The sequence below is a fragment of the Caretta caretta genome, chromosome 3 (genome assembly GCF_965140235.1).
Source record: "Caretta caretta isolate rCarCar2 chromosome 3, rCarCar1.hap1, whole genome shotgun sequence".
Taxonomy (NCBI): domain Eukaryota; kingdom Metazoa; phylum Chordata; order Testudines; family Cheloniidae; genus Caretta; species Caretta caretta.
This window is the reverse complement of record NC_134208.1, coordinates 112,023,804-112,312,161: the sequence shown is the minus strand read 5'-3', so window position 1 is coordinate 112,312,161 and position 288,358 is coordinate 112,023,804. Positions and strand designations below refer to the sequence as shown.

Below are 288,358 nucleotides of genomic sequence, written 5' to 3'. Positions count from 1 at the left end.
ATTTAGATGGAAACAACCTATATGCAGTATTGTCTATTTACACACGTGTGTAAACTAAAATGAGGTAAACATGACAACAAAACGCTAATGAATTGGCCATTAGCATATTGTGTTGAAGCAGGCTGTGGGCCTTATGAAATGCTCTGTTGGGCCACGTATGGTCCACAGGCGCAGGTTGGGGACCCCTGACCTAAGACATAGAAAAAATTCCCTTTTTTTAAAGCTCTCTCAGAAGAAGAATCACTTGTCCACTCATTGACTAAGACCTTGTCTAATAACAGAACTTGCACTGGTTTGAGTTGAGTGGTTTTAAAGACACACCCTTAGTTAAAAATGGCGCAAGCTTGTTTGTAGACAAGGCCTTAGTTTATCAGTCCAAAGAGAGATCCAAAATACATTACAAAGGTCTTGCTGCCCCATTTCAACAATACAGCCAGAAAGGTTCCTGAGGGTTTAAATTAAATGGATGATTGTATTAAACTAGGATTGAATTAAGCAAAATTGACTTGTGTTTTACTTCAGAATCTATCCGTTTTTCTATTTGTGTATGAACTTCTTGTTTTACCTCCTTAAAGATATTTTGTTTTGCACGATAAACAACAGTTGGGCAATTTAATTTTAAAGGATGGTGATATTTGTTGTTATGCTTTTTTACACACTAATTCTTGAAATAAATGGATATTTAAATACAACACTTTGTTCTTGGAAATAGCATTAGATACAGATGTAGAAAACAATAATTTGAGATCTACATGGGAGAGATAATATAATTCTTTATCAAAGGCTTTAAGGATGGCTAAATCAGAAGCAGTTCATATGTAAATAGGGATCAGGTATAGGGGAGTCAAATGCCTACTCTCTGCTGGCTAAAGCTGTAAATATCTGTTAACCCAGTTTTGGATGGGAAAAGGAGAAGAATATGGATTCTTCAAGTAGTAGTAAAGAAGAGTTCTCGACTAAAAATATACATGGGGAAAAAACAATAACTGCATGAGTCTTGAAATGGTTGAGCATACTTTTTTCTTTCAAGAGCAAAATATTTGTTTAAAAAAAAAGGAAAAAGAAATTAAGAGATTCTGGCATGGAGGTCATTCTACCACATTAGCTTTACTGTAAAGTTAATGTGAAAAGACTATACAAGCACAGAGCCATACTGAACATTAAGACAGGCCAGGGAATTCATAATTTTAAAGCAAAGCCCCTATACAAAATAAAATGATTTTAAATATAAGAAAGAAAAAGTGTTTAGCCTTGCCTCTTCTCTACCTGTGATAAAATCGGACATTTCCCTCCTCCACAAAGATGTATTCTGTGCCTTGGGATAGGATGACTTACCCCCTTGATAGTCCATCTTAAAAATGAATAAAAGCTCTTGTGTCACATGATAGCCTTTGAAGCATTGCTTTGCTCCTTACACAGCCCAGACTTTCTATCCTGATGGCGTCTCAGCAGGTGCCAGATCTTGTCAAAAGTTTCATAGGTCAAAGATAAGCATGAAAAAGTAGTCAGAGTATAATCTGTGTACAAATGGGACACGTTGACAGGAGCATACAGCCAACAGTCTTTATCCCTCCCCAACATGGTATTCTCAAACCAGACTTACCCTGGCACCTCACTGTCGGGCTCTGTCTGTGATCACCAGTAAAATGAATTCCTGCTCTGCTGATTTATTAATCATAAGTGCTAGTCTGTGGAGTTTCACAGTTCGCAGGTTAATATGTTCAACTCAGTGGGTAGAGAACAAAATCAGTAAAAAAAATTCAGAAGGAAATGTAGCAGCACACAGTGCCCTTCATATATATTTATCCCTCAAATCCAGTGGCCTACTTATTGAAATGACAGACAGTCCGAGCAAAAATATCAATGGGTTGCAATTTAAAAAAAATAGAATTGCAAGTTTTCATTCCTGCTACCTTATTTTCAGAATTTTTGCGGGGCAATGGGGGACACCCAGTGGTATATATTGGAGTATATTTTTTTACCATGTGATGGAAACTGCCCATTAATGAACCTTTTCTGCTGAATCTCCACATTTGCAGCAGAACAATGTTATTCTTATGTACCTCCGAATTAGCTCCTAGTCTTATAAAAGTGTCCTACTGCATTTGTGGACTACTGGTCCAAACCTGCACTCACAGGTTATTCCTGTTTCCTCAGAAAACTATAGATTTGTTTGTGGATAAGTCCTTACTTTATTACAGGATCAATTCATTGTGCTCTGAAGAGTGTTCCACCCATTGGAATGATTAGTGTTAGAACAAGTGCTGAAGCTCTTATTCATGCAAAACTCTTGGACGTCATGACTGTATTACAGTAACACCCAGAGGTTCCAGTCAGGATGAGAGCCCCATTACACTGGGTGCCATACAGATGTTTTAACAATGTCCCTATCCCATATAACTCAATTTAAATCGGGACTAGACATGACAGGTGTGTATGAGACTGAGAAGGTAGGAGAGGGGAGAAAAGGTTTGCAGCAATAAGAACACAAACTTGTGCATATTAGCTAAGTGTACAGTTTGGCAGCTTCATAGTTTTTGGGTTCCCCCACCAAATAAGAAAAATGAGTAACATATTAATAAATCACGATCAGGTTACCTGCCTAGGTCAACAGGTGTTTTGCCTGATTTAGCCCAGTGCCATTACTGAAAACAAAACAGAAAACTCTGCAATGCACATATGGCTGACAGATGCACGCATATACTTCGATGGTGCAGTTGAACAAGTTACTCACTATCAAAACTGACTCAATTTTTTCTGGTTTGTTTAGCGAAAGGGATCTAATTCTCTGGTTCAGCCATTTAGATTTTCTTTTAATTGCACTTTTATGCAAAAGAGTCATTTGTTTTCTCTAAGGTTTTCTGCATTGCTCCAGAGCTACAAGTCTAATGTTTGAAGACTAATATTTAATTCTTTCTAGCTAAGGGAAATGGCCAACAGACCACTTAAACCATTATTCATTATTGTCTCTTTATGAGACCATTATTAGTGTAGACAGTGAATCTCCATGGATTCTCTTTATTACTCTACCTTCTTCTCTATTTGTCCATTCCTTTTTCAGTAAAAGGCTTTTAGAGGGAAAGCCCAAATAGATTATAAGAAGCCCAGGGTATCCAACTAGCAGATCCACTTCCATTTCTTTTTGGCTGAAGAGTTTAAGTAAAATCCAATATCCTCTTTCAGGCTTTGTCTGCTTGTTGCTGTTAATTCTTTAGAAGTTACACACTTTTTCTGTTATTATGTAGCTCCCAGGTAAGAAGCATTTGGAACAGTAAACTTTCTGGCTGAAAAACCCCTCTCTCTAAATCAAGAAAGTCATAAAAAGGGGGGAAAGTTTCAGTCTGTCTTTCTGAAAATGGGTAGTTTCTGAACAGTAAAAAGAAAAAGCTGTGCTTATGCTCAAAAATGTATACGCTATACACAATTTACTTTTTAAAAAAAGACTTGTCATACACTAAATACTTACCCAAAAATATTTTTACTCATCAAATCAGGCAACTAAAAGAAATCAAATGTTTGTCTGGATCTCACATTTGTTATACACCCCAGAGTTTCAAAAAAAGAGGATCGGGCCCTTTGAAGACACAAGCTATTTTAATACATGCCTGAATAATATATGTTTATTTAGTACAGCAACTAGAGCACATCTGTCAGAACCATTTCTAATAGTGAAGTTAGACATACAGAACCAGGGTCTGATCTCAGTTTTATCTGGATTTACTTTACTGCTTCAAAAGCTTCTGGATTTATACCATTGAGCTCCAGTGGCTTAGATGCAAATAGCTACTGGCTCATTGATGTACTACATTAATTAAAAAAAAATTACAATAGAAACGTAGAATACAAAGAGTAACTAGTGATCAATGCTAGAATGACAGTTGTTTGCTCCTGCCATGATCCATAATGGAGACTCCTTCCAACTTTAATTTTGATTTAATTAATCAGTGCATACATCAAATAGGGAAGGTGCTTGTCTGTGAACAGCTCATAGACAACTGTCTGAGACCCAGACTTGTTTGCTACTTGGAATCACTCATAGAAAGACCCCAAAGAGTATGGAGCAGAGGACAAAATGATACCAGATCAAGTATCCATCACATCCTTAATGGAACCAGAGCTTAACTCTAGAGGCAGGTCAAATTCAAATCTGGTGTAAATCGGTGTAGCTCCCGTGGAAATCTCTAAAGCCGCAGTAGCATGAACAGTACTTAATGATGTAGGTTTTTCTTTGTTTCATTCTACATTACAAAATCCAAGCACCTCACAAACAACTAATGAATTTTACCTCACAGAAGATGGGAAACAACCAGATTAAGTGATTTACTTAGTGTCACGCAGAAAATCTGTGACAGACCCAGGAGCAGAGTCAAGATTTCCTGAATTTCAGTCCATTGCCTTCACCACACAGCCAATGTACCTCTCTCCACTTCCCCAGAACAATGTGTGTAGGTAGGTGCTAAAGCAGTTCAACTAAGACTGATCCGGCATTCAGTGAGTGTATAAAAGAAGCATAACTAGTAAAAAAACAGTTAACAGGAGTGTATAAGATAGAGCAGCCCACCCTATCATCCCTTCATGCACACACTACCTTACACCTTCCTATAAATGATAGCCTATATATGGTACTTATATGGCCCCTGCTACTATAATATTTGAGTGCCTCATAATCTTTAAAAAGAAAAGGAGTACTTGTGGCACCTTAGAGACTAACCAATTTATTTGAGCATGAGCTTTCGTGAGCTATAGCTCACTTCATCGGATGCATACGGTATGCATCCGATGAAGTGAGCTGTAGCTCACGAAAGCTCATGCTCAAATAAATTGGTTAGTCTCTAAGGTGCCACAAGTACTCCTTTTCTTTTTGCGAATACAGACTAACACGGCTGTTACTCTGAAACCTGTCATAATCTTTAGTATATTTTGTGACACAGCACCCCATATTCTTCATAATTATATTATTATGTTATGATTATGGCATAGTTATTTGTATTTATGCAAGATAAGTCATGTGAGATGCATTGGAAAGGTTATGATTTGCTGAATATGATTATCATATTTGTGTGCATGAATCATTTTTTAATCTGAAGTTTTGAATATTGACTATGTCTTTGCATTTCAAATGTAGTTACACATGGGAAACGCCCGCTAGACCAGATGCTTTCATTCTAGACAGTGGGTGGGCAATGGGCCATTAGGAAAACAATAGGCCTTAGGAGAAGTTTATCTCCCACCTGGGGAGCCTTCCTGTGAATGCTCCAAACAGCCAGTGAGTGATGGCTGCTATGACTCTACAAGGACATGTGATGAGGCCACATGTCTCTAGACTCCATCTTGGGATGTCAGTAATTTTTCACAGGCTGGTCTGGAGACCAAGCTTTGAAACAAAGGGTTCCTGCCATATGCAAAAGCTACATGAGTTGGGGAGTGACATCATCTGGGGTTCTTCGCTCCCACACAAAGAGACTCCTGGAAACACCTGAGGAACAAAGACTGAACTGGGCGAAATGCTAGACCCAGACTAAAGGGATTTTTAGCCTACGAATGGAACACTTGGGGTTTCCAAGCTGTAAACAAGTGCAGCTTGCCCCTTAAGAATCTGCAGCCTGCTTATATCTTCTCTTAGGGTGAGACTCTGTTATTCATATCCACTCCATTTAGTGAATTAAGCTTAGTTTCTGGTTTTTGCTAGGTAATCTGCTTTGATCTCTTTGCTATCACTTAAAATCTATGTTTTATAGTTAATAAACTTATTTTTGCTATATCTAAACCAGTGTGTAGGAATCATTAATCAGGGGCAGAAGGCTGTTGCATATTCCTCACCACACTGAGGGAGGGGGTGAATTTTATGAGCTTACACTGTACAGTTTCCTGTGCAGCGCAAGACGGTATATTTTTGGGTTTATACGCCAGAGAACGGTGCATGCTGAGGAGCTGGTTGTTGCCCTAGCTGTTGCCTTCCTATGTAGGTGCTGATCAGATCGCCTGCATGTAACTGCAGCTGGGTGCGTCCCTACCTGAATGTATGCTGGTGAAAGTGCAGGCTGAAGCCTGGAGGGCTTTGCAGCTTGTCACAGCAGTACAGTGTAAGAGGGAGCCCAGGCTGGTGGGTCAGGGGGGCTCAGTGGTACCACACTTCCAGGTGGCACCCAGAGGGGAACCCATCACATATTTATCCTCACAACACCCCTGGGAGACAGGAAATAGTACTGTTAGCCTCACTTTGCAAATGGAGATCCAGTGCACAAAGTCACAGTGTGACTTGACCAAGGTCACACAGAGGTCTGTGGCAGAGCAAGAAATTGAACCCAGGTCTCATGACTCCCACACTAGTGCCCTAGCCACTGCACTGGGTCACTCTTTTCTTCCCTTTGGCTCCTCGGCACATAATTTACACTTGCTCTGGTCACCCAATGAATTTCATACCGATGCAAGTAATATTATGGTATCATTTACACCTGGTGTTCAATTTATGCAGCTGAACATCACTATTGCGTCAAACTAACCACTTTGAAAAATTTAATTTTCTTTCAGCTGACTTGTTTAGAAGCAGAGATCTTTTCATGATAATTGCTGTGGATTTTATCTTTCTTTTTCAATCAAGAATTTCTTAAGTGTCTCCTACATCTGCCAGCACATTACTCTTCAAATCAGCTCTGATCAGATTAGTAAAGACATTCCTGGTTTATTCCAGAATTCTTTCCCAAAACTGCATTCAACAGGAGGTTTTGGCCTTTGACAAAATTATAGTCCTATATATGCATGCCTAAAATTCATGGATTGAAGACCATTACGTTTTAACATCAAGCTTCTGACTACATTAGCAGGCATTAATGTATTTGCACATTATGCAATTGTTCTGTTAACCTTGTTTGAATATGCCCTTATACTGTAGTAGCATTTCCAGACTGACAAGTAACTGTGCACTGAAGCAGGTGCCCTTTCCCTTTAGGATAGTTAGCCTACCCCATACTCCCCTTCTATGAGATGATCACAGATATAGGGCTCCTTCTGCTCCTGTACTTTAACCTCCAACATGGCAGCACAATGAAATATTACCCTGTCACCTAGACAACTGATGATAAAGTTAATGTTTTTGTACCCACATACTTAGAGTCTCTTAGTGCATGGGACTGTGATGAACTGCAGTGACTCAGATGTATGACTCAGAGACTACTTTCCCCCTATGCTGCCCTGGAGAAAAAGGTTGGAATGGGGAGAATTTGTGATGTTCCTGCTTCACTGAATTCAGCATATGCCGCTGACTCAGAGGCACTCATGGACAAGGAGTGAGTCTGGCAGAAGTTCTCATAAAGCTGCATTACTGCATGGGCTCCAAATGCAGTGATAGGTAGAGCACCCAGAATGTTATAGATAGTAGCACCATAACATTTTCCTACCATTGTTCACATTTCAGCAACTTTTCAGAGTAGCTGCTACTGGAACCAAATCTGAGGTATAGCCTTGAAGGAATTGGCTTGTTTTTCCCTTCCGTGCAGCAGATCAGATTAAGTTTGTTTTAAGTCTGCCAATTTACATTCACATGTCATTTGTCTATGTACCATGAAAAATGTGCCTGAAGTTACAGTGAGGTCCATGTTTAAGGTCATTAGTCTTGAAGCATGGAAATGAATCAACGGTTTCCAAATTACTGACAGACATACACAGAAATAAAGCAAAATATTGTCTATGGGAGCTGCCTTTTCTTGCCTTTCCTACAAACTCCCATAACAGCCAATCCTTACAGCAATCCTTACAGCATTTCATCTGCAAGAGGAATTATTAGGAATCACATGTCCTTAGCTGGAGGTTTGAGAGTTTGCTTGTACAATTGGCAAACCCAAATCAAATGGAATGGATGAGAAAAATGACTAGATAAGGAAAGATAAGAGACTGCTGCACACTACTCTCCTAAGCTTACAAATATCCCAGTGACAGATCTGCAGTGTCATTCAGGAATCTTCTAAGTGAGTAAGTCACTCTGAATCTGATTGTTTACACAACTGCCAAAGTACAAGACAAACATACTTTTCTTTTAAATGCCCATTAGGACTCTAGATAATGAAAGACAGACAAAGGTTCTATCCTAGGATTGCAAAAAGTCCTTCAGCTTTCTAACCAGGTATCCCTGTGTAAATGGAAATGGCACAGATTAGTGAGCTGTACCTCACAAGGGTAGGGCAAGAATTCTTATCATGTCATAATGTTACTACCTATGGGAACACTTATGGGGAAGCCAGGAGATACCAGTTTTTCCTTGAGGTAAGTGCCAACACCTAAAGCAGAAGACAATAAAGACAGCAGAAGAAATAAATAAGGCAGAAATGGAGCATGTCAAGAAATTTGATTCTGAATCAGCTACATTCAGGTATGTAACTTCCCAAATGATAACAAGAGGGTGAGATCCAATAACGTTGTGTCATGTTTTACCACCGGCTCTAAACCCCAGACTCCAATAAAATTAAATACTAGTAACTTCCAACTCCAGTCCAATAGATACCTGCATAATCTAGCTGAAGAAAGGGAACTGTAGAATAGAGGGCAACTTTCCCCCCCAAGTGTGGAACTGCACCCACAATTACTGCATTTATATTTGGGTAAAATTATAGGTCATCTCTAAAAATTTGGCTAAGAGAGCTCCTCTGAAAGCAGAGAAATTAAAAGAATCGGATTTTTAAAGAGTTTATAAAAAGAGGTTTGTACCTCTACAGTCAATCAGGGGCAAGATGAAGTGGCAAATATTTATAAAAAAAAATGCCTAAAGTTAGGCTCCTAACACCATATTTAGGTACCTAAATAGGTGGCCAGATTTTCTTAAATGCTAAGCACCCAGCAGCTCCCATATGCCAGATACTTAGTGCTTAAGAAACTCAGCTCACTCATTTAGGCACCTAAATATGAACTAGAAGCCTAACTTTAAACACACACTTGAGCTGTAGCTCACGAAAGCTCATGCTCAAATAAATTAGTTAGTCTCTAAGGTGCCACAAGTACTCCTTTTCTTTTTGCGAATACAGACTAACACGGCTGTTCCTCTGAAACCTGTCATCTTGGCTGTGGTTCCCACTCATTATCCAAGCTAGGAGTTAAACAAAGAAAATTTCACAGCTCAGAAAATATTCACACACAAGAGAAAGGAAAATATCCACTTAGGTATATAAAAGCCATAATTAAAGTGAGAATTTTGTTTGATGGTTGACAGATTGACAGAGCGAGACTGGTACCCAGAAGTCACCTACTACAAGACAGGCCCAACAAGGAAAATAACAGAATACCTCTGGCCATCACGTACAGCCCCCAGCTAAAACCTCTCCAGCACATCATCAATGATCTACAACCTATCCTGGAAAATGATCCCTCACTCTCACAGACCTTGGGTGACTGGCCAGTCCTCGCTTGCAGACAACCGCCCCAACCTGAAGCAAATACTCACCAGCAACCACACACCACACCACAGAAACACTAACCCAGGAGCCAATCCCTGTAACAAATCCTGTTGCCTACTCTGTCCTCATATCTACCCTAGCGACACCATCAGAGGACCCAACCACATCAGCCACACCATCAGGGGCTCATTCACCTACACATCTACTAATGTGATATATGCCATCATGTGCCAGCGATGCCCCCCTGCCATGTACATGGGCCAAACCGGACAGTCTCTACGTAAAATGGACACAAATCAGACATCGGGAATGGTAACATACAAAAGCCAGTAGGAGAACATGTCAAGCTCCCTGGACATTCAATAAGCAAATTCAAAAGTTTTGTGGCTTTCAAGGAGGAACTTGCTGTATTTTGGCAGAGTTTTGGGGGCCTGACCAAGATGCTGCTGTTAGAGTGTTTATATGAAATGATTGAATAGGAGGTGGCTAATAATTATTAATCTCATTGCAGGAAGGGAGTGTTTGTGTAGCCACACAGATTGGTCAGTGAGTACATTGAGCTTTAAGATGTAACCTGCTCCCTTGGGCCTGCTCCACTTAAATCAATGGGAACTGGGTGTATCTTCCCAGGAAGAATGGAAATAAGGAGCTATTAAGTTTCACAGTGGCAGGTGATACCTCATGCACGTACACAGCAAAACTAATCATACGATAATCTTATGAATACCTGCAATAGTAGGGGACTAGCCTGGCTGGCCAGGAGGCCTTCTCCAGTCTATGTAACCAGCATACAACATGGCAGACAGAAATTAGGGAGCTTAGCTTGAATTGTCATGGTCAGTTTGGAACAACTCAAGTCACTGTGTCACATGGCCCTTCTCAAGCTATCCTGTAAGCAGCACTGCATAGACTGCTATTTTCATGCACTCCTGTTCACAAACACGTACAGTCTGTTTCTTTTCCACCATGTGTACCTTTAACCATTAGCTTCCAACCAGGACAGGCCATAGAATAGGCACACAGCACGAAAAGCCTTTCATACAGCTTCTCTCCTCCACCCAACTCACCCTCTGAGCTTTCCCCTTACTTCCTCTTCCTCCCAACTGGCATTACTTAGCTAATTACCTCATTAACCCAAGAAGTATCAGCGATTCCCACCAGTAACAGGCTGATTGATTCCAGTTAAGCCTGCAACCTTATCTGGGCTGCAGCAACTTCAGTGCCCAGGGTGTTACAAGTACTCTGTCACAAGCCGGTTTGACTTTTTCCTTTTCTATAATTTTTGCATTTTACAGAATTTCACAGCGAATTAGCCTTACTTACTCAGCCACTCCCCTCTTGGGAATGGGAGGGAGGAAAGGTATGGACCAGAACAGTGCCATGATATTGGTATTATATCTTGAATCCGACTCAGTCCCTTCATCTGTTCATCTCTGAAGTACTTTGCTCAGTTGGTCCTTAACCCTGGTAGGCTCCTGTGGGTGCTACTCCAATACAAATAACACACTAAGTTTTGGTATGGGCTTAATTCTGGAGCTCTCTGCTCACAATCCAATTAAACTGTTCTCGCTGAAACACTTAACCTCTTGCAATCAACACTTCTTTCTGACAACATCCCGCATAGTCAGGGAAACTATCCATTGCACCGGATTTTAATCCAGCACCAGAGATGCACTAGTGTGAAAGGGACTGAATGTGCATCTCTCTCTTCCTTGAGCAGCGTGTGCAGCAGCAATTTTTTGCTAAGGTTACTGAAATGAATGCTCGCTCTCTCGCTGATAAATGAGTATTTGAGTGAAAATGTTTGTTAGATATTTGACTTACAGTAATACAATATCATGTTCCATTAAATATAATGTTTGGGACCAGCCCAGTGTCTGATTGTACTCTGCAGTCTCACCTGAAAGACCCAGCTCCAATCCGCCGTGCTGGTTAATTGCTCACAGAAGTAGTGGAAGAATATAGTCCATATAATTCAGGGGCAAAGTGGGGGAGGGGAAGGAAGGCTCTTGAAGTCGTATCTGATGGCCAGATGTGGGACCAACCACATCACTTCACAACATATGCCTCAAGGAGGACAAGGTTTCAGCAGGGAAGCCCCATTTTCCAGGTTTCTGCCAGAGACATGTAGGATTCTTCTCATCCTATTTTTGAAGTGAAGATCATTGGCATTGCAGTATGTTCACCATCAGCATGGATGGTTTAAAATCACTTGGAAAGACCCTTAATACTGTGTTTTGAACCATTCTTGAAGTTATGAACTCCTGGCTCTTGCAAAATTTTTAACTATGGTTAAGAATTTTCTATTATTAGAGAATTTCACAATTTTAAGTTATTTTTATCTGCCATATTTTAGTGAACATTTATAGGCCTAGATATAAACGTAATTTCTTTAGCTATACAAAACACACAGAAAGTTTCATCCAGTATGCATCATGCTCTTCTGGAAGGAGCAACATTAAGGCCTTGTCAACATGGGGAAATTGACCAGGATACCCAGCAGAATAAGCTATTCCACTACAGCTATGCCCAAATAGCTCCCCTTTCTGACCCTCTATTCTGGAAGAATTATTCCATTCACAAAGTGGAGCACTTATTTTGGAACAGAGTCACATTTATTCTGGAATAGAATGATCACAGGGGGAATCTATTTTGGAGTGGACATAGTAGAACAGCTTATTCTGCTATAGCTATGCTGGTCAATTTCCTCATTTAGATAAGTCCTAAAACTGTTAGGGGATAAGTCAGTCTTCCTATCCATTGTCTAAGACAACCCAGTTGGGTAACAGTTACAGCCAGTGTGACTGATTTATTATGCACTTGTTTTCTAGCAACTGGACTAAGTATTATACATACAGCACATCACTGAACTAGAGGGCTATGGGCTCAGACCTACATGCACGATCGGATGTTCAGATTTTAATTCACAGTCACAGTCACTCTAGATGTACTATGTTGAAAAACTAAACATACTGAGTTTTGCAGAAGTGCAGATTTGGGACTGGAATTCAAACCTCTACATATGCCAGTATTTGGATCCAGGGGCTTTGTTTTCTGCCCATCACAAAGATAGAAAGTGTGGAGCTGGATCCTGAGTTTTGGTCTGAGCTTTTCTGGATGATGAACAGTTACAGAATTTAGAAACAATCAGCCTAGGCTGGCTTTGAACCAGCAGCCATGAGTTGGAAGGTTTGGTAGTCCTTTACCATTCCCCTAAAATCAGCCAGTCCCCTATGACAGTATTTATCTGAGCACATGAAAATGGAGGCAGTTCAAGAGTGAGCAGCACCAACTAACATGCTACAGGAGTATAATCCATTTCTCTGGCAAAGGTTTTTTGTTTTATTTTTGGCTGCTAGCTGACTGCATTATTTTTTGTACACATCAGAATATGCAGTGTAGAAGGGATCAACCAAATGACAGTCTATTGCTTTAATACATGTGTGTGTGCTTAATCCCAGAATTTCTATTTATATGACTGAACACAGTTAAATCAGAAAAGAAGAGAATGCTCTTACCTAGATGAATATTAAGAACTTTTTAAAAAGCCACCATCTCCACAACTTGGGCTATTTTGGGCTGAAGTTTAAAAGCTATCCTCCACTTAAAACCCAAAGAGATGTATTTACTGTATATGCAAACACTTGCTCAAACCCTAAAAGGCTAACAGTATAAATAAGAACATAAAAATGGCAATACTGGGTCAGACCAATGGTCCATCTACCCCAATATCCTGTCTCTGACAGTGGCCAATGTCAGATGCTTCAGAGTGAATGAACAGAACAGGGCACTATCAAGTCATCTATCCCATTGTCCATCTGGCAGTCACAGGTTTAGGGATACCCAGAGCATGGGGTTGTGTCCATGACCATCTTGGTTGGTCCAAGAACTTATCTAATTATTTTTAATGCAATTATACTTTTGACCTTTACAATATCCCCTGGCAATGAATTCTACAGGTTGACTGTTCATTGTGTGAAGTACTTTTTATGTTTGTTTTAAAACTGTTGCATATTAATTTCATTGAGTGACTACTGGTTAATGTGCTTTGTGAAGTGATAAATAACACATCCTTATTTACTTTCTCCAGACCATTCATGATTTCATAGACCTCCATCATATCCCCCCCCACCCTTAGTCATATCTTTTCTAAACTGAACAGTCCCAGTCTTTATAATATCTCCTCATATGCAAGTTGTAACATACCCATAACCATTTTTGTTGTTCTTCTCTGTATCTTTTCCAATTCTAATATATATTGAGATAGGGTGACCAGAATTACACACAGTAGTCAAGGTGTGGTGTGTCATGAATTTATATAGTGGCATTATTATCTTTTATGTCTTATTATCTATCCCTCTCCTAATGGTTCCTAACTCCAAGGTCTCTTTCTTGAATGGTAACAGATAATTCAAACCTATTCATTTTGTATGGATAGTTGGGATTATTTTTTCCAGTGTGCATTGCATTGCACTTATCAATGATGAATTGCATTTGCAATTTTGTTGCCCAGTCACCCAGTTTAGTAAAATCCCTGTGAAACTTTTTGCAGTATGCTTTGGACTTATCTTGAGTAATTTTGTATCTTCTGCAAATTTTGTCACTGTTTTACCAGCTCATTTATGAATATGTTGAACATAGGTCCCAGCACAGATCATTGGGAGACCCTGCTATTTACCTCTCTTCATTGAGAAAATTGACCATTTATGCCTACTCTTTGTTTCCCGTCAGCCACTTACTGATCCATGAGAGGACCTTCCCTTTTATCCTATGACTGCTTACTTTGCTTCAGAGTTTTTGGTGAGGGACCTTGTCAAAGGCTTTCTGAAAGTTCAAGTACACTACATCCACTAGATCACTCTTGTCCACATGCTTGTTGAGTCCCTCAAAGAATTTTAATATATTGGTGAGGCATGATTTCCCTTTACAAAAGCCATGTTGACTCTTCCCCAACATATCATGTTCATCTGTGTGTCTGATAAGTCTGTTCTTCACTATAGTTTTAAACAATTGCCTGGCACTGGCTCACTGGCCTATAATTACCAGGATTACCTCTAGAGCCTTTTTAAAAAATAGGTGTTACATTAGCTACCCTCCAGTCATCTGGAACAGAGACTGATTTAAGTAATAGGTTACATATCACAGTTAGAAGCTCTGCAATTTCATATCTGAGTTCCTTCGGAACGCTTGGGTGAATACCATCTTGTCCTGACAATTTATTATTGTTAAATTTATCAATTTGTTCCAAAACCTTCTGTATTGACACCTCAATCTGTGACAGTTCCTTAGATTTGGCACCTAAAAAGAATGGCTTGGGTGTATCCTCTGGAGTGAAGTCTGATGCAAAGATTTCATTTAGCTTCTCCACAACACCCTTGTCTTTCTTGAGCAATCCTTTAGTACCTCAATTATCCAGTGGGCTCACTTATCTCTAATTTATATTAAAAAATTTACTGTTTGTTTTTGTGTCTTTTGCTAGCTCTCTCTTCAAAGTCCTTCTTGGCCTGCCTTATCGTATTTTTACACTTCAGTTGCCAGAGTTTATTCTCCGTTCTATTTTTCTCAGTAGGATTTGATTTCCAATTATTAAAGGATGCCCTTTTGCCTCTAACTGCCTCTTTTACTCTGCTGTTTAGCCAGAGTCTTCTTTTTTGGTCCTCTTATTTTTTATTATTATTATTTGGGGTATACATTTAATTTGAACCTCTATTATGGTGTATTTAAATATTTACTATGAAGCTTGAAGGTATTTCACCCTTGTGACTGTGCCTTTTAATTTCCATCTAATTAACTTTCTCATTTTTGTGTGGTTCCCTTGTTCGAAGTTAAATACTACTGTGGTATTTATGTTCTCATGTGGTGGGTTTTTTGGCATTTTCCCTCTACAAGGATGTTAAATTTAACTATATTATGGTTATCCACCAAGCAGTTCAGCTATATTCACATCTAAGACCAGATCCTGTGCTCCACTTATGACTAAATCAAGAATTGCCTCTCCCCTTGTGGGTTCCAGGACAAGTGGCTCCAAGAAGCAGTCATTAAGGGTGTATAGAAATTATATCTCTGCCTCCCTTCCTGAGCTGACCCATACCCAGTCAATATGAGGATATGAAATCCCCCCTTCTTATTGAGTTTTATGCCTTTGTAGCCTCTCTGATCTCCCTGAGCAATTCACAATCACTGTTAGCATCCTGTTCAGGTGGTCAAAAGCATATTTCTGCTGCTAATATATATTCCTGCTGTTACTGTTCAAGCAGAAAATTTAATTTTGCAGTAGGTTTAAAAATAAACAGATTCAGAAAAAAAAAATCACTGCCATCCATTTTGCCCAGTTATTACAATCAATGTTTTGTTGGGTAGCATCTTTTTGGTAACCCTTGGCTACATTAAAGAAAGAACAATAGAGTGAAGCACTTTCTAACACTCTCCTGATGAAAGGATAGTTGTCCAACAGCATCCATGGTGGTCTCAGTCTATTTCCCATAGGAAACCCTGTTGGGAGAGATACCAAAGAAAGAATGTACCTGGAATCTGAACTATTCACTCCTCTCCAGGCATGCTCTCCAGGCCAAGGTGAAGGCAAGTTAGGAATTGTGACCTGTGGAATCTGGAAAGCCATTGCTGCTGCTTGGGTTGTGATTGTTTTAGGAATAAATTAAGGCAGTCTCCATCGCCACCAATCCATCTCCTTTCACTAGCACTTCATTTAAAAAATACATCTAGATTAAGAGTCTTCGCTCATGAGGCACATATACGAAAACCTTCATCATAGGACTAACCTCAGAGCTTCTGATGCCCTGCAAGAGACCAGAGGGAAGCACCTTCTGTGGTGTCTTTGATGGGTGACTTTGTACCTGAGTGTTTGCTCCATCCGAGTGCCCCAGATAGAATCAGTTCAGACATAACTTCTGAGCTTGCAGCCACTGGCATCCCCCATCCCATCAAGATCAAGCATAAGTGGAAAGGCTACCATGATATTTACTTCCAGTAATACAAGCACATTTATCCTAATAGTTTTGACACTCTTTTACTGAGAATGTCACACCATTCATGTATCTCCTAAGTGCAAATTCATTTTGATATAGGCTATTTTCTGTACTTTTTGGCTCTTTACATTTGTTATTAAAATCATGAAAACAAGATTATTACCTCAGAGATCAGCAATGACCCACTTATTCCCCCACTTGCTTATAATTAACAGCAGAATCAGTTCCACAGCTATCAGTTGTGAGGTCACAGATGAACCTAGGAACTGAGGTAAGGGAAAAAATTAGCTCTGGAATGGGAGATCTCAAGTTAAATGCAAATATCTAAAGTTCTAAAGCAGAAAAGACATTTCAGAAAATAATGTAGAGGATTACACTGCAATATGATTTCTAAACGGAATTCTCAAAACCATGCAGAAGCAGCTCTTAAAATTACTAATAAAACAACCTCCCAAACACTAACAAGCCTGTGTCAGGGTGACACTTTATAATTTCATTTGGCTGCAGCCATAATTTGGTTTTGCAGCTTGCTCTAACCAAGTTGTGTTACTGAACTCACCACAGGCAGCAGCTTGGGCCGAGTACTTACCTAGGATCTCGGGCAAGGGTGTACTTGGGTGGCTAGCCTGAGCCAATCCTGTGTTGCTGCAGTCACACTGCTTGGTTTAGCACACGAGCTCAGCCAGAGCTAGCCCATGTAAGTCTACCCGAACTTGGAATTACACCACCCAGCTGTAGTGTAGTCATAGCCTTAGGCTGCCTAAGTGTATTTAGCCACTATATATAGCACTGGTTTTTATAATCCTCTTTTGAACTGTTATGTGGTGGATGGCAGTATGGTTAAATGCAGTGGACTGACTCCCAACATGAGCAATGGTTTCTTATCCTCCTTCTCTAAGTAAAACTTACATAAAGATTGTCACACCCCCCGCCCACAACCCCAACCCTTCCACAAAGCTGTTATGTGGTCTGATCAAATATTTAATGGGAAAATACAGAGCTAGTGCTGGGTAGAGCCTTCCCATTGTTTATTCATAGATTGCAAAGCCAGGAGAAACCATAGTGATCATCCCTCAGCCCCAGCTATTTTGTGTGGAGCTAGGCATGCTCAGAACATGCCTACAGGATTGAGCCCTGCAGGGAAGCTCACTCTCGGGCTTAGATGTGAGATAGACATCTGGACTCCTGCTCAGAGGCAGAAACATAACCATCTAGGTGTCACGGCCAGGTTGTGGGCAGCCAGACCTAGTGGTCAGAGCTGGAGTCCACAGTCACAAGACCAGAGCTTAATTTGTAATGAAAGTGGTGCCGGGGCTCAAGCAATTTTTTTACATTCATAACTGATGCAACAAGCCCTGAAGTTCCAGGGATATGAACAGCCAAGCCTAGAGGTGCCAGGGCTCAGTCCTGGCACAAATTAAACACTGCACAAGACAAAAATTGAGAGTCAGCTGGGTCAGGATGTCAGGAGGCAAACTTGAGATCAGAACCAAAAGTTGGGAACCAGAGTCAGGCTGGGTCAGGATACCGCTGGTCAGAGGCAAGAGACAAACTGGAGATCAGAACCGTAAGTCAGACACTAAAGGAAGTCAAGCCCAGAGAGCAGAAGCAGGATGGATCCCTGTTGTTCAGACAGCTTCCTGTTCCTGCTGCTGGTTTAAGTAGGGTCAGCAGGCCAACCAGCTGCTCTGGGACTCTGCCAATAGCACCTCAGGGGCTAAGCCTCAGATGGGGCCTAGGCTTCATGGGTCCTGAGTAAGCAATTGTCAGCAGACTACCAAGTGGAAGGATGGAGCATGGCTGCTCCTGTGCATCTGGGTTCAAAACCCTACAGAACTCTTACAAGACCATGGGAGTTCAGGTGGGCAACAGCTGAATAGGGGATTAGTGGATTGCAGTAGTGCCTAAATCTATGGATCTGGGCCATTGTCTTTCCATTACCATCACAACCTTCCCTACAAGTAGATGCACATCTTTAAAAAGATGCTATTGTTACATTTGTAGCCTTAGATTACGAGTGGGTTTTATTGCAAAGACTGTGGGGAGAGAGAAAGGTTTTGTAATATGTCAGAGTTGGCCAGGGCAGCCTACCTGCAAACACTTCTCACATACAAAGCTTTTCTTGTGGGTATTTAAACAAAAACAAAACAAACAAACAAAAACCCGACCAAAAATAAATAAATAAACAACCACCAGAACTTCCTAGCCCTTGAAACAGAAAATAACAATGTCCAGCACGTTATAACAAAAGCCAAGGCCTGAAAATCAGGTTTTGTTGTCCGCTTTTTCAAAATTGACTAAGCTGGCCTGTTTCCAGCAATTTCAACCATTCCCCCTTCTCTATTTACTCACAAGTTTCAATAAGATTTCAGTGTATACGTCCTCAGCATGCAGTTGCCTTCAGTCAATAAGTCTGCATCAGTATTCTAGCAACCCTTCCTATCTGTGTGCGTTAATGCTCTGCTCACCTCTCCAGCAGCTAACTGTTTCTGCTACATGCAAAGTAGACCTCCATCCATCAGAGTCTTAAAATGAAGTCGCGTTATGGTGTGGTTTGGGGTTAAGGTTGAAAACATGGTATACTGAGCCCACATTTGTTCAGGTTTCCGAATCCTCATAATTCATTTTATATCTTTCTGTAAAGACTAGAACTAAATTGCAATAGTATTTGATACATGTACACTTAGAAGCAATTAAATGTTACCATAATCTTCCTTCAAGGTAACACAGCAAAAACAGTAAGTTAAATTCTGTAAAAACAGCAAGTTAAATGTTGCTTTATTAATGATGTCCCTAAAACCACAGGAAGTCTTACACACATGCAACTCTGTTTGAAAGGATGAAAAAGTTTGCCTAGTGGTTACCTAAAACCAGAAGGAATTGAGTAATTCTGTTATTTGTTTACAGATAAGGGTTCAAGAAGCAGAACAGTTAAGCAACTGTTCCTTCTGCTGGAGGCACTACTGCTAGATAACGGATCTCAGGATTTCTATTGTGTTTTGAATCCAAGGGAAGGTCATATAATAGGATATGAGTTCATTTGTCTCAAAGTGAACTTATCTGCTGCAATGAGAACTCTCTTAAAAAAAATTCTTGCGCCAAATTCTATCCCTCTGCATTTAAGTGGTGTCACACTGCTCTAAAAGAGTAGATAGAATTTGACTTCAGGGAAATGACTTCGGTGTAGGAGACTGGAATTTGATCTATGGTGATTTTTCATTTTAAATTACTAAGTCATCCTGTTTTAAAGTTAGTTAACTTGCTGTTGTGGAGCAATTACATAAAAACAAATAAATAAACCCAAGAGACCCACATTGCATGATCTGGATGTCTTAGCATGCTCCTAAAATGAGTCAGAGCATCAGTCAGACCATGACTGGGTTTGAACATGATTTCAAACTTAGTGTAGACAGAACCCTACAGCTAGACTCTGTTTGGCTAAGAGAATTCCAGTGTATTTGAGACATTCAGTTTCATGAGGACCTGGAAGTTGTGTGAACTGGCTAGATATGACCTGAAACAAGCAGTGGCAGATTAGCCAGTGGGCCCAACTGTGGGCCCAACAGTGGGCCAACTGGAGGGGCCTGGGAAAAAATCCTCAGACGGGCAGCAGAAACCTGGACTGCAGCTCCTGGGTAGGTGGGGCGGGGCAGGGAAAGCCCCCGTGCCCTGACTCTGCTTTGCGGCAGCAGCACTGGGCGGGGGAAGCCCCCCTCAGCAGCTCCCAACCCTGGTCCCGGCTGAAGCTGCAGGACAGGGGAAACCCCCCTTCCCCAACTGCTCCTGACCCCGTCCCTGGCAGATGCCCCCGGGCAGGGGCAGCCCCCGCAGAAGTTGTGGAGCGGCAGGGGAGACCCCCACACCCGACCCTGCTTTCTGGAATAAGCGCTGGGCAGGGTGGGAGAAGCCTCAGCGCCACAAGCCTGGTCCCCCCAGCAGAAGCGCAGGAGGTGGCGGAGGAAGCCCCTGCACCCGGACCCCCGTTGCGGCCTTGGGACTGAAGGAGCTGTCACTCTCCACTGCATCCCAGGGCCATGGCATAGGGACAGAGCTTCTCCAGTCTTGGGACCAGTGGGTGGGGGGCAGAAAGGAGCAAAAGGGGCTGCGGGGGGGGGGGGGGACAGAATGGGGCCCCGCCCCCAGGGAAGGGACAGAAAGGGGTGGGGCTGTGGGCAGGGCTGCAGGTGGAAGGGGTGAGGAGGGGTCCCCCACTTGCTTTAGCCCAGGGCCCCAGGAAACCTTAATCCGCCTCTGGAAACCAGATGCCATAGGTTGATGTATTTATAACAACAGAAAAAACAAAATAAAACAAAAACAAACAAACCCAACCCCCCCCCAAAAAACAAAAACAAAAAACAAAAAAAACTGCAACACTGGCAAACATTGTACGTGTACAAGCTGCAGTCCATCACTGGAGTAAAATCAGCAGAGAAAAGTAGACAGATAGCTTTTTGGAGGGCTGGTACTTTTAATTTTAGCTAGTGACCATGTGGAAGATAGATGTGCTTTTATATTATTATGAGCAAAAATGGTGGATTATCTAGCACCTAGACACTGAGGTATTTACATTTCTCCTGTTACTGAAAAGAGTTAATTAAATGATGTATTTACTTCTGCTGGGAAAACAGAGAAGTTATTTATGAGTGATAGTCACCATCACTAATCAGATGCAGTCGATTCATTTCTAGCATAGGGCAGAGTGCCCGGGGTGTGAATAAATAAATACGTACATATATGGCCATTCTGGGTGGTGGTCTCTTGAGCTGAAAACGTCTCACATGTACAAGGGTGCCAGCAGGCGAAAGAAGGAAACGGACTAGGCAATGAGAAAGTCATGTCCTCGGTAACTCTCACAAATCTTTTTCATCAGGCTGAGGAAAATTAAAGCGTCTCCTCCTGTTGTCTTTGGAAAGGTTAACAGTTAATGAAGGCAAGGCAATCTGTACTGATAAGAGCAGAGGCTGAACAGTACCGCTCTCACAGTCAAACCACACACATTTATCTCTTCTCGGAAAGGCTGTTGCTTGCAATGTATTGTTTTAAAGCAAAGGGAAAATAATGCATGGAGTTGGCACCTTTGGAAAGTTAATGCCACAGCAAAATTTAAGTTTATGAAGCTCCTGATAACTTCTTTAGTGTTTGCTCTCCATAACCCCTTTCCAGATGAGATATACCACAAGTGATTCAGGAGCAGTTAAAGTGACAAAATAATAAGAGCCATATCTAGCTGTTTTGAATATGCATCCTGGAGTTGTAAGAGACACCCAAGAATGAGCTCTTCCAACTCAATTTCTGAAGTAGCAATATGCATTACATCACTTAGGTCTCTTTCATTCCCTGCCCCCCAACCCCAACTTTTATCCAGGGATGATAAGAGGAACAGTTTAATTCAGGAGGCATTTATTGATGGCCACAGCCAAACACCTAATCCTTCCCTTATATTTGTCTCTCTGGGACACATGATATGTTTTGCTGGATTTAGAAAAAAACAGAAGAGCTCAGAATAATGCTTTGACTGTTTGCTATTAATGAAGTGTGCCAAACATAAAGGGCCAGAAACTGTTCTAAGACTGGTGTAAGGTCAGTGCTGTCATCAGGTTCCTCCAGATTTACATTCATGTAACTGAGGGTGGGAGTTAGCTCACGGTTTTTACCACAAGACAAACAAGATAATTAGACATGGCAGTCATAGTATACAAGAAAAATGTAGCAAGAAGTGATTCAACTGTGAGAAGCCCAGTGCAATGACTGAGGGATTTGTACTGGTCAGGCATTAAGTCCATATCCTTCAATTGGATCAGTGTGGGTGAAATCTTGCACCTGCAGAGAACCTTATGGATTCCAATGAGGTAATACTGGCATGGAATGGATTGCAGGTGATTAATCACAGCAACAAACTACCAAGGAAAGTGGTAGATTCTCCATCTTTTGATGTCTTCAAATCCCAACTGGGTGTCTTTCCAGAACATATGCTTTAGCCAAACACAAAGTTATTGACCTCAGTGCCAGGGTAACTGGCTGAAATGTAATGGCCTGGGACATACAGGAGATCAGACTGTGATCTTTCTGGCCTTAAAAATCTTTGAAAAGATTTGATATTTTTCACTTTAAATGAAGCTAATATTTGAGGTATACTAAGATGAATAAAGGTATGAGATAACGATTAATTAGCAAGTCGATTATGATTGTTGATGCTAGATCATGCACATGCATATATAAATATTTTAAAATCAGGAACAGAGAAGTGTGTGTGCTGGGGATGACATTATTTAGTTCATTTCAGAGTTAATAATTAACACTACATTTTTATTTTTAGTTATATGGGGATCATGCTAGAGGATTTCTAGGTACCTAACAAAAGTGTAAGCAAAGGAAGCCTTGTCAGTTTAGAATTTCTTTTGGTCACCTCCCTCTCCATTCCCTTTGGTTTGTCTGGGGAAAGAAAGGCTTGCTGGGCCTGTATAATAGAGAAGGGAATATTTATTGTGCTGTTTTACTTTGTGAAGCTTGGAAGTGTTCTTGAAGGGAAAGGGTGTGATCTTCATTCTTTCCCTCTCTCAGACCTTCAGAGTCTCTTCTACTTGTGGAATCCTTCATAGTACAAATGTGTCTGAGAACATGTGATATGAACTTGGCATGAGCCTCTCCTGATTTCCACTCTGCCCCCAAATCCCTGGGATATTGTCACATTTCCTGTTCTACGCTATACCTCAGAGACCATCCCTTTGGTGTTTTTTCATGTACACCCTTTTCCTTGCTCAGAAGATCTGGTTTGCCTAAGAAGGGTCAGCAAGTGTCCTCACTTTTGAAAAAAATCTTACGAGAGTTGAGTTTGCAAATAGCCACTGCCTGAAAAAATGCTACCTTTGGGGAGCAGCAAACACAGATGGGATTAACTGAGAGGAACAAGTGGACCATTAGCAGCTACAAGGATGGACGTTTGCCTGCAAAAGGGAATGACCTACAATGAGTTATTTCTGAGGAAGTTCTATGGAAACTGCATGTGTTGGGCCCCAGAAATCATGAGGTTAGGTTCTTTTGATTTGCTCTTTGATATACTAGTGTGTGTTTTTTTAATGAAAGCTGAGAGTCTGATGTAATCATGTGACCCCAGGAACTGGGGCTTTGATTAAGCACTAAATATCAAGAGATTTGTGATAAAATCAGGAGAGCTGGCAACAGTGTATAAACATCCCAAAGTTTTGGGAAATTACAAATATTTGGTTAAAAGTCTGTAGGTTTTTATGACATTTTCTCATCCCAGTTTTAATACCTGTGTTTTCTGTTTGCATCTCAACAGCAGGCTGTTTGAGCCTGGCCATAACTGCTCAGCATGGTGACAAAGTGTTCATTGATTTAAATTTTTTTTAAAGTGGGTGAAGGAGGGTACACAGTCAAAGATAAATCTGAGATGATTGGCTGAGGCAATCGCTAAGACGTCGCCGTGTGGACACTGTGTTGAGTTTGGACCCCCTTTTCAGCATATTGATAGCAAAAAAACAAACATAAACAAGGAAGGGAAAAAAGCCAAACACTAAGATGGCCAGAGCAGTATCTTTAAAATAAATTTTGTGATCTGTCCATCCATCCCACATTCATCCTTGTGGTATCTGAGCAAGGTACCACAGTACTTGGGGCCTTCAAATGCCGGTAAAACATAGAAGCTATCATAGCTGGACTCCATTCATCACACAAATGGTTTATGATATCCAAACAGGCTAGTTAGTGGCTTGACAAATGCGGGATGTCAAATATTGGTTGCACAGATATTCATTGTTCTGTTGTCTTTAATAGTGCCTAATCTATGACAGCACAGATAATGTATTTATATTAACAACACGTGAAATAGAAAACTGAGCTGATTACCACTGGAAAGGCACCTCTTGGAAAACAAGAGATTTGTGCCATTATAAAGGTCCTTGTAATGTGTCTTGAGGAGTTCTGTGTGTTTTATAGGTTAGAACAGACTCAGCAGGGTGCTTTAATATGAAATGCTAAATAAAGAACCCGGGACTGAACAATTTGTATAAAAAATTTTCATTTTTGTGGAGGGAAAAGGTGAAGGTGAAGAAAGCAACTGCAGCATTGCACAGAGTAATGTTGTAAAGGGGAAAAAAATCATTCCCACATTGTAAGTGCCCTATATTGCTTGGAGGGGAGCAGGAATTGTGGCATGAACAGAACATTTCTGTGCAGCTTTCCTCTTCTGTTATGGCTGCTTTTCTGTACACGTTGTTGGAGCTTTTCACTGTCACCCTGGATCTGCCTCTTGCTGAGATGCATCACACACCCTGTGCATGCTGCATGTCCTCAGGCAAAACATCTTATGAAAACGCGATCACAGTGGAGTCACAGTTTGAATTAGATCTGCTCAGGCGCTCAGTAAGAGGGTTTTGTTGTTGGTTAGTTTGTCGCATCTCCACTGTCTGTTAATTTTTATTGCTTGCAAACTTCTCCTGTCTAAAAATCTGTGGGAAAAGCTGGACTATCACATTAAAGGATATTTACCAGATGAGGACAATGTGGATGATTAAAGTGGCTGCTTCCATCTTTGCTCAGTATTGTGACACATCCTCACATTGGGCAACATGAAAAGCAGAGAAACAACAGCAGTGAGCACTGATAACTTTGTGTCATTCTTTAATGCCTGGAGCTGACTAGGGTTTATGCTGCGCAAACCTCGTGGCTTGCTCTTTTTTTTTTTTTTTGGTTAGGTTTTGCTGAAGAAATGGAAGGGGGAAAAAACATCTTGCTTCCTACTTTAGATTCCTGTATGCAAAATGAAGGAGAGGCAGAGACTTTGGTTTGCCTCATATAGGGATTTAATTTTATTAGTATAGTTATTCTACAGTATATGCAATAATTTTTATATCTGTATATTATCTTTATTCTTCCCAGCCCAGAGAGGAAGAAGGGTTTTATGGTTAAGGCACTAGATTAGCACTCTTGAGATTTAAACTGAGTTCCTAGTTCGGTCACTGAGCGACCTTGGAGAAATTGATTATTCTCTTTGCTTCAATTTCCTATCCATAAAATGGAGATGATAATACTTCTTTCCCTCATCCTTTGTCTATCCTATCTATTTAGACTGTAAGCTATATACAGAAGTTCTAGAACTCTGAGGCCCTGATTTTTGAGGGGGCTTCTACTATATACATGATAAATAAATAATAATAATAGCCTTTCATAAAAAGTGAGTGTTCTAGACCATTTCACTGCTCAGTAGTTTATATTGTACCTACAAATATTGTACCATTCAAATCTGTGTACAGTAGTTCACATTATATTCTGAAGGTAGAGTTAGGTGGACCTAGATGCCATGGTCAAGTTTCTAGAAGGCTGATGGGGCCTAAGATAATTGTAAAGGTGTATAATGTGTTTGTTTCTGTGATGCTGCGTATAAGACAGATGACCATTCGTAGCATGGTTGCTACCACTTTTATACAATTGCAATAAATCTTTTGCAAAGTATGTCATGTAAGGTGTCAATGGAAAAGTTGTGATTTGCTAAGTATGATTAACCTGTTTATATGCATGTATCATCTTTGTATCTGAAGTTATTAATATTGGCTATGTACTTGCATCTTAAACCTGTGTTGTATTCCTGGGTGACACACCCCAGGATAGGATTTACATCAGGGCTAGACAGTTATGTGTTGATGGCCTACCCAGGACACTCCACTCTCGCAATGGGCCATTGAAGAAACTCATCCCACCCAGTAGGTCTTCCTGTGGATGCCTTAGACAGCGAGGAGCCAATGGCCACCCCCTGTGATTCAGCAAAACATGTAAGGACATGTGATATGCTTCTGTGACCCTGGACTCCATCTTGGGCCAGTAAGTTAACTTTCTACAGACAGGGGCCATGGGCTTTGTTTGGGACAGTAAAGTTGCACGCACCTGGCAAAGGATATAAAAAGACCTCTGAGACATCTTCATGTTGTCTCTTTCCTGCTTCCAGTCTCTGGACTGTGGCTTTAAAACTAAAAAGAGCATCGTGAACTATGGATTGAGGACCTGCCAATCTTCTGAAAGTTACTAGAGAGACTTTACAAGCCAGCAGTCTATTCCATCATTGCTACAAACCTGATGTAAGGACTTTTGCAACCATTTGTATATATATGTTCTATTAACCATTTATAACTCTCTTCTTTTATTTTATTAATAAATCTTTAGTTAGTTTACTAAGGATTGGCTGACAGTGTGATTTTGGGGTAAGATCTGAGATTCATATTGACCTGGGGGTATGTGTCTGATCCTTTGGGATTAGAATGAACCTCACATTTGGTGAAATGGGTTTTCAATAACCTCTCATTACATTAGATTCGGTTGTCTGGATGGGAGCCAAGGACTGGAATACCTAAAGAGGACTGTGTTTGGCTTCTGGTTAACCAGTGTGGTGCTGCAGAAGCTCTTTTGTTACTGGCTTGGTGAGTCTAATTATAGAATAATTTTTATAGAACCAGTTTTGGGGGATGTTCTGCCCTATTTCTTGCAGTCTGTGCTGAATGTGACGTTCTCAGTGTGGTCCATCCCAGGCACAGTTTCATGAGGGAAGTCGGAGTGTTAGTGAATGTATAAAAATCAGCCATTTGGGATGTGAAATAATAAACAAGAATCTTTCTACCACCGCAGCACATATTTATAAGCAAATACACTAACTGGCCCAGACTCCTTCCAATATATTGGCTCCGTATTCTAGCAGGGTTCTATAGTAGCTGCAATGGTGTGTGTTGGGGTGTCACAATAGAGTGGGAGCTGATTGGCCACAACATCATACATTTCAAAACTAAAATCAGTTGTGCTCCCTTCTGCACCACCCAGCCATCTCTCTAATTCCATGTCTATCACACCCTTCCCAAAGAGACAACTGCCACCCAATCCTTCTCTGCTCCCTTGCCAACCTTCGGTCTTCCTCTGATTCCTATCCTTTACAGCATTGTCACTGACCTGTCATTCCCCTCAACTGATTGCAGGGCAGAAGCCTCCATGATATCCCCACCTCACTATATTTTACCTGCTGCAAGGCTAATTCAGGGGCATTCATTGCTGTGTGGTCCCTTCCTCGCCACCACTAGCTTTTTCCATAGCTCACACCCAAGCATAGCGGATCTTAAACATAAAAAAGAAGCTTACAAGAAGTGGAAGGTTGGACATATGACCAGGGAAGAGTATAAAAATATTGCTCGGGCATGTAGGAATGAAATCAGGAGGGCCAAATCGCACCTGGAGCTGCAGCTAGCAAGAGATGTCAAGAGTAACAAGAAGGGTTTCTTCAGGTATGTTGGCAACAAGAAGAAAGCCAAGGAAAGTGTGGGCCCCTTACTGAATGAAGGAGGCAACCTAGTGACAGAGGATGTGGAAAAAGCTAATGTGCTCAATGTTTTTTTTGCCTCTGTCTTCACTAACAAGGACAGCTCCCAGACTGCTGCGCTGGGCATCACAACATGGGGAGTAGATGGCCAGCCCTCTGTGGAGAAAGAGGTGGTTAGGGACTATTTAGAAAAGCTGGACGTGCACAAGTCCATGGGGCCAGACAAGTTGCATCCGAGAGTGCTAAAGGAATTGGCGGCTGTGATTGCAGAGCCATTGGCCATTATCTTTGAAAACTCGTGGCGAACAGGGGAAGTCCCAGATGACTGGAAAAAGGCTAATGTAGTGCCAATCTTTAAAAAAGGGAAGAAGGAGGATCCTGGGAACTACAGTCCAATCAGCCTCACCTCAGTCCCCCGAAAAATCATGGAGCAGGTCCTCAAGGAATCAATCCTGAAGCACTTACATGAGAAGAAAGTGATCAGGAACAGTCAGCATGGATTCACCAAGGGAAGGTCATGCCTGACTAATCTAATCGCCTTCTATGATGAGATTACTGGTTCTGTGGATGAAGGGAAAGCAGTGGATGTATTGTTTCTTGACTTTAGCAAAGCTTTTGACACGGTCTCCCACAGTATTCTTGTCAGCAAGTTAAAGAAGTATGGGCTGGATGAATGCACTATAAGGTGGGTAGAAAGTTGGCTAGATTGTCGGGCTCAATGGGTAGTGATCAATGGCTCCATGTCTAGTTGGCAGCCGGTATCAAGTGGAGTACCCCAGGGGTTGGTCCTGGGGCCGGTTTTGTTCAGTATCTTCATAAATGATCTGGAGGATGGTGTGGATTGCACTCTCAGCAAATTTGCGGATGATACGAAACTGGGAGGAGTGGTAGATACGTTGGAGGGCAGGGATAGGATACAGAGGGACCTAGACAAATTGGAGGATTGGGCCAAAAGAAATCTGATGAGGTTCAATAAGGATAAGTGCAGGGTCCTGCACTTAGGACGGAAGAACCCAATGCACAGCTACAGACTAGGGACTGAATGGCTAGGCAGCAGTTCTGCGAAAAAGGACCTAGGGGTGACAGTGGACGAGAAGCTGGATATGAGTCAGCAGTGTGCCCTTGTTGCCAAGAAGGCCAATGGCATTTTGGGCTGTATAAGTAGGGGCATAGCGAGCAGATCGAGGGATGTGATCGTTCCCCTCTATTCGACATTGGTGAGGCCTCATCTGGAGTACTGTGTCCAGTTTTGGGCCCCACACTACAAGAAGGATGTGGATAAATTGGAGAGAGTCCAGCGAAGGGCAACAAAAATGATTTGGGGTCTGGAACACATGACTTATGAGGAGAGGCTGAGGGAACAGGGATTGTTTAGTCTGCAGAAGAGAAGAATGAGGGGGGATTTGATAGCTGCTTTCAACTACCTGAGAGGTGGTTCCAGAGAGGATGGTTCTAGACTATTCTCAGTGGTAGAAGAGGACAGGACAAGGAGTAATGGTCTCAAGTTGCAGTAGGGGAGGTTTAGGTTGGATATTAGGAAAAACTTTTTCACTAGGAGGGTGGTGAAACACTGGAATGCGTTACCTAGGGAGGTGGTAGAATCTCCTTCCTTAGAAGTTTTTAAGGTCAGGCTTGACAAAGCCCTGGCTGGGATCATTTAATTGGGGATTGGTCCTGCTGTGAGCAGGGGGTTGGACTAGATGACCTCCTGAGGTCCCTTCCAACCCTGATATTCTATGATTCTATGATTCATAGGCTTCGATTAGGTCTTTAACCTTGACTATCTATTGCTTTTTTCTGCACTAATGCCAGTACACAGTTTGCCTCAGCAATCTGTTCTCTGCAGGGTTGATGTCAGGGCACAGATTTCCATGCTTCAGAAAATCCTAGCCTGCTACAGGTACCATTATGAGGCACACTTGAACTTGCTAAGAGTTAAGTTGTAATCTTCTCTTATGCTAATATCACTTTCCGTAACAAATCTAGAGAAATGGCTGAAACAGCTCAACCAGAATATACTGTTCCAAACAGATTTAAATGGTCAGGTCCACCCATAGAAGGCAAAATTAAAGGAAGAACTAAAACAATCAATGCTGATGTTAATGTGAGATAGCTAAGCAAATGTGAGAAATTACCAGAAAATGGCTATATGCATCCATTCAGGGAAAAGCAAATTCGTACTTAATTCTATTGAACAGACATCTGAACAGAAAACTGTAGATATCCAAGTGTGCAGAGGGAAGACTGACAAGGAGGTAATTAGCTCAGCCAATGAAAATAAAATGAAAAAGATGAGAGGATTCTCCGGTGCACTGATCCTAAACATATGATTTATGGGTGTTCCGTGCACTATTTAACCCTTGTTTAAAAGGAAGTAGCACCTAGCACAGAGCGCACAATAGAAGCTGAAAATTCTTCTCTCTGGTTCTTGGGGTTAATCTGCAACAGCCCTGGCCCTAAATTTGGGGCTGTTCTAACTTAGGAGAGCTGGTTACAACTTTCAAGGGATTGCTAGAGTATATCCAGCACTCCTGCCTCACTTCTCTGCTCACGCCTCACCCTGCCCCCTACGCTATGGATTATAGAGGCAGTTGGGAGTAATATAGGAACCCAATACATCAGCAAGGTGGAGTCCACAGTTGTGGAGATATGGGGGTTTGTTCTCAGGCAGCTCAAAGGGCATGGAATCAAGCCTTAGTATCTGACCTTGTGTCTCTACATGTGAATCCAGCTAGGGTAGGTGTGTGGAAATTTGCAAGTAGGAGGCCTTTGATCAAAACATAGCATGTTTTATACAGAACAAGGGATTCTACAGAGAAAAAGCAATTTATGAAAGTTTCAAAGGCACTTGGCAGATCACAGGCTGATGGCACTAATGTCACTGTCTCTCAGGAATTCTGGCTTTATCTAATTAACAAAAAGAACTGGAACCACACACGAGGACAGAATTGCAAAACAATTCAGAGAAGCTCTGCAATCTGTCCAATACTCAGCCAGCATAACTCATTCTGATTACATAGGTAGAGGTGAAGTGATGAAACATGGCAGATGGAACATAATCCTGAGTTCCTCTTCCAGCATTTACAATTGATGATCCAGATTTCTACCCCAAATCTTTGTTTGGGACGGAAGTTCAGTTTGTTATATCTAAATAATGGGCATTTGGGAATATAAACTCATGAAAAATTCAGACTGTTGTACATTTTCAAAAGACCTACGCGCCTGTTCACTCAGCTCAGTATCTCTCAAAAGTAGTTTGAATACTCTTACACTTCATAATAGGGGGATTCATAATCGGGTCGGTGCTGATAAACAAACAAGTTGGTCTATTGGTAACTAAGGGCCGGTGCAAAAGAGTGGTGTGTTTTGTATGTAACCCTTCTGCCAGGCCGAGTTGATAGCAGCAAGGGCTGGGTTCAGTACATAGGGGTTCCCTCTCAACAACGCAATGCAAAACTGGCTCAAGCCCCCACCCAGTGACCTGGAAAAATCTTACACACACCCCTGGGCTCTCAAAGAGGCAATACTTCCCCTCTCGCAAGCACAGAGTCTTGGTGTAGCAGAAAATCTTTAATATCATGAGGTAAACGACATCAGCATTAAATTGGGAAAACATCACAACTAGGGTTCATAAACCAAACCATGAGCAAAGACCCACCCCAGCAAATTCAGACATGTCCTTTCCCTTTGGTTCTTGAGTCCAGCAACCCAAAAATCACCCAAAGTCCCAAAAGTCCAACAACCCCAAAGTCTCTGTCCCTGGTCAGTGCAGCCCCAGAGTTCAAAAGTTTATCTGCAGAGTTTTACCTCCCAGCCTGGGTGGAAATGCGGGGGGTGGGGGGTGTGTGTGTTAAGGGGCACCTTACGTGGTCCGAGGCCAACTGCTCCCGCCTCTCCATGGGGTTCTGCTGCAGCCTTCGCCGTGAGCTGCTCCACTCTGCTAGCCGTCCCATGAGCCACTCCGCTCCACCAGCCTTCCCGTGAGCCGCTCCGTTCCACCAGCTGTCCTGTGAGCCGCTCCAACCGTCCCATGAACTGCTCCACTCCGCTCGCCATCCCATGAACTGCTGTGCTCCACCAGCCGCTCAACAATATATCTTCAGCCCCTCTCCCCCCCCACTTAACACAGCACTCAGTGATTTCAGCTCTTAGTAATTTTAGCTCTTTAGTGATTTCAGCTTGTAGTAGGGGAGCCTCAGGGCTGGTACACCATTGGCCCAAAGTGAATTCAGCTCAACAGCCTGTAACTAGACTCCTAATAGAATCAAAATTAGCTCTGATAGTCTACAGTGGAGAGAGGAGAAGGTGCAACTGGTGCTTCAGGCCCTCAAAACAGGCCCACACCACTAGGTACAAATGCCTATCCCCAGCCTCTTTCAGTTCACTGGGTTTTGGAACCCACATCTCCTGTCTAGCGAGTGCTACTTAGTTGATGGCGAGTCCCTCCATCATAAAACAGTTCCACTGTCCTTGATTCACATAATCAGGGTAACAACACTTTATTCTTCCTGCCCCAATAATAGAGAAACTGGGATCCCACAGCAGCCAAAGTGACCATTTGGGCTGCTGTGGGCTCATGCTAGACGGGGTGTGTGTGCCTATGCAAACAAGATCAGCCCCTGAAGTTCTTTTCCACAACTTGCCACAATTCACCACCAGATGTCAGGGTAGAGCTCATCCTGACTCTGCTTACATATATTTCATAAATAAACAGGGAGGTTTTTTTCCGGGCTGGAGAAAATCAAAACCCAGCAAGAAGCTTAAAATAATGCTTATGTGTCAAACAATGAATTTGTTTCTGCATTGTTTGTGTTACCTTTTCTAGGACCAGTTTCATGAGTCAGTGTTCATCAGATGTTGTAAATTATTTATAATAACCGTGGATGGGACCAAGGTAATGAGTTATATCTTGTATGATGTGCCATCTACTGATCCAGTCCACCACCATTGGCTTGTTTCAGTATCAGGATCCAGCACTCTTCTATGTCTGAACACAGGCCAGAGTGCATTATATACCTTTGGGAACAAGGCGTGTAGAAGATGCAGCACATTCAGCCTCTGGTGAGCCAGAGCTAGAGAGCAACACTCTGGCCTACTGGTTAGCACACTCACCTGTAGATTCATGTTCAAATCCCTGCTCCAATGACTACTTAAGTATTTTCTACGAAGTGGAACAGGAAGACTCACTGCAGAATACCTGATAGCCCAGGGGCTTAGGGTACTCTCCTGGGAGGTGGGTAATCTGGGTACAAATCCCTATTCTTAATCAGGCAGAGTGGAGACTTGAACCTGGGTCTTGTACTTTCTGGGTGAGTTCTGTAATTACTGGGCTGTAGGCCATATCAGGGGACACCATTCCCTGTTCAGCTGTGTTTGGTGTGGGGCCTAATCCAGTAGGCAGCTTCTAAGAGCACCTACCTGATCAGGCCCCCAGGCAAGCAAGGCAGGGGGACTATCGAGTTTGAGAATCCTGCCAGGGGTTAGGTACCAAGCTTCTCAGTGGTGTCAGGATTCAGGTAGTGTTGTGCACATGCACGGGCAGAAATTTAGCAAAGCAGAGGGCTTCACTGGCGTAAATGCGGGTGCTTAGAGAATATATGTGCCTACAGGATTAGCGGGAGCTGAGTGGGGCGATCTGAGGATCTGAAGTTTAGATTTATGTGCTTAAAGTGGTAGTTAATCACCTAAATCCGTTAGTGGATCTAGCCAGTATTCTCGCAGAAAGAGAAAGTTGTACAAGTAGCAAGAGGTGGAATGGCAAAAGGGGGCTGCTGGGAATGGGGGTGGGGCAAATGATGATTTTCTTTTTGAAGAATACAACTCTTTTTTCTCTCACCCCCCTGTTCAACCTCTGTACTAGATAATAACTATATAGTAAAGCTGCTAAATCTCTACATGACATATATGCAGCATTGTAAATCGGCACAAGGCTTTTCTCTGCATATCGAATAGTCCAGTTCTTGATACCTAAATGCTGTGGTGCATCTATAGTACAGATGACTGTGAGTTTAAATATTCATATAAATAAGAGAATGATGAGACTAGTACTTGCTGGATAATTTATGAGCTGGCAAGCAGGCAATAGCTTATGATCATCCCTGAGAGGGTATGAAGTGCTTTCTGCCAAAGCGAACAGTCCTTAAGACATTTCTTAACCTGTCTCAGCTAGGCTTTTCCTCTCAGGCTTATTAGCAAAGACTGCCTGTCAACTCTGTATCCAGTTTAAAAAGCAAACAGAGGGTAGTGAATAATTTTCCTAGAAGAATCTGAAATACATTTGGACTGTGTAATGTCAGGCACAGAAAAGGCAAGGGAACTCCTTTCAGGAGTACTCCTGTTATTGGCCTATTCAAATAGAGCCACTGGCCAAGAGTTTCAAAAGGGACTAGTGGTGTGGAGTGCCTCAGTGTTTGCATGCCCTCTTTGAGGCACCTTTTGGGACCTGCTTTCAGAGGATGGGCGCTCAGCACTTTCTTTAAGCTCTGCTCTCTTTGAGGTGGCTGAAGTTGGACACCCAAATACAGAGCCAGTCATGTCACAGGCCAATTGGCCCCCAGTGATTGAAATAGGTCCAGCACCCGTGACAGAGCAGGTGCTCCCAACTAAGCCAACTGAGGGGATGTTGAGGGTACTGGGCTATAAAGGGTCAGAGGGAGTTCAGTGAGGGCAGAGCTGGAAAGGGAACTGTAGAGTGGAGCTGTTCGGAGACAGGGTCTCCTTTAGTGGTTCCCTGAAGAAGAGAGCTGGAGCTGGGTACAACACGGCTGAAAGATTTGTTTTTCCTTCAGGAGAAGGCAGGCCAGGCATTGCCTAACATCTTTTCCCGCTGCCCAGAGAGCAGGAAGAGACAGTACCTCAGGAAGGAGGGGCTGTGAGCAGCTTAGGACTGTGTGGAAGATTTGTTGTTGTGTTTGCTTTTTGGAGCTTTGTGTTAATAATGACACCAGACTTCAGAAAGGGCTGTGATTGGATGAGCAAGACTGTGAAGTTTTGTTTAAAGACTCTAGAAGAAGGGGAAAATTCTGCAGAGCACAGCAAAGGGCTCTCTGGCCACAAGGGGGTGCTGGTGTGGCAGCCATTGTGTTGGAAGTCACTTCAGAAAAACATGGCCATTGAGCAAGTGCTACTTGCCCACACAGCTGAAGGTTTGACTCATTAGTTTAAAGATCAGTCCAACTGTGCTATTACTGTTAGTGGTCTGGGTTTGGTCTAAACAATACATTGGCTGGATCCCTTAATACAATCATTCACTGCTAACATTTGTGGTGAGTTTGCAAATGACCAGAAGGCATGGGGAAAAGTGGAAAAGTGTGAGAACTGACATTGCAACAGTTATTTCTAGAAGCATGTTTTATGTCATTACTTAAAAAAGCCCCCAACCCTTCATTCAGCCTAGTCACACTTGTTTCTTTTCTGTTTTCCTGAAATGACAGCTTTCTACATTACCACTCGCTGCAAGGAATTACGAGCTCAGCCTATTGCTGGCACTCTGGCAACAAAGCTTCCTGCGATGCTCCCCTCATGAAATGTGAAGGGATTATGATGGTCTGTGATACACACCATTGGATGACAGGGGCACTGCTATTGTGGATGTGTGCCATGCATCCTCAGGCCTGGTCTACACTGCGGGGGGGAATCGCTCGAAGATAGGCAACTTCAGCTACGAGAATAGCGTAGCTGAAGTTGACGTATCTTAGATCGACTTAGAATCACTTACTTCGCGTCCTCGCGGCGCGGGATCGACGGCGGCTGCTCCCCCATCGACTCCGCTTCCACCTCTCGCTGTGGTGGAGTTCCGGAGTCGATGGCAGAGCGATTGGGGATCGATCGATCACTACCCGCTGATCCGGCGGGTAGTGTAGACATGGTTACAGCACTGCAGCATTTGTAAAGAGACTTTCGGCCTCATTCTGATCTCACACCAGTTTTTACACTGGTGCCACTGATCTGGACAGAATTCCTTCCTCTTTACCCACTTGACAGATCAGAATCTGTCCTGCTGTCCAGTCACTTAAGCTATGTAGATAAAGATGTTACAAAAGAGAGTGACCTTCCTAGTATATTTTCCTGATCTAGTCTGAATTTAAATGAAAAAGAGCTGTGGGATGATCAGAAAGTGAAGCTGAGGAGAAAGTGACTCGGAAGCTCAATTGTTTTGAGTTGGGTAAAATGCAAAAAGTAAACAGAGCAAATGGTGGAAAATAAATCAGATTTTTAAAATGTGTCTAATAAGGCAGGTGAGGAATTGGTTATTCAGCACTAAATGTATGCTATTTTAAAAATAATAGTCTATTTAATCAATTCACTGACTAAGTGATTATCATGGAGCAGATTCTGATATCCTTACGTATGCGGAATAGTACCTTATGCCTCAAATGCTCCCATTGACTTCAGTAAGACTACCCAGGGAATAGGATCCTACTCAGTGTGAGGAAGGGTATTAGAATCTGTTATCCTCCGAACAAGGAAAGCATGGACAGTAGCAGTGCAAGCTTGACAATGTTGCCCTACTAATGTGCCTTAACTTTCATCACTGTGGATGAGGGAATATTTCAGTCTCTATGCCCATTGATTGAGCCTCTTTGCAAACAATAGTATGCCAATTGTGAGGGGAACACTTTTTCATGAGGGCCCTGATCCCAAGTCCATTGAAGTCCCTGGGAGTCTTTCCATTAACTTCCCTGGACTTTGGATCAGGCCCTAGGAACTGGTTTGAAACCGTTTCATCATTCTAAAAATATATTCTTTTTAAGGCTGACAGTATCCCATTCACTTTTTCTGAACTCATTTTTTCTCTTCAGTGTTCCTGTGATTACTTTCCTTTTGACCCTTTCTCTTGTTAGCAGCATGCTTTGCCTGTCTAATTTCTCCTGAGATTATATCAGCAGGGATGATCAGCAGCTGAGCTCCTTTTATTAATGCTGACGCAGGCAGGCTGACAGACGAAAGAGCTCTTCAGAAGCTCACAGGGGTCAGCCTTTAAAAAGAGCAAGAGACTAGCTGGCAGGTAGCAAGAATTGGTTGCTTTTGATTAGTATCTTTTGTTGCTTTGAACCAGGAATGACGCAGGGGAAACTTCCATGTGTTATGCTTCCCTTGATTTGCCCAGAGGAGTCTTGCTGGCTACTGGCTGGTCAACAACCTGTTCACACACACTGCATTATGCAAACATCTGACAGCTTTTCATGTCAGCCTGAATTATTTCATTCTTCCTCCCTTCTGAGATGGTACATTTCCTCAGGAGTAACCTCTGTGCTTTAATCTGCTAGGCCTGCTCTAAGAGAAAACTCCATTTTATTCCAGCATTGCAATTAATTCTGTGAAAAGTGATGTAGCCACTGAGGGGAGGACAAGTGAACTGTGGTGGCATCTCCTGCAGCCTCTCTCCATGGGAGGATTATGCGCTGGATGCTCGAATCTTGTCAATATGTACTCTACACTCAGAAGAGTGAATCTGTGAGCAGTAGGTGGCATTGTTAAACGCTGGTTGCTGTCGACTGGACATCTGTAATGAGGCTGGCTGGAGAGGAAGAAATACATGATGGCCAAATGATATGACCTTCAAGACTGGAGTAGGAGGAAAAGAGTGCCTGGGAGTAACGTAGCTGCCTACTGACTAGTGTGTACAGAATATACTATTAGTTGTCCAAGGGGGGGGGCAAAATGTTTGTGAATTCCGGTCTTCCTCAGTCTTAACCCACTTCTGCTCCTTCCCTTGCTATACCAGTAGCTGGTGGCCTCAGGAAAAAATATAATTACTATCAGAGGAGAAGCATTTCAGACAGGGCTGTTTTCTTTTTCTGGTGGCACATTTGCCAATCAACTGGGCAGACAGAAAATTCCCAGAAGAGGACGGAGTCCACACAGGCTCTGAATATTTCCCACCCCAAACCACAAACAAACAGTAAAAGGAGGTGACAACCCCCCTCTTCTCCACTCTCAGAGCTTGATGCTTTTAAAGCACTGAATTACGCACCAACCACTTTGTACCATATGGACTCTGCTCAAGGAATGATTCTGATTTAAAATCCACAGACTTGACTCTTGTTCTCCTTTGGCAGAATCCATATTATAGCATTGCCAGCTCTTGTTATTTTTTGGAATGACATATTTTTTCCTTGAGTAAAGTTGAGAGTGGGGCTGGCACAGCAACCTAGCTAAACTCTAATCTTCAACATTTATACATTTGTAGGGATCTAGATCTATACTAGCATTGCCAGAAGAAAGCAGCCAGTTCTCAGTGGATTTTTCATGGAAATGAGATTCCAGATGTCCGACAGGACCACTATAATGACTTACTCTTCTTCTATTTCCTGCCTTTCTCTTCAAGTTAAATTGTCACACTGAGGAATACTTTCATCTAAAAACATAAAATCATTATTGAGGAGTTTCTTTCATTCCCAGCTCCTCAGCTGAATACAAAAGAAGCTCCACTATCATTTAAAAAAAAAAAGTCAGTTTCTAGCTCTCATGGGTGTGGATAAAAGCTTGAAAATATGACCTGATTTACTCTACAGGCTAAGAAACTAGAAGGCAAAGAAAAATACCCAAAATGTATTATTAAAAAAACCCCCAATGCCCCAGTATAATGACTTACTCTTCCTCTATTTCCTGCATTGCTCTTAAAGAGAACTTGTCACACTGAGGAATACTTTCACGTAAAAACATCAAATCATTTTACTTTCATGTATTTTCATTATCTACCCTGGCCAACCTTTTTCCAACTTATAAAAAATCCTGATTTTTTAGGCCACTCATGGTTTTTGGGGGAGCTGACTTGTGTTGTCCTGTTTGGAAGAGTTCAGCAGTCCTAGGCCTTGTGCTGGTTCCTCTGGACTGGAGTGACTTTCATCCAAAGGGAACGGACATGATGTAAAGTCAAATGCAGAAAGGCTACAGCCAATCAGTACTTCTCAGCCTCGGTGTGGAAGTCCATATGGACTCCCCAGTGAAGGGCCTGGTGATGCGTTGTCTGTGCTACTTCTGACTTCATCTAACTAGATGAGAGTCACCATTTAAAATGTTTCATTGTGGAATCTCTTTGTGCACAAAAGAAGGGGAATGAGTTTGGCAGACCATAGTTCGACTTAAGTAAAGTATGTTAGTGATGAGGGAAATGATTCCTCCATTGGGTGCTGTAAAATTAACTGCCAGAAAGGGTCCCTTTTAAAAAAGCCTTTTGTCCTGTTAAATTCTCACTTAAATCTGCAAAAGAATGTGTGGTGGGACAAGAGCAGGATGAGACTTATGTTAATGTTAATTGTACAGCTGGTAGACATTTCTGTGCCTCCTTAGGGGAGATAAAAACATTAGGCAATGACCCACTACTGTTCATTGCCCTGTTAAATTTGACTAGCTGGTATTCATTTTCCATTAGCCTGAGTAAAATAAATTCTACAAGGACAGAAGCTAAAACAAGTTCCACAACATACATTCAGTATCAGGTTGTTTGGTATAGCACTAGAAATCTGCAGCAAAAAATTTCCCCTGAGTTACAATCCCACTGAAGTCAATGAGCAGACACTGAATGTCCTTAGCGTGTAATTAACCAGTTTTTTCCTACCACTAGATGTCATTCTTGTCATATGAAATGATCCTCACACAGAAGTTAATTTTTGGGAGCTCAGCTTATTTTGGAGTCCCCCTCTCCAGATGGATGTTTAAAATCCAGCTCCCTGAGCTTTTTTTCCCCAGTGACAGTCATTTCCTGATTAATGAAAGATGTTGCACAGTAGGCGAGCACACTTCTTAAGTTTAAAGTAAGGTGAGGAAAGGTTGAATTTACTTTAAATTACAGGGACTTTCCCTGCTAGCAAAATAAAGCCAATGCTCTTTCAGTTAAGGGGATTCTCCTACTGAGCTCTAAAGTTTGTATACTATTGAACAGCATGAAAAGAAGGGCGATTTTATGGTTAAGTCACTGGATTTGGACTCAGGAGATCTGGTTTCATTTCCTGTTTCTGCCTGTGTGATCTTTACCAAGTCACTTCTCTTAGGTCTTGTCTTCACTACCGCAGTAAGTCGACCTAAGTTACGCAACGTGAATAACATCACTGAAGTCGACGTAGCTTAGGTCGACTTATCCCGGTGTCTTCACTGCGCTGCGTCGACGGGAGATGCTCTCTGGTTGACTTACTTTTCTCTTCTCGGGGAGCTGGAGTACCGGAGTCGACAGGAGAGTGCTCTGTCATTGACTTAGTGGATCTTCACCAGACCCGCTAAATCGACACCTGCTGCATCGATTGCAGCAGCATCGATCTCCCGGTAGTGAAAACAAGCCCTCAGTTGTAATAATAACACTTCCTTTCCTTATTTTGGCTGGGATCTTTGGGAACTATTATTAATAGTGACACTTCTTTACCTGTGAGGATAAATCCATTAATGGTTGTGATGTACTCAGATGCCATGTAACAAGAGGCTAAATCCTCACCCCCAATGGAAGAAATCTCCAGAAGCTCCCACTGAAAATCAGTCCAGTTTTATTTAGGTGTCCAAAGTTAGCCTCATAAGTTGGAAAAATGTTGGCCAGGGTAGACAATGAAAACACATGAAAGTAAAATGATTTGATGTTTTTACGTGAAAGTATTCCTCAGTGTGACAAGTTCTCTTTAAGAGCAAAGCAGGAAATAGAGGAAGAGTAAGTCATTATAGTGGGGTCTGTCAGACATTTGCAATCTCATCTCCATGAAAAATCCACTGAGAACTGGCTGCTTATTTCTGGCAATTCTAGTATATGCCTATAAATGTTGAAGATTAGAGCTTAGCAAGGTTGGTGTGCCAGCCCCACTCTCAACTTTACTGAAGGAAAAAATAAGTAATTCCAAAAAATATCTGAGATTGCAGCTCTGGACCTCAGTCCTATACTCTGATATATGTGGATGAACCCTTATGCTCATGCAGAACCTCACTGGAGTCCATGGAGATCCTTAAGGGCTCAGGTGTCCACCTCTATGGATCAAATTGCACAATCAGGGCCAGAATATATATTTATTTTAACAAGCAATTGGGAGATACTGGGAGAAATTCTTCACTAAACTAGGGTTACCATATTTCAAGTTCCCAAATAGAGGACACTGCCAGGGGGGAGGGGGAATTGGAGGGAAGAGGGGAAGGGTGGTAGAGTTTCTACTGTACAGTTTCTTTCTACTTTGAATATCTAACATTTATAAATAACAAGTGTAATGGCATCAAAAATGAAAGTAAATCAAATTTAAATGTACCTTTTTACATGCACTCAGTCCTTTCCTACTGTGCTTCTTCCCATTGTGCCTATTTCTCTGTTGACTTATCTTTCTCAGCAGTGGTTGATTGCTCATCAAGTAGCCACGAAGGTCTTTGCAAGGTGTGTGCCTGAAGTTGTGCTGTACAAGCAGGATTCCTTTCAGCAACTCAACAGTCAATACCATGCCGCTCCTACTTCTGCGCGGCTACTGGCAGCGGCGCTGGTTTCAGATCTGGGCATCCAGACTGCAGCTGCTGCTCTCCGGCTGCCCAGCTCTGGAGGCAGAAGTAAAGATGGCAAACCAGACAACATGCACACTGCTAGTAGGGCATGCTGGGAACTGGAGTTCTATCAGAATCAATGTTGGAAAAAGGACGAGCAAGGAAAAAATCTCAGATATTTGTTCATATTTCAAAAATCCATCCGGCCGGAGATCGGACGACCAAAAAAGAGGTCATGTCTGGGAAAACCCATATGTATTGTAACTCTAAACCAAACTGACTTAGCAGGGGATTCCTGATTTAAGGCCCTTCCCCTGACATAGCGCATCTGAAATACAGTAAGATCAGCTGTTTGAATTTTCTATTTTTAACAGAGAAAATACTTGACCCACTGGCACATAACACCTGACGGTACAAACTTGCATCCTCTGGCCTGCCAATGTAACATTTCACTCCATGTATTGATTTTGGGTATTTCTGGTATATGCTACACCAGGTAAGGAGATGGGGATAGTTTTTCCTATGTAATCCTAACCAGCTTTTTACAATAACCATGAACATTTACTAGCTCTTACACAAATTCTACTGACCCACACCTTATCATGCAGATGAAACAAACGAATGATATTTTACTTGTCTGTCCCCAAAAAAGTACTTGCCCTAGAAGGGTAGGGTGAGTACATTTAGCAAGGCTGAAAACTCACTACATTGTTACCCTCTTAGTTCTTATGTTGTTATTGTGGAAGAAAAGGAAACAAATATGTTTTGTTAAAGCTGCTACATACAATGAATGGAGAAGACAGATCACAGCAGGGAGCCTATTGATAGAAAATAGCCTTGTTCAATCTTGCAAATACAGAGTTCTGACTGACTTCAATGGGACATTTGCAGGAGTAAGGACTGAAAGTTTAACACTATCCTACATGCTCTTACTTATATCAAGGATTATAGGTTGAGGCTTTCAAAGCCAATTATAGGGGATCTAGCCTTATTGTCCCTATTAATATCACTGGAATGGCTAAATCCCCAAGTTGATTTTGAAAATCTCAGTCCTAAAACTCATCATTAAGCAAATGCCATGATTTGATACAAACTTTGATACAAACACAAACTGTTTGTAAATCCTTCAAAAATCCCCATGATCATCTAGGATCCTATTTTGTTGCCCCTGCATTGAGAAGAAATTTCCCATGGTTATTGCAGCACAAGCCAAAAAACTCATGATGAGAATATTCTCTGCATACCACTCCTCTGAGAGAAGATGGAATCTTCTGTGCCCAAGGTGCTTGTTGACATTTGCAACACAAAGAGGAAACAAATCAAATCTAAATGGTTCACTGAAGTACTTAATGCTGTAATTAGAGTAGTTGCTCAAAGGAAACAGAATATTAAAATCCAACAGTTTCATAAACTGAAGGGAAAGGTCATTCTGTTGTTTGGAAACCCCTCATAGGGTGCCAGCAAACTGGTGGGGCGCCAACTAGAAAACAAATTGCAGCTGCCCTACGCTACAAGTGGCCTGCATCTCAGTTGGTGAGAAGAAGTAAAATGGTCCAGCGCAACATGAACTGTACAGTGTTTTCTTTTAGGGGGTGCATTCTCCCCCATGTGAAAATATCCCACAGAATGGCATGGAAAATCAGGGCATTTCCTTATGTCTCTTTTAATGGGCAGGGTTACAGGTTTTATCTCCAGTGGAAGAGGCTGGGAGTTCCAATCCCAAAGTCACAGAGCTTGTGGTGGGGAGGATCTTAACCCTTGCCTCCCTCCTGCCCAACATACAGGCCCCCTCCCCCCCGCACCCTTCCATGTTGTGGCACCTGCACAGCACAGCTTGTACATAATAACAGCCATATTGGGTCAAACCAAAGGTCCATCTAGCCCAGTGTCCTGTCTTCCGACAGTAGCCAATGCCAGGTACCTCAGAGGAATGAACAGAAGAGGTAATCATCAAGTGATCCATCCCCTGTTGCCCATTCCCAGCTTCTGGCAAACAGAGGCTAGGGACACCATCCCTGTCCATCCTGGCTAATAGCCATTGATAGACCTATCCTCCATGAACGTATCTAGTTCTTTTTTGAACCCTGTTATATAGTCTTGGCCTTCACAACATCCTCTGGCAAGGAGTTCCACAGATTGACTGTGCGTTGTGTGAAAAAAAATTTCCTTTTGTTTGTTTTAAGTCTGCGGCCTATTAATGTCATTTGGTAACCCCTAGTTCTTGTGTTATGAGAAGGAGTAAATAACACTTCCTTGTTTACTTTGTCCACACCAGTCATGATTTTATAGACCTCTATCAGGTCGCCCCTTAGCTATCTCTTTTCCAAGCTGAAAATTCCCAGTCTTATTAGTCTCTCCTTATATGGCAGCCGTTCCATACCCCTAATAATTTTTTTCCCCCTTTTCTGAGCCTTTTCCAATTCCAATATATCTTTTTTGAGATGGGGCAACCACATCTGCATGCAGTATTCAAGATGTGTGTGTACCATGGCTTTATACAGAGGCAATATGATATTTTCTGTCTTATTAGCTATCCCTTTCTTATTGATTTCCAACATTCTGTTAGCTTTTTTGAATGCACTTTTTTGAGTGTACTTAGATTTTCAAGCTGTGCATCAAGGGGAGCCCTTGGACTGCAGCTGCCCTGGAGCCTCCCTGGGATGGAAAGAGTGATATTAACAAGCGTGTAAGTACAGATTGACTACCAATATTTTGTGTTTGTGCAGTGCCTAGAACATGGGCTCCTGGTCCATGACTAGGATTCTTAAGCACTACAGTAATACAGATAAATAACAACAACTATACTGTAACTTATGCAGACTTCCCCTGAGGGGAAAGAGAATGCTGCTGTGATGCATGGCCAGAAAGGGCTAAACATCCTGCAAAATAAATGACTCAAACTCAACCCTTAAAGACATGTGGGGAGATAATGTTTGTGTTTTTGTGTATTTACATATATCTGAGAAGGGTCAACAATTAATCAACAGTCCCTGTCTATGCTGTATTCTGTTAATTCAGAGGTCAAAAGAACATCCTAGCATTTAAATGAATTGTAAACACGGGATATCTCTGTATTCATCTCTCTTTGAAACATATAGCAAATCATCAGTGAATGGTGGAGGAATTGGTGACTGTCTTATGTTAATTTGTATAGCTAAGTACCGGCGATGGACCCACTTCAAAGACACCCTGATTATTGTTCCCCGAGGGACTCCAACTTGTCAAAGAAGAGTTGAAATTGTATAAAAGATCCTTGGGTCCTGATCGTTTTAATCTCAGATCTGCTTAAGCTTCATCAGGGGAAGTCTGAGTCGCAAGACTGAGGTCCCAGTTAAGTTGGTACACTGTGGATATGATATTGGATATTGGACTACAACCTGTGAACTAAATTTTCAAGGAACTCTTTGCAACTACAAAGCTCACCATCTCTGCTATATATCTGAACCTCAAGAACTGAACTCACGTCTATATGTATATTGATCTTTTAACCATCCTCTCTCCCTTTCCTTTTTTAATAAATTTTAGTTTAATTAATAAAAAGTGGATGTAGCGTGTATTTGGGCATGATCTGGAACATTCATGAAACTGGGAGGTAATGTGTCCGATCCTTTGGGATTGGTAGAACTTCGTTTTTTTATATATATGATGAAATGAGATTTTCAAAAATCTTCATCATATTTGACTTGGGCACCTGAATGGAGGCCTGAGGCTGGTTACTTTAAGGGAACTGTGTTGTTGATTTCTGAGCAACCCGTGAGGTACTAAAGAAACTGTTTTATGCTGGCTTGGTAAATCTATTAAAAATATCCACGAGCTTTGGGGATTGTCTGCCCCATTCTTTGCAGTTCACCCTAATTGAGTGACCTCAGCTGGCCCCCACTGGGACCCTGGTCACACCTGTAAAGCCTAGATCTCCTCTCTTCTCCCACCCCATTACCTCCAAATACTGAACTCTGTGGCATCCTAGCAGAAGGACTTCTACAGGGCCAGGCAGGTGCACATGCCATGAAGATGGTACTTGCACACCGTGCACAGAGGGCCCTTTGCACCTGGATCCCCAAGCCATAATCTTGATCGTCCTAAACAGAAGGGAGGAACTGCCACTGAAAATTACACTGAAGTTGTTTAAAATTTTTCACATTGATTCATCTCTGGGTCTGTTTTACAATGACCGTGTCATGTCCAATAAGAGGATACAAATGTGCTGTGTATCGATACCAGCCAACATTTTCAGAGTCAGGTACCTACAGCCAGAGTTAAGCAGCTGAAACAGTTGATTTTACCCAGTGGCTTAATTTGAAGTGAATGGGAAGCATAAGCGCTCAGCATGTCAGAAAAACAGACCCCTTTTAGTTGGAGCCTAGGTTTAGGTAGCTGATTTGGAACATTTTGGTCTGTGTACAGAGTAACTTGATACAAAATCACTGGGGGTGAAAGGGGTGTTATGGGATGGTTGATACTTCCAATGCAAGTTACTGACTCCCTAATAGAAAAGGAGGACTAGTGGCACCTTAGAGACTAACAAATTTATTTGAGCATAAGCTTTCGTGAGCTACAGCTCACTTCATTGGATCAAATAAATTGGTTAGTCTCTAAGGTGCCACAAGTCCTCCTCTTCTTTTTGCGAATACAGACTAACACGGCTGCTACTCTGAAACCTGACTCCCTAATGTATCAGATCCTGATCATGATTCAATAAAATATGTCACGGCTACAGCATACCAAGAGGGACAATGGGCAGAGGGTACTTTCAATGTTTTAATCTATCAGGCCCCTGAACAAGTACTTTCTGAAAGTTTACTGTTCTACACTGTTCAGCTATCAGTATTTCAGCATGACTCTGTATTGCACTGAGCTCAATACTATGTCTCATTGTCTTCCTTGCTAAGGGGCAAGGAGGTCAGCTATGAGTTATATAAGGAGAAAAGCAACACACTCAGTAAATACATTCTTCCAAGTCTCAGAGTTTCTGAGGCAATTAAATTCATGCACAATAATGTAAGTAATTCATGGAAGTTTATGCGAGTGAAAATGTATACTGTTGCTGTAACAAATGTGCCTGGAATCTACTGCGCAACAGTTATATATATGATTGAACTATAAGCAATACTTTAGAGCAATACAAAATACTTACAGTGCATTCAAATTCAGTGGCTCAGCTGGGCTGGGCCAAAACAGGGCACAGCTTTCAGTAGTCTAGCTAAAAGCATTATGTTTTTGTTATTTTGCAGGCCAATGCCTTTCAGGTATGTATTCTTATTCAGTCTATTTATTTATAGGACTACTCAAAACTGAGTACATATTTTGCTGTAGGTTAAATACAAGACTAAAAAGAACTATCCTGCCTACAGTGCCTCGGAAATAAACCCAGCTCAGCTGAAGATTCAGCATTTCTCTCTTGGGCTTTCAGTTGCTCAGCTGTGTGCTCATTTGCTGGTGTATTCCCTGAGGGGGGGGGGGGGGGGGGAGAACTAATCAATAATAAGGTCTTACCTAGAGCTCTTTTCATCAGTAACTTAGCACGATGGTGGTATACATGTGGAAATGGTCATGTCTGTCAGAGACGTGGATGCAACACAAATAAGCTTCAAGCAGACAGGGCTTCTTGCATGTATGCAGCTGATTTAACTGGTAAACTGAAAGTCTGCTGCAGTTTCCACGGTAAACATCTGATGAAGTGAGCTGTAGCTCACGAAAGCTCATGCTCAAATAAATTGGTTAGTCTCTAAGGTGCCACAAGTACTCCTTTTCTTTTTGCGAATACAGACTAACACGGCTGTTCCTCTGAAACCTGAAAAGCTTGCGTCAGCTTCGCTACTTAAAAACAAAGGCACATACAGAAATGACTCCCTCTAGTGAACAAATGCAGAAACTGCTGGTGTGTGTTTGGTCAGCTATGCTGCTGCCTGCCTGAGTCTTATGCTATGCATTGCAGTTTTGGTTCTTGGCTTTAAGTTGGCATCTGAAGCGTGTCTGACCCTTTAGAACTGAGGGAGGGAACGTCATTGCCATGTCTCCTGTGTCTGCCTGAGGGAGGCTTGTCTTTGTCTGAATCAAGAAGCTACATGATCTGACAGAAGTCACAGAGCTCTGGGTGCTGGAGGCAAATGTAGCCCTCAATTAATAGAGTTTCTTAGAAACAGTACATGTGCCAGAAGAGACATTATTATATCTGATATAGAATGTTGATGAATACTAAACCTACGATGAAGGTTAAAAACTCTCTCTTCCAAAACTCTCTGACCAAGAATATTTCTTTTGTGAAGCTGGCAAAGAACCTTTAGTTTATTCTTTGAGCGAGCTGGCATTTATTTTTCTGGAGAGCAATGGCTGGAGGTTATATGATGCAGTACAGTGCATAGCTGTGTGACTCAAAAACTCCTCAAAGTTACCACAAATATGTTGTGTTTTGATAACTGATAAATACAACTGTTTAATTTTGGATGTCATTCAGCGACAGTTCAACACAGAAGTTCACAAGTCATTAGCTAAGTTGAATGCGCTCTTCTTTGCTTCATCTCTCGCAGTGCATCTAGTGCATGTTGGCACTGGCAGGATTCACATTTCTGATCATGTGCTCATTTCAATCTTAATTAATATGGACTCTTCCAAGCAACAGTCACGTTCATGAAGATTTAATAATGCTATGATTCAGGTTCTAGATCAGTGGTTCTCAACCTATTTACCATTGTGGGTCACATATTTGGCCCACAATGTGTTATGTGGGCTGCATCCAATACTACCTCTATGCCCTGAGGATGTCACATGGGCTGCAGCTCTGTACTGACTGGGCTGCAAGCGACCCGCGGGCCACAGGTTGAGAACCACTGTTCTAGCTTAAGTGGTTCAAGGGTGAGTCTTGCCCCTTTGTTAATTGTACTGTCCTTGCCTAGAACAAGGGCTCTTAAGCACTTCAGGACAGAGACGTGGTATGCCATTTTCTAGCTCTTCACTACTTAAAAATATAATTTACAGCACATTCACACTACTGAGATTCCCTGCTGCAGCCCATAAAAAGGATTCTGGGATGCATTAGGAAGCAAGGAGGCACCAGCTTTTGTGATTACTTAGGTTGTCCTTTGTGAAAATTCTTGGCAAATTGAGCTGAAAATCTTCAACAAAGCAAGTGCTGAAGAGGAAACCCTTATTCGTGTCTCTTAGGCGGTGCTCCTCCACTTTTACTGTACAAAAGAAAAGTGTTATAGTTTATTCAAAAACCAAAACCCTGCCAGGCTTCATAATGGGCAAAGCCAGATTATTTTCCTTGGTACAAAGTAACACTTTTTCAGAGAGTCCAAGTTTGTGTGCCTGGAGCATGCTCATCTCATAACCAGGAACATGCAGTGGTCACCTGGTAGCGGGTTTCAGAGTAGCAGCCATGTTAGTCTGTATCCGCAAAAAGAACAGGAGTACTTGTGACACCTTAGAGACTAACCAATTTATTTGAGCATAAGCTTTCGTGCGCTACAGCCCACTTCATCGGATGCATAGAATGGAACATATAGTAAGAAAATTATATATATATATACACACACACACATACAGAGAAGGTGGAAGTTGCCATACAAACTGTGAGAGGCTAATTAGTTAAGATGCGCTATTATCAGCAGGAGAAAAAAACTTGTAGTGATAATCAAGGTGGCCCATTTAGACAGTTGACAAGAAGGTGTGAGGATATTTAACTTAGGGAAATAGATTCAATATGTGTCATGACCCAGCCACTCCCAGTGACCTGGTAGCAGAACTTGGGGTTCTCTTGCTTGTCTAAGTCCTGGTAAGAGCCTTTGTTTGACAAATGGTGGTCTCATATTCCTCAAATAATAGCAAGAGGAAACTCATTCATAATTTAGCCTACCTGATCATTGTTTAGTGTCATCTGCAAACTTGCTGACGGTGCAATCCACACCATCCTCCAGATCATTTATGAAGATATTGAACAAAACCGGCCCCAGGACCGACCCCTGGGGCACTCCACTTGATACTGGCTGCCAACTAGACATGGAGCCATTGATCACTACCCGTTGAGCCCGACAATCTAGCCAGCTTTCTATCCACCTTCTAGTCCATTCATCCAGCCCATACTTCTTTAACTTGCTGGCAAGAATGCTGTGGGAGACCGTGTCAAAAGCTTTGCTAAAGTCAAGGAACAACACATCCACTGCTTTCCCTTCATCCACAGAGCCAGTTATCTCATCATAGAAGGCAATTAGATTAGTCAGGCATGACTTGCCCTTGGTGAATCCATGCTGACTGTTCCTGATCACTCTCCTCTCCTCTAAGTGCTTCAGAATTGATTCCTTGAGGACCTGCTCCATGATTTTTCCAGGGACTGAGGTGAGGCTGACTGGCCTGTAGTTCCCAGGATCCTCCTTCTTCCCTTTTTTAAAGATGGGCACTACATTAGCCTTTTTCCAGTCCTCTGGGACCTCCCCCGATCGCCATGAGTTTTGAAAGATAATGGCCAATGGCTCTGCAATCACATCCGCCAACTCCTTTAGCACTCTAGGATGCAACGCATCCGGCCCCATGGACTTGTGCTCATCCAGCTTTTCTAAATAGTCCCGAACCACTTCTTTCTCCACAGAGGGCTGGTCACCTCCTCCCCATGCTGTGCTGCCCAGTGCAGTAGTCTGGGAGCTGACCTTGCTCGTGAAGACAGAGGCAAAAAAAGCATTGAGTACATTAGCTTTTTCCACATCCTCTGTCACGAGGTTGCCTCCCTCATTCAGTAAGGGGCCCACACTTTCCTTGACTTTCTTCTTGTTGTTAACATACCTGAAGAAACCCTTCTTGTTACTCTTAACATCTCTTGCTAGCTGCAACTCCAGGTGTGATTTGGCCTTCCTGATTTCACTCCTGCAAGCCCGAGCAATATTTTTATACTCATCCCTGGTCATTTGTCCAATCTTCCACTTCTTGTAAGCTTCTTTTTTGTATTTAAGAGCAGCAAGGATTTCACTGTTAAGCCAAGCTGGTCGCCTGCCATATTTACTATTCTTTCCACACATTGGGATGGTTTGTCCCTGTAACCTCAATAAGGATTCTTTAAAATACAGCCAGCTCTCCTGGACTCCTTTCCCCCTCATGTTATTCTCCCAGGGGATCTTGCCCATCAGTTCCCTGAGGGAGTCAAAGTCTGCTTTTCTGAAGTCCAGGGTCTGTATTCTGCTGCTCTCCTTTCTTCCTTGTGTTAGGATCCTGAACTCAACCATTTCATGGTCACTGCCTCCCAGGTTCCCATCCACTTTTGCTTCCCCTACTAATTCTTCCCAGTTTGTGAGCAGTAGGTCAAGAAGAACTCTGCCCCTAGTTGGTTCCTCCAGCACTTGCACCAGGATATTGTCCCCTACATTTTCCAAAAACTTCCTGGATTGTCTGTGCACTGCTGTATTGCTCTCCCAGCAGATATCAGGGTGATTGAAGTCTCCCATGAGAACCAGGGCCTGCAATCTAGTAACTTCTGCGAGTTGCCGGAAGAAAGCCTCGTCCACCTCATCCCCCTGGTCTGGTGGTCTATAGCAGATTCCCACCACGACATCACCCTTGTTGCTCACACTTCTAAACTTAATCCAGAGACTCTCAGGTTTTTCTGCAGTTTCATACTTGAGCTCTGAGCAGTCATACTGCTCCCTTACATACAGTGCAACTCCCCCACCTTTTCTGCCCTTCCTGAACAGCTTATGTCCATCCATGAGAGTACTCCAGTCATGTGAGTTATCCCAACAAGTCTCTGTTATTCCAATCACATCATAATTCCTTGACTGTGCCAGGACTTCCAGTTCTCCCTGCTTGTTTCCCAGGCTTCGTGCATTTGTATATAGGCACTTGAGGCACCTGCTGATAGCCCTGATATGACAGGAAAGTACAAAGTTGTCACCTGGCAACTTTTATTAGCTTTCCAAACTTTTGTTTGTTTGTTTTGGGAGTAAATCAGAGTCTCTAAATGAAACATATGGATAGAAAAAGAAACAGTCAGAAATCTAGGTAACTGCTTTTCACTTGAGCATCCTTCTCAAACATCATACGGATAAATTATAGCTTTTTAGAGTACCACTTATAAAAAGTATTCCCAGGTGGAACATAATTAGAATCACTGAGATGTTCTAATCAAGCTGTAATCGTTATTTTAAAAATGAAAACACAAATGAAGTTCTTATAACTTTAAAGCTAAATAGTTGATACCAAAATTCACTGAAAACCAAGTGAGAGATTTCTGAATTGTTGGTCTGTCAGCCTTCAGGAACGCCATCCCATGGACTGGGCCTCATGACAACTGGGGGGATGATAGAGAAATATCTCTAAAAGTTCAGGCCCAGGACAAAGGAGGAGGCAAGAGGAAGCTATTTCTGAGGGGTGGGATGTCTCTGTATCCCCTCTTTCTTCTCATCACTGGTGCTAGGAATACAATTTCTGAGGGCTGAGAGAGAAAATACAGAAATTGCTCAATATACTTGCAATATAGTTAACAATTTCTATATATACTGTTGTTCAGGCCTGTCCCCCAGTCACTGAGCACTGCCATGCTTGAAGGGGTAGTATAAAAAATTATACTAGTAATATCAAAATGAACATCCCCTTTATTATCCCTCTGCCCACAGCTCTGCTGAGATGGGACAGCTTCAGTCTTTGCTGGTAGCTCCAGCTGTGGCTTCACATGTGGAAGCTGCAGCAAGGATACTCTGAATCAGGGCATAGCTCATTGCCTTAGCCATATCAGTCGAGCACTATTTACCCTTCAGGCAACACTGCTGCCTGTAAGACCCCACCATAGGTAGAGGTTGCAACCTTACAGGTGCCTTGTGACACTACGGAGCATGAGTGAATTCTTCCTCTTTCGGGGCCTTTTGCCAAACTGGTCCATTAGCTAATTAATCCTGATAACATCCCTGTGAGATATGATGTTATTATGAACCACCTTTTACAGTGGGGGATTCTGAGCCGAGAAGGCCCCCATTTTTACCCTTTGATGCCTAGAGTTAGCCATCTAAATCCATATATAGGCTTCTAAATAAAGTGACGTGATTTTCAGAAGGGCTGAGCACCTGCAGCATCCTGAGAGGTTGCATCCCCCTCATCTGTCTTCCGCCTTTTTCCAGTAGGAGTTGGGGCTGCTAAACACCTATGGAAAATCAGCCGGTTTTTTTTAGGTGGCTAAATATGGGTTTAGAGCCCTGTTTTTTAGGCACCCAGGTTTGAAACTGCTGGAATAAGTGACTTGCCCAAGATCACCCAGGAAGGCTGTGGTGAAGTTTCAGGCTCCCAGGCCCTAATTCAACCACCATTGAAAGTCAATGGGACTTAGGTTCCGGCGTGCCTGAAACACTTTTGAAAATGACACATAGGGTACACCTGTGCTACCTATGCTGTGCTTTAGGGTATCATTTGCAGTTTATGTAGATGTACCACACTAGCTTTAATCTCGCTAGCATGCTAAAAATAGCTCGCTCTCTCTGTGAGTGTGTGTAATTCAGTGCGGACTGTACAAGCCTGCCTAGCTTCCTGGATACATATTCACATTGCTAGCCTGAGCCTCACTGCTATATTTAGTGAACTGACTAGATTTAAACAAGCACGGGTATGTCTACATGAGCTGAAAATTGCATCCTTGGTTGCTGTGTGGATGTGCCCTAAGGCTGCTAAATCATTAAGGTCTTGCAAAGCTGGATGAAGCAGTACCTAAATACAATTAAAAACCTGGCCTTGCCAAGGGTCATGCAAGAAATCTGTGCAGAGCAGGGCATTGACCCCAGGCCTCCAGAGTCAGAGATTAACAATGGACCATTTGTCCTCTCCACTACATCACTAAGCATGTGGTTAAATTCCATTTACATCAATGGGCCCCAATTCTGGTCAGACCACACCTCTCTCTCTCCTTTTATTGCCACTGTTGTTGTAAGTGGCATTTTGAACATGCCTTTGTTTCATGCTATTTTCTCTCTCTCAGCACCACATGGACTTTCTTCTGCTCTTGCCTGGCTTTCTTTTTTCTTTCTGCTTTTATCTTCCTTTGAGGTAGGCACATCCCCTGTGATGTCATGGAGATCTTGTTTTTCTGAAAACAACAAGAATATCTAATCACAGATAAGTTACCTGAACTGTGCAAATAGGGGGAATAAAGTAGGGTTGATCCAAGAAATGGATGAGACGAGGAACAAAGGGCATTTGGAGTCAAACACCTGTTCAGAATTCTAAAGGAGAGATGTCTGTCATTCCATTAAAATGCTTGCAGTTCACATATGCAAAGATGTTCCCCTAAGTTTCCTACCAGAAAAAATATGTTGTCAAATCTATTTCTTGTTGGAGGAGAGTATGGTGTCATAATAGTGTGTGTGTGTGTATAAATGTTGTAGCTTGTGTAGACTATGATTGCCTGTTGCTGGGGTGTGCAGACTGGCATCTTGAAACTGAGTGTCATTTCACAGCACACAGCTTGTCTTAGTACTTCAGATGCAAGACATCCTGGAACAGACTTGTCAAGTTTTCTGCAATTCGTTATGCAAACCCTAGACAAATTAAAATAATGTGGATGGGAAAAGGCATTTGTAGTTTAATGAAACTATTTGCCTTTAAAAGAAAAAGAGTCTAAATGATTTTGTGCATCTAATGTAACTTTGGAGATGCAGTTTAATTACAAGGATGCTTTCTAGCTCATGATTGCTGCTGGATAGCCATGGATAAAGGGCCAAACCTATACCTAAAGCTTAGCAGAATGCACCAACAGATTGTTATTTAAAGTGATCAGTTCATCACAGAGATGACCACATATTTCTTCTCCAGGTTTCTGCATTGCTTTGCAATCATTTCAACAGTTATCCTGAAATGAAAAAATAGAGCAACCAAACCCAGAACAAACATGTCACCAATTCACTAGCAAGTATATGCTGTTTATAAAGTATGGATGTTACTGCTATTTTTCATTGCTGCTCCTGGGTAATGAAGCAAACCTCTGTTCTTAGTAGACATGGCTACTGAAGATAATTTTGGTAATTATTTAGGCATTATTGGAAACCCAATCCACAAGGTTAAACCATTTTCATTCTTCCATGCAGTTTATTTTCAACTTTGACCAATATTTCCATAAACCAAACCAATGTACGACGTCAGTGCTTCAGTGTAGCGGACAGCATTACAAAGGTGGAGGTGAAATAAGAAAACACTATCCTCCTCTGATTATTTCAGTCTAAATCAAAATTATAGCTCACCAGATACTGTATTTGTAAAGTACTTGCAATACTGCTTTATGGTCTGCTCTTGTCTGATCTCACAAGATGCAGAGCTGGTCTGGAGGAGAAAAGCCTCATGCCTCTGGCATGCCACTGCTCTTCACTCTTAGAACTGTTGTATTCATGCCAGACACATAACCTATAGGAATTACCACTATCACACATAACATTCCTGGGTGCTTATTGGTATTGGGATGAGCTAGGAATATTGAGGAGTTAAAAAAATGACACAAACATAAAGAGAAAATCTTACCAGAATATTGGAGTGTCTCCTGCATTCACTATGGAGCAGCAGGACACAGGTCACCCCCAATATCCGTTACTTTTGAATTGTTGGCCGCTCTCCACTACCCCAATGTGTTCAGTTAGCAATTACCATTTTCTTTTCTGCCGGTCGGGGAAAATATTGTGGGGAGAGGTGTCATAAATGTTAAAACCCCAAGACAGTTAAATTAAAACATTTAAAACCAACATAGTGATCTAGATAGCTCTTTATATAGGACCAGTCCCTAAGACTAAAATTGGTGGAGTGGTAAATGGATGTGCGCAAACTTTATCAACAATCATTTTTCTCTGTGTCAGATGTCAAAATGGGAGAACATTCAAAAACAACAAAAGATCTCCGTTCTAATGCTTGGTCTATCAGCTAGTCCATCAAGTTTACTTAGTTACAGCTATTTCTGTGGTGCTCATCACCATAGTCCCTAACAGCCTGATTCAGAGAGACACTTAAAGCACATGCTTACCTTTACACATGTGCTTAAGCCCATTCCTTTTCTGCACAGGATTTAAGCATGTGTTGAGTCCCATTGACTACATTTCTTAATTGCTCTGTTGAATAGGAATGGACTTCACATTGAGCATGTGCTTATGTGCTTTGCTGATTCTGGCCCTGAGCCTGGTCTGAGTGTTAAGTTTTGTATAAACAGCAAAAATGGCTCTACAAATTTCATTACAAGGAATCTTGAAAAAATACAAGACTTTACGCCATATTATATATTTCTGTACCATGAAACATACAGTCGGTAATAAAAGCAGTAGAATGGTATTTCTTGTACTGGTTATTGGAAATTATTTCTACAATAGAGATGTCACAGGCTAAGAGATTTAGAGCTGATGCTGAGTTAGATCTAAACGCCATAAAATTCTGGCTGTTGTCCCTAAACCTAAAAGGAAATATGGTTAGTCCTGGTGAAAATGTAACATAGCCTTTGTTATGCTTGGTTTAGTATTATAGGTAAGAATCAGTTATATTAAAATATATTGGCCTGTTGTAAAGTATTCAAAGATTAAGGTTCACCAACCTCTGAAGCGGACATAGTTGGAACTGACCAGGGATGCCAGTTTCGGTTGGCTGTATTCCTGGAAGTTTCATCAGGGCATAATCTTTAGTTAATGATTAATCTTTAATTCCTGGAGACTCCAGGACAGTCCTGGAGGGGTGGCAACCATAAAACTGACCCACTTTCCTGTATATTTCAGCAGTGTCTCCTTTTTCTACTTATTGACTATCGATCCTGATGTGCAATGAAATGTGTGAGAAAGACTGAGTGGATTTATTGGGCATGAGACTACATTAGGAACTTCAGCAATCACCTGTTTCTGGGGTATAGTTACTCAGAATCTTTGGCACAGTCCAAAAGCACCACGCTCCAAATTAGGCTGATTTTCTTCCCAGCTCTATCAGCAGTGAAGAGAATATTTTCATTACTGGTGTATGTGTGGGGATTTTGTAAAACTGACGCCGTTCTCTTAGCACAGCCCCACATTCCAAAGTATATTCAATTAAACATGCACAATGTATATAGTAATTTACTCCATCCCAATAGCTACATGGTAAAATGACAGATGAACTGATAGAGCCATTTCCTGAACTACGTCAGAGTCTTAATGTGCCACTTTACTTTTTAAAATGAGAAATTATGGCAATTTAAATTGTGCCTATGTCATCAGAACAGTGTTTGATGATGAAGAGCTGAGTACATTTGTCAATAGTTTAACTCAGTTTGTAACTGTATTCCATGTGACGATTCATTGTCATCATGAGGCTTAGTCCCATTCTTGACACTTTATATGAATTTACTTCCTTCCTGTCTTGATGGTTTTTGGAAGTGATTCAGTTTCCACAACAGAGTGTCATAGGGTGACAGATTTATGTTACCAATATGCCTGGGGCTTCAGGTGGTCAGGCTGAGGCCGCAGGATCTTTGGTAGAGGAGATGAAGTTTAAAGCTTTATTAACCAAATAACAGCGGTGACTGCTGGGTGCACCCCACATAACTAAGAGGGAGGAAGAAAGCGTGAGCGCCCGAGCCCTAACCCACTTTCATACTTACACACACACAACCCAAGGCTGGCCAAGCCTGGGTGTAACGTAAGAAGAGGGGGAAGGGTAGATGAGAGTTCTGCCTTGTGCACAGGTCGTCTAGGGTCCGCTGTAAATCTCCCACTTGCTTCTGCTCTCAGGAGGGTTTTAAGCCCTGGGTTCTTCCGGAATCATTCCGTCCAGGGACCCCCCATCCCCCGTGCTCTCTGTACCAGTCTGAACCAGCCTTCTGTGGCTCCCTTAGCTTCCCCAAAGCACACCGGTTTCAGGGTCGTGAGACTGTTGTGTTCCCACTCGCTTGCCTTTGCAATCTTATTAGTTTTGCAACCCCTTCAGTATTTTCTGGCTCAGTTCTCCTTTCTCAGGGCTGGCTGGGGTTGGGAGACAGGCTTCTGGTGGTTTGGCGGCAGAGAGCTTGTTTGTATGCGCTGGCCTTGGACCGCAGTTTCATTCCTTATCTTTTGGCCTGGCTGGATCATCGAGTTAACCCATTCCTTTCTCCCTTACTCCCTCTTCAGCCATTGTAACCTGCAACAGAATCTTTCACTCCACCCTCACACTTCAACCCTTCCCAAGATACTTTCCAATGCATATAAAAGCATTAGCAATATACAACACTGGTGCTTACCCAGAGGACGCCAACGAGAGACTGCTGAATTGGAATTAATTTGCAAACTGGACACCATTAGGCTTGAATAAAGACTGGGAGTGGATGTGTCATTACACAAAGTAAAACTATTTCCCCATGTTTATTCCACCCCCCCCCCCATACACTGTTCCTCACAGGTTCTTGTCAACTGCTGGAAATGGGCCATCTTGATTATCACTACAAAAAGTTTTTTTTCTCTCCTGCTGGCAATAGCTCACCTTAACTGATCACTCTCGTTATAGTGTATATGGTAACACCCATTGTTTCATGTTCTCTGTGTATATAAAATTGTCCTACTGTATTTTCCACTGCATGCATCCAATGAAGTGGGATGTAGCCCATGAAAGCTTATGCTCAAATAAATTTGTTAGTCTCTAAGGTGCCACGAGTACTCCTTTTCTTTTTACGGATACAGACTAACATGGCTGCGACTCTGAAACCAATTTTTATTGTGACAATAGTAGCATTTACAGTGACATCAAGAAGATCACTTTAATCTCATTCTCTTTTACAGAAGTCTTATCACAGAATCACACAAGAAAAAGGCCAACATGTGCCATTGCCATGGAAATGGTATTGAATATAGCAATAACACTATATTATGACATGCAGAGAACAAAATGAGCCAGTCCTGCACACTACTGACAAGGTTTTTCATTTGCAGCCTACAGCTACAGGCCAAAACTTACTAGGCTCCTGAGCTCTGAAATATAAGTGGCCAATGTATGAGCAGGAGTCTGGTTTCATATTCTTATTTGCATACACAACAAAATTAATTGGAACAGGCTTGAGGGGATGGAGTGTCAGACTGGGCTTCACAGGAGAGGTGTGTGTGTGTGTGTGAGAGAAAGAATGCACAGAATGGAAAGGGAACATCACAGAATGAGTGGAGGAGGGTGCTGATATGCTTCAAGATGAGAAGGAAGCTGGAAAGCCCAACAATCAGCAAGCGAATGGGTGAGAACATACTAGAATGGGAAGAGGAGGAAAGAGAAAAGAGACTACAAAATAAATGTCACCTTTTAGCATCATCTACTGTCAGAACAACTGAGTTTAAAGCCACAATTTTAATTTGATTTGTTCGACATTGGCATACAAACTTTGTTCGGGTTCCATCTGGCTACAGCTGAGAACTGTGTTTACAGTAAACAGAGTTTTTAAATGTGACACATACTACAGTGCAGCTAGTGCTGTGGGGGTGGGCGTGGGGGGTGGAATGACAGATGTCCTTCCCACAGATTACGCCCTTAAATCAATTTAACAAAGGGATTCAAACCAACTAGTGAGGAGTTGATCAAAGTGATGGTGACCTGAATAGCTGAAGGAGGAATGGTTTATTCTGCAATGGGTGCTCAAATGGCTAAATATGACTGAATGACCTCAGAATGTTTTCGAGCCACTTGCTCTAGCTGTTGTAATTTAAAAAGAGTTTTGAACATGGGTTCTTTCTACAAGGATTGGATATCGCATACATCTATCTTTATCTGTGATGACTATATCCCAAAGTGAAGGACTTTCTATACCCATATAAGCAGCTGCTCTAATAAGTGCTTTCACCCTTTATGGAGAAGGCCAGGTAACTATCACTGCACACCCCTAGTGGTTCTATCTATGGGGAACAGCTTTAAATTCCAATCAAGGCTCCATGGGCTCTAAGGCTATGTCTACACTACGACTTATGTAGGTATAACTTATGTCCTGAAGTGGTGTGAAAAAACACACCCCTGAGCGACATAAATTACACCAACATAGCACTGTCCACATCAGCACTTATGTTGGCAGGAGATACACCTCTCGTTGGGGGTGGAGTAATTATGTCAACTGGAGATCTCTCTCCCATCAGCAGAGATGACTACATGAGAGATCTTACAGTGGCACAGCTGCATCAGTACAGATGTGTCACTAAGCTCTCTAGTGTCGACATGGCCTATCAGTGGTTCTCAAATGCAGCCACCATGACCGCATGTGGCCACCAGGGGCTTTTCTTGTGCCCACAGCCTCCTGGGTTGTGATGGGTTGGGGTGGGGGGCTCTGACCCTTCCTGTTGCTCCTGAATGCACCCCTTGCTGTTGGTTGCTGGGGCTCCCAAGAGGGATTGCGCCCCCCCTGGAGACACCTGGGGCACAACACTGGAGGAGCTGGCAGCTGGTGAGTTCCCCACCTTCTCAGAGGCAGTGGGGTTCAGGCTTTGGGCTTCAGCCCTGTGGTAGCCAGTGGTAGCCAGTGGGGTTCAGGCTTTGGGTGCCAGCCCTGGGCTTTGGCTGCATGGAAAAATCATGGAGCAGGTCCTCAAAGAATCAATCCTGATGCACTTGCATGAGAGGAAAGTGATCAGGAGCAGCCAGCATGGATTCACCAAGGGAAGGTCATGCCTGACTAATCTAATCGCCTTTTATGATGAGATTACTGGTTCTGTGGATGAAGGGAAAGCAGTGGATGTATTGTTTCTTGACTTTAGCAAAGCTTTTGACACGGTCTCCCACAGTATTCTTGTCAGCAAGTTAAGGAAGTATGGGCTGGATGAATGCACTATAAGGTGGGCAGAAAGCTGGCTAGATTGTCGGGCTCAACGGGTAGTGATCAATGGCTCCATGTCTAGTTGGCAGCCGGTATCAAGTGGAGTGCCCCAAGGGTCGGTCCTGGGGCCGGTTTTGTTCAATATCTTCATAAATGATCTGGAGGATGGTGTGGATTGCACTCTCAGCAAATTTGTAGATGATACTAAACTGGGAGGAGTGGTAGATACGCTGGAGGGGAGGGATAGGATACAGAAGGACCTAGACAAATTGGAGGATTGGGCCAAAAGAAATCTGATGAGGTTCAATAAGGATAAGTGCAGAGTCCTGCACTTAGGATGGAAGAATCCAATGCACCGCTACAGACTAGGGACCGAATGGCTAGGCAGCAGTTCTGCGGAAAAGGACCTAGAGGTGACAGTGGACGAGAAGCTGGATATGAGTCAGCAGTGTGCCCTTGTTGCCAAGATGGCCAATGGCATTTTGGGCTGTATAAGTAGGGGCATAGCGAGCAGATCGAGGGACGTGATCGTTCCCCTCTATTCGACACTGGTGAGGCCTCATCTGGAGTACTGTGTCCAGTTTTGGGCCCCACACTACAAGAAGGATGTGGAGAAATTGGAGAGAGTCCAGCGAAGGGCAACAAAAATGATTAGGGGTCTAGAACACATGACTTATGAGGAGAGGCTGAGGGAGCTGGGATTGTTTAGCCTGCAGAAGAGAAGAATGAGGGGGGATTTGATAGCTGCTTTCAACTACCTGAAAGGGGGTTCCAAAGAGGATGGCTCTAGACTGTTCTCAATGGTAGCAGATGACAGAACGAGGAGTAATGGTCTCAAGTTGCAGTGGGGGAGGTTTAGATTGGATATTAGGAAAAACTTTTTCACTAAGAGGGTGGTGAAACACTGGAATGTGTTACCTAGGGAGGTGGTAGAATCTCCTTCCTTAGAGATTTTTAAGGTCAGGCTTGACAAAGCCCTGGCTGGGATGATTTAACTGGGAATTGGTCCTGCTTCGAGCAGGGGGTTGGACTAGATGACCTTCTGGGGTCCCTTCCAACCCTGATATTCTATGATTCTATGATTCCAGCTACGTGACTTTGGGCTCCATCCCTCAGATGTGGGGGTTCAGGCTCCAGCCCCCTGCTGCCTCCTCTGGCCGCCGACCCTCATTGCCCCTGGCCCCTGCTGCCCACCCCCCAATCCCCTATCCAGGGCTTAATTTGTCCCCAGGCTTGCGGGGGCTGAGTAAGTCTGCTATGAAAAGTGATACATGTATGTTTGTTAAAATCACTTTTCACAACAGACTTAGTAGCTAGCAACAAATACACTACATGATTTGGATGTGTGTATGGGCCTTTTTATTTGTTTTTCCTAAAGTTAATTAAATATTTTAGGGAAAAGCGTGAGAGCAGCCACCAGCACTGCACTCTGAGGCCAACAAATAATTTGTCCTGAGAACCCTTGGATGAAAGCCCATCAGCCACTGCGCCATGGGACCTGAATTACACTGAGCAGTGACCTCAACATGAAATGCCCCCGCCTCACTGCCTCCTGCAAAAGATAAAAACTACTACATAAAAACTGAAATGAGACCTGGACAGGAAGAAAAAAAGGGGAAGAGAGTAATGTGGTCCAGTAACTCACAATTTTTAGTATACAGCCATAAATCTAGCTTTTTAATGGTGTGACATGAGGGTCACAGTTGGCTAGTCTAGGGAGCTACCCATAGGATTTGAAAGAATTTGTGAGGGTGGAGCTAGATGTGAAGAAGAAAAAAAAAGCTGTAGTAGCCAAATAGCTTGGAGATGTCTAGTATGAATGTCTTTTCTAAACATTTTGAATTCTGCATATGAAATAGAATGGCGCAGTACTATTTAATTAGTATGCATAACACAACTCATCATCCACTGAAAGAGTTCATGTTTCTGCAAAATTCAGTGACACAGAATCTAAGAACCCAAATTCATCCTTAGTTTGACCCGGGTGAAGTCAAGAGTATAAGCCCATCGAAGAAACTGGTCCTAGGTACAGTCTTGAAACTGGACATCTGTAAACCTTTTGGAATGCTAGAGAAATTTCCACATGAGGGTAAGCGACTTTTCTTGATTCCTTGTGCTCTATTAAAAATAATACCTCTTTTCTTTTTGATCCAATCCTTTCAGCGAAGTTATTGCCTTCTTGTTGACTGGTTTTTTTAATTGAAAAATAGGGGGACAGACACGTGGTACTGGGAGAACAAGTCCGATACAATATGAATATTTTTAGTGCAAAATTTTATTTCAGTTAAAACAGATAAACTGTAATGGTAGTGATTATCATTTATCATATGAAAACCACAAACTTTTCATGTTAAAAAGAAAGAAATACTAGATGGATTTTGGAATAATACCTGGAAAAGAGAAAAAAATGCATTTTCTGGGTAACAAAACATCGACTTAGAAAAATGTTGAATAATTCTTTTCATCATTAAAAATAAATTCTCTTTCCTAAACAATGGGTAGAGTTAACTTTTCAGGCAGTTACTTTTTTTTCCCTGCACTTTTTCCTTGCTTTTTTTTCTGTGCATCTGGACTTTTCTTCTCTTGCTCTGCTCGAATGGCTGCTTCTTCAGCGGCTAGTGCTTCTTGTTTTTTGAGTTCAGCCTCTAGTAGCTTACTTCTGTATGCTTCCCGAGCACTGAGAACCTTGCCTCGTGCTTCATCTAAGGATGCCTATCCAAAAACAAATGAGCATGCATATATATAATAAGGTTGTGTACCCTGACATTTATGTTTCTTGCTCCTGATCTTCTAGTTTCTCCCTTACTTGTTAATGCATATGCATTGTCTATAGTCCTGTGACAGAGTTGCTCAGTGATTACAAACAGGTGATCTTTTACATCATGAAGAAGAGGAAATAGTTTACAACAATCTTCTTTTTAAAAGCATTTCTAGTACCATAAGCAATTAGTGTACTAGAGGACTATCTAGTACCATAAGCAATTAGAGGACTATCCACACTATCAGAAGTGACTATGGGACCTAAATATCATTGCAAGTCAAGCTCCTAAGAGCCTTTGTCACTTTTGAAAATGAGATTTAGGCACTCCTGAAAATTTTATGCTAAGTCCCATTTTCAAAAGTGACTAAGCCGTCCAAGTCCCTCTGACCTTCAATGAGACGTAGGCCCCAAACTCACTTTTGAAATTTTCCCCCTTAACCTCTCCATGCTTCAGATTCCCCATCTGTAAAACAGGAATAATGATACTTAGCTATCCTTGTGCTCTGAGATCTATGGATGAAAACACTTTAAGTGCTGATTAGTGTGGCCAAGATGTTCAGAAGTGACTGAAGATTTTGAGTGCTGAACAACAACCCTCTAAAAATCAAGCCCCTTTAAGATGTTCCAAGTTGGGCACCTTAAAATTAAGGCACCTAAAAACACTAGTAAATTCTGAAAATCATTGTGTGTGCTTTATTAAGGACCAAGTCCTACAAGCTCCCTTCACCCGTTGTAGGCCTGTAATCCGTCAGTTTATTTTATATACCTATTTATGTATTGTGCATCATTCAGTATGGCATATGGGAGCTTTTATGAAGGAGAAAGTTAAAATGACTGCAATAAATCAATCCATCTTATTGGAAGGATACTTTCACTGGCTCTAATCCAACTCTAAAAGATCAGGACTGGGGTCATTTGATTCATGGTGATTAATGCGTCTCTGTGGCTTGCTTGTCAAAAATCATATTGCTCTTATTGACTCTTAAAGCTTAAGTCAATTTTGTTAAGGTATCTTTACCCACTTCATCTATTAAATAGATCCCAACCTTGACATACTACACTAATGTTATACCTTCTGCTGAGTGTATTATTTGTAGCTGTGGTTCATCAAGACTTAAGAACTCTAATAGCTTGCTAGCTGGCCTTATGCAGATTTCAGGAAGACTGCAACATACCAATATTGTCTCGTTCAACTGAAAACATCAGCAGTGATTATTTTTTTGACAATCCAGTTTTTTATTTTGTACTAAGTTTCCTCTCCTTACTGAAAAAAGCTACATAGCTCTGCATCAAAAACAGGCCAAACTGGAAATGCCAGATCTAGGACATACATACAGGTATGTACCAAACACTCCGCTTACTCTCACTTTGCACCATCCTGCTACGTTATTTACAAAGTAGTGCCCCTAGAATGTAGTACCTCAAGAAATGTATTCTAGAGTATCACCTCTACAATGTTGTGTGACACTCCTATTTTTCTGGGAACCTTGTGCTTTAACCATGGCTGAAGTGAAATTTCAGGCTCATTTACTCTAATGAAGTGTACTTATTATAGAAGGCCAAATGGGTGTGTGTGCATAGGTGGCTGAAATCACAGAAAACCTATCTATGGACTTACTTGTAGATGCTCATACATTTCAAGCATATTTTGCTTCAATAATGTGCGAGCATTTTGGTCTTTTTCTCTTTGTTCCAGAACCAGCTGCCGAAGCTCCCTAAAATGATTTATTTCTTCTGCTTTACGCAGCTCCTGCTGTTGAATGATAGACTCATTTCTTAGCACAGGCTCAGGCACTGTTTTTCTGTAGGAAATACAAACATTATTTGTCTCACTTCAAAGGCAGATCAGAACAGTTTTTACAAGACTGATCGCCTGTATACAATATATCAGGTTGTACAATTCAATGTTATATCATGATTCTAAGTATGGCTAAGGAGCCACTTTTATTCTCACCCATTGTTTACCGATGATCATAACTGGAAAAATGATTCTTTTGGCCAAAATTTCTCATGCTTGATCCTTTGTTTTAAAATTTTCGTAAAATTGTGCTCATCCCTATTTTAGTTATCTGGATGGGAATTCAGGTGTTTCTCACAAAACAGGGACATTTTCAGATCTTTTTCATATTGCAATAACTCAACACAATTTTGAAATGGTATGTGCTCAGTGAGTACCTGTAAGCGTTTTGATGATGTTAATAAAAATTGATTGAGAAATAAAGATGCTATAAACTATTGAAGACATAACATAAAATCCTAGAAAGAGTCAAGCATGTGACAAGATATTGGGTCAAATTGTCTGCTGTCTTAATTTCATTCTCTTCAGTATCATACCAGTTTCCTTCCCAATTAAAGCACTGATTCAGGAAATTGTCCTTATGCAGGACAGCACTTCAATATGTGCTTAACTTTAAGCAAGTGTGTGACATTGCACTTCATATGATTTTATGAAAATATGCTAATGAGTGTGAATATAATGTAACTGGAATATGCTTCAAGCAAAAGGTCTCTTGTAAGGTATCATTATAAAGCTTATAATCTACTGAGTGTGTTCATCCCATTTGTATGCATGTATCATTCTTGTATCTGAAATTAGGAATATAAAATATAACTCTGAGGTCCTATTGTAGTTATGCAAAGTGTGGGCCATTAATGGTGGTTTAGAATCTTGATGGCTCCCATCAACCAGGACAATTGACTGTAGATGGCTCTGTTTACTTGCAAGCCTTCCTGTGAGTCAGGCCAGGAAGAATGAAGGCTTGGGGGTCTCACAGGATATGTGACCATGTTCCCTGGTACTGGAATCCATCTTAAACCTGGTGCTTTTCCATTTGGAAGGAGGGGTGGGGACCCATAGAGACAAAATATTCCTGCCTTGTGCCAAAGCTATAAAAGGGGGTTGAAGAGAACAAAGGAGGTTCCAGTCATGAGAAATCCCCTAGTTACCACCTAAGCTGGAACTAACAAGGATTGTAACAGGGGAAAGGATTGGGCCCAGACTAGGAAGGAATCTAGTGTTTGAAAGAAGCTTATTGGAACATCTTTCAGGGTGAGATTTCATCTGTAATCAGTTTCTTAAATGTATTAGGCTTAGACTTGCATGTTTTGCTTTATTTTACTTGGTGACTTGCTTTGTTCTGTCTGTTATTACTTGGAACCACTTAAATTCTACTTTTTATACTTAATAAAATCACTTTTTGCTTATTAATTAATCCAGAGTAAGTAATTAATACCTGGGGGAGTAAACAGCTCTGCATATCTCTCTATCAGTGTTAGAGAGGACAGACAATTTTTGAGTTTACCCTGTATAAACTTTATACAGAGTAAAATGCATTTATTTGGGGTTTGGATCCTACTGGGAACTGGGTATCTGGGTGCTAGAGACAGGAGCACTTCTTAAGCTGTTTTCAGTTAAGTCTGCAGCTTTTGGTGGACGTGGTTTGGACCTGGGTCTGTGTTTGCAGCAGGCTAGCGTGTCTGGCTCAACAAGACAGGGTACTGAAGTCCCAAGCTGGCAGGGACAACGGCTCAGAGATAGTCTCGGCACATCAGGTGACAGTCCCAAGGGGATCTCTGTGACCCAACCCGTCACAATGTGCTTAAGTTCCATTGAAGTCAATGACGTGCTTAATTGCTGGCCTGAACAGGAACGGACTTAAAACATGCTTCAGTGAACTGGGGCCTAAGTGTGTCTATATCTAGATAGCTGCACATTAACACGCAGTAAAACATGTGTTTATTCCAGTGATTAGACATATTTATTTAAATGTATCATTATCATCACATTACATTGCATTAAATATAGTACTTGAATCTTGCATCACACACTGACATACTGGAAGTGCACTAAGTATGATTATTTTAATGTCTGATCATTGAAACTAACACATATTAAAATAAATTTCCCAGCATGTGCATTGTCTGGATTCCACCTATTTAATTCTCATGTCACACACTGTGCTATTGTTCAATTCCTGTTTTATTTATTTTTATACAAAGAAAATTAATTGCACTTAGCTATAATAAGGCATAGATTTTAAACACACAAAAGTCAGGTATCAAGCCGAATTCTGATATCACTTATACCTCTATTGAAAAAACTATTGACTTCAGCTGAATTACTTCGGTTTCATAACATGAAAGTGAGCTCAGAATGCGATCGTGGTTTCTACAGCTACTGTGACAGGCATATAAAGGCTAATACCATATACAGTAATTCAAAGTACTGTAGTCTATACTGTATGCACCCAGGGATGAGTTAGAGTTGTGGAAACAATATAATGCATTTCTAACTCTTCTATTTGTAAATTCTTACTGTAAATACTGCATTAACATATTTTTTAGCATTTAATTACATTTGCTACAATTTACCTAATGTAGGGGGTTAGGTCTAGAGGTTCCCATTCCTTTTGCAGAGCCTGTATGCTTGTGTCAGTGCCTGCTGGTGATGCTGTTATTTCAGGCACAGGAGAAACTGCATCTGCAATAAAATAGATTAAACTGGTTACTTTGTTTTGCCATGAAAATTTTCCTCTCCTTCTTAATAAAGTTCTATCCTCTTCTGGCTCAGCGGCACACATTATTACAAGCTGAGCAGGAGAACAACTAACATTTAGCTACTGCTATTTCTTGTGTTATCACTACAGAATCCTAGAAGATGGAAAGTATTGTACATCTGTCAAGGAACATTTTTAAACCTTCACAATATCTATTTTATATATAAACTTAGTTAAACCCATATTGCTCACAAACTATTATGGCCACTTTCAGCCATTTCCAAGTTATTCATCTCCCGAAAGGATCCGAGAGCAAAGTATCAGCCCCAAAGGCAAAAGTGTGAGATAGTTATGAGTATGTGAAATTAAGCACTTATTACAGAAACAATTTTTCAACCTTTATTATGTCTGGTGTCGGGAGAATGCTATGATACTGTAAGTGCTGACAGACCTAAAGCAAAACCCCAGGTCCAAAGTCCTCTGAGCTTTGCGGGGGAAAGGAGAGTTGAATCCTAAATCAGAATTCAGTTTTTGACCCCATCTTCATAACAGACCAGATTAAAATCTTAGAATCACGTGCCCCCAGACTCTGGTTTGTTTGAATTTTTGATCCAAATGTTACAGCTCTGTTTCATCTCTAAATTATGTAGCATTTGAAATTTTGTATGAAATTAGTAGTTCTACCTCTTAGGTCAACACAGCCCAGAGACCCACTTCCAACGTGTCCATCTGGAGGATAAACAGTTTTGAAAAATTATGGTTGAAGAGAACTGGCATCTGGGTTAGCGATTTCTTCAAAGTGCTGAAGGCCTTGTCACTTTCCTCTGTCCCTTGCACCTTTCTGCGGCGGGTGCTTTTTACCAGGTCAGTAAGGGCAGCAGCTACCGTGGTGAAGCCAGGCACAGCCTATAATATCCAGCAAGGTCTAGGAAATGTGGTACTTGCTTCTAGGTTGATGGGGTCAGGCAATAGGTCAATACATGGACTCTATCCACCGGGGATGTAGCCAGTCCTATCCCATAGTGTACCCAAGGTATGTTACTTCTCTCTGTCCCAGGTGGTATTTGGCAGGATTTGACTTCTTGAGGGCCTGCATAATCGCAGTGATGTGCTGTAGGTGGTCTTCCTAGCTGCAGCTATAGATGGCTATGTCATCAATACAGACAGCTGCATAATGGCAGCGGGGATGCAGCACCTTGTCTATCAGTCACTAAAAGGTGGCGGCTGCTCCACACAGGCCAAAGGGCACGGTCACAAACTGATAGAGGCTGAAGGGAGTAGGGAAGGCTGTCTTTTCCCAGGATGCCTTTGTCCGGGGGATTTGCCAGTACCCCTTGGTCAAATCAAACATGGTACTCGGGGTTCCCAGTCTCTGTAGTAGCTCATCCACCTGAGGCATCAGATACATGTTGATTCTTGATATAGCATCGATCTTTCTAAAGTCTGTGTAGAATCTTGTTGAGCTATCAGATTTTGGCACTAGCACAAAAAGATTCCTCCACTCACTGTGGGATTCCTCGATGACCCCCAGGCTTAGCATAGCCAGGGGTGCTTCCCACATCTTCAGCAGGGCTTGATGATTCTCTGTCTGGGCATCATTGCAATGTGATGTTGGGTTAAGGGAGTCCTCCCTGGGAGGGCAAAAAACACCATGGGGAAGGCCTGAGTCAGTTGTAGTGTTTGGGCTTACTGCCTCCAGTCGATCTCTGACCGCTCTGGCACAGGGATTTGGTCCGGGGATGTAATGGCTTGAGGCCCCACTTCTGGTTCTGGGGCATACAGGGCCATCAGATGTGATACATTTGTATGTTCTTCCATCTCACAGGCTGATGGATGTTATAGTCCATTGGTCTTACCTTTCTTACTACTTCAGATGGCCCCCGTCACTGGGCCAGTAGTTTTGATTCAGATGTCAGGAGTAACACCACCACCCTGTCTCCTCGTTTGAATGTTCACATTGTACCCCCTTGTTGTAGGTACATTTCTGGGTTTGTTGGGCCTTCAACAGGTTTTCCTTGGCAAATCCCACTAGTGTTTTCAGGTGTACTCGTAGTTGGAGCACATACTGCACTGAGCCCATGACCAGAGACTCCTGTTCTTCCCATGCTCCCCAAAGGAGGGCCAAAATTCCTCGGGGTTGCCTCCCATACAGAAGATCAAAGGGCAAGAACCCTAAGGAGGCTTGTGCAATCTCTGGTACAGCAAATAGCAATGATGGTAGCAGCTGGTCCCAGTGCCAAGGGTCTGCGTCAATGAATTTGCTCAACATGGCTTTCAGTTTCCCACTGAACAGCTCCACCAGCCCATCTATTGGCAGATGGTAGACAGAAATCCTGAGGGCTTTCATCTTCAGCAGTTTGCACAATTCCTGCATCAGTTCAGACGAGAAGTTGGATCCCTTGTCTGTCAATGTTTGCCTTCATATTCTGATCTTCATGAGTTCATTCGCTATGGTGGGTGCATTAGTTGTGTGTAGCGGGTTGGCTTCAGGGTACTACATGGCACATTCTACTATCACTAATATATAATGGTGGCCTTGTTCGTTCTCCTGAAGGGTGCCCACTAAATCCATTCCTACCCATTTGAAGGGTACACCCACCATGGGGAGCAGATTAGGGAGGTCTTTGGCATCCCTTAGGGCCCTGTCAGCTAGCATTTGGGGCACAAGGCACTGAAGTTATGCACCTCTTTGTGGATGCCTGGCCAGAAGACTCTAAGGGCCACCCTCTCCAGTGTCTTTTCTCTCCCTAAGTGTGGTAACCTCCAGCAGAACTTCTTGGGTACCAGTAGCCATCACTTGCGGGGGAGGGGGAGGGGACTTGGGGGTCTCTCATGACTCAGTAAAGCTGCTTGTTCCAGAGTTCGAAGTGGGGGCCACTGCTTTGCCCATTGAGTTTCGCCTTCCTCCCCATCAGAGATGGCCACCTGCTCCCAGGTGTGGCTTAGTGTCTAGTCCTCTTGTTGTTCCCACACAAAGTCCTCATCTTCTGGTAAGCCAATCATGACTTATTTCCTTGTCCCTAGAGCTAGCAGGCTGCTGAGTTGGTGTCCCTGGCTATCCAGAGGAGCCCTCCTCCAGGGTCTTCTGCCATATCTTGACCCATAAGCCTGCTCATTTTCAGCTCTGGGTTGCTTTCTGTGGGGGATTCCTGCTCCAGTGCTTGAGGAGCTCCCTAATCCACTTCCAGGCTTGCCCTAAAAGGATCAAGTAGGTCAGGGTGGCTGCCAGGCTGACTCGGCAAGTCTCCATGTGACCTCCTACCCTCAGCAGCATGTTTGTCACAGGGTAGAGTCACACATCCCCATGGATGCGCTCGGGGTAGATCGGAGCATCTGGCATATTGGGAGACTCTATCATGGTTGCCCGTACAATGGTTTGGCTAAACCTGGAGACTACCAGGCCCATCTCTTCAGCTCTTTGACCCATACCTGCAAGCAGCATTTTGGCTGGGCCCCACTTACAATCTTTCGTGCCTGTCATCCATGCCTGGCCATAGCTACAATCCATAAAGGAACACTCCTGCCTAACATGCCCTTCCTGTGCACACTCGAAGCAGCTCCCCTTCAGGGTCAGAGGCGGCTGGTTCCCTTCTGGGGTCGTAGGGTCTCCAAGTGGGGCATACCCCTTTCCTTGGCAATCCTGGTCCCCTCACTGCTCCACCTTGGTCATGTCCTCTGGGTGGGAGCAATCCAAAGGGGGGCGGCTGGCTCAGCCACCTTCAGCCTCCTCTCCTAGCATGGTCCTTGCTAGGGTTCGGTGTCCTGGTTCTGGGGGCCCCTGTCCTCGATGTCGGTGAGACTGGACTATTGGCCAGCACGTAGTTATCCATCGGGGTCATGGCTTCCACCAGGGTGATGTTAACCACACCACTGTATAAACCCTACACTGTGGTATTTGCTGTATTCCTTTTACTTTGACTATGAAATGCTGCAAAAGCTGTGGCAAATTTGACTACAAGTACTCGGGTAAATTTCAAGATGTAATGGTGCTCACTATAGTTTGTTTCTATGAAAGTATCTGGTTCCTTTATTTAATACAGGAACCAACAAGAGGCTTTTAAAGATATTATTGGAATTTTCTCCCCAGCAACAAGAAAGATAGTGCTTGAGCATTAAAAGATTTTACTCCTAGGCTGGAAGCTTTTGTGTCAGTATTTGCAGATAACTGTAGCTGTTTCAAATTAATTTTTAAAAAGAGTTTTGAAATGCTTCATATGAAAAGCTAAATGTGCATTCATTCTGTTAAAAAAATTGCTCTCCCCCGCTGGATGATCCTCCTAAATTGCATATATGGGTAAAATGACAAACTCAATTAATAAATAGCAAGAAATAAAATTAAATTAAATTGAAGGCCCAAATCACTACTGAAATCTAAATCGCTAAGCTGGCATATCTAAACTCCCTATTTTCCATTCTAATTACTTGACTCTAAGTTCCTGTTAAGGCGGGGAGGGAAATAGAATTCACAGAACTGCTCATCATAGAATCATAGACCTTAAGGTCAGAAGGGACCATTATGATCATCTAGTCTGACCTCCTGCACAACGCAGACCACAGAATCTCACCCACCCACTCCTGTAACAAACCGCTAACCTATGTCTGAGCTACTGAAGTCCTCAAATTGTGGTTTAAAGACTTCAGGGTTTAAATCCTCCAGCAAGTGACTCGTGCCCCACACTGCAGAGGAAGGCGAAAAACCCCCAGGGCCTCTGCCAATCTGCCCTGGAAGAAAATTCCTTCCCAACCCCAAATATGGCGATCAGCTAAACCCTGAGCATGTGGGCAAGACTCACCAGCCAGACACCCAGGAAAGAATTCTCTGTAGTAACTCAGATCCCACACCATCTAACATCCCATCAGAGACCATTGGGCAAATCTACTGCTAATAGTTGAAGATAAATTAATTGCCAAAATTAGGCTATCCTATCATATCATCCCCTCCATAAATTTAGCAAGCTTAGTCTTGAAGCCAGATATGTCTTTTGCCCCCACTGCTCCCCTTGGAAGGCTGTTCTAGAACTTCACTCCTCTGATGGTTAGAAACCTTTGTCTAATTTCAAGTCTAAACTTCCTGATGGCCAGTTTATATCCATTTGTTCTTGTATCCACATTGGTACTGATCTTAAATAATTCCTCTCCCTCTCTGGTATTTATCCCTCTGATATATTTATAGAGAACAATCATATCTCCCCTCTGCCTTGTTTTGGTTAGGCTAAACAAGCCAAGCTCTTTGAGTCTCCTTTCATAAGACAGGGTTTCCATTCCTCGGATCATCCTAGTAGCCCTTCTCTGTACCTGTTCCAAAACTTTGAATAAAACTCAAGATTTTAAACAGGATATTTTAAAATCTATACATGTTCAATGCTTCATCTCTTTACAACTCCAACTTTCCCTCAGGTTGATATCAGTTGTGTTTTTTATTACACAACTTGTGCACAACACTATGTCATTCTGTGACAATAGGATTAAATGAGCCAAGATTGTTTTGGTTTGATGAGAGTTTAATTTACTGAGAAAGCTTCACTGTTCTTGCTCTCCTGTTTATATCAGGCAGAGAGCACAACATTTTCATTTACTGCTGACGTCTTTTTCAGCTGTTGAATTTTTAATCTTAAATACAAACATGGCCAGATTAAGCCGATCTTGGTCCCCTTGTGGCCCTTCCCCGAGTGAGAAGGAGAAGCCACCTACACAAGAGCCCTGGCCTGGGTTAGTGTTGGGTGGGGACCATCACTTCTCTTTGGCCAAACTGGGACTTTCCCCTCCCTGGATCACTAGTCTCTGTTTTTAAAAGGACTGTTGTCTGTCCTGAAGGCCTCAGCTATTACCCACTAGAGCAGCGTGGGGAGGCGTCTTCCATCACTAGCCCAGCAAAGCCAAGACAGGACGGCAGAAAGGAGATTTTCTTCTCCTCCTAGCCCACGGTCCTCTGCTGGGGTAGTGTTGACGAGGGCCCTGGAAAGCAACAAGATGTTCCATTAAGATGTTCCTGCCTGTCAGAGAGTTCATGTCCCACTTCATATGTCTCGGAGAGCTATTTCGCAGGCTGTCTGCAGAGCCAGGCAAGTGATACTACATCAGTTACACTTGATTCACATTTCAAGTTTTTCTTTGCAAGCATGAGGGCTAGAAAAATAACTTTTTTAAAAATTAAAGCTGAATTCCTGATGTCATCCCATGACTCCAGGAGCTGCAGCCCTAGACCCAGGTCTACAGTGCTTATGCCTTAATATAGCCTTGTGTACAAGAACTATACCACCTTCCTTTCCTTCTCCCACACAAATTTCGTGGTAGATGGACTTTACCAGGACAGCCACTCCCCCAGAGTATCAGCTGGCTGTGGCCTACTGTACCTTATTTGTGGTAGCTGGCCTATGGTACTGTGCATGGGGGGTTGAGCATGCAGCATATGGGTAGTGAAGGAGCCTTCTACATGGTGGTCTAGCAAGGGTGCTAAATGAAGAATTGTAAGTGCCTTTGGGGCTATTCATCAGATAATTATTCTCCAGAACAAAACAACATTTACAAAGATAATGCACACAAAAATGCTCTCAAAGGCCCCTTTCTCCAACTGCCACTCTTTAAGGGACTGATCCAAAACCCATCAAAATCAACAGAAAGTCTTCCATTTACTTCAAGAGTCTTTGGATCAGAACGTAAATGCTCAATTTAGTTCAAATTTTGGCATTCAGTACATGGTTGGTGACCATGTTAATCAAATGATCATGTTGCACTCATGTTCTGAGCACTCCAGACCCAAAACAGTTGAACTGTATTAAATGTATGAAATATAGCTGTGGTTTTAAAAATAATAAATGTGTGTCAAGTAAGGGGGGCAATCCGCAGGTTCAGGATAAATGAAACATATGATCAACATTTCGAATTTACTGAATGAGTATGATACAATTTTACTCAGAAAATTAATCTGCTGGAAATGCTGCCCAGATTTTTTTCATTACTGTGTATTCCTTAACACAATGGTTTTCAAATGTTTTAGGCTGCATATCCCTTTCCAAATAATGTAGTCTACCACATACCCCCCATCTAAAATAGGGTTATAATATACCTATGAAAACAGAAAAAAAAGGTCTGTAAGGGATAAGTTCGCCATTTCAGGATTTTTCTCATGATGAGAGCTCACGTAACCCTAGGGGTACGCGTACCTCAGTTTGAAAACCACTGCTAAATTTAAAATTGCCTCTCTTGTACAAACCTAAATGGCCAGCAGTAAGACAGCAACATTTTGTATATATTGTAGGAGAAGTCTAGACATCAGGTGTCTCTCTCTCCAGATAAGGGGAACTCATCCTAAAAGCAGCTGCAGGATAACTATTAATTATGGGGACTCTGTTCTACAACCTAATATACAAGGAAATAAAAATTCGAGATTTAACTCCATTTAAAATGTAAGAAGTAGCTATTGCAGTATACCTATAAAGCACAAGACATGGTGGGCTAGGTGACAATCTCTTGGGCTTTATGTTCTGATATATACAGTTAAGAATTATTTTCCTATTTGGCAATGTATTAGTGTTAACAGTTTAATGAGTGGGTGTGGGCATATTTTTGATTCGTGCACATATTAGTCACACGTTTGAATTCCACCCAAATTCACAGAGACCAATGTTGTTACAATCAGGTTGGTATTTGATACTGTGTACTCTCTGGTGGGCTGATCTCAGTACTATTCTTAGCAGCAAGGTGCTGCAACAAAAAAACCACCAGGACAATTTTACTCTTGTTGGAATTCTCACAGAGTCCAGAGATTGTTAGGAAATGGAAACTGAGCTACCCCTAGAAATATGCCCTGCCAGAAAGTTGGATGACGTTTGTAGAGTCTGTGGAGAAGCTTGTGCTGCTACAGTATGTGCTGCATATGCTCTGTGGCTAGTACGTCACTTTCCAGAACGGTCAGTCTGGCCCTTTTCAGAAGCATTACGTTAAAACAGAAAATGAACATCAAGAAATAGTAATGTCCTTGAATCATGGTGACTATTTCAGCTTCTGAATTCATTTTTAATATTTCTACAGCTATGACCTCTACATCAAACATAGTTCAATAGGGTATGTGTTTTTGCAATGAACGTACACAAATAACTAAAGTAGCGTTTACTAGTTAGAACCCCAATGTGCACTGAACAATTTTGATGAGAGCTATGTTATCCATTTGCCATCAGCATTTAATGAGAAAGGTTGTTCTGATCAAAAGAGTAATGCACGATGGGATGTTTAATCTCCTAGGATCACAAGTCTGTATTAAAAAATAGGCTAAGACATGCATAGGCCATAATTTAGGATGCATCACAGAAAAGTCTGTACTATATAAATTCTGTCCCAGAATTTTCATTTCTGCAGCCTCCTGCCTGCCATGTAATTACTCTTTCTGAATAACTTTAAATTAGAATTCTTCTAGGTAGGACAACTTGTTTTGCAGAAAAGTTATACCCATACCTCCTTCCCCTGGACCCAGTGCAACACTGACTCTTTCAGGCTCAGCTGTGGGCTCTGTGGGCTTCTGTGTGCACTTATTAACAAAGTGCATACGTTCCTGAAAAGCCTAGAAAACAAAAAATGATTTAGTCTGGATAATTAAAAAATAGAAGTACTGCAAACTACTTTAAATGTCAAAGAATCTTTTTTAAAAAGGAAACTGTAACAAATAATGCAAGAAATCTTTTTAAAGGAATTTTTAGCTCTAGTAAACCCTTCGTAAGGGTTGATATATGATTTATGATTATTGGTGAGTAGTTTTGTTTTGATAAGTAAGAAAGTCATCCCTCATGGCTGATTAGTGAGCCACTGAAAAAAGGATAAATATGGGAGAGTGACTTGTGTCACAAATATACTCTAGAGGGGCACTGCTTAAATCTTCTCTGAAGCAATAACAATTTGTCAATATCTGACATTCAGTTTTTCAATATATGTTTTAAAAACATCTGTTATTTAGTTTTAACATGCCATACTCACGGGAAATAAAGTGACACTGCTATTTATGTCAAGTGCACCTTAAGTGAATGGGCAGGAGTCCCTAAATAAGTCCTCATGATTGTGGTTCACTAAAACCAAGAGTATGCAATAAAATTTTAACAACAGCTTAAAACTCAAGTGGCTGACTTTTTTATCACTACAAGTCTTTGCATACTGAATATATACAGTATATGCCACATATATGATACTAATGCTGTCTGGAGCATCTATAAACAATGCATCATTAGGCTGTTGTCTATAACTCTTCCTGAGGCAGGAAGCAAAAACTGAGATTTTTACACAGATCTAGTGCTGGGTTACCTGCAAATATATCTGGAGAAACAAAGCCTGTTTTACACGTTGCCTTTCCTCCTGTTATGGCATCATATAACATATGTTGTGTCAGCGTGTGAACTGACATAAGAAATCAGCAATACAAATAAATATTTAAACAAATATATTTTCCCCCTTAGATTAAGCAATTACTGTTGTAATCATTTGATACTGTTTAACTGTTAGCACTTACACAGTAAAAACAACCTGTTGTTAACCATAAAGAACAGAACACTGACAAAAACCAGAATTTAAAGTGCTACTCACTAACAGTCAATGAGAGATTCTGTAGAAGTTTGGACTGTATTCTTAATACTATGATCTGTTTTTTGGAAAATTAAAAAAATTCTCTAAAAATTGCTTTTGCATTTCATTTAGATTTAGCAACAGTAAAAAGTAGTAATAAACTAATAAATAAAAAACACTCTTTACTCTGGGCCAAATCCCAAAGTCTTTCCTCAGGCAGGAACTACCCCTGACTTCAATGTTTTTCCTCAGTAAGCTTTTCAAAATCTCTCTCTATGAAATTGGGCCATGTTTCTGCAATCAGATGCTCACAGGTGCAAGGATTGGGCTGTGTGAGTCTGATTGCAGGAGTAGGACCCAAGTAATGGATATGAAGCATTTCCTTACAGGTCTGTCCCCAGGGGAAGGCCGTTAATTGACTCCCATGGGTACTTCTCACTCTTTAAACTGTGCAACACTGTCCCTCTTTCTGGGGAGTGAATGCAGAGCTCCTAATTGGTACTGTTCTGACACAAACCACCCTTGGGACTTTTTACACAATGTAACTGTAATAGGATGAGCTCCGATTACCTTGACAGCTCTTCCTGGTTCTGCAGACTCCCATGCTTGTTTCATGGCTTTGATCTCATCTGCTCTCTCTGTGTCTTTCTTCAGTTCCAGCACCTCTGCCTCACTCTGTTCAATGACGAGACGCAAGATCCAGTAAGGTTTGTTCGGATCAGATTGCTGAAGGTGGAATGGAGCAAAGCCAGTGAACTAAACTTATTGGTTAGTCTACAGTCATTATTTCTTTTTAGGATCTAGTCATTTTTTTCTGCTCTTTGATAATTTCCCACTTTTTTGAGAGTCCTGCACACTTTTAATATTCACTGCTTGGTAGAGCGTGATTGCCAAAGGAAGCCTCTTTTTTATTCATGCCATCCTCTGATGTTCACAGGTATGCTCACACTCAGTAGGGAGTGACTGCACACCAGATGGCTGGAATTAAATCATCATGAAAGTTCTCTTATTCCATTTCAAGTATATCAATGTTAAAAATAAATGTCTCTCACTGACACTAGCTTACCAATGAGATAATCATTTTGGAAAAGGACGGTAATTTTCTGACTAAGAAGCCAATTGTGCCTGATCAGTTCAGGTGCAGAGCTCATTTTGAATAGAAAGAATCTCAGCCACCTCTGTAGCAGCTTGTCACCTTTTGCCTACATCCTACGAAGGGCTCGCTGAACAGTCAAGATACATGCAGAGAGGAGGTGGACATGTCTTTTCCCATTCCCAGCGGAGCTGATGGTAGACATCTAACACAGTTGGAGGTTCTATAGATTTTCTGAGGACAACACCTGCAGTTGCAGAAGCCCTGACAGTGTGGCTTCATTGAAGCTGTACCGCCAAGGACCACGGGACAATGCTAAAGATGCATCCCATAGTTAGCATGGATTTCCCCCACCTCCCCCACATGAAGCTGTAGGTATATGAAGAGGCCTCTCAGAACAATTAGGGAGAAATTCTGCATGAAAACCTCATGGAGACATCCTTCACTTTAACTCCCTCCTATGGGTTTCCCGTAGAAGGATGATTACAATTAAAATGATACCACTAAAGGATGAATTATCATTCGTTTCCCTCCTTGGGAATTAGTCTATCTGCAATCTATAAAGGTTAATTAGACCATATAGTAAAGATTGTATGCTAAAAATGGTTTATCTTTACTTTTGCCCCTCACTCCATTTTAATGACTTGGCTCACTGTTGATCTGGAATTTACTGGGCCTGATTCTGCTCTTACTTATACCTGTGTATATTGGCAATTAGCTCCAATGAAGTCAATTCCATGGGTGTAAGCTGGCTTTTGTCAGTTTGCACATATCTTATGGTCATTTAAAATGTTTTAATTATACATATTTTTTAATTTTAAGAAATTATGAAAGTTTTTAGAAACAAAAGAAATTAGCACTTGGAGCAATTTAAAAAAGTTTTGAAAGATCTGAAGCTTTCTACAAACTGATCAATCTTTGACACAAATCACGTTTTCTCCCTAAGTGTTTGCGTTCACGAGGGGATTTTACAGTAGTGTTTCAGTTATCAGAACATTGTCCATTTTGTGAGCAAAACATCGAATTTTCAAAATAAAAGAGATGCACTATAATGGTCAAATACTCTTCTCAGCTCCGCATCATGGGTCTCTTAAAATAACAGTATACTGTAGATCTGAAAGTCTGACAGCAGCCTTGCACCAGATAATTGATATACTGGTGTTTTGCTCTTTTGCAAAAGGAACAAATCCTGCCTACCCACCCTTGGCCAAGGGAGGACCACATGAGCAGGCAGGATGCGAGCAGCCTCCGCAGGGGACGAACACTGCTTGCATGCCACAGAACCCTTACATTGTGCTACCTCAGAAGAGGGGAGTTGGTGGGCAGGGCAATGCCAGCAAATCTACCACTAAGTGGCTCCACCAGCCATGCCAGTCTTGCTGCCTGATAGGAGGGTTGTAACCAACACCAAAGCTACTTCAGACCTGAAGCTGGATGTGGTGGAAAGACTCCTTTCTTCATTCTTGGGCCCCTGGGGAAATCCCAAGTACTGCATAGCTGCTTAGGCTGTGTACTAGGGCCAGGAATTCCCCTGAAGTGCAAGTCATGAGATCAACATATCTTTCATGTAAGTGAGGCTGGATCTCCAAAAGGGGCTGGGTGTAGCTTGTCTCCGAAATGATATTGTTGTGACCAGTCAAACAAGTACATCAATCATATAATACAAGATAAACATATTTTACATATATCGTCTAACATTTCTACATATTTAGGAAGGAGACAAAGCATGGTAGAGAGAAATATATGTATTCCTGGTTATTCTGGTTTAGCTGCCTGTAAGCACTTTTATACTCTGTATGAGGACACAATTTATTTGTAAATATGGAACCACCAAGTGAGGGAAAGTTAATATAATTTTATGCCAAAGAACATCTAGGAAATGTTGGGGTTGCACATATACTTTATCTACAGGCTTCCTGGATTTATTCTTACCTGAGATTCTGGTCTAGACGCTGTTTTATCTTTACTGGACTTTTCTTTTTCTGCCTTCTCAGTTGCTTTATCTTTTGTTTTTCTAGTTGTTTTAGGAGTGCTTGCAGATTTTGCCCCTTCAAAATTGCTATAACCATCCTGGTTTACTGCCGGAATGGATTCATCATGTTTCTCACCATGTGCTATCCATACATCGTTGTGAGGATTGTATGAATTATTTAACACCATTGCCAAACAGCGAACAAATGTCCCCACATTATATCCAGGATGGAACAGAAAAGCCATTCAACAATACAGAAAGAAAGAGAGAAACCAGTTAATGATTTTGTGATATTAAGCACTGAATTAGCATTGTATGGCAGAAAAAGGAGAAAAATAAACTTAGGGCAAGAAAAACTTTAATACTTGGCTTAGAAAGGGCCAGATTCTGATATCCTTATTTGTCTTAAATAGTATCTTACTTAGGGCTCAACTGTGGTGTTGCCATGAACCCTCTGTGCAGGGCTGCGCATTGTTTCACTGACCCAGGAGCAGCCCAGAAATCAAACTATGACTCAGAAAACCACAATCTCCCTCTTGGTTCCCCACCACATTCCAAGACGAATGTCACCTATGCGAGCCCAATACTTGGTGCAGCATATATCACCTGATGCAGCAGCGGTGGGGTGGGGTAAAGTGGGGTGGGGTAAACGGTGAGTGGGGTGGGGTAAAGCTACACCTCTTATTGCCCACAAGCATGGAGAGTGAAATGGGAAATACAGGAGAGAGGGAAAGCAAAATATTGCAATGATTAAGAAACATTTTAAAGAATTTCATATACACTAAAATCAGGAAATTCAAAGTTATGGCTCTGATGACAATCCCAACATATTTTGTATTACTGTATGCACCATAATATTGTGTATGTGGCAGTGTGTCAGAGTAAATGATGCTGAGAAAATCAGAACTGAACTTCCTGAGGTATCTTCCCTTAGCTATGTGTGCATTAGCAGATGTTTTTGCATTTAACATTCTTGTTTTTAAAAAGGAAAAATACAGAAACTCAAAATAGCACACACAATTTATGTGTTGAACTGAACAATGAGCTAGATCTCAAACTGTCTCAGAGAACTAAAAAATTTTGAGTTTCAAATCTGAATCTTATCACCAATTCATATGCCTTGAAATATACAGAAAGATTATGTTGAACATGTAGATTTGATTACAAAAGGTAGATAGTTAATCCTATTTGGGAAATGGGGACTGGTAGAGTGTAAAGAAAAATGTAACTATTTTATAGCCTGTCCATCAATATTTCTTAAATCTTTTTGTTACAAAGCCCCCTTTCTTAGGGATTTTCTACACAGTAGCGTATGCACACTACAGGGGTGTGATTCCTAAAGAGCACTAACATGTTGCTCATCAATTGGTCAGTGTAGACCCTGCTGGTGCTCACTAAAGGTTCCCCAGTGTGCTTTACACAGTACTGTTTCAAACAAAGCTGTAAAGTGTACTAGGGAATCTTCAGTGTGCACCAGCAGGGTCTACACCGACTAAGTAATGCTCAACACTTTAGTGCACTTTGGAAATCACACCCTTTATAGTGTGCGCATTATCCCACATGTAAACAAGCCCTTAGTGCCAAATGCAGTGCCATAACTGTGCTCCTCCTGCCATGGGGTCAGATCCAAAGCCCACTGAAGCCAGTGGAAAGACTGGAGCAGTCTCCTTCTTTGGGTTATATGGGACTATAAAAAGATAAGTAAACAACAGAGAAATGCATACAGTCTGAAATATTATTTTTATTATGTAGAAAATGTCTTCTCATACTAGATTTAAATAATATATGATGGCACTGAAGTGCTAAGCTTAAATTGACTCAAAATCGCGGAAGCACATATTAACAAATGAAAGCAAAAATTAAAGCAATCACTGTAAATATTGAAAATAATAAAAACTCTAGAGGAAATGCTAGTATGAAATAAATATTGATGATATAACTTGAAGTTACAATATCATTACATTAATGACTGTATATTTAATATCCTATTACCATAGCATATTACCACAATAAATCAAGCTGGGGCATGTGCACTATTCTGTGAATTATTAACGTTTAAAGATAAAATATTTATATATACAAAGTTTGTATTTATCTGAATACATTAGAGACAGGCAGTGCCATTAGCTAAATGATGCTTGATACAGTCTTCTGCATTTTGGGATGCTGCAAGTTTTTGCTGACTTCTTTAAAGACCTTGAAGGGTTCTGAATTTTAGTTTGTTGACGTCAGTGATGGGCAGCCGAGAGATCGCTACTGGGGATGCTTTGTAGAACCTAATACATGAATTTCTCATGTTTTTAAATAAGCACCTCTACCTTACTAAAAATGAACACTGAACACTATGAGCCAGATTCTTGGCTCAGCTTACATTGTTCCAGGGGTGGAAAGAAGCTGTAAATCTGGTCCAACTAACACCCTGTGAGAAGGAATCCCTGGGTGGCACAGGGCTGGCATAAGCAGGTCTACATCAATTCCTGCCCCCCAAACTCTTGGTGTAAAGGTTAAACAGGGTGTGGCTGGGATTCTGTTATGTTGTGCTCCAGAGTGATCCAAAGGCTGCAGGAATGGCTCAGAACCTGGCTGAGTTGTAGTTCTGGTCTTGCACTGGGTACAACAACTGGTCCCTTAAGACCCTGAGTCAGTAAGGTGCTTAAATACCTGCCTAATTTTAAGCAAGTCACCAGTCTTACTACTTACATGGTTAAAATTAAACAGGTGCTTAAGTGCCTTGCTGAACTGGAACCTAATGGGATAGGAAAAAAGAGGGAGACACGATGGAGGAAAGCAACAAGGACACAAGTGGGCTCCAGCTCACTGATCCTGTGGCAATCATAGGAAACTAAATGACATAACATGGTCATTTTATAACCCTGCAGCTTGGATGCAACAGATACGGATAACTGACAGCCACTAATTAAAAGAGAATAGAGGAATCTGGTAGAAAGTAAGATATTTACATTGCATAACAATTTCCATTTCATAAATGCCAAGGCTAGAAAGGTCCATTAGATCATCCAGTCTGACCTCCTGTTTCACAGGCCATAGAATTTCACTAAGTGATTCCTGCAACAAGCCCATTAGCTCTGGTTGAGTTAGAGCATCTCTTTTGGAAAGACATCCAGTCCTGATTAAAAGATTTCCAATGATGGAGACTCCCCCATATCTTTAGGCAGAATATAAAGGTTTCTTGTGACCTTGTCTTTGAACAGCTTTCACATGCCCGTTGTCTGCAGCAGGCCTGTTAAATCTGGGAGGTGTAACCCCTCTGGGCTATGGCAGTGCCTTTTCTTTGTCCCATGAAATCCTATTCAAATTTGGCTGAGAATGAAAGTATTAAAATTGCCATTTCCTTTCTCTCACTTGTGTTCCTCAGGAAATTTCTGGAAGCTTGTCAAAAATCAATGAACATTCCAAGGCTGAGCTCATGCTACCACCATAGCAGACTGGGGCATCAGAGAACTGCCACAGAGCAGCTGTCAGAGAGGAGTGGGAAGACAGCTGGGCTTGGTTCTCTACCCACTGTAAACCTCTAAACCCAGTGCATGGCCCCAGTGGCCTATTTATCCCAAAGAACACCATGTCAGGCAGGAAATTTCCCCACCTCCTAGGCTGGGAGAGATATATGGACTAGGCTCCCCACATTCCCCTCCCACAGACTCACCTCATGGCCTCAGTGGACAATCCCTCCTCTGGGGCAACAAACAAGTCAGGAGGATCCCCAACTCCAAGGGCAGAGGAAAGAGAGAGAGAGAGAGACAGGCCAGGCAGGGCTTCCCCCTAACCAGACTTCAGCCCAGCGCCTGGACCCAGCAATCCACTTCCCTCCCACTCTGGGAAAACTGCCTTCTCCTACAGTCAGTTTATGTTAGTCTGGCAGCTCAAATAGTAGCAGACTATGCTGCAGTGTTGCAGGTTCAGGAGACCATGCTGATGATGCATGATAAGGGGTGGAGGCTGCTACAGCTGCATATACAATTTTTTTACCTTTATCTTAAACACACACACACACACACACACACAAATCTGTGACCCTAAGAGCACCCCAATGCCAGTTGACATACTGTTGTCATGATAAATACCCAAAAGATGGCAAGTAATCTATAATTGGAAAACTAATAACTCACTTATCATTAATATTCTTGTGTGATGTATGTACAGTAAATCCAGAAAGGACTTTATCAATATGTGCTGGAAGTATGTTCTTAAAATATATTTGGTAAGCAGTGCCTAAGCCACCTGTTTCAGACAAAGGAATGTGGTTTCACCTGATGGACTATGTCTCTGATGTAAACTAAGGAAGGTGTGACCAAAGACTAAGCAAAGCACAGTAACATGCAACCTAAACAAAGCCATCAGGACAGCAAGTGGAGAAAGCTGACCACTTAATCTTGATGGGGGATGGAGACTGCATGGGAAGACTTCCTTCCTCTTGAAGCAGAACTTTGGAATGATAAGGAGAGAGAAAAATCCATTTGGGCAAGGAATCCATGAGGAGGCAAAGGAACTGAGCACTTTGAGCTCTGCGAAGGGTCCTGGCCAGAGAATCTGGTCAGCTATGGTGTCAAAGAAACTTCGGGTACCCTTCTGGCTCTGTCAATCTAAGATACAACCACATTTGCTCCAATCCCTCAGACAGAGACAAACACACAGCTGTATGGCACAGGAGCTAGCAAACAGAGCTGTAAACAGGGGAGTTTCAGTGGGAGTTTGTATTGTGGTACTTGTTTGGGGTTTGTTTTTGCTGTGGGTGGTGGGGTTTTGGTGTGGTTTGTGTTTCCCAGATTAACAGGATTTAGGTGGGAAGGCTATGACAGATACAGAGGCAGCAGTGGGAGTGACTCATGTAGTGGAAGACACAATGAAGATGACTGGATGTGGAAGCTGTGGTATGTACATGATCCTGGAGGAGGTACATGGTAAGAGTTTTGTCTGCATGAAATGCCATCTGATAGAGGAAAAGATCCGAGGTTTGGAGATGCAGGTGGAAAGTCTGGTTGAGTTTAGAAAGGGGTTCGAGCAGATTATGGAGCAAAGACATGAGGTATCTGAAGGGAAAAGCTCAGACTTGCATATGGAAGCAGGACTGAGGAATTCTGAGGGGAGACTGGGTGAGGAAAGTGGTCAGTGGAAGCATGTGACTAAAAGAACCAGACAGAGGAAAAGACGGGCTAGTGAAGGAGAAATAGAGCTCAAGAACAGGTTTGCAGAGTTGGAAAATGAAGAAGGGGCTCAGCAGGTAGTCACTGAAGGTGGCTGTCACTGAAGGTGGTAGTCACTGAAGCAAGGAAGAAGAGAAGAGTGGCTAGTCCTATAGGAAAAGGGGAAGAGTCAATGGAGACTACACCAAATATGAGCCCCAGGAGGATACAGGATGGGTTGAAGAGGATTACAAGGGAGAATAGGAATGGAAAGAACTTGCAGCTAGAGGGAACAGGGGATAGACTGGAGAATAGCACCGTCACCAGGAGAAGGCAGGACTATGTGATCAGGGACTCTTTACTGAGAAGAATAGACAGGCCTGTAACCAGAGCTGATCCAGAGAGTAGGAGGGTGTGCTGTCTTCCAGGTGCTAAGATACGGGATGTAGATCTGAGGTTGAAAAGGATCCTAAAGGGAGCAGGAAAGAATCCCCTAATTATCCTTCATGTGGGAACAAATGATACGGCTAGATTCTCGCTGGAAAGTATTAAGGGAGACTATGCTAGGCTGGGAAAGACACTTAAGGAAATTGAGGTTCAGGTGATCTTTAGTGGGATTCTGCCTGTTCCTAGAGAAGGGCAACAAAGGTGTGACAAGATTATGACTATCAACAGATGGCTTAGGCAGTGGTGCTATAAGGAGGGCTTTGGGATGTATGGCCACTGGGAGGCATTCATGGACAGAGGACAGTTCTCTTGGGATGGACTTCATCTGAGTAGGGAAGGAAATAGACTTCTAGGATAGAGGCTGTAACAACTGATTAAGAGAGCTTTAAACTAGGAATTTGGGGGAGATGGTTGGGAGATGTCCAGGTAATCTACCCGCCGAATTTTAGCATTGAGAGGGAAGAAAACGAAGTAAGAAAGGATACAGCCGTGGGCAGGAGAATGTATATAAGGAGGAAGGGCAGTGTGGATTCCAGTCTAATAGGTTATACTGGCTGTAGAATGACCGTGCCTAATAGGGTGCAGAATGTGAGCGAGGCCAAACAGCAAAAATTAAGATGTTTTTACACCAATGCGAAGAGCCTAGGTAACAAAACGGAGGAACTAGAGCTACTGGTGCAGGAAGTGAAACCAGAAATTATAGGGATAACAGAAACATGGTAGAATAGTAGTCATGACTGGACTACAGGTATTGAAGGGTATGTGCTGTTTAGGAAAGAGAAATAAAGGTAAAGGTGGTGGAGTAGCATTGTATATCAATGATGAGGTAGAATGTAAAGAAATAAGAAGTGATGGAATGGATAAGACAGAGTCCGTCTGGGTAAAAATTACACTGGGGAAGAAAACTACTAGAGCCTCCCCTGGGATAGTGCTTGGGGTGTGCTATAGACCGCCGGGATCTAATTTGGATATGGATAGAGCCCTCTTTAATGTTTTTAAAGAAGTAAATACTAATGAAAACTGCATGATCATAGGAGACTTTAACTTCCCAGATATAGACTGGAGGACGAGTGCTAGTAATAATAATAGGGCTCAGATTTTCCTAGATGCGATAGCTGATGGATTCCTTCATGAAGTAGCTGCTGAACCGACTAGAGGGAATGCCATTTTAGATTTGGTTTTGGTGAGTAGTGAGGACCTCATAGAAGAAATGGTTGTAGGGGACAATCTTGGTTCAAGTGATCATGAGCTAATTCAGTTCAAACTGAATGGAAGAATTAACAAAAATAAATCTGCAACTAGGGTTTTTGATTTCAAAGGGCTGACTTTCAAAAATTGCCGTCCTCATGCTATGCATTATAATCCAGTCTATAATTACATGATCACCAACTGTTTTTTCCACAGGATCTCAGCCTCATTCAGTGCACAAGATGGACACATTGGGAGCAGAATTAAAGGTTGCACAGACAATCAAAAATTTGGTATTTGCTAACTTTCAACTACTTGACTTTGCAATCTAAATAACCTTCTTTTAATGTAGTTTTGTTTACGTACTATATAGCAATATCTCCGGTACAATACAGACATTTCCCAATATAGCATGTATAAGAACCAACCTATTATTATGGCTGAGATAGTATTTTCTATTTTCCCCCAGTCCTCATCACAAAAAAAAAAAAAAAAAAAAATACTGCCAAACATCAGCTCTAAGGAATTTTAAGAAAGAAAAGAAAAAACAGCAAAAATTAATCAATGGAATTTAAAATTTTGGGCAAGATGTTGGTTTTCACCTGCAACCTGGATTCAGATTCAAAATCTGGTACTAGCATCCACCTATCTTAAATAGATCTTGGGCTGAACCCTGAATCCAAACACCTCTGAATGTTGAGGGAGTTGTAATGCAGATTAACGTTTGGTAGCTCAGGGGCATCTCTTGGATATTATTATTAACTATTTATCTACAGTAGTACTAGGGATATATGTAGCACTTTACAAAACACAAATGACAACTGTGTGCAAAGAATGGACTTTCACCTAAACATTCATGAAACAATAATTTATAGACCACATGAGAACTACTGGTCTTCATCTAAAAGGTGAATTATTTAAAAAAAATAAAAACCGCAGACAAATGCAAATGTTAATTTAAAAGAAGAACAAAGAACAACATGTTCTTGTCCTGACAAGTTAATTCCAGTATAAAAATCTACTGCAGATGGCACTGTTGTCTTATATTAAAAAGTACCCAACAGAAACCATGAAGGTTTGTTACAGGAATTTTCCATCTTGCTCAATGCAGCTTTCTTAAAATTCCCATGGTGAGAGAGTCCTTTTTTGTTATACATCAATATTGTTGTATCTATGAATTGTGTTTGAAAATCAATGTTCACTTTACATTTTTTGTTATGACTCCTCCTGGCACTATCCATCTCTCTGAAAATTGACATAATTTGTTACACCACACGGGAGTCCAGGATGGTAGAGCCAAGTTTCCAAACTGCTTTAATAATGGGTTCACATTCAGAAGGAGGTTTAGAATATTCAGTGTCATTTTGTTCTAAATAGGCTTACTGTATTTTAAGTATTTTCATACCATCTATACAAAACTGTCCAGATAATATATTACTATTAGTAGTAACATTGGTTCATATACTAAATATTAGTATTGATTTAATTTTGCAGTACTTTAAAATAATACCTTATTTTCAGATATGTCCTGTGAGTTTTAAGTGCAATGCAACTGGGTTATCTTGGAAGACAGATAGTATTAGGGGACAGAGTAATCTCTTTTAGCCCTTAAAATGAATTCCCATAGAAGGATACTCTGTATCACTCAGCAGACTAAAATGTTTGTATTGAGCCCAATGTGGCAAGCACTACTTTGTGAGGAAGCCCTTTGTTAATAGAAGTGTGACAGCAGGCCCTTTGTTAATAAAAATCCCTCCTAAAGTCTCCCTTATTTCTTCCTCCTGGGCTCACTCCTGCTCTCAGTGAAGTCAATGACACCACTCCCATTAACTTCAATGGTGCGAGATCAGGCCCTATATAGAAAAATTGTTTTTTTAATATTTAGTGATGGATCTTAAATCTCCTTTTAAAAATATGTCTTTAAAAGAGAAATAAAGAAAATAAATTCAATCAACTAGGGAATAAACCAGTCCATGTTAAAAATGTAATTAATTATTGATAAAGAATGGCTAAGGGAAAAGTTAGAAAATCTGAATATATACAAATCAGCTAGTCTAAATGATTTACGTCCTCAAATACTAACACAATTGCTTAAAAACTGTATTGAACCACTAAAAATTATTTTGGAATAGTCCTGGAGAATCAGGAAGGATACAAGAAGACTGAAAAAAGTGAATGTTATAATAATCTTCAAAAAGAGGGATGCTATTAATTACCATCTGATAAATCCAACGTCAGTCCCCAATATAATACTGTAGTGAAACCAATAATAAAAGAAACATCTAGAAGATAATATAGCAATGGGCGATAAACAGCATGAATATATAAAGATCAAATCTTGCTAAACAAATTTGATTGTGTGTATATATCAAACAAATTGGTGGATGATCAGAATGCGGTAGATATATTATGTTTATATTTCAGTAAAGCATCTCACAAAACCTCTCTCTGTCACATGGATTGAAAACTGACTGGTGGAAATTCAGCACTCATGACATATGACAATTTATTCAGTGGGGGGAAGAGCCTTGTGGGAAACTGCAGGGATTGATATTGTCTGATTTTATTTGACAACTTCACTGATGATCTGGAAGAGGGGATCAACAGCATGTTAATGAAATTCACAGACAACACCAAATTGCCAAAGGGAGCCAGAGAGATTAGAAACATGGGAATAGCTCCCTTTTCAACTACTGTCCCTTTCCCTTTTATCTTTGTTCAAATGCTTATCTTCTGTCTCCACCAAGCTCATTTTTTACCCTTTCTTGACTACATCTCAGAGCCTAGTTTTCCTTCTTCATCCTCCTTGACCTTTCTAATGCCTTTGTCACTGTCAGTTACTCCCTCCTTATTAATATAGTCTTTCCTTAGGTTTGTTACTGTCCTCCCCTGATTCTCTTGCTGCTTCTCTGACTATTCCTTCAGCATCTCTTTCAGTAGATCCTCTCCCACACTCTGGAAGCTCTGCCCACTAACAGCTTTGTGTTTTCTTCCATTTGCCCATTATGAATGGAATGCCCTCACAAACTCAGATAGCCCCAGTTCGGTAGAACGGGTCAGGCAGACCTGTCTTAAAGGGATGTGTGTTTGCATATAAGCTGTAAACAGAGTCCTCAGGCAGTGACAGGGGGAAGAAAGAAGGCAAAGATGATCTGCATCTTAGTAAAGCAGCATAACTCCTCTCCCCACATGCTGCCATATCTCCTTGCTCTGGGCTGGAAAGAACTTTATCTAGGGGTCACTCTCAGGAAAATAGACTTCAAAGGGTGACTGAACTATAAAAGTAAGGGGCAAAAACACCCCAAGTTCTCTCGTCCTATCCATTTCTCTCTTTTCACCTAAAAAGACAAAAGAAATAGCTATTGGACTTTGAGAGCAGATCCTGGCCTGAGAATTTGGTCCCTAATGTTACTGGAAACATGTGGTAAAGGACTTCATCTTGAACCAAGTCTAATTTGTTACATTTAGAAAGTATTCTATCTTTATTTTTCTTGTAACCATTTCTGACTTTAATGCCTCATTACTTGTTGTGCTCACTTAAAATCTCCCTCTTTGTAGTTAAATAAACTTGTTTTATTCTTTGAACAAAACTAATGCAGTGCTGTGAACTGTATGGCTAATTCCATTTAAAGTGGCAAATTGTTGTATATTGACCTCTTAGAGGGGCAGTGGATCTAATACATCTGGACTGTCCAGGGGAGGGCTGGACAGTGCAGAACACAGATTTTGGTGGGAAATCCAGGACTGGGAGTGTGTCGGGGGTCACCCCTCATGTGAAAGCCAAGGCCTGTGAAAGCCAGAGCGTGTCTGGTGTTTGCTGATAGGCTGGTGGTGTCAGAACTGCTGGACCAGGGCTGTAGCTATGCACAAACACTCATGGTGTGACCTGCATGCTAGCAGGTTGTTTGTGAGCAACCCAAGTTGGAAGCTACAACAGCAAAGCACTGTCAGGCATCCAAGGTTGCAGGGCAGGGGTGACACAGCCCCTCACTGGTCTGGATTGCACCCTAGAATTCCCATACATACATACATATGGGGGAAAATAACCTGAAACAGAGCTATCCAATAGGAAGTAGAAATTGGAAAGAAGTAATGCTTAAAGAGGCTTAGGTGTCAGAGTGGACAGCGAAATAGATGGGGGTTTGCATGGGGAAATGGCAGCAAAACACACCATTGCAGTTCTGAGTTGCATATGCAGAGGCATTACATGAAGCATGGAAATGATAATCTTTACTTCAGGGCAGTGGTGTGACTGTGGATGATAAACCTTTTCAGAGCACAAAGATGTGGATAATGTGGAAAAAAATCAGATTAAAGAAACAAAAATAATTTTGAGGCTAATGGGATTGATTTATAAAGAAATATTTTAAAAGGCATATATGTTTAGCTTGGCTAAGAGATGATTAAGGGGGAATCTTGATAGCAGTCTATAAATATATGAAATGTGTTAACACTACAAAGAAAGAAGAAACTTTAGGGTGGTAGAGATCTATGCTGGAGAATAATCTCCAAAGGGAAATGGGACATTTAAAACTAGACTGGACAAAATGTTAGAAAATAAACAATAGAAAATAATTCTGCACTGAAGTGGGGATAGAATAGGTGGCCTAAAATGTCTTTCATTGTCTAATTAACTTGATTCTATGATTTAGCTTCATTTAGAGTAGCAGACATTCTAAAGCCATTCTTGTCCTACAAACAAATGGATAAAATCTTTCTTACCTATAAATTCTTATTTTTCAGTATTTACATTGCAGTAGTGCTTAGAGACCAAATTAGGATCAGTGCTCTGATTTGGTAAGTGCTGTACAAACATATACAAAAACACCGTCCCTGCCTAAAGAACTTACAATCTAATCAGAGAAGTAACATACAAAAGGTCTAGTGTGGGAAATAGATAATTAATTATATATATAGTTTTTTTGTTTCCGCATCCAATGAAGTTCATGCATCCGATGAAGTGAGCTGTAGCTCACGAAAGCTTATGCTCAAATAAATTTGTTAGCCTCTAAGGTGCCACAAGTACTCCTTTCCTTTTTAATATTTCAAAAATTCTTCCATTCACACACATGAAAACCAGATATAGACACATGAGATGCACTTGCAAGAAATATTTCCTTGGGGTGTCTCCTTTAACAGATTCATTCCCAGTTGGATTTCAAAGTGTAAACAGAAAGCCTAAATTAATTTTCTATAGCCATTAAGTTAAGACTGCTGAGCCCCATTATTAATTTCTGTGTGTCACTTTTGGTATTCTGGAACCACTCTTTAGTAACATCTTGACCCTTGTACTTTATTTACCGATGTCACTATTATTAACAGATGGTCTGACCCAGTCCCACTGACTGAGATCTCCATGAACTTCACTCCTCTATGCATACATTTAACCAACCAAATAAATGTTATTTATATTTTAAACCATCTTTCTAAATTTAAATTTTTAGTTCTAGATGTGGTTTGGTTGAAAGTGATAGAAAGTGACATTAATTGCAAATTGTGACAGGGTTTGCGTGGCCCAATAATATGAAATGTTAAATCTAAGCTTGATTCAGCTTCTAAGTACAGTGAGTCAGAATCACCCTGGCTAGCACAAGCAGATGGAAACTACACCTCGCTGCATTGTTCAGGTCCACTGCGCCTCAAGGAAGATTTGCTGAAAGGAGGGCTGGCGGCAGCAGCATCAACGTGTGTCCTGGGTTGCTGTCTCTGCTAGCGGTAGGCAGCTTTGATCATTGTTGGTGGCTCCATACAAGTCCTGCAGAGGCTGCACTAGCAATGTGCTGAGTTACCTCATCTCCTGACCTCCCATCCATGGCCAGTGATGTCTGTTTTGGGGTCTGTGCTGGGTACTCGTGGGTGCATAGCAAAAGGTGAGTTTGTGAACCCCTAATGCTCCTCCACTGCCAGAGAATAGCATCTTCTGCATCAGCAGAAACCAGTACAGATCCTGGAACAAATGTGGCTAATATTTGATTTTACACTGAATGCACCAAGCTAAGAGGCACAGAGTTTGACCTCAGAGCCTCTTTCTTAATTTTATTACCACCTAGTCACTGTATTATGCAGAGAGATGCAGTGGAAATGCATACACAGACAGATAATGCAACTTACAAGTACCAATCTGCCTTTATTTATTTAGAAGCTCCTGCCAGCAAGCTACCAAAAAAGGCAAAATAACTGATTTTCATTAGGGCTTTCTTAGAAATACACTGCATTCATCCATCCATCTATCCGACATAGCTAATAGCTAGCTAGCCTCTTAGTTTGCTAGTCAATGTAACCAAAAGTATGAAGTCATTGATTCACCACTTTTCAATAGTAAACAATTAATACTCTTTCTGAAACATATCCAGGGGCTTTTACAGACTGATTCTACCACAGTAAGTAATTGTGTATGGAAGAACTGAAATTTTTAAAAGTATATTACTAAATTATGCTTGGTCACTGTGGACTTGATTGTGCGTGTTAGGCACAGCCTGGAATAAGGGGTGATGAGGAACTGTACTGTCCTAGGGGGAGCGCTGAGAGGCAAATTGCATCCTGAGCCCCCAGTTATACTACTGAACCCCATCAGGCAGTTCAGCCTGCTCCCCCTTGCATGCCCAACTGTATAGGGTGTTTAGAGGAGACTGACACAGTCATTGCCCAGCTTCCTCTCCTTTTCACTCTTCAACGCTTCCATGCTCCTCCAGGAAACTAGTGTCTGAGTAGTTCCTGCACCCTCTTTGAGTGCAAGGACTGCAATTCTGCCTGGCCCTTTTGCAGACTGTGAGGTGTAAGCCTCCATATTCCCTCATCTCCCTAATGCATATCCATATAAGGGCCAGGTAGAGTGGACGTTGACTAGTGGCAGAGTGGGCTTTCATTAAATACTCCTGAAATAATATGTGTGGTGGGGAGGGGGGGTTGCTGAGGCTCCAACTGGGTTCTACCAGCAAAATACTGATTTATTGACAAGGACTAGTACTGTAGTTTGAGAAATAGAGATGTTTTTGAAACCAAGAAAGGAGGAGATGTCAAGAGGAGACACTTGCTGTGCTAAGCGATTTGAATTGCATATCTTGGTTCAGAAAGCTATCAAATGACTATGACTGACAGCCAACTGCACCAATCCATGCATTCAGGCACTCCTTCACTTCCTGTCTTAATTATTACATAGTGGTGCCATGGGCTGCTAAACAGCAACCACGTTTCACTCCAGATGTGGCAGCATTTCAGCAGCGGATGAACGGATCCTTGTGTATAGACAGTAAAGGGCTGAAATGACCGCTAAACTATAATTTAAAATGTTCTAATGGCTGCTCTCAGTTATGTCAGCTGTCACTGGTCCATATGGCCACTGCACTGGTGAGGGTCAGGAAGAATGTCATGTGCACTGGCCTATCCTCCTCAAACTTGACATGTCCCTTATGCAGAGAAGTACACGGTTCCCCCTCTGTTTTGGAGAATCCTCCTGGAGGGCAGCTATCCAGCTGCTTTGTGCTGCCTCCTAAGTGCAGAAAAACTAGAAGGACTAAGAATCTAATCCATTACTCTTAGTTAGGGTGACCAGGCAGCAAGTGTGAAAAATAGGGACCGGGGGTTTGGGGGGGGGGGTAATAGGAGCCTATATAAGAAAAAGACCCAAAAAGTGGGACTGTCCCAATAAAATCGGGACATATGGTCACCTACTCTTAGTTATACTTTAAAATTCTGTCACATAGAATCATAGAATATTAGGGTTGGAAGGGACCTCAGGAGGTCATCTAGTCCAACCCCCTGCTCAAAGCAGGACCAATCCCCAACTAAATCATCCCAGCTAGGGCTTTGTCAAGCCTGACTTTAAAAATATCTAAGGAAGGAGATTCCACCACCTCCCTAGGTAACGCATTCCAGTGTTTCACCACCCTCCTAGTGAAAAAGTTTTTCCTACTATCCAACCTAAACCTCCCCCACTGTAACTTGAGACCATTACTCCTTGTTCTGTCATCAGCTACCACTGAGAACAGTCTAGATTCATCCTCTTTGGAACCCCCTTTCAGGTAGTTGAAAGCAGCTATCAGATCCCCCCTCATTCTGATCTTCTGCAGACTGAACAATCCCAGTTCCCTCAGCCTCTCCTCATAAGTCATGTGTTCCAGTCCCCTAATCATTTTTGTTGCCCTCCGCTGGACTCTTTCCAATTTTTCCACACCCTTCTTGTAGTGTGGGGCCCAAAAGTGGACACAGTACTCCAGATGAAGCCTCACCAATATCAAATAGAGGGGAATGATCATGTCCCTCGATCTGCTGGCAATGCCCCTACTTATACAGCCCAAAATGCCATTGGCCTTCTTGGCAACAAGGGCACATTGTTGACTCATATCCAGCTTCTCATCCACTGTAACCCCTAGGTCCTTTTCTGCAGAACTGCTGCCGAGCCATTCGGTCCCTAGTCTGTAGCGGTGCATGGGATTCTTCCGTCCTAAGTGCAGGACTCTGCACTTGTCTTTGTTGAACCTCATCAGATTTCTTTTGGCCCAATCCTCTAATTTGTCTAGGGCCCTCTGTATCCTATCCCTACCCTCCAGCGTATCTACCTCTCCTCCCAGTTTGGTGTCATCTGCAAACTTGCTGAGGGTGCAATCCACACCATCCTCCAGATCATTTATGAAGATTTTGAACAAAACCGGCCCCAGGACCGACCCGTGGGGCACTCCACTTGATACCCGCTGCCAACTAGACCTGGAGCCATTGATCACTACCTGTTGAGCCCGACAATCTAGCCAACTTTCTATCCACCTTCTACTCCATTCATCCAGCCCATACTTCTTTAACTTGCTGGCAAGAATACTGTGAGAGACCGTATCAAAAGCTTTGCTAAAGTCAAGGAACAACACGTCCACTGCTTTCCCCTCATCCACATAGACAGTTATCTCGTCATAGAAGGCAATTAGATTAGTCAGGCATGACTTGGACTTGGTGAATCCATGCTGACTGTTCCTGATTCCTTTCCTTTCCTCTAAGTGCTTCAGAATTGATTCCTTGAGGACCTGATCTATGGTTTTTCCAGCGACTGAGGTGAGGCTGACTGGCCTGTAGTTCCCAGGATCCTCCTTCTTCCCTTTTTTAAAGATGGGCACTACATTAGCCTTTTTCCAGTCGTCCAGGACTTCCCCGGATCGCCATGAGTTTTCAAAGATAATGGCCAATGTCTCTGCAATCGCTTGTGCTCGTCCAGCTTTTCTAAATAGTCCCGAACCACTTCTTTCTCCACAGAGGGCTGGTTACCTCCTCCCCATGCTGTGCTGCCCAGTGCAGTAGTCTGGGAGCTGACCTTGTTCGTGAAGACAGAGGCAAAAAAAGGATTGAGTACATTAGCTTTTTCCATGTCCTCCGTCACTAGGTTGCCTGCCTCATTCAGTAAGGGCCCACACTTTCCTTGACTTTCTTCTTGTTGCTAACATACCTGAAGAAACCCTTCTTGTTACTCTTAACATCTCTTGCTAGCTGCAACTCCAGGTGGGATTTGGCCTTCCTGATTACACTCCTGCATCCCCGAGCAATATTTTTATACTCTTCCCTGGTCATTTGTCCAATCTTCCACTTCTTGTACGCTTCTTTTTTGTGTTTAAGATCAGCAAGGATTTCACTGTTAAGCTAAGCTGGTCGCCTGCCATATTTACTATTCTTTCTACACATCGGGATGGCTTGTTCCTGTAACCTCAATAAGGATTCTTTAAAATACAGCCAGCTCTCCTGGACTCCTTTCCCTCTTGTGTTATTCTCCCAGGGGATCCTGCCCATCAGTTCCCTGAGGGAGTCAAAGTCTGCTTTTCTAAAGTCCAGGGTCCGTATTCTGCTGCTCTCCTTTCTTCGTTGTGTCAGGATCCTGAACTCAACCATCTCATGGTCACTGCCTCCCAGGTTCCCATCCACTTTAGCTTCCCCTACTAATTCTTCCTGGTTTGTGAGCAGCAGGTCAAGAAGAGCTCTGCCCCTAGTTGGTTCCTCCAGCACTTGCACCTGGAAATGGTCCCCTACCCTTTCCAAAAACTTCCTGGATTGTCTGTGCACCGCCGTACTGCTCTCCCAGCAGATATCAGGGTGATTGAAGTCTCCCATGAGAACCAGGGCCTGAGATCTAGTAACTTCCGTGAGTTGCCAGAAGAAAGCCTCGTCCACCTCATCCCCCTGGTCTGGTGGTCTATAGCAGACTCCCTCCACAACATCACCCTTGTTGCTCACACTTCTAAACTTAATCCAGAGACACTCAGGTTTTTCTGCAGTTTCATACTTGAGCTCTGAGCAGTCATGCTGCTCCCTTACATACAGTGCAACTCCCCCACCTTTTCTGCCCTGCCTGTCCTTCCTGAACAGTTTATATCCATCCATGAGAGTACTCCAGTCATGTGAGTTATCCCAACAAGTCTCTGTTATTCCAATCACATCATAATTCCTTGACTGTGCCAGGACTTCCAGTTCTCCCTTCTTGTCTCCCAGGCTTCTTGCATTTGTGTATAGGCACTTGAGACAACTTGCTGATCGTCCCTCTTTCTCAGTATGAGGCAGGACCCCTGACCTCTCGCGCGCTCCTGCTTGTGCTTCCTCCTGGTATCCCACTTCCCCACTTACCTCAGGGCTTTGGTCTCCTTCCCCCGGTGAACCTAGTTAAAAGCCCTCCTCACTAGGTTAGCCAGCCTGCTTCCGAAGATGCTCTTCCCTCTCTTCGTTAGGTGGAGCCCGTCTCTGCCTAGCACTCCTCCTTCTTGGAATACCATCCCATGGTCAAAGAATCCAAAGCCTTCTCTCCGACACCACCTGCGTAGCCATTCGTTGACTTCCAGGATTCGACGGTCTCTGCCCAGGCCTTTTCCTTCCACGGGGAGGATGGACGAGAACACCACTTGCGCCTCAAACTCCTTTATCCTTCTTCCCAGAGCCACGTAGTCCGCAGTGATCCACTCAAGGTCATTCTTGGCAGTATCATTGATGCCCAAGTGGAGAAGCAGGAAGGGGACACCATCTTGGACACTTTTGAGGAGAGTAATGGGTCTTCATGAGAGTTAACGATGTTGGAGTTGTGGGGACATGTATGGTGCTGTCGAGTGTCCCATCAAAAGGCCTGCTTAGATCCCCCTGGATGGCCAGACATAGCCATCACACCTGCATAGCGGGTTTCCCCTTTGACAGTACTGAAGGGCCTGGTACCGAACAATGATCAGAACCAACAGGTTCCTTCCTGACTGCTAGCACTGACACTGCCAAGTCTTGCACGGTGTCTGTGTAGGTGACAGAGTTAATGGTGCCGACTTCTGTGGTACTGAGACAGAGGAGTACCCTGACTTAGGTCACGCTCTACTGTGATCTCCATGCCTGGCTGTCTTCGGTGCGGGGATTGACAGCCAACAGTTTTTTGTGCCTTTTCTTGGGCACTAGAGATGGTGAATGGTGCCGGGACTCCAGTAGGCTCCTTACTAATGCTGGGCCCCACTCTATGCCCAGTCAGACTGGCCTGGCTCAGATGGAGGTCTCAGTGCTGCCTCCATGAGCAAAAATTTAGCCTGGTCCTTCCTCACGCAGGACTTAAAGTCTGTGCAGATCTGGCAGCGGTCCTCCATGTGAGCTTCTCCCAGGACCCAGGCACTTGCAGCAGCTTGAAAGCAGGTCACTCAGGGGCATAGCCTTGTTGCAGGAGGCGCAGGGCTTGAAGCCCAATGACCAAGGAATGCCTTGGCACCAGGTAACAGACAAAAACATAGCTAACTCAGTAAGTTACCAACTTACACTAAAATTGACAAAAACTATTTACAACTAGCTAACTATGTACAAATATATAAAAGAGAAGACATCTGAGAGAGCCAGCCAAAGCAAGGATAGCAGTTCCAGCAACCATCAGGGGAGATATAAAAGAACTGAGAGAGCACAGGGTGCTTTATACTGGCGCTATAGGCATGCAGTAGGAGAGGGCATTCAAGCAACCCTGACGGTACCACTGACGGAAAAATTTCCAGCGACTATGCTTGGGGCATGCACACACCTAGAGTGGAATGCACACGTGCAATCACTCAAAGAATATGCATATACATGAAGTATACATAAGGCTTTCAGGTCAGGTAAAAGAGGAAGCAAAGATAAGAAATTTACTTGACTTCAAAGCCATTTATTGAGAGTACTAATTACTTCTGACCTGTGACAATGATAGAAAGAGTCACTTTGTTCTAATATTGAACAAGAAACTTTATTAGAATATGGGGAATAGTATTATCTCTAAAGCTACTTTGTCTCTCTCTGCTGCGCTATAGAGCTTCCCCCAGGACCCTTCCCAGTCCTCGCCCTGCCTGGCTTGCTGTTATAGAGTTAAAGAAATAGTACACATATCACCATGGCTTCTAAGCTTTATTGCTATAAGATGTCACCAAAAAACTAACTAAACAAAAGCAGTCATTCTGAAGAAAAAAGAAAAGGAGTACTTGTGGCACCTTAGAGACTAACCAATTTATTTGAGCATGAGCTTTCGTGAGCTACAGCTCACTTCATCAGATGTATACCGTGGAAACTATGTGAGCTGTAGCTCACGAAAGCTCATGCTCAAATAAATTGGTTAGTCTCTAAGGTGCCACAAGTACTCCTTTTCTTTTTGCGAATACAGACTAACACGGCTGTTCCTCTGAAACCTGTCATTCTGAAGAAACAAATTGCAAGAACCATTTTCAGTTTCTTGCTTGGTAGTAAGGTCACAGTGAGTGATGAATTTTTAAAGACTGAAGAAATTTAACTTTACCCTTTTGGATTAATTCATTTGTTTTATTCACAAATAGTCTGAATTATGCATTCTGGCATGGCGTCTGCAGTTAGGCATTCTGGGGATGAATCTATAGCAGTGGTTCTCAAAGCCGGTGCACTGTTTGTTCAGGAAAAGCCCCTGGTGGGCTGGACTGGTTTGTTTACCTACCGCATCCGCAGGTTCGGCCGATCGCGGCTCCCACTGGCCGCAGTTTGACAAATTGACAAAAGTGTAATGTTATTACCAAAAGATAATAATACAAGTTATGGAAATATCTTATGTATTTACTGAACAGAAATAAGTGATATACCAATACAACATCTTTAAAAAACGAACCATACTGCACACTCTAGCAGGTGTGTTTAAAGTGACATACCTTTGATTTCATTTTTCTCCATTTCTTTCAGTGCCTGAACAAATGCCAACTGACTCTCGGTAAGTGGCCAACTGTTATACAACACCAGTGCTTGTATAGTGTACTTGTGAGTCTGTGAAGCCAAAGGCAATATATTAATCAGCTGATGACATTAATATGCATCCACAGTGAGCATCCCAAAGTATTTCAGTAAACTGTTAGACACTGAACACAGGCTGCCTAACTACGGCAAAAGAAGCCATAAATTAGTTCACAAACTTATACATGTCACATTATTCACAAGACTCTCAAAAGAAGTCTCAGTACTAATGCCAAACTACACTGTTGTAATTTCCTTCTAGAACTGCACACTCACTATCAAAGTGAAACTAAGTTGAGCTATAGAATAAGGAACTACACTCCTTTAAGGTTTTAATGTAACATTTTCCTGAGCATATGGTGCACAAAGACTTCTTTTCTTCTATAAAACCATAAACCCTCAACAGCTCACTGAGTTTTGAATGCTCATACTGTAGAGTTATGTTTGTAGAAGATTATCGTTTAGAGATGCTCCCTCTTAACGGACAGTATTATGAACATAGGAATTTGGAGATGTGCCCTGGAGGCGCAGATTGGGAACATCACATGGCTGTGTGCAGCAGTACACCACAGTAACTCTCCAGTTTGTTTTATTAAAGTTTTATTCCTTTCTCATTCACTGGTTTGTTATTTAATGAACCTCATGATCATTACATAGACGAGGACATATGATTATCTTTTCAATAAAGATATGTGACTAGAATGCTGAACTCTTCATTATTTACAATGAATAGTAAATTATTCTAAGAGTATCTCTTATTCTCTTCAACTACTAATGTTATCTCTGTGGTAAAGAAACAACTGAAAGTAGGCATGATTCATCTACCTGTAAAGTTAACATTTTATTGAAATTAAACCCCAGTCTTAAGAAAAAAAAAAATCACATTTAGCTAACAGGGGAGCAATTGGATACAGAAAAAAAAAAAGCACTGTTTGGCAGCAGGAATATGTCCACATTATTTTCCTACAAATATGTAAATGATGTTAGGTGAAGGCCAAGGGATCCTTCGTACCATAAGTTTTGATCTCCCTCCTAAAAAATTCTTGCCTCGAATAATGGGCAATTTTTTTTCATGTGCTGCATAATGGAACATGAACTTATAAGAAGTCTCTCTCCAGAAGTATCACATGTCGACTCCAAATGTCTTACAAAATTTTACATGGAACAGATGAAGTGCCTGCATTTCATTTGACCCCGACTCTATCTTGGGATGTCTTTCTTTTTCTAGATTGTAAATTCTTCCTTGTCTTCCTACATATCTGTACTTCATCTAGCACACTTTGAACACTATTGTAATATAAATAAATACAAACAACATAGTAAATAATCTTTCAGAGGGCCTGGCTCTGGAGGACTTCTTACCATTTAGAAGCTGGGATGGGTGGCAGAGTAGGGACCCTGTTTTTTCATTGGTTTCCTGGACACACATTACTCTGCTTGGGAAATTTTGTGCTGTGGTATGAAGATATTAGAGAAACACTAGGAGCATGGATGGACATAAGGACTTCTCACGCCCTAGCTTTCCAAGTTGTCACACCTGAGAAGCAGTCTGCCTCACTGAATGGGGAGCTATTGGTGACTCTGGTGCCACACAGCAAGCTACTGAAAAGTGGACTAATATAATTGAATTTAGTGTCAAGGGGATTCCCAAACAAATATTTATGCAGAGATACCTCATTGGCTCTAGAGGAGGGTTGCCATGGTTATCATTCTGAATTTAATCATAAACCCTTTGGCTGTTTGTGAAATTTCAGCTGTTTTCCATAGACACTTTGGAAGATAGCAAAGACAACAACCGCCAACAAGGAAGATTACCTTGCAAGTACAGATATATGAAAAGTTTTTTAAAGTATTCCCAAACATCAAATCTATAAAACATTCTTGCAGTTTACTTGGAAATGAGTGTCATGCCAATGACAAGTAAAGCTTTTCAATCTGTACATTGCTTCAAGGCTGTTTAGCATAATTATAATTAGGCAGGCCAAAAAAGAATTTGAAGAGTAACTAGCCAAAGACTCAAAAATTGTCAGCAAGAAGTTTTGTAAATACATTAGAAGCAGGAAGTCTGCCAACAATCATAGGGACCATTGGATGATCGACATGCTAAAGGAGCACTCAAGGAAGATAAGGCCATTTTGAAGAAGTTAAATGAATTCTTTGCATCGGTCTTCACTACAAAGGATGTGAGGGAGATTCCCTCACCTGAGCCATTCTTTTTAGATGACAGATCTGAGGAAATGTTCCAGATTGAAGTGTCAATAGAGGAAGTTTTGGAAAAAATGATAAATTAAACAGTAATAAGTCACCAGGACCAGATGGTATTAACCCAAGAGGTCTGAAGGAACTCAAATATGAAATTGCAGAACTACTAACTCTGGTATGTAATCTATCATTTAAATTAGCTTCTGTACCAGATGACTGGAGGACAGATAATGTGATGCTGATTTTTTTTAAAAGGCTCCAGAGGCGATCCTGCCAATTACAGGCCAGTGAGCCTAACTTCAGTGCCAGGCAAATTGATTGAAACTATAGTAAAGAACGGAATTATCAGACTCATAGATGAACACAATTTGTTGTGGGGGAGTCAACATGGCTTTTCTAAAGGGAAATCATGCCTTACCAATCTATTAGAATTCTTTGAGGGGGCAACAAACATGTGGACAAGGGTAATCTACTGGATAGCATGCACTTAGACTTTCAGAAAGCCTTAGACAAGGTCCCTCCCTAAAGGGTCTTAAGTAAAATAACCAGTCATGAGATAAGAGGGGACATCTTCTCATGGATCAGTAACTGTTTAAAAGACAGGAAACAAAGGGTAGCAATAAATGGTCAGTTTTCAGAATGGAAAGAACAGTGGTGTTCATCAGGAATATGTACTGGGACCAGTGCTGTTCAACATATTCATAAATGATCTGGAAAAAGGGGGAAACAGTGAGGTGGCAAAATTTGCAGACAATACAAAATTTCTCAAGATAGTTAAGTCCAAAGCAGACTGAGAAGAGTTACAAAGGGATCTCACAAAACTGGGTGACTGGGACACCAAATGGCAGATTGCATTTATCAACATTGAATTTCAAGTAATATACATTGGAAAACATAATCCCAAGTTTACATAAAAAATGACGGGATCTAAATTAGCTGTTACCACTCAAGAAAGATCTTGGAGTCATTGTGGATAGTTCTCTGAAAATATCCTCTCAATGTACAGCAGCAGTTAATAAAGCTAACAATATTACGAACCATTAGGAAAGGGATATCTAAGAAGACAGATAATTATCATAATGCCACTATATAAATCCATGGTACACCCACAGTTTGAATTCTGTGTGAAGTTCTGGTCACCCCATCTCAAAAAAGATATATTGGAATTGGAAAAAGTACAGAAAAGGGCAACAAAAATGATTAAGGGTATGGAATAGATTCCAAATGAGGAGAGAGAAAAAAGATTGGGACTTGAGTTTGGAAAAGAGACTACTAATAGGGGATATCATACAGGTCTATAGAATCATGAATGGTGTGGAGAAAGCGAATAAGGAAGTGTTATTTATTCCTTCACATAACACAAGAACCAGGGGTAACCCTGCGAAATTAATAGGCAGCAGGTTTAAAACAAACTCAAGGAAGTACTTCTCATAATGCACAGTCAACCTGTGGAACTCATTGCCAGGGGATGTTGTGAAGGCCAAAACTATAATGGGGTTAAAAAAAGAATTAGATAAGTTCATGGAGGATAGGTCCATCAATGGCTATTAGCCAACATGGTCAGGGATGCAACCCCATGCTCTGGATGTCTCTAGCCTCTGATTGCCAGAAGCTGGGAGTGGATAACTTGGGATGGATCACTCAATGATTACCTGTTCTGTTCATTCCCTCTGAAGTACCTGCCATTGGCCGCTGTTGGAAGACAGGATACTGGGCTAGATGGACCATTGGTCTGACCCAGGATGGCCATTCTTATGAGACAGTAGTTTATCTCATAAAGTCTTTGGGAATGAAAATGCTTATATACCTAGAAAATATTTTTGATTGTAACAGAGTCAGAAGACTTCCTAAGACTGTATCTTGGGCTAGGTACATCTGTAATAGACACTGGGTTTTTCAGCAAAGTATAGAAAATATTTTAATCCCTTTCTATTCCCTGCTTCAAGATGGAATCCATAATAAATATGTGCCAGAAAATATCTGTTGTCTCTGCCAGAGAACACGAACACGTTTCTCAGAGGAAGTGGCTTTGCCCCCTTCCTTACCCACGCTATACTACAGGAACATCTAGAGGTGTTTGTTGGATGCAAGAAAGACTAAAAATCTGGCAAACAAGAAGCAAGAGTTCATCTCTGACATTCTGCTTGGCTGGAATTAGTGATTTGGGATTTACTGATGACAAACACTATATAAGAGCTAGGTGCTAATAAATAAATAAAAATAAAGTAAAAGAGAAAGAACTTAATGTTATTAGAACCCCATACTTTTCTAAATTTGCACACTCTAGAATTCTGGAAACAGATCACTCCAAGATAGGATGGGAAACTTCTTTTGGGTGTTAAAGAATAGCTGGGTTACAGGACTTTTCAGGAGCCTCACTAAGCTCGTACATAGAAATGCTTTCAGTCTTGAATGCTCTCAGGAATTCATCAAAGTTTCCATACAATTGGAAGAAATATTCGGAGTCCCTGAGTGTGCTCCCAATTTCTGTATCTATTTTCATTTCCCCACTACCCCAGAAAGTCTTGAATCATAGAATCATAGAATATCAGGGTTGGCAGGGACCTCAGGAGGTCATCTAGTCCAAACCCCTGCTCAAAGCAGGACCAATCCCCACTAAATCATCCCTGCCAGGGCTTTGTCAAGCCTGACCTTAAAAACCTCAAAGGAAGGAGATTCCACCACCTCCCTAGGTAACGCATTCCAGTGCTTCACCACGCTCCTAGTGAAAAAGTTTTTCCTAATATCCAACCTAAACGTCCCCCTTTTACTCCTCGTTCTGTCATCTGCTACCACTGAGAACAGTCTAGATCCATCCTCTTTGGAACCCCCTTTTGAAAGCAGCTATCAAATCCCCCCTCATTCTTCTCTTCTGCAGACTAAACAATCACAGTTCCGTCAGCCTCTCCTCATAAGTCATGTGTTCCAGTCCCCTAATCATTTTTGTTGCCCTCTGCTGGACTCTTTCCAATTTTTCCACATCCTTCTTGTAGTGTGGGGCCCAAAACTGGACGCAGTACTCCAGATGAGGCCTCACCAACGTTGAATAGAGGGGAACGATCACGTCCCTTGATCTGCTGACAATGCCCCTACTTATACAGCCCAAAATGCCATTGGCCTTCTTGGCAACAAGGGCACACTGTTGACTCATATCCAGCTTCTCGTCCACTGTCACCCCTTGGTCCTTTTCTGCAGAACGGCTGCCTAGCCACTCGGTCCCTAGTCTGTAGTGGTGCATGGGATTCTTCCGTCCTAAGTGCAGGACTCTGCACTTGTCTTTGTTGAACCTCATCAGATTTCTTTTGGCCCTCCTCTAATTTGTCTAGGTCCCTCTGTATCCTATCCCTACCCTCCAGCATATCTACCACTCCTCCCAGTTTGGTGTCATCTGCAAACTTGCTGAGGGTGTAGTCCACGCCATCCTCCAGATCATTTATGAAGATATTGAACAAAACTGGCCACAGGACCGACCCTTGGGGCACTCCACTTGATACCCGCTGCCAACTAGACATGGAGCCCTTGATCACTACCTGTTGAGCCCGACAATCTAGCCAGCTTACTATCCACCTTCTAGTCCATTCGTCCAGCCCATACTTCTTTAACTTGCTGGCAAGAATACTGTGGGAGACCGTATCAAAAGCTTTGCTAAAGTCAAGGAATAACATGTCCACTGCTTTCCCCTCATTCACATAGACAGTTATCTTGTCGTAGAAGGCAGTTAGATTAGTCAGGCATGACTTGGCCTTGGTGAATCCATGCTGACTGTTCCTGATCACTGTCCTCTCCTCTAAGTGCTTCAGAATTGATTCCTTGAGGATCTGCTCCACGATTTTTCCAGGGACTGAGGTGAGGCTGACTAGCCTGTAGTTCCCCAGGTCCTCCTTTTTCCCTTTTTTAAAGATGGGCACTACATTAGCCTTTTTCCAGTTGTCCGGGACCTCCTCCGATCGCCATGAGTTTTCAAAGAAAATGGCCAATGACTCTGCAATCACATCCGCCAACTCCTTTTGCACTCTCGGATGCAGCGCATCCAGCCCCGTGGACTTGTGCGTGAAGACAGAGGCAAAAAAGGGATTGAATACATTAGCTTTTTCCACATCCTCTGTCACCAGGTTGCCTCCCTCATTCAGTAAGGGGTCCACACTTTCCTTGACTTTCTTCTTGTTGCTAACATACCTGAAGAAACCCTTCTTGTTACTCTTAGCATCTCTTGCTAGCTGCAACTCCAACTGTGATTTGGCCTTCCTGATTTCACTCCTGCATGCCTGAGCAATATTTTTATACTCCTCCCTGGTCATTTGTCCAATCTTCCACTTCTTGTAAGCTTCTTTTTTGTGTTTAAGATCAGCAAGGATTTCACTGTTAAGCCAAGCTGGTTGCCTGCCATATTTACTATTCTTTCTACACATCGGGATGGTTTGTTCCTGTAACCTCAATAAGGATTCTTTAAAATACAGCCAGCTTTCCTGGACTCCTTTCCCCCTTGTGTTATTCTCCTAGGGGATCCTGCCCATCAGTTCCCTGAGGGAGTCAAAGTCTGCTTTTCTGTATTCTGTTGCTCTCCTTTCTTCCTTGTGTCAGGATCCTGAACTCGATCATCTCATGGTCACGGCCTCTCAGGTTCCCATCCACTTTTGCTTCCCCTACTAATTCTTCCTGGTTTGTGAGCAGCAGGTCAAGAAGCGCTTTGCCCTTAGTTGGTTCCTCCAGCACTTGCACCTGGAAATTGTCCCCTACCCTTTCCAAAAACTTCTTGGATTGTCTGTGCACCACTGTATTGCACTCCCAGCAGATGTCAGGGTGATTGAAGTCTCCCATGAGAACCAGGGCCTGAGATCTAGTAACGTTAGTTTCGTTAGTTGCGAAAGAAAGCCTCATCCACCTCATCCCCCTGGTCTGGTGGTCTATAGCAGACTCCCTCCACGACATCACCCTTGTTGCTCACACTTCTAAACTTAATCCAGAGACCCTCAGTTTTTCTGCAGTTTCATACTGGAGCTCTGAGCAGTCATGTTGCTCTCTTACATACAATGCAACTTCCCCACCTTTTCTGCCCTGCCTGTCCTTCCTGAACAGTTTATATCTATCCATGAGAGTACTGCAGTCATGTGAATTATCCCACCAAGTGTCTGTTATTCCAATCATAATTATAATTCACATCATAATTCCTTGACTGTGCCAGGACTTCCAGTTCTTCCTGCTTGTTTCCCAGGCTTCTTGCATTTGTGTATAGGCACTTAAGATAACTCGCTGATCGTCCCGCTTTCTCAGAGAAAGATAATGAAGGACCATCAATAACAGGGCTTTGTGATCCTACCCATCTAGCTTTCCAGACCACAGTTCAACTTAATTTTACAATTCCTGGCAGGCCTTCTTGTATTCCAGGGCAGCAGAAGAGCAATACTCCAGTGAAGTACTCCTAATGATTGCATGCTTGGTATCTGGGATCCTTGGAAAATACAAAACTTTAGGAACTGTCTATTGAACTCTTGATTTCATGTTGTAAAAATGTAACTAATAATTATAATAAGTGGACTTACTGGGATTTTGTTCTGTGGGAAATATCACACTCTGCTTTTTAAAAATTCGATTTTAGGAGTTTAGCTTCTGATAGACTCTGCTCTGACTTCTGTTTTTCTTGGTGTTTCTAGACTAGTGAGCTCAGGAAATTGGTCAGAAGTGCTTCTCTAGTCTAACCAGTAAAGGCCACGTACGTTTGTTTTGAGATATTAATGCTTAATTGACAAGTCATCCTGCAACATCAAAAATTTAGCAGCAAAACTTTCTTTTTTGGTGGGGTGAGGGGAGGAGCTTTGAGCCCTTAGTTGGAATCTAAGAACTAGATCTGCTGAAGTCCAATGGACCCTGAGTGAAGAAAAATCCTTAAGAGGAAGAAAACAGTTCCTCTCTGGGAAACCTAACACTCACCTAGGACAAGTCTGTACTCAGCCACTTGCACAGATGTATAAGCCTTCCTCCTTTTCACCTGTAATCCCCATTAAGCAGCTACTATAGCAGCAAGAAGAAAAGGAGTACTTGTGGCACCTTAGAGACTAACCAATTTATTTGAGCATGAGCTTTCGTGAGCTACAGCTCTTCTACTCTCCTCAGCACATGGACTGCTGCATGCTAGCAATCCTTAGTATGCAAACTACCCAAAACACATGTGTAGACCCTGGTGTATCACAGAAGAGTGCATACTACATTCTCTAAAGGAACAGTGCTGTGTGCATGTCCACCCTACCCCTGTATGCTCAATGCTGCTGCAACTTTGCATCACTCTCTATTGAGCACGGTGCCTAACAGACTTAGAACATAACCAGATATTGCTTTATCTTGTTAAAATAAGCAAGTCCCAAGTGTTTGTGTCCCCTTTGTCCTAGTAAATCATGCTGAAATGTTGAAAAGTCTATTGATAATAAAAATGGAAGAGACAATCCTTCTGTAACAGCTGCAGCTTCCTGCAAGCCTGTCAGATCTAATACCACAAAAGTTTGGGAATAAATCCCATATGAAAAGTGCAGCCGCAGAAATGTCTAAGTCTGATGTCCACTGCTGCAGTCAACTGAGAGTGTGACATTCAGAGTACTGTCAGGAGAAGGAGAGATGGAGAAAGAGCTTCCGAGTGCCTGGTCTATGCCTTAAATATAGATCTTCTGCCCTTGAGATCTTTTGTTTTACTGGGCTGGCAAATCTGAGAACCAACAACCACAATTTATGTGGAGAAAACTAAAAATGTACCTTCAAATCTATTACAGTGGAACTCACTTCTAGTGTACTCAGAAACAGTGAACATCTCTACAGTGAAGACCTTAAAGTCCCACATTGTTCAGATTATTGCAGCATGCAATTAATATTCTGATTGTAATGAATCTGATTGTTTTCATATAAAAACTCATTTCACTATAAGAGAATTTAGGTGTATATACAGAATGTTAAATGGTGTTGATGTGATGGACTCATAATAATTCTTAGCACTTACATAATGCCTTTCATCCTTTAATTGTTTTACAAGTCTCACAACACTGTTTTGATGTATATAAATATTATTGAACCACTTTGCAGATGAAGAAACTGATGCACAGAAACTATGTTGTATTCTTGAGGGAACATTAAGTCTCTTTGCATTGCCAAATCTGGCTGTTATTTCTTCTACACATTCTCCAAAATCCATTCTTACCTCTCTAACCCCACTGTCAAAACCCTCAGCCATGCCTCAGTAATCTTACCTCTCAGCTTCTGCAGCCTCTTCTTCCATGACACACCCTCTGACCTCTCCAGTCCATCTAGAATGCAGTTGCTAAACTCATCTAAGTTTCCTGCCTTTGTCAGCAGTCCTAATTAAATCTTGTTACTGGCTTTTTCAAACTGTTCTCAATCAATCAAATTCAAGCTTCTTGTTCTTACTTTCAAAGTCCACCACCAGAACAATCTCATATTACTTCACTGCTAGCAATACTTTTATTCCCTGCTCACTCCCTTTACTCCACCCAAGATGCTCTCACTTATAACTTTTTCCTGCTCTTGGACATCCGCCATTTTCCACGTAACTCCTTTTTCTAACTGGAACTCTCTTTCCTAATCCAGTCCACCATGCTTCCATCCTTTCTCCCTTCACATTTCTCTTCAAGACACACATTTCCCATGAGGCCAATATAAACTAATCCTCCTCTCTTCGTACCTCCATCTGCATTTGTGTGTACATATGCACATACTTAAACCCACAAACCATCACATCACTCATTATTGGAGATGTCTTCTGCCAGACTGTCATAAGCACACAGCCTTGAGTTCACTATGGACTCCTGTAAAATGAGGTGCACCCACCTCTTGCAAGCACCCCCTGATCGAGTGTGTATGCCTGCAATCTCTCAGTTTGTGATTTCTCAGGTGGGTTTTCTCAGCAGGCCTAAACTGAGACAAGTCACAAAGTAGGTGGGAAAACAGGACAGTAGGAGTGGATGCATTTCCATTTAGAGATCTGGGGTGGAGTCCTGTCCCTCTTGAAGGGAATGAAAGTTTGCCCATTAACTTCTATGGGACCAGAATTTCTCCTCTGCTTCAGTTCAGGTGGTAGAGGCTCATGCTTTTAGGATGTTTTTCTAAAATATATATGTGAGCTCAACCACAAGATATGTGGTCGGTGCAGGAATTGCTGGGTGAAATTATTTGCCCTGCATTATGCAGGAAGTCAGACTAGATGATAATCATTGTCCTTCTGGCCTTAAAATCTGTGGTTCTATGACAGAAGGAGATGGTTTCAGTGATCAGATAATGTGGCTGTGAAGATTTTGATGACTGCATCTTGAAGAGGTTGTGTGTGTGTGTGTTGTGACATAACCCTCTTTCTTCCTTCACACACTCAAACATATGCACATGCATGAATACACAAATACAGATAGTAAAGAATATGAGAATGAAGAGTAGGCCTCATGAGAAAAGTAAGTTTTGAACAAAAAGACTAAGGAGGAAAAAACAGAGGGCATGGCAGATTGGGTTACCAAGGAAGATACTGGCATGGGTATGTATGTAAAAATATGACGGTTGAAGAAAGATACAACAGGACTGGTTAATTTAGAATATTGGGTGGAGCAAAAGGGCTGAGGTGGGGAGTAAATAGAGTTCCATTGTTAAATCAATGGGATTCTGCACACACTTGTATTATTTTGCAGTTATTATTTGGGGCCTTAGATTTTTAAATCCTCAGAGCAGGGCCAGTACTATAAATATTTGTGGCACTACAGAAATAAAATAAATAACAACAACTATATCATTCTATGAGAATATAAGGTTTACACAGTATCAGGATATTAGATTTTCACATTTAATAAAAGAATTATTGGGACCACTCTTCTGTTGTGCTTTTCCAAAATCTTTGCAGAAATTTGGATTTAAAATTTCTTACCGGTTGTGGATCTACAGCATTCTTTTCAAGGGCTGGGAGGATGGCAGTCTCTTCTTCTATTACAGCCTGGCCTTCTAGTGCACTTCCTGGCCTATGAGATTTGATGCCTTTCTGGGATGCTAAAGCTCCTTTTCTTTTGGTCCCTCCAGTTTCTGAGTCCTTCTTTGTGCTGCTTTGGCTAATCTGACCTTTGCTTGCTGGCAGAGAGATAAAAATGTCAACTTTCAGTTCCTGGAATTGTGCAAATTTAGTAGAATCAGCTGAACGGACACAGGCACATATTGTAAAGAGAAAGAGGGACTTTAGTCAATTTTCACTCAGTTCATTCTGTTCACAAGGTTCTAATTAACTCTATGACTGGGCTTTGATGGTTCTAGTTCAACAAAAGGATATTTTTCTGGAGATAAAGCATTGTTGTATATCCAATGTGAAAATCTCTGTTTAAATCTGGCAATTAATATATCTCATGAAGATCCTACAACATTATTAGTCTGGAACACTATTTCCAGAATGCTTTTGATAATAGCAAGAATAACAACAGCTCCATATGTTTACTGATGGGTTGATCAACATGATACTGTCATTATTTCCCCACAACCTGTCCATAGGCCTTAGATATTCTGAAAAATGTAAAACATTACAACATGAATATTTTTCTTTATTATTTATCTGACAGAGGGGCTGAATCCTCAGATGTGTTAGAAAAGCATAGCTAGATCCATTTTCTAGCTAGAATATGCTATTTCTGGGTGAAGGAACCACTCAGGATTAATAAACAACCTGTTCAGATGATCTGCCAGTGTATTCTGAGCCCCCAGGACGTGGGCCTCTTTCAGAAGTACAGAGTTGCTGATGTAGAAGGCCCAGAGCAGTATTCCTTCCTGACAGAGCAGTAAGGATTGAGCCCCTCCCAGCTTGTTTACATAAAACATGGTGTTTGCATTGTTGGTCAGAACCAATAAGCTCCTTCCCCTGATGCAAGGAAGGAATGCTAAACAGACAGCCTACAGCTCTCTGATGTTTATAGGCAGACTGAGATCTTGGGGCGACCAGAGACCCTGCATCTATAGGTGTCCCAGGTGAGCCTCCCAACCCAAGTCTGAGGCATCTCTGACTAAAGAAAGAGAGTGCTGAGGTGGGGGTGAAAGGAGCTCCCCTGCATACATTAGTTGGATCTAACCATCAATCTAGAGGGGAGATGATGTCACTTGATACTTGCACTAAGATGTCTATGCAATGCTTTTTCGGAGAACATACTTCTGCCATCCAGACCTGAAGGAATCTGAGGTGCAGTCTGCCATACCGGACCACATAAATGCATGCTTCCATGTGCCCCAGCAACTTTAAACAGCTTCTCACCATCATGAGAGGATAAGCCTTTAAGTCCACAATGGGCTCCGCATTGTATGCGATCTTGTCTGAGGTAATAAAGCTCTGGCCATCCTTGAGCCCAGGACTGCTCCAATAAATTGTATTTTCTGTACTGGAGCCAGGACTGACTTGTCTGAGTTGATCAGGAGGCCTAACACATCGAAGGTGGACTGGATTATGCAAATAATGGACACCACCTGTGAGTTGGCTTAACATTTTATCAGCCAGTCATCCAGATAAGAGAATACATGGACCCCTATTCTCCGAAGGAATGCTGCTCCCACTACCATACATGTGGGTGAGCTGAGAGACCAAAGGGGACGACTGTGAACAGATAATGATGGCTGTTGATGGTGAATCTCAGAAATTTTCTGTGGCCATGATAAACTTCGTATGAAAGTAGGAGTCCCTTAAGTCAAGAGCAGCATACCAGCTCCCCAGCTCCCAGAAAAGTAATAATGGAAGCTAGAGTGACCACCTGGAATTTTGTTTTTTTTCATGAACTGGTTTAACCGTCTTAGATCTAAAATAGGCCTGAGACCCCCCTTTTGCCTTCGGGATCAGGAAGTACCAGGATCTGCAACTCCGGGATCTATAACTCCTACAAGGAGAAGCAATTACAGATGTTGCAGTAACGCTGCCTCGTGAGAGGGGTCCCTGACAGGGGGCGGGATGGGGGCTAGAAATAAAATGGAGTGCATATCCCACTTCCACCATGCTTAGAACTTACTGATATGTATAATATGGGCCCAAGCATGATGGAAGTGGGACAAGTGGTTTGCAAAAATTATACAAGAAAAAGAGGGCCCTCTTGGAACTCTCAGACTTCTCTTGAGCTGCCCTTCAAAACGATCTCTTGGAAGATGCCACCTGCCTTGATGAACCGGCGGCTGTGGATGCAGAGGGAGGTGTTGGTCACCATTTGTAAAAAAATGGTTACTCACCTTCCTGTAACTGTTGTTCTTTGAGATGTGTTGTTCATGTCCATTCCAATCAGGTGTGCGTGCACAGCTGTCGGAAACCTTTTCCCTTAGCAGCTCCTATCGGGTTGGCTAGGGAGCCCCTGGAGTGGTGCCTTCATGGTGGTCAATACGTGACCCTGCCGATCTGACTCACTTCAGTTCCTTCTTGCCGGCTACTATGATAGAGGGGAAGGAGGGTGGGTATTGAAATGGATGTGAACAACACATCTCAAAGAACAACAGTTACAAGAAGGTGAGTAACCGTTTTTTCTTCTTCAAGTGCTTCTTCACGTAGATTCCAATCAGGCGACTCCCAAGCTCTCCCATGGAGGTGGGGTCGGAGTTAAGGAATCACTGATTGGAGAACTGCCTTGCCGAAAGCTGCATCATCACTAGCATGCTGGGTGCTGGCAGAGTGGGTAGTAAATGTGTGCACCGAAGACCAGGTTGCCGCTCTGTAGATCTTCTGGACGGGCACCTGGGCCAGGAAAGCGGCTGACAATGCCTGAACTTGTGTCGAGTGGGCCACAATAACCGGGGCTGGACTTTGGTGAAGTCATAGCAGGTACAGATGCAGTCCATGGTGCAGTCCAGAAGCTCCTTCATCTGGTCTGCCACAACTACAAACAGTTGGTTTGACTTCCTGAAAGGCTTTGTGCACTCGATGAGGAATGCTAGCGCTCTCAGGACTTTAATGAGTGAAGCCTCTGTTCCTGCACATTAGCATGGAGCTTGGGATAGAAGACTGGTAGAAAAATGTCTTGGTCAATGTGGAATCGGGATACCACCTTGGGCAGGAAGGCTGGGTGCAGCCTGAGTTGTACTTTGTCCTTATGGAAGATTGTGTGGGGAAGGGATCGGAGATTAGCGCTTTTAACTCGGACACCCTCCTGGCTGATGTGATGGCAACCAGGAATGCCACCTTCCACGAGAGATACAAGAGGGAGCATGTAGCCAGTGGTTCGAATGGGGCGCCCATTAGTCTAAAGAGAACCAGATTGAGATCCCAAGCAGGTACCAGCAGTCGGGACTGTGGATATAGCCCTTCCATGCCTTTCAGGAAACAGCCCACCATAGGGCTGGTGAATACCGAGCTCCCCAACTCTCCCGGTGGAATACTGAGATGGCTGCAAGGTGTACCCTGATGGATGATCCTGCCAAACCTTGCTGCTTCAGATGCAGAAGATACTCCAGGATGAACAGTGTAGATGCCTGAAGTGGAGGTACGTGGCGCTGCTCACACCAGCATGATGTGATGAGACCCTTCTATGATGAGATTACTGGTTCTGTGGATGAAGGGAAAGCAGTGGATGTATTGTTTCTTGACTTTAGCAAAGCTTTTGACACGGTCTCCCACAGTATTCTTGTCAGCAAGTTAAGGAAGTATGGGCTGGATGAATGCACTACAAGGTGGGTAGAAAGCTGGCTAGATTGTCGGGCTCAACGGGTAGTGATCAATGGCTCCATGTCTAGTTGGCAGCCGGTATCAAGTGGTGTGCCCCAAGGGTCGGTCCTGGGGCCGGTTTTGTTCAATATCTTCATAAATGATCTGGAGGATGGTGTGGATTGCACTCTCAGCAAATTTGCGGATGATACTAAACTGGGAGGAGTGGTAGATACGCTGGAGGGGAGGGATAGGATACAGAAGGACCTAGACAAATTGGAGGATTGGGCCAAAAGAAATCTGATGAGGTTCAATAAGGATAAGTGCAGGGTCCTGCACTTAGGACGGAAGAACCCAATGCACAGCTACAGACTAGGGACCGAATGTCTAGGCAGCAGTTCTGCGGAAAAGGACCTAGGGGTGACAGTGGACGAGAAGCTGGATATGAGTCAGCAGTGTGCCCTTGTTGCCAAGAAGGCCAATGGCATTTTGGGATGTATAAGTAGGGGCATAGCGAGCAGATCGAGGGACGTGATCGTTCCCCTCTATTCGACATTGGTGAGGCCTCATCTGGAGTACTGTGTCCAGTTTTGGGCCCCACACTTCAAGAAGGATGTGGATAAATTGGAGAGAGTCCAGCGAAGGGCAACAAAAATGATTAGGGGTCTGGAACATATGAGTTATGAGGAGAGGCTGAGGGAGCTGGGATTGTTTAGCCTGCAGAAGAGAAGAATGAGGGGGGATTTGATAGCTGTTTTCAACTACCTGAAAGGGGGTTCCAAAGAGGATGGCTCTAGACTGTTCTCAATGGTATCAGATGACAGAACGAGGAGTAATGGTCTCAAGTTACAGTGGGGGAGGTTTAGATTGGATATTAGGAAAAACTTTTTCACTAAGAGGGTAGTGAAACACTGGAATGCGTTACCTAGGGAGGTGGTAGAATCTCCTTCCTTAGAGGTTTTTAAGGTCAGGCTTGACAAAGCCCTGGCTGGGATGATTTAACTGGGAATTGGTCCTGCTTTGAGCAGGGGGTTGGACTAGATGACCTTCTGGGGTCCCTTCCAACCCTTATATTCTATGATTCTATGATTCTATGAGAACCTTTTCCACTTAGCTAGGTAAGTGGCCCTGGTGGAAGTTTTCCTGCTACCAAGCAACACTGCCCTCACCGATTCCGTGCTTTGGAGCTCCATTGGGTTTAACCATGAAGCTTCCAAGCCATGAGATGGAGGGACTGGAGGTCCAGTTGAAGGAGGCAACTATGGTCCTGTGTGATCAGATTGGGGTAGAGCGGTAGTGTGATCAGGGCATCCATTGACTGCTGCAGAAGCGTGGTGTACCAACATTGATGTGGCCACGCTGCAGCCAGCAGAATTACATCCGCTTTGTCCCTGTGGATCTTGAGCAGCACCTTGTGGACAAGTGGCATCAGCGGGAAGGCATACATTAGACCGTCTCCCCAGGGTAGCATGAACATGTCCACGATAGAGCCTGGACTGTGTTTTTGGAAAGACCAGAAATGTTGGACACTTCCTGTTGCTCCTGGTGGCAAAAGATCTAACCGGGGAAACCCCCACCTTTGGAAGGTGGAATGTATGACGTCCGGATCGATGGACCACTCGTGGTTGTGAAACAACCTGCTGAGGTGGTCTGCAAGTTCATTCCATATTCCAGGGAGATAGCCCACTCCATTCCCTGGAGGCATCCTATACAAAAATCCTACAGCTGGAGAGCTTCCCGACAGAGAGGGGAGGAGTGGACTCTGCCCTGCTTGTTTATGTAAAACATGGTGTTGGTATGTCACGGAGTCCCTGGGCGATGCTCTGGAACTGCTCCCCATGAAGCCAGTCAGGACTCTGGGGCAGTCGCCTTTCTGGGAGCAGCCTGTCTGCAGGACACACAGCTCACACAGCTTCCACCTTCCTGGGTCTGACCTCGGAGCATTCAGCATCCTCTGCCCCTCCGTGCGCTTCCCCCCAGTGAGTCCGCTCAGGCGGGGCTCCTGGGGAAGCCAGAGGGTCCTGCACCCCAACTTCGCAGTCAGACGTGACTCTCAGCCAGCCAGTAAAACAGAAGGTTTATTAGACGACAGGAACATGGTCTAAAACAGAGCTTGCAGGTGCAGAGAACGGGACCCCTCAGCTGGGTCCATTTTGGGGGGCAGTGAGCCAGACAACCACGTCTGCACTTCACTCCATGTCCCAGCCAGCCCCAAACTGAAAACCCCCTCCAGCCCCTCCTCCTCTGGGCTTTGTTCCTTTCCCGGGCCAGGTGGTCACCTGATTCCTTTGTTCTCCAACCCTTTAGCTCTCACCTTGCAGGGGGGGAAGGGCCCAGGCCATTAGTTGCCAGGAAACAGGGTGTCGGCCATTCTCTGTGTCCAGACCCCTGCACACACCTGCCCTCTAGGGCTCTGCAATGATCATACACCCTTACCCCACCCCCTAGATACTTAAGAACTGCCTAGGGGAAACTGAGGCACCCCCACACTATTCAGAGGAAACATTAAGAACAGTCCCACTTCGTCACATGGTATTGTCAGCCATCACCGCCACGCACTGACCCTGCATTCTGGACTGGAAGGTCTGGCAGGCTAGACACACAGCTCTGAGCTCCTTGATGTTGATGTGGAGTGAAAGCTCGACCTGCGACCACTGACCCTGTGTCTGTAGGTCTCCTAGGTGGTCCCCCAACCCAGAGCTGATGTGTCCATTACTAGGGTCATGGAGGGTTGAGGGGTTCTGAATGGGAGTCCTTCGTGGACTGTGCAGGGGCCTAGCCACCAGCGAAGGGATTATAGAACTCGCTCCAGTACTGTCACTACCAAGTCCAAACTGTCTCAACCTGGGCGATAAGTTGAGGCGAGCCATGCCTAGAGTGGCCTGAGTCTCAGTATGGCATGCCTGACACATAGGTGCAGGCTGCCATGTGACCAACGAGGCTCAGGCATCTCCTTGCAGTTGTGGTGGGGTACCGCCTGAGAGTCTGGATAATATCTGTCATTGCTTGAAATTTGGACTCTGGCAGTATTTCTCTGGCCTGTACTGAGTCCAGCACTGCCCCGATGAAGTCTATTCTTTGGGTCGGTAAAAGTGTGGACTTGTTCACGTTGAGGAGGGGGTCATAAATATAAAGGGAAGGGTAACCACCTTTCTGTATACAGTGCTATAAAATCCCTCCTGGCCAGAGGCAAAATCCTTTCACCTGTAAAGGGTTAAGAAGCTAAGGTAACCTCACTGGCACCTGACCCAAAATGACCAATGAGGGGACAAGATACTTTCATATCTGGAGGCGGGGGAACAAAGGGTTTGGTCTGTCTGTGTGATGCTTTTGCTGGGAACAGATCAGGAATGCAGCCTTCCAACTCCTGTTAAATTAGTAAGTAATCTAGTTAGAAAATGCGTTAGATTTTCTTTGGTTTAATGGCTGGTAAAATAAGCTGTGCTGGAGGGAATGTATATTCCTGTTTTTGTGTCTTTTTGTAATTTAAGGTTTTGCCTAGAGGGATTCTCTGTTTTGAATCTGATTACCCTGTAAGGTATTTATCATCCTGATTTTACAGAGGTGATTCTTTTACCTTTTCTTTAATTAAAATTCTTCTTTTAAGAACCTCAGTCTTTAATAAGGCTAAAGAGGATCTTAGGGATAATGGTAGCATGACAAATGGGAATGAGGATATGGAGGTAGATATTACTATATCTGAGGTAGAAGCAAAACTCAAACAGCTTAATGGGACTAAATCGGGGGGCCCAGATAATCTTCATCCAAGAATATTAAAGGAATTGGCACATGAAATTGCAAGCCCATTAGCAAGAATTTTGAATGAATCTGTAAACTCAGGGGTTGTGCCGTATGATTGGAGAATTGCTAACATAGTTCCTATTTTTAAGAAAGGGAAAAAAAGTCATCCGGGTAACTATAGACCTGTTAGTTTGACATCTGTAGTATGCAAGGTCTTGGAAAAAATTTTGAAGGAGAAGGTAGTTAAGGACATTGAAGTCAATGGTAAATGGGACAAAATACAACGTGGTTTTACAAAAGGTAGATAGTGCCAAACCAACCTGATTTCCTTCTTTGAGAAAGTAACAGATTTTTTAGACAAAGGAAACACAGTGGATCTAATTTACCTAGATTTCAGTAAGGCGTTTGATACCGTGCCACATGGGGAATTAATAGTTAAATTGGATAAGATGGGGATCAATAGGAAAATTGAAAGGTGGATAAGGAATTGGTTAAAGGGGAGACTACAACAGGTCCTACTGAAAGGTGAACTGTCAGGCTGGAGGGAGGTTACCAGTGGAGTTCCTCAAGGTTCGGTTTTGGGACCAATCTTATTTAATCTTTTTATCACTGACCTGGGCACAAAAAGTGGGAGTGTGCTAATAAAGTTTGCGGATGATACAAAGCTGGGAGGTATTGCCAATTTAGAGAGGGACAGGGATATCCTACAGGAGGATCTGGATGACCTTGTAAACTGGAGTAATAGTAATAGGATGAAATTTAATAGTGAGAAGTGTAAGGTCATGCATTTAGGGATTAATAACAAGAATTTTAGTTATAAGCTGGGGACGCATCAATTAGATGTAACGGAGGAGGAGAAGGATCTTGGAGTATTGATTGATCATAGGATGACTATGAGCTGCCAATGTGATATGGCCGTGAAAAAAGCTAATGCGGTCTTGGGATGCATCAGGAGAGGTATTTCCGGTAGGGATAAGGCAGTTTTAGTATCGTTATACAAGGCACTGGTGAGACCTCACCTGGAATACTGTGTGCAGTTCTGGTCTCCCATGTTTAAGAAGGATGAATTCAAACTGGAACAGGTACAGAGAAGGGCTACTACGATGATTCGAGGAATGGAAAACTTGTCTTATGAAAGGAGACTCAAGGAGCTTGGCTTGTTTAGCCTAACTAAGAGAAGGTTGAGGGGAGATATGATTGCTCTCTATAAATATATCAGAGGGATAAATACCGGAGAGGGTGAGGAATTATTTAAGCTCAGTACCAATGTGGACACAAGAACAAATGGATATAAACTGGTCATTGGGAAGTTTAGACTTGAAATTAGACGAAGGTTTCTAACCATCAGAGGAGTGAAGTTTTGGAATAGCCTTCCAAGGGAAGCAGTGGGGGCAAAAGATCTATCTGGCTTTAAGATTAAACTCGATAAGTTTATGGAGGAGATGGTATGATGGGATAACATGGTTTTGGTAATTAAATATTCATGGTAAATAGGTCCAATGGCCTGTGATGGGATATTAGATGGGGTGGGATCTGAGTTACCCAGGAAAGAATTTTCTGTAGTATCTGGCTGGTGAATCTTGCCATTATGCTCAGGGTTTAGCTGATCGCCATATTTGGTGTCGGGAAGAAATTTTCCTCCAGGGCAAATTGGAAGAGGCCCTGGAGGTTTTTCGCCTTCCTCTGTAGCATGGGGCATGGGTCACTTGCTGGAGGATTTTCTGCTCCTTGAAGTCTTTAAACCACAATTTGAGGACTTCAATAGCTCAGACATAGGTGAGAGGTTTTTCGCAGGAATGGTGGGTGAAATTCTGTGGCCTGCGTTGTGCAGGAGGTCAGACTAGATGATCATAATGGTCCCTTCTGACCTAAATATCTATGAATCTAAGAACCTGATTGATTTTTCATTGTTCTTAAGATCCAAGGGTTTGAGTCTGTGTTCACCTGTACAAATTGGTGAGGATTATTATCAAGCCTTCTCCAGGAAAGGGAGTGTAGGGCTTGGGGGGGATATTTTTGGGGGAAGATGTCTCTAGGTGGTCCCTTTCCCTGTTCTTTGTTTAAAACACTTGGTGGTGGCAGCATAGAGTTCAAGGACAAGGCAAAGTTTGTACCTTGAGGAAGTTTTTAACCTAAGCTGGTAAGAATAAGCTTAGGGGGTCTTTCATGCAGGTCCCCACATCTGTACCCTAGAGTTCAGAGCAGGGAAGGAATCTTGACAAGAGGAGTCCTAGTCTCTCGAAGGTGTCCCTGTTTAGAGGTGTGCTCTGGGGCGTGCTTCCTCCTTGAACGCCTTCCTGGGTCTTTAGAAGTGCTTATCCTCTGAAGATCCCATTACTGAGTCCAATTTCCAATGCCTCTTTCTCGGGTACCAATGATGATCATCTCTCATGATCAACTGTCATGAACTTGTGACCACAGAGAAACCCCTTGGTGGGGTCTGAAAGACTGTTCACCTCCCACAGCCCTTCTTGGAGTTGGGCGATTTCTGGTAAGCTGATTAGCATGCATGTAGGTTCTTTTATTTTTTATATGTTTTCTGTGTAACGGTTTTAGTGGCAACTTAACTGTTGACAATTACGCTGTTTCTAGCCTGTGAGGAAGGAAGACAAAGACTGACATGCTGGGGAATTCAGAGGGTAGGCAGGGAACTGTGCAGCCTGGAAATACCCTTGTGGGGATTAGCAGATGCATGTCTCTGCCCAAGAGACATGATGGTTGAAGAGCCAGAAGCCTAAGAATGGGTGCTTTTGGTGGACCATGGAGGGGGAATACAGGTACAGTTGCCCTCAGTTGTGAGACCAGGTACCCCCACCTCTGGGCCAGGAGGGACAGACAGTCCTGCTGCAGACTTTCCCTTTTTTGGTAGCTCTCTGTCATCATCTCCCCTCAAGCAGCTGCTGACAACTCACTCTCCCTTCCTTTCTTCAGGAGGGACATTTTAACGGATCCTTTTGATCTCTAGGCTCATGGCCTTGGCCAAGTAACCATATAACTTTGTTGGAGCCTAAAAGTCACATCTTCTCAGCTGATAGCTTGGTATTGTCTTTCAAGTGTTTGCAGAGGTATTCTTTATGCAGGCTATTGTGTGGCCTTCCTACTTGTTTTTCCAACTGCCCACTAATGAACTGAATCAATCAATACATTCTGACAGTCAAATAATCCATGGAGCTCTACATTGACTATTTTAATAGCGAGGTCATGCAATCATAAAATTGTTACAGATTTTACATTCTACATTCTCCACAGCACGCATTAAAATCAATGACATTAGTTTAAGGGAGAAATAAAATTTGGGATTACAATGTATTTTTGCTGAATTTTAGTAGTCTTCATTTTGAGGATACTAAAGTGTAATGCAGACAGTAATCAGAAATGTCTACATTTGTTCTGATGAAATCAGATATTTTTCTTATGTATTATTGGTAATTTATGAAAGATAAATTAAAGTTATGAAAAAAAAAACATTCATTTCACTACAGAGCCATCTGGGCAAAACTACTGGAGACAAATGCATGAAGACACACCATTTTGATCAGTACCAAAGCAATAATTTTACAGAAAAAACACCAGTAGTTGAATGATTTGTCTTTGCCTCAAACTGCTAATATGCTGATAGAGAGGTAGAAACTGACTGATTGCAAGAGGATTATTGGTATTAGACCCTTCATATAAAGGTTTATTTCTGTTAAAATTTCAACACTGATACATAGTGCTATGTGTAAGTGTAGTAGTTGACAGGTTTCAGAGTAACAGCCGTGTTAGTCTGTATTACGCAAAAAGAAAAGGAGTACTTGTAGCACCTTAGAGACTAACCAATTTATTTGAGCATGAGCTTTCGTGAGCTACAGCTCACTTCATCAGATCATACTGATCTGATGAAGTGAGCTGTAGCTCACGAAAGCTCATGCTCAAATAAATTGGTTAGTCTCTAAGGTGCTACAAGTACTCCTTTTCTTTTTGTAGTAGTTGAGTTAGCTGTTTGCTTTGAATTAATCACTGCTGTATTATTGCATATATTTGAAGAAAACATGTAGGGGAGTAAACCCTACAGAGAATGGGATTACACAGAAATATCTATATGTGCTTCTGTAAACTTCAGTCCTGTATGTAGATCTTGTAAGCAAATTGCAAACAACATGGTTAGAAAACACACGGATAACAGGAAAACAAATGAAGACTAAACAAGCAATGCTGAGATTGGAAAGCACATTGATATAAACCCTTTATAGACTGTTAGATATATTAAGAATGTAATAGGTATAGTATATTTCATCTGAATTGAAATTGCCTGAGCACAGTAGTGAAAGTGTCTGAAATATGCTTAACAAATACATACCTGATATGAATTTAACCATAATTATTACTCCACAACAATAAAATTAAACAGCAGTTAAGAATCAAATGTCAATCTACTAGTTCAGGAAGAAAGCCAGATGCTACATTTGCAAGAGCTGACACAAATTTCGTTCAGTTTTTTACTTCCAATATTTAAAAGCTGTTATGGAAAAAATGAAAAGGCCTACTAAAGTGTAGATATGGCTAGTGGTAATAAAATTAATAGGAAAGAAAACAAGCTAAACAAACATAAAAATTTTTCAGTCTGAGACAAAATTATTCAGATAAAAGATGAGAGAGAGAGTGTGTAGGTACAGTAAATGACAATTAAATTTAGTCCCAAAGGATATTCTCTATAAATTGGAATGTGCCCTCTGAGATAACTTTTTCTCAATATTTCTGTTGGCATAATAATGAGCTGTCAATATTGTTATGGTTATTTATGCCTTCTATAAATCTGGCACTATTAGTAGTTCCTTCAGAATCCTCTATTTTCCTGAAGAAGGTTGTAGGGGAGCAGTGGAGAAAGAGCCAGGGATTAAAAATAATGCTTGTCAAGAGGTATTTTCTAGACTAATGAACAAAAGAATGCCTATGTTTTAATCTCTGAAGATCAAATGGTAAGAACAAGATTTGAGAAGAGAATATATCTCAGTTCCCACTAATAAGGGAAATGTGTCCACATAAAAATCTTAGAACTAAGGATCTGCATTAATTATGGCATAAATCCAAATTACTCATAGATGAGTCAGAAAATTAAGGCAAAAGTCACAGGCAATAGTAATGCCAGGCAACTATGCAACCAGCCTCACCTCCAACTCTCCCTGGGGCCACCAAGCATGATCCTGCATTCCTGGCCCCCATGTCAGAGCGGAGCGTAGAAGAGAGCTGAAATTCACAATGAAATGAGGGAAATGACATAATTCATGGAAAAATTGGGAAAAAATCATAGTTCCTGTGTGTGTTTTAAAGGTTATTTCTTACTTAAAGCCATTATTAGAATGCATATTCCTCTTGAAATGCAAAATAAATACTTACACTGAGAACTTAAAGGCCTTTCAGTACATAAGAAATTAAATGCAGGGATGACAGCATGGCTCTTTCCAACAGTGCTCACAATTTCCTCCTCACTATCCAGGACTTGCAATTTAATGAACACATCTGATTTAGAGGTTTGTACCTGCACTGTAGCAATGTGTGATGCTGTGACTTTTACTGCATACCTAAAGAGGAGAAAAATTCCAACAACATAAACAACAACCAGATTGTTCATTGTTAGAACCTCTAAAACCCAATTAAGAAAAACATCTTCATTCAAAAAACCACATACTTAAATCATTGGGATGGGCTTAGCACATGCTTAAATTGTTTCCTGAACTGGAGCTCAAGACACTAAGCCTCGAGTTGAAAGTCACCAGATGCAACTAAAACAACATTTTTGTTGTTGTTCAAACCACCATGAATTAGCTGAAGTTGTATCACAACTTTCAGTATGAAACCCTTCCCCCCCTCTTTCCCAGGTTCAAAATTCTTAGGTTTACCAAAGCAAACAAAGTAAAAAGATAGGATAATGTACGTTTAAAAAAAAGTCAGCAACTATGGATATGCACTAGCGATAGGCAAAGAATATCTAGACACATAAGCATATGAACATATTTTAAAAATTAAAATTTTTTTGAAGGAGCATAGACAAGAGAAAAAGGGGAAACTGCTCAAGGCACGGCACTGTTAGCAAGTATTTATTATATTTCCATTTCAAGTTTTTCTGGAATTTAACTATCTTTATTTCTGTTGGGACTGATTCTGCCACCTTTACTCATGGTCAGTAGTCCTTTACTCCATGAGTAATCCCACTGATTTCAGACCTTGGTGTGAAAAGTTATAATACTGCTCTATCAAGAAACATGTATAAAAGTTAGATCCTGCAAAGTCTATGAGTGTGCTTATCTTCAGACATGTGAATAGTCCAAACCTGTTTTAATAGAGCTTTCACCTCCACATTTAATAACTGAAACATGTATACAGTAACAAAACCAGTAGATTATATAATACTAGTAAATTTTTTTTGCTATTTGTTAAATACTGCTGTATTTACAAGTTTGAACAGGTATCTGCTCACAGACCTGAACCAAGAGCCAGTTAATCAGCTGGGGTAAATTGGCATAGCTCCTTTGACTTCAATGAACCTTGGCTATTTATGCCAGCTCAGGATCTGGCCCAAAATCATTTTAGTCCATTGAAAAAAAATTACAAACTCAAATAATTGCTTATGTTGATATAGAATATGCTGTTCTAAAATAATATGTGTGCTCTAATCAAATGTGTATAATTTACAATCAAATGAAACTTGCCTGACAATACTATAGGATGGGAATGTGTCTGGTAGTTAGAGCAAGGGACCTAGGGTAAGGAGTCGTGATTCTCTTCCCATCTTTCTCGCTGACTGGAGCCAACCAATTCTGTGCCTTAGTTTCCCCATTTGCAAAATGTACATTAGAATGCTAACCTATCTCACAAGGGGATTATGAAGTTTAACTTATTAAAGTTTATATAGTTTTCTGAGATCCATGGTACTTAAGTGCAAAATATTATATTATTATTTCAAAGTAATTAATTAAATGTAATGTTCCTTTACAAGGACACCCCACCCCACATCTGCCTTAACTAGTGGCAATATTTTAGAAAACTAAACCCTACTCTGGGGAAATGTTCAAGTCTGACTTTCATATTGAATAAACATAATTGCCTGTAAAATTCAAGGAGTACTTGTGGCACCTTAGAGACTAACCAATTTATTTGAGCATGAGCTGTAGCTCACGAAAGCTTATGCTCAAATAAATTGGTTAGTCTCTAAGGTGCCACAAGTACTCCTTTTCTTTTTGCGAATACAGACTAACACGGCTGTTACTCTGAAACCTGTAAAATTCAAGTATATCTTTCCTGTTTGCTTGAAAGCATTTTTCTTCCAAAAAGAATACAATTTTCCACGAGTAGTGTTATATAAAAAGTGACATTTAAATTGTTCTCCTTCCAAAATTTACCTGAATACAATGTGTTTGTCATTGGGTATATAATAGTCTTTAATTTCCTTAGTGGAATAGAAATTGTTTACAGCATCACGAGAGAGAACGGGGAGTGGATTATGGGAACCAATGAGACGTAGTCTCCATTTCCCAGCTGCCACAGGTAAGTCACCAGTAAGTGCTTCAGCCATGAACGTGTACCCTTTCTGAAAACAGAAAAACATGTCATTTTTCATTAGATATGACCATCACTAAAAATGATGCACTTACAACAAATATTGTGTACCCACAGAGGGCAAACACTTATCAATACCACTCCTGATGTGGCAGTACTATGGCTCTCTTATGATCCTACCGTACCTTAAGGAACCCATAGTGAATACCTTGGTAACATCATTTATATTGGGTAAAATTTTAAATGACAAGTCATTATGCAAAATCCAATTTGGAAAATATTAATCAAATCTTAAACATTATTGCAGCATGTCCATAATTCTTATGATAACTCTCCCCATGATTAACATGACTGATGTTTATTCTGATTTTGTTCTCTTCTTTTGCATTATACTTGTGTGATGAACTGCCACTTATTTCTTTATCTTAGGGTTTTATACTGCTGCAGTATCTGAGCGCCATCCATATTAATTCAATAGCAAGAACGATGATTGCAAATACAGTTAATTTTCTTTCTCTAAAGTATGCCTTTGTTCTCTCCCTCCATCCCAACATTTATTATAAATGGAAGTAGATACACTGGAGGAAGAACTAAAGGTTATTTCACAAGTTGAGAAATTTCACTCTGAATTATGAGCAAGACACATCAAATTTAAATTTCAGTGATGCTTTTGAGTTTGGACCCCCTCTCACCCCATGGGGCAGAGACAGGGAAACATCAGTGAGCTGTATTTTCAGCACCATTCCCCAGAAATTATGCTTTAACTTTACCTTGTTTGAAGCTAAATACTGACATCAAATGGCACCATTACCATAAAAATTGACATCAGTGTATAAAATAATGTAAAATTCCGATAAAACATTTTTAGATTAACCTCAGACTGACCAGAACTCAGAACTCTGGTGTTATCTAATATAGGTAAAATGGGGCGGGGGTGGGGAATGTACCATGAAAGGCAAATACTGTTTCACAGTATAAGCTATAAAACTTGGATGAGAACTAGTGAAGGGTGGAATGGATATATGCCTGATGCAATATAGAGAACGGAGGATTTGAGGTAGGAAGGAGGTTGTGAAAGCAGAGGAGAGAAGGGTTATAGCCAGTTCTAAAATGTTATATAACACTGACTGTAGAGCTACAGATTTCTGTGGTCTAGATTGAACAATGCAGAGGAAAGGAAATCATCTTCACTGACATAAAAATAGGATATTTTAATAAATTGTTAAGAACTTAGGGTAGGAACTTCTTCATATAATATGTTTGTACAATGCCCAGCACCATTATCTTAACAGGGGCCTTGGTTGCTAATGCAATATAAATGTTACATAATAAAAATATACCTCCATAGAACAGAAAAATTTGCTTCTGTTCCATTTAAATTGGCAAAGCTGTGAATTATGGCAACATCCTCAAGCTATTATTATACTGATATTTTCTTTCAAATATGAATAATTTAAATGAAAAGAAACAGATACAAAAAATGACTGTGACTACTTAAATGAATGTCTAAAAACAATACAGAAACCCTTTGGTCCCTTCTTTCCCACACTTTCCCCACCCCATTTTCTTTTTTTAAAATCTTTTTTCTTTATTTCCCTGTTTCTCTCCCTCCAGCTCTGAAAGCTCTCCCTCCTTTATGTGTATAATCCTGCCTCCTCAATTTTACATAATTTTTGGGTCTTTTGAGTTGTTTGGATAATTGGGGTTGCACTTTAGCGGGAACTCGCTCAGAAGACTTGGATCACTTAAGAGACAGACTGTTTCAGAGGGATAGCACCAGTTTCCCCACTACTTAAACATCTATGTATGCTTTGAAGGTGTGTGATTTTTCAAAAGCATCCAGTTGTTTACCTAAATCTGCTTCCATTGAAGTCAATGGGAGCTTTAGCATTGGCTTTAATGAGAGTAGAGTTTAGGCCAACGCTGTACACTTTTGAAAATACCACCCTAAATGAATTCAGTCCCACCTCCCAAAGTCCCCATGTTGTGATGACCTTCCCTTGGGTGAGTGCGGCTGGATGCTCCTTACCTTGGAGGACAATACTGCTCCTCCAGGCAGCCAGAGAGGACTGCTAGGGAGTGATACAAGGTGCTCCTTTCCCAAGGGGATGTATCCTATCACTCCCTGCTGCTCTTAATTCAGATCCCCCGTGCTCTGTTGTTACTGGACCACCAGCCTGACTCCTTTGACTTTTTTTTTTATAAGCATACTATTGTTTATTCATTTTTTGTTCAGCAACAGCAAAAATACCTGGACCATTAAAGAGAGTGGGTTGTTGGGGCTACTGGATATGGAGAGGCATGAAGTATGAACCCCTAGTGTGGACAATAGATGGGTACAAGTTAGCTCCACTCAGAGTAGCGGGGGAGGGATGTGATGGATTAACGTTTTCTGGATGATCTGGCTAAATACACAATAATTGGCTTTTCTATTTGCTGCATATGCATATTGACAGTGGGGGCTGCAAGCAAAAGGGAGGGAAGCAGAGAGGGTCTCAGATAAGGTGGGGAGGGAGACAAACTGGAAGGAATAGGTAAAGAATTTTTTGTGGTAAGAAGTGCAAAAAAGAGAGTTGAGGTTCCCTACAGGATGCCGGTGATGAGTTGGGACCTGGGATAGCATAACTGTATTTATACATAAATCAAATATGAACTGAAGATTTGTCACACCCCTATTTCCAATGCTATGTTTGGAAGACTATACAAAATTCTGTTTTCTGTATAATAAGAAAACATTGCTGAGTTGGAAAGAATGCAGCAGAGGGAAAACAACATTATGCATGGTTTTGCATTAAGAATTATTGAGAAAGGCTAGCCTGCAAATTTTATCCTATGCACCAGATTTTAGAAAAAAAGATTTTGTCTTTGTGTGAGTTTTGTGTCAGAATTTATAAAAAGCATATAAGGTTTTGAATGAAAATTATTGTATGCCAATAAACTGAGCTCATAGCTACTTGAAAAATAAGAGGTCACTGCAGCTGAAGATGAGGAGACAAGTATACTAGCAATTAATACATAGTATATTTGCACCAAAAGTATTCATCTAAATTAGACAAAAAATGGCAGAGACCTAAATTCAGTAGCCCTTACATTTGAGAGACCCCAAATTCAGATTTGTAGAGAAAATTTCCATGTTCAAGTGGCACTTGCACAGGATTTGGCATCTCCTTTTGGTGCCCGAGGTCCTCCAAAAAATGCATACAAAACTTTTGGGGCACCCCTGTTTTGATAGGAAAATGTAGAGGCCAGATAGAATCCACTCTGAAGATTGAGACCAAATTACACAATCCCTCTTTTATTGATATCATAACAACTCAAAGCACCTCACTCACTGGCAAACTGCAGTGCAATCAATATGATACAATCAATGCCTGCCTTTACAAACACAGAACATCTTAATTAGCCTATATTTAATCATATTTATGCTACAATTTGTCTTCCTCTTCTATTTGTGTCTTAACCAAAGTCCACTGAAGTCAATAGAAATACTCCTATTGTAAAAGTGGACTTTGGGATCAAGCCCTTAATCAGGAATACTATATAATTCCACTATAATCAGTTTCTGAATATCAAATTACAAAGATATATTTAAGTTAATTTTAGAAATTTGGAAAGTCACAAAAATACCAGTACATGGTACATTGAGCACAAGTACACAGTTTAGTTTGTCACATTTCAATTTTTGAAAAATTGTACAAGAGATTACTTTTCATGCTCTTACTACTTCAGATTAAAATAAATCAGTCAACCAAGTTTTAAATAACAAATACAGCACAGCTCCAAATCACCTATCTGTTGGCTTCAGATTTATCTATTTTGGTCTTGTGTTGTGTTCTATTATCAGGATTACTAAGTGTTTAAAATGAGAGCTCAAAAAGCAATGAAAAAAAGACCATTTATAATCCAGTGATCCCATCTTGCAAAGTCATATATCTGAGTAACTTTACCCACTTGTAATTAATTGGACAATGTAGACTACTCAAGGCCATAATTCAGGAAAACATCCCTATTTAGGTAAGCACTTAAATACTTGCTTCAGTCTCATTGCCCTTAACAGGATTTAAGCACACATTTAAGAGCTTTCCTCAACAGGAATAGATTTAAGCACATGCTTAGGTATTATCCTGACTCAGGGCCTAAATGATTAAAGGTATTCACATGCATTTGTTTTTAAGATCAGATCCCAAAGCCCTTCTTATTTATTGAACATAATAAATAATGCAGAAAATTTGGTCAAAAGGTCAAAAATCATTTGCTTGATATTATTGGACTGACAATTTTAGAACACGTACAAAATAGATTAAAAATAGAATCTCTGGATTTAAATTGAAGATTCAGCAGTACTTTGTTCCTTATTCTATCTCATCATCCTATCCACTCATAAAAACCTTGTGAACAATTAAAAAAATAAAGAAATAATGTGGTATCTTCTTGGTAGTGGAAGATAGGATTATACAGGGAAAGAGTTTAGATTAAAATAGTATGCTTCCAAATACAGCCAAGGATATAACTAAAGTGTCTATCTACACTGTAAAATCTGCAGAAGAGAGACAGACACTATTGCTACTCTGCAGATTTTATCCTCAGAGTCAATCATTTTGAAATTAACTTTAGTTTTCTCCAGAACTGGCTTTGCAGCGGAATAATAAATAATAATAATAATATCTGAGGATAGTTTAACCTTCGTTGAGAGTTGCTGAGTCATAGTTTTTGAAGCATAAAACTTAAATGGTAGGGTTATATCAAGAAAAGAATCTGTTTTGCATTAATACTGACATTTAGGAATTTAGATATTATTTCTCACTTGCTGTGTTACATTGTTATGTTTTTTATAACATACTATTAGAAAGGAGGTGTAGTGTCTGTTCATATTCAAAGTCAGTTAACTTAATAATAGCATTGGATAGTAAAGCGCTGGCTTTGCAGTTCCCATTGGCCGGAAACCACGGCCAATGGGAGCTGCGGAGGCTGTGCTTGCAGGCAGAGGCAGCTCCCAGAGCTGCCTGACCATGCCTCCACCTAGCAGCTGAGCAAGGGGGATGTTGCCACTTCTGGGGAGCCCCCAGGTAAGCACCGCCCAGAGCCTGCCTTACCCCATCCCGTGCCCCAACCCCTTGCCCCCTCCCACACCCAAACTCTGCTGCTTTGGGGTGTGGGGGAGGTGTGGAGCCAGGTAGGGAGCCTGCCTGCCCCGCCAAACCCCAGCACCAGCGGGGGTCCCATGCTGCATGCTACCGCCTGCACCTGCCCAACACCAGCTGGGCTGCACGCCACCGCCTGCATCTCCAAGCAGCTGGGCCACCCTCCCCCAGCACCCGGGGGGCACCCCACCCCCAAGTTTTATTCACTGGTATTTTTAGTAAAAGTCATGGACAGTAAACAAAAATTCACAGCCCGTGACATGTCCATGACTTTTACTAAAAATACCTGTGACCAAAACGTAGCCTTACTCATAACTACTGCTGTGTAAACTGAATGAGTGGCAGTATCCGCAGCATCAAGAGAAGCCTACAGAGTTATCCTGGCAAGGAGCTGGCCTTCTGCAACAATTGCCTGTAACTGCTCTCTGTGTTCTGCTGACAGATGTTCAATAAAGGAGTTTAGCTTAGTATGGTTTATGTGATTATACTTTGCCATTAAGGCCTGATCACTGGTGATTCTAAACTGTAAAGTAATAAGATTTTCTGCCAAAGAGGTTATCATAGGGCATAGATTTACTGTGATGCTGCCTTCCACGTTCATTAACTGCCTCAACCACAAAGGAGTTAGGAGATGGGTGAGAAAATAAGAATTCTGACTCCTTAAAGGGAGTAATATTTTTTATCTGTCCTTTTGCACATGGGAGGAATTGAGGCTACCAGATGATCTTTGCCGGGTCCAGGAGTGCTTCATTCACTGGCAGGGCAATGCAGGCAAAGGAGGCAGTATGGAGGATGTCGAACATTATATGATGTAGTTCTTCAAGCTCCTTAAGGGGGATCTGTAAAGGATCTGTGACCCTACTGATGAGCTCTTGACACTGCTTAAAATCATCAACCAAGGATGGTGGAGGTGGCATGCCAGTTTCATCTGGGGATGAAGAAGAGATGTTCACAGATGCAGAGATCTCCTCATCAGCCCTGGTCTCCTGTTCCTCAAAAACCTCTTCCTGAGACTCCAGTCTCCTGGAAAAGGCGGGTGAGAAGGGTTGTCTGTCTTTGTGAAGGGTAGAGCTTGAGGCCCTAGAGAACTGATGGTGATAAGCCACTCAGGGATTTCAAGGGGGTGGTGCATATGGCATGGGTGGCAGAATCCATGGGTGCTTGCCTCAGCAAGATGCTACCTTTGGATGTCTGTGATGAGTGACCTCAGGGAAAAAAACCTTCATGGGGTGGAGTTGAGAGCCATGCACTGATATTTGGGCAGCTGAGGCAAAGTCTTCATCATAATCCTCCTCTCTGAGACACTCAGTAATGATGGGGCAGCAGAAGGAGCTTGAGGTACCACCACTGGTCCTGGACATATGTTTGGGGATCTGGATGCTCTCAGGATTGAGGAAATGTGAGGTTCTGCCATTGGTAGTAGGTGGGCATCCAGAGACCTGGAGGTTCTCGGTACTGAGCAGAGATCAGAACCAAGCAATAGCGAATCAGGAGTCTGACACTGCGAGGTCTCGGGGAAACCCGAAATCTTGCAGTACCAAGAGTGTTGTTGGGACTGTGTCTATGGCTTGAGGTATAGGTAGCCAAAGGAGTGGACGGTACCGCGAGTTTTGAACACTTCTGGGGGAAACCTGATGGAGGTTGAGTGGTCTTTTTCAGTACCATGGTAGAGCTCTTCTTGCCTCTGCAGTCTCCTGTTGGTACTGATGGCCTCTTGGAGCCCAATACCTTAGAGTCTCTAAATTTGTCAGAGCGCTCAGTACCTAAAAAACCAGGCGCCTCATGGGTACCATGCCAGAGACTGATGGGATATGCGGGAGCTGACTACTTCAACTTCTTTGAGGTAGATTCACTACCTGGAGAACTTGGAAGACTTATAAGAGGAATCTTGAGTCTTTGTCTCAGATGCCCTACAGGAGTGTGGCTCAGAGATAGAAGAGGCAGCCGACTTACTCAGAAACCATGGTAAAAAGGGGTGCTCCTGGCCTGGTTCAAAGGACAGACACAGTGAACTCCCCATTGTAAGGAATACAAGTTTTATCTCCCTGTTCTTTTTTACTTTAGATTTTAATGCCAGTCAGAAGTTTCACTTTTGGGGAATGAGTGATTCCCCAAGGCAATGGATGCAGCAGGCATGTCTATCGCTTACCAGGATTGCCTCCTGGCATAACAGGCAATTATTAATTCTGGGAGACCTCGGCATACCCTTGGAAAGGGAGAAAAAAGTCACTCCCCCGGGGGGAAACTACCTAAAAGATTTATATTTATAAGTCTTTATATAAATATAAGATTTATATTTACTTAATCTAAAGCAAATACGTATAAAATTTACTTAATTTTTAAAAATATTTTTGTAAAAAAGAAATGAATATATAACTAACGACAGTATTACTCACTAACTACTATATACACTAACTACAGAAAAAAAACTTAACCCGGACAGCTAGCTAAGGCTCCATCTCAAGCCAGGGTGGTGGTGAAGGAACTGACGATTGTTAGCCCAGACAGTACTATATAGCAATGGTATGGAGCATAAGGTGGAGTAACACGCATGGATGGGTTGAATGGACACTGACTGCTATGAGAAATCGCCAATCAAAGGCACATAGGGTCACTACTCGAAGAACTGTAAAACACTGATTCCTACAAACATCTGAGTTTATTTTTATGCGATTTTATCCAGTACTTAAAAAGGAACACCTGCCCAGGCTCCCTCCCAAAAATCAATTTACTAATTTAAATAATATATGTAAGCATTACAATATTGTACAATTCATCTTACAATGCGCATTTCTACAAATACTTGATTACAATCAAGTTGTAATTTTTTAAGGAATGAGTTATGAGGTATATTTCTCAGTACATGCACATCATTGCTATTTTGATGTTGAAGATTGAGTGAAGTCTCAATGTTTACATTTCTCAAAACCAAAACATTAATAAACAGTGACTCAGATTAAAGGTGTACTATTCCTGAAAGCTATGCCAGCAAACAAAAGTTATTAATATTTGTATTACAGCTGCACCTAGAGGCTCAGAAAAAGATCAGGCCTCACTGTGCTAGGCGCTATACAAACAAATGCAAATACATTCCTTGTCTAAGACATCTTACGCAATAGTGGAAGGAACAGACTAAAGGGTGGAATGAGGGAGTAGAAGACAAGTTACCTGAGCTAATTTTGAAAAAAAAATTGGTAGTCTAGGCTTGCCATCTTCCTACCCGTTGTCTGCACAATCGACAGTTTGCACACATCATTTACATCTCAAATACTGCACACTCAAATCCATCATTTCCATCTGAAATTACCTGTTTGGGTGTTGTGTAGGTTTTGCAGATACATGTTAAGTTTCAGTTTTTGACAATTTAACCTTAAAAGCTAATTTTTAAGAGTGTTAACTTTAATACATTAATGTTTCTGAAGTAATTCAGGCACTTTTGCGGAACCATGTCTAAAACAATAACTAGCAGTCAGCATTGGGGTCACAGTAACCAAATACTGCATGTGAAAATGCACATGGCTTGATATTAGCCTCATCATTGCCAGCATCATAGTAGTTGGGTGGCATACCCCTGTCTCCCATATATGAAAGACTATTTGTGCTAGATTCATAAGTTTGTTTCTGCTCCTCCATACTACATACTAGGTCCAATAGAGAAACAAGATTAGCAATTACCACTGCAGTGTCAGGGATAAATGCAGCAATACTTTAGCTAGGGAAGTTGGGAGACTGATCCTCTTTTGGAGATAACAGCAAACTTCAAGGAAAGGTAAAGGTATTTTCTGCAGTGGAAGAGGCTTGGAATCGAACTGCAGCTGTGGCAGCCTCTTTTCTGGACCAACCAGATAAATTAAAATTATGTGTGCTTTTGAGATATGCGCAAGTCCTGTGAAGTTAGAGGAGCTTGACCTATATCTTTATAACCACCATTATTATTTCTATAGTGATGTTGTACTCCACAGATGTTTGGACTTACCTTATTCTTGGTATAGACATGAGGGGCCACTTTGAGAAAGATGCGTGGCATTTCTTCCAGTGTGTCATTATCTACAACATGGAGCATACAGGTAGGGATGGTGGTGTATACCTTTGGCACTACAAGCATATCTTCTGTCACATGAAATGTTTCCCTACAGTAAAAGAGAGGTAACAGCTCTTTTGAAAAACGTTTTCAATTTCAAACTGCTTTTCACTAATAAAGTGGATGCTGTAGTACAACAATAATTGTGTGTGTGTTTGTGTGTACCTTCCAGCTGCTCAAAATTAGAAATGCTAGATGTTGTGTAGTTTTGTCCTAACTAACCCCACCTCCAACAAAGCCATCAACAACAATAACTAGCTGCAGGCGTTGCAATCTTTAAAAATCTGAATATAAACTAATTTTATAGGGTTACAAACATTATTTGTTTAAAAACCTTTTAAATTGCAATTTCACTTTGGGGGGAAAAATCTAAAAATATGTTAAAAGTTTCTTTAATTGTAACAATTCAATTTAATTCTTTAATTGAATTGTAACAATTCAAATAGTCAGTTATAGCAGATACTTGAACTTAAGTGATTGAAAGCACTGGACCCCCAAAATGTGCAAGTAACTAATATAGACACACATGCTTACATGTGCTGTAGCTTACTTATCATAATGTGATGCAAAATATGCTCATTATTATATGCTCCTTATGTAATATGGATCTTGTAATATAGGTTGATTGGTGTATACTGGCTCACATGGGACCTGCACGCAGTTTGTAAAGAGAAGATAATCCCAAGAGAATGTAGAAAGCCCATAGTGATACCAATATGCAAACACAAAAGTGACATACACAACTGTTCAAAGTACCGAGGAATTAAGCTGTTGTCCCACTGCATGAAACTGTTAGAGAAACACAGATAGTAGCATTCATTGAATAGCGGAGCCTGTTTTAGGAAAGGAGCTGTTTGGTTTTAGAAAAGGAAAGAGACTACAGATGTTCACCACTTGACAGCTGGTGGAAAAGAAGCTGGAGGGAAATGTCAAGCATGGTTAGGCTTTCATCGATTAGGAGAAAGCATTTGACAAAGTACCTAGTACCTAGATGACTGCTGGTGCCCCTGCTATGTTCCTATGGAGTACCAGAGGCACTTGTCCAGATGGTGATGGGTCTGTATGTTGGTTTGTTACAGGGCCCACTTGCTTCTCATGAGCTCCCTCTATCGAATATGTATATGCATGTGCTCTTTATTCAGCTGCTTGCGGTGCCTCCCGCTGGCTACCACCCTCTGGCTAAGTCACACACAGTTCATATGTGAACACAACAAACCCCTTCTGGGGGACAAGTCCAACAGGGCCTATCACAGTACCCTTGGTTGGTCTCTTCCTGCAGCCCTCCCTGGGCTCTCTTAAATTGTCCGTGCTCTGATATGAAGCAATGCCCAAGGGCTTCCTCCCTGGAGACTCTTCACCTATTGCCCCAACTCTCCAGCTGAGTCACTCAGGGCTTAAGGCACTTCCTCAATGGCTGGTGGGGGGACCCAGGGCTGTCCATGACTCCAGGTCCCAACCCAGGGACCCTATAAAGTAGCAGCCACCTGCTGCTTCCCTTTAACTATTTACTCTGTTGCTTTTGCTACTGTTCCCTGGGCCACTTCCCCACCGTCACCTTCACCCTTACTCCAAGGCTGAAGTCTTTCTTGAGTTCCTGCAGCCAGCCAAGAGCACCTTTCCTGCTCCCCTGGTCCCTGCCAGCAACTGATCCTGCTCTGTCCAGCGGTTCCTTTTTATATGAACTTGCTGGACTCTGATTGGCTGCTTCCTCGCAGTCACTTGAGGCAGCCTGGAGGACTCACCTCTACTGCTCTTTCCTGGGGCGGGATGAGGTAGTGCTGTGAGGCCTCCAGCAGGGAACCTCAGGGCCTGGTATACCTTGTCACATAGTTCCAAGATAAAAAGTTAGATGCCTTTTGGTAGAACAGGGGGTTTTGAGGTGAAGGCTGTACTCCACCAGGGATCTATGCTTATTCCATTACTATTCATAATTTTGATGGACTTCATAAGTAGGATTTGTGCTGGAAATGGCCCACCTTGATTATCATACACATTGTAAGGAGAGTGATCACTTTAGATAAGCTATTACCAGCAGGAGAGTGGGGTGGGGGGAGAGAAAACCTTTTGTAGTGATAAACACCCATTTTTTCATCGTCTGTGTGTATAAAAACATCTTCTGTATTTTCCACAGTATGCATCCGATGAAGTGAGCTGTAGCTCACGAAAGCTTATGCTCAAATAAATTGGTTAGTCTCTAAGGTGCCACAAGTACTCCTTTTCTTTTTGTGAATACAGACTAACACGGCTGTTACTCTGAAACCGTTCATAAGTAGGCAAAGCCAAATGGAAGGTGGTACAAAGGTTACTTATGCAGATGATAACTGTGCTAATGGCCAACAGGGAGGAAGATCTGGTTCAGGTGATTGATGTCTGCAACAGGGAACTAACAAACTATGGCCTAAAAATGAATACAGAAAAAACTGAAATCATGCAAGTGACTTGCACGAAACCAAGACAGATGAATATCAATATTGAGGGCCAGTATATAAATCAGGTTTATACACTGAAGAACTGTGGAGGCTGGTTAAAAGCAAATGGAGAAATCAACAGAGAACAGCAGGCAAGGCTGCTGAGCACGGGAAAAGTCTGGCACAAGATAAGTGGAGAGATCTATGATAACCAGATGCCCAGGCTACTTCAGGGACAATTATACCAAACCACGATAAGACCACTCTTCTGTATGTACCAGAGACATTGGCAACCAAAGAGAAGCACTTGAGAAGACCTGACACCACTGAAATGAGATGTCTTAGGGCAGTGAAGAGGTGGCATTACTGGACCAAATGCAGAATGTCATCAGGTGTGAGACCAAGGTCTGCAGTATCAGAGAGAAGATGCAAGAGAGGAGGCTGAGATGAGATGATATGGGCATGTGTAACAAGGGTGCAGAGTCAGTATCTTGTCATTCAAATCCCCCCCAATATAGGTTAATTGGGACCTACTTACAGGATCAATTAACAAGTGGAGCTATAGCTGAGGGGCTAATTAGAGGAGGAAGTAACCCCAACAGCTGGGAGCAGATAAATGGAGAGGAAGGAAGCCCTGGGTGCGGGAGCTAAGACCCTGAAGAGGCAGAGGTGGCTGCTGCTAGTACTGCTCCCTTCCCCAGAAGCAAGTGGGGGAGCTGGCTGGGAGTTATAAAATGTAAATAGCATTAGTGGTGGTGGCCTGCTGGAATAGCTGGTGGTGAAGGAAATCTGGAGTGGCTGTTGTCTGTTCTTAAGGTAAGAAACGACTCATAGGGAACCACCCTGTGACAGCGTGTATGCAGGATGGATGAAGTAAATCCTGATAGGGAGGCATTTGCCACTAGAGTTTGTGTGCAAAGATCAAGACAAAAGCCAAGAAAACGGTAGACTGACTCTGTATGGGAGGACAGAGTGGATATGGAGTGAGCAATGGCCCAACAAGCCTGTAAAAACTGATCTGGGACCTGAGCCCAGCTAGCAGGAAAAAGGAGAAGACAAAGATGACGTAACATGGTCTCTTTTTTGTAATTTCTAATTCTAGACTTAAATTTTAAAAAGGTTGTTTTTAAAACCTAATGTCATAGTTGATTAATTTTTACTCTCTATTGTTTATACGTTCACAGAAGTTTTAAAATAACATTCCTTCTACTATCAAAATAGTCATTTTATTTTAAAAAAATCTGAATTCATTTAATAATGTGGCCAAAATTCAAACAACTGATTAGTGATTTTGGATACCCAACTTTTGACACCTTGAAAGGCTTGATGTTTCCCAAAATTGCTGAGCACTTGCCATCTGAAAATTAGGCCCCTTTATGGTGCCTCAAGTTGGACACCCAAAAACGGAGACACCCAAGTCAGAGTATTTTTTTACCTGTAATTCAAAACCAGTTAAATGAATTGTTTTCAAACTTTCACAGACATTCTCCATTGCCTTCAGACTAACTTTTGGCAATTTCATGCCCATCCAATTTTCCAAAACAGAGTTTTAGGTGAGGTAAAATAGGGCTTTATATTGAAAGCTGGCTGCCACTTGGAATGTGTAGAGGCTACTGCTTCTCTATAATAAATTATTTCCACATAAGAATATTTGAAACTCACCTGAAAACCACAAACCAAAAATTTGGTGGCTGATCAAAATACGTTACAGCATAATCAGCAAAAGTTGTTTTAGCCCATTCATCCTCATAGCAGGGGTATTTTGTGATCAACTTACAGTTGCTTTTAAACATTTCTCTGAAAAAAAAAGACAAAAATAAAAGAGATGAATACTTAAACGTAATAAGGAGAAGACATAGATCTTGACTTCAGCTTCTACACATAAGGAAGAACACCAGGGTATATGTGACCCATTGGTACAGTGTGTGTTATATGTCTTTCTCTACTGGCTGGTCCATATGAAAGGATAACAACCTACTACCGCTAACAGTTAATGATGATTACTCCTTTACCTCAAGTGATAAAGTCCTGTGCTTTGAAGCTAGAAGTCCTGGGTTCAGTCTCGCCTAATGACCAATAGGGGACGGTTGTCACATCTGTGTTCATATTGTGATTATGGCATATCTCCTGAGTGGCACAAGGCCAAAGACCAATTGCATGTAGCACCCGAGATTTCATTGCTTTTACAAAACTTCTTTACAATTTCTAATCATCCAGTGTAGTTTCCTTTCCCTCCCATCATGCTGCCATCTTGTAGTTTTTCTTCTGAGGCCCCATTTGAAGATTAAAAGCTTAATTTTACCTTTAAAACACTTCTTTGAACAAGAAGCACTTTAAAGCAAACCCAAGGATCCTACATTTCAAATGTGTCCAGAAGGACTCCTTTCTCACAGGAAGAATCCAAGATCATAGCTGCAAAATTGTAAATGAGATAAGTAAGTTCCCACCCAAGTCGTTGTTCCTGATGAAGGTCATAATCAATCTGATCACTGAATTGGTTCAATGTATTTTTACCAATAACTTTCAGTAATAAAAACAATGTCGAAAATGTCACCTGATACATAGCTTGAGGCACCAAGGTATAATACATATAAGTGAACAAGAAAAGCAAAGGGAAGGCAGAAAACTGAAAAGAGGAAAAAGAGAGGAATTACAGGAGCCAACCGTGGTCAAAGTGAAAACCACCTCTAAGAAAAAACAACCTCTTTGAGTCTTGCTTAGTAAAAGCAAGACAGGAGTTAAGATAGATGTCAAAGAGGAGCATGCTCTTAGCCGTAGCTGACCTAAACACAAAAAAAAAACTTGCTCTATGCCAGGGATTCTCAAACTGGGGGTTTTGACCCTTCCAGAGGTCGCGAGATTATTCTGTGGGGGGTCGCACGCTGTCAGCCTCCACCCCAAACCCTGCTTCACCTCCAGCATTTACAATATCGTTAAATATAAAAAAAGTGTTTTTAATTTATAAGGGGGGGGTCTCACTTAGAGGCTTGCTGGGTGAAAGGGGTCACCAGTGAAAAAGTTTGAGAACCACTGCGCTATGCAGACCTCCCCTCTACAAGGGAACTCAAAGGAGAAGCAGATATAAATATAGGGAGAGCACTTGGGTGTCAAAGCTTCTCTCCACTGAGCTGCCTCTCTGAGGAACTCTGACCATGATCTCCCCAATAGTCCTTTCTAGATGGATGGATCACCTGTGAAGGAGGATATTGCATGCTGTCATTGCATGTGTTAGTGCCATTAGGAGTTTAACATTATGCAAAAGGAGGTTTTTTTAAATGGAACAAAGTGGAAGATCTGTCTCTGATGGTGCTTTGCTTACCTGGGGATGCAGGAGAGCAGGATGAGGAACAGCAAAAAGGCAGCAACCTATACTCTTTGCTGCTGCCTCTCTCAGTGATTTGTTCTGGGAAGAATGGGAGTGTAAGTTCTGGCTACTGTCTCTGCTGGTGGGTCAATATGATAGAGAAGGGAGCACAGAGAGAGAAAGAGAAAGTTGGTGCTTCTGCTCTCTGCTGCTGCCGCTACCTTGAATTGTTCCTTGAATAACTGTTTTCATCTGTAAGTAAATGACTGACCTTTTTCGTTATTAAAGTAATGTTATAACAAACCCACAAACTCTTGGACTGGCTCTGAGATTTAAGGTTTTATTAGGTATCCTGGGCCCAGCTCCCTGTGAGCCTTGAAGAAAAGGACAGAGACCTTGAACTTGACATAGTATTTTATAGGAAGACAGTGTACAAATCAAGACACGTTTGAATAGGTATTGCTTAGGCGATGCACTGCTGCATGGCTTCATGCCCAGGCATATGCCTTGTGACATTACATCCCATATTCTTCATAGAAATATGCTTATGATATGAATATGGCATAAGTAAGATGAATTTTATGCAAGATGGGTCATGTGAGATATCACTGGAAAGATTATGATTTACTGAATGATTATCCTATTTGTATGCATGTATCATTTCTGAATCTGAAGTTAGGAATATTGACTATGTAACAATTACAACTGTATGTACATTTGGGAACGCCCACCAGACAGTATGCAATCAGCCTGGATGGGTCATTAGAAAGGACAATAGGACTTTGAAGATACTAATCTCCCTCCTTCCTGAGAAGTTTCCTGGAATGCTGCTTTGACACTGCAGGGTCAGGTGATCATGTCTGGTACTAGACCACATCTTGGACTTCTAGTGTTTTTCCTTTTAGAGGGGGGTGGGGGTCAAACTGAGAAACAAAGAATTTCCCCTGAGCCCAGGTGAGAAAGATCTAGACTGTGAAAGGAATACCTGGAGATTTAAGCTGCAAGCAGTGCAGTTTACCTTCAAGGGACTCTGCAACCTGCATAAAACAACATTTAGGAATTTACTAATAATATTATCCAGTTAATTTAGTGTAATAAGCTTAGTTTGCGTGTGTTTTATTTGCTTGGTGATCTGCTTTATTTTGTTTGCTGTCCCTTATAATCACTTAATCTAACTTTTGTAGTTAATAAACTTGTTTTTCGTTTATTCTAAAACCCAGTTTGTGCAATTCATAACTGGGGGAGTCCGGGGGTGGGGGAAGCTGTGCATAACTTCCTCCACATTGAAGGAGAGAGTGAATTTTATGAGTGTACGCTGTATAAATCTCTATACAGTGCAAGACAGTATGATTTTGGGTTTATACTCCAGAGGGTGTGTGCACTTGAATGCTGGGTAATCCCTGAGCTGAATCTTCCCGCATAGAGCTGATTGCAGATTCTGTGTGATTCTACAGCTGGGTGTGTCCCTACCTGCGTGTGTGTGTGTGCGCGCGCAGCAGGACAGGATGAGGAAGCCCAGACTGGTGGAATGGGTGGGCTCAGTGGGTCCCCAGTACATCAGGTAGCACCCCGGAAGGTGGATCCAACCCATCACATGGATAATACGCCCGTTTCACATGAACAAAGAGTCAAAGTCACACAGTGGAGCCAAACTTTGCCATCATTAACTTTAAACAATCTTAAAATCTGATTTAATTTAATGCAGTTATACAAGGAACCCTTGTATCAATGTTTTATCACTTTTTGTTTAAGTTATTTATGTATTTTTCCTCTTGTCTATTTTTGGTCGTTTCCTTATTTGTGTGGGAGAATTTATGTCAGCACTGCCACGGCCAATTAAGTTCTGAAATGCCAGGAGAAATCCTTGCAACATTTCCCCCCCTCATTTCCTAGCAAAGACTTTGCCATGAGTCCAGGACTGGTGGACTCTGCAGGGAGGTGGGTGCTTAGGTAGCCTCCTTTGTACTGTTGCAAAGAAGGCTCTAGCTTGAACTATGTTTTTTAAGTTTTTCCAACATAGCTATGTTGGTTAGGAATGTGAAAAAAAATCACATCCCTAACCAACATAGTTATGATGGCAAAAGTCCTAGTGTAGAAGCAATTATATCACTAAAAAAGTGGCGCATTTTTATATCACAAAAAAAGTGGTATAACTTATTTTGTCTGGGCAACTGGTGTAAGCCATACTGCAATATAAGCTGCATTTCCACTAGGAGGGTTTGCCAGCAAAAGTAGTTAGTGTAACTATTGCTAGTTTTCTAGTGAAGACAAGGTCTCCCTAAAGGAAAGGGTTACATGACTTTATACTTTTTTTAAAGCAACTTAGTGGACAATTACCAAAAGATCAATACCGTATTTACATTAGTAAAATTTACTGTAGAATACCCAAACTGTGAACACAACAAAGAAGATAGCAGGGAGGCAATACTCCAGCTCAACTAGAAGATTTGCTAGATGTTTTTGAGATGCATATGGGAAACAGAATAAAGCCTATACATTATACCTTCTTTGAAAATCTCAAATGCTTTGTATGTTTAACAACGTTTTGAAAATTTCAAAACAAGTCACTCTTTCATCCTATTTATTTTGATAACACTGGCTGTATGGTTATATAAAGAGTTGTGCGGAACAGGCTGCAATATAAAATTTTCATTTATTACATAATACCTCAGTAGAGTTACACCACACTGTTCAATATTTGATTCAATCAAAGTCCATAGTTTTTGCAGAGTTTCTTTGACATGAGCATTCTCCTTAGTACCTGAAAATAACAAAATGCATTAGAAAAAAAATCACAATATCTAACTTTTTCATTGTTCTTTTAAAAAAAAAGTGTGAAAAAAATTGAGGCAAGTCAGTCACGTTGACTTATGAGGAGAGGCTGAGGGAACTGGGATTGTTTAGTCTGCAGAAGAGAAGAATGAGGGGGGATTTGATAGCTGGTTTCAACTACCTGAGAGGTGGTTCCAGAGAGGATGGTTCTAGACTATTCTCAGTGGTAGAAGAGGACAGGACAAGGAGTAATGGTCTCAAGTTGCAGTGGGGGAGGTTTAGGTTGGATATTAGGAAAAACTTTTTCACTAGGAGGGTGGTGAAACACTGGAATGCGTTACCTAGGGAGGTGGTAGAATCTCCTTCCTTAGAAGTTTTTAAGGTCAGGCTTGACAAAGCCCTGGCTGGGATGATTTAATTGGGGATTGGTCCTGCTTTGAGCAGGGGGTTGGACTAGATGACCTCCTGAGGTCCCTTCCAACCCTGATATTCTATGATTCTATGTTCTGAATCAAGTTATGTTCTCATTTTAAATTTTACAGAATTCTTGCACTTCTGGAAGCTAATTTCTCCTTTGAGGTAATGAATTTCCAGTGATGATGGAAATGATGATCATCATTCTCCTTGTCACATGCTGATCAGCCCTCCTGCTATAGTGAAGAACAATGTGATCAGTCCCTTTTACTGAAGTACACATCCCCATATAAATTATAACATGCTGCAAGGAGATGAAATAACTTCAGTGATCAGTAGAGGCAATGATCAGAACATTTAACTATAAGCTTAATTATACTGACTTTTCCTTGTAGTTAATACCATAATCTACATGCAAGGAACTAAAAAAAGAAGGGGAAAAAATCTAAACGAAGACTGGAGAAAAGAAAAATGAATGGGAAAGTAGGAGAGAAAATAGGATAGGTATATGGGAAAGAAGAAAAAAAAATAATTATGAAAGACTAGAGGGAGAGAAGAAAAATAAGATGTGTAAAAGACAAGGAAAACAGTGGATAGAAGTAAGAACTGAGAAAGAAGACAGGTTTCAGAGTGGTAGCCATGTTAGTCTGTATCAGCAAAAAAAAAAGGAGTACTTGTGTTATCTTAGATACTAACAAATTTATTTGAGCATAAGCTTTCGTGGGCTAAAACCCACTTCATCGGATGCATGCAGTGGAAAATACAGTAGGAAGATATATATACACACAGAAAACATGAAAAAATGGGTGTTGCCATACCAACTGTAACAAGACCAATTAATTAAGGTGGGCTATTATCATCAGGAGGAAAAAAAACCTTTTGTAGTGATAATCAGGATGGCCCATTTCAAACAGTTGACAAGGAGGAGTGAGTAACAGTAAGGGAAAAAAATTAGCATGGGGAAAGAGTTTTTACTTTGTGTAACGACCCATCCACTCCCGGTCTTTATTCAAGCCTAATTTAATGGTGTCCAGTTTGCAAATTAATTCCAATTCTGCAGTTTCTCATTGGAGTCTGGTTTTGAAGTTTTTTTGTTAGAGAATTGCAACTTTTAGGTCTGAAATTGAGTGACCAGGGAGGTTGAAGTGTTCTCCTACTGGTTTTTGAATGTTATAATTCTTGATGTCTGATTTGTGTCCATTTATTCTTTTGTGTAGAGACTGTCTGGTTTGGCCACTGTACATGGCAGCGGTACCTGCATGGCCCCACAGTATGCCAACATTTTTATGGCTGACTTAGAACAACGCTTCCTCAGCTCTCGTCCTCTAATGCCCCTACTCTACTTACACTACATTGATGACATCTTCATCATCTGGACCCATGGAAAAGAAGCCCTTGAGGAATTCCACCATGATTTCAACAATTTCCATCCCACCATCAACCTCAGCCTGGACCAGTCCACACAAGAGATCCACTTCCTGGACACTACGGTGCTAATAAGGGATGGCCACATAAACACCACGCTATACTGGAAACCTACTAACCACTATACTTACCTACATGCCTCTAGCTTTCATTCAGACCACATCACATGATCCATTGTCTACAGCCAAGCTCTACGATATAACCGCATTTGCTCCAATCCCTCAGATAGAGACAAACACCTACAAGATCTCTATCAAGTGTTAAAATTACAATACCCACCTGCTGAAGTGAAGAAACGGATTGACAGAGGAAGAAGAATACCCAGAAGTCACCTACTCCAGGACAGGCCCAACAAAGAAAGTAACAGAACACCACTAGCCGTCACCTTCAGCCCCCAACTTAAACTTCTCCAGCACCTCATCAAGGATCTATCTTGAAGGACAATCCCTCACTCTCACAGATCTTGGGAGACAGGCCAGTCCTCGCTTACAGACAGCCCCCAAACCTGAAGCAAATACTCACCAGCAGCCACACACCACACAACAAAAACACTAACCTAGGAACCTATCCTTGCAAAAAAGCCCATTGCCAACTGTGTCCACATATCTATTCAAGGGACACCATCATAGGACTTAATCACATCAGCCACACTATCAGAGGCTCGTTCACCTGCACATGTACCAATGTGATATGCCATCATATATGTTTTGCTGCCTGTCCTGACAGGGGCCTGTTTTCCCCTCCCAGGAGGTGGTAGGTAGGGGGGAACCCAGGCCCGCCCTCTACTCTGGGTTCCAGCCCAAGGACCCTAATGGTAGCAGCTGTTGGCAGCCAACCTTTTACTGCCATAGTTCCTACATTTCCCTGGGCCACTTCCCCACAGCTCTCCTGCTTCTTCCCCCTTACCTTAGGGCTCCCTTACCAATGACATGAGGGTGTTTTCATTAACCAGCCCTTCAGCTGCACTTCCTCTCCTCCAGCTCCTCTCTGCCTGACTGGAGTGAGCCCTTTTATATTATCAGAGGGGCCTTAATTAGAGTCAGGTGGTCACATTAGCTTAATGGCCTCAGCTGACTCTTTACAGGTTAATTGGAGTCAGGTGTTCTCATTAGCCTGGAGCAGCCCCTGCTCTGACCAGTCAGGGAACAGAACCCTGTTCATCCAGTGGCCAGTAGACCCGTCTTCGGCTCCTTTGCTGAACCCGACTGGCCTGGAGGAAGGAGGGAGACGGCTGCTCCTGCTGCTGCGGGGCCTTGGGCCCTTGCTGCTGCTGCCACTGCTCCAGCTGCTCCCCTAGCTGGGCCGAACACCATCCACCCACCCCCCTTCTCCGCTACCTGGTTGCTGGCTAGCTGCTGGACTCCCCCACCCACCCACCTTTGGGTGCTGCTGCTGCTACTGTTCCAACTGCAGCACCTGGGGGGGGGGGCTGCTGGCCTGCTCCCCAGAGGGGGGGAGTGAGGGACCCCTACCCCAGCCGTTGCCACTACCACTGCTGTGGACACCACCACCACCATCAACACCACCTGTGAGGGGTCCTCTCTGCCTGCCTAGCCACCGGGCTACTGCCTGGAGTTGCTGCTGCTGCCTGAGAGCTGCCGGACCCCGAAGGAGGAGGGGACGAGGCCATCTGCTGCTGGGGGAGCGTACAAGGACTCTGTAGACCACTGTGGAGGGGGCTTGAAGGCTGAGTAACTTTTGGACTGTGCTCTTGTGGTGGGGGTTTTGACTGTGTTTGCGGGGACACAGGGGGTGTGGCGTGGAGCCTGCCCCCTAGTCCATCAGTGTGTCCCTCCCCCCCAACCCCCATCACCACCACCACTGTCGGCGCTGCCCCCTCCAGCACCCCCAGTGGACACTCACCATCTGCCTCAAGCTCCTGCTTCTGGGATTCCACTGCTTGCTTGGCCTGCTGCCCCCTTTCACCACCTTTGGGGCCTGCAGTAGCAGCCAGCCCGCACTGACTTTTTTTTGCAAGCGCACGTGGGCGTACGTGCCCCCCGCCCCATCCTGAACTGACCCTTCAGCAGCCCCCAGCTTTGTCCCTGGCTCCCTGCCCCATTTTCCCCTTGCAGCCTTTCTGCCCTCCCCTTTACCTCAGCACTTTACTGGCTTCAGTTTGTTTGCCTGCCCCGCCCTTCTCCCTCTGCAGCCTTTGCTTGTTTGCCCCACCCTTGCCTCTGAAGTCAGCCCCTAGGTTCCCTGTCCTGCCTCCAGCCTGGTTCTCCCCCCTCCCCATATGATACCCCTGCCCTGCTTGGCCCCTTATTCAGTGCACCCATGCCCCCTCCCATGCGGTTGTGCCCTTCCCCTGTTTGAGTTTGCCCCGATCTCACTGCACTCCCCAAAGATAGTTATGACCCCCCCTCCCCTAGTGCAGCTAGAGGAGCCGGTTTTCTACTCTGAGTCGGTGACTGTCCCCCACAAGCCCTCGAAAGCCCCCCTGTCCAGCCCATCCCCTTTGGCGTCCTCCTCCCCTGCCTGCAGCCTAGTGGGGAGAAGTGGTTGACCAGCCTCCCCTTTTCCCTCCTCTTTCCGGTGTCCTTTCCTCCCTCCCTGCTCATTCTTGCGGGGGATACGACGGGTGGGGCCCCTCCAGCAGCCCTAGATACCCCTCCCCCGCCTGCGCCTCCGTCACCCCCCCCAAGCCTCTACCTCAGCCGCCGCTGCCAAACCACCTGTCACCGCCCCCGCCGGGGCGCCAGCAGCGGCGGGCAGCGGGGTGACCTCCGTTGCTACCACATCCCTCCCCCCCTTAGATTCTGGGGGAGCCCCCCCAGCCGGCGGGAAGGGCCAGGGTATGAAGAAGGGGAAGGACCCTGCCAAAAAGTCCAGGCCCTCCATGGCAGGGACTGCCCGCACTGCCGCGGCCCTGCCACCAGCCGCGGCCTCCCACCCCGCTGCTCCTTCCACCAGCTCTGTGGGTGTCCCTCCCCCGGCCCCCAGGGCGTATGCCCAGGTGGCGGCAGCCCCCCACCTACCGTTACGTCATCTCTCCTGCCCGTCGCCTCTGCTACCAGCTATAGCGGCCGGGGCCCCTTTCCCACCATGACCAGGAAGCACGGCGTCCGTTGCCTCCTGGTGCCCGCCTCGCCCCACGTGGAGATGTACGTGCGGGCGTTGGTGAGGGCAGTGGGGCCCACGGCCATTGTGGCGGCCTCCAAAATGTACGGGAAGGTGGTCTTCTTCCTGGCATCGGAGGCTGCCGCCCAGGAGGCGATGGAGAAGGGCCTGGCGGTGGGAGGCGTGTTCGTCCCCCTCGAGCCGCTGGATGACCTGGGCGTCCGCCTGGTCCTGACTTCCGTCCCTCCTTTCCTTCCCAATGCCACCCTGTTACCTGCCCTCTCTATCCTGGGGAAGCCCATCTCTGTTTTGAGCCCTCTCTCCTTGGGCTGCAAGGACCCCGCCCTCCGTCATGTCCTCTCGTTCCGCCGGCAAGTGCAGCTGCAACTGCCGCCGGCGGCGCGTGACGGAGAGGCGCTTGAGGGGTCCTTTTTGATCCCCTACCAGGGGGCCCATTACCGGGTGCATTATTCCACGGGGGAGGCCCGGTGCTACCTCTGCTGGGTGATCGGGCATGTCCGGAGGGACTGCCCCTTGGCCTGGCAAGAAGAGGCATCCGGGACCCCCAAGCCCCGGCAGGGCGCTGGCCCCGTCATCGCCAGCGCCCCTGGCTGCCCGGCTCCCAAAGCCGCCCCTCCTCCCACTCAGTCCATCACTGCTCCCGCTCAGGCCCAAGGGGCACTCCCCCCAGCACGCCCAGGCGAGCGGGAGAGCCCCGCCTTTCCTGTCTACAATTCGGCAGGGCCCCTAGAGGAGGGTGCGGCAGGGATATTGCCAAGCGTGGGAGAGGGCCTGCCCCAGGGGGACTCTTCCCTCCCTTATTCTGCCCCACCGCTGTCTCCCACGGTCCCTGAGCCATCGGTCTTGCCCCCTGACCCGATCCCTGTTAGCTGGTCCCCCGATGATGCCATGGAGGGCTGGGCCCTAGTCCAGGGGAAGCGGGGCAAACGGAAGGCTTGAGCTCCGGTCCTTTCCACCGATGCGGAAGCCCTCTGGAAGACCAGAAGGGGGGGCGCCGATGCCAAGCCCTCTGCCTTGCCCGTGGGCGCATACCATCCCCTGGTGCCGGCTGGAGAAAACGTGGCTGCACAGGAGGGCAGTACCGTCCCTCCCTTGGAGTCCCTTCCCTCCAAGGACCCCGATGTAGCCCCACCTGCCCCGTTACCATCCGGAGCCCCCGTGAGCCTCAGGGCGAGTGTCGCTTCGGGCACTAGCGGGGAGACCTCCATTTATGAGGAGATCGAGGCCCTGGGTCTGACCCCAGTTACCCAGGGGGAGGACGACCCTCTGCTAGCGGGCCTCGATCTGAGCGACCTCACCCTGGCCCCGCCTGTCCCATGTCCCCTTCCCCTAACCGCTACCTTTGCTCCTGCCTCCGAGGGTTCCCAGGGCTCCTCCATCTGCCCCGCCGTGGGTGGCACCCCGCTGTTAGCCGCCAAGTCCACCGAGGTGACAGCTGGTGCGCTGCGACTGGGACCCGAGCCCCACGGGTTGCCCCTCGAGGGCGTGGGGCGACTGACCTCCTTCCCGGGTGGGGACCCCACCGACGGTGCTGTGACTACTATGCCAGCCGTGGTGCCAGAGCCCAGCATCATAGAGGGCCCCCTGCCCCACCCATACCTCCCAGAGCCTGATCGAGAGGGGCGATTTTCCAACGGCTTGGCTCCTGGGGCCCAGGATCCCACCTTTGCCCCTCTCCCTGGTTCTGCACCCAACCCCTGCTTTGCCCTTACTCTGGATCCCTGCCCTGCCCCTGATGTCAACCCCGCCCCTGTCCCCCCCACCTCCCGTGCTATCATTGCCGCCCCCGGGGGCCGTCATCTCCTCGCTCCTAGAGGATAGCCCCCAGGGAGCGGCTTCTGTATTCCCCAGTCCCGACTCACTAGGGGCTGCTACCTTCCCTCCGCCGCCCCCACTCGAGCCAGGGTTTGAGGGGGGCTGCGTGGCGCCAGCCCATCGGGCGCCACGTCGGGGGTCTGCCCCTTGCCTGCCTGTTTCGGTGGGCCACGGGGCTGTATCAGTAGTCCCTTCGGAGGACAGCTGGGGGCTAGTGGCCCCGGCCCCCCATACGCTGCGGGAGGAGCTGCGGGAGTTCCTTGAGGACGTTCGGGGCTCCTGTAATAAGGTGCAGCTCGCCCTGCAGCGATGGGGGGATTTCCATCTCATCCTCTGGGCCGCGAAGGCCCTTATGGGGGAGGGTAAAAGGACCGGGAAGCAGGCCGCCATGACTTACCAGTGGGTCCGCCTCTTCCGTGACTCCCTAATTACCTATGGCGTAGGTCACGGATTGTTGCGCGGCCCACTGGGAACCGCGAGCGTCCCTGCCGGTGAGGATCTCCCCCAGCCCTCCTCATGGCACCTCTTACCATCATCACGTTAAACACTCGGGACTGTAGGATGGGTCTCCGCAGGTGCCAGGTGCTCTCCTTCCTTCGGGAGGGGGGGTACTCTGTGATTTTCCTGCAGGAGACCCATACGGATCCGGCCGCTGAAGCTAGCTGGCGGCTGGAATGGGGGGACAGGGTCTACTTTAGCCATCTCACAGTTCGTACGGCTGGAGTGGCGACCCTGTTCTCCCCCAACCTACGGCCTGAGGTGCTGGGGGTCGCCGAGGCTGTGCCGGGCCGCCTGCTGCACCTCCGGGTCCGTTTGGAGGGGCTCGTGGTCAATCTTGTCAACGTCTATGCCCCGACATCGGGCCCGGAGCGCCTACGTTTCTTTCAGCAGGAGTCCGCCTTCCTCGGCACTCTGGATCCTCACGAGTGCCTGGTCCTGGGTGGGGACTTTAATATGACCCTCGAGGAGTGGGACCGCTCGGGGACCGAGCAGTGCCCGGCTGCCGCGGACGTCCTCTGGGAGATAGTCGACCATCACTCCCTGGTGGACATCTGGCACGACAACCACCCGGACGACGTCTCGACGTTCACCTTTGTCCGGGTGGAGGCCCGTCGGTCGCGCTACTCCCGGTTGGACCGCATTTATTTATCACGTTTCCATCTTTCACAGGCCCACTCCTCCAGCATCCGGCCGGCCCCATTCTCCGATCATCACCTGGCCACCGTGACGGTCTCTCTCTGTGCAGAGAGGCCGGGGCCGGCCTATTGGCATTTTAATAACAGCTTGTTGGAGGACGTGGGCTTTGTGGCGTCCTTCCGGGAGTTCTGGTTGGCCTGGCGAGGGCAGCGGCGTGCCTTTCCCTCGGCACGGCGGTGGTGGGACCTAGGGAAGGTGCGCGCCCGGCTCTTCTGCCATGACTACACCCGGGGCGCCAGCCGACGGAGGGATGCGGCGATAGGGCAGCTGGAATGGGAGGTCTTAGAGCTGGAGAGGCGTCTGGCCGCCAGCCCCGAGGGTCCATCCCTCTGTGGGGCGTGCCGGGAGAAGCGGGAGGAGCTCTGGGCCCTCGAGGATCATCGGGCCCGGGGTGCTTTTGTTCGATCCCGCATCCACCTCCTTCGGGAGATGGATCGCGGCTCCCGCTTCTTCTACGCCCTGGAGAAAAAGAGGGGGGCCAAGAAGCACATCACCTGCCTCCTCGCAGAGGACGGCACCCCCCTCACGGATCCGGTGGAGATGTGCGGGAGGGACAGGGCCTTCTACGCAGGCCTTTTCTCCCCGGATCTGACCGATCCTAACACTTGCAGAGTGCTCTGGGACGAACTCCCGACGGTCAGTGCGGGCGACCGAGACTGGCTAGAGCTGCCTCTCACTCTGGCCGAGTTCTCGGAAGCCCTCCACTGCATGCCCACCAATAAATCTCCGGGCATGGACGGGCTGACCGTGGAGTTCTACCGCACGTTCTGGGACGTCCTCGGCCCAGACTTAGTTACTGTCTGGGCTGAGTCTTTGCAGAGAGGGGGTCCTCCCTCTTTCGTGCAGGCGAGCCGTGTTCGCCTTATTGCCAAAGAAGGGGGACCTCCGCGATTTACGAAATTGGCGTCCTGTCTCGCTCCTCAGCACGGACTACAAGGTCGTAGTGAAAGCCATCTCGCTGCGGCTAAGGTCCGTGCTGGCGGACGTGATCCACCCAGACCAGACCTACACCATCCCGGGCCGCACCATCTTCGACAACCTATATCTGGTCCGGGACCTTTTGGAACTCGGGTGTAGGGACGGTCTGTCGTTCGCCCTCCTGTCCCTGGATCAGGAGAAGGCGTTCGACAGGGTGGATCACGGGTATCTCCTGGGCACTCTGCGAGCGTTTGGCTTGGGTCCCCAGTTTGTGGGTTTTCTCCAGGTGCTGTACGACTCCGCAGAGTGTCTGGTCAGGCTCAACTGGACCCTGACCGAACCGGTCAGCTTCGGGCAAGGAGTACAGCAGGGGTGCCCCCTCTTGGGCCAGCTGTACGCTCTGGCGATCGAGCCCTTCCTCTGTCTCCTCCGCAGGTTGTCTCGGGGTTGGCGCTACGGGAGCCGGAGCTGCGGCTGGTCCTGTTGGCATACGCCGACGATGTACTCCTCGTGGTCCAGGACCCGGGCAACTTGGCATGGGTGGAGGCTTGCCAGGCTGTGTACTCGGCAACCTTCTCCGCTCGGGTCAACTGGGTCAAGAGCTCTGGCTCGGTGGTAGGGGACTGGTGGCAGGCGAGCTCCCTCCCATCCGTGCTTCAAGCCATCCGGTGGAGCGCGGGTCCGCTGCTCTATCTCGGCATTTACCTTTCTGCCACGCATCCGTCTCCACCGGAGAACTGGCACGGTTTAGAGGGCAGGGTGGTAGAGCGGCTCCGGAGATGGACAGGACTGCTCTGGTGTCTGTCCTTTCGAGGGCGGGCACTGGTGCTCAATCAACTAGTCCTGTCCATGCTCTGGTACTGGCTCAACACCCTGGTTCCGGACCCGGATTTCCTGGCCAACCTCCAGAAATTGATTCTGGAGTTCTTCTGGTCAGGACTGCACTGGGTCTCTGCAGGGGTTCTCCATCTGCCCTTGGAGGAGGGAGGGTAGGGCCTGAAGTGTCTCCGCACTCAGGTCCATGTCTTCCGCCTCCAGGCCCTGAAGAGGCTCCTTTATGGTGCAGATAGTCCGGCGTGGAGCATATTGGTGCACGCCTTCCTGCCCCGCCTCCGAGGGCTCCGATATGACCGGCAGCTCCTTTATCTCCATCCGAGGGGTCTTCCGCGAGACCTCTCCGGGCTGCCGGTCTTCTACCAGGACCTCCTCCGGACCTGGAAACTGTTCGCAGCGACCAGGTCCGTGGCGGCCTCCGTGGGGGAAGATCTCCTCGTGGAACCCCTGCTACACAACCCCCAGCTCCGTGTGCAGGCTCAACCCCCTCGGTGCGCCAGAGGTTGGTCCTGGCAGAAGTCACCAAAGTTGGAGACCTCTTGGACTATGACCGGGGAGACTGGCTGGATCCCCTGATGCTCACTCAGCGCATGGGGCTCTCCAGACCTCGTACTGCCCTGCGCGTACTTCAGGAGGTGAGGGCCGCTTTGCTGCCCGCTGCTCGGATTTACCTCGACCAGGTCCTGCGAGAGGGCGCGCCCCGCCCACCCTCCACCCCAGGCCCTCCGGACCTTTTCATCGGGCTCCTGCCCCGTGGACCCGACTGACCTCCCCGCCCCTTCACCGTGAGCCGGCTAGACCGCGCCAAAACAACATCTTTACACGCTCGTGCTCCAAACTTTTCATGTCCTCACCCTCACGTCCCGCCCTGACACAAAGTGGCGGGACCTCCTGCCACCTCTAGAGGGTGAGGAGCTCCGGTGGGCCAGCCTCTATTCCACCTTAGTCCCGAGGCCCGCCGGGGATATCAGTTGGCGGCTCCTTCACGGGGCCGTGAGCACGGGCGTGTACTTGGCGCGGTTCACCCCAATCCCGGACACCTGCCCCTTTTGCGGCGTGAGGGAAACCCTGGTGCACGTCTATCTGGAGCGCGCCAGGTTGCAGCCCCTATTCCGGCTCCTCACGAATATTTTGTTAAGGTTTTGGTTGCACTTTTCTCCTCACCTCCTTATCTGTGCACTCCCTGTCCATGGCCGCACTAAGTCGCGGGACCTCCTGGTCAACCTCCTCCTGGCCCTGGCTAAAGTGGCCATCTATAAAACCAGGGTGAGGAGGTTGGCCGATGGAGTTTCCTGCGACTGCGGGGCCTATTTCCAATCCTCTGTCCATTCACACTTCCGGGCAGAGTTCCTCTGGGCGGCGTCCACTGACTCCCTTGACGCCTTTGAGGAGCGGTGGGTGCTGTCCGGGGTTCTCTGCTCGGTGTCCCCGTCCGGTTCCCTTCATTTGATCCTTTGACCGCACTCCCGTCCCTGTTCTTCATTAGTTGTCCCCCATAATTATTTGGTTTCCCAGGTCCTGTGGATCTCCCCCTTAGGCTGAGGGGGGATCCTTTAGCAGTGGGCGAGCTTCGCTCACCCACTTCCTGGATCCCAATAAGGCTACTCTGCTGTACCCGGATCCCAATGGGGGCTACTCTGCTGTACCCAACTGGCCTGGGTCTATCACAATATATATCTTCCTACTGTATTTTCCACTGCATGCACCCGATGAAGTGGGTTTTAGCCCACGAAAGCTTATGTCCAAATAAATTTGTTAGTCTCCAAGGTGACACAAGTACTCCTTTTTTTTTTTTTTTTTTAGAAAGAAGAGGTAGAGACAAACAAAAGAGAAGAGTTAGGAAAAACTCACTTGGCAACTGACACATGGAAAGCTAAATCTCCAGAAGAACAGAATGATGAATATAGACTGAAGCACTGTTAATTTATATGGTGCTTGCCAGACATAAATAAGATAGGCATTAAATTGTTTGGAGCAAAGAGCCTAAATAAGACAAGACTAGGGATAACAGTTCAGGAGAGGGAGAGTGTTGGAACTATGAACAAGGAGAAGAATGCATGAGGGATTGCTTGAAGAGGTGGATTTTAATGGAAAGATTTGAAGGAGAGAGAGGGTGCCTGACCAAAGAAGACAAGACTGACCCAGGCATAAAATGCACAATGCATGGAGAGAAAAAGCCTCCATAAGGGTGGCACTGGCAATCAGTCAAAGGGAAGAATCAACCTGAGAGGGATGGTGTATTACTGAAGGAGGTGGTACCCATGAAGCGTGTGTTTCTCACAGGACAGTTTTCTGTGCCAAGGCACTCATGAGCTGTCAGAACATTGTAATCATATGACAACTGTTGCCTTGGCACCCAGTGCGCCCTTTTTCCTGCCCTGGCTGGAAAGATCACCATGGTTCTTTAGTCCGATGAAGTGTATAGATAGGAGAACAGACAGAATGTGGGGGTACAAATCCCACTTGAAACCACCCAATAGCAGCATAAAAACTTCTTATACGAATGGGCCATTACAGGAAAGGAAATGCCAGACACATCTGAAAGTTCGATGCTCACCTGCTTCAGAAGAAAGTTAGGACTTGACTGAATCATCAGCTATATAATATTTGCAAGAAAAATCGCACTACGTCATGCGAGACTTGCACAGTTTTATTTAATTTGCAGGACTGTTTCATATGAAATACACACAGGGACAATATTCATGGTATATGCCTCTAACACATGCAATATATTAGGAAAAGATTAAGAAGATTCCATACAACTGAAGCATTAAATATATTTTTGTATTTTTGCCCAAGCTCTTGGACTTTTGCACTTTTGAAAACTAGGCCTTTAATCTCTGTGCCTCTATTTCCTCATTTGTAAAATGGGGTTAATTACAACTACCTTCCTTACAAGGTTATTGTGAGGCTAACTCATTAACATCAATAAAGTGCTTTGAGATCACCAGATGTAGATATGCAAATTTATTTATTATCATCACCATTAGGATTTGAAAGATCCATTATGCTGATACATTCTTGGATTTTCTGCTGACCTCCCCTGCTAAGTAGATCTGTCTGTGATTAAGCAGTTTTTGGGGTATGAATGATGAAAAACCTTGTTTTGTCATACACTTATTTGTAATTTTTAACATCAATTTTTATATTATAGTTGCCCACATATTTCTCAGTGATGTACAATGTCTCTCTCCCCACCTCCCAATCTGCTCATACTATTCTTATCAAAGTTTCTTTCCCAGTCAGAATAAGATGCATGAAATATTTTGCCAGTGACATTTAGGTTTGCTACTGACCTAAACTCAGACTGTTTCACTATCTACATTTCAAAAATAAAAAAACACAAAACAAAATGTAGATATACAATATGTAATTGGCAAACCTAAAAAGAGAACTCTTTATACTTACTTAATCTCTTTATGATTCACCCATGCCAGCTGTTCATACATATTCTCTTGAAAATGCTACTGTATGTTTGATCACAAGTGGGCATCAAAATATTCAAATATTTTTAGTAAAACATACATAAGCCTTTATGTAAGAATGACAATAAAACGTTAACTATGTTGAGCTCTTGTTTTATTTGTGAGATCTGTGGGAATACTTCTCAGAAACGCATTACAGTTGTTTAAAGGAACAGTATTATTTTTAAGCGAACAGTTTCATTTTGTGGCTTAATATAATTTTATTCTGAGGAAACGGATATTTCAATAACTAAATTATATTCCACTTTCCACAAACTAAACCTGTCACAATATTTGAGCTAACCAAACTATGCCCTGATCTGAAGCCCACTGAAATCAATGGCAGTCTTTCCATTGACTTAATGAGCTTTAAGTCAGGTCCATGGTGAATTTCTAGCATCACTGATGTGACTAAGGGTATGTCTACACTGCAGTCGGTGGTGTAGCTGCAGCTCAGGTACGCACACCTGCACTAGCTATAATTTAGCTAGTGCAGCTAACGCAGCAGTGAAGATGTAGCAGCATGGGTTAGCAATGCAAGTATGTACCAGAGTTCCGGGCAGACTTGTACAGCCTATGCTGTGGGCCGTGCCACTGCATCTTCATTGCTATTTTTAGCTGCTCTAGCTAGATTAAAGGTAGTTCAGCTATGCCTACATGAGCTGCAATTGCATCTCCGATTGCAGTGTAGACATATCCTGAGTGTCACAGCAGGCTCTGGGTCAAGCAGTATGTTCAATTTAATCAGCCATCTTCATTTCATCTATAATATTTCACTGCACTCCTAGTACAATTTTTTATCAAATTTTCAGATAACTAGTAAGAGGGTAGCACAGATAAAATAATATGGTGAAACACTAAACCCTTAAAATAAGATTTAAAAGGCCTACCTGGTTTTCTGCCATTTATCAATTGCCTAATGTAGGTCCCTCTCCAATTGCTTTGCAGTTTAAGCACTGCAGATTCTTCTTCAGAAGTTGGAGTTCTGTTCTGCCAAGCCACAGGAATATTTAGCTCTATCACCTCTGAAAGAAAAAGAACAATGAAAAGTACTGTAAATAGGGTGTGACGTGAAGGCTACAAGCACTATAACTGCTTGAGAGTTAAACAACTATGTGAGCTATATTCCAGAAATGCCTTGATTTGCTCATAAAGCTTCCATTTATGCTATTCCATCATCCTGTTATAAATTTTACTATATAAGAACCAATGTAAGTTAAAGCACTGTTTTCAAGATATAACCAAGTGGGGACATATATTTATTGTGTAATTAAATGATGTTGTTATGCAACTGCTATACTAATGTCATGGGTCAAATTTGTCCAGCTCAAAGTGATTTGGTAAGCTGGTATTTCTCCTTAGTGGGAGCCATCTTGTGTCACAGCATTTAATTTAAGTCTCTTGTTCTAGCTGGAAAATAACCTACAAAATATTAACCAAATATAAACTGATGGAGTGATGTCAGATTCTACAGACAGACTGAAACAAGAGCGCCAAAAGGTAGGACGTGCCTGTATTAATCTGAATGGTTTTGTTAACTATGAAGCCTAACAATTTGAACATCAACATTGTTTAAATGCAAAAAATTCAACTCAACCTAAATGAGGGAGCCACAATTTTCACCTCCATAATAACAAAAAACATTTCCCCACAAAGAATTCTGTTACTGATCTGAGTCTTGTGTTTTACTCACATATTTCACATATTTGGGAGGCCAGTCACACCTGCCTGCATATCAGGTAAAATCTCAGGCATAACTGGAGAGAATGAAAGATTCCCCTGCCAAACACCATTTGGCTTAGGGAACAATGCCCTGGGTTTAGAGTCAGGAGACCATGGGTTCTGGTCTCCCCTCTTCTACTGAATACTGTTAATTTTTCACAGCCCTTATTACTGTCCAAGCTTTCATATACCTATTCCAAGAAGCAGACCACTAACAAATAAGGTAGAAGGACACTTCAGACAGGTCTCTAAATGACAGAACCTGGTCTTATCCACTCAGGTACACTGCGTTTCAAAATGAATATGCGCTTCTCTATCCTGACTGCAACTAATACTTTCGCCTCTAGACCACATTACCTCCCACAATCAACAGTTGAATCCTGATACTGTTGTGGAATGTTGGGTCTCATAAATAGTTGTGTAACTCACTGGCAAACTACTGTGTTGTTCCTGCTGTCCCCCCCAGAGGCTGATCAAAAGAGAGGATAACAGTATACTTCTACTACCAGCAGGTTTATTATCTCAAGGTCAGTGCAACAGACCTAACAGTCCTGGCTTAAACCCTGCCTACCACCCAAATAGGGGGAAGGAAGATCAAGTAATTAAAGACTATGTTATCATTCACATGCAAAAGGGGACAGAGTTAAGGTTGCAAAGATGATATTTTATGGTATTTCCTAAAGTTTGAATACTTGACTTTGCAACCTATAACATTTTTGGTAGGCTGAGCTGGCAGGCTGTAGGAGGAGCAGGAACATGGTCTCTATCCCTGAACCTGTAGCAATTCTACAGGCTACTGCCACTAAACCTAAATTTTATTGCTATACCATCTAAGCTGTTCCTCTTTTTCTCTTTGCTGTTTTATCATTTTCAACTCAATACCCTCCCCTTCACTATACCCATTTGGTGCCACGGGCAGAGGAGCCTGAGCAGTAGCATTGGGACAGCAGAGGTAACACAGCCAGTCAATGCCATTGACTTGAGTGTAGGGCCTCAGTTATCTCATCCAATAAATCTATAGTGTCGCCTCTTAAATTAGCAGGAGTAGCCTGAAGTAATTATAATTATGGAAATCATTTTATATTGCAAAACACCGTGTCTAGAACTAAATTGGAACATTGTGTTAATGTTTATTATCTTATTTGTACTTTTGTTAATACTAGCTGTCCCTTTAAGAACAGGACAAGGTTCTTGATTGTACAGTGGGTTTGCAGGACAGCGATGTGTGGGTGGTTTTTGCCCGCGTGTTGAGAATATGGAAGTCTCTGCCTGTGTAAGCTCTAAAAACGTTAGAACTTTATTTAACAACTTATCTTTCAAGTAAGTAAGCCGCATTCTAAATGGTGTAACACGGTAGGGGGCTGAATGCTTTAGGGCACTGCTAATTGGCTACAAAGCCTTCCACCTGCAGATCACCAGTTTGAAGCCAGCCATCCTCAGATAGAAGCCACAAGCATCATTTAGATTTTAATTCCTGTTGAGAACAGTTTGATGGGTCTTAGTTCCAGCTCACATGTCACAAACTCACTCTTATGCTAAAGGCTTGTCTTACATGGTGGGGCAATGGAGGGGGGTAATTTTTAATGTGCACTAACGTGTTGTTTATTAATTGGTCCATGTAGACCCTGCTGATGTACTTTAATGTGATGCTGTTTGAAACAGTACTACTTTCAAGCATGCTAGGGAATCTTTGGTTCTTTTAAAAGAAACTTTTTGGTATTTTATTCAAGATGACTTTTTGTTTCAAAATTTCCTTTAATTTTATTTTAGAAATTTCAGACTATGTGTTTTGTTCACCCCAAAATTATTTTCATATTTATTTTTTGGAATTTCCAGTGAACCAAAAACCCATCATTTGCCCAGTTCTGTCTAGGATGTGGATAAGATTATTGTAGCTCATGTCTTGACTTCTAGACGAGGAAATATCTAAAGAGGCTTTCTACATAATTGTACTCACAAAAATATATTTTCTATACAGATTCTAGCCAGAGCATAGTGAACTTTGTCTTTGAACCAACAAGACTTTGCCCACAAGAAAGAAGTGTATGTTTTGGGTTGTACCTAAAAGATTCTCAAGAGTCTGAGATTTTAAGATACTATAAGGTTGAATTTTCTTTTGTTAATAGGAATTTGTGAGTCAAAAGGAAAATGTATTACTTATTCAAGAGACTGGAATTGAAAGAGAGGAGTTAGAACCCGTATTGGATATTTATGAGCATAGCCAGGGACATTGAAATTCTGCAACCACAACATTTGCAATGGAATCCACCCTTTGCTTGTACACAATCTAGGCAGGCCCTTTTAAAAATCACTATTCTTTTGAGTCATCATGGCTGTGAAGAAAACCTTACAAATGTTAACCAAGTATAAATGTGTAGTCTGACTGAGTCTGCAGACAGTCTAAAACAAAAACCCATATGTGAACTGCCCCATTTATCTCAAAGGAATCTTGTATTGAATCCTATGGATGACAATTTAAATGTCATTATTGTGACACAGGGTTAGCAAAATAATTTCTTAATCACAGTCATTATACTCTTAAAAAGCACTACAGCATTTCAGATCTTTGCAAAATAACTAACATCCTGAGCTGCCCCCTTCATCCCAGTCTGATCTTGCCCCTTCTGTGAGTCTGAGGTCTTGTCAGAGCTTCAGGCTAGGTAGACTTCAGTCAGTTGTCTTGCATGTGTGACAATCAGCCCTTGTAACTGGGAAGCCTCCCCTTTAAGGGCCACAGGCCTGGGGCCAACCAGCTTTGTTCAATTATCAGACCCAGCTGGGAAGTGAGTAAATGATTATACAAACTAACAAATGGCTCATTTGAGAGAGCTACTACAGGAAGATAGTGTCCTGCATTAGTCCCTGAGAAAGACTATTCTCCTGCCAATTTTTCAGTTTATCACTATTTCTGGCTTAATATGTGACTATATACATATAAACTATATGCATAAAAGTCACACCAAAAAGGTATTTAGGTTGCAAAGTAAACCACTTGAAAGTTAGGAAATGCCAGAATTACAGTTGCCTGTAATTCTGTGCAAACCTTATTTTACCCCTTTGTGCATCCTGCCTGCGGACTGAGTGAGATAGGGGATTCTGAGGGTTTCTATGATGGCAAACGTTAGGCAATCTAAGTATAGGGTATGTGACCAGCTTCCCCTGAATAGAAATGAACAGATAAATCTGAATAAAATGATTAATAATATCAGCACAGTACCTGAAGATACATTGTCTTCCATGGGAGCATCGTTGGCTTTCAAATCCAAAGTGAAGGATCTGAAAGCGAATTTAAAATTGGAAGGAACCTTATTACCTAATACTTGTTGGATCAAATGCCCAAAAGCATTATTGAAAACCTAAAATTAAAAAGAGGAAAAAATTCAGACAACCATTTATTTTGTCAAGAAAGCAGATTTATATATTTCTTTGATCATTAATATTCTATACAGAATATTCCACAAATGTTTGTTTGTTTTTTCCATTTCAAAACCTATGCCTTGGAGCTCCCATTTTGCACAAATACATATGACAAACACTTCTCTCTAGAGACCTAGATAGAATATTTTCCAATTTCTTGCTCCTGAAACTTTTATCTTACTCTGTAGTACCATATTCATTTTAAATTTAAAACATTCACTTATGAGATGGCTAACATATTTATTCCTATAGGACTTGGATTCTTTATCATAAAATGGCACATGGGTTATTAAAACGTTTGGCTACCTGTGTATACCAGAGATGAACCTGAACCGAAACTCTGATTCCGACTTCCTCCCCTAATTCTGAACATTGGAGAGGTTTGAATCTGGCATCACTTTCACATGCAACTACTGTGAATTGGACTGGCTTCTTTCTGTTTTGTATCAGTGATTGTAAAAAATTGAATACCTACTTCTAATGAGTAATCTAACTGATTAAATATGCATCATCGTTTCCATAAGCTGTTCGGTACGTGGATACAAGTCACACAAGTTGAAATCAATGTACAAAGTGTTGTGTTCGATAAAAAATAAATCAGGATAGAGTTACTCTATTTCTGTAAACATTTTTGGGAAAATATTTGTTAGGTTGCAAAGCTAAATTCCAATTATAGTCAACAGTAATATTGCTGGTTTCAATTATAATCACTTTGATATCTCTAGTGGCTGCTATTACATTAGAAAGTTCTATGTTAAAAGCATGATTATTTTTTGTTTTGAAGAAAGATCTAGCATTAAATACATGCATACAACATTTAAGGGAAAATATAAATAATAAAAAACAGGGAAATGTTGTGACTATGAAAAGAATCTGACTTGTCTTCAATAACAGAAAGCCAAATCAATTTTTTCCTGAGACATCAATCTGAGACACAGTAGGGAATTATGCTGTGTATTGCCTTCTGAACTTCAGTTAGTCTCTTTGCTTTCATATCCTGAATTAGATCTCAAAAAGCTGATGAATTTTGAAGTTTGAAATATGCAGTGCCAAACTGCCAAAACACAGTCTCCGATTTTAGCATGTACTGTTCTGCATATATTATAATTTGGATATAAAAAGGAAAGGCAATTTCTGTTTGTATTTGTAAATTCTATCATTTGCACATGCAAGTTATAATGGATTTCAAACCATGCATGCAGAATAAGAGGCAGAGTAGGAGACCCCTTTGAAAATTTGGCTAATAATAATAATAATAATTAATTTATAATAATAATAGCAGCTTATTTGAAGAAGAGAATGAATGTTAACATATATACTCTTTTATATTGTGAAGTCCTTTAGAAAAAGCAGATTACTAGAACCATTACCTTAAAATGTTCTCTTGCTATTCCTGTACCATGGAGGCTCTGAGGGAAGTGAGTTAGTTCCAGCTCCTTCAGGGCCTTGGAAAGTTCAGGCTCACTGCTGAAATTATTAATCACATTTCCAATAGCTTTCAGGATAACTGTAGCCTGTTCTATAAACCGGTAGCTCTCCTGGGGAGAGAGAACATTCTAGCTTGTGGAAGGGAAATGCTATCAGTTTATCAGATAATGAAGAATATAAAAATACTATGCATTGATGATTATTCTTTTGTACCAAGCACTGTAGAATGTTCAGTCAAAATTAAGATGCATGTTTATACTGTAAAAAAAATAAGTGAAGGCTTCTCCTAGCTAAAATACACATTGTGACATAATGTTGGTTAATCCCATCCATATATTCTTAGAGGAGTATTTGTATTTGGTTGAATACCATATCAAAGTGAATGCTGCATGTAGCAGGATTAACCTTCACCTGAATTTCAATGCGAGACCCTAGAGACTCAACTGGGAGTGGCACTCTAGAGACTAGCTGCTCCTCTTGCAAAAATCTGTGGAAAGACCACCACAGGAAGCAACTGCAGTTTTACATTGTTTTTATGGCCAAGGAAGTTCACCCACAGAGTCTCCCTTTTGTAAAGAGAAGGGGGACAAGTTGAAAATGTTGCTCTTTTTTTTCTTAACATATCAAGTTCTCAGGTTTAATCTAACTTCCTAAATATCTGTAATATTGCATAAGCTACTTTAATATTCTATTATCAGAGCCCTGCAATTATGTAGCGGTGCAAATGGCTGCAAAATTTCCCCTTTTAAAATTTTTTTGCACAACTCTGCTTTCATTTAAAAAACTCCCAAAGTCTCTGGCCCAATCAATTGTAAAGGAAACCTTGAAAACATGGACTGAGTGTAACTAATGAAGAGACATCTGTCTGGACGGACAAACAACCTAACCAACAGCTCTGAGAAAGTGTTAACTGCTCCCCAGGACCTCTAATCACAGCTATCACACAGCCCTTTGAATCAATAGTTCATTTTAAGAACAAAAGCTATTCTGGGGCCTACTGGTCATTTTGCAACCATATGGGGGGAAATGTATTCATCTGACCGACAGTTTGCATCACTAAGTAAGCATTTTTAACCTATCTTAATAATCTTTACATGCATTTTATGACTATCAGAGCTGCATGCTGCAAAAGGGAAGACAATACACTACCTCCAATTTAAATATTTCCACTACATTCTTTAATATCCAATTATCTATTGGCACATGAATGAATTTTCAGCTATTTTATGTGAAACACAACAACATCCAATGCCTGCTTATACGTTTACATCACATAGCTATAATAATGCCCATCTTCATATGCATCTCTCTCCCTCACACTTCCAATATCTCAGAACTGTTTCTCTTGCTTCCATATATATTTGGAATTTATATTATATTATTCAGTAAAATCTACTATAAATAGAGATGTGACATTATTTACATTAAGATTTACATTTCTTTTTGTGAAAATACTAAGAAAAGTGATTTTTAAACAAATTACTTGTAGTCCATCTCCTTCTGCACAACTCAGAGAATTTTCTTGCATATCCTCCAAACTCAAAATTCAAGAGAAAAATTAGATCCGTCTGCAGTAAAGAATGGTCAATGACTTGTAATAATATTGCACACGTTGTTATGGTAACATGTACCTTGTCAAGATTTGGCATAACAGTATCCTCTTCACCAAACACACATGGCACCATGCTACACAGATGGATATGGTGCCCTATGGGGGAACTTGCAGTAAAGATTAATACATGTCGCCTACATAAAAAATAAAATATAACAAAAAAGAAAAGCATTCTCTTTTAGAACAGTGGTTCTTCACCCTTTTCATTCAGTGGACCAGCTTCACAACAGTGAAATTCTTTTCTGGCCCACCTCTCCTTTTAAGCCTCAATTGCTAATTACTTGGTTCTCAAATAAGTAAGTGAGCAGAGCATGAGGAAAGGCTCCTAGAACTACTGGTGAGGTTATAATTACAGGTTGTAACCTGAGATGCCACTGTTTTAGATTTATTTTCTGCTTTAGTTTGATTACATGTGGTTTTTATAACATAGAACAACATATTGCTGTAGTATTTCATAAGGATAGAGCATAAACTCTTTAAGTCAGGGACTGTGCCTTCTTTTGGGTTTGTACAGTGTTTTCCGAACACTGACTGAAACAAATAATAAATAATTATAAGAAGAATTTAAAAGCAAAGACCACAGCTGGTTACATTTAAGTTTATACATCTGATCTGGAAAATCCAAAGTAAGAGTCCAGTGTCCAAGTTATTCGTTACCTTAATCAAAATTGCTATAAGGACATACACACAAATAAGAAAATTTAAATATAAAACCAGATTAGAATAAAACCACTTTTATGCAATAATTCTGGGCCCAATCCATTCAAGAATCAGCTGGTGATTCACAGAAGTTCAGTGTGCCCCCTTGGGAACTACAGCTAATTCCAGTTTTGAAAGGAAGAAGAATTCTTTCTTGTGTTTACACAAGACAGGATCAGGCACTCAGCACCATATTCTTCCTTTCTCTTGTGAATGGTGGTCTGAGAACTTCTTTGGTTAATAGCTCTTTAACAAAGGCCTGGCAACAAGAATAAAGGAGGATCCACGTGGTCCAAAGCTTTTAAAATTTGCTTTTTTCAATTGCAACTGGTTGGGGAGGAAGAGTACACCACTTCCTAGCAATCATGTGGACTGTGGGAGGAAAGCTTCCACTTGGATTCCCAAGTAATTTTTCTTTTTGAATGAAATGGAAACTGCTCCACAGAGTGAGTCCTAAGCCCACTTCTACTCCCATGCCCGAGATTGACGTGTTGTAAATGCTACATAATTAATTATTCCTTGCGGCATGATTGCAAATTGTGGAGGATGGGGAATCAGAGATGTAGTGGCATGGGTGGGGAGCTTATCTGTAATAGATTCCTGCTTCTCAGGTAGCTCAAACTTGCAGTTGCAGAAATATAAAGATTTGTTCATTGATTTAGAGTCCTGCATAAGGCTAACTTTTCTGCTGAAATTTCTGACAGTGCAGTCCCGCACAGAACTTGATTCTCCAACTTTCAAAAACTGCACAACTCAGAAGGATGCAGGTGCTGAATAATCTGTCCATAAGCCAGTTCAATCAGGGATTCTGATGTATATGTTTTTTTCCAGCTGAAGTTCGTTTTACTGCCATTTGTCCCAAATGAAATCCATTTTAATATTTTAAATCAGTTTAGAGAAAAAAGGGAGCACTGTTCAACTTTGTTGACTTAATACCAGATATATAACAGGTCTTTGTGTTTACCTTTCTGTTGCTTTGAAATCCTCTTTGATTTCCATTTATAATTTTTTGGATGGACATACAGGACATGACAGATATATATTATTTTGTTCAAGTTTTATAGGTACTTTTTGTAATATTGTAAGTTTTTGATATCGTTATATATATATATGTCTTCTTTTAAATAAAATAATCTACACAAGAAAAAAGAAGCTAAAAGTTCACAGCAGCAGTCCTTCTTTGTTCATTTTAATGTAATCTTTTTTAAACTAAACTAAACTGGCAATTCTTTATTTTTTGAGAACCAAAAGCTTTGAATTATCCAGCAATTCAGTCCTTGTGGCAATACACCATGTATTGTTTCTTTCATTGCAAACATTTTAAGAGACTAGCAGATTTCTAAGGATGAAGGGGATGGTATGGCGTTATCTTTTCTTTATTTTTACAGCTAAGGAACTGCTTTAAACCAGATATATAGGGGTATATGCCAAGAGAAGTGAATCCCACAAAGCATCAATGTCATGGTTTCCTAATAGTTTTAAGTTGGAATTTTAAAGAACTATACAAAGGTATAGCTAGATTATTTGGGAATTTATGTCCCTTCATGTTTCATAAATTTCATTTCAAGAAGAGTTACAATACTGGCTACAGAATCATACTTCAGTAAAAGTTTTAATTAAAATGAGTGTTGGAGAGAGCTGCTAATACCTCAGCCAAATTTCTGAAGCCTTCTATATAGAAACAACTTGCCTAGACAGAATGTATTTCAGTTGTTTTTTCTAGAAAAACTAGTGGGACTACTCATACGAATAACTGCTCAGCAAAGAGAGAGTAAGAGATTCACAGACTGACACACTATTTAAAAAACTTTAGTAATAATCCTTAAATCCAAATAAACATTGTAATCTTACTAAAACTTGGGAAATCCTAGAAATTTTATGCAAATTCAACATTCAAATATTTGCAAATAATTAACCGTTCCAGATTCAGTTATGTAAATTCTATCCTTAAGGCAACAGCAGGTCTTTAAGTGCTAGAGGGAATTTAAAAAAAGGCCAGTACACACCCTGGGGGAAGGCTTAGCATAGCAGCTTTGGTTGCATACGTATGTATCTTTAGCACAAGTTGTCCAGTAGCCACACTTTTCCAAGAGAAACTTTCAACAGTAAGCATGCCCTGTGGTACACCAGAACCTTCTTTTTGTGTCACTGTAAGAAAAACAATTAGAAAAATAAAGTTAGCAGAGCAATTGATACAAATATCATGATGCAGAACTCAGGATCACATTTTGGTCATCAAAGCCCATAAAAAAATAAAGGGACTATTTGTAAATTGATATACACCAGTGGTGCCTACACCAGCTAAGTGCCCTAGTCAGCCACAGAAGTTGCCTACTCTTAATGGTAGCTCTGGGAGAAATACAGCAGTTTTTCCAGTTAACCGGGTTCAAAAAAGAACTAAATAAGTTCATGGAAGATAGGTCCGTCAGTGGCTATTAGCCAGGATGGGCAGGGATGCAAAACCATGTCCTGAAGTGTCCCTAGCCTCTGTTTGCAGAAGCCGGGAATGGGTGATACAGGATGGATCACTTAATGATTACCTGTTCTGTTCATTCGCTCTGAGGTACCTGGCATTGGCCACTGTCAGAAGACAGGATACCGGGCTAGATGGACCATTGGTCTGACCCAGTATGGCCGTTCTTATGTTCTTAATCAATATACAAAGATAGCACATAACGGCGGTTATGTATACACTCTACTCTGAGGGCAATATTCAGAAGTGATGTGTTAGGAGGAGGTATAAATTAGATCCCTTTGCACTCATTTGGGGTACATTTACACTTTGAGTGTAAATTCCTGCTCAAGGAGCTACACTCGTACTAACTCTGATTGAGTCAGAATGCTAAAAATAGATTGTAGATGCAGTGTCGTGAGCAGGAGCAGGTTCTAGCTTCCCCAAGTATGTACCTAGCATCTCAGATGGGCTCAGACTTGGGGTAGCTAGCCCCTCCTGTCACCGTTGCTACACATTATTTTTAGTAACTTAGCTGGCGCAGAGTTAGTGTGGGTACATCTCCTCAAGATGGAATTTACACCACCAGCTCAAAGTGTAGACATAACCTTAGACTCCCACAGAACTACTTGGACCTGCTTTATCCTGTGTAAGAGGGTCTAACACATGGGTGTAATTACACCTTCTTTTGTGGTTCCTTGGCATGTAACTTACATGCACTCAAGATATGTCTAGACTAAGGTTTATAGGCCTGTTTAACTCAAGTTGACTGCCAATTAACTTAACTAACATATTTTAAAATATTAATCTAGATATTTTACAGACATTTGTGATTTACCCAAGGCGGAGCCCTAGGGTATCAAGATGAGTCTGCTGTAAACAGATTCAAGAGTGTCCAAACAGGGATTTGCATCAGTTTAACTGAATTGCTTTGAAAACCAATTTTAGTTAAATCAGTGCAATTATTGCATGTAGACCAGCCCAAAGATAGAACAGTTTGCAAGAAGAGAAAACCAGGCAGAAATGACACAGGAAATGAAATGAAATCCATACTAGAAAGATGTCATAAATATAAAGGGAAGGGTAAACACCTTTAAATCCCTCCTGGCCAGAGGAAAAACCCTTTCACCTGTAAAGGGTTAAGAAGCTAAGATAACCTTACTGGCACCTGACCAAAATGACCAATGAGGAGACAAGATACTTTCAAAGCTGGGGGAGGGGGAGGAAACAAAGGGCTCTCTCTGTGTGATGCTTTTGCCAGGACCAGAGCAGAAATGCAGGTCAGAACTCCTGTAAAGAGTTAGTAAGCAATCTAGTTAGATATGCGTTAGATTCTGTTTTGTTTAAATGGCTGATGAAATAAGTTGTGCTGAATGGAATGTATATTCCTGTTTTTGTGTCTTTTTGTAATTTAAGGTTTTGCCTAGAGGGATTCTCTATGTTTTGAATCGGATTACCCTGTAAGGTATTTACCATCCTGATTTTACAGAGGTGATTCTTTTACTTTTTCTTTAATTAAAATTCTTCTTTTAAGAACCTGATTGCTTTTTCATTGTTCTTAAGATCCAAGGGTTTGGGTCTGTGTTCACCTTTGAAAATTGGTGAGGATTTTTATCAAGCCTTCCCCAGGAAAGGGGGTGTAGTGCTTGGGGGGATATTTGGGGGTGGGGGGCGGAGACGTTTCCAAGTGGGCACTTCCCCTGTTATTCTTTGTGTAACACTTTGGCAGCTTTTAACCTAAGCTGGTAAGAATAAGCTTAGGGGGTCTTTCATACAGGTCCCCACTTCTGTACTCTAGAGTTCAGAGTGGGGAAGGAACCTTGACAAAAGGTATGGGCAAAAAGTGAATAGCAAATGATTAAACATCGTAAACAACTCCTTAAGAGGCATTGTTCATAAAAAGGACACATGGAAAAAAAGTGTTTTCAATCAGTGTGGAGCAATAGAAAAGCACCACTGTGGCATAGCCAAGTGTTTTGCAAGATCATTTCCTAGAGTCAACTTGCTCTGTTTAATGCCTGCCAAATTACCATATAGTGAACACATATTGGTAAGCAGATCTGTTGTGACTCATGATTCATTGTACCCTCAGTAGCTAAGAGAAAAATCTCACGATACTATGGACATAGCATGTGTCAATACTGCAGGACAGAGAACTCTAAAATATCCAAAGGGAATATTGCAGTTCTAGGCACTGAGTGTCACCTGCTCCATACAAGACCAAAAAAAGAAAAAGCATGTTTCAAAAGAAGACAGTTAAGATAAAAGAGTCTTTAGCAGTTGAGAACAATCAATATTAGCACACTTTTTTCTTTGTATTGATCTTACCTCCAGAATCTCCCCAGCGTACTAATGCAGAAAAACTAACTAGGATTTCAATAGGCTTCAAACTGTCCACAAATAAATAATAGAAGACTCGATCATCTGTAAACTAAAGGTGGAAAAGGGTATTCATGTTTAATTTCTGTTGAATTAGTCTTTTACAATTTTTTATTTAAAGTTCAAACTTTGTGACTCAATGTACATATGTAAAACAAGCAGTTAATTGTTACCAGTGCTTCTAACAGAGCTTCAAGTTTCATTTACCTATTAATATTCATCTTTCATTCTACAGATTAGAGAAAAAATAGTTTCTGTAATAGAAAATGTACCTACATCTTATGCACATCTTCCCTCTGTACCACCAATTTAATTAAACCCTGCTTACCTATTAGTATTTAATAAGGGACTAACATAGTTATTGTTATGATATTTTAAAAGTATGAAGCATCCGAGATATTGTTCTACAATTTGCCAACTCTAATTAATTCCAACAAACTTGTAAGATATACAGTATCATGAATATTTTTGATTTGTAGCTTGTAGCATACAATTTATTTTGCATAATTATGATTTTTACGTTGCAAAAATAATAAAATATGGCAGCACTTTATTTACAACTTTAATGCATAAACATCAGAAACAGCAATGTGTACTGCACCATTCCTATAAAATACTCCAATTTAAACTTCATTTCATTGTCTCTTTCATTTCTTCTTAAATTGGAGTGTTTCTCACATCCATAACTGTAAATATTAGCAATTTGATACTGAGATATTAGGAATATTGGCATGTGTTCAGATCAAAGCTAGATGCACTTCAGGAAGATATGTTTTACCCCAAATACAAGTTATTGGGCTCAATACAGGGGCAACTGGGTGAAATTTAATGGCCTATGATATATAGGACATCAGATTAGATGATGTAATGGTCCTTCTGACTTTAAAAATCTATAAATCTATGAAATTACAGTACAAAAGTGTTATCCCATATGGCTGATATTTAATTTGCCAGATGGTATGAATATTTGATTTACCTGTCTCTAATAAAATATTATGGTACCAGAGTAAAGGGTTCTAAAGAATATACTTTGTCATCCTAGCACACATCTAGGATTGTGTTGATTACATTTCAGAAAATAGAGCATGTTTTCAGTTGCACAAAGTTGCATATCCAAAGCAGATCATAGCTCAGGAAAACTGACCTATGATCCGGTTACACTTTATAACAGTGAGACTAGTGACACTGAAGATATGCGGCAGTTATGGAATATAACCCAAATAGATAATTTCTGGGTACAGAATGTTGTACTAGATCTATTCATGACAAAGTTTAACTGCACAGCAATTACAGGGTATTAATGTACTAAATATGAAACTAAAGGAGCAATACATTAATCCAGCATGTTTAATCTTCCAGTTACATTAATTTATTAGTTAAACTATAGGTATCTAGAACATTGCTACAGTGTTTTTGCACTGTAACTGCAGTATCTGTAAAATGTAATTCCAGTCACTGGAATAGATTCTCAAGTGCACCAGAGCAGCACTTAGCACACCTAAAGAGTCAAGGGATGGGAGACTATATTTCTGCCCTCCCAATCTTGGAGCTCTTAGAGATTGAATCAGTCTGGGATGCTCTTGAGAGGCATCTCAGCTGCTGCCTCAAGGCAAATTTTGCCTTGCAATTTAAGTGGAGCTGTGGATCTGGCCCACTATATTCTATAGAGTAACCTGAAATCTTTTTGCTACCTCCAACAGTCAGCATTGTTTCAGCCATTGCCAAACAGTAATCTGTGGTACCACTGTCATTTCTGATTTCAAAGTAAGGGAAATATTGCAGTATAAGTGTCAGCAACATGTTGACTTTTAATGGGGACTACTGTAGCCTTAAATATTTCCATATACAGTATTTTCGCATTATTATTTTGTCTGTAATAGTTGTTCTTCATGGGTTAACACTAATATTTAGGATTTATGAATTATCAAGACATAGACTTTCTAAATAAAGTAAAGGTGAAATCAATAATGTGATGCATACATTTACCTTAAAATCGGATTTCTGATAATTATAAGCATATGTATTTGGTTTGTGGAAAATATGCAGGTTCCTAGAAAGAAAAATAATGAGGGAGAAATTAATTTTAGCATTAATAATTTATTTTAGTAAATTTTCTCTCATCCCATATGGTGCTACTGCAACCACTTCTATCATTATGAAACAGACTCAAAACTATTTCTTGAAAGTGGTCCAACATTTGAAGCCTCATAAAAGATGAATGCGTACAATTTATCTCCAGTGAAAGCTGTTGACATTGATTAGTAACTTTGTTGCAGGTCTAACTCTTTCTTACGCAGGTCTGACAGCTAGTTTTATCTTATTTGGATTTGTAAATGGCAGCAAACCAAAATCTTAAAATTTTAACACCTAAAAATCACTAAACTATACAAAAAGCAGAGGCATCACTATAGGGGATGATTGCCTTTATGCAAGTTGTTAACACTTCTATGAAATTTACTGCTGTTCCACACCTCACCAGAAAACGACGAAGAAACTGAATCAGATTGTGACCTCAGTTTGACCCAATTAACCTCACTGAGTTCAACTTTAACTGAGGACAGAATTTGAACCAGAGTTCAGGGTTTTATACAAAGGAAGAGTTCAGATTATTCAAAGTCCCTACTGAGGCTGTGATACATTCTTGACATACATCAATTCTATAACTGCTGATCTGCTCTTCCTCCCCCAAAATTGATGCCAACTTTTAACATCCATATCAAGTTCTCTGCATTTGACCTATGTTCACATTACGCAAAGAAAGACATTCAACATCACTGGCTGTCAGGATAAAAATCTTAGCCTGGCAGCTAAAATTTCTGTGTAATAAAGTCTTTAAAGGACAGTTGGGATATACTGATGGATCATTGTTAAAAAAAATTAAGTTCTAAAAATAGATAACTCATGCTTTTTAGAAATGAGAAAAAGGAACTGACAAGTTTGGCACATAAATTTGTTACAGTGGTCTTCAAAAGGCTAACAGTAATTTACTCTATGTTCAACTAACAAACCTTTTTAAAAATTTAATCATATTTCCCCATTGACTCTAAGTGGAGCTGTAACTAAACTGCCCCCTTTACGAATAGGAACCAGTGTTGCAGAATGGAAGGGGGAAATCACTTGCTTGGTGACTGCTTCAATAAAGGTATCATCTTGCATGATTCTCGCTCCTGATCTAGTGCTCCCTAACATGAGACAGGCAGACCTTCCCAAACTCTAAAATGCTCTATAGTGTTTAGTTCCTACTGGTAGTGGGTAGCATGCAGGTTCAGGCACTCGCTACAGCCCTCCCTCATGTACCACCTATGACAATAATGGCTGCCGTAGAGACCGTCCAGTCAGTTCTTAATGAGTGGAAAGTGAAGGCTCCCCAAAGAAATATCAATCACAAAAATAAAATAACTGAAATATTAGTGAGGCTAAAAGACAAAAGCTTAAAAAAAAACGCAGAGAAAACCAGAACATCTAAAAATAGGTTCCCCCTCAAGAGAACTAGGATTGCATATTAAGAAATTCTGACTTCTGTAAAGATACCAAACGAAAACACAACACTGCAACATGCAGCAAGAACTGGGGCAAATGCAAACAATTAGGGTTATTTATTTATATAACATCAAACAAGAGGCTCAACACTTGGATAGCCTGTAGGATACATCCAAAAATAAGGAACAATCTCCAGGTTTTCTTTTGAGATATAAAACGTCTAGGATTGAAAGAGTTGGGTTTCCCTACTTTGGGTACAGGCTCTATAGGACTGAAGGTATGTCTGCACTGGAGCAGGAGGTGTAATTTCCACCTCAGTTATACATACCAGCACTAACTCTGATTGAGCTTGCAACTAAAAACAGCAGTGTAGCCATAGCCACCCCAAGCACATTCCTAAGGTCTTGGATTGGATTGTACTTGGGTGGCTAGCCCATACTGCTGCCCACGCAGCCATGACTACACTGCTGTTTTTAGCAGGCTAGTGGATCAGAGCTTATGTAGGTATATCTACCCAAACTGTAAATTACATCTCCAGCTCCAGTGCAGACACACCCTGAAACAGTGAAGTCTATTTAGATTGCTGGAGTGGGACATGAATAGTGAATAGGCCTTGAGCTATCCCTCTGCACAGAGATGAATAAAATAACTGAAAAGCTCTATTTAAAAGTATAGTTCTACTCCAAAAAGTGACTGTAAAAATGGCACATTGGATTGTATGTTTTTTGTCGGTCAATAATTTCATAATCATGTGCACTAAATTTACAAGTTAAAACATTTTTTTTTTAACTTCCAGCTTTATAAACACAACCCCAGCATCTACAGCCTGGTCTAAATTATAACAGTTCCACTTGTGAAACTAAATCACTCTAAAATTTTTAAATTATTAATTATTTTTATTATTATATAAGCTAAACTGATTTAAGCAGGTTCAATAGTGTCTATATTACACAATGTACAATACAGACAAGCCCTTAAGGTGAATTCTTGCCTTCTCATCCATAATAAAGCTTCTGCATATTAGATCCTCATTGACACCTGCACAATCCCATTGCCTTTACTCAGTTTGCAAAGGTATAAGCAATTGGAAATTATATTGATGATGCACAAGGACCAATAGAACTCAGCTTGCCTTTGCTCAGCTGTGTTGATTCTGCAGTACTAACAGGAGTAAAAGATGCCAACAATTTATTTTTGTTCCTAAAATTAAGCCAACATGACTCTATATATACACAAGGAGTAGATCTGTTAAGATGCAATTTTTACAAAGCCACTTTTTACAGTACTTCACTACTTTGATCTAAATTTTAAGGAATATAAAACAACCTCTGCTCCTTACTGAAAACAAGTAGAGAAGTCTTCAAAATCAAACCATGTTTCCCTGGAAACAGGATTCCGTTCTGACTCAATTTCTTCCGGTAATTTATCTGCCGTCTGGCTGTATATACTAGGGTCAACTGTTTCTGATGTCTGAGCCACATCACAACTTATATTTTCAATTAATTCATCTGCATAAATGAGAAGTACACACAGATTTCAACATGCTAAGAATGTGCACGTTAAAGAAATGTTGATTTTGTACTGGGAACTTCTAAAACTTATCAAGATTTTTCTTCCACAAAAATTTCTCAGCCTATTAGAGTGCATGGCATAAATTAATATTTTAAATCACAATCATGGAGCATTATAAATTTAAAACCTGCCATGGGGAAATTATTTTTCATATTTACCTGAGCAAAGGGATTATATGTGAGGGCACACACTTTCCTACTCAGAAAGAAATGATAGGATTACTAATTACACAGTATTTTCATTATGATACAAATATTATGTAATGCTGCAATGCTAATGGTACCCAAATCTGTCAACCTCACCTCCATATTAATAGAACATTTATCCCTTGTTGTTCAGTTTGAGGCCTCTTTATTCTTTCCACAAAAATAAACAGAAAATCTACTTCATAATGTATTATTTTAATATAGCCTGTATTTATTGTACAATAAAATCTTATTTATTAAATAATAATAATTCTGTTAATGTGGAATCTGGATTTTCCATGATGTTTTTTATTTTCAGATTGTATCTGTTTATGGTTCCGTGCTTGAGTAAATAATCAGTCAACAGTTTTCTGTGAGACAGCAGACAAGGTAAATAATGTGATACATCCTATTGCACTAAAAAAAAAAAGTAGAATACATGCGTTTTCAAGCTAAGCTCCACTGGCAATCAGTAACCAAAGACAAGCATAAAATCATGAGAATGTAACTGTTATATGGTGGCAACTGGGTAGATAAAGCATGTGCATGTATGTGTATGTGCATTTTACAATCCCAACAAACCATAAAGAAATGTAATCCTATTTATGTTTACTATTAGAACAAACAAATGACCTTCTCCTAACCTAAGGTCATTTTATCCAAAATTCCAGGAGATGTACTAGATTTCTACAGAAAGATGTCAATTACATTTGAGGTGCCATGCCTACCAGATATAAAACAAATTGAAACCTGCCTAGATTTTATGGGCCTAGCTATCTGGGAAAATTCTGGACTCCACTGGAGATACACAGTTTCATTTAGAATTTCAGTATCTTCTGTGGTAATAATGGGCCTGATTCTGTTTCCATTAAAGTCTGCGGCAGTTTTGCTATTGATTTTAACAGAATCAGGACTGGGCCCTTTATCATTTTCCCATAATAAAAATTTCTCACTGGCTACATGGGGTCATACAGAAAGATCCATGTCATAAGAATCGTCTAAAAATTCATTGCAAAGAAAAATGAAATCACATTAACCAGAACTTTTCAAGGTCCAAAAGGGGACAAAATGTGCAGCAGAAAAAAACAGAGTAATGAAGGGAAGAGTAATAAAAGCTTAAAATGGTGTAAGAATAATTTGTTAAATAAGAAAGATTTCCTATGTCTTAGTTTTATAAATCAGCATTTCTGATATAAATAATGGGCACTAATAAAACAGATACTTCCTTCTCAAACAGATATGGAGCTAACTTTGAGTCTAAAATGAAATGACGGCACAAAATACTTTGTAATAAGTGTTCACAATGTTAGGAACAGAATTCACTCCCCAAAGAACTGGAATTTTTATTTACATTTATTGGCAAAACAGGGAGAGAAATGGGAGGATGGCCTGGATGCACAAAAGAAGTTAGGCACCTAGAAAGTCACAGGCACAACACCGGGATGCTCAAAGTCTGAGTTAGGTGCTTAGGCTCCCTGTAAAACGAATGGGGGGTGTGTATGTGTGTGTATGCGCAGAGTTAGGTGTCTTAGAAAGCAATGCTTAATAGGTAAGCCAGATGAGCTGGGAGCACCCCAAGCTAGCCTGGAGGCTCAGCAAGGCCCACATCAGACTTCTGCCTCCTCCACACCCAAACACCCCAATTGGGTGGTCAAGCAGAACCATATGAAAGTCAGCTCTAAGGAGCTTCTCATGTTGAAAGCAAAAGGACATACACATTGTCTTCTAAAAAGAACCATCTTCAGAAATGGATTGCAAGTCCACTGGCTCAGAAGACACCCACTCATCTCAAATTCCACCATTTTACTCACCTTTCAAGATCTCCACAGGAGAGCACACACCCAGGACTCCGGACACAAGCAACAGACAATACAGATGGCGGGGAGTTCAAATCACCCGAGGGACATATGATCCCATGCACAGGAAGGAGGGCGGAGCAACAAAGGGGAAGAGAGGGGTAAACTGGGGAGCAGAGTTGCATGTTGCACCATCTCTCTGACACACACACACACTTTTCTGTAGTCTCAGTGACCTGCCAGACCCCAACCACAGGACATCCTCCCAGAAATCACCCTCAATCACATCCCAGAGCACATGAGAAATGTCCTGCAACTCATGGCTGCAAAGGCATCATGGGTTTATGTCAAACTTGTCCACAGATGGAGGGGAGCAATCTCATACCATGGAAGTCGAAACAGGTCAGCCTTACTTAGAATCATAGAATCACAGAATATCAGGGTTCGAAGGGACCTCAGGAGGTCATCTAGTCCAACCCCCAAAGCAGGACCAATCCCCAAATAAATCATCCCAGCCTCATCTTCTGGGCCTCATCATCACGTGGTCATCCAAGAGTGCCAGCTGCCCACTGGAAAAAAATCAAATCCTCTCTAAACATGTTCCTCCGCTGAAACGCGCTCCAGGAACACAAGACAGCCCTGATCCAGAAGGGAAGACAGTGTAGGTTCCCCACCTCACTCTTCAACATAACATCCCACCAGGCCCTCCCACCATCTGGCCCCACTCTGACCCCCCCCACGCCTCCCCAAATATGCAGTTCCCACAGAACAACACAGAAGGACAGGCAATGCTCAGAACACTCACCAATTCCACAGAATGAGGAGGAGGAGACTCGCAGCCAAACACAGCAGGGGTAGCAGCAGCCCAACAGAGACCTCTGGTGTCCCAAAACAGACATAGCCCACCCTCACCTAGATTCACCCTCACCAGCTGACCCAAGAAAGGAACCACACTGCTCCATGAGGACCACACACAGCAGGAGGCGGTGGTAAGCAAGAATTGGAAAAGCACACATCTGTGTAGGGGTGTAGGGTACCCCATACCCTGGGGCTCCACAGAAAGCATTCCTTTGCTTTCTGTGGAGCTAATCCATGAGAGATAGGTGCAAAAAGGTGGAGCCCAGGCAACTGCATAGGCACCTATGTCTGAGAGTTCAACTCAGGAGGCTGGACTAAGGCGCCTATATGATTGCCAAGTGCTGAGTGAGGACTGGGTGTCAGCTGAACACAGACCCACAGGGTCATGAGATCACAGGAAAGCACCACTTTGGAACACGTAATAAAAGCTGAAGCATGGGTCACATTCTGTTTGCACCCCAGCCCCAGCATGGAAGTATTGGATGCCAGAGTGAGGGAGCAGCCACCAGGCACCCTGCGGGGGACAGCATGGGCAGCACATAGCAAACATCTTGAACGGCCTTGAAGCAGAGATCAAGGCCATTAATGGCTTCATGCAAGCCCATTCCAACATGCTCATGAGTGCCAGGACTCAACAAATGAGCATAGGTGCTAAGGACAGGCTTTGGGGGGGAGCTCAAGGACCAGGTTAATGCCTAGGAGGACGCGGATAGGGAATAGAGGACTTCAAGAAAAAATGGAGACTGATAAGGGAGCAGGCAAAGGCAGGCTTGCAGGGGATTGCTGGAAGAAAGGGGGCAGCCTGGGTGTCTCAGCTCTGAGAATGGCAGGGGCCACCTTCTGTGCCCTGGTCGTGATGGGGACCAGGGAGCTGGTCACCACACAGATGTGTCATTGACCATGCCATAAGTATCAGCAGTAGAGTAGAACGGAACAAGGAGGATGCTGGAAGGCATGGAGGACTGCACATGAGCACTTTATGGGTGATCAATCACAGCAGCCAAGTGTCTGCGTCACATAATTAACAAGCACATGCACTGCTACACAGTCAGGGGCCACAGAAGCAAGGTGGCAAGATTCCATTTCCCTTCACCCTGAAACAGGGACTCAGGCACCTAACTCCTTTTGTGCATCCAGGCCTCTGAGCATCTCCAACAATAACATAATATTCTCTACTTTATTACTGTTAATAATTTAGGGCAGGATCATTCCTAATGTAACTTCAGTGAAATTAAAACTACATCAGATAAATTTGACCCATTACTCTCAGAATTAAATATGATTTTGATATATGAGATATATAATTTAAAAAACGGAGTGGTAACCAAACTGAGATTTTCCCCCAGACACTTCACTTAAAGGCACACTGGTTTAGGTTAATATATAAAACAAGTTTATTAGCTACAAAAAGATAGATTTTAAGTGATTATAAGTGATAGCGAAGGGATCAAAGTAGATTACCTCGTAAAGAAACAAAAACGCAAACTAAGCTTAACATACTAGAAGGATAGGATGTGAATTAACAATCTGTCACCCTGACTAATGATACAAGCAGGCTTGCAGATTTTCAAGGCACAATCTGTACTTGCTTTGCAGTTTGGGATCCCCACCCCCATTCCAAGTCCTTTTCCTTAGGAACTTCACTTAGGTGTTGAGTTGTGGGAGAGTGAAGAACGACAGATGAAGTCACTCCCAGCCTTATATAGCTTTAGCATATGGCGGGAACCCTTTGTTCCAAAACCAGTTCCCAGACCAGTTTGTGGAAAAATACAGGCCCCCAAAATGGAGTCCAGATTCATGTGGGCTAGTCACATGCCCTTGCAGAGTCATAGCAGCCATTACTTACTGGCTGGCCGAAACGTCCACAGAGAGGCTCACCTGTGGGGGATAAGCTTCTTCTAAGGCCTACTGTTTTCCCTAATGGCCTATTATCCTGAATGGGCTCTTCACAACCAGCTATTTAGACTGGAAGCATCTTGCCTAATGGATGTCGCCCAGGTTTGACTACATATGAAATACAGATACATAGTCAATATTCATAACTTCAAATACAAAAATAATACATGCATAAAAATAGTATAATCATATTCAACAAATCATAACTTTTCCAATGACACCTTTCATGACCTGTCTTGTAAAAAATGCATCATAATTATGCCATAATCATATCACTATGAAGAATATGGGGTGCACTGTCACAGCATTATTTAAAGAAAATAAAGCTACAGTTGAACCTCAAAACCATTAGGAAAGCATCCCATGGGAGCCAGGAGCTCCAGCCTCTGAAGCCTGTAATTATTATGTATATTTATCAAGTGTGTGTAGCAGAATATACCCTCCGTGTTCACCCTCTGAACACTATGTAATAATCTTTGTACAAAATATGCCTTGTAAGGTATCATCTGAAAAGTCATAATTTGCAGGTCAGTATTGTCCTGGTAAAATATGTTTAGCAACATTGTATGTGAAGTTATAAGATTCCCTTGTATGGTGTTATTAACACGTTTCAAACCCCACAGCCCTGCCCAAATGGAAGTTGGCAAACAGGTCTGTCTTAAACAAAGGAATATGTGCCCTGCTTACTGTGCATTTAAGCAGTAAACAGTCATCAAGCAGGAAGGGAAGACAAAGGAAGTTCGAACAGGTGAGAAAACCAGCAGGGAACATCCTTCCACATAGACTCATTGTCTCCTGGTTCTGAGCTGGAAATGTTTTTCAAGAGGGGGACTGAAACTATAAAAAGGAGTGACATACACCCCAAGACACCCCTCTTTCTCTCCCTGCCCATAGCATTTACTACACCTGAAGAGACAGAGGAAGCAGACATTGGAGCTAGGGGAGGATCCTGATCTGAGACTTTGGTCAATAATCTGCTGGAGCATATGGTGAGAAACTTTGCTTGAATCTAATACAGTTTGTTAAGTTAGGCATTAGTTAACATTTTATCTTTACTTTTCTTGTAACCATTTCTTACTTTTATGCTTCATTACTTGTACTCACTAAAAATCTCTCTTTGTAGTTAATAAACTGGTTTTATAGTTTTACCTAATCCAGTGTGTTCAACTTGAAGTGTACAGGTAACCCCATTTGGCGTAACAAATTGTGTGAATATTATTCTCTGAAAGGAATAACAGACTTAATATATTTGTACTGACCAGGAGAGGATTGGGCAGTACAAGATATACGTTTCTGGGGGAAAATCTGGGACTGGGAGTATGTTGGGGTCACCAGGTGGCGACTTTTAAGGCTGGTAAGAACCAAGGTGTGTCTGTCTGGCTTCAGTGCACACATAGACAAAGCTGGGAGGCTGTTTGTATGCTGGAAGCTGTTTGTGAGCAGCCCAGGTTGGAGGCTACAGCAGCAAAGCATTGTAAATGGCAGCATAGGCAGGAGTGTCACTACAATGCATTAGTCTGGATTGTACCCTGGTATGTCACAGGGTGATATCCTGTTCTCCACACAAAGCCCAAATACAGGAGGAACTACAAGGTTTTGGTGGATACAATCCAGAATGGAGGCAGTGCACAGAGAACCTAGCCACACGGAATCTGGGTAGGCTGGCCACCACTAGTATCATAAGATGTAAGGCCAGTGTCCTGCAAACCCCTCGCCCTTTGCAGTGTTGAGGGTGGAGGAGCATATAGAGCGTGTATACATGGTGCATAGACTTACTCTCCATGCTGTGTGTGAACCCCTGCACAGCTGTGTGAAGGGAGATTTCAAAAGCAGGCCAAATGATCTGCTGCTGAATGACAGACACTTGATGGGAAAGGAATGGAGAGAGGATTCTCTGGTCCCACCCATAGGTCATCTCTCCCATCTCCTGCACATTGCTACCTTGGCTGGGAACTCACAGCAAAGTATGTCTTCACTCCACACAGGTGATATGCATCAGTACATTTCCCCTTCCACACCTAGTTGCCTTCTTGCACAGTGGAAGAGTACTAATAAGGAGAGGTTTCTCTTCCTGATTACCCTGCCCACAGGGATCTCTTCAATTCTGTTTCAATTCAGCTGGGGTGACCAGACAGCAAATGTGAAAAACTGGGACGGCGGTGGGGGGTAATAGGAGCCTTTATAAGAAAAAGACCCCAAAATCGGTGACATCTGGTCACCCTACTTTCAGCTGCATGAGAGTTCTAGAAAACCAGCAGACAAAGGAACAGGGATCTGATGAGGGTTGGGGGCTCCTCTTCAACAGAAGCCAGACATTTTTTAAAAAAGCCACTTGCAGGGAATAGGCTGCTCTCTTTCCCTCAGTTTAAGATTTCTCAGTTTCTCCCCATTTAAGATGCATCTTTCCAAGTCAGGACACACTGCTTGATTCCTATGAAGATATCTCTAAATCTCTCTGTGTTTTTACCCATTTTAACTGGCAACAATTCCACTTTTGCATGTTACAAATGACTCTAGTATTGTTAACAGTCTGTCATATTGTCATTCTACTCAAGTCCTGCTGCACCAACTGATGAGCCTTCCCTCTATGAGTAATTCAGTTTTCACAATAGTACACTGTAGAGGAAGTGGAGAAGGATCAATTTGACTATTGAGATACACTAGCTTCAAAATCAACTGAGGGTGATGGATATAAAAATTCTCCAATTGTCCTTGCATGGCAGTTTTAAGGGGTCATCTATTCCACATTTACATGGCACACATATTACCTCTATTTGTATTAAATATTGTCTCATCACAATACTAAGAGAAATAGTTGAAGAGTAGCTTTTCACCTAACAATTTTATGCAATGATCCTTCACTGAGATAAGACTAGTGAGTATATTGTCTAATAGTATTTAATAATTTCAAAGAGAATAAGTTCAAGCATCATATTAACCTTATAACAGTCCTCAGTCCTTATAATACAACCTCAGAAACAAAGTTTGCCTGCAGTGGATACTCCCTTGATTAATTTGTCTAAAAACTGTAACAGTTTGGGTTCTGACATGATTTGGTCAGATATGCTTACTACATGCTCCAAGCTATAATAACTGGACATGTTGATCATCAATCTACATTCAAGTTTTAGCATATCTCTACTGATGCATTTATTTTTCTTTTTGTGGCAGTACCAAATACTTTGGTGTTTTTAGGTTACTAAAACTAGTCTACAGGTTTCATGTTTTCTTTAATAGAGGTAATGGCAAAATGATAAGAGAAAACTTGTGTAATGTGAATACGTCTCTTGCTTTATTGCTGTTATTTACAATAGTGGTTCCTGTACTGTATATGTGATTTCCCCGACATACAATTAATTCTATTTCTGGATGCTTGAAATAATGGATCACAGATGTTTTACGAAAAAAACAATAAAAATGTTTTAAAATTCTTTGCCTTTTCCACATTCTAGAGCTGCACTTAAGTTACTTCAGCCCTAAGGCTACAACTACTAGAGGCTGCAGAGCTCCAGCCAGGAGTGAAAAGATGAGGCACAGATGAAGAATAGGAAGTTGGGATGTATACAGCTGGAATCACATTTACATTTATTCCTCTTCACTGTGAAATAACTCCACATCTGTGGTAGGTAGGAATAGCTTTTGCTAATTCTGAGTCCTATGCAGTAAGGCTGGATAGGTCAGCCTGCTGTGTAGTATCATGCACATACGGTCACCTTCTAAGCCTACTTGGTTTGGAAGGCTGTTGATACCTTCTGCTGAACCAAGCCCTTTACGTTGATTCACAAATTTCCAAGCCCTCAATACCTAAGAATACTGGAAGGGGTCCTGTGACCTACAGTGCTACAATATTTTCACTTCCTTTTTCTATCAAGACCCAACATGCATCTGAATAAATAAAACAAACTATATTCAGCTTTAAGTATGTATTTTGAAAAATGACTGGACATTGTGTCCAGTCACTGCTCAAAACTGCCTCCCACACACACACACATTTAAAATGTAACATTTCTCACAATGAAAGCTCTCATTTATTCTTGCCTTTCACTTTTTTCTCCTAAATTAAAACAGCATTCATAATGATCAGGAAAAGACAAAAACAGCATTATATATATGTTTAAAGAAAACTGTAAATGTTTCAGAAGTATTTATTTTTCAAAATATTTATGTACATTAATTAAAACCACTCAAGATTGCAGTGTACAAAACCTTTACATTATATTTCCAGTTCTCTGAAATCTCTCACTATGGACTAAGTCCTGTTCCCAATGCCATTAACATTTTTGCTATCAATTTCAGTAAGAGTAAGATTTAGACCCAAAGTCATATGAAATCAGTGAAAGAATGAACATGATCTATTTTAATCACAAATAGATTACCTTTAGTGGGGCCTTCTGTGTTATGCTGTTGAATGAGGGAAGTCTCCTATATGGGAAAAAATAAAATCTTACATATGTAGGCCTGGCTACATACACGTTGCTGAGAAGTAAATTTAAAAAACAAAACAACAACAAAAAACAGATTTCTACATCTCTTAATATACAATGAGACAATCACTTATGGTTACCCCACTAACACAGCTACCCCTCTGATATACAGTTAAGTTAGACTAACAGGTATGTTAAATCTATGTAATACATCAAATACACAAACACAGTTCAAATATGCAGCCTAATGGGAGTTGTGCCTCAGGAAGGATGCTAAGATCTCATTCTTTCTGATTAAACTTTGCCTTTTTAATATTTATTTATGTATAGTTTTTTAACAGCTTCAATACAGACAGGCGGCTTGGTTAACCTCAGAATCTGGAAAACAAATGGTATCCCTAATTACAGTAATTTTCCAGTTGACACCAGCAGTTAATAGCACAAAAATGATTGAGGGTATGACTTTAGGCTCACTTAAATTCGGAGGGCTATATTTAATGATGAAGAAACCAAGAACCAGTAAAAAATGAAAATGAAATTAAAGCCATGCCATAGGGCAGCTGTAAAATAATAAAGATGTCATAATGTACCTTGTAGTTTTAATGTTATAATTTTAATGTTACCAAAACTTTAACAAATATGTATTGGAAGAAAATCTTGTTCAGAAGATACAGTATAGAGAAACAGGATGCTGGTTGTACAATCACATAAAACACAGACAGAAGAAGAAGCCAAGCTATTCGGCTAAAATGCTGAAAAAATATGTGATGTGACTGTTGTATATGCACACTCACACACATCCAAATTATGGAATACATTATTTTATTTCTGCAGTCATGGCATACACTGTGGAACCATGAAATAAACTGTGTTTGCCATGTACTTGACATTTCATTTGCACTTTACCAGTATCTTACTTCCATCAAGTTTACTTCTAACATTTCAAACTTCTAAACAACTTCCAGTTCCTAAGCAACTTGTATATATTGTATATTACCTCTCTCTCTCTCTTTCACACACACACACGGCAAGAATTACAGAGAATTCCAAAATTGTATTTTTCTTTGAAACCCCTACAAAAAACATATCTAAAATAACTTTTGAAAATGTGTGATATAACTGCACGGTGTGTTCAGTGGCATAAAGGTTTTTATTGACAATAGGTTGGTATAATTTACATATTTCACTTGTGGTAAAGCCACTCATGAGTCAAATAGACTTAGCAAACTAATGCAATAATACTCCTATTCCACACCCCACCATGCGTTCTCTCATATATAAGTCACAATACACATTCTTAAGACTTCATATAGGCCAGTGGCTCTCAAAATTTTTAATGGTGACCCCTTTCACATAGCAAGCCTCTGAGTGCGACCCCCCTTATAAATTAAAAACACTTTTTTATATATTTAACACCATTATAAATGCTGGAGGCAAAGCGGGGTTTGGAGGGGGAGGCTGACAGCTCGTGACCCCCCATGTAATAACCTCACAACCCCGCTCTTTGAGAACCCCTGATATAGGCTGTACAGATACATAGGTAGATGTTACATGACACCATACTATTATCTGTTTTTTAGTACAGTGAGTTACACTGGTAATCTCAAACAAGTATCAGTACAAATAATATACCACCTCACCCACTCAGGTGTTCTATGCATGCACCATATTTTTCAGGAAAACTATTTCAAAAGTGGTAAGTGGTTTTATGAAAATACTATTGTTACTGTTTTTCATAATCCTTCACCTATAAAGCCAGGCTCCCTTTTTTATTGTGATTTCAGCTGTGCAGCTCTGCACACAACAAAACAATTATTTTAATACATTTTAGAAACACCTAAAATTAACTAAAATAGCTTTTCTAAAGAATCATGATGTCATTACTTAAAACTTAATTTCTATCCCTGGAAGGCTATATGGTAATGAGTTCTTTATCCATTTGGAAAGGAGGGATTTGGGGCATTTTAAAATTAGAACTAATATTGTCCTAGGCCTCAATATTGCCTGTCCTGGACTTCAGAGCAGTGCAATTTTGGAAGAAGATTCCACATTTGAAGGGTAAGAATAAACAAGTTTGCTTGTCAGGTTGCCTGTTTCAAAAAATGGAGGCTGTTTGAATCTGGTCAGAGGTTTGGAATATCAGAGTCTCACTCAGAGATGAATTCATAGCAGAGTGCTGATGGGACAGAGATGAATGCTATCTATCACATGGATGAGCAACTTACTATATGTGTATTGTGTGTCTACTAAAAATATGCAAACAGACATGTATGTATGCACAGACACACACTCTGCCAAACTATGGTTCTGAGAACTAGTGAGTACCAAAGTGGGAGCAAACACCTTCAGCAGCCAGGCAACGTAGGCATAATATCTTGCAGATGTATACTAAGCCATTGCACTTTTTAAGGTTTGCAAAACAGATGCACTCCCTTTAGCATTGTTTTTGTGGCACATTAGGCAAATGCCTGATGGGGCTTTGCAATGGCCATACATCTACACCATTCAATCAAGACCCCATGTTGGGGGATGCAGGGACAATGACATAATAAAGTCCATTGGTTTTACAATTATATATGGTAAAATTTCTGAATTAACATTGCAACAGATGTAACAAAAGGTGTTTTATGGAAAAACAAGTCCCTTAAATATGAACTGAATATATGGGGGGCAGATACTTTGCTGGTGTAAACTGTCATAGCTACATTGACATCAAGCTGAGGAACTACCCTTTGGTAATGTGGCAATATTGATTAATGAAGCTCCCCTCATCTGAATGCCCAGAGAAAGGCAACCACACATAAAATATATGTATTTAAATGAACTAATTTAATATTCATTAGTGATATGAGAAGCGCTTTTTTTTGTAAAATCAAAAGGCATATTGCAGAGGAGTCACAAATCACATATATTGCAACATTAATTTAATCAAGCACTAAGAGGAAGCAGGGTCAGTTCTATTTTCTGATATTTTTATTTCCCATGTAGCATTGCTGCCGGACAGCAAAAATTAAAAAGTATTAAAAAAAGATATTGGGAGTAAGCAGTAGGATGAAAATAACAAGCAGGGAATATCTTATATTTACAGCAACTGACATATAGAGAATTTAGGCCATTCTGAAGTGAAACTCAGACACAAATATAGTGGCTTTACTAATTTTTGTTCACTACAATTGTTCCAGCTAACTCTGAAGATCTTTGTACGAGTGTTTATCTGAGGGAGCAGTATTTGAGGTGATGAGGGTCGGAAGGGGGAAGAATATGGTTATTTTCAAACCAAACACACAGGGGAAAACAATTTATAAAGTTGGAACATACCATATCTCCATTCCCCAATCCTTCTCTTATACCTCCCACACCTCAAATAAATAAATAAAAATAAAAGTAAAAAAATTTGAGCTCTGGAAGAAAAGATAAAGCCCCAAATATTTGTATTGCAAAAATGTAGTACAATGTTCATAGCACAATTCAAATAAGACTCCCTGTACTATGATAAGATCCTAGATCCATAAGATCCATAGTCTTCAATGCCTTGATTGTGACTAGCTGCTGCTTACAGATTTTGCGCCCTCGAAAGCTTTCATAAAAAAAATCTGCAATTGCCACAATATGCACTAGGTTTGTGTATTCTGAAGTGTATGTTGGAGTGCAAATGTTTTGCAAGGTATTCCCAGAGCCAGCCTATGTGAAATGCAAAGCCCTCAGGCTCCATCAGTTTCTTGGGGACCTAGAAATGTCAGGGCTAATCTGTTTTCATTTTAAAAAATGAGTAAATTTCTAGCCCTTTTTCTCGGAAAATAAGGAAAAAGCAAACATCATTAGGATTAGGAATTTGTCACTGAGTTTTCTTACAGATCATAACTTATTCTCCGTCTCTGCAGCAGTCACCTCAAGCTGGCCTTTTGGCTTCATGAAACACTTGGTCACAGGTCCCTTGATCTTTGGGGAAACCCCAGAGCAATTTGTGGTTGTGACAAGCAGTACTGCCCAGGTTGCTGTTGCTGCAAGCTTGCTCCCAAATGGTTACTTTCAACTGAGATGCCTCCTCTGCTGAACAGCTAATGTGGCCTCTAGTCAACAGAGGAGGCAGCTTAGTAGTGTAAGGTGGAGTCGGCAGCAACTGGGGCCAGGTTCAATATCTAGACTTCCTCTTTACAAAACATAATCTTCTTTAGCCCCCGACCAGTAATCTGGGAAAACTAAACACCACCCTGGGCACCTTTAAGAGGCGATAATTCCCCACTCACAAGCACAGAGTTTGCTATAACAAACAAAAGCTTTTATTAAAAGGGAAAGGGAACCCAGCATTAATTAAAAGGGAAACGAAACCCAGCATTAACCCAGCATAACCCTGATTCAAAAGCACATAGCCATAAGCAATCACCCTCCCCACAGTACATTGTGCAGTGTCCTTTGCCACAGTTTCACACCTTGTGATGTGAAAGTCTGATGAACAAATGTCCCTTTACCACACCACTCCTCCTTCTCTCCACTGCACCCCACTCACTGTTGGTTGTCCTTAGTGAGCGAAGACAGAGTTCTGAGGTGCAGTCACATGGGCCCACCTCCTACCCACTTCCCGCAGCTCCCATTGGCCACGAACGGCAAACTGCAGCCACTGGGAGCTGCAAGCGGCTGTGCCTGCCGATGGTCAATGTAAACAAATTGTCTTGCGGCCCACCAGCGGATTACCCTGACGGGCTGCATGCAGTCCGTGGGCCGCAGGTTGCCCACCACTGTTCTAGATGATCTTGACATGATTGTACATCTTAAGTGCTATGGTACAATTTAAGAATAACCCATCACCAGTAAGACAGGAAACTAAAACACAAATCCCCTTTCCTTTTAAAAAAAAACTCCACATCCTTACAATTCTTCTACCTTCATGTTTCCTACAACATGACATATTCTTAGATTGTACAGGTTGTTTTCTGCTCAGCAAAGGTGACAGAGATTCTCCACAATTGCTTGTTTCTTATTCCCACTTTGAACATGGTGTTGAAGAAAATATCAGTGGGTGAAGTGGCCTTGATAATGGTGCCAAGCACTTATGTTTCACTTTTTCACTGAAAAATGTTAAAGTAAGTAAGATGTTAAAAGGACTTTGACACCACAAAGCAAAGGACATTGTCCAACGTACTGTGGGGTGGGTGTTTGCTTGTGGTTACATGCTTTTGAAATATGGTTGTGGTGTTTTCCCAAATTAACGCTGGGTTCCCGTTCCCTTTTAATAAGAGCTCTCTTGTTTTACACAGGCTCAGTGCTTGTGAGTGAGGAAGTATTGCCTCTTAGAGGTACTACGGGTGATGTTTCGTTTTCCTGGGTTCCTAGTTGGCGGCTCAAGCTGATTCTGTTTTAAATTGCTAAGAGGAACCCCTCGATATTGAACCTGGCCCTTGTTGTTGCTAACTCACCATGGCACTATTTATTTTGTTCAAATTCAAAAAATGGTAACCATACACAATAAAATCTACTTGATCCTCAAATAAAGCTGTCTGTCATTTTTTCCATTGACAAGATTTCCCATACTTTATTTCTGCATGCCACTAATTTCAGAGAATCTATTTTACATATCTAATCTCAGGCAAAATGATGTTGTGAAGTCACTGTTTTGAAGATACATTTTCTAGGCATCTAAAGAAAATGCCTAGAAAACTAGAAAGAAGTCTGAAGCGCTTACAATCTAAGGCCCTCATTCATTTGCATACATGTTTATGCACATGAACAGTCCCATTGAACTAACTGAACGATTGCAGGATCAGGGTCAAATTTTAGATGTGATATGGTAAGTGGCAGTAACAAACAGTAGTGTATTTGGAGGAAGGACATTGGTACAGTTGAAAGACCGTGCAGTTACACATTTGAGATATATGCACATAATGGTGAGTTAGTTCTTAAAAAAATTCTATTTTTCACTCACTTCTTTAAATAAGGGTGTAAGAAGCAGATCTTAAGGAAAGAGCTAAATGAGGAGGGGTTAGAAGATTGGTAGACCATAATTGTGAGGGCATTCCAAGTATATGGACAGCCTCAAAAAAAAAAAACCATGCACAGTTGGGAAGTAAGTGGATCAGTAAGGCTGGATCATCATTTTCAGAGAAGAGGGAGCTGGCTGTGGTGAAACTAATTTGTATATGTAAGTAATGATGGGATTATGTGGGGCCTTAAAGACAAGGTCAAGAAGTCTTTGGTGTGGTAGAAAAGGGGAACAAATAGAAATATTTAAAGAGGATGTGGTTGAGTCAATGGACAAAGATGATGACTTTTAGCTGTCGCATTTTGGATGGCCTAAAGGAGAGCAATATCAGAGAGGATGAGGCTGAAGTAGCTGAGAAGGGAGATGATTTAAAAGGGCAGCAGTCAGAGGATTTCTGGATATTGTAGTGCAATAGGTCTATAAATATGCTTAATACTCAGTGGTTAAATGTCTTTGCAATTTGGAGGAGAAAAATGCTCTCCTTTCCAATGGGAGTGGGTTTGGCGGGGGCAAGAGAGGCAACACAGGGGAAAGGCTCCAGCAGCTACCTGGTGCCTAGATAGGCCAGTTATCCAGTAATAAACTGGACAATCCTGCTTTTCTAAGGTTTGTCTCCCATTCAGTATGGAGACAAAACCAGATGTGGTAGCCACCATTTTGAAGTGTGTGCCACTCCGCCCACCCTTACATATTTGTGGCTATATTTTCTTAGGTGTTGGCCCCTTATCCATATGTGAGTTTCCGAGTACCCATAATCAGTGGTGAGCTGGAGCCAGTTCACGCAAACCGGTTGTTAAATTTTGAAGCAGTTTTAGAACCGGTTGTTAACCCGCTTCCCTGCAGGGGGCACTGAGGCTTTGATGGGCTCCGGCCGGGAAGTGATGTAATTCCTCCTCTGGCCACCGGGGGCGCTGCGCTGCGGGAGCCATGTGGGCTACCGCCTGGCCCTGGGCACGAGCCCTGTTGCTGCTGCTGCTCCCCTGGCCCTGGGGCTCCCGCTGCTGCCTGGTGGGTCCCCAGCTGCTCTGCTGGGCCTGGGCTTCGTCCTGCTGCTCGGGCTGCTCCGAGCCGCTCTCCCCGTGAGCACCCACCACCCTGCCGCAGCCAGCCCCTCTCTCCAGCCAACCCCGCACTCCCTGCCTGCAGCCAGCCCCTGCCGCACCCCCTGCCCTGCCTCTAGCCACCCCCGCACCCCCTGCCTGCAGCCAGCCCCTGCCGCACCCCCTGCCCTGCCTCCAGCCACCCCCGCATCCCCTGCCCGCAGCTAGCCCCTGCCGCACCCCCATCCTGCCTGCAGCCAGCCCGTCTCCAGCCACCCCCTGCCCTGCCTGCAGCCAGCCCCTGCCGCACCCCCAGCACCCCCTGCCCGAACCAGCCCGTCTCCAGCCACCCCTGCACCCCCTGCCCACAACCAGCCCCTGCTGCACGCACCCCCTGCCCTGCCTGCAGCCAGCCCCTGTCTCCAGCCACCCCTGCACCCCCTGCCCACAGCCAGCCCGTCTCCAGCCACCCCCTGCCCTGCCCACAGCCGGCCCCTGCCGCACCTCCTGCCCTGCCCGCAGCCAGCCCGTCTCCAGCCATCCCCGCACCACCTGCCCGCGGCAGCCCCTGCAGCCAGCCCCTGTCTCCAGCCACCCCCGCAATCCCTGCCTGGAGCCAGTCCCTGCCGCACACACCACCTGCCCTGCCCGCAGCCAGCCCCTGTCTCCAGCCACCCCCAGACCCCCTGACCCGCCTGTAGCCAGCCCCTGCCGCACCCCCTGCCCTGCCGCACCAGCCCCTGCTGCACCCCCTGCCTGCAGCCAGCCCCTGTCTCCAACCACCCCCGCACCCCCTGCCCTGCCCGCAGCCAGCCCGTCTCCAGCCAGCCCTGCACCCCCCTGCCCTGCCTGCAGCCAGCCCCTACCTCCAGTCAGCCCCTGCCCTGTCTCCAGCCAGCCCCACACCCCCTTGCCTCCAGCCAACCCCGCACCCTCCTGTCTCCAGCCAGCTCCGCACCCCCTGCCCTGCCCGCAGCCAGCCCTGCACCTCCTGCCTCCAGCTAGTCCTGTCCCACCCCCCTGTCTGCAGCTGGCCCCACGTCCACTGGTGCCCTGCAGTTCCCAGGACAGTAACCTGCACACCTGCTTCAATGAGGGGGGCAGGGAGCAGCTGTGACCCACACATTTGCACATCCTAGGGTGACCAGACAGCAAGTGTGAAAAATCAGGACAGGGTCTGGGGGGTAATAGGAGCCTATATAAGAAAAAGACCCCAAAATAGGGACTGTCCCTATAAAATCGGGACATCTGGTCACCCTAGCACACCCCCAGGGAGTGGCAGGGACCAACACATGTGAAACGGAGCTCATTTCTAGTTCAGGTCCATCTTTTTAAAAAAGAACTTTAGGCAGGGTTAACATACATCTGTATTTTCCCGGACAGGTCAGGCTTTTTGGTTCCTAAATCGCTGTCTGGGAGGAATTTTTAAAAATTAAGGAAAAAAAAGGAAAATACCGATGTATGATAACCCTGTTGGTACAAAAAATACATACTGGGGCACATCCCTTAAATCAGAACTTCTTATAAGGAACCGGTTGTTAAGATTTTGACAGCTCATCACTGCCCATAATTGGAGTTTTAATTGCTGATTTAAGCTATTTGTGTCTATATTGCATTAATACATTTTCCAATACATTAATGATATTAACCTCATGGTTACACATACTACAAATCCCCCAAAAACAATTTCATGTTTTTGCAGTGTACTTGTTCATTATAAGCTATATATTGCAAAAACTCCTACAAACCTTATAACCCTAAGTCAAGTACTTACTGTAACTCATACTACTTGCCAGGCCTTGCTAGGCCTCATGTTAATCACTATACCTTACCAGGCCATAATGTAGCTTATTGCAAAACCTAAACAAATATTTTACATTTGTTTACCCTTCTTGCATTTTCTAAGGATCCTAACTTATTTTAACATGTAGGTTACTATTTATTGTCAGGTATGGACCTCCCAAGATCAGGTGTGGGTCACAGGATAACACTTGTGTAAGAGGAATATTTGCCATCCTGGATAAATCAAGTATGATTTTTAGTTTGCAGAGCTACAAAGAAACAGTCATTCAGGATCATCTTCTTCTCAAAAGAATTTGGTAGAACTGTGTTTTGAACAGCTGACAAACGTATAATCTAATCTTTTGCCTTTTTCTTATCCTTAAGGGGAATAAGCATAAAAATGAATGATAAATCAAATTCTGAACTCTCCTTTGTTCAAGAAACAGTTTTTTTTCCCATGAAAAAAATTCATGCAATCAGAAAGAAGGCCAAGAGATTACTTTGTAATGTCAGCCTGAAACTGACTGACAATTTTTATTGTAAAAAAATAAAAGTGCTTTGAGAACCTTAGATGTAAAGTGGTATATAAGTGCCTCTTATTGGAGGGTCTTAAACTGATATGGTGTGGAACAATATTTCGCCAGCTTCTCTCTTTAAACACAAATTTCCACTGAGCTCTGGATGCTTAAAAATGGAGAAAAAGTTATCCAGACTTTGTAGACTACAAGATTAAAAACCAGAGACTGGCAATAATCTAGTGTACCAGGGATATCAAGGCTTGACTTTCAGCACTGTTTTTGAATTGCTTTCCTCAAGTAAGTACTGCATGCCTCTTCAAAATAAATTCAATATTTCTTTAAAACAAAGAGACAAAGGTGTCCCATGAAAGAAAACTGACCAGCTGTAGCTCTATGCTTTTGAAGGTGATTTTTTCCATTTAAAACAATTTTGTGAAATAAGGAGGATTCATCATCAATTTATAATCACTATTTTGTCTTTCATGGCAGGCAGTATATATATCTATTAAAATGTGCACACACACACACACAGACAGAGTCTTCTTTTTTCCCTCTTTCCAATTTGCATTCCCCATTAACAGGTATGAAATTTTTCACCTGAGATTTAAATTGAGGCAAAAGTAAGGTTCAAGTATAGGTCAATTAGTTGCTCATGACATCTTACATTTCATCTATGAATCAGACTGCCCTCAGACTGACTCCCACATCTGTTTCCTACCATTCCATTTTTCTTAATATCTGTCTCATGTACGTTCTTACTTGCCCTTGACTCTCTTAGCTTCCTTGCCCTTTTGTGACAGGCCAGAATTCACAATTAGAATGGTTTCTACAGCCAGGAACTACAGGAGAAAATTAAAGTAACATTCCAAGCAACATTTATGCTTCTGGCACACAGATGTCTATCACTTTCTAATTAACTATCTATATTTGTAGAAATACAGAGTTTCAACACACTGATTCAACTTATAATTATAATAAACAATAGGATTCTACTTACAACTTGTTTTCACACTCATGTTTTTAAAAGATTTTCATGCACATTTTAATTAATAAAAAATAAATCTAAAACTTGTCATACTAATGACATCAATTATCTTATTTTATATAACACAGATACTACATAAGAAACAATGTATTTGATTTTAAAGGCCTCCCTCCACCAACAAGTTTGGGGTACTTTGTGACAAAACTACACCAATTTACAATGGCTGAAAATCTGGTCCTACATTCTTGAAACTCCCTTTTAAAATGTTACAAACAAACGTAATCAAGGACATCCACAATGGGAAATGTTTTTATTTCAACTCATTAAACAGTGTCTATTTGAGTTTGCCATTTGGCTAGGGAACATGGTGTGTCTTAATAAAAGATATTCTCTGACTGTTTATGAAGGAGGTCAATAACACCTTCAGTTAGATCTTTGTAATCCTCAAATATGATTTATGACCCTGCTGGTGGGAAAAGTGCATCAGTTATAAATATTTAAAAGGCAAGATTTTCCCCCTGTTTATGTTTTCCATTTGTGCCAGAAACAGACATTGGGGATTTTTAAATAACTGGTTCATCTTTGTCATATCTTTGCGACTGAGCTCAGCTATTAAGGGAGTGAGCTGTGGCTCACGAAAGCTCATGCTCAAATAAATTGGTTAGTCTCTAAGGTGCCACAAGTACTCCTTTTCTTTTTGCGAATACAGACTAACACGGCTGTTCCTCTGAAACCAGCTATTAAGGGGTTTCTTGTTTTTCCCCCTGTGAGATCAGCACCAACTATGAGTGACTAAATTCCATGGTAATGGCTTTCCTTTTCATTCCTTTCCATATTCTAATCACACTCCATGCCAAGAAATGGGAGGAAAAAAAGTTCATTCTTTATCATTATTTCCTAGTCCAAATACAGGGGAGAACTATGGTAAACTCTTAGGAGTTGGGTTTACGATGTCCTTGTATTTCTGCATAGCATCTATGATAAATAAAGGTGGGGGAGGGGTTGCTCCCTTTTATGGACACTCAGCCAGCCAGTTAGCTATAAAACCCCTGTTAGGAGCTGTTCTCTACTTGCTTTACCTGTAAAGGGTTAACAAGCCCACAGGTAAAAGGAAAGGAATGGGCACCTGAGCCAATGGGAGGGCTAGAACTTTTTAAAATTGGGAAAAAACCTCCCTTTGTCTGTGTGTTGTGGTTCTCTGGGAAAGAGGGGAACAGGGAGCAGTTATGCTATGAGAAGCTTTAAGCCAGGTATGATCATCAGATCATACCGAGAACTACTTATTTGGAACCCTCAAATGTGTAAGTAAATCAGGGAATGTCTAAAAAGATGAGATTAGGGTTATTTCTTTTATTTCTTATTGGCTTGTGGACTCCCCTGTGTGAACCCCAAATGCTTTTTGTTTTGCTTGTAATCTTTAAGATGGACCTCAAGAAGGTTATTCTTGATGTTTAAATTTTGTAAGTGGGTTTTTTTAAATCTAGCAAAAGCCTAAGCTCCAGATGTATTTTCTTTCTTTTTGTTTTTAATAAAATTTACCTTTTTTAAAGAACAGGATTAGATTTTTGGTGTCCTAAGAGGTTTGTGCATATGTTGTTTAATTAGCTGGGGGCAACAGCTAATTTCCTTTGTTTTTTTTTCTCAGCTCTTCCCCGGAGAGGCAGGTGAAAGGGCTTGAGGGTACCCCACAGGAAGGAATTCCCAAATGCGCCTTCCTGGGTCCCAAGGGGTTTATTTTGCACTTGGGTGGTGTTAGCATCCAAGGTCAGAGAGAAGCTGTAACCTTGGGAGTTTAATATCAGCCTGGAGTGGCCAGTATTAATTTTTAGAATCCTTGCAGGCCCCACCTCCTGCACTCTAAGTGCCAGAGTGGAGAATCAGCCTTGACAGCACCTAATAGAATAGGACTCAGCTATTATTTATTTGTATTACCCAAGTGCCTAGGAGCCCTAATTACACACCAACACCCAACTGTGCTATGTGCTGTACAAACAAAAAGACAGTTCCTGTCCCAAGGAGTTTATAATTAGTGTAGGAAGGATTAGATTTTTATCATTAAATGTTGATAAACCTCAATTTCACCGTACACCCAGGCAAACTGATGAAAAATATTTCCATTGATAATAATCAAAATTTACAGATAGACAAAGTAAGAAAAATGCTGCTTGAGAACTCATTAGAGATTGAGTTAATGCTATTTAGTTTGTATATTTTGACATATGATGTTGGTAATTTGTGGTTTAATGGGCAAAGTTTTGACATTTTAAATCTCAATGTCTACTGTTATTAAATAATTGTCTGAAAACCTATAAATTCCCACAACTGTGAACATTTAAGTTGATAAAAATAAAAAAATGCTTAAAAACAATCAGTATGACCTATTGGTTATAAAAACAAAAATCAAATTTTGTCAAGCCTACTTATGCTTATAATCTGAGTATAAAACAAAAGACAACAGTTGGATATAGACAGATGCAAAGTATTATTTAAGTTAATGGAATTGTGCCCATATACACCAATATACAATCTGACCCTCAGCAACACTTTAGACTGCTAATTACTACCTCCACTAGTATGTTCTCTGTTATATGATTTAAGTTCCATCTGCCACTTGTTTGCTTAAAAGTCTCCTACTCTCTGTTCACCATGACTCATTTTAGATACTATGAGTAGCATTTTTTTAAAATGGGTGTCTAAAGGTAGGATCTGAAGCACACTGGAGCAGCAAAGTGCTCAACATTTTTGAAAAACAAGACTTATTTAGGTGCCTAAATATGGACTCAGAAACTAACTTAAAGCACCCTTCTTAAAAATATTGGTCTACATGTCTAGTTTTGAGGGTTATTTATTCCCAAGTAGCTGGGTATCTAGGTAACCTCTACTGTAATTGAAATACAGCAAACATATATATATATATACACACACATACACCACACTAGCAGTGTAAAGCCTGTGCTGCCATATCGGGGTGAACAGTAAAGTCATGTGTGCACAGAAGCCAAAAATGGCCGAGAACTTAAAGGTTGGAGACGAACAGACTGAAAATCTCAGTGATATTGATCCTGGTGATATTCTAAACAAACGTCTTAACAGTGCTTGTAGCTGCTTCCATCCCTTTTCACTGATTCAAACTTTTTAGGCTTCGAAGTCAAAAACAGGCCTTGTCCACACTTGCGGCGGCACATAGGGTAGATGTAGCTGTAGGCGCTGGAGCACCCACAGGGAAAAATTAGCGGGTGCTCCACACCCACCGGTGGCCAAGCTCCCCCATCCTCGCCTCCTTCTCCCACACCCGAGCGTGCCGCCTACCCGCTCCTCAGCTGTTTGGTGGAGCTTAGGACTTTTCGGGAGGGAGAGGGAGGAGTGGGAACGTGGCGTGCTCAGGGGAGGAGGCAGAGAAGAGGCAGGGCAGGGACAGGTGTGGGGGAAGGGGTGGAATGGGGGTGGAAAGGTGGCAGGGCTGGGGTGGGAAAAGGTGGGGTGGGGCAGGGACTTGCGGCTAGGGATGGGGTGAAGGCAGTGCAGAAGTGGGGCCGGGGGGTCGAGCACCCACCAGGCAGAGGGGAAGTCGTCGCCTATGGTGTAGCTATGCGCTGCTGTAAAAAGCAGGGTGTGTCCCAGGGCAGTGTGTAGCTACAAGTGTCAGGGAAAAGCTCTTGCAGTAGGGTGGCAGCAGAGAAAGGATCTAGCATCTCTCTGCTGCGAGAGCCTTTCTCTGCTGCCATAGTCTTTCACTGCAGTAGGGAAAGGGTCTGGCAGTGCAACACTATATTGCTAAAAATAGCAGTATAAACGGAGAAGGCACTTCTTGGGCATGTAGAGTACATACCCTAAGGTTCTGGAGTGTCTTTATTTTACTTGTCTAATCAGTACATCACCATCTACACTGCTATTTATACCTGTGCAAGGGTGACATGCAGTGTCTGTATTCTACACACCACCATAAGTGTAGACATAGCCACAGAGTGACATTCCTGAGGAGAAAAAAACAAAAAGACAAAGAGAGAGATACTGTATCCATGTTTTCTCTTTTAAAGAGCTGTTTTCTTTTCTTTTCTTTTTTTTATAAACAGCCAAAACAGGATTAGTAAATTTAATACATGAGCTACATTTTGAAAAAAATAGAAAGTTAAAATAGAAATGCTGATATATTGATGCCTACTGGGTAGGAAGTCTAACTATAAAAAGGTAAAAGGCTGGTTAATTTTAATGCAAAAACAAAACAATGCAGTAAAAAAAAATTAAAATCTACATCTACAAGTATTAAAAATGTTACGTTCCATCTTTCACTGTCATTGGCAGCACAAAACTGGGTTAGTTTTCTGTTTAAATGTAACATTATTACCTGAGAATTATCTTCTGCACTCAAGAATCTCATATTTTGATTCACATCCAAATAAATGTCATTTACATTTTCATCATTTTCAATGACAGAAGGGAGGGTGGATGCAAGACTACATCCTCTTTTGATGGTAGATGGTGGAAAATGGCTGTATAATAAAAAAACTCAAACACATTAATACACATACTTAGTTATTAAGACACCTTAAAAACACCTTGTTTGAAAAATAAGGATTTGATTTTCAAAACAATCTACATTTTTATGTCCTTTGTTTATTTTTTCAACCCAATAGGACAGCAGTATACCTAAGCAGTGTGCATGCATTAGATATCATTACGGGCTTACCACCACATGCATGTACACACACTAAAACTTTTCCATCTAATTTTTAGAGGAAGCCATGAACCTCTAAAATATAAGCAAAGTTATAAAACATCATTACTAATGACAGGTTTCAGAGTAGCAGCCGTGTTAGTCTGTATTCGCAAAAAGAAAAGGAGTACTAGTGGCACCTTTGAGACTAACCAATTTATTTGAGCATAAGCTTCCGTGAGCTACAGCTCACTTCATCGGATGCATTCAGTGGAAAATATACACACAGAACATGAAAAAATGGGTGCTATCATACACACTGTAAGGAGAGTGATCACTTAAGATGAGCTATTACTAGCAGGAGAGCGGGGGGGGGGGGTGGAAGAGAAAACCTTTGGTAGTAATAATCAAGGTGGGCCATTTCCAGCAGTTAACAGGAACATCCGAGGAGCAGTGGGGGGTGGGGGAAATAAACATGGGGAAATAGTTTTACTTTGTGTAATGACACATCCACTCCCAGTCTCTATTCAAGCCTAAGTTAATTGTATCCAGTCTGCAAATTAATTCCAATTCAGCAGTCTCTCTTTGGAGTCTGTTTTTGAAGTCTTTTTGTTCTAATATTGCGACCTTTAAGTCTGAAATCGAGTGACCAGAGAGATTGAAGTGTTCTCCGACTGGTTTATGAATGTTATAATTCTTGACATCTGATTTGTGTCCATTTATTCTTTTACGTAGAGACTGTCCAGTTTGACCAATGTACATGGCAGAGGGGCATTGCTGGCACATGATGGCATATATCACATTGGTAGATATGCAGGTGAATGAGCCTCTGATCGTGTGGCTGATGTGATTAGGCCCTATGATGGTGTCCCCTGAATAGATATGTGGACACAGTTGGCAACGGGCTTCGTTGCAAGGATAGGTTCCTGGGTTAGTGGTTCTGGGGAGAACACATCCAGAAGTGGAGGCCGGGGGAAGCAGTTTTGCTTTTTTTCTTCAAAATTGGTCTCCATGGATACAAGACAGACAAAACATGAAAATCCATGTAGAACCCAATCTTACTCTCACTGAAGTAAATCAGAGTTTTGCCTTTGACTTCAGTGGTAGCAGGAGCTTGTTAGAACTCACTGCTTGGTTATATGGGCTATGGGGACTAAATCAAAGCAATGTCATACAAATAGCAATTTGATTGAAATGTGTAGTTGTAATACAATAGAACAAATGTAAGTATGCTTCATCCAGTACTTCCTTAAAAGAGAGAATGAAATATTTAATTCTTTAGCAATAAAACTGGCAGAAATATATTCTCTTAAATAATGTCTTAATATTTATATCTTTGATTAGGATTAAGGTTACAGATTAAAAATAGCTGCAATCCCAATTATGAGTCTAAATCCCTTACATCATTTAAAAACAGTATTACTTTAATAAAATGTTGATTTTCACTATATATTTTGGTAACTAATTGTTAATTAAATCACAGGAGATTGAATTAGATGGTTGTCACAGAAACCTAATAGAAATAATTTCACCCTTGACAAAACAAGCTAAAGAGATCAGAAAGTAATTTATTAAAATATGAAAACATACTACAAAATTCTGCTAATCTGCAAATATTACAGCATTTTATTTATAATTATTACTCCATTTACTATTTCAACACTTTTCATTTATAGATATTTCTCCATTTTAAGGCAAATTGCTTAAGATACAGAATAAAAAATAAGTCAAGGAATTTTCATAATGTAGCATCTATATAATTCTTTTTTACAAATAAAAGGTAAGAAATTTCATCATCTCAATAATATTACAGAATTATATTATAAGACAATATTATATTATAAGACATAGTCATCACAATTGAGGACTACAATGTTGCCCCCTATGTCTGCTGCTGTGATCACTATCTGGGGGTTGGATTGTATAGCTGTCCTCTCGGCAGTGGAAGATTGTGGGGGATATAATGTTTGTTAAGGATTTCACAGCTGATTTCTTTCTTGAAGCAATAAACATGATGATCTAGTCTTTGTGGTTTCATCCACTGGGGGGAGTCCAGTCAGATGATTCTTCCAGTTCTCAACATTAGTATGGTTTCAGATTCTGTGATGGGGCAGAAGCTCAGTCCCTTAGGGAGTACAGATAATTCAGCTCCAGTTAGGGGTAATCTTATGCTTATCTGATGATAGTGGGGTGTCGTATAGTGTCCAAGTGGTAGGTCCTGGTGTCATGGTTTCTCCTAGAGGTAATGTTCTGTGAGTCATGGAGTTGATTCCATTTTTTGCTTTTTGTGTTTAATGGCTATGCCACTGTGATGCCTTCTCAGGGCACGCTGGACTGCGAGTGACTTTGTTACACTCCTTCATGCTGGAGGCAAGGAAGTATCTTATGGAAGGTGTGTGTCAGGACCAGTGCAATACCAGCCTTTCAATCACTTCTGCCACACCACAGGACCTGACACCATACTAAAATGTGGAGAAGTAAAATAATTCTTTCCTTGACTCTGACTCAGACAATTATTTCATCACAAGGACGACACCACCCACAACCTTCACATCCCCACCGACACTCATAAGACAGAAGAATCATCTGACTGGACATCCCACAATGGACAAAACCATACATAAAAAAGCATTAAATAATGTTAAGGTTGCAAATTTAAGCAACTTAGAAGTCAGGAAATGCCAGTATTAAGGTTGCCTTTGCAATCTTAATTCAACCCCCCTGTGTGTAAGCATTATGATAGTCTTTCATTGCACAATCACATACTATTTTTTTCACAGGATTCACAGTGCTGACTAAATGAGCAGCTAGTCTTTTTTTTTAGCCTCATCATTCACTGTATTACCCCCATGCATTATTTACTAACCACAATCCAAGCCCTGCACTGACTACATAATTATTATTTTTCTCATGGGCTTCTGTGGTACTCTCATGATAGTATCTTAGTTCTTTACAAACATTAATGAATTCATGTTCATAATACCTCTGTGAAGTAAAGTGGTAGTACTGTCCCTATTTTACACTATGAGAAACTGAGGACAGAGATTAAAAGCAAAACTGTTAAATATATTCACTGATTTTGGGTGTCCAATTTGAAAGGCCTAGCACCTGACTTTTTAAAATACCTAACATTTTACAGCACTTAATATATTCAGAGCAAAGCTTCCAGTTATGTCTGTTGCAGTTGTGAGTGCTTCGCACAAGCTGAGCACCTGAAAATGAGAAACATATAGTGGTCACCTGCGGAAATTTTGGTCTACATGACTTGATCAGCATCACACAGGCACTCTGTAACAGAGATAGGGACAGAACTCAAAACTCCATTTAGTTGGCTTAACCATGAGACCATCCTCTTTCTTTCTGCAATCCCTGCCTCAGGGTAGGTCTACACTTACAGCATGTACAGTACACACACTGCATGCCCAGTTAGCATGGGTATAAATAGCAGTGTAGACAGTGAGGCACTGCTTAGGCAAGTAGAGTAGAGTGCCCTAAATGTCTGAACCCTATTGTATATACCCTACACAGCTCTCTACCCACTCAAACAGTGCCTTCCACATCTCCACTGCTAATTTTAGCAGTATAACATCCCATTGCCAGAGACTTTCATTGCCATATGTAGATAAGTGTGGATTTAGCCTGCCTTTCACAGCAGTGTGTAGCTACATGTATCCTACACACCACTGCAAGTGTAGACAAGGTCTCATTCATAATACACCTTCCAACTTCTGCAACAAATGAAGCAGATGTCCTACGGACAACAGTTTCCTTCACTGCACAACTCTGATTTATCCCCAGAGCAAGTGTCCATCCTTTAGTCTGCGGAAGAGAAGAATGAGGGGGGATTTGATAGCTACTTTTAACTACCTGAGAGGGGGTTCCAAAGAGGATGGCTCTAGACCGTTCTCAGTGGTAGCAGATGACAGAACAAGGAGTAATGGTCTCAAGTTGCAGTGGGGGAGATTTAGGTTGGATATTAGGAAAAACTTTTTCACTAGGAGGGTGGTGAAACACTGGAATGCGTTACCTAGGGAGGTGGTGGAATCTCCTTCCTTAGAAGTTTTTAAGGTCAGGCTTGACAAAGCCCTGGCTGGGATCATTTAATTGAGGATCGGTCCTGCTTTGAGCAGGGGGTTGGACTAGATGACCTCCTGAGGTCCCTTCCAACTTTGATATTCTATGATTCTAAATGAGGCAGGGGTCCTATGGAAAAAACAGTATGTGACCATGTAATTTAAGACTGCATCAAAATGCATACACATAAGGGGACTGAATTAAAGTTGCACAGATAGCTTTAATACTGGTATTTCCTAACTTTTAACTGCTTGACTTTGCAACCTTAACATTCTTTTAATTTGGTGCTTTTCAATGTAATAAAGTATATGGTGGTAAAATTCTTCATGAAAGTACAAAGGAAGGGACCTGTTAGGAGAGAAGCATTGTTAGCCAGCCTGCTCTCTGTGCCTGGACATTTATGTGAAGTTTTTTTATACTCGTGTACAAAAGTCTTTGCATGTGAGTTGAAACAGCTCAGCTTTCTAACCATGTTGAAGTATTTGTTACCAGCATTGCGGATGGGATAGCCTAATTCTGGCAATTAATTGATCTTTGACTATTTTAGCGGTAAATATGCCCAATGGGATGTTAGATGGGGTGGGATCTGAGTTACTACAGAGAATTCTTTCCTGGGTGCCTGGCTGGTGAGTCTTGCCCACATGCTCAGGGTTTAGCTGATCGCCATATTTGGGGTCGGGAAGGAATTTTCCTCCTGGGCAGATTGGCTGAAGTCTCGGGGGGGTTTTGCCTTCCTCTGCAGCATGGGGCACAGGTCAGTTGCTGGAGATTCTCTGCACCTTGAAGTCTTTAAACCACGATGTGAGTACTTCAGTAGCTCAGACATAGGTTAGGGGTTTGTTACAGGAGTGGATGGGTGAGATTTTGTGGCCTGCATTGTGCAGGAGGTCAGACTAGACGATCATAATGGTCCCTTCTGACCTTAAAGTCTATGATTCTAGTTGGTTGAAAGAGGCACCTTTGCAAGCATGTTCTGGTATTATCTACCGCACTTGTGAAAACGTAACTTCAGGAGAAACAAATGGCCTGTTGCTCCATGTTATCCAAATGAAGCCAATGAATAGTCTCTTTTGCAATGGTCTCTTTTGAAGTCTGGCTAGAGGAATGACATATGTGCAAGAGGCCATGAGGCTCAATAGAACTGAGAGAAAATCTGAAAGCTATCTGAAGATATTCTGGAGTAGAAGAATCATTCTGAGAAGTCTGAAACCTTTTTTCAGGAGAAAAATGGTGTCACAGATCTAGAATGTAGAACTGATTCCATGAGCTCCATGACTTGTGTCAATGTGAAAGGGACATCTTAGAGGTTCCATTCTTTGGCCCAATGACTCAAACAACTGGCAAAATGTCTTGAGGGCAGAGTGAAATCTCTGAGGCAAGTGGTCCTTTAATCAACAAATCATCGAGTTATGGGTTCTTTTTAAGAGTATAATCACCCCTTATGATTGAAAATCCTTGATGCATTGCCTTTCTGGCAAATCTAATATAAAGCTGAAAATGAAAACTGGCTTCCCACCTTTTCCTTTACATGTGACTAAAATAACCATCAGCAACTGCACCCTATACTGTACTTCAGGAAGAACACAGGCATAATTACCCCTCTACATTCTTCCTGAAGCTTCTAGCTAAGTGGAGGAAGAGGAGGAATTTAACAAAGAAGCAGACTGAGCAGTATCCATTTCTTCTATCATTTGGAGGTGATTTAAAGTGAATTAGTTCCTGAGGCCAATTTTCATATTCAGTTAAAAAATCACATATCACTCATAATTGAGGGGAAGATTATCTTAACATTTAATAACTTCTTAAACGTAAGAGGAACATTGAGCATCTCTATTGCAAATCCCACCTTTCAATACAATAAGAAAAGTAGAAAAGAAAAACAATCAAAACCTATTATAAGAAAATACTTACGGGGCCTGACCCAAGCCCTAATGAATTCAATAGAAAGACTCTATTGATTTCAATGGCCTTTGATGAAGCCCATAAACATTTGAAGAAAGAAAATTCCAACTTTTGGACCCAATAATCCATGGTGTGTCTAGTAGGGGTTGAGGGAAAAGAAAAGAACTGTTTGGCACACAGGTCAAAATAATGTAGGAAAGGTAAATGGAAAACATGTGTATTGAAAATTCTGGATTTCAATTGCTCCTAGACATTCTTAATTTAAAAAGGGATCATTTCTTATGCAATTACATCTCAGATAAAAGGTACAGGCCCTTGAGTGAGCAATGAAAGTAAACAACTGGTTTGCATATTATAGATAAACACAATACTTTGTGTTTATATTGGTTACATGATGAATGTTTAACAGAAATGTTAACACTCTTTCGGAACAAATAAGTGCATTCCCTTATTGTACAGGAAGTTTAATTTACTTACATATTTGTGGGTACTGCAATAGGAGTGACTCTATAATTCAGAAATGGGCTAGCAATCTCAATATACTGTTCAGGTTTCTTTATTATAGGTTCTGAACAAATAAAAAAAGATTATTATGAGTTTTAAAACACTAAAACCAGTGATACTGTTCAAAATAAAAATTCACAAAAAAGGGTTAAGACTGTGGCTAGTTTTGGTACAATTCAAGGTGAAATCTGACATTACAAGGATAGCTGTATGTACTAAACCATTAAGTGATTTTTGAAAGTACAGCTTTCAAAAGATTTTAATTCAGCAGGACTTTTGAAATATGAAATGGACACTTCTACAGCTTGGTTGTGCAGTGTCATTACTATCCTTGAGAACCCTTTAAGCCCATATTAACATAGTTGCAGCTGAATTACCCCATAGCTCCCTGCAAGCAACCACCTAGTTCAGTTATTACCCCATCCTCAAGCAAACTGCAGCTGAAGTCAATACAAGTTTTCCAAGTAAGGAATTAAGGATTTGATTCATTTCAAATAAATAAATAGAATGCCTAAGATACTGAAAAAATCTGTCTTAGTTCATACCATCCACGTGCATGTTAATTAGACTTACCATTGCATTATTGTTAAATGTGAAAATTAATAATATTTCTAATGAAGAGTATTTTGAGAAAAAACTATTAAGGCCACAGTTTTAAGAGTGCATGCACACAATTAGAATAACTGAATAAAAATGGTCTATTAAATGTCTCATGAGTTATTTAAGGCAACTTCATGAATTCTTAGTGAAATACTGTTAGGCAATTTTTATTGCTAATATCTGATCTGCAAAACTCTCTAAAAAGACTTTAGCAGCAAGTCTATGAAACCCTCTTAGATAATTATGAAGTTGCTATTGAGGAAATGTAAGCCCAAAAGATGGCATGTTTTAGAAATGTAGGCCTCAGTTTCCTGTTCTGCCATTCCTGCAGATAGTGCAAGAATGGAAGGGAATGGTCAACGGTGCCTTTAAGTAAAGCACTGTGCACACACAGAGCTTATATCCTGCAACGTACTGATTACTCTGAGCCTGAGCCAACAAGGGTAGGCCTACACTGCAGCTCTGAGCCTCCCAGCCAAGGTAGACACACTTGTGCAAGCGGGGCTCAATCTAACATGCTAAAAATAGCAGTATGGATGTTGCAGCTCCAGCACAGATTCAGGCTAGCCACCCGAGCTCAGACACAGGAGGCCGGTGGACCTGAGAGCCCGAGCTGATGACAGAGCCATCAACGTCCACACTGCAATTTTTAGCACACTAGTTCAAGCCTCGCTAGCGCAAGTCTGGCTATCTGGTGTTGGGAGGCTTGTGCCCAGCTGTAGTGTAGATATACAGTTTAACTTTAAGTATGTGAGTAGGACCAATAAAGTCAGTGGGACTATCCATATGCTTAAAGTAAAGCATGTGTTTAAGCGCTGTGCTAGCTGTCAACATCATGTCCCTATAGCTCTAATAATAATAAATAAATAATTTCTCAAAGCTTTCCAGTTTCTGTGTTCTCAGTTAAAAAGTGGTTAAGTCCATCACTGATTCTCTCCAAATCTTTAATTCAGGTTTGGGGATTTTTTCCAGATATGATGTATCCTGCCTCTCCAAACACTCATTTATGAATGAATGGGGGGAAAGCCTTAAACAAGGGTGCAAAAATAAGGAGTGAAATTCAACTGTGATGTAACTCCACTGAAATTATATGCCAAGAGTTTCCACTACATTGGTTCAAAAGTGAAACACTAAGAACTTTAACTGTGATTCATAGTAAATTAAATATATTTTGTACAGTCTGAGCAGACAAACCTTGAGCTTCATCTGTCACAATAGTTTCTTTTTTCGGGCGGATCAGTTTCCATCGAGGAATTGGTGGTGGCTTTGGTGGAGCTATCAGAGGACAGGACCTAGTCCTAGTCACCAGCACAGGATGGCTATATATGTGGGAAAGTCCATACTGCCTCAACTTCTCAGAAGAATCAGCCTGCGAAATACAGAAGGATAAACTCAGTGACAGCAGTTCTCCTTTCCTATACTAAAAGAGCTAAGCAGTAAGCATACAGAATCTTGACAAAATATTAGATTTTAACATGAAATATTCAGTCAGCTCCTTGTTCCAAACATGTCTAGCAAAGATGACTGATTAGGAGTCAAAATTTAATGGCACATTTTTGGTTTAAATACATTTTATCGTATATAAAGGATTGATCATACAAAAGTTGTTTCAGCCACAACCATGCATTTTTCAGCTCTGGAGATAAACACAGAATGATATTGTGTCACAGCAGTGGAATGAAAAAAGGAGGAAGGCTGGCAACATTTTGTTTTAAAGATTTTTTGTTTAAAATGTTTTTCTGAAGCGTTCGCTAAAGCTTCGTGCTGACACCTACGAGGTGGCAGAGTTCTACTAAGCAACTGGCTTATTTAGGTGGCTCATGAAAACATCCATAATGTAAAGTTATTCTGCAGCAATATTTTTATATCAGAATTAGCCCTTTAATCTCGCTGTCTATTTTAGTACATGTGGTTGTATGTAAAGACACTACAGCTAGCCCGCATAACCATGACATAAGAGTAATTTTAGATACGGACATTGAGTGGTGCTCTTCCCATTTAAACAGTTATCTTCTAATATTTAAGTATATTCCTTCACTACTTAATGTTTAGTGTTAACATTTGGACATCTTCCTTTGTTTTTCTTTTTATTTTTTTTTAGCTATGTATCTTCTGTTGTTCATTAAACAAACTAAACCAATTACTCATCTTTATTCTGCATTCCAACAAAAAGCCCCTCCCCGCCCCCGCGCATTGCTCCCGCTCATTGTCTAACATCCCTGGAACTCCACTAGTTCTGCAGCAATTACTGTGATTGTCAGTGTGACTGCAAATAAAGAGAAATCAAGCCAGAATGCAAAAAAAGATCCATAAGCAACCTCATCAGTTTGATGTGATGTTTTCTCCTGGACATATAACATGCAGGAGTGGTGGCTGGGGAAGCACACATTTAAACAGACAGTACTTAACATGTAAGAAGCAAAGCCACCTGGTGTTTAGAAATGATTCTGCACTTCAGCAAACCAGTTTAGCTACTTTACTGTAGATCTTGGCAGATAACTGTTGCCAAGATACATACTAGAGTGATACCAAACTATTGATTTTTCCCCCTTTTATTTGAATAACTCTGCATTCTTTCTGTAGACAGCCAAAACACAGCTATACAAGCATTGGGAGAGCACACACCAATAAAGTAGGCCAAAAGAGAAAAATGCAAAAATCATGAACTGAACTGAATGACAAAACTCCCATTGACTTTAATGGGGTCAGGATCTCACCCAAGTAATTAAACTAATCTTACAAAATATGATTACTTTCAATGGTGGATTTCTGGGTTTCCAAACATGGTCTGAACAAGGCTTGCCTAAAAGATGTCCAGAAGAAATAGTATATTTCTATATTTACACCCCCTAGACTACCATTCATTCATGAGTCTACTAAATGACCATCTCTGACAAATGTCTAAATGACATCTCAGACCTGCCTTATCACACCTGTGTATCACACCTCTTTTGTGGTGATCTCTGCCTCATTAGGGATTGAGGCCAAAACCAGGAATTAGACTTGACCCTCCATATGGCAGGAGAGAATGCAACCACTAAACCACAACTTCCAAACTGCTTTCTGATTACTATAAATTAGCAGTAGTATAGAGAAACTGTGCTAAACACATAAATTATATAGGATTAAATTACAGTGGTCTTTCTAGTAACACAATACTATTTAAACAAAGAACACAATCCTGGGTCCAACTGATATTAAACACAGTTAATTCAAAACAGTCTCATAAAAGCACTGCCAGACATTTCTTTATTCTGTGAAGACTAATAATCTTTAAGTGCTCTAATTATTAGTAATAAGAATCAAATTGAAAAGAAAATTTGTTTTTATTCCTTACATCTAAAGCTAAGGTTTCAAGAAATCCTTCCCTCTCCACCATACAAATAGCTTTTGGGCTGGATGAGAGAACTAATTGTAAATATATTAACAAGTTACAACTCCCTTTATTTTTATTTTTCTGCAGAAACAAGAAATGTAACATCTGCCACCCACTTACTTTCACCAGTCACAACAACAATCACAGCTTAAATGGGCACAGATTGGCTATTTTCTGTTTTATACTAGTTTATTAGAAATTATGAGTTAATTGTACTAAAAAAACTGAATTCAATTTTTCAAGGAGCTCTTACAGTAATTAGGCTTATTTTTTTCATTAATATCCCATCTTGCCTTTTTTTAATCTAACAAGATTTAGTCTAGCCCTCATTAGTATACTGACTATATATTATATATTATATATATATATATATATATATATATATATATTATATATATATTATAACTATATATTAGTATAGCCCCAAAGTATACTGACTAACACAAGAACTCAAGAATCAGAAGTGAAAAATGTGGTAAAACTGATTGCTAGAGCTGTGGAGAGAAATAGAGATTTAAAGATTAAAAGAAATGTATTCAGCATTGAAATATAAATTGAACTGAACAGTCATTTCCTGGGGAATGTTTTTTTTAAAATGAACTTGTGACAAAATAAATATCTTAATTGTGAAATAATTATTTGTTTTTCCTAAGAGAACAAAGCCTTACCATTTGCCCCAAAACAAAGATCTTCTCTTCAGACAAATGGAGAGGTACATAGCTAGCACACACCACCATTTGTGGCACTGTCGGCACTGGAGAGCCTAGAAGAGAGAACACTGTATTAATATGGCTTAGAACAAGACAAAAACAAAACAAATTATGAAGTACATAACACCAAATGGTTCTAATTCCCTGTGGAACACCGTGTTCTATAATTAGAGTATGATTAGAATATTTAAGTGAGAAGAAGTGCTTGATAGACTCTCCATTGAAAAGGAACCATTTCTGGAAAAGCCCCATTGTTTTGGTCCAATGCAATTTAGTGTGTTAATACCTTTTAAATATTTTGCTTGCATTACACAAAATAGACAGCAGACAGGCTGTTGGTCAGAAAGTAACTTTAGTGATTGGTACACAGGAGATACTCCTTTTATGTTTTCCCCCCAAATGTTAAAAATATTGGTACTGAGATGCCACAACACACTATATAAATGCCTAGACAGATAAGAGAAGGTATGTGTCCACTACAAAATTTTGTTAACCTAAGTTATGTTAATGTACAGCCACTGCAGAAATTAAAATCACTTTTGAATGTCCACACTGCTGACACGAAGAGCATAATGTACGTCCTCACCAGGAGAGCTTGCACTGATTTAACTGTCAGTGTAGGGCTTTGTGGGACAGCTTCTGAAAGGTAGCAACAGTCAATGTAAGCAATGCAGTGTTCACACTGACACTGTGTCATCTTAACTATATCAACATTGAATCCTTCCCTTTCGTGTAGGTAAAGTTAAGTCGGTGTAGGGGGCAAGTTACATCAGCAGGAGCGATATTTTAGTATCTTTAGTGCCTTACATCAACTTAACTATGAGGTGTAGACCAGGCCTTAGAAATGTAATCTGGACTATATAAATGGTCCAAAATCAACAGGAGCTGTTTCTTCCTATTTCACTTTCCCAGTCTGTGGGAGTGTGTGCTGCGTGTTTCAACTCATTGGCCATGGCTTGATCCCTGTCTTCCATGGGTATTTTTTGCTCATGTAGTGATGTAATAGAATATACCCGTGTTCACACCCCACACACTATTGCAATTATTTTTGTACAATTTGCTGATCAATAATATCATGACAAAATGCATGTAGCAGTATTATATGTGAAGCTATAAACATAAGCTGAAATCATGACTAAAAGTATGTTTTCCAGATAAGTCTGGGGAGTGGCCAAACCAGTTCTTCGGAGACAAAAAGACAAGCTGACAACTCAGCCAGGTGTAAACAAGGCTGATGGACCATTTCCTGCTAAGTGGTCATTCTTTGTCAGGAAAGGGGATAGGGGTATAAATCTACAATTTAGCAAAGAAACAGCATGGAGTTTCCTTCCACAAAGGCTGCTTGTCACCTTGCTCCCAGCTAGAAATGCTTCTCAAAGGGGGGGACAGAACTATAAAAAGCAGGGGTCAACACCCCCGCCCATCACATTCACTGCGCATGAAGAGACAAAGAAAGCAGCCTTCGGACATGTGGTGAGAAAACTTTGCTTTGAATATAATATAGTTTAAGTTAGGCACCAATAAGAGTTATCTTTATTTTTCTTGTAACCACTTCTGATTTTTATGCTTCATTACTTGTACTTACCTAAAATCTCTTTGTAGCTAATAAAATTGCTTTACTGTTTTATCTAATTCAGTGTGTTCAAAACTGAAGTGTCTGGGTAACCCCATCTGTGATAACAAGTTGAGTGCATATTATTCCCTTAAAGGAAAATGGACTCAATAAATTTGTACTGTCTAGGCGAGGGATGAGCAGTACAGGACATATGTTTCTGGGGAGAAATCTGGGACTGGGAGTGTGTTGGGGTCATTCTGTGGTAATCATTATGGCTGTTAAGAGCCATGGTGTGGCTGTCTGGCTGTAGCACATACAGAGACATGGTTGGGAACATGTTGGAGGCTGTTTGTGAGCAGTCCAGGTTGGAGGCTACAGCAGCAAGGCATTGTAAAGGGCACCCCAAGTTACAGGGCATGGGTGACAGCTATTCATTGGTCTGGATTGTACCCTGGTATGTCACAAGTGATATATCGGTTTGCAAGATAGAAACAGGGATCCATTACTCTTCTAGTTCTAGTGAGTTTCCAGCTATGTAAGTTGACAGGAAGTGTAGCCTTCTATGTGCTTTTAAAATCTTTCTTTCTGGAAGGTATGCAAAGCTTTCAATACTTTTCTTCAATACCGTAGAAAACCTCCAATTCTTGAATGTCCCTTCTGAAATCCCTTTAAATTCAACATCTCTGTAAAATTTCAGTGGTTGGTGAATGCTCCAGTTGGTCCTTAATATCTCTCTCCACACGCTTGTGACTCCCATGTTAGCCACAGCTGTTGTGTTAGCTATGGGTTTCATTTGTTTAAAAGCAATAATGCATTTGGGCTTGATCTCAGTCCCCTGCAGACATATTGGACCTATTACAAAAGCAACACTAGCAGCTCCAATATTCAACATTACAGAACAGTAAATGCCACAAGCCAGACCAATTTCAGCTCATGTGAGAAAACATTTTACTCAAATAATCAGTACTTCATCAAATACCAGGTGGAGCCCAAAGCTGCAAAACCAAGTCCAGATGGACTGTGAAACAACATGTATACAGGGCACTGAACAAATTATTGGAGCATGTAAATCATTAACAGATTGCTTTATCATATCCATTTTAACATTAATAGAATATTAAAAAATATACTGACTGCTTTTAAAAATGAAACAATATTTTATTTTTTCTCACTGTACAAAAACTAAGGGGGAAATTTATTCTTCTGTAAAGTAGCATGAAATCGATGTCTGTGAATTTGGTTAAAATTGATAACATTGCTAAATGTGAATTATTAGGCGAAAAGTGTTACAACCTACAGCATTACTAAAATGTTTAGCCCCAGCAATGCCTATCATTTAGATCTGTCACTGAAGATTTACAAACTATTCAGGCAGCTGCTAAAGATTTGAGATATCAGCAGTTGCACAATTTTAGATCTTGCTGTTTTGTAAATTCATTCGGGGAACTCTACATTTTGAGCAAGCTCATTTTTTTCCCCATGAGAGCAAAAAAGCATTTACAATTAACTCAGGGAAAATTTGTATATTAAAAAGAAGGGCCAAAGGGTTTTTATTTTCAGGATTTATCAGGATTTTCTTCTCGGTCATTCTGAAATATTCACATGAACACAACATACACAGATAAGACTTTTTAATACTAAAAGTATTAGGCTCTAATTTCAACCTGTGAGTGAAAACTTTAACTATTCTCCACAGATAAAAGGCAAACTGTAAGAATATCAAGGCTCTTTTTATACCTATTAACTATCTAAGGTACTTACACTTCCCCCATTATCAAAGTATCTGTGTACCTCAATCTTTTACTGTATTATTTCTCTCAATACACCTGTGACAGAGAAATACTACTATCCCTATTTTACAGATGAGAAACTGAGGCACAGAGAGACTGACTTGCCCAAGATCAGTCAGGAAGTCTGTGGCAGAGCAAAGTCTCCCAAGTCCCATGCTAGTACCCTAACTACTGGAACATACTTCCTCTCTGGGACTATTAAGGCTATTCAGAAACATCAACAAAGATAAGGAATTGTCTAGAAGCCTAGTGGAGCTGTGCTTGATCAACGGTGACTAGAGCAAAGGACATAGCTAGTGGGTGAAATCATTGTCACTGGATAGTAAGGAGAATGAGGAGATCTATGAACTGTTGGGGCCCTGGTTTGCTAGAATCTAAGACATTTCTGAAAGGTGGGAAGGGCCTCTGATAACTGTCATATATAAAGCTGACCATTAATCTTACTTTTCAATATTTTGTCTTCCCAGCACTGGTTTGACCAAGGGGTCCTTTCTCATTCTAAGCAGTAATTATGAAAATTGCTGATCAATAATAAACAAGTGATTAGCATTTACCAAACATCCGTACATTAATGTATCTGAACCAACAAGGCTAAACTTAAAATAAGTAGTAAAGACCAAATGACTGAATGGACTCATGTAATGAAGACAGAAATTCTTTTGTAATTCTAAAAAGTAAAATGTAAACTTTATCAAGAGTTATTTGACAGCAATGTAGGAAGGATTCATGCTCATCTGAAAAGTACAGGAGATCAGTACCTTTGGAGTCCTCAAGCTCAAATGTGCAGCTGAGGAAAATTTTGCTGAAATGAAAGAGCAATTTCGTGCTGCTCCAGGTGAGATAATGCCATGGCTGCACAATGATCTTTTAGGTTCCATTCCAAGTTTTCCAGCAGTAATTCAGAAACCTTCTGCAATCACCACGAGCCTCATGGTTCTGAATCTGAATCCTGGATTCATTCTTAACACCCAACCTAGGCATTTCCATCTTCTTTTTTGATAACTTTGGAGATGAAGGGTTTTCAGCTCTCTGATGAACCTCAGCATTTGTTTTAAGTTCATTCCATTTCATACCTAGTATTTTCCTAAGCCTTTGCTTTCATACTGATGTCATTCAGGAGCAGTCTCTGTTCATCTTTGACACCCAGAACATAGCAAAGATCAATTGATGATTATGCCTCTAAACTAAAAGGCAAACACTTGAATTTATTAGGAGAGTTGCAACCTCTTTTATGCTAACATGGTTTTCCATGCAGCACAAACTCAGCAATTAAAAAAAAAGTGAGTGAAGCACTTTGCCCTGGGTATACTCTTTCAGATAACTTTAAATGTGAGGGCCAATACTACATGTGGCAAGTGAAGAAAAAAGAAGACCGAGAATAATCAATACTGAAATTCATACAGGATGGTTGGTCAAACAAGCACTGTTTCGATAATGACTAAAAGCATTCACATAAGAAAAATGTCCTTAATGCTATTGATACTATGTGTGAAAAGAAACACAGAGAGTACTATATGGTGTTCAGCACACTATTTCAACCTCATTAGGAACGAAGTACGATCTACCAGAGCATTAAGCAGCATGAAAGTTCCAAATTCTTCTGTAATCACAGCCATAGCTGATAGAATTAAAAGGGAGGATAGATGTCCCAGCTTTTCAACATTTGTGAAGATTGTGTCAGTCTTCTATATACATATATGGGAAGTAAAATTATGGAAGACAGGAGAACTGAATTCAAGACTTTGTCAAAAACATTAAAATTTAATACTCTCATTTTCTTCACAGCCAACCAATCTTATATCCCCCCTCTCCCCCCACCCCCCCCAAAAAAAATCTTACAGACTCCTTCTTTACAAGTTTCAGGTTTAGTTGCTTTTTATTTCTAGTCTATCCAGGTTCTTATCACCCATTTACTACATATCTGAACATGTATTCCGGAGTGGAACTTTCAGGCTCAGCTCCGGTTCTTTTCACCTTGCTAATGCCTCCACAACATGTTTTAATTTTTGCCCTGAGCTAGCTTTCCTAGCTCTTCATTCTTGCAGCTCTTTATATGTCTCTTGTGCTACTTCTCATTGTTAAAAAATCTCAGGTTTTTGATATCTGAAAATTCAAGATATAATAGCTCTACCCCCATTCCCTGTTCCCATTTCCCCCACACACACACACACTTCCTGATTGACTGCAGACTATATAGTAAAACTTGAGTTCTGCTTAGCTATACCTTAACCAATCATTTTCCTGAAATTTAACTAACCAACCCTAACATATTGTAACATGGTTATGTAACCAATTATATCTCACCACCTTCATTAGTTTACACCCAGCAAAATTAATTATACAGCAGACAGGAACAATCACAGAACCAGACAGAGATTATACAGACAAACAATAGCAAAGTGGAAACTATAATGACAAAACAATACAGAAGTGAGGATTTCACATCCAAGCTATTGATAAGTGAGTTCTTGCCAGACAGGATGCTATCAAACTAAGTTTCCTTTTACATCTTCTAGGCACTTCCCTTTCTCTGGAGGTGATAGGCATTATCAGGACAGGACTGTATTCCAAACAGCCCAATAGCACCTTATTTCAATGTGACTAGTTTGGAATGTGAGGAGGTGACTGGTCACTTCCCAGCTTATGGCTGCCTCTGTTGCTTAGCCAAAGGCCTTAGCCTAAGAACAGGGCCTCAGACTGTCACAGTAAGAGAAGGACCTTACACCAGCAGACAGTGATTTTGATTCTTTCTTTTATACCTCTATAACTAGCCAAGCGATAAGAATACACCTAAATTCTTGGAGTATAGGCCTTTACTGACAGGCCTGAATATCTATATCCTAACAGTAATAACAGCCCTTTATTTACTCTCATGGAACAAAAGTCTCTCACGTGTATTATGATTGCATTTCATCTGGTCTCTGAAGTAGGCCTGAGACCAAAAGGTACTTTGATTCCACCAGACACGGAACCTGAATCGGTTTCCTCCTCCATTTCTTCTTCGCACCCATCTGTCTCTTCTTCATCTTCATCTTCACACCACCACCTGTCTCTTCTCCTTTAATGTAATAGCAGCAAAGACAAAAACCTTCTAGGAACGTTGCCTCTTGACCACTATTTGGTGATTTTGCCTGTCCTTTTATTGATCTAATAAAACCTCCAATATGTTCCAGTTCACTGAGACCTGTTTCTTCCCTCCTTTCCATATTTAAACATACCATCACACTATTAAGGCATTTGTTTTTCTCTTTCCATAATGTGCTTTAATGCTGATCCCTCTTGCCTTTTGCTGGCCCAGAAGTGAGTCTGTCACACTTCCACAACTATTAAACTGATGTACAAGAAGAGCTATTTTTTCAAATAAATTTTAAAGTTTGTAATTATTTTACTCCACTAACAGTGAACATAAATCAGATGTCAAACTAACAAGCTTCCTGCTGGTTGTTGATGACAAACAACTACACACAATACCTTCATAGTTGTAAAAAAAACCAACAACAACCACCACCACCACCCCAACTGATTAAATTCTACGAGCATTTATAACTTACTCTCAATAAAGGACTGAAGGGAACTCTGAATGTCTGTAGTAATTCGTGCAGAATGAGGTGCTGACTTGTTTTTTTCTTTTTCACCATCTCTACTTTTCTTCTTTCCAATTTCTCTTTGTTCCAGCTTATCTACCAAACAGAATAAAAAGTATATATTTTCTTTTCCTTGTAATGCCTTTAAATCATGAAACCTCATTGTCTTATCAGTATTTCAGGTAAGCTTTTTAAAAGAAAAAGAGTAAAATTCTTGCTAAGTAGAATAGATTGAGAAAGCACAGTAAAGACAAAGGCTATGTCTTCATTGTCGAAAAAGGTGTGTTTTTACATCAAGACAGAAACCTCAATGTAAAAATCCTAGTGTAAACAAGGCACTGTAGTTTTTACATTAATGGAACTGATGAGGGAAAATGGGCAACCTTAATTCTGGCATTTAACTTTTGAGTGCTTGACTTTCTTTCCTTGACATAGACAGGTATGTGTCTGTGTGTGTGTGCACGTGCACGCGTGTGAGATATAGGTAGGTGTGTGTGTCTACACGTGCATGCGTGTGAGAGTGTAATTTCCTGGGTTTTTTAAAAACCAAACAGATATTCCATCATGAGGGACCACATCATGGGTCATCAGCAAGGATGGAGCATTTAAATCCACCACACAGACCTGTGCCACTTGAACTAACAGAGTAACAGATAGAAATAGGAGGTTGTCATACTCTGTGTGGACCAGCACTCGAGGAAGATGGGACACTTTACCAGAGGGTTTGCTGACACCAGAGGAATAGTGAGACTCAGGATCCTTGAATCTATTCCAGATTCTGTAAAGAGTATGCTTTCGTGGGCACATTCGCCTTACCTAGCCAGTTCAAGTCTCCACTTCTCAGGCTTTTAATCCCATTCCCAGTCTTCTTGCCCCCCAGTTAACCACATCCCAGATCTTAAATCTCTCTCTTTCCTCAACTGTGGTCTCTGGTCGCTCCACCCCCATATCATTGATCCCTATCCCTACAGGCTCCCAGTTCCAATCTTACTTGCCAGATTCCTCATCCGATCTCGGGCTCTCCCCACCTCCATTCCTCTCAGCTCCTTGGTCACTCTCTTTGCCCAGTCAGTCCCAGTTTTCCATCCCCACCCTGGGTCCTCATCAGATCCGTTTCCACTGACTACTGCCTCTGAGTCTCCACCCAATTCTGGACCCTGCTTCCACTCCCAGTCTCCTTGTCTAGACTCCAGTCCTCTCCTCCCCCAAGTCGCCACAGACTCCTTATCCCAATCAACTTCATCTGCTCCCTTCCCACAGGTCTGGCTCTTGACTTCTCTGCAATTGACTCAGGCAGCTTCATTCCCCACACTACCTGGATCAAGCAGGGTGATCAGAAGTCACTCTAGCTACAGTCCAGCTAGGCAGCTACTTAGGGTGATAGATTTCTGGACTGCTGCATATAAGTGCAGAATTGGCCCAGCTACTCCTCTGTCATCACGGAAGAGCAACTGGGCCAAACCTGAGTGATTCAACTGTTTTGGCCCGAATTTTCCAAAACAGTTCAGCATGAGGCACAAACCCAGCAGGAAAATTTCATCCAAATGGTTAAAGTTTGCCAAAAATATAAACAACTGGAAACATGGTGGTTATAATGGGAGTTATAAAACAACCTTAATTACAGATGATCCTATCTACCCCATCTATAATAATAATATCAATAAAGAAGAGTTAGTCTCATAGGTTAATACCCTATTTCCATCACTGATACAAATCTGAGACTTCAGAAACTTTGCACTTTGAATTTTCAAAAGCAAATCATTTAAAAAATAAGTAATATATTTAAAGGGTGAGAATCTCTGTTGAACCTCTAAGAGGCGCAGTACAGAACTCACAGCTGAGGGGTGGAAGGACTGAAATGTCTTGAAGCCCGTGCTGTGTCCTCCTGATTATCAGCTGTTTCAAGGGCTGGAGTGGTCCCTGTTGTAATTTAGATAGGGGCTATGTTACAGCAGCCTCCCTGGGCTGCCCTACAGCTGACAGTGCTGCTCAGGATCTCTGCAACCCTATGCCCTCAATCCTGCCTCTGGAACAACTGTGAAGCTTCCTATGTCAAGGCTGGAGAGAGGATCCTCAGAAGCCACCTGAGGCTATTTTCCACAGTTCCTGCACAATTGGAATTCTCCTCCAGCTAGATCCAGGGCTTTTCAAGTTCCTTGGCTTTACATCATTCTGGCTCTTTTCCTCAGTTCACAGGGACCAGAGAGGGGCTAACTCAGGATCTCACCAGTATCTTTAAGTTTAAGTTAGGGTAGGCAGTGAACACAGGATTCAGTCTATAGCTTGTGCTTTCTTATACAGAGTTGTTGCAGAACTACACATATGTTGTATTGTAAAAACTGAAGCTAACAGAAATAAGCATGAGAGCTAAACATTGCAGAATGACATTGTGGAATAAGTGCATTAGATAAGTAACGTTCCAGGTTTATTATTTAAATTCAAATGGGATTTTAAGGAAAATTGAATTCCAGAAATGTTAAATATATTAACTCGCCCTCAATACAATGAATAGAAAAGTTAGTTGCATTTTGATTTAAACCTGTCTGAACAGTTATTTATATACACTCACATGTTCACAAAGATATACACAAAAACACCGCTATCTTCCTTTCCTACTTTAAAAAATAAACAAAAACACTTTTGAAATTGCATGTTTGTGTTAATTTTAGTTTTCTGAGCTCCTTACAAGTAATCACCACCTTGTAACATCCATTATGAAATAGATACTAATGACAAGCTCTTTTTGGTCAGAATTATGCTTGGTCAATCACCTTAGGGCAAATTGTAACCTATATACTTGTTTCTTTCTACAAGGAATACGTTTCTATGGAAATGTTGATGTGCAAAACAGTGGAACATAGTGTTCTCCCACAAATGAATTAAAGGGAGAAGGTACTTCAAAAAATTAGCCCCAAACCCTGCTACCACTATGGTCAACAGTTAAAGCTAGACTTACTCTGGATTTATACTGGTGTCACCAACAGCAGAATTTGGTCCAGTGACTTCAATGGGAGCAAGACTGGGCCTATAGAGTAGCTTACAGTGTAATGAAGTAGGATGTGCTTGAATGCTGAGCATTATGTCAACTTTGTCTATCTTCAATTTGAAACATTTTTATTGTGTCTGGAGTTTCCTACCTCTGCCAATTTTCTCAGCCTTCTCCGCTTGCTTACTGGCAACTGGAATTTCATTTTTTGACTCAGGCCCTTTCGTCTCTTTAGCCTTCATATCTGAAGGAGGATTTTTCAGTTCAGGAGTTGTCTCATTTGGTAGCTTAAATTCTGGCACTATGTCTTTTAAAAAGATCCAAACTTTATCCAAATATCCAGGCCTTAAAAAATACATACAATACATCAACATTACTTATATTTGCTACAGAATAAGGCTTTCTGCTCTGAATCTGACAATTTGGAAAAGTAACTGTATTATTTCAGCTAACAAGCACACTGCTCTATTTATATGTTTGCATGTATAATCATTAGAAAAACAAGAGTTGGCAAGAACAGGGTTTGTGTTCGGCATTATAGACAGACTGGTTAGTGGAGCTAGCACATCAAGAAATAGCGAGCCATCCTGTGCTCAGGCTTGTTAGGAGACACTGCTGTGAAAGACCCCTGATACTTTACAACTAATGGGGAAATCTTTGGTAGATCATTCTGCAACACTAGAACGATAATGTAGGATCTTAAACTGAGACATAGAGTAAACATCTTAATAACTAAATCCTGATTTTGTAAAAAGAAACACCCCTCCAAAGGTCCTTCTAGACTCTCCTATTCACCTCAATATAACCAGCTCCAACACCTTCTCCCCATGGATTCCAACAAAGACTTTCTAACAGTCCTTTGATATGATGGCTACTGTTGTGCTGGTTCCGCACAGGGGATCCTTGCATCCAGAAATAAAGTAAAATCTGATCAGCTGGGGTGTGTGTGTTGGGGGTGGGAGGAGGGAAAACGAGGGTGGGGGAGGGAGACGGACCTGAACAGACCCCGACAGTAACTGCATGAAAAACTTAAAACCGTGTCTCTGAACAGTTGATTGTGCAACAAGCTGTAGCCAGCTCTGTGTTACTGCATTCAGCAACAGTGTAGTACTCACTCTTTTCCTATTTGTGAAACAAAAAAACAAAAAATAATATTTAGGGTCAGATTTGCAGACACTGACTCTCATTGAAGCAGTAGTAAATTGCGGATGCAATATGGCCCCTGTAATTTAGGTCATTTGGATGTCTAAATTCCTGATCTGCAGGCATATTTTGGGGCTTAGACATCTAAGTAACCTAAATTGCAAGCACAAGTAGGAGCCCGAAATAAGGCCAGACTGAAATTTTGGCCCATTATGTAACTATTTACTATTGGAATATTAGTCCATTTAATGTTTAACTATTTCTTTTAAAATACATTCACTAAAAGGCCACAAGTTTCAAAAGTACTATTTCTTTTACAAACGGAGCCTTCTACACCATATATTCCAATCAACCACTCAAAAAAAAGAGGATGTCAGACTAACTCCCTGTTGCACTGGCTGTTCAGAATGGACTTGAATATGAGCTATCAGGGAGAGATGGCTGAGAGACTGGGAGCAAGAGTGTTATTAAATGAAGTTTAGTATGACCGTTTGGCTTGGAATAAAAGTAAACAAGTTGCATCAGCTTGGAAATATGACAAGAGCAGTCAATTGAGCTCAACCTCTTTGTTTCTAGTTACACATAGGATTTCCTGTGTTTTCTACAGTAAATTCTTATACAAAGTGATGCTACTATATATTAAAATAATCTTTGCCTGTTGTATATCAGAATAAAACTAGACATACCTAGCAAATTGGACTGTTTTCGTTGCTGGGTTCAATATGAGTTAAAAAGTGTAACTATGTAAAAAAGAAACATCAACAGCTCTAACCTTGGTAATAGCTTCACAAGTGTCAGAAGTGTTTGCAGACATAAAGTTAGCAAAATTCTTCAGGGACTGCAAGCTTCTAACCTCCAAAGTCTTTAAACACACATCTCTCCACTTACTAGAGTTAAAAACCTGACCTTTCATAAATTGATTTTGATTGATTTTTAAGGCCCACATCTCAGTTCATCTAGGCTCTCTGAAAAATAGTATTTAATTGTTTAACAGAAGAACTCACTGGAGAGGAATAACTTCTGGTATCCATCCAGTAAGTGCATGGAGAATTGTGAATTCCTCCAGCTCTCGTTTTCCAACTTCATGTATACTACAAGAAATTCAAATATTAAAATATTTATAGTTAAGTAGAGCCTGATACAACTCCCATGAAAGTCAATAGTCAACAATAAGGTTAGATGAGGCATATAGAGATTAGCAAATTACTGTAAGACAAGCTATCAACACACAGAGCAGTTATGGATGTTCTTGAATCCATTGCTGCTAAAGATCTCCCAGTTGAAATTTCAACATTTTCAGCGTCATTGGCTGCAGCTCATTCTCCTTTAAATTTACTGAAAGTGTATAATACACTCTTTTGAGAAAATCTTCTACTACAATTAACACTTTCTTTTTGCAATGTCACATGACAGTAATTAGATAATGAAAGAAAACTGGAAACCAAAAGGTTATCTGAAGTTCGTTATAAATAAAATTTCTGATCTCTCTACCAACTTATAAATGCCACACAAAATTAACTTTCACATATATGTCTCTTTGCTGGGTTCTCAGACCTCAGTCTTATGTCCTCTAAACTTATATTTAATTAAACTAAAGGTAAAATGTTTAAAAGTACCTGTTACTCATAAGCATAAAATCTCTTTTGAAAATGGAACTTAGGCTTCTAAGTCACTAATCAGCTTTTGAAAATTTTAGCCTAGACTTTTTTTTGTTCGTTTGTTTTTTTAACTCTCATAACAAATGTTGCAGTATACTAGAAAACAGAACTCACTTAGGTGTAGGCAAAGAACATGATTCAACTGTTGAAATTCTGGAGACACAATTGCTCGCAGAGAGCCAGATTCTGGCGCAGGGTACATCCCCTCTCCCCAACCCCACTACCACCCTGGAACAGGAGGGGACTTGAGAGGCAAGCTGTGTCTGAGCCACAGTCTGCTTCCCAGGTTGATCCTGGGCAGTGCTACACCACGCTGCTTAATATGTGAAAAAATCATGACTAAACTCTAATTATCAATATTTTGTGATGCTCTATTTTTCTATACTGCATCTTTGTAGGTTTTATTTTTTATTCCAAGTACCTCTAAATTACACTTTTTGATAAATACTAGCAAACATATCTTCTACATGTTTTTATACTTAGTTGTCTCTATTATGTTTATTTTTGTAAAGATTTGATATCGTCGGATTCCTTAATTTTGTCTTTTATAAGAATGCATACCGGTAATTATTTCAAAAGTTGAACACTAAATGGAAAGGCCCAGCAAGGAGTCAAAGAATGTCCAGTATATCATTCATGAACTATGAAAATCTTTCTGAACTGATAACTTAAGTGACTGGCAAACCTTATGTTTGAAATATGCAGGATGTGACCCTCTCTGTCAAAAAATATATCCACTAGACTGCAACAGAAATAAATACTGCAGTTTAAACTTGGCCTCTTCAGAATCCACTCTCCAGCTCCACTATTTTTCTTTCCTTTTCCTAATCAAAAGTCCTAATCTTTTTTTAAAAGGTCACTCTCAAGAAAATCTTGACCTAATAAAATACACTACTCATTCTCAGAGCAGAATTTTAAAATTTACAACTTATTGCTAAATATAACCTCCCTTTTAAAAAAGTGAACATATATGTTTGTTTATATTGTTACAAATGAAAACCCATCCTTGATTCTATTTTTTTCTTCTCTGTTTTAGCAATAGACTAAGGCTATGTCTACCCTACAAAGCTAAGTTGACTTAGGTTATGTTGGCAATCATCCACCACTGTAATTAAACCGTTGGTGCACGTCTACACAATGCTCCTTGTGATGGCGTAGCGTGTCCACAGCTGGTGCTCTTGCATCAACAAACAGAGCAGTGCCCCTGGGTGTAACTATCCCATTGTTCAACTTGCCATCATCTGCCACTGGGTGGTCTGGGAAAGGGTTGCAGTGCATCTTGGGGGTAGGGTCAGCATTCCATCACCCCACAGTTTTCTTCGTCCCATCACTCCATGGGCTTCCTGCTATGTTTTGCACTGCTTTTCAACAGCCCCTGTAAATTGTGTCAGAGTAACAGCCGTGTTAGTCTGTATTTGCAAAAAGAAAAGGAGTACTAGTGGCACCTTAGAGACCACTATCCTCTGCAACCCATCTCTAAGGTGCCACTAGTACTCCTTTTCTTTTTGTAAATTGTGTGTCCGCCATCTCTGTCTAAAAGCCTGGATCCTGAGTCTGTCTTGTCACAAACAGCTGCAGCGGCACAGGAGCCAGCAAACAGCTGTAAACAGGGGAGTTTGAGTGGGAGTTTGAAAGGAGAGTTGGGAGGGGGAAGACTAAGAGCCAGGCAAAGGAACAGACAGGCTAGTGAAGTGAGTGTGTGGTGTTCTGGCACTGTTTTCGTAGTCGTTGGGGGTTTGTTTTGCAGTGGGTGGGTGTTTTGGTGTGGTTTGGTTTGTGTTTCCCAGACTAACAGGACTTAGGTGAGAAAGCTATGACAGACACAGAGGCAGCAGTGGTAGTGACCCAAGTAGCGGAAGACACAATGAAGATGACTGGATATAGAAGCTGTGGCATGTATATGATCCTGCAGGGGGTAGCTGAAATGAATTTCATCTGTATGACGTGCCACCTGATAGAGTTGATGGAAGAGAAGATTGTAGGTTTGGAGATGCAGGTGGAGACTCTGGTTGAGTTTAGAAGGGGGTTGAGCGGATGATGGAGCAAAGACATGAGGAGGCTGAAGGGAAAAGCTCAGACTTACAGATGGAAGCAGGACCGAAGAACTCTGAGGGAATACTGCTGGGTGAGGAAAGTGGACAGTAGAACCATGTGACTAAGAGAACCAGGCAGACGAAAAGACGGGGCAGTGAAGGAGAAATAGAGCTGAGGAACAGGTTTGCGGAGTTGGAAAATGAAGAAGGGACACAGCAGGTAGTCACTGAAGGTGAAAGGGCAAGGAAAAAGAGAAGAGCAGACAGTCCTATTGGAAGAGGGCAAAAGTCAATGGAGATAACACCACCAAATATGAGCCCCAGGAGGATACGGGATGGGTTGCAGAGGATTGCAAGGGACAATAGGAATCGAGAGGACTTGTGGCCAGATGGAACAGAGGATAGACTGGAGAATTGCCCATCACCAGGAAAAGGCAGGTCTACGTGATTGGGGACTCATTACTGAGAAGAATAGACAGGCCTGTAACAAGAGCTGATCCAGAGAACAAAAGGGTGTGCTGTCTGCCGGGTGCTAGGATACGGGATGTGGACCTGAGGCTGAAGAGGATCCTAATGGGAGTGGGAAAAATCCACTGATTATCCTTCATGTGGGAACAAATGATATGGCTAGATTCTCACTGGAACGTATCAAGGGAGACTATGCCAGGCTGGGGAAGATGCTAAAGAAAATCGAGGCTCAGGTGATCTTCAGTGGGATTCTGCCTGTTCCTAGAGAAGGGCAACAAAGGTGTGACAAGATTATGATGCTCAACAGATGGCTCAGGCAGTGGTGCTACAAGGAGGGCTTTGGGATGTATAGCCATTGGGAAGCATTCATGGACAGAGGACTGTTCTCTCGGGATGGAATTCACCTCAGTAGAGAAGGAAATAGACTTCTAGGATGGAGGATGGCAGAACTGATCAAGAGAGCTTTAAGCTAGGAATTCGGGGGAGATGGTTGGGAGATGTCAAGGTAATCTGCACGCCAGTTATCCTCTTTGAGAGGGAAAAAAACGAAGAAAGAAAGGATAGGGTAGGAGAATGGATATAAGGAGGAAGGGCAGTGTACATACCAATCTAGTAGGTAATATTGGTATGATAATCAAGTTGGGCCATTTCCAGCACAAATCCAGGTTTTCTCCCCCCCACAAACCCACTCTCCTGTTGGTAATAGCTTAAGTTAATAGTAATTAACTTAGGCTTGAATAGAGACTGGGAGTGGCTAAGTCATTATGCAAGGTAACCTATTTCCCCTTGTTTTTTCCTACCCCCCGCACTGTTCCTCAGACGTTCTTGTTAAACCCTGGATTTGTGCTGGAAATGGCCCACCTTGATTATCATACACATTGTAAGGAGAGTGATCACTTTAGATAAGCTAGAAGTTGCATCACACACAGATCTTCAGGAATAGTGACCTGTAAAGAAAGCTGCAAGCAGGGACTTTCTTTCCAGACCAGAAGATTGTAATTGAGGATGTGAAAATGCCAGTTGTGATCCTTGGAGACCCAGCCTACCCCTTGCTCCCGTGGCTCATAAAGCCTTACACCAGAAACCTTGACAACAGCAAGAAGCACTTCAACAATAGGCACAGCAAGTGCAGAATGACTATTGAATGTGCCTTTGCCAGATTAAAGGGTCACTAGTGCTGCCATTTTGGGAGGCTAAACCTCAATGAGGAAAATATTCCCATGGTCACAGCAGCACTCACAGCTTTGATTCATACAAGTTACATACACCACCTTCTCACTTTCCCTTGACAAGCACACAGCATGGAAAGAACCCTAACCATGACGAGTTGGGCACAATGGAGAGGGAGTAAGATGGGACAAAGGTAGGGGAAGCCTCAGAGGGGGATCATTACAAGCTTCTAAGGACACTATTCTGAATACTGGCACCGTTTTCCATAGATGGGGGTGATAGAAGCTGATATCTCACTCCCGAGGGTAACCAAAGATGCAAGGGTGCAGTTCCTGCATGCGTGCGGCTGCATACTGGGTCCATATGCTGCTCGCCTGCTCTGATGCCTGCAGGCGTAATTGCTGATTGGCGCAGAAAAGTTTCCTTCTGCAGGGGAAGGAACAAAGCAGCCCTCCCAAGGAATCTTCAGCAGAGGATTTCAGAATATCTCCACAAAAGATTCCTAGAGATCAGTATGGAGGATTCTCAGGACATCCCGATGTGCATCAACTTTTCCACATGGCCCCCGCTCCGTCTAGCTACACAGGGGAATGAGAGGCAGATGCATATAGTGCTACTGTTGGTTATATCTATCCCTCTTCTACCCTGGGAAAAAAATAGCTCTACCTCATTTCTCCCTGCAGTATCAAAGCCCAATGAGTACTTACTGGGACTCCCCTCTCCTGTATCAGGCGCACGAAAGCCAGAGTGCTGGAACTGGCTAGACCACTCCAGAATTAAAAACGGGTCCTGGCTCACCATGCCACTAGATGACCCTGTCGCCTGTTCCCCATCCTCTTCCAATTCCAGTTCCTTGTCCACCACTTCATCCTCAGGGTTGACCACTCCAGAATTAAAAACGGGTCCTGGCTCACCACGCCACTAGACGACCCTGTTGCCTGTTCCCCATCCTCTTCCAATTCCACTTCCTTGTCCACCACTTCATCCTCAGGGTTAACTCTGCTAGCCACTGCCTCCAGCCCCGCCCCACCCAAAGTATCCATGGGGCTTCTGGCAGTGGAGGTGGGGTCGGCACAGAGGATAGTGTGCACCAGACCAATGATTGGCCTCTCTTGCCTTCTGGTATGCCTGCCTCAGGTCCTTGATCTTGGCACAGAACTACTAAGTGTCCCTATCACACCCCTTCAGCTCCATGCCATAAGCAATCTGCCCGTAGGTATGAAAGTTCCTATGGCTGGAGCGGAGCTGCGACTGCACAGCCTCCTCTCCCCACAGACCCAGCAAATCCAACAACTCCAGGCAGAAGCGTGTTTGCTTCAGTGGGCTGCCATGCTCAACTGGGAAGATGCTATGTGAACTGTTCACAACAAGCAAGACAGGAAGAGGAATTTCAAAAATTCTTTGGGCTTTAAAGGGGGAGGGGCACATGCCTGTGTACCTGGCTGCAGTGCAACGGACTTCAAAGTGGTGACCAGAGCAGTCACGATTGGCCTTATGGACACCTCCTAGAGGGCAATTTGGGCAATATAAGCAATGCAGTGTCTACCCTGACACTGTGTCACTCTTTGTTGGAAAAAACTCTATGCCCCTTGTCCAGGTGGTTTTATTATGTCGGTGTAGCAGGAGAGCTAAATCCGCTGGAGGAGATTTGCTGTGTGTACAGCGCCACTGTTTTGTTGACGAAAGATTACTTTCGTCGACAAAACTGTGTAGTGTAGACATGGCTTTAAGGTCTCCATCCTTACTGTCTCCAATTTATATCCTGTTATTCACTGTGACTCCATTCTTCTTTTAAAAGAGAGCTGTAGTGGACTGGAATCCCTTCAGAGTGTATCATTACTACCCCTAATTGGTTGGAGGAGTTCCTTTCCCAAGAAACACAAGTCCCACTGTTCCTGCCCAAGCGGCTGAGTATACTGCATCCAGAGCACTTCAAATCTTCATTTGCCTGGCCTACAGACTGAACTGGCCTACAACTGAACAGAACCAAATCTATAATATGGCACTGCAGATTACTATCACTAACTTCACCAGCACAGACTCAGTAATTTTGTTTTCACTTCCAGTTTGTATATTACTTGTCCAATGTTGATTGGTTAAGCATTACTTAGCTTAGTATCACTGCTGTAAGACATGATATTTAACTGACAAACTACGGATGTTGAAAGCAAGAACCACCATGCATTATGACAATATTGCAGCATGTAAGTCACCTTGGTTTTGTCATCTATCTCCACTCTTCCAAACTCATTAAAACTTCTGGGACATTTGTGCTCTGCATGTGAAGGGGTTTTTTGTTTGTTTTTTGCAACAAACACAGTAACGTCAGGCAGACAAGGCGATTAAGAAGATTTCTTAGATTAATTTCCTTATGAAGCTTTCAGAGTGTATACATGTATACAGAGAGAGAGAGAGACACACAGAGAGAGAGAGAGCGAGAGAGCTGTGTCTGCTACAGCCACTGAGAATACTTATACACAGATTTACTGTGGCAGCTTTCACATCGGAGCTCAAAAAGCACACATTTACCATTACAATAATTTGCAACAAACATTCACCATGTGTATTATGATTTTGTTGCTTATTAATTCCATCTGATTTTATAGAACAAATTGATAGAGAGCTCCCTAAACATACTCAGTGTTTGCCAGCTTAATGATTGCTTTGGTCAGCAACAGTGGCCAAAGTTCAGTTTGACAGGTTGTAGATGGAAGCAACAAATTATTCTCTTCATTGAAAGGCATAGTATCATCCACAATGATCTTTCGCCAGCATCCCTATGAATGAGAAATAAAAGAAACATTAAAACTGTGTGATGGAAATAAGAAACAGATTCAGTGTAGGAAATTTTGTTCTCCAAGAACCCACACCTACTCTAGCTTGATTTATATCACTAATGATTTTAATGAATAGGGAAAGTAACGCAGATTGCAATTTGAACCCCTAGTAGGTACACTCAGCATGCCAGATACTGAAATTCCTTGCTAATTTGATGGAGTTTATCTCCAATTCTGTTACTCACACTGATCTCTACTAATGCCATGTTAAATCTTAACCTACTATTTATTCCAAATGATTTGGATAAGGCTCTAATTTGGCATTCTATATACCACCTGCAAAACATGCAACAAGCAGGGAAGAATTTTAAACATGTATATTTGTGTACCTGTGTTTATATTTTAACATTTAGCAACACCATGATAGATTTTGAAATATTGTTGGTATTTTGCACTATGCAAAGAAAATTGTTTAGAGAATGTGAGAGATTCATGGAATCTGTTTTCATATCATCCATATTACTACCTCGTTACTGTTAGATTTCTATGTGAAATAAAACAGTCAAACTGCAATTATTTTCCAAATTTATGTGCAGTCTTAAATGTATGGCATATTTTCAACTGCTATCACAGAGTCCTTGGAAACATATGCCAAATGCCTCTTTAAGGCCTCAATCCTGCACATACTTTGGCTCATGCTTGACTTTATGCATATGAATAATCCCATTGTTTTAAATGGGACCACTAATGTGCCTAAAACTAAGGATTAGGGCCTAAATCATGTATAAGATATAGAGAGGAGAAATGATGGTGTAGTTCTATTGACCTCTATAGGTATTTATAATGCACTCACTATGGTATCTGAATTATTTACAAAACCTCAGTTTTAATTTAATGTTATGAATGAAAATTTAAACCCTTCATGGTTTTGTAATCAGAACTCCTAAAAATAAGGCACATTTCAGTTTCAAAACACTCAGTTGTGTCTCAAACTGAAATAGTATTTAATTTCCCCCTTTTCATAATCCTTTTGTGTTCATAGGATTGTAAGGTGAACTTAAAAATTACCAAACTCAATATTAACATGGCAACAATGAAAGCACATTAGACTCAACATTGCAAAAAAACATATACAAAGGCATGAGCCCCCAAATTAACAAAACATAGCAAAAATACATTTAGGAGCATGCAAAATTCTACCATCAACATTTCACAAAATATTTATTGCTACCAGCCCACATCCTTACCTGTGGTTGTTTTATTGGGGTTTGGGTTGCTGGGCGAACCCTGTAATCTGCACCTATTCATACAAGTCATTTTCTTTTAGGACACCTTGACCTTACCCTTCTAGTGCCTTCTCCAGAATCCCTGAGAAAATGGGATATAATGGAGAGCCAAGAAAATGTTTATTTGAAATCTTATTTTTTCAAGGACCCATCTGATAGAACTGCAGGGGTTCCCAAGCTACGGTCCATGGATCACTGATATTTGCAGAGCACTTGCTGGCTTGTCACATGATGCTGCCCTTTTTGTTTCCAGCAAAGAGAGCCTCTATGGACCTGTATAACTAGCTGGAGAAAAGGCGCAGAAGCCAGCTTTGCTTTCTTTGCTGCATAAGAGGAAGAGAGGAAACGGAAGTTGTCCTCTGGAAAGGGTCAACCACCAGCAGCAGAGGAAATTCCAGGAGAGAAAGGAATCAAGCAAGGAAACCAAGGAAAGCATCTGCAAAAGGAAAGGAAGAAAAGGTAGCATAGAATCATATAAAAGGCAATGGACAAGAAGGGGAGGAGGCAACAAAGATGCATGGACAAAGGAGCAGGGCAGGGGACAGGAACATACAAATTGTGCAAGAGATTAAATGAAGAGCAAAAGAGCACTTAACTTTCTGGGAGAAAAAAAAACAACCTAAATGCTAGTTGCTTTTCCATGTAAGTAACTGACATTTTCCACAGTAATGTTGCATGATCAAATAGGAAAAGGAAGTAGTCAATGAGGATATCTACCCTATGAAAAAGCTGCTGAACCCTCAGAGTATAGTATCTGGGGTGCTGCTGTGATTAGTTAGAAGGGGCTTTTAAGGACTAGCACAGGCCAGCCTTTTGGCCCCATTAATGATAAACAAAAGAGCTGTGATTAAGAATAACTAATAAAAAATTAAAATTAAATTAGAAAGTCGGTCAGGCAAAATATACACAGTCAACAAAACAGGCAAAAAATCCAAAAGGAAGCAAAAATAGCCATATCAGCTTTTGAGTGACCGAGTCTAAAAGACAGCCACTGATGGTCTCCAGCGTACATCCTCAGGGATGAGAATTCCTAAGAAGGTTTCCATGAAGGAGAAGAACCTGCCCCACAAGCAGAAGCTCAAGCACTTTGTACCTAAATTAATAAAACCTTTTTAGGCTATTTTCAAGATATTCGAATCCACTGGGTTACCAGAAGCTGCAGAAAGCTCTGCACCTCAAAATGAGGGAAACAAATTCACCACATCAAGGAAAGACAAGTGCTCTCTTTTACTTAAACTAATTTTTAAGTAAAAAACACTAGTAGTGAGACTACATTATTACGAGGTGGTACTGTTAAATTAATTTACATAATGGTTTTTGAATTTTTTTTTATTTGGCTATAATCTGTACGCTTTAGTTTAGTTTGATAAATTCTTTAAATGTAATAGGTAGAACATGGATTCTGTCTGATGGTTCCTATTGCTATGCCATTGGTGCTCCCACCAATTCTTAATATTTTAGAAGATGAATCTAAAAAGAGAGTTTAAACCATATGATACATAAATGAAGGAAGTATCATATACATAGGTATTTCTAAAGGCAAAGAACATTTGCTAATGGCCAATAACTGATTTTAAAATTTCTCAAGTGCATTTTTGAAAACCAAAGAAGTTATTGAATGGCAGGCCTTTAATTGCTCAAACAATGAGATAAGACATAGCTTTGTCTCCTCTCTCATGTAGCAGTTCTACCAAATGCTTCATAAAGCAAGCAGTACAAGTTAATGGGCAAAGAAAATGGAATGTTTGTCTACTTATTTTTCTCCATAACTAAGGATGCAGTAACTCTGTGTAAGTAATTCTTAAGAGTGCATTTCTTACTAATCATACCTTTAACAGTTAAATAACATAACTGCAGTGTGACATTCTTCTTTTCCTTTCAGATGTTATTTGACTTTTTCCCCTTGACTGATTTTTTGATTTCATATAGTTAGTAAATCTTCAAATCCGTATTGTAATTATCATGCATTGACAATAGCCCCTTTTAAAAGCCTAAGTATATATTATTTTAAAATGTACATTGTGAGAGAGAGGGACTAGAGACAGAGGGGAAGTAATTCCCAAGGACTAAAAGTAAGAGTTCAAATTCAGAAACAGAAATCCTTATGAGATAGAGAGAAGAAATGAAGCAGCAAGTTCAGGGTAATACTATTTTTGGGGTCAGAATTTTATTTGGTGGAGAAGGGGGAGGACGTTATTGGCAGAAACGAGCTGAATGAATGTGCAGGAGGAAAATCAAGCTAATCGCTCTACTATTTTGCAATTATGTTGAATCAGTACATTCCATGCCAGGTCTTAAGATTTAAGAGGCAGCCCTGTCAGAAATGAATATGAGACCCCCACAGAACTCCTACCTAAACTTTGTACCAATTGGTCCCAGTTCTTTCCCTGTAGAATACAACCTGATTGTGGAGAACTGGGACCCAGGACAGCAGAACGGGGATAGGAGTACTACTGCAACAATACAGGGTGGAGGTGCCAGAATGTGATCGCTTTTTACAGTTATTGCTGAAGAGACTGGATGTGGTATATCAAGTAGAACAAAGAGGAAGGGTTCAACCACATGCTGATTCTGGTGAGATACCAGTCTCCTTAAGAGACAATATGATGTCTCACTGAAACCAGCCTAGAGTAAAAGCCCACCCCACTCTTTATCCTCCCATCTGTGAACTTTCTCTCCCTCTCCCTTTATTCTTCCCCCTCTCAATTTCCCTTCAGCTCTCTTCCAGATTTCCCTTCTCACCCCCCACCCTTGGGTGTTTATCACTTTCCCTTCTCCTTTGCATGTCCCCTTTTTTCTCTCTCCCATGAGGTTCCACACCTTTCCTGAGTACTGAATTGGTAGAACCAGCAGAGGAAGCAAGGAAAAGGGAACTTCAGTGAAGGGAGAATAGAAATGAGACTGATTAGAACACACACAACTCAGGAAATGACAGTTAAAGTAGCCTATGCAACTTTAACTGTGCAGATGTGTTACAATACAGTCGTTTATTACATGCGATTGTTCCCCATAGAGCCCCAGCATCATTCGTACACTACAGACAGCACCCTCAACCCAAGATTATATGGGTAAGATCATGTTCTCTGAACTCCTGCAACTGACTCAAGAGGTGGAAGACAACTCCTGGCTCCCTTGTGTGGGCTACTAGCATTACAAGTCAAAGTGCCAGGGACAGGGCTGCCTCCACAAATCTGCTAGTTCACCCCCCAAGCAAGTGGATGGAGAGACTTGGCTCCCCTCTTTCCCACCTCCACACCCCTAAACAACGTGGCAAATGGAACTATCAGTAGCGGATTATTAATCCCAAAGGAGAGAGCCAGGGCATAAATTATGACTCTGAGTGAAGAGTTGCAATTTGTTCCCTCATCTACTCCTTGGGAAGCTCAACTATGCACCGCCTCTTACAAAAGGCAAATTGTAAAGATACAATCTAGCACTATATTATATTTTGTCAAGGTAGCAACTATGGTTATGAATGAACTGACACTGTTATTGTTTAACCATATTTTAGTTTCTCATACATTTCTTTTAAAATTACCTTTTGAGGGGCTATCATATGTTCAGACTGATCCTACAAGCAAATCTCTTGATAGATTTTTAGGAATCTTTCTGAAGATATTTCTGAGTTAAACCAATTTGAACAGAACTCAATTTTAAAACTTCACTCGGGCCTATATTGAATGGAGGAATGTGTGCTTTTCCTAATTTCAATTTCCTAATATTAAACGAACAAAGTTGGGGATATTTAAGAATAGAATGAACATGTTTAGGATTTTGTTTTCTGTTACTTAAAAAAAGGTGCACCAAATCACAACAGTGTGCATGGGTGCTAATATTTAAAAGCTCCCCTCACCTTTGTTTGCATTTGTGCTCATTCCAAGAATCAAAAGTGATTATAAATATTTTAACAGGGTGTGAGATAAGAGAGTACAACCCGTCCTTCTTATTTTTCTGTACAGGAAATTTAGACATGACCACTAAAGCAACAGTTTAACATTGAGCTGAGATGAGTGATTTTGCAAGGATTATGGAAGAATTTGGGTAATTTTTATTTTTATCTATAGAGATTTTTGAAAGAACCTTGAGTCACGTAGTTGCTAAGCAACACAATGTACATTACAGGGCTCACTCAACATCTCTACACTAACACATCTCTTTATGAGAGATATATAAGCAGAGATGTGTTCCTTTTTGTGCTACAGTGTTAACACAAGGACTGCAAGGCAAAAAGATACACCTATCATGGACTGAAGACAGGGAGTAAATGGCTAATCTTGCAGACCAACAGGAAAAAAAATTACTGATCTGAATCAGAGAGCAGAAAGCAGAATTTGTAAGGGGCTATGCATGGGGTGGAATGCACACAGAATTATGGAATGCATGTAAGGGGTCTGAGATATGGTATCACAAAAGGAAAATGGAGGTGGTTTTCAGAAGTTAAAGATGAGAAAAGATTGAGGCTCCCTGTCCTAAAGACTTAAATTCAGGGTAATTAGCACCTCCATAAGATTATGCAGCCACAGAAATTGCTTTATATTTTCCTCTTTCGTTGGCTGCTGTAGTGTTCCACCATTCTGCTGTCCCTGCTTCTGAGGACAATATTTTGCCTGCTTTTGAGATATGGAAAAGGCATGCAGGGCTGCATGCGGGGACTTGCGGAGACTACAGCCACCTCAAAATTTGCCTTAGTCCCCCAGTTGCCACCCCTCCCAGTGAAAAGGTCAAATGTCACGCAGAAGTAAGGGTGGCATGGTATGGCATTGCCACAGTTACCTCTGTGCTGTTGCTGGCAGCGGCACTGCCTTCAGAGCTGGGTGGCTGGAGAGCAGCGGCTGCTGGCTGGGCGCCCAGTTCTGAAGGCACTGCTACTGTCAGCAACAGCTCAGAAGTAAGCACAGGTGGGGAGCCAGGGAGTTTGACAGCAGCCCCCAGCCCGTGTTCCCACCCACTGGGGCATGCTGCCCAGTGCGGGTGTAAGTACCTGGGCTCCACACAGTGACCCAGATTGACCCGCTCCGGCCTGGGCTCCTGGGCCCTGCCTCCTGCGGACGCTGCTCCCCAAGGGCTCTACCAGCTCCAGAGCCAAGAGCCCCCCTGCCCGAGCAGCTTTTACCGGCTGCAAGCAGTCATATTGTATGTTTAAGGCCTGGTCTACACTAGGAGTTGAGGTCGAATTTAGCAGCGTTTAATCGATTTAACCCTGCACCCGTCCACAAGACGAAGCCCTTTTTTTGACTTAAAGGGCTCTTAAAATCGATTTCCTTACTCCACCCCCGACAAGGGGATTAGCGCTGAAATCGGCCTTGGTGGGTCAAATTTGGGGTACTGTGGATGCAATTAGATGGTATTGGCCTCCGGGAGCTATCCCACAGTGCTCCATTGTGACCGCTCTGGACAGGACTCTCAACTCAGATGAACTGGCCAGGTAGACAGGAAAAGGCCCGCGAACTTTTGAATTTCAATTTCCTGTTTGGCCAGCGTGGCAAGCCGCAGGTGACCATGCAGAGCTCATCAGCAGAGGTGACCATGATGGAGTCCCAGAATTGCAAAAGAGCTCCAGCATGGACCAAACGGGAGGTACGAAATCTGATCGCTGTATGGGGAGAGGAATCCGTGCTATCAGAACTATGTTCCAGTTTTCAAAATGCCAAAACATTTGTCAAAATCTCCCAGAGCATGGAGGACAGAGGCCATAATAGGGACCCGAAGCAATGCCGCATGAAACTTAAGGAACTGAGGCAAGCCTACCAGAAAACCAGAGAGGCAAATGGCCGCTCCGGGTCTGAGCTCCAAACATGCCACTTCTAAGATGAGCTGCATGCCATTTTAGGGAGTTCAGCCACCACTACCCCAGCCGTGTTGTTTGACTCCTTCAATGGAGATGGAAGCAACACGGAAGCAGGTTTTGGGAACGAGGAAGATGATGATGATGATGAGGTTGTAGATAGCTCACAGTAAGCAAGCGGAGAAACCATTTTTCCCAACAGCCAGGAACTGTTTCTCACCCTGGACCGGGAGCCAGTACCCCCCGAACCCACCCAAGGCTGCCTCCTGGACCTGCCAGGCGGAGAAGGGACCTCTGGTGAGTATACCTTTTAAAATACTATACACGGTTTAAAAGCAAGCATGTTTAATGATTAATTTGCCCTGGCACTCGTGGTTCTCCTGGCTATACTCCCAAAGCCTTTGCAAAAGGTTTCTGGGGAGGGCAGCCTTATTCCATCCACCATGGTAGGACACTTTACCACAACAGGCCAGTAGCACGTACTCGGGAATCATTGTAGAACAAAGCATGGCAGTGTATGTTTGCTGGCATTCAAACAACATCCGTTCTTTATCTCTCTGTGTTATCCTCAGGAGAGTGATATCATTCATGGTCACCTGGTTGAAACAGGGTGCTTTTCTTAAGGGGACACTCAGAGGTGCCCATTCCTGCTGGGCTGTTTGCCTGTGGCTGAACAGAAATGTTCCTCGCTGTTAGCCACGGGGAGGGGGGAGGGGCTAGCAACACGCTGGGGGGAGGCAAAATGCGACCTTGGAACGAAAGCACATGTGCTATGTATGTAATGTTAACAGCAAGGTTTACCGTGAAAGAGTGAACCCATTGTTCTAGAAAATGTGTCTTTTTAAATACCACCGTCCCTTTTTTTCTCTCCACCAGCTGCATGTGTTTCAAGGATCACAGGATCTTCTCCTTCCCAGAGGCTAGTGAAGATTAGAAGGCGAAAAAAACGCACTCGTGATGAAAAGTTCTCTGAGCTCATGCTGTCCTCCCAGAGCACAGACGAATGCGTGGAGCAGACAATGTCAGAGTGCAGGAAAGCACAAAATGACCGGGAGGAGAAGTGGCGGGCTGAAGAGAGTAAGTGGCGGGCTGAAGAGAGGGCTGAAGCTGAAAGGTGGCGGCAGCGTGATGAGAGGAGGCAGGATTCAATGCTGAGGCTTCTGGAGGATCAAACCAATATGCTCCAGCATATGGTTGAGCAGCAGGAAAGGCAGCAGGAGCACAGACCGCCACTACAGCCCCTGTGTAACCAACCGCCCTCCTCCCCAAGTTCCATAGCCTCCTCACCCAGACACCCAAGAACGCGGTGGGGGGGCCACCCAGCCACTCCACTCCAGAGGGTTGCCCAAGCAACAGAAGGCTGGCATTCAATAAGTTTTAAACTTTTAAAGTGCTGTGTGGCCTTGTCCTTCCCTCCTCCACCACTCCTCCTGGTGCTTCTCTCCTCCACCACCCCTCCTGGGCTACCTTGGTAGTTATCCCCCTATTTGTGTGATGAATGAATAAAGAATGCATGAATATGAAACAACAATAACTTTATTGCCTCTGCAAGTGCTGATCAAAGGGAGGAGGGGAGGATGGTTAGCTTACAGGAAAGTAGAGTGAACCAAGGGGCGGGGGGGTTTCATCAAGGAGAAACAAACAGAACTTTCACACCGTAGCCTGGCCAGTCATGAAACTGGTTTTCAAAGCTTCTCTGATGCGCACCGCGCCCTCCTGTGCTCTTCTAACCACCCTGGTGTCTGGCGGTGCGTAACCAGCAGCCAGGCGATTTGCCTCAACCTCCCACCCCGCCATAAACGTCTCCCCCTTACTCTAACAGATATTGTGGAGCGCACAGCAAGCAGTAATAACAGTGGGAATATTGGTTTTGCTGAGGTCTAACCGAGTCAGTAAACTGCACTAGCGCGCTTTTAAATGTCCAAATGCACATTCTACCACCATTCTGCACTTGCTCAGCCTGTAGTTGAACAGCTCCTGACTACTGTCCAGGCTGCCTGTGTATGGCTTCACGAGCCATGGCATTAAGGGGTAGGCTGGGTCCCCAAGGATAACTATAGGCATTTCAACATCCCCAAAGGTTATTTTCTGGTCTGGGAATAAAGTCCCTTCCTGCAGCTTTTGAAACAGACCAGAGTTCCTGAAGATGCGAGCGTCATGTACCTTAACGGCCATCCCACGTTGCTGTTGGTGAAACGTCCCTTGTGATCCACCAGAGCTTGCAGCGCTATTGAAAAGTACCCCTTGTGGTTTATGTACTCGCCGGCTTGGTGTTCCAGTGCCAAGATAGGGATATGGGTTCCGTCTATGGCCCCACCACAGTTAGGGAATCCCACTGCAGCAAAGCCATCCACTATGACCTGCAAATTTCCCAGGGTCACTACCCTTGATATCAGCAGATCTTTGATTGAGTTGGCTACTTGCATCACAGCAGCCCCCACAGTAGATTTGCCCACTCCAAATTGATTCCTGACTGACTGGCAGCTGTCTGGCATTGCAAGCTTCCAGAGGGCTACTGCCACTTGCTTCTCAACTGTGAGGGCTGCTCTCATCTTGGTTCTTGCGCCTCCGGGCACGGGAAAGCAAGTCACAAAGTTCCATGAAAGTGCTCTTACACATGCAAAAGTTTCGCAACCACTGGAAATCGTCCAGACCTGCAACACTAAGTGGTCCCACCAGTCTGTGCTTGTTTCCTGAGCCCAGAATTGGCGTTCCACCACATGAACCTGCCCCATTAGCACCATGATGCCCATATTGCCAGGGCCCGTGCTTTGAGAGAAGTCTGTGTCCATGTCCTCATCACTCACGTGACCGCGCTGACGTCGCCTCCTCGCCCGGTATCGCTTTGCCAGGTTCTGGTGCTGCATATACTGCTGGCTAATGTGTGTGGTGTTTAATGTGCTCCTAATTGCCAAAGTGATCTGAGCGGGCTCCATGCTTGCCGTGGTATGGCGTCTGCACAGAAAAAAGGCGCGGAACGATTGTCTGCTGTTGCCCTGACAGAGGGAGGGGCGACTGACGACATGGCTTACAGGGTTGGCTTACAGGGAATTAAAATAATCAAAGGGGGGTGGCTTTGCAAGAAACTGAATGGCCCCCTCAAGGATAGAACTCAAAACTGGGTTTAGCAGGCCGTTGATTTCACAGAGGGAAGGAGGGAGGAGAAAATGAATACAAAACAAATCTGGTCTATTTCTTGTTTTGAGCCTCTTCATCTATCTTTATACATCTTGCTCGTAACAGACTGTGCAGTACGACTGCTAGCCATCGTGAACACCTGGGTGCTCGGCAGAAGACGGTGCAGTATGACGACTACCCATCATCTTCTGCTAGCTGGAGATTAAAAGACAGTGCAGGACTGAATCGCCACGAGAAGAAACAAGGGAAATGACCTGGCTGAGTCACTCCCATGTTTGCCCAGGCGCCTGGTTAAAAGAGCACCCAGGACTACGTCGATGACGGCTACCAGTCATACTGCACTGTCTGCTGCCAAAAGGCAATAAACTGCTGCTGTGTAGCAATGCAGTACCACGTCTGCCAGCACCCATGAGACATATGGTGATGGTTAGCTGAGCGGGATCCATGCTTGCCATGGTATGGCATCTGCACAGATAACTCAAGAAAAAAGGCGCAAAACAATTGTCTGCCCTTGCTTTCACGGAGGGAGGGAGGGAGGGAGGGAGGGAATGGGGGCCTGACGATATGTACCCAGAACCATCCGTGACAATGTTTTAGCCCCATCAGGCACTGGGATTTCTACCCAGAATTCAAATGGGCGGCAGAGACTGCGGGAACTGTGGGATAGCCACCCACAGTGCAACTTTCCGGAAGTCGACGGTTGCCTCGGTACTGTGGACACACTCCGCCGACTACATGCACTTAGAGCATTTGTGTGGGGACACACACAATCAACTGTATAAAAATGCTTTCTACAAAACCGAATTCTATAAATTCAACCTAATTTCGTAGCGTAGACATACCCTAAGAAATTACTTGTATTTACATTCTGATTTCTGATGCCTGTCAACTTCTGGTTTTGTACTTTATTAGCAGTGCTTTATTTATTTTGTGCTTTTTTTGCATTAATTAGCCATTGGTTTAGTTAAGATCCTAATTGCTTTTGTCACTTTAACAAAGACTGTGGCTCATGTGGGTGCACAACGGAGTGACCTCCACCATCCCCCGCCCAAAAAAACCCAGCTTTAAAATATTTTTGAATTTTCAGATTGTATGTATTTGACTGGATTTTTATTTGACTGGAATGGAAATATGTGCTCAATCAGCTAGGAAAAAAGGTGTACATAGTTTTGGTTAGTTGTTATTTATTTTGCTTTAAATAGTCGTGTGTGTGTTGTTGTTGTTTCATTTTCTGTGTGTGTGCAAATGGCTAATTTTAAAATATAATATAGTAAAAAATTAGCATGGGGAAATAGTTTTTACTTTGTGTAATGACCCATCCACTCCCAGTCTTTATTCAAGCCTAATTTAATGGTGTCCAGTTTGCAAATTAATTCCAATTCTCCAGTATCCTGTTGGAATCTGTTTTTGAAGTTTTTTGTTGGAGAATTCCGACTTTTAGGTTTGAAATTGAGTGACCAGAGAGACTGAAGTGTTCTCCGACTGGTTTTTGAATGTTATAATTCTTGACGTCTGATTTGTGTCCATTTATTCTTTTGCGTAGAGATTGTCCATTTTGGCCAATGTACATGGCAGAGGGGCATTGTTGGCACATATCACATTGGTAGACATGCAGGTGAACGAGCCTCTGATAGTGCGGCTGATGTGACTAAGTCCTATGATGGTGTGCCCTGAATAGATATGTGGACAGAGTTGGCAACGGGCTTTGTTGCAAGGATAGGTTCCTGGGTTAGTGATTCTGTTGTGTGGTGTGTGGTTGCTGGTGAGTATTTGCTTCAGGTTGACCAGCAAACACACAACAAAGTAAAAACTATTTCCCCAGACTAATTTTTCCCCCTACTGTTACTCACACCTTCTTGTCGACTGTTTGAAATGGGCCATCCTGATTATCACTACAAAAGTTTTTTTTCTCCTGCTGATAATAGCCCACCTTAATTGATTACTCTCGTTACAGTTGGTATGGCAACACCCATTTTTTCATGTTCTCTGTGTATATATATCTTCCTACTGTGTTTCCCACTGCATGCATCCGATGAAGTGGGTTTTAGCCCACGAAAGCTTATGCCCAAATAAATTTGTCAGTCTCTGAGGTGCCACAAGTACTCCTTGTTTTTTTCCATAGATTTAAATACTTCCTTAAAAACTCCAGTTACCACTTCTTGTGCTGAATGAGAATTGCCACTTACTTTGTTCATGTTCATGTGTGATGCTAAGATGTTGTGTGGGTTTTGTTTGTTTGTTTGTTTTTTGTTTTTATTAACATGATGGATCTCCAAACTGTTCTCAGTTGTTAAAAAAAAAAAAAAAAAAAGAAGTGTACGTGTGTTAAATCCATTGTGAAAAAAAACCTCAAATAACTCAGCAAAATCAAAATAAAGTTTCATCCACACCATTAGAAGGTACAGCTGCAACAAAGGAATTAAAGCCTGTCAAAGTAGGTTCTGCCAATTTCAAATTTCTACTCCGAACTGCTAAGGTACTAGTGCTGTTCAAAATGGATAACTTAAACAATGTAAAAATAATAATAATAATAATTCACTACTACAGAGAGAGTGGTAAAAATGTATGACAATCACTTTTCCTCAAATTCCCACCTAAGTCTGAGCAAATCCAAAATTTTCAGTTTGAAAGCAAAACGGGTTATAAAGTTCTAAGCATATGAAAAGCTCTTTAAATAGAAGCAACATTATCTACACACTATATCTCTACTGTGTACACAAACTGCACATATTATTTATTTTTCAGTAGTGCCTAGATAAATATAATTTCCTAACAAGCAATAAAATACTCCAGGTAGTGTTCTTCTAAACAATTACTGCACATCTGGCTAATGATCTAGGATTTCATAACGCTTAATTTGTACAAGTATAACAAGAAATATTCATTTTCATCTTGATAGTTTAACAATTTTACCACTACAAAACATATTTTTTTCAAAAAAGCAAAATATTTATCCTGATAATTAAAGAGAGTACATTATATTCATATTAAATGCATAAACACACAGATACAACATTTTATATAACTGAAAGTAGTCACTTACCATCCAGTAAAGTTTCACCACATATTTTCCATAACTATTATACAGTGGCATGTGTCCCTTAATAGCTTTGCATAAGGCATATATATGCTCCCATGGCTTCCAAGAGAATAGAGGTGTTTCATTGGTGTTGGTTTTACCCTCATTAGTTAAAACATTCACATTATATATCCTCCAGACTGCACAAATTTCACTTATTATCCATCTCATCAGCTGAAATCACAGAAAATTTTTTTTTAAATAAAAGTTTTCAGTTTTTCACATTGCACATTTTAGGAAAAAAAATCAAATGAAGTTAAATTATAGTCAGAATTAAATTATAGTCAGAAAATGCAAAACAATTCCAAATGCTAACTGGAAAGCAAATCTCACGGAAGAGTGCATTAAAATTAATTTATTGCAAGTTTGCTTTTATCAGCACAAATATTCCTTAGAAGTCATCCGTAATATGTGACATTTAGCTATATGTGGATATCTACAAAGCTTTATGAAAATGGGAACTGCTAAAAGACATTGTATTAATTAATGCATGCCATCAACAGCACATCTCATGCCACAATAGTGTTGTTTCATGAATGATATGGGTGGGAGACCTGCCAAGTGAAGCTGGCAGGGTCTAATGATACGAGTGCAAACAAGAAACTACTCTTACTTTGTACATATGATGTCTAAGCCCTAGTCTATACTAGAGGAGGGGATCGATCTGAGTTATGCAACTTCAGCTACGTGCATAACATAGCTGAAGTCTCAGAGTAACAGCCGTGTTAGTCTGTATTCGCAAAAAGAAAAGGAGTACTTGTGGCACCTTAGAGACTAACCAATTTATTTGAGCATGAGCTTTCGTGAGCTACAGCTCACTTCATCGGATGCATACCGTGGAAACTGCAGCAGACTTTATATATACACAGAGAATATGAAACAATACCTCCTCCCACCCCACTGTCCTGCTGGTAATAGCTTATCTAAAGTGATCATCAGGTTGGGCCATTTCCAGCACAAATCCAGGTTTTCTCACCCTCCACACCCCCACACAAATTCACTCTCCTGCTGGTGATAGCCCATCCAAAGTGACAACTCTTTACACAATGTGCATGATAATCAAGTTGGGCCATTTCCTGCACAAATCCAGGTTCTCTCACCCCCTCACCCCCCTCCCAAAAACCACACACACAAACTCACTATCCTGCTGGTAATAGCTCATCCAAAGTGACCATTCTCCCTACAATGTGCATGATAATTAAGGTGGGCCATTTCCAGCACAAATCCAGGTTTTCTCACATCCCCCCCACCCCCATACACACACAAACTCACTCTCCTGCTGGTAATAGCTCATCCAAACTGACCACTCTCCAAGTTTAAATCCAAGTTAAACCAGAACATCTGGGGGGGGGGGGTAGGAAAAAACAAGAGGAAATAGGCTACCTTGCATAATGACTTAGCCACTCCCAGTCTCTATTTAAGCCTAAATTAATAGTATCCAATTTGCAAATGAATTCCAATTCAGCAGCTTCTCGCTGGAGTCTGGATTTGAAGTTTTTTTGTTTTAAGATAGCGACCTTCATGTCTGTGATTGCGTGACCAGAGAGATTGAAGTGTTCTCCGACTGGTTTATGAATGTTATAATTCTTGACATCTGATTTGTGTCCATTTATTCTTTTACGTAGAGACTGTCCAGTTTGACCAATGTACATGGCAGAGGGGCATTGCTGGCACATGATGGCATATATCACATTGGTGGATGTGCAGGTGAACGAGCCTCTGATAGTGTGGCTGATGTTATTAGGCCCTGTGATGGTGTCCCCTGAATAGATATGTGGGCACAATTGGCAACGGGCTTTGTTGCAAGGATAAGTTCCTGGGTTAGTGGTTCTGTTGTGTGGTATGTGGTTGTTGGTGAGTATTTGCTTCAGGTTGCGGGGCTGTCTGTAGGCAAGGACTGGCCTGTCTCCCAAGACTTGTGAGAGTGTTGGGTCATCCTTTAGGATAGGTTGTAGATCCTTAATAATGCGTTGGAGGGGTTTTAGTTGGGGGCTGAAGGTGACGGCTAGTGGCGTTCTGTTATTTTCTTTGTTAGGCCTGTCCTGTAGTAGGTAACTTCTGGGAACTCTTCTGGCTCTATCAATCTGTTTCTTTACTTCTGCAGGTGGGTATTGTAGTTGTAAGAAAGCTTGACAGAGATCTTGTAGGTGTTTGTCTCTGTCTGAGGGGTTGGAGCAAATGCGGTTGTATCGCAGAGCTTGGCTGTAGACGATGGATCGTGTGGTGTGGTCAGGGTGAAAGCTGGAGGCATGCAGGTAGGAAGAGCGGTCAGTAGGTTTCCGGTATAGGGTGGTGTTTATGTGACCATTGTTTATTAGCACTGTAGTGTCCAGGAAGTGGATCTCTTGTGTGGACTGGACCAGGCTGAGGTTGGTGGTGGGATAGAAATTGTTGAAATCATGGTGGAATTCCTCAAGGGCTTCTTTTCCATGGGTCCAGATGATGAAGATGTCATCAATATAGCGCAAGTAGAGTAGGGGCTTTAGGGGACGAGAGCTGAGGAAGCGTTGTTCTAAATCAGCCATAAAAATGTTGGCATACTGTGGGGCCATGCGGGTACCCATAGCAGTGCCGCTGATCTGAAGGTATACATTGTCCCCAAATGTGAAATAGTTATGGGTAAGGACAAAGTCACAAAGTTCAGCCACCAGGTTAGCCATGACATTATCGGGGATAGTGTTCCTGACGGCTTGTAGTCCATCTTTGTGTGGAATGTTGGTGGGGCTTCTACATCCATAGTGGCCAGGATGGACAGGCCTAACAAAGAAAATAACAGAACGCCACTAGCCGTCACCTTCAGCCCCCAACTAAAACCCCTCCAACGCATTATTAAGGATCTACAACCTATCCTAAAGGATGACCCAACACTCTCACAAGTCTTGGGAGACAGGCCAGTCCTTGCCTACAGACAGCCCCGCAACCTGAAGCAAATACTCACCAACAACCACATACCACACAACAGAACCACTAACCCAGGAACTTATCCTTGCAACAAAGCCCGTTGCCAATTGTGCCCACATATCTATTCAGGGGACACCATCACAGGGCCTAATAACATCAGCCACACTATCAGAGGCTCGTTCACCTGCACATCCACCAATGTGATATATGCCATCATGTGCCAGCAATGCCCCTCTGCCATGTACATTGGTCAAACTGGACAGTCTCTACGTAAAAGAATAAATGGACACAAATCAGATGTCAAGAATTATAACATTCATAAACCAGTCGGAGAACACTTCAATCTCTCTGGTCACGCAATCACAGACATGAAGGTCGCTATCTTAAAACAAAAAAACTTCAAATCCAGACTCCAGCGAGAAACTGCTGAATTGGAATTCATTTGCAAATTGGATACTATTAATTTAGGCTTAAATAGAGACTGGGAGTGGCTAAGTCATTATGCAAGGTAGCCTATTTCCTCTTGTTTTTTCCTACCCCCCCCCCCAGATGTTCTGGTTTAACTTGGATTTAAACTTGGAGAGTGGTCAGTTTGGATGAGCTATTACCAGCAGGAGAGTGAGTTTGTGTGTGTATGGGGGTGGGGGGGATGTGAGAAAACCTGGATTTGTGCTGGAAATGGCCCACCTTAATTATCATGCACATTGTAGGGAGAATGGTCACTTTGGATGAGCTATTACCAGCAGGATAGTGAGTTTGTGTGTGTGGTTTTTGGGAGGGGGGTGAGGGGGTGAGAGAACCTGGATTTGTGCAGGAAATGGCCCAACTTGATTATCATGCACATTGTGTAAAGAGTTGTCACTTTGGATGGGCTATCACCAGCAGGAGAGTGAATTTGTGTGGGGGTGTGGAGGGTGAGAAAACCTGGATTTGTGCTGGAAATGGCCCAACCTGATGATCACTTTAGATAAGCTATTACCAGCAGGACAGTGGGGTGGGAGGAGGTATTGTTTCATATTCTCTGTGTATATATAAAGTCTGCTGCAGTTTCCACGGTATGCATCCGATGAAGTGAGCTGTAGCTCACGAAAGCTCATGCTCAAATAAATTGGTTAGTCTCTAAGGTGCCACAAGTACTCCTTTTCTTATAGCTGAAGTCGACGTACTTAGATCAACTTACCGTGGTGTCTGCACCGCGGTGAGTCGACTGCTGCCACTCCCCCGTCGACTCCACCTGCGCCTCTCACGGCGCTGGAGTACAGGAGTCGATGGGAGAGCGCTCAGGGGTCGATCGCTGCCCGCCAATCCAGCGGGAAGCGTAGACATACCCTAAGAGGATGCATTAATTATAATGCAGTCACATTTTTTACATTTAGTATTTGCTTTTTATTTTTTAAAGAAAAGAATATTTCTATAATCAAACATTCTACCAAGAAATAGAATACACTCTTCACTAACCAACCATGATTCACCAAACACATGAGAGCTACAAGAACTGGCACTAATCACAGGAGAAGTGGCCTGAGAACTTTTTGGAAATCTGGATGCTGACTGATTGATGAGCAGATAATGGATTATACAGTGCACTAATGATCAAAAATATACACTTGACCTTTAGTGGTAAGGAAGTTTTTCCTTATTATGCAAGACATATGTCTATTTTTATGTGTTTTAAGGTTAACTGGTTAAGTGACTTGGGAAGCTAAACCCTCTTTTTAATTTATTTTACTCAAATACACTATATAAGCAGCTCAACAGGAATATCCAATATTAAAGTTGGCTCTTGTATAAGATAGTTTCCTTGCCCTAAAGAGATGTTGATCAATGTGCAGAGTAATAAATGAAATATGTAATATTTAAATTATTTAATATGTACACATTTCCATTTGTATTAATATTTCAATCCTTAGCCAATTTAAAGTTAGTAGCTTTTGTTTTGGGGTTCCCACTTCCCAATTAGAGAGAGGCTCAACCAAAATCCCATGGTCCAGTTCCAGATTCAACTTCACAGCTCAAGCATCATCTTATAACAATCAAGCACCCTAACTCTGAAAAAGGTAATTTTGGATCCAAATTTCAAAGCTGGAGGTTCAGGAGTGTTTGGATCTGAGGCTACAGTTCAAACCCATCTCTAATCAAAATCCAAAATTCATACCTGTTCTCTAAAAATAGAAATATAACACTATCATCCCTTTATAAAAGGAGAGATTATTGTTTGGCAGTTTTCCCTGCTGATTCACGTCTGTGTTCTTTTTAAGGAAGTGAGGCATCCCAGATAATATATGGTAATAACTGTTTGCTAGGATCTGAAACCATTTCACCCCATATACTTATTTCAAACTGTGCTTCAAAAACAGGCCTTGATATAAGAGCCATTAAGCCATAGAGCTTCTCGGTATTTGTATTTTGCCCTGTTTTACCACAGAAAAAATGAAAGACGTAATTTATTTTGAAATCATACATTTTAAGAGATTCATTCCCATTCTCCTCCCCTTCCCGCACAACGTTAGCTATAAGATATGAAAAATTATATTGGTTCCTGTAATGGATATTGTTTATACTTATAATGTAAAAAAAATTAACTAATTTTAAAACATCTTCTAAATATTTTCCAAAATAATCATGTTGCTATACTCTGCTCTTTAAAGAGCATGTCCTTTCCTTACATTTACAGTCTGACACACAGACTTGGTAGGCTCATACTAACCAGTACTAAATGCATTCCTAAACTTAGCCTCTTTTCTATATAGTGAATATTGTAATCTAAAATGATAAAAGGTTTTTCAGAACTTTTAGATTCCATACTTCTTTTGTGGGGGTGAATTTACCCTAAAGTTAAGGATCTTTACTTCCTTTTGTAAATAATAGTTTCCTTTTAGCATTAATATACATTAATTTTCCATGCAAGTATTAACAAAACTTATTCATAACCTGCACTGTTACTTTAAAAAGCCCATTTCGGTTGGTCAGCCTTTCACGTCTCTGTATTTATTTGTTCAGTTTCTAAGAATGGTAATCCTTCATTATTAAACCTGTTTGATCCTGATATGAGACAGTCTGTCATTTCCCCCCACCTCCCACCCCACTGACAGGATTTACTATACTTAATTTCTCCTGTTGATGGTCTATTTACACCACTAATGTTGAGGGATCAGTCCTTAACATGACATGAGCTATCACATTTACTACATACCTCACTACCAAGTAAGTGTTCATTTGCTGAAAAAAGGTCAAACCAGTTTTCATTTTTCACTACTACAGGAACCTGAAAGAGAAGAGGTTTTAATTGAAAGCCTGTAGCTATATTCACTGAAGAGAATAAAGGTCCACGAAAAATATATGAGCATAATATTGTACAAATGCTAGAAATGCCAGTCATCAGCTAAAAGGCTGCCAGACTTGCAAATTCCCTGACTGCTTCAATATTTCTTAATAGAAAAAAAATATCTTCAAAACACAGAAGGTGTTGAAAATTTAAATTAATCATTGTTAAGTTGTATTGGGAACTTACTTAACAAGTGATAATTAGCAAAAGTTTTCTGTGTCTCAATGGACAAACATTAACAATAACAGATTTGCTCCTTTCACTGCACAACATTCAAATTCAACTTTAAGGACAACCGAAAATGAAATTTAGGGGCTCAGTTTAGGGCTTAGTGGTTTTTAGTTCTTTTATGACAGACAAAATAACAAGTGGAAATGGCTGTCTGTGAAAGAAATACAGTAGAATATAATACACTACAGATGCTGAAAAACAGAATGGAAATGCGCTCACAGACCTGCAAGGAGAAGACTGTTTAGATCATACCTGGCTCTAGCAAGTCTCTCACTTTTATGATTATCAGAGTCACTCAAGATATTTTATTAAAAAGATGGTACAACATAGTTATTTTTCACTCAACATACTAAAAGGCGTTTTGAATCACTTGGCTCCAAGGTATGTTGTTGTTTGTCATTTTGTTTTCAAAAACAAAAACAAATCTTCAGGACCACTCCTGTTTCCAATAAAATCACTGTGAATTTTGCCACAGTATTCAAAGGGAATTTATGTGTCTAAATGTAACACAATAGTTTACAAAGATACAGACATCTGGGCCTGAGTCACCATTAAAGTATAATACATGCTGATGATCTGCTTAACAAACAGACTGTCATTTTGATCTCTATTCATTTTATAATTTATCCATTGTCAAAATATCCTCTCAGAGCAATATGATTTACAAATGATTACACTTATTGTTTTCTGAAACAAGACTAAGATCCACAAGATGACTCAATATCTAATTGACTTGAGATACTGGTGGTATCCCTCTAAACTTAACAACATTGCAATTAATGAAAAATACCAGTTTTGTACAGCATCTGTTCAGTATATGGTGAATGCTGTTTTAACAACAATTTGTCTAGAACCAATGTCTCCTCTGAGAAAATATATGGAAAAATGGTTTGCTTTCTTGTAGTTTATTCTGTTTTTACATCATCAAGCTGATTACTAGTAATCACTTGATGAAATGAGATTTTTATTAGATGCTTTACTATATGTCTTCAAAAAATTTACCGCAGTGTATAGCAAGTGACAAGAGATTTGTGTTAATGTCATTGTTGCAATACGAAGAACATTTTTCTATAGTGAAAGATTAGTGGATAGTTCTAAAATAGACAAACAACATTTGTTCCTTCCCATTTGAGGCCTGGCTCTTCACTTTCTATCAGCTATGCAAATATTTTAAAGTTTCCTAAAAATGAGTTAAACAGTGGGTAGCATGTTCCTTACTACTTCTATCCCACAGAGTTCTCAAGAATCATTTGAAGAAACACATTCTATTTCAGCAGCTGTTTCATCTCCACTTACTGCCAACTTAAAACTTCACACTGTATCATCAGGCACAACTGCATTTTTTTCAAAGGGTGTCTCTTCACTAATGTGCTTTCTCCAAACAATGTGTGTGTCAGATTACATCAACAAGAGTTCAAGCCAAACATAACTATATTTTTAAAAAATAATCAGTAACTCAATTCTGACCTCAATCTTTAATGCTCCAATGAGAAACATATGCAATCTAGGCTAAAAATGACCTGATAAATGACCAAGTGGGTATTCACCCACGGAAGCTTATGCTCCAATAGGTCTGATATGAATGTAGACTTCACCAGGACACTAACAGGGAAGCTAGTAAAAAAAGAAAAGAAAAGAAAAGAAAAGAAAAGAAAAGAAAAGAAAAGAAAAGAAAAGAAAAGAAAGAGCTATTGCCCGTGCTTACAACCAGAATGTATGTTTGTTTATTTTAGGGCAATCTGGCAATAACAGATAGAAGGATTGCAGTGGAAGTCTTTGGAAACAAACAAAAACCATTTTTATTTCTGCTCAGTTGCTTGAATCTTTTCTTACTACTTTACATATACTTGTTCACCATATCCTTTTCTGTTTCTGCCACATTTAACACTAACTACATCATTTTAACTGTTTTTCATCACTTGGTATTTATGATCATTTTATTAATATCTACAGCATTTATAATAATTTTAGCAATTTGGCACTAAATTAAGGAGATTAAAACCAAAACAAGAAGAGTTGATGAAATACTAAACAAATTAAATGTAGTTGAAGGATTTTATATACATATAGCTTTATCTGTTTCTGGATGCCATATCCTTTGCCCCAGTCCTTTAGCGACCACAACTCACTTTATGTATTTTGGCAGCATCTATCATGCAATCTTTTGCTCTTGTGAATTTCCACCCCCACCCTCTCATTAAAAATTTAAACTTGAAACACACTTGCTGCATATTTAATAAAAAATGAAACTGACAAGCTGACACAAGTAAAACTGACAAGACTGAAAAGCTAGAGAGGCAGGCAAAGTGCTTTAAGAACCTTCAGATTTCAAATGGAATAAAAAGGGAAGAGGATAGTTTTAAATTTAAACAGCAGCAAAAGATTTTCAGAGTTGAAGAGCACTTCATCTGTGACATGGCAAGCAGATTATTCATTTCTTGTTTTGGTTTCTATTTAAAAGCAGCTGAAAATTAAATAAAGGAGTTGTGCAGAAATAAAAAACATTACTGGATATTAGCCAGCCAAATACTATCAAAGATACAGACATGTTATGTAGGCAGTTCGAAGAAGTGGGATGTCTGAAGTGGGAGACCAAGGATGATAATATATCATGGGTATATTCGTAATCTTCAGATCTGCATGGCAGATTTCTACTTCAATGTTCTGCTCAAGTAAAACCACAGTCTGAACAGCACATGTGGGAGAATCAGGATCAGCCTTCTGGCCCCACTGATACTTTCCCAAAACCTTTTCGCATTCTTAAAAGGGAGAAAACAATACAGGGACTGTGGTCTCTGCAGACAATCAAGAAGGCATATCTCCCTGCAAGTTTAACGTACGGAGACCTGTAGGAAAAAAATTAGAGTTTTGTGAAGTTACAAGAGCAGGCAAGTAGTTCTATTTATGCAGTTAACCCCTTCTGCTCACTGGTGACACAGCTGGACAGCACCTGAAACAGGGAGGTTCTTCTCTTCATGACTTTGCCCCTGTGCACCAGTTGTCCTGAGACAACTCTTTGTCCTGAGAATTTGCAAGACTGACAGACTGCATTTTTTCCTCAAATGTAACTTTCAATTTTTTTTATGATCACATGGGTGCAATGCTCTGACGTGGGTTTCCTAAAATTTGCTAAATGAAAAGAAACCACTGTGCTGTTGTCTGGTAGCATGTGAACGTTAGTAACCTGGTGGGAACATGCAATACAGGAAGTCATGGAATACAGAATTCCAGAAGACTGGAAAAGGGAAAATACAGTGTCAATCTATAAAAAGGGAAGTAAGGACAACCCGGGGAATTACAGACCAGTCAGCTTAACTTCTATACCCAGAAAGATAATGGAGCAAATAATTAAGCAATCAATTTGCAAACATCTACAAGATAATAAGGTGATAAGTAACAATCAGCTTGGATTTGTCAAGAACAAATCGTGTCAAACCAACCAGATACCCTTTCAAAGAAAGCGTAACAAGCCTTGTGGATGTGGGGGAAACGGTAGACATGGTATATCTTGACTTCAGTAAAGCTTTTGATACAGTCTTGCATGACCTTCTCATACACAAACTAGGGAAATATCTAGATGGAGTTACTATAAGGTGGGTGCATAACTGGTTGGAAAACCATTCCCAGACAGTAGTTATCAGTGCTTCACAGTGGGGTACCGCAAAAATCAGTTCTGGGTCTAGTTCTGTTCAATATCTTCAGCAGTGATTTAGATAATAACAAAGAGAGTACACTTATAAAGTTTTCAGATCTTACCAAGCTGGAAGGGGTTGCAAGTGCTTTGAAGGATAGGATTAAAATTCCAAATGATCTGGACAAACTGGAGAAATGGTCTGAAGTAAATAGGATGAAATTCAATAAGGACAAATGTGAAGTACTCCATTTAGGAAGGAACAATCAGCTGCACACATACAAAATGGGAAATGACTGCTTAGAAAGGAGTACTGTGGAAAGGGATCTGGGGGTCATAGTGGACCACAAGCTAAATATGAGTGTAATGCTGTCGCAAAAAAAGTGAACATCATCATTCTGGGATGTACTAGTAGGAGTGTTGTAAGCAAAACACGAAAAGTAATTCTTCCACTCTACTGATTAGGCCTCAACTGGAGTATCAGAGTCCAGTTCTGAGCACCACATTTCAGGAAAGATGTGGACAAATTGGAGAAAATCCAGAGAAGAGCAACAAAAATTATTAAAAGTCTAGAAAACATGACCTATGAGGGAAGATTGAAAAAATTGGGTTTGTTTAGTCTGGAGAAGAGAAGACTGGGGGAGGGAGGGGGGACATGATAACCGTTTTCAAGTACATAAAAGGTTGTTACAAGGAGGAGGAAGAAGAATGGTTATTCTTAACCTCTGAGGATAGGACAGGAAGCAATGGGCTTAAATTGCAGCAAGGGAGGTTAGGTTGGACATTAGCAAAAACTTCCTAATGGTCAAGGTGGTTAAGCAAGCACTGGAATAAATTGCCTAGGGAGGTTGTGGAATCTCCATCACTAGAGACTTTTAAGAGCAGGTTAGACAAACTCCTGTCAATGGTCTAGATAATACTTAGTCCTGCCATGAGTGCAGGGGACTGGACTAGATGACCTCTCAGGGTCCCTTCCAGTCCTCTGATTAAGTTCTAACATGTTTCATCCGTCTCATAAGCCATTCTCTGTTTATTGTCTGGTGGAGGCACCTCATGCTGACTTTGAGGTACCTGTCTCCAGAATGTCTGCAGCTGACAAGTCTAGAAAAGAGTGCATTTGCAGAGGGAGGCTTGCAGTTCCTTCATTGTAAATTTCTTGTTTTATTTAATTGAGGAAAGGTAACATATGTCTCTTCTAGATTAGTAGTTGTCTCTTCCCTTGCAAGGACGTGCCAAGCATTTGCAATCCATTACCCTAGTTGTGGCAAGTTTGAATTCTACCACTCTGCTGTTATAACAATTGTGGCTGCTACTAACACTGCAGTCATCAATTAAATTTCAGTTTAGTTTTTTCATGAGAACAAGCAATACATATAAAAAGACAATACAATTGGTTTCATTGGGGCAATTCAGGGAGAAAGGTGGAAGAATATGACCCATACTTTTTTTGAGATGTTGTTGAGAATAAGTAGCATACACAAACTTTTGGAGTTTTTGCCATATGAAATGCATATGAAATGCGTTTGTCAGAAAAATAGGAAATCAATTTTTAACCTAAAGTCTACATCACTATAAGATCTTGTAACTACTCTTTTGTACAGTTAAAATACATGCTTCTTACCTTATTAGTTAAAAATTCATGTGGACGTTTCCAGGAATTCACTTTTAAGGAAGGTGGCAATTCAATCTTCCCTTCAGGGTCCTCAAAGACATGCTATATAAAATATACATGTACAAAAATTTAAGTTTGTATTTACTATACCACTGGATCATCAAGATTTAAAATACTTCATTGTTCATGATTAAGGCTAAGATGCTGTCATGCATATTTTTAGTAAAAGTCGCCAGTGACCTGTCCGTAATAAAGAAAAATTCACAAAAGCCCATAACCTATCTGTGACTTTTATTAAAAATATGTATGACAAAATGGTGAGCTGCAGGCTCACCACATCACCTAGGGGAGCATGGCTTGGAGGTGCAGGGTCCCACCACTGCTGGCGGCTCCAAGCCCTGGGGTGCCCGTGGCCACCCATGGCCGCTCTGAGCTCCAGCTGGGGTACCCTGGCCACCCATGGCAGATCTGTGCTCCGGGGCGCCCACAGTGGCTGGGGCTTCCCAGGAGCCCTGCTGCCCGCAGTGCTTGGGAGTTTGGGGTCTCTCCGCCACCTCGGAGCTCCAGGCACCCCTGTCTCCTCCCCAGCTGGGAGCTGTCTGCAGGGCACCCCTGCCTCCCTCTGCGACTGGGAGCTCGGGCCCCCACAGTTCCCAGCTGCCAGGGGACACAGGTACTGGGGGCTCAAGTCACAGAGGTCTCTGGAAGTCACAGTTTTCGTGATTTCCATGTCCTCCCTGACAAAATCGTAGCCCTATTCATAATTATTCACTGGGAAGAAAAATCACACATTATGGCACAATGAAGAGAAAAGATGGTTACTTACCAATAAGTAGAGTTCTCAGAATATACTGCATCTGCAAAATCCATAGTCAAGCACACTAGGTGCTTGATGTAACTAGGAGAAGGATACTCAACCTGTGTTGTTTTTACTGCCAGAGTAAAATATGAACAGGTCTCCCATTTCTTTCTGGAGCCTAAGACTTTCGGGTCTTCTATCACCTCCCATTCAAGCCAATTATTTGGATTCCCTATTCTTTTCAATCTTCCGGGAAGGCTGTCTGAAGGACTCTGTTTGGGCTACTTATACAGGGAGTAAAGACCAGACAGTCTGAGATACCTCAGACAGCACCATTCTCTCAGTAATTTTTAAGCACTTAAAATGCTGATTCAAAAAGAACATTTTCATCTTACAACACTCTCATTGCTCAAAGGCCAACTGCTTCTTCAGATCTGCCATGAGTACGTGGGATTGGAAGGGACCTCCTGGGTCATCGAATCGAGTCTCCTGCTGTCACAGGCAATCCCCATCATATAATCCCATTCTTAAGATTGTCAAGATCCATCTTAAAACTAATTGAGTGAATCCTACGCTAATATAAAATTATTTTAATAACACTAAACCCAAAGTTTTCTACCTGGGAAGCCTAAAGTTAGACACCTAAATCCATATTTAGACTGGAAATTAAACTTGGGACTGTGCATCTACAACTCTCACTGCAGTCAATCCGAGCTATGAGCGCTCAGCATCTGGACATCAGGCCGCTAAATCAGGTATCTGGATACAGATGTAGGGGCTGACAGTTAAGCCACTGAAGTTTAAAACTTTGGCCATCTAATGAACAAGTACCATCTAAGAATAAACTAACCCAGGTTACAGGAAGTTTGGATAAATTCATTATGCAGTTGAGGATGTGGAAAAGATTCTGCGACTGCTCACATTGGTGGAAAGAGAAGTACTGATGATAGGTACATGGATACAAATATCTGTCGCTGGAATGTTACATCAGTGGGTAGATGTACAGGTTGTGATACTATTGTCACCAATGTTACACAAATGTGATAAATCTTGTAAAAAGTATGCCTTGTAAAGTATCATTAGAAAAATTATCATCTGCTAAGTATTATTATCCTGTTGAAATGTGTGCATTACCGTTGTGTGTGAAGTTATAAAATGTTACTGTATACTTGTTACTAAACATATTGTGTTCCTGGGTAACACCCACAAGACAGACTTACATCATAGAATCATAGAATCATAGAATATAAGGGTTGGAAGGGACCCCAGAAGGTCATCTAGTCCAACCCCCTGCTCGAAGCAGGACCAATTCCCAGTTAAATCATCCCAGCCAGGGCTTTGTCAAGCCTGACCTTAAAAACTTCTAAGGAAGGAGATTCTACCGCCTCCCTAGGTAACGCATTCCAGTGTTTCACCACCCTCTTAGTGAAAAAGTTTTTCCTAATATCCAATCTAAACCTCCCCCACTGCAACTTGAGACCATTACTCCTCGTTCTGTCATCTGCTACCATTGAGAACAGTCTAGAGCCATCCTCTTTGGAACCCCCTTTCAGGTAGTTGAAAGCAGCTATCAAATCCCCCCTCATTCTTCTCTTCTGCAGGCTAAACAATCCCAGCTCCCTCAGCCTCTCCTCATAAGTCATGTGTTCCAGACCCCTAATCATTTTTGTTGCCCTTCGCTGGACTCTCTCCAATTTATCCACATCCTTCTTGAAGTGTGGGGCCCAAAACTGGACACAGTACTCCTGATGAGGCCTCACCAATGTCGAATAGAGGGGAACGATCACGTCCCTCGATCTGCTCGCTATGCCCCTACTTATACAGCCCAAAATGCCATTGGCCTTCTTGGCAACAAGGGCACACTGCTGACTCATATCCAGCTTCTCGTCCACTGTCACCCCTAGGTCCTTTTCCGCAGAACTGCTGCCTAGCCATTCGGTCCCTAGTCTGTAGCTGTGCATTGGGTTCTTCCATCCTAAGTGCAGGACCCTGCACTTATCCTTATTGAACCTCATCAGATTTCTTTTGGCCCAATCCTCCAATTTGTCTAGGTCCTTCTGTATCCTATCCCTCCCCTCCAGCGTATCTACCACTCCTCCCAGTTTAGTATCATCCGCAAATTTGCTGAGAGTGCAATCCACACCATCCTCCAGATCATTTATGAAGATATTGAACATCAAGACTCGCCAGCCATGTGTTGATGGGCCATTAAGGAGAATCAACTATTCTAGTCAGCCCCTCCTTAGGATGCCTCAGAGAGCAAATGGACAATGGAGGCCCAGTGACTCAGCAGGGCACGTAGAACATGTGATCATGTTCAAACAAACTCCTTGTTTGAGCCAGTATATTCACATGGACTGGGACTATAAACTGGAGTTTGTGACATCACCTTCTTGCCACATTCCTGTTCCACATCTCTGGACTGTGATTTCTAACAAAAAGGACCAGAGCTTTGAACAATGGACTGAGGACTCCAATCTTTTGGATGTACCAGAGAGACCTGCTGCAAGCTAGCAGACTTAACATCACTGCTATTATCCTGATCTACAGACTCTGAAATCAACTGTAATGTATATGATTCACTTTAACCATTTAATAATTGTTGTCTCTCTTTTTTATATTACTAACCCTTTAGTTTTAGCTTACTAAAGGATTGGCTACCAGCGTAGTATTTGGTGAAATCCTGAAGTATATTTTGACCTGAGGTAAGTGGTTAGCTTCCTGGAGCTGGAAGAACCTAACATATGTGATAATCATTTATCACAGAAGTCTGATTTTTCTGGGTGGTGCATGAGGGGCTAAAGGACCTGCCTGGGACTGGCTTATGATAGAGTACACGACCAGTCGGGAGTATATGCCCTGTATTCTGGCAGTCTGGCCTGAGACTGGCACTCTTACCTGTGTCCCATATCAGGTAGCATGACACAGACACTGCCTAATGGCTAAGCCATTTTGACATGTTTCAAGGACTGCAAGCTACAACAGTGTAATCTGCAGTGACAGTTTCAGGGAGGGAAGACTATGGTGTTTTAAATAATTATCAATTAAGGAAAGACATTAGAAAAGCATGAAAAATCATTACGCTGTTTTTCTTTTGCTTGGAAGCTCGATTTTATCAATTTCTTCAATGTAGTAGTCTGTGCCTTAAAACTGGAACAGTAATATGAGAGAAGTAGAAAAGCTTCTAGGGAATACAGACCTTTTCAGACGTGGTTACTGGTCTGAAAGCTTAAATGAAGCCTAGCAGGCTGGACTGGCAGATTGACCACTGGATACTGTAGTTACTTGTTTGACCAAGTTAGCATAGAGTTCCACAGTGAAGGCAAAATTCCGTCTTCAGATGTGGACACAGCTTACAGTGAATTTAACCATATGCAAATATAAAGGGAGAATTTGGATCTTAAAGATTTGGTTCACAAAAATGGAGGATGGCCTCACATTATGTGAGGGATCAAATGAGAAAAAATGAAATATGCCTCTCCCTCTGGACAATCAATGTTCACAGGCAGTCACAGAAGTACTTCAGAGACAAAGTTATCATCGCGTGGGACGTGTTTTACCAGTGACCAAAAACTTTTAACATCCTTCTTTCCACATCACGTACATGAAAGAAGCAATGTGCAATGCAGCTTGATGCTAGAGGTCTGGACAGTCTAAGAAATACAAAGATGCTTAAAGGAGAAATATTTTTATGTATTTTTTGTATTACAATAGTGTCTGGTGCTCCCAACCAAGATTATTATTAATTATTATTATAAATCTATTTTTTCTCAGTTTTATTAACCCCTGGCTTGTAAATCAGAGCCAAAAACTGACCCACTTGTATGTGGAAGTACAAGGCACATACATTCTTATTGCCACATAATGTGGCTCCACAGCTGGCGTATCCACCAGAGCTCAGCCAAGATCAATGGAGCTAGAGGCAAATTAGCTCTATGTCCCCTTTGCACACCCTGCCCCTCTCTGGCCACAGCACTAGGATTGCAGAGGCTGATTTAGAAGTAGGGCAATTTGTAATTGCCACACTGAAGAGAAAGGGTGGGACTTGGTCCCCAAACTGGTATCACCCCATAAGTAAACAGAATTGAAGGGGAACTCCGTCCTCCCCATCCCATAATCCATAAAAGGGGCAGTGCTGGGCAGCCATAAAGCAATATTTTAAATCTAATAATTTATGCAACAGTCTTTATAATCCCTGTAAAGAAACAATATATTAGTTGACCCATTAGGTAAGGGGAATGGGACCAACAAGTAATTATTAACTCAAAGTATGGCCATTAATATTTAAGACTATAAGATTTGTACAATACTCAGGGAATCATGAGCCCCTTAGTAAAGCCTATTTTTCTGTGTTTTATACAAGCATAATTAATACGTATTTTTCCAGTGTTGTTTATACTTTTACAAAGGGCCATACAGATTGTCTGAAAATGTAAAAGCAATGTGTTTACTCCCACAAGAAGCGGCAGTTTTCATTATGATCTGAAACATTTCTGCTTTATTTAGTTTGACAACTGTTGCACAAACTACGTAGAAAAATCAATGTCTTCCTTTTTAAAATTTGAATGAAAAGAGGCAAAATACATTTAGCTTAAGACCGGACTTGATCTAGTGGGCACCCACTTAAACTTAGGCAAAAATTTAAAAGATGTGCTGGAGAAATTAACATGTTTATCAGAAACAAATTATTCTGAAGATAAAGCAAAGCATACTCTATTAAATATATGTAGACAAATTAAGCTGAAAAAAAAGTGTCATATTCAACTTACTAAAACAGGACTCTTTCCAGCTTTATCTTTCTCTTTTCCAACTTTTCCTGTATCCCACTTTTCTGCATTGATATCTGCTTCGTTCCATTCTGGCCAAATGGGAAATTTCCCTTTCTTCGATTCACTAGCAGTACCCCCACTGGGTAACACAGCAGCTGGCCTGGAAAGCAACCAACAGCCAATGTCAAATGAAGATTACATCAGAGAAGAAAGAAAATTTGTACAATAGAAAGATTTTCACAAGGTAATACATTATCTTATCTGATTGTTTTAATTTAACTTAATTAAAAAGTTTAGTGCTACTAATTACAATACCTTTCTGAATTCAGAAAAGGTAATATAAAAAGGTCTTTAAAACCACTAGATACAATTTTGGGTAGTAATCCTGCAAAGCATTTAAGCACATGCCATTTTAAAGTACATTAGTATTACCACAACTAAATGAAGTATGAAATGGAGTCTGCCAGTGGCACAAGGTATTAAGCTACAGCATGGATGGGATCCCTAATTGTGCTAAACCCAGCACAGTGACCCTGCTGTGTGGACCCCTAGTCTTGCCTGATATGGAGAGATACATATACCTGGCACAAATAGTTCATATGCATGCAGCTCCACAGGAGTATGCAGAGTAAAAGGGACATGATGATGACTGGAATCACGGCATGGCACTTCCTTCCCTATGGATGTGTGATCCAGGAGTGAAGGGGTACATGTGAAAGGTGACCTCCACAAATTCCTTTAAACCTACTTGTTGCAAGCATAGGAGCAGCCTATGAAACCTGGACCAGGCAGGGACCTGCTGAAACCTGGCAGCTGCACCACAAGCACCCTGGCCCCAAACATTGAGCACCAGGGCCCCAAACACAGACAACCTTGCTGAAGAAGAGGCACGTCTGAGGTGTAGACAGCCTACCTCAGTCAGCCAGAAATGTGATCCGAGACAGAATCCGCCTCCTTGCATTGTTCTAGAGCCATGTGCTCCTCTGTGATGAGTTCACTGCATCTCCATGGGGGCTTGTCTCCTGCATTTGGGCAGGCTTGAGATCATGTGACATGCAGGGTGCTCCGCACAGGGCTCCACTTGCTCAGCAATGCTCTGAGAGCTGCACAGCAGCAGAATCAAGATCTCAGAGAAGGGCTTTTATACTTCCAGAAGCTTTCAAATAAAGTATATCTTATTTAAATAACTCTTCTAGCTCATAAGGGTTTTTAATATATAATTTCTCAACATTTTTCTAATTCTGATGATGTGGGTTTAAAAAAAGAACAGGCCCCTTCCTTACAACACATTCCTTCTGTCTCCTATAAGCAGCAACAGAGGACCTAGAGCTGTATGTCTGCAGACCCAGGACGACAACACTGTTTTGGTTTACACTTGGAAAGTTATCTTCAAAACCATTATTGTCACTGTTTTGTGTGTATGTGGTATTGGGTTTTTTTTTTTTGTTTGTTTTTCTTTTAAGATGAAAGCTGACATTCAGCAGAAACCGAAAATTGCAGGGGCACATATTTGCAAGGGAAATCTTCCCACTTGCTATGGCTGAGTGGACTTTCCAAATCCTGGAATGGGTCATATATTATATTGTGTGTGTATTTATACTGCTGTGCAAATAATCGAAATAGTATATAAAACAATCAAATTTTGAATTTCAGATCTATAATTTCTTCCTGGGATTCTGGTGACTATACAAACCACTTAAGCATTTCCTTTTGTGATTTATTGTATCTCCAGAACCACACAACAGATGTGACATTTTAGATAATCTGATCATAACTCCATGGTACATGTTATTGCCTGAATTTTCAGTATAGTGAGCATCTAATTAATTATGCCCCAACTCTAATCACATAAATACTTACTGCACAAATAAGTATTCTTGGAGTATTAGTAGGTGACATCCTTTTACTGTTAAACTCTTTACTCTTACCTTCTTATTAGCTGAAAGAACAAAGTGATGTTAAAACTAATGATCCTTCACTGTTTAATCAAATACTACACTGATACACACTACTAGTAACTCTTCCTGGGAGTTAAATTATAAAAATGCAATACAATTCGCATATGTATTCTGCTCTGTATATTATGAGGTATAGTCCAAGCGAACTTCACAAACGTATTGTAGACAGATGTATTCTCTGGGGTGAATCTTCACTTTTCTCTCCTATCTCTATCAAATATAAAAAGTCTCCAGCATCTCCTCTAAGATATTTGATCTTTCATTAACAGGATCATTTTCTCTACCGCATCTTCTTAACAGAATGTCAAAAAATATTCCATTCTGTATTTAATAGTACTTAGAGTGCAAGTACAGACATGCAGATACTTAGCAGAATTTTAGTGAATTACCAGAGAGCTACCTCACTTTCAGTTTCTTTACTGAGTTTGCTGTACATGCAGATATGCACTACAGTGAAGAACAACAGAATGCCAGCTCTATTAGATGTTTCAGTATTCATGATGTTCATTATTTTTGCTCTTTTCAAAATTGATCTAGGCCAGGTCTACACCTAAAAATGACAATGACCTAGCTATGTAGCTCAGGCCTGTGAAAGATATCAAACCCTGTATTACACAGCTAAGTCGCCCTAAACCCCTTGCATAGACATAGCTAGGTTGACAGAAGATTTTTTCTGTTGATTTAGCTGCCCTCTCTCGAAGAGGTGGATTAACTACATCAGCTGTTCTCAAACTGTGAGGCAGACCTCTCAAGGGAAGCATAGGAATGTGTTAAGGGAGGCGCAAGCTGTGTGCCCTTCTCCCCCCCCAAAGAGCTTTGGCTGTCAGCCCCAGGTGGCTGGGACTCATGCAGAAGGGCCGTGCACATCCAGGAGGCATGGATAAAGGGAACAACCAGAGCCTCAGCACCCAAGCTCTCCTTCCCCCTGCCCCTCAATCTCTCACCGGGAAGGAGCCCAGGCTCAGGCTCTCCATCACCACCTGCCCAATCCCTCACCTGGAGGTGGTGGTGCTCCAGCTGTCAGCCTGGGGTGGCAGCAGCAGCGCAGAAGTAAGGGTGGCAATGGGGAGCTAAGTCTTCTGTGAAAAGTGATATTCCTCAATATCACTTTTCACATTGCCACCCTTTCTTCTGTGCTGCTGCTGGCATGGTGCTGCCTTCAGAGCTGGGCACGTGGCCAGCAGCCCTTGCTCTCTGCTCTGCCTTCAGAGCTGGGTGGAGGTATGTGTACTGGGGGGAGGTAATAAATGACTACACACACACCAAGATGGGGTGCCCAATCAAATACGTTTGAGAACCACCGATTTCCATCAGCGTAGGAAGCATATGTGCTACAGCGGCACAGCTACAGCACCACGGCTGTGCCACTACTAGGCAAATATACCTCTAAACAACTCCTTTGCATAGCAAGCTGTCACCACAACACCCCCTCTTTTAGCTAGCGGTGGCATTTCAGCAGCTGTGCCTCAGTTTCACCCCTCTATCTTTTGGCCTACTGCAGGCATAGGACTGTCCTGGTGCTCCATCCAGACTAATTTTACCGAAGTCTTAAAATTACGTACACAAAAACCAAACTTTCAGCCTAGCTCGGCTCAGCTGACACCCAGTCCATCACAGGCATACTTTTGACCATCCTTCTGTGCCTTAGCCCACCCCATGATCTTAGGGCTGGCCCACTCCTTCCCTTACTCAGGAGTTCAGGGAGACTCCAGCTAAGCCTCTAGCCCACCCCTGGAGAAGCTTATCTGGCCTTTCTCCTTCTCAGACTTCCTTCAGGCTTCTTCCCAGAGAGAGTATCTTTATTCAGCCTCCTCCTACAACTGGCCTCACCCAGCTCTTTATGGACCACAAGCCCTGTCCTACCCCAGCTGGGCTTTATTTCTAATTAGTCCAAGTGCAAGCAGACATTCACAAACAGTTTTGGTGGGAATGATGGCTGGGTTGCTTCCCTCCCTTGCAAACATTTTTATTTGGTTCATTTCCTTTCTTTGGCTTTTGCTTACCGAGCTAAATTGTAGAAAGGACATACAACCTTTTGCCCGTTGTGAAATAAGTCTCCTTTATTTTTGGCCACTTGTAACATACAGAAAGGACAAACAGGTCTAATAGTACATTAGTGGTGCCTACACTATCTCCTTAACGGCTTCACATAAGGATCCTGCTAGAGCCTTCAGTGTATACAAGAGCCTTTTCCTCATCCATACTTGGTACCAAATCTTCCCCTTGAATCTCATGAATTCCAATAGATCCATTTATTCTTCATTAGTGTTTATCAGGATTTTCAGTTTCTGCAAATACCTTACCACCTTTTTAACTCTTTTCCCTAAATCCCTAATCATTCTTTAGACACATGTTGCAAAGAGCCTACTTTCTTTGCAGATCTCAACTGTTTAATTTTTTCAGCTTTTCTCTTTAATCCTTCATCATCCTTCATGTAACCAACCATTTTCTAGCAAGCTTGCTACTTTAGTTTCTAAATTTGTTAAGGCTTCCTTCATGTCATCCATTTTATGGCAAGTAAGTGGTAGAAAGGATTTCACGCTTTCCTTATGATATCAGCCGGGGGAAAACAACTGAAATGAGCCAGACGACTGGTTCAGCAGTGCAAAGCCTGAGCTCTGGGACCAGATTCCTGCCGTTTAAATAAGCCAGTCCTCTTGATTTGGGTATTCTTATGACTAATGTCTGAGACACACAGAAGTAAGAGAGTCTGGAGTTCACTTCCTATTCCTCAGTGACATGCTACATTAGCCATTGCTTATCTTCTCAATGGCAGTTTATCTACTTAGTGACTGGTATTGCTGGCACCTGGCTCCACCCAAATATACCTTTTGTGCATTTGTGTAAAACCTTTATCCATTTTACATGAAAATGTACAAAAAGATACGGCATGAACCATGAACTCAACCATACAATCCCAATGGAAGATAAGATATGGGCTATATTAGCAGCTTCTCTCATTGTCTCCTGGGCAGCGTTTCCAGTCTGGGAATTGACTTGGTAACTGAAAGCCAAAACTTCGTTAACACAGAATTAAGATTGCCCGGGGTGCCTTGTGATCTTCCAGAATGTCAAGTTCAGCTACATTCAAACCCCTGAAAACCAGAAAGTGAACAGATATGGTAAAGCAAACAAACTTCTGAAAACCAGGAAATACTTTAAGGTACAGGCCACACCCATAATGGAGCTTTAAATGTTTCCCTACAGCTGTCAATAGCCACTGAGAACAGTTCAGTGAGAGAGAGTGCCATAAATAGACATGAACAATGACTAAGAGAATGTGCCATTTGCACATATTTGATTTGTTGCATTTTTCTGCATGCACTTCAGCTGTTAGGTGTAGCTATACTGAATGGTGAAGTGATTAATTGGAGCAGGCTGGGAGCGCTGTCACTCAGGTCTGAGGAAAAGTGCATGCATATGTTGGGGATCAGATATGCCTCATTTCAGTGCTAAATTCTGTAGGCTGTGTCAACAGCTGTGCATAAGGATCTTCTTGCCATAGCATTGTCAGCAGTCTAGAGTCATGTATGACAATGGTCTCCAGGGTGCAGTGAAGGGCAAGTAAAGGCAATCCTCAAGGCAAAGGTGATCTAAACTCAAGTTTTGCAAAAGCAAACAAAAGGTGTTAGATTTTGTCCTACAGCGTTCATGTGCTCTGTTTCCCAAATTTTCTGTAGTATCCATAAGGGAAGATCCCACGAGCCCCAACGCCCCCCCTCCAGCTGAAACCAGGAGTGTAGCCCTGTGGAGCCCGGACCCTGGCATCCCCATCCCCCTCCCGAGACAGAAGCTGGGAACTAAGCCACGGCACCGAAGCCCAGCACCCCCTGTGAGGCTGAAACCAGGAGTAGAGCTGCAGGGCTGAACCCCTGAGCCCCAGCGCTCCCCCAAGATCTAAAGCCCTGAGCCCTACTGCTCCCGAGGGTCAGAAATCCTGACCCCACCCCACCGGGAGCCCTGACCCTCCCAGAATGCATGTTATGATTTTGTTTTATATGTAGCTATTTGTTTCCAATACTTCTACTTGTGATTACTTCAATCTTTGCTTTTTAAAATAAACTTATACTTGATATCACTATAAACATATCTAAGTGCTGTGTGTTCAGTGGAGCAATGATCTGAGTAAGTGGAACTGGTAAGCTGGAGTGTACTGTTCCTTTGGAAGCAACACATGTGTGAATATTGACAGTGTCTGGTAGACCAGGGGCTGGACACTCCAGGGAGTTGCTTGGAAGCAGTATGGAGTTGGAATAGGTGTATGACTATTGCTAACCTGTAGAGAGGGGTCTGCATAGGCCAAGAGGGTAGTGCTTGTGTTGCCCGTGGCCAGGAGAGTTGGGGAGCTGACCCTGAGCAAGCACAGACAAGCTTCCTCACACTAAGGTCAGGTGGGGGTAGCTTGGTGCCTCGCAGCTTTGAGTGCTCCTGGGAAGTATCAGAGCCAGGCACCAGAAGTGAGAGCAGGGAGCCTGTCTGTCCTGGGCTCTCAATTAGTCCCCAGCTGGCACCCAGGCAATGTAGAGGAGGAAGCTATCTGACTCAAATGCAGAAGGCACAAGAGCTGGATTGGAGAGCAGAGAGGGAAAGGAGTAGATTGGGACAAGGAACCTGGTGAGACTGAGAGAAGAGTGTGAGAGGGGAGAGACAGATCAGATGATGAGTTGGAAGGAGGTAATTGGGACTGGCTGGGCAAGAAGACAGGGACTGGAATGAGAAGCCTGAGGAGTGGAGACTGGGACTGGGAAAGAAGCCAGGGGTAGGGAAAAATAGAACGGGGACAGGGACTTGGTGGAGGCAATGAGCAGAAGGGGTCAAGCTTGAGGGTAACTGTGGCTACTAAAGCACATTTCTCTCCAAAGCTTTGGATGGAACTCAAGATTCTCAAGTCTCACTATTCCTCTTTTGTCAGCAAATGTATGTGAAACCCGCTGGCAAAGTGTGTCACATCTCCCTCTAGTGGCTGGTCTACACAGAGCATGACAACATACTACTACTAGTGGTTACACCATCAGCTCTAGTGGCAGATGTCTGCCCCTGCTTCATTCAGTGTACAGGATGAACCTGCTCTTAAAATGAATCATGGTTGTGTTGTGAATTAGGCTGTTGTCTGTAAGACAACTGTCTCATTTATTGCAGAAGTTGGAAGGTCTGTAGTAAAGGAGGTAGGGGATTGCAGGAAAAGAATCACAGACTGGAAGGGACCTCGAGATGTCTTCTAGTTCAGTCCCCTGCACTCAAGGCAGGACTATTATCTTTCTAGACCATCCCTGACAGGTGTTTGTCTATCCTGCTCTTAAAAGCTTCAAATGATAAAGATTCCACAACCTCCTATTTTTTTCATTTTTCCCTCATTGGATTCATGATTTCTAAACCTTTAATCTTTTTTGTTGCTCTTCTCTGTACTTTTTCCAATTTGTCCACATTTTTCCTGAAATGTGGCACCAGAACTGGACGTAATACTCCAGCTGAGGCCTTATCCAAGAACTTGTTGGATAATCTATGCCCTACTGTGTTATTTTCCTAACAGATGTTTGGGTAGTTGAAGTCCTCATCACCACCAAGTCCTGTGCTTTGGATGATTTTGTTAGTGGTTTTAAAAAAAAAAGCCTCATCCACCTCTTTATCCTGGTTAGGTGGTCTGCAGCAGACCCCTACCATGACATCACCTTGTTTTTACCCCTTTTATCCTTACCCAGAGACTTTCAACAAGTCTGTCTCCTATTCCATCTCAATCTCAGTCTAAGCGTATATATCTTTGATATATAAGGCAACACCTCTTCCCTTTAGGAAAGAAAGGATAGCCTCATTGTTGAATACTGCCCTGGAGGATTGAATTCTGTCTCTGCCTCTGCTACAGGGCAACAACATATATGGAGAAATATAAAATGCTACATACGTGCATTAACTATTCTTAAGGCTACGATTTAGTCATGGAGGTCACAGAATTCATGGAATCCGTGACTTCCAGCGACCTCCATGACTTCAGCCTGAGGTGGTCAGGAGCTGAAGAGTCCCCTACCGCCCACGGAGGTAGGAAGCTGCAGGGTACCCGCTCCCTCCCCGCGCCTCTGGTGGCTCCTGTAGCTCCCAGCCGCAGCAGGCGGCCAGGTACCCTGCAGCTCCCAGCCACTGCAAGCGGCGGGGAACCCCACGAGCTCCTGACCAATGCAGGCAGCAGGGGAACCCGTGAGCTCCCGGCCACTGCAGCCCCCAGAGCTGTAGGTGGCAGGGGTACCCTGCAGCTCCCAGCCCCCATGGGCAGTGTGGGACCCCCAGAGCTGCAGGCAGCAGAGGTACCTTGGAGCTCCCATCTGCTGAAGGTGGCTCCTAGCCCCTGCACAGCTGCCCCACTTCAGGCAGTGTGAGGACCCGCAGATCCCCATTTTGTCAGGGATATTTTTAGTAAAAGTCACAGACAGGTCACGGCTTCCGTGAATTTTTCTTTTTTGCCTGTGACCTGTCTGTAACTTTTACTAAAAATATCTGTGACAAGATCTTAACCTTAACTCTTGTAGAAAAAATAAGAGATTGAAAGTAGGAGATAACACAATATTCAGTAGCCAAATGTTCACTATATTCAGATCTGTAAAATAATGACATTTCTAAAATGAGACACTAAACATATATAAGCAAAATCTCCGTCTTGCATCATCAAGGGAATTCAGTCAGTTTAGCATACTGGCACATTGATCTGGTTATAAATGGCATTCCCACCATCTGCAACATACTTTGTTTACAACCAAGTGGCACTCTAAGTCGTGTGAAATTCTTTCCTGCCTTTGAAAACATAATCCTTAAAAGCAAATCTCTACTGATCATTGCAAGCAAGGGACAAACACTTCAGCAGCAATAGGATATAAACTATTTTGGAAGTAAGCTTTTTACCTCTAAAGAAAGATACCATCTTTCTTGTGTTCCTGGTATGAGACAGGATAGAACTCCCCACCTCAAAGATTTTTCACCTTCAGAGATTAGCAGTTGTAGTGATGGTGAGAGATGCTCTTGCTGGTCTGCACATACTACAAATTCCACTACTGCCTAAGGGCTTGAACCTAAGGGCTTGTCTACATGGACACTTTATAGCACTGAAACTTTCTTGCTCATGGGGTGTGAAAAAACACCCCTCTGAGCGCAGAAAATTTCAACACAGGTTATCTCAAGTGCCTATATACAAATGCACAAAGCCTTGGAAACAAGCAGGGTGAACTGGAGGTCCTAGTGATGTCAAGGAATTATGACATGATTGGAATAACAGAGACTTGGTGGGATAACTCACATGACTGGAGTACTGTCATGGATGGTTATAAACTGTTCAGGAAGGACAGGCAGGGCAGAAAAGGTGGGGGAGTAGCACTGTATGTAAGGGAGCAGTATGACTGCTCAGAGCTCCGGTATGAAACTGCAGAAAAACCTGAGTGTCTCTGGATTAAGTTTAGAAGTGTGAGCAACAAGAGTGATGTAGTGGTGGGAGTCTGCTATAGACCACCAGACCAGGGAGATGAGGTGGATGAGGCTTTCTTCCGGCAACTCGCAGAAGCTACTAGATTGCACGCCCTGGTTCTCATGGGCGACTTTAATCATTCTGATATCTGCTGGGAGAGCACTACAGCGGCGCATAGACAATCCAGGAAGTTTTTGGAAAATGTAGGGGACAATTTCCTGGTGCAAGTGCTGGAGGAGCCAACTACGGGGGGAGCTTTTCTTGACCTGCTGCTCACAAACCGGGAGGAATTAGTAGGGGAAGCAAAAGTGGATAGGAATCTGGGAGGCAGTGACCATGAGTTGGTCGAGTTCAGGATCCTGACACAGGGAAGAAAGGTAAGTAGCAGAATACGGACCCTGGACTTCTGGAAAGCAGACTTCGACTCCCTCAGGGAACTGACGGGTAGGATCCCCTGGGGGAATAACATGAGGGGGAAAGGAGTCCAGGAGAGCTGGCTGTATTTCAAGGAATCCCGATTGAGGTTACAGGGACAAACCATCCCGATGTGTCGAAAGAATAGTAAATATGGCAGGAGACCAGCTTGGCTTAACGGTGAAATCCTTGAGGATCTTAAACATAAAAAAGAAGCTTACAAGAAGTGGAAGATTGGACAGATGACCAGGGAAGAGTATAAAAATATTGCTCGGGCATGTAGGAATGAAATCAGGAGGTCCAAATCACACCTGGAGCTGCAGCTAGCAAGAGATGTTAAGAGTAACAAGAAGGGTTTCTTCAGGTATATTGGCAACAAGAAGAAAGCCAAGGAAAGTGTGGGCCCCTTACTGAATGAGGGAGGCAACCTAGTGACAGAGGATGTGGAAAAAGCTAATATACTCAATGCTTTCTTTGCCTCTGTCTTCACGAACAACATCAGCTCCCAGACTGCTGCGCTGGGCAACACAGCATGGGGAGTAGGTGGCCAGCCCTCTGTGGAGAAAGAGGTGGTTAGGGACTATTTAGAAAAGCTGGACATGCACAAGTCCATGGGGCCGGATGCATTGCATCCGAGAGTGCTAAAGGAATTGGTGGCTGTGATTGCAGAGCCATTGGCCACTATCTTTGAAAACTCGTGGCGAACGGGGGAAGTCCCGGATGACTGGAAAAAGGCTAACGTAGTGCCCATCTTTAAAAAAGGAGAGGAGGAGGATCCTGGGAACTACAGGCCAGTCAGCCTCACCTCAGTCCCTGGAAAAATCATGGAGCAGGTCCTCAAGGAATCTATCCTGAAACACTTACACGAGAGGAAAGTGATCAGGAACAGTCAGCACAGATTCACCAAGGGAAGGTCATGCCTGACTAATCTAATCGCCTTCTATGATGAGATTACTGGTTCTGTGGATGAAGGGAAAGCAGTGGATGTATTGTTTCTTGACTTTAGCAAAGCTTTCAACACGGTCTCCCACAGTATTCTTGTCAGCAAGTTAAAGAAGTATGGGCTGGATGAATGCACTATAACGTGGGTGGAAAGTTGGCTAGATTGTCGGGCTCAACGGGTAGCGATCAATGGCTCCATGTCTAGTTGGCAGCCGGTATCAAGTGGAGTGCCCCAAGGGTCGATCCTGGGGCCGGTTTTGTTCAATATCTTCATAAATGATCTGGAGGATGGTGTGGATTGCACTCTCAGCAAATGTGCGGATGATATTTAACTAGGAGGAGTGGTAGATACAGTGGCAGGTAGGGATAGGATACAGAGGGACCTAGACAAATTGGAGGATTGGGCCAAAAGAAATCTGATGAGGTTCAACAAGGATAAGTGCAGGGTCCTGTACTTAGGACAGAAGAATCCAATGTACCGCTACAGACTAGGGACCGAATGGCTAGGCAGCATTTCTGCGGAAAAGGACCTAGGGGTGACAGTGGACGAGAAGCTGGATATGAGTCAACAGTGTGCCCTTGTTGCCAAGAAGACCAATGGCATTTTGGGATGTATAAGTAGGGGCATAGCCAGCAGATCGAGGGACGTGATTATTCCCCTATATTCGACATTGGTGAGGCCTCATCTGGAGTACTGTGTCCAGTTTTGGGCCCACACTACAAGAAGAATGTGGAGAAACTGGAGAGAGTCCAGCGAAGGGCAACAAAAATGATTAGGGGTCTGGAACACATGAGTTATGAGGAGAGGCTGAGGGAACTGGGATTGTTTAGTCTGCAGAAGAGAAGAATGAGGGGGGATTTGATAGCTGCTTTCAACTACCTGAAAGGGGGTTCCAAAGAGGATGGCTCTAGACTGTTCTCAATGGTAGCAGATGACAGAACGAGGAGTAATGGTCTCAAGTTGCAGTGGGGGAGGTTTAGATTGGATATTAGGAAAAACTTTTTCACTAGCAGGGTGGTGAAACACTGGAATGCGTTACCTAGGGAGGCGATAGAATCTCCTTCCTTAGAAGTTTTTAAGGTCAGGCTTGACAAAGCCCTGGCTGGGATGATTTAATTGGGAATCGGTCTTGCTTTGAGCAGGGGGTTGGACTAGATGACCTCCTGAGGTCCCTTCCAACCCTGATATTCTATGAATCTATGATTCTATGAACACTGTACAGCGCCAGTATAGACAGTGCACCAGCGCTGGTAGCTATGCCCCTCGTGGACGTGGGTTTTTTAGAGCTCTCCCAGCACTCTGCCAAGACTACACAAGCTATGTTAAAGCACTGCCATGGCAGCGCTTTAACGTTGCCATGGCAGCACTTTAACGTTGCCAGTGTAGACTAGCCCTAAGACTGTAACTCATTTGTGTGTATATGTTTACCTGATTTAACCTTGTAAATAACTCATTTCCTTTTACTTAGTTAATAAATCTTTAGTTAACTATAAGCGCTGTCTTTGGTGTAGATCTAAACTGCAATTGATCTGGCGTAAGCAACTAGTCTTTTGGGGCTGGGGGGTAACCTGAATATTGTTGTGATTTTTGGTGCAAGGGACCATCGGTCACAAAGACAAGCTTGCCTCGGTAGCAAGATAGATCGGAGTACCCATGGCAACTGTCTGTGACTCTGTGGTTAGAGTGGTAGAGTGCCTGAGGAGTTTACACTTGATTGTGAGTTCTATACTTAGATTTCATCAATGAGTTTGGGGTTTGTGTCCTTACCAGTCTATGCTACTCATGCACTTGAGCCATGCAGACACCTTGACAGAGATAATGTAAAATCAAGGGGAATGGGAAGGAAAGAACCTTAAGTGGTCAACTTCGACAAAGATCAGAGGGGTAGCCGTGTTAGTCTGGATCTGTAAAAGCGGCAGAGTCCCAACTTTGAAAAAGAATGTGTAGTTCACAAACTGGTGGCCCTTTTCAGATGGTCCTGTTGCTCCACCTCTTCTGTACCTCCTTCCCTCACGCATAGCAACATACAGCTCCATTCTTTTAACAAGTGGCAGATCATAATTGGCTAACCAACACCAATTAAGTGTTTGGCAACCTTAACTAAAAGCATCACTATATACTTCTCCAATAATGTCTGCTGTACAGGCAACATCTATAGCCTTATATGGGCTCAGATATGTTGTGTTGAATCAGACTGTAAAAGCTGAGTGAAAGATTTAAAAAAATCCAACCTCTGAGGCAAACCAGCCTGAAAATTTAGGGTGATCAAATTATATTTTATGGCTGCCTGTATGCATTACCTTTATAGAACCTAAAATAGCCTGGTCATGTACGGATTATGAATATAAAAAATAGCAGCAGTGTTTGTAGAATTAATTCACAATTTTCAGGGCTTCTTTCTCAAAATAACTTTAAAGTTTATTAATCATTGTTCATTTTTAAACTATTAGTACTTTTATGATAAGTTACATAATTTCAGGTATGTATTAGATAGCAACAAATACCACTTAACAGTAGGAAAACAATGTAAAACAAAATTTTACTGCAGCAACAGACGCTCATTAGAAAAGTGAGATAATCAGAAATAACCTGCCTTGCAATTACTGCAGACTACTAAACTTACAGGATGATATTTTCTCACTCATCTTGTGATCCTCCATATCCTTCTCTGTCATAGGGACAGCAGTGCGACTGTGCCATCTGAAAAAAGAAAAGGAGAACTTGTGGCACCTTAGAGACTAACAAATTTATTTGAGCATAAGCTTTCGTGAGCTACAGCTCACTCATGAAAGCGTATGCTCAAATAAATTTGTTAGTCTCTAAGGTGCCACAAGTACTCCTTTTCTTTCTGCGAATACAGACTAACATGGCTGCTACTCTGAAATATGCCATCTGAGTTTTGTAGACTAGAGTTACACATCACTTGCATATTGACTGAAACATGGCCAAAATTGTCTTGCAAACATATTGAACAAAAGGGGTAACAGAATGAAGCTGTGTGAAAGCCCACTTGATAAACAGATGTCCAACACTGGCCTCCAAGATCTGAGAGGAAAGAGCAGATCAACCCTAACCAGGGTTCAACAGAGAGCTCAACAATACCCAGTGGTCAAAGACAGCAGACAGATCTAAAACAATCACCATGGACATTTGACCTCTGTTTGTCACTAGGAGGAAATCATCATAAACAAAAGAGTGCTATCTTCATGCCACACAGACTGTATGCCAGATTGAAAAGAGTCAAGAAAGTCTGAGAACTTTATCTGGTAAAATTACTTTGCTACAACATTCAGTAAGTTTACTCAAAAAGAAAAAGTTAATAATACTGTGATAGCTGACAAAATTTTAAATGTCAAGGGTTGTGGGCTTAATGACTACTTCTTTGTGAATAGCTGGCATGGCACAGGGAGGCATTAATAAATTCATCCAAAAGCAGACCACTCATAATCCACGCCTAGCCCTGTTGGATTTTACTGGGCATGAGAGGCATAAGTCCAACTTGCAACAAGCAAGTCTTAGCTTCCAGTGAAGAAATGGCATTTGTCTCTTCTTGACATATTTCTGCAAATAAGGACAATCTTTTCTGTCATATCAATAAAAAACTATGCATCAGAAATAGACTATTTCCACCATCCAGAATGTTTCCACTGGTCAAGATTTCACTGATAGGGTGGAAGAAAAAGTGTTTTTTATTTCTATGACAGACATAGCACAGATTTTCAAAAACCACATATTTGGCAAATCAGAGTTAGTAACCCTAACCTCCTCCCTGTGGGCCTGATCTAAAGTCTATTGAAGTCACTGGAAAGATTCTGACTTCAGTAGGCTGTAGTTCAGAACCTGAATATGTAACCTGTTGCAGATTCTCCTGCACACTAAAATGAATAAAACCTGTGTGCTACAGCAGGGCTGATACACTGAGATGTTGGATTCAAAGCACCCGTTGAAAGGACTAAGAACATTGGAACATTTTGGATATTTAGGGGAGGAATATAAGGCCCAATTACGTAGTGTGTCAAGTGCTATCAACACCCACTCCAATCAGAGTTAAGGCCAATCAGCATCTCACAGAAGGCACTCATCACCTCAGAAGTGAAGTACTGGTCCCACTGAAATCAATGGTAAAAGTCCCATTGACTTCAATGGGACCAAGATTTCTCTCCAGGTCTTTCATGATTGAAGCCCCAAGGTGTGCTCAACACAATGACGATCCTGTTGAGAGAGTCTACTAGATCTGGTAATCGGCCTAGAAAGAATGCCATATTATTATGGTTTACTTATATTGGTTATGAAAAATGGCATTAACTTATACATGATTTCATAGTACAAAATTCAGTTTTCCATTTTAGTTTTCTAATTCAGTCTTTATCAATTCTGGCAAAGAACAAAGAATTACTCAATCTAAAATAGAATAATGAAAGGAAAATCTGAAAGCATTTGATTTAGTAGCTATTTTGCAACACAGTATTCAACAATAAATATTATATTAATAAAGTATCTATTTTCTAAACAAATAAAAATTCTCCTAAAAAGTAAACTGAAGTAGCTATTTTTAAAACTAGTAAGATAATATATTCTGTATTCTGTTAAAACTTTCAAAATCATTATAAAGTCCTGCTTCTAGCATTTCTGTTGCAGAAACCAAATACATTCTGCTGTGATTATACATGCATAACTCATTAACAGTAATCAGCATCACATGTGCAGAGGCAGAAATATAGGCCACGAAAGGAGTAGCAAGAAACTGCACCCTCGTTTTCTCATGAGGAAAACAAGTTTCCTTGTAAAATGTTTGCTTCAAGATAAAAATATCACTTCTTAATAGATTAGAACAAGTTGTCACCTCTTTCTCTTGATTTAAATGCACTATTTCTGGTTCAGCAGAACTTCCTCACAGCTTAGACCAGAAGGCTTAACTGATGGTTTGTTGAACTAGAAGAGATATATGTTGTACTAACCTGATGCTTTTTCAACTTATGCTTTATAAACAGGCTTCATACATCCAAAAGATCTTAATCATATTAAGAAGCTGACAAAAAAGTAATCAGGGATAGGGTAGTGTGCAAAACAATACAAGAATTACTACAACTTCAGGTTGTTTGTCAAATGGATTTTTAGTGTTGCCAGCTTTTGTGGCCATCACTGTACACCAGGGGCGGGCAAACGTTTTGGCCTGAGGGCCACATCAGGTTTCCAAAATTGTATGGAGGGCCGGTTAGAGGAGGCTGTCTCCCCAAACACCCAGGCATGGCCCAGCCCCCATCTCCTATCCGACCCCTCTGCTTCTTGCCCCCTGACAGCTCCTCCGGGACTCCTGCCCCATCCAACCCCCTTGTTCCCTGCCCTCTGACCGCCCTGACCTTATCCAGTGATGAGCCGCCAAAATCTTAACAACGGGTTCCCTCCTCACCCCACAAGGGAGTCATTGCTCAACCCCGCCCCCCCAGGACTCCTGCCCCATCCAACCCCCCCACGTTCCTTGACGCCCCCCCCCTCCAGGACCCCTGCCCCATCCACCCCCTCCCCTGTCCCCTGGGCCAGACGATCTCGTGGGCCACCGTAGTGGGTGCCTACCCCACCCCTAAGAGCCAGAGGAACCTGCCGGGGGGCGAGGTGGGGAGTCCCAGAGGTGCTTACCTGGGGCAGCTCCCAGGAAGCATCTGGCAGGTCCCTTTGGCTCCTAGGGGCAGGGGAGCATAGATGGGAAGGAGCACGGGGAGCGGCCGCTCCCCCAATGATCACATCAAAAGTGGTGCCCTAGGCGCCAACTCCCTGGGTGCTCCGGGACTGGAGCACCCATGGGGAAAATTTCGTGGGTGCAGAGCACCCACTGGCAGCTCCCCACCCTGCGCCCGGCCCCAGCTCACCTCACCTCCGCTCCTCCTCCTCCCCTGAATGCACCGCCCAGCCCTGCTTCTCCACCTCTCGGCTTCCCGCGAATCAGCTGTTCAGTGGGAAGCCGGGGAGGGCTGAGAAGCAGGCGGCAGCTTCCCGCTCAGGCCGAGGGTGGCGGAGGTGAACTGGGGCGGGGAGCAATTCCCCTGCGTGCCCCCCCCATTGGGTTACCTGCTGCGGTGCAGGTGGCCCTCCTTGTGCCCCCCACCCCAGCTCACCTCCACCTCCCTGGGCCTGAGCGGGAAGCCACAGCCTGCTTCTCAGCCTGCCCCGGCTTCCCGCGCGAACAGCTGATTCACGGGAAGCCTGGGGTAGGGGGCAGAGAAGCAGAGCAGGGCGGCGCATTCAGGGGAGGAGGCGGAGGTGGAGCAGAGGTGAGCTGGGGCTGGGACTGGGACCAGGGCCAGGAGGGGAGCTGCCGGTGGGTGCTCTGCACCCACCAAATTTTCCCCTCGGGTGCTCCATGGATGGAGCACCCATGGAGTCGGCGCCTAAGGCACCACTTTTGGCCGGTTAAATTTAGAAGCCCTTTTAGAACCAGTTGTCCCGCGCGGAACAACCGGTTCTAAAAGGGCTTCTAAATTTAACAACTGGTTCTAGCGAACTGGTGGGAACCGGCTCCAGCTCACCACTGCCCTTATCCACACCCCCTGACCACCATCCCGAACTCCCCTGCCCTCTATCCAACCCCCCCTGCTCCCTGCCCCCCTTACCACGCAGTATAGAGCACTGTGGCTGGCAGCACTCCAGCTGCGCCGCCCAGAGCACCGGGTCAGGCCGCGGCTCTGCAACTGCGGGGGACAGCAGGGGAGGGGCCGGGGCTAGCCTCCCAGACCAGGAGCTCAGGGGCCAGGCAGGAGGTCCCTTGAGCCGGATGTGGCCCGCGGGCCGTAGTTTGCCCACCTCTGCTGTATACTGTCAGTAACAAAGAAAGAGAGCTTGATCCTGTTCTATGCTACAATTTGTGCTGTGAATCAAGTAAAAAAAAAATCAGTATGCTAGTGCATGCCAGAGCAGCAGCTAATTTAAGAAGATACAATATGTGCACATAAATCACATCATTTAGGCTTTTATCTCTGACCCCTGAGACAATGGGCCTGATTCTCACTTATATTAAGCCCACTCTACATCATGCTGGCAGAAGAGGCTGAAAGTGTGAACAAATGTCTTTCTAAAAGATATGCTATAGCTCAAACTAAGGTTCTGGCTTGATGCAGAAATTTCTGGGTGAAGTTCTATGGCGTGTGTTATGAAGGAGGTCAGTTTAGATTATCATAGTAATAGGTTTGGGCATTTGACCAGTCCAAAAATAATTGGTCAACTGACCAGTCAAATATTGTCAGATAATGTCAAAAATGGTCATATTTTAAAGCACAAACTTAGCAGAACAGTAATAAAAAAAGAGTAAGACGTTATGGTCTTCAGTAGGCTTAGACTTAGATAATACATATGCCTAGTTACAAAAAAATAAGTAATTTAACTGAGTGATTTTTAACTCAGAAAAATGCAAAACACAATGAAATGAAGTTTTAAAAACTGAAATAATTGTTACTATCCTTTTTAGCAATGTTAGGTTAAAAGTGAACATTCTTCAAGACTGAAGTGTTACGAAAGAAAAAAATGAAATTAAACAGAAATAAAACAAACATGTAGCATCTATAAAGAGAAAAAGTCATTTTTAAATGCACTTAAGCTAGGTAGGCAACAGGCCAACTCCTTCAGGAGCTTAATGGCTGTGCATCTTTTCTCTTTGTGTAGGGGAAGTTCATTTCTGAGTTATTTTCTGTATATTTGTCTAGTCAATTTAGATTATAAACTCTTTGAGGCAGGGACTGCGTCTTTTAACTTGTTTAATGTGCTTTGTAAACTGCCACATACATAGATAGTCTGGTGTACAATAAAGACATACATACATATGTTTGTTCTAGAAGATTCCAACCAATAAAGATGCTCAACTTTGAATTAGTTCACCTTTTTCACAACAGATGGCATTAGCATGTGGTACAGTTAGTGATCAAGACATTAAGTAGACTTGCTAATAGATGGCACCATGATGTAACCAAAAAGGCAGGCTGCTCTCTACATCAGGGCATTCTTGCTGAAATATTTTACTGTTGTTAAATAATAGACGGTCAATTGACAATTGACCGATCAATTTACTGGTTTGCCAAGCCTACATATCAGTGCCTTCTGGCCTTAAAAGTCTATAAATCTATTAATAAAATGAACATGCATTTTAAGACATCTTTACACTATCAAAGTGGTATTTGGTGGATGTAAATGAGAATCAGGTCCTGTGGATCTGCTTCTTATCTCAACAACACTGGATTTACATTGGCTTAATCTTTCCATTATAGCAGTTACACTTAGTTTATACTAGGGTGAGAGCTGAGGCATGTCCTATGCCTTCCATTTCCAATTTTAGATCTCAATATAATTAATGTAAATATTTTCTCTCACTCTTTAAATATTTTCTCAGCAAAAATCTGTAACTAATTACATATTTGCTATTCTCTATCCTACCTAAAGTGGTCTCATCTGATAATGCTTGATGTGAGATATCAAAGGAAAAATGCTATTCTGGCTAAACTACAGCGATAATTCTGTTCACTTGAATTATTTTTTTTAATTGTGTGATAGCAGCTCTTGTGAATTAGTGATTTTATTATGTAAGTTAAATATTTTCAGTTTCCAAAGAAAAGGCGTCGTTTTCTTCAGAGGACCAAGGAGTAACCAAGAAGCATATTGTAAGGCTACCTCTTCAGAGACACTGACTTGAAATGCTGCCTTAGTGGATTTCACCTGAGGTAAATCTGCAGATGATAGCCCACCCCTAAAGAACTTGTACATGGGAAATCAAGGTAATATCTCTTTCCCTTACTGAGGCAACTAAGACTGCTCTAGAAAATAAAAAGTTATTGTCACAGGTTGGATGTTGAAAAATTATATTTGATATACTAATTATATGTATCAAAAAACATGGAATTACTGAACATATAATTGGGTGATAATAGCCAACATGGATTTGTCAACAAATCATGCCAAACCAATTGCTTTTTTGACAGGGTTACTGGCCTAGTGAATGGGGGAAAGCTGTAGACAGGATATATTTTGATTTTATTTAAGCTTGTGACACAGTTTCACGTGATATTCTCATAAGCAAACTAGGGAAAGGTGATCTAGATGAAATTACTATAAAGAGGGTGCCCAACTGGTTCAAAGATCATATTAAAAGAATAGCTATCAATTGTTCTCTGTCATATTAGGAGGACATATCTAGTGCGGTCCTGCAGGAGTCCAGTACTATTCAATATTTTTATTAATGACTCAGATAATGGAGTGGAGAATATACTTATAACGTTTGTGGATGACCAAGCTGGGAGCGGTTGCCAGCAATTTGGAGGACAAGATTAAAATTCCAAATGACCTTGTTGAATTGGAGAAGTGGTACAAGATGAAATTCAACAAAGACAAGTGCAAAGTACTACACTGAAGAACAACTGGCTGGGTGGTCGTACACGTGAAAATGAGTTGGGGATTACAGTGAATCACAAATGAGAGTCAACAATGTAATACAGTTCCAAAAAAGAATAATATTCTCGGATGTACTAACAGAAATGTTGTATGTAAGACATGAGATGTAACTGTCCTGCTCTACTTGGCACTGGTGAGGCCTCAGCTGAAGTTTTGTGTCCACATCTGGGTGCCACACTTTAAGGAAAATGTGGACAAATTGTAGAGAACCCAAAGGAGAGTTACAAAAATGATAAAAGGTTTAGAAAACCTGACCTTATGAGGAAAGGTTAAATCTGGCTGTTTAGTCTTGAGAAAAGATGACAGAGGGGGGATCTGATAACATTCTTCAAATATATTAAGGGCTGTTACAAAGAGGATGGTGATCAATTGTTCTCCTTGTCCAATGAAGGCTGGACAAGAAGTAATGGGCTTAATCTGCAGCAAGGGAGTGTGCCGCTGCACTCCATAATGATTTATGGAAATATGCTTATGAGTGTGAACATAATGTAACTGTATAAACTTTATACAGAGTAAAACAGATTTATTTGGGGTTTGGATCCCGTTGGGAATTGGGTATCCGGGTTCTGGAGACGGGTGACCTGCTGAGCAGTTTTTGGTTAAAGTCTGCAGTTCTGGGGGCGTGGACGAGACATGGGTCTGTGTTGCAGCAGGCTAGCGTGTCTCGCTCAACAAGGCAGGGTTCTGGAGTCCCAGGCTGGCAGGAAAAATGGGCTCAGAGGTAATCTCAGCACATCAGGTGACAGTCCCAAGGGGTTCTCTGTGACCGAACCCGTCACAGGGAGCTTTAGGTTACTTTCCAGGAAAATCTTTCTAACTATAAGGATAGTTAAGCTCTGGAATAGTCTTCCAAGGGAGGTTGTGGAAGCCCTGTAATTTGGGATTTTTAAGAACAGGTTAGACAAATATCTGACAGCAACGGTTTACGTATAGTTGGTCCTGCGGCAGCGTAGGGTGCTGGTCTAGATGACCTCTCAAGGTCCCTTCCACCCCTACATTTCTATGATTCTGTGATGTGAGAACTGTAAGTCTATGGCTAAAATAAAATCTATTGATCATCTAACATAACATTAAGTACGGGAACTCAGAGAAACAAAGGACAGGAGAGTGACACAGGTGGCAAAGGATCCCTCATTCTTTGCAAACTCTCACCTCAGACCTGATAAACTCACTGCACAAAACACATCTTATAGGATATTTTATCCGCAGAGTAACACATAAGGTATCTACAGAAAGCTTGTAACTTGTCAAGATTCATAATCACTGCAAGATGTATGTATGGGTAATATTTAAGGAATAAGGTATTTATATTGAAAGTATGATTTATGGATTTACAGTAGAAATTAGCTGCCAGGAAGTAATGTGTCTCAGGGATGACCCATTCTAGCAAGAAGGAGCTGTCATCCTTCCCTAGTCAGCTGGTGAGGTAACGCAAGGTTCTATTTCTACTCTTTCCACATCCCAGAACAGTCAATGAAAAACCATCAAAGACAATTACAAATTATCAAAACCATTTGGAGGTAAAAGGGAATATTATAACAGGCAAGAGATCACCCTGGCTATGAATAAGGCAAAAAGACTGTTTCAATATAACAGAATGTCTGGATCCTGGTTCTTGTGAAACCAGCCAGTGCTGCAACAGACTCAACCTTCGAGGGGTGGGGGGGGGAAGCCTACTTTATTACATAAGACAGGCAACGGTATTGATAAGTGTAAACCCAGATTCAAGTTTTAAAAATTTTGTTTTTTTCTGTAACCGCTTGTTTCTACCATTTTCTCTCACTTCTAGTTAAATCTTTACTCTTTCTTAAAGAAATCTACTTTTATTTTATAAATGCTCACAAGTGCTATGTGGTTTACAGGAATGGTCATGTCACAGGGTGCTTCTTCAACTCCCCAGCGAGCAGCAGTTTTGCCTGGCCTATTTTTGTGGTCTCTCAGTCAAACACACACACATTATGTTTCTTTTCCACTATGTGCATTTTTAATCCTCTATTTCCAAACAGCACAGGACATAGCACAGATATACAGCAGGAGGAACCTTTCACATAGCTTCTCTCTTCCATCCAGCTCACCCTCTAAGCTCTCCCCTGCTTTCTGTTCCTCCCAATTATATATCCTCCAAGTTACTGAGCCATTTGTCTCACTAGCACAGCAATTACCACCCAGTGTCAGTAATCCCCACCAGTAACAGGTTGATTGGTTCCAATTAAGCCCCAAGTCTTCTCTGTGCTACAGCAACCTCAGTGACCAGGGTGCTACAACTAGCACTCTGTCATGGGTGCTTTAAGGTAAAACTAGTAAATTGGGATTCCCTGCACTCAAAAGTGCCGTGTATCTAGAATTTCTGTGAGCAGACAGTATCACGGGCTCGATGTCACAGGAGAATGATTCAAAGGTACTTGGCTATTGGGGTGCATCTATTACTACTAATCTGCAAGGCAAAGTTAGGGCTGGCATAGCCCACAGCAGAGTACTTGAGTAGCTAAAAGGCTGGAGCACCCAGGTGGTGTTAGGGAGCTGATACCCTACTACCATAAGAAGGACTCCTTCTCGCTGGAAGCAGGAGTTAATAAGGTGACTCCCAGTCCTGAGTACCCCAAGAATCATCACACGGAGATAGGTTAAAGATACCAATTTAAGATGGGACAAAGAGTTATCTAAATATTAGTTGGCCAGCTCCAACAGATAAAAAAACATTGTGTGGTAAATGCCAGTAATTGCATATGCAATAGAATCAAAGAAGAATTTTAAGAGCACCTTCCAATAGTGCACGAATTGATGTGACTAACATCTAATACATACAGTTTGTTCTTTTTCTCATCCTCTCTCCAGGGGCAAAATTGGGCATGCAGTGTAATTTGGGGGTCGGGGGGCAGGATTAAATGTGCACACGATGTGTTTATATTAGAGAAGGCAAGGTCAAAGTGTGTCTTGCCCTTAGAGTGGACAGTGGTAAGGTGCATAATTATCCTTCTTTCCTCCATTATGCCCAAGGAGTGGATTTGTAAACCGCACTGTAGCATTCTGTATCACTGGAAGCAATCATCAGCTCTTAGGAAACTCCATGTCCAGGTATACTGAATCGCTGTAGTCCCGACAGAAGATGCTGATATGTATAACTGAGGCCAGATCATCATCCACCAGGATGGGAGAGAGTCTCTTAACCAACTGTAGATCATATAAAGCATTACTTGTGGATGCTACTATATATGAGAGCTTAGCATTAGTGAAGAATGCAGGAGTACTCCTTGTGAGTGTGTGTCTTCAAACAAATGAGATTGCAACATGGATGCAAACTCTTCAAAGTGCTTTCCTCTGACTACCAGCATCACTTCTGTCTTGCTTGGGTTCAGCTTCAACCAACTGTTCTTCATCCATGAGTTGATTTCATCCAAGCAATGGGCCATCTTAGTGCTAGTGGTATGACTATATGTGATATAGAATAAGTAGAGCTTTGTCTCATCTGCATATTGCTGGCACTGAGTCTATGTTGTCTCACTATTTCAGTTAGTGTCTGCATGTAAATGTTGAACAGGACCAGAGAGAGAATGGTCCTTGTGGGACTCCAAATGTGAGAGTTCTAGTGGTGGAGGTACTGTGACCTCCACCACTAGATCCATTACTGCCAACTGGTCGGGGCGGGGGGAGGGGCACAGCACATGAGATGCATAAGGTTTTATAAGGATTCCCTGGGTTGGATATACATAATAGTTCACCGAAGGTGCCATGAGACCCAGTAGTAGCCCACAGGCTGACATAAAATCACTGGAAAATGTATGTATGAATAATATTTATGTAATTATGTACCTATACTGAACATTATGTTCTTAAGGTCTTGGAGTTAAGGCAGGTCACCAGGAGGTGACATACCTTAGAAATATTCCCTTCAGACAGGAGGGAACAGATGTGAAATAAGAGATTGTGAAATCTACAAGATGAAACAGAGCAGGGAGTGTCCTGCTTATGAATAAAGATAAAAGATTGTTCTGGTATATGTTGGAGAGTAAGGAAACACACTGAATCCTTCACCTGGAACAAGCTGGCAGCATATTTTTCTCATGAAAGGAGAATTACAGCCAGGCCTGGCCGTAAAGCACTGAAAGGATTTTGCGTGAGCAATATTCTGCAAGAACATAACTGCCATAATGGTCCATCTTGCCCAGTATCATGTCTCTGACAGTAGCCAGTACCAGAGCTTCAGGGACAAAGTACAGAAACAGGCAATTTGGAGTGATCTGCCCTCTCTTCCATTCCCTGCTTCTGGTAGTCAGAGGTTTAGAGTTGCCCCAAGTATGCCCCTGACCATATTAGCTCATAGCCATTGAAGGACATATCTTCAGTATGCAGCACCCTTTGGTTTCAAGTAGTAATAACAACCCAAATACATGTTTCCGCCTTCAGCACCCCCACTATAAAAATTGTTCCAGCACCACTGTGCAAGTGTCCAGTGGGCCAGGTGCTGGACACTCCATGGAGACCCACACAGGGTACAGAGACAATGAGGCCTGCGAGGCCTAGAGGGCAGTGCTTGTGTTGCCTGGGCCTGGTGGAACTGGGGAGCTGAACCATAGCAGGCACAGACAAGATTTCCTCACACTAAGTACAGGTGGCAGCTATGTGACTCACAGCCCTGTGTACCCCCAGGAAGTGTCACAGGTAGTTTTCCATTACTACATATTGGGTGCATCCCTCTAGGAAGGTCTTCAGCCCATTTTTCAGTGCTCTCTCATATCAGAGTCAGCCATCATCCATACACAGCAAGAGTTTATCCATCAGTTCCTCTAAAGCTGTTTTTGTCCCATTCCCTGGTCTGAATCCTGATAGCGCCAGGACTAAAGACTAGGCATTCTATACTTAGATAATCAAAAAACAATCTACTGGAATTTATTTATCTTTGCAGAAATAAACACTTTCACACAGCAAGATTATTCCCTATAGTATGTGTGCTGCTGCTTTAGTCCGGCCTAGTCTAGTTTTAAGTGTCTCAAGAGATGAGGCTTAGTGTTTCTATTCAGTGCATAAATATTTCGAATGTTGTTTATACTTAACTACCGAAGTGCCTTATAACGCAGCAAACATCTAGTCATTATGCATTGTCTTCCCCTTGTGTAAAAATAATACACATAAGTTTTCAATGCCAGATGGCTCTTGAAACTGATCTCCTTTATAACATCCCCCACTATGGATGGCATCCACAGTCAAATTCTTAAATCAGTCCACAGCATTGGGGTCCTTTTAGGTCCAAAAACTATGGCAGCAAACCCCGTTTCTGTTTGCAACTGGCCACAAGACTGTGTTCTGTACTATTAGAAAAAGAACTGGCCATAACAATCCACACATTTGGAACATATTGACACTCATATCTAGGAATCAAGCCACAAATCTTTAAAAATCTCCAATTGAAGCAGCCTGTCAATGTAGCAACACCGGGCACCATGAACATAACATTCCAGTGCTCTGCCTTCTGGTTCGAATACCCGTTCAAAGTAAATGTCTTGATATTCAAAGCTCCCCATGGGGCTGATCATAGCTAATGGAGAGATCCTGCTGTCTTCCTCTGTAATCATGACCTCCCTCAACAGCTACAACCCACTGGAACAATTAAACTGTCAACCAGCGTAGGATGCTCCTAATGGAAGAAGCAGAACTTTCATAGGAGCTGGACCTAAACTATGGAACTCAATCCTGCAAGAGAAAAGAACGGGCTTTGGAATAAACCACTTTCTGAACTAAATTCAATATTCATTTAGTCAGTTAACACAAAAGCAAACAAAGATCCCTACAAACAAATCAACCCATTTCTCTGAAGGGGCCCATGGTGGCGGTGGGTCTCTTACTCTTTGGCGGGGGCGCTGATGATGGGGAAAAAAAAGAGAGGTTTTTATTTATATTTTTAAATATTTGAGAGGTACCCAGATACTATGGTGATGGGAGCCATATGTATCTAGGTAGAAGTTTCCAGATGACATCATTATCGTTAGGACAAAATATTTGAACCAGGCTGTTTTGAAAAACAGATATTTTGTTTGAAAAAATATATATTTCAATTTGTTTCCATTTTGGACAGTCTACAATAGAAACTTTAAATGAAAAATATTCCTTGCTGGTTGTGCAAAATTTGTTTTCATTGGGTTTTGGTTTTCAATTTTTTTACCACCAATTTTAGTTGGTCAGCTTAGTGCCAGAGTGACGTATTTTCATTTTCAAAATGTGTCGACTTTGAAAACTAACAGAAATTCCAAGGAAAACTCAGAAAAAATGACAAAAAAACCCGAATAAATGCAGAAAATAAACTGAACAAAAATGTTGTTTACATTTCTGAGCTTTCTTTTTTCAAACCAGTTCTAACAGCTACAAAGAGAACAACATTCACAAATGATGCCCTAGTGCCAAGTACCCTGCAGCCACAAAGGTCCACAGGAACAGCCAAAGGCCACGCGGAGAGGGGAGGAGCGTGTGAGAGAGAAGGAACCTTCTGATTCCTGAGTCCGACAGGGACACCAGCGCCTCGTATTGCCGCGGTCACGGGCGAGGGAAGTGCAGAGAAGCTAGAACTAGGCTGGTGACACTCAGGCATTAGGACAGGGAGACTCGTGCAACTTTGAGCCAAGCGCAATACAAACCCCACTCCTGGAAACTTGGACGATTTCTGTACAAAGTAATTAAGCCTCTGAGGGAAGGGGATGGGGGGTGAAGCAGCAAGTGGAGTGGAGAGGACAGAGAGTGTGGTGGGGGGGTGAGAAAACCTGGATTTGTGCTGGAAATGGCCCAACTTGATTATCATGCACATTGTAAGGAGAGTGATCACTTTAGATAAGCTATTACCAGCAGGAGAGTGGGGTGGGGGGAGGTATTTTTTCATGCTTTGTGTGTATAAAAAGATCTTCTACACTTTCCACAGTATGCATCCGATGAAGTGAGCTGTAGCTCACGAAAGCTCATGCTCAAATAAATTAGTTAGTCTCTAAGGTGCCACAAGTCCTCCTTTTCTTTTTGCGAATACAGACTAACAGGGCTGTGACTCTGAAACCAGAGAGAGAGAGAGATCTCCCGGGTAGGGGGGAGGCGCGTCCACTGGCTCGGTGCAGACACTGTTTGTGCCTTCGGCGGGTTGGGGGAGACAAAACAACTTCCCCAACCAGAGCCAGCTGGAGCTGGTCCATTTCCTAATGTTGCCAAGCGAGTGACCCACCCCCACCGCAAGGACCCGGCTAGGGCACCCCGCGCCACTGGGTGCTGGGGGACGGGCTGCTGCGCCCCTGGCTCTAGGGAGGAGGCTGGCTGGGGCATCCCCGAAGGGCAGGGGGTGCCCGCCGGCGAGGGCTGCATGCGGGCGGCCTCTGGGCGAGGAGGCGGCGGCGGGTCTCTTACTCTTTGGCGGGGGCGCTGATGTGCGCAGAGTTGTTGCGAGTGAGCAGCTCCTTCTTCTTGCTTTGCTTGGAGGCCATGATGGCGCCGCCGCCCCCGGCCCGGCAGCGCTTCAGCCGCGGGGGGCCGCGTCCGCTCCGCGTTGCTAAGAGACGCGGAGCCGCGACGCAGCGGAGCGAGAGCGGGGCTGGGCGCCCGGGCACGCCTGGGGGGCGGGGGGGGCGGTGTCAGGGGAAATAGAAGAGACAGAGAGTAAATCACTAGTGGAGGGGGGTAAAATCGGGGGGACACTGAGGGGTAAAATCCAGGGGGCGGGAGGAGGGGACTGAGGGCCTTCGTGGGGGTGGGGGGTTCATGAAGGAGCCACAGCGGGGTTTCCTCTTTGTCTTGGAGG

At 42.1% G+C, this 288,358-nt stretch overlaps 1 protein-coding gene across 3 annotated transcripts; it reads right to left on the bottom strand.

Annotated features, from left to right (window-relative positions):
* Positions 1-62,098: 62,098 nt before the first annotated feature.
* ADGB (androglobin) lies at positions 62,099-288,102 on the bottom strand. 3 transcript variants are annotated; one of them, XM_048844305.2, is made up of 35 exons: positions 287,968-288,102; positions 260,406-260,565; positions 254,847-254,939; positions 249,232-249,303; positions 243,102-243,311; positions 229,710-229,849; positions 222,748-222,834; positions 220,752-220,945; positions 217,582-217,710; positions 210,644-210,738; positions 207,794-207,968; positions 205,973-206,063; positions 199,211-199,355; positions 184,516-184,561; positions 175,172-175,340; positions 172,339-172,402; positions 170,302-170,404; positions 167,528-167,669; positions 164,842-164,956; positions 163,153-163,320; positions 161,583-161,721; positions 157,534-157,668; positions 143,388-143,481; positions 139,079-139,213; positions 134,904-135,057; positions 125,630-125,817; positions 123,627-123,811; positions 110,793-110,989; positions 99,607-99,718; positions 79,670-79,851; positions 77,215-77,370; positions 75,550-75,655; positions 66,974-67,082; positions 64,221-64,404; positions 62,099-62,553 (listed from the first exon to the last, which is right to left on the bottom strand). In XM_048844305.2, the coding sequence occupies exons 1-35, from the start codon at positions 288,042-288,044 to the stop codon at positions 62,362-62,364; spliced, it is 4,743 nt and encodes a 1,580-aa protein (XP_048700262.2). In that variant the 5' UTR covers positions 288,045-288,102; the 3' UTR covers positions 62,099-62,361. The 3 variants fall into 3 exon arrangements, with proteins under 3 accessions (XP_048700262.2, XP_048700263.2, XP_048700264.2); XM_048844306.2 differs by lacking the exons at positions 243,102-243,311; positions 249,232-249,303; positions 254,847-254,939; positions 260,406-260,565; positions 287,968-288,102 and adding an exon at positions 231,097-231,405; XM_048844307.2 differs by lacking the exons at positions 229,710-229,849; positions 243,102-243,311; positions 249,232-249,303; ... (1 more) ...; positions 260,406-260,565; positions 287,968-288,102 and adding an exon at positions 229,286-229,703.
* Between the last annotated feature and the right edge of the window lie 256 nt (positions 288,103-288,358).

Excerpts from the sequence above, each read along its gene's own strand:
- ADGB (XM_048844305.2), bottom strand. The coding sequence starts at position 288,044 with ATGGCCTCCAAGCAAAGCAAGAAGAAGGAGCTGCTCACTCGCAACAAC. Across the intron at positions 199,356-205,972 it reads ATTGCAGTACCCACAAATAT|CCATTTTCCACCATCTACCA; the intron begins GTAAGTAAATTA and ends TTTATTATACAG. Across the intron at positions 184,562-199,210 it reads GTGCAGAAGATAATTCTCAG|GAGACTTCCCTCATTCAACA; the intron begins GTAATAATGTTA and ends TTTCCCATATAG.